The sequence below is a fragment of the Lissotriton vulgaris genome, unplaced genomic scaffold (assembly GCF_964263255.1).
Source record: "Lissotriton vulgaris unplaced genomic scaffold, aLisVul1.2 SCAFFOLD_370, whole genome shotgun sequence".
Taxonomy (NCBI): Eukaryota; Metazoa; Chordata; class Amphibia; order Caudata; family Salamandridae; genus Lissotriton; species Lissotriton vulgaris.
The window spans coordinates 55339-343696 of NW_028247800.1; the positions used below are offsets into that span (position 1 = coordinate 55339).

General features: G+C 45.3%; 1 protein-coding gene across 3 annotated transcripts; it reads right to left on the bottom strand.

Annotated features, from left to right (window-relative positions):
• Positions 1 to 7495: 7495 nt before the first annotated feature.
• On the bottom strand, positions 7496 to 224404 carry BEND2 (BEN domain containing 2). 3 transcript variants are annotated; one of them, XM_086949801.1, is made up of 13 exons: positions 224254 to 224404; positions 211514 to 211675; positions 185468 to 185613; positions 98850 to 98921; positions 90192 to 90266; positions 80524 to 80628; positions 77315 to 77743; positions 77090 to 77213; positions 70882 to 71082; positions 64588 to 64709; positions 59444 to 59660; positions 27945 to 28148; positions 7496 to 8004 (listed from the first exon to the last, which is right to left on the bottom strand). In XM_086949801.1, the coding sequence occupies exons 1-13, from the start codon at positions 224264 to 224266 to the stop codon at positions 7772 to 7774; spliced, it is 2103 nt and encodes a 700-aa protein (XP_086805927.1). In that variant the 5' UTR covers positions 224267 to 224404; the 3' UTR covers positions 7496 to 7771. The 3 variants fall into 3 exon arrangements, with proteins under 3 accessions (XP_086805927.1, XP_086805926.1, XP_086805928.1); XM_086949800.1 differs by having other exon boundaries at positions 77090 to 77216; positions 224254 to 224387; XM_086949802.1 differs by lacking the exons at positions 90192 to 90266; positions 98850 to 98921 and having other exon boundaries at positions 77090 to 77216; positions 224254 to 224387.
• Positions 224405 to 288358: the final 63954 nt, after the last annotated feature.

Genomic DNA, 288358 nt, shown 5'->3' on the forward strand with positions numbered 1-288358 from the left:
ATTTGCTACTTTTGAATTGCTACATTGCCATTGGTCAGTTTGTATGCACCAAATGTAAATTATAATGTTGCCAGAGGCATGATTTTCGCCATAAAAGACCGAGCTCCGTTTATCTAAGTGTGCAGTCTCTGACGAACTACCCGTGTGTACTTCGTAGATCTGTGTCCCTGGTTGCAACCAATAAACTTTGGTCTTTGACGTCATCAAGAAGTATCCCGTGTCTCTGTTTGCCAAGACTGGGGAATCCGGGGTCTTTGGGTGTTGCCCTGACACCGCTGGGTTACCGGATTAGTACCGGTTCTGAAAAACCCAGTACCTCAGTTCAAGTGTTCTGCACACCACCTCTATGCCATTTTAAGATCCTATTGACTGACTCCATTGCTGATCCAGCCCTTGTTGTATTGCCTAGGTTCTCTATGTAAGCGCCACAAACAACCAATGCAACAAGTCGATGTAAGCCTTCATGGTGATATGGGCTTCCTCTGGCAAGGGTGTTTTCACCAGCCAAGCAAATAGGTATGGAAAAACCTTATGGCCCTATCGCCAAAGGCTGCAATAGGCGCAAGACACTTCGTAAAAAACCTGTGGGCAGATTTCAGGCTGAAAGGAAGTGCTTTGAACTGACAGTGCTATCCTGCCACAGAGAACCTTGGGTATTGTCTGCGATAAGAGTCAGTGGGGAAGTGGAAATATGCAACCTGCAGATCAAGGGAATTGAGGAGCTCCCCTTACCGCAACAACAGAAGGGCTCTAGATGGGCGCCCATCCAAAAAGGACGGCTTTTTGAGAAACTTGTTGAGTTTCTGAAGGTGAAGAATCGATCTCTATTCATCCATTTTCTTTTTCATCAGAATTAAACTGGTGTAGTAATTCACGTCCCTCTGAGCTTTCGGAACCTTTTTGATGGCTCCTTTAAGGAAAGTGAGGACCTCTTGTTGCAACTCTTAGAGATGCAACTAATGTTCTTTCACTGTTGGATGATGAAGTGTTTGTTGGAATTCCAGCATCTGACATGATTCCATAACCTGTATCAGCCACTGGTTGGTTTTGATCTACTTCCATTAGGTGAAGTGCGAGATTGCACACCTCACCATAGCCTAACTGGAGTTTGGTGGCGAAGGTACCATAAGGAAGTCAGACTCACTTGATATTGTCCTGACAGCTTGCTGGGATCACCCTCTATTCTTGGTGGAAGGTCAATGGTGGGGTTGGTGGTGTCATATGCATAATTTGAAACACTGGTCACACTCTGACTTTCTGTAGGGATATTATCATGTTATTTGTCATTCATATTGACAGGAAGCACCTCTATGTCAGTTTGCTCTTCTGGAGCCACAAAAGGAAGTGTGTGTGTACTGGATAGCTCCTAGATAATGAGTGGTGTTCTTTTTTGATTGGAGGGCGTTGTCTTTATGCATTCTGAAGAGAGTCTCTCCTTCGAAAGGGCTTGTTAAAGATCTTGACTTGCACCTCATGCTGGAAAAAGGTAAATGTAAATCAATCCTACAATCCCCATTCAGACTGTATGATCACCGGAGACTTCAACACTAGCCTCTTTCAGGGAAACCCGGCTGACTTTGAAGGGCTTTTTCCATCCATATTAACAGAAGTAGAGGCACAGTCCAAACCACCAAATCAAGCATATTGTGGTCTAGGAGAGCTTTGTGTGTTGCAATTTTACAGTGCTGGTTTTTTGTAATGAACGGAAGATCTACGAAAGACATTCCACCAAAGTGGTCTTGGACAAATGGCCGCAAACATTCCTATCTTGATTATACCATCTGTAATTCAGCCCTGTTCCAACACTTGGGTAACTATAGCATTCATCCCCGATCGGAAAGCGACCATCGCCCACAAGTCGTCACCCTCAATGTAAAGGCAGTGCATCATAAATCTTCCTCAACAATATGCACAGGAACTTATACCAAAAACCTAAAACGACTAAGCTAGAACGAAGACATCTTCTCTAAGGTTATGAAGGCATGTTTGGCCTTTACAACAGGAGGCACTGACCTGGTGGCCTCCCCCACTGTTGCCTGGTCGATCTTCTGTTCCCATTTGATTAGCCTCTTTCCAGCCAAACAGCATTCCCATAAGGCTTCTTCTAGTCCCCAGTTTTTGATCTCAAGTCAAACTAGGGTACTGAAGAAATCTAGTAATAATGCCTTGCGCACCCTTAAGAAATCCCCAGGGAACAGCGAGCTCTTGAATGTGTACAAAACTGCCCAAAAAAGATTTAGGCAAGCTCAACAAAAAGATAAACGACTTTACCTAGGCCAATTCTGGTGCAAACTACTATGGGAGAGCAAAAATCGCAACCCAAGAAAATTTTGGGCCTTAATCCATCGTCAAAACTCTACATCATCCACCCTTGCAACCGCAAACATTGCAGAAGCCGACTGGTCTGCCTTTTTGACCGACCACTTTAGGGCCACAGAGGGAACAGCTTCTACAGACATATGTGCTCTCAACCCAACAAAAATAAGCCCGGGTAAGAGCTGTAGCAGGCCCACTGAATCTTTAGAATCTCCAAGTGAAGACCTGCAGATCACCCAAGAAATGGTCACCAAAGTATTATTAAAAGCAAGATCAGATGGACCGCCGGGCCCAAATGGCCTACCACAGAATTTGTTCAAAACAAATATAAACCTTTGGTTGGGATACTTAACTAATCTTTTCAACTTTGCATTAAGAAGTTCAACCATACCGGACTCTTGGCGATGCGCAATTATCCATCCGATTTACAAGTCAGGTTCTCATGCGTCTCCGAACAATTATAGATTAATTGCCCTTTTAGACATTGAGGCAAAGCATTATGCAGGTATTCTACTGGAGGAGCTGAGAACCTGGGCAGAGCAGAATAATCTGATCCCAAGGAACCAAACCGGCTTCACTGCAAACTCCGGCTCTTTGACTAACCTATTGACATTGTCTATAATTGTTGATAAAGCACTTATTACATCTAGGGCTGTTTTTTGCTGCTTTGTAGATTTTAAAGCCGCCTTCGACCGGGTCCCCAGGGCTGCTCTATGGGTAAAGCTAAAAAAAAAGGGGGATCCCAGCCAAACTTCTGGAGGCGATTATCCAACTGCACTCAGGCACATGGATACAAGTGAAGTTGGGGTCTGGCACACATCTCTCTCGGAAAATCATGACAACTAGAGGTGTCAAACAGGGATGTGTGCTGGCCAAATTACTTTTTAACTTGTTTATAGCGGACTTACCAGCCGCCCTAGAAGAAACAAACAGCCACCCACCCAAGATGGGAGGTGTGTCAATAAGTAACCTTTTATACGCCGATGACTTGGTCCTTTTTAGTTTCACCCGGGTAGGGCTGCAAAGGCTATTAAACAAACTACACAGTGATACCACCATGAATACTTTAGAGGTTAATCTAAAGAAAACCCAAGTGGTTATCTTCGGTAGAAAATGTAACCTCTGTGGTGGATGGCTATATAACAATATGAGCCTTACAATAGGTAAAACATATAAATATTTAGGGGTCAACTTTGACTCCAGGGGTACCTTTGCCAAACAACGCAGTGAAATCTCAGTAAAAGCCATGAACCTTCAGGTGAATCTTTCTAAGCTTTCAAAAAAACTGTCTGGTCCGAGTCTATCACCACTATTGGAATTCATGAGAGCAAAAATCGGGCCTACTCTGTCGTATGGCATCGACATTTTTAGGGGAAAATTAAACGCCAATTTAAACCAACATGTGACCAAAATTTATAAAAAAGTCCTCCACATGCCTAAAACCGCCTCTGCCGCACAGATCAGATTAGAATTGGGCTTACTAAACTATGAAATTTCTAACACTGGCACGTATTTAAATCTGTGCCACAAACTTAGGCACGCAGATCCAGGTTCATTGGAGTCATTAGTTTGGTTAGATATCTCTCAGAAAAACCCAGGTGGCTCTTACGGCCGATTTTTTAAGGACTCCGTCCAGCAAATGTCTGCGGGCGACCTATGGGACCTCAACCCCCGCAAGGCAGTATTTAAAACCAGCATTAATAAACGTATTCGAATGAGGTCCCTAATCACTGATAAAGCTCACTTCGCTAAACGTAGACACGCATGGGCAATAATGAATTCTTACGGGCCGACATCTCCCTCTTCCAATCTGTCCTGCACTTACCTCTTGTACTTAAAACTCAGCTTTATGGCTCTCAGACTGGGTGACTGGCAATTTCTAAAAGATTTACCCTCTTGGCCTCGAACGGCAGAGGATTTATTCTGCAGAGGGTGTGGTAAGACGGCAGAAACCTTGGAGCATTTAGTATGTCTTTGCCGCGCTCTTATGCCACAGCGCAGACGAAAACTGATAACTGAGAGGAATAGGCTGGGAATCCGGACCCGTAGACAGGCAATTATCGCAGCTCTGACTCCTGAAAATATAGCTCGAAATATAGGCCTTACAATTTTTATACGTTATGCATACCATAATTTCACTCAGTAACCGGAAGGGACTGCCAATGCCTTTTTTTAATAAACAGTCTATATTAAATTGCACTTTATTTTACACTGCTAAAACTGTTTACATCTGATTACACCTTACAATAATCTGCTGCTATCAGTTGAATATTTGATTATATCTACTAGCACAATATTGCTAATTGCCAGTGCCACACACTTTTTATGTTTTAACGTCATTGTTGACATTGTTGTTTCGCACATCATGCTTTTTTATCATACGTATGCTATTGAAGTCCCCTAATGTAATTTGGAAGTTCTCATCTAATCACTGTTTTTATGTTTTGCTTCTTTTATAATAATCTGTATTGTTGTTGGTATTTTCGATGTGATCTTTTGAGGATATTTTATATCCAAATAAAGATATTTTTACTCCAATCCTACCTTCTAAGAACTGCAGCTCCTGCTAACTGGCTAAATCCTGCATAAATCCTATTAAAGGCTGCATTTAAGATCGCTGCTCTGAAGTTTGCTCCTTCTTAAAGGAAGGCCTTTCTCATGTCCACATGGATGAGGTCAAACAGGGGAAATATCATGCCACATTTGGCATTGGAACCTCTGCCGCCATAGAGCAGACCCTTCGTGCCTGGTTTCAATGCATTTACCATCTCTATCTAGGGGTGCATAAGTCGGTGTCACTAGGATTTTGTACCTCCTCTGAGCTGCCTTATTTCAGACAGAGTTCAGTATAGGGCATGCAGAAGCAGATTCAGGTGCCCTACAATTTTTCACTATCCCAGTGTTGGGATCAACTTTACTGACTTCATCAGATGTTATTTGAAGTCGCAGAGGAAGAATTATTTCTTTGTTGCCATAGGTAGGTCATACTTGCTGGCTGCTCTCTCTAGTAGCGTATGCAGGCGAAACTCATCCGGGTGGGACTCTGGTTTAGGTGATGTCTTCTCTCCTTCAGCGATAAACTCTCTCCATTTCTCTTCTTTGTGGTACTCTTCTTTGTCATCTAGATCATCCGTAAGCACCTCTCTTTTTTCCTCTTGATCACTGTCCTGATCTTCGTCGTCGTCAACTTCTTGAGTCGTGAGTGGTATAGGATGTACTAGCAGTTATGGATGAGGTTGGTCCTGTGATGAAGTTGGTTGTGGAAGAAGTGCCTCTGCAGGCTGTGCTGGTGACTGTTGAGGCATACGTGCAGATACCTATTAGAAAACTGCAGTAATAAGGCTGAGGAATCAGTTTCTGAAAAGGTGTCCCTCATCTTGCAGAATGCTTAGAAAAGCTACTGGCACCTGCATAATTGGAGGATTCTGAAGGTGCTGCTTAGGTGTGAAGGGTCATATATTGCCCCTATGACATTCATCATATTCTTCATGATCATCTTAAGCACTTGTTGAGTCTTCATTTGGAGACAGACTGTACTGTTCTCCAGTGGACACATAGTCTGGGATATATTGTGCATCAAGTTTTGTCAGACTGTGGGCTGCTCCTAGTTAGGAAAGTCTGCTTCCAGTTCGGATTCCAATATATGTGCAGGTGGTTATACAAAAACCTTCAAAGGCAATGGGTAAACACGTGAAAGAGACAACAGAACCTCAAATGAAAGTGGAATTTTGCGTTTCTGTGTCATTTACGCATAAGAGGTCATCAGCAGGCCTGAAGAGTTGGTTAGACAGAATATCGGAACAAAAACATTATGAGACACAATATCATGGAAAGAATATCAAGGACAACAATATTGTGAAGGTAACTTTCTATAGGTAAGCAAAGTCTAACTATATTTAACTCCAAATATATGTACCTTGAAAATATATATATCTTCAAGGTACATAGATGTGAGGTTAAGAATAGTAAATCTATCCTTACCTATTTGTACTATCCGTCTCAATATTTTGGTCCTTGATATTTTTGACACGATATTCTGTCCACGCAATATTTTAGTTTCAGATATTCTGTCAGTGATCTCTTGTAGAAGATGATTTTAAAGCAGTTGCTAAGGTGATCGCTGTTGACTGAAGTGTCCTCCGTGGGGTGTTTGCTGTTAACTGAGCAGTCAATGTTTACGGGGTCTTCATCGCCCACATGGCAGTTGTCAAAGGGGAAGTAGTCAATAGTGTCCACTTCCATGTAGAGTGTCTCTTCACCTGAGAAGCCTTTTTCGTCAACAAGAGGCTTCTCGTTCACGACGGGTGAGGCAGGAATGATGCTTCTTTAATATCACATGCAGCCTCCCCCTAGTCATTATAGGAAGCGATTTTCAGAACTGTGATTGCTAGAAGCTGCAGCTGAACCATTTTGCCTCTGTAATCCATCATGCTGTAGGGTTTCCTCATAAAAAGTTTCTTGAAACAACCATGAATGCTTTAATAAAGCAGGACTGTCGCAAAAGGAGAGTGGACAGAGCCCTTTAGGCTGGGTCCACAATTTGTGGGGTCCCACTCTTCTACTACATGTATTTATTTACATTACGTAAAACAGGCCGTACGCGTTCCTTTGCGACACAGCTAACTTGGAACCACCACCAGGTTGTGCCAAATAGTGGGTTTCCGTTTTCCTAGTGTACATGTTTCCTTAATTAGGAGCTACTCATTGTGTCAGTGATAAAAGCGGGACCAGCAAAATGTTTGGCTACCTGACTCCACAAAAGCTTCTGACATGCCTGAAGTAAAGTTAAACATTGTTACTCTTGTATGATTACACCACAGAGCATTGCAGTGGGAAGAACATTTCAACACACTTGCTACTATGTTGGAAGGGAGTTGTAGTACTCTAAGGAACCCTTAAAGGCTCAGTGGTCCATCACAAATTACGCATAGGTGCCCCTCACAAAATCTGTAATCAGCCAACTCTGAAACATCTGATATATTTGAAAATAGCTGCAAGGTTTTAGATACTAGCATTAAAATTCAGATGGTCAGATTTATGCAAATACCTGGACTGATCACATTTGTGTTTCCTATACATGTAATGTTAGTGAATTTCCTGGTGCGTAGCTTCTGAAAACATTTTAACACCCAAAAAGGAAGCCTAAAATTCTACGAGTATTAAAAATAGACAAGGAGAGTCATCTACAAGAGGACTTTTACTTCAAAAATTGAATAATTAATTCAAAGTAAAAACATGACCCAAGGAATTACATTGCACCAAAATCAAGGTTGAAAAAGTGCAAGATTGTGGCACAAACAAACATTTCATTACATTTGGTGTTGTGTCTTGTTGAATGATTTCCATGATTCAAAATATCACAATAATATCATCTAGCAGTCTGCAATGTGCACAAAAAAGTACTGGCTGACACCACAGGCAACCCATTTTAAAATTCTTATTTTCCGAGTTGTGCTTAGTCCATTAGAGTTATGGTGTCACTGTTGTACGGTGCTACCAGAGGTGGTTTCTGTGAGGCACCTGTTTCACATGGGGCTTGGACCGGGACGGATTTCCGAGGGTTTACGGACGCCTTCTTGTGGTCGTGCCGGAGACTGCGGATGGTACTGTTTATAGCAGCAACACATGCTTTCCAATCAAACCCAGATTCATTTAGATGAAATGAAGGGTAGTTCTCTTGTAGAAAATCTATAAATGAGAAATAGGAAAATGGATGAAAAGCAATGTTAAGCGGTAGCATAAAATGTACATTACATAGTGATCTTGTGCTGCATATGGCCCAATCGATTGCCATCAGAAATTTATCCTGATGGTTGTAAACACAGACATACTCCATCTTTCTAGCAATAAGGAACACAAAGTCAACTAGAGGACCAGGAACTCTGATTAGCTAATACTACGGCCATCCTATCGAACCTGGACTCTTTCGCTGCTACATGTATTTTTCAACTATTTCTGTAATTGCTTAGAAAAAAGGAGAACTTCTTCTGCAGTGGGTTTTTGACAGTATGATGTTTTAAGATAGTTCTTGTGAATCATGTTCCATGCCTTTTATATGTGAATTCACAACAGCTTGGTATCTAGAAAGCAGCCCACTACTTTTGATTCCCAATGGGCTTGCCTCTGTCCACCAGTGCTAAATTTGCACACAAAAAAATAAAAAAAAGTACTGGGGCGCAGAAATGTTTTTTAGGTACCCACCACTGGTGCTGCCAAATGCCCGGTTTGCAGAATATCAAGGCTCCCTAGCCTTGATGCACCTCTAGGCTCTTTCTCACACCACCCTTAACCCTTCTCTTTATCTTATTCATACTGGTTCTTTTTCATCCTGCTTTTGCTGTTTGTCAAAATGTTCCTGTCTTACTTTTCCACTTTACTTCTTTCTTTTCTGCCTTTTTTGATCTTACTCTTGTTAAAGTCTGACATTGCTAAATAAGTGTTGGTCCCCAAAATAGAAGCCTGTGCCTCCACCTGCACAAAATAAGCACTACTTCCAGCTGAAAATTCCATGAGTATATTTGCATACGAAAGTTCAAATGGTGAAACAGCTGTTACTCTTCCATGTAATTATTTTGGTGCAATTAACACTGTGACATTACTTTGATATTAATCTCAGGAGATACATTTCAAAGTAATTCATCTACAGTTCTAAAAATGTTTTACATTTATTTTTTTCGGATGTTCGTGATCTAAATTTCAAGTTTTTCTTTCCTTGTTGATGGCAGTATGCCTCATTTATAGAGTTGCCTTCTTTTGATCAGTTTATCTTATTTTTGTTAAATATATAGATATAACCACCCCCCAAAGGCTTTCAAGTTAAAAATAAGTTCATCTACCTCAGCTCCTTCCTGGAAATTACCAGGGTTTTCAGTCAAGCAGGAGAGGGGCGATCAAATGGGGGAGATCCAAAACACATATTACCCGTTCATTTTTACATAGGAAAATTAGACACAGCTACAGCCAAAACAGCTGAATGGAATTACACAAAAGTTGACAGAATCAAGATTTTGGTCTAAAAAGCATGCTTTTTGAGATGTGGTGTAATTCCGTTCGATAGTTTGAGAAATTAAAGTAAACAAATATAGATATTTCACACCAAAGAGGGTTTGTGGAGCCAGCGGACTTTGAGATAAGATGTTATTGGCTGACACTACATAAAGAAAGATTTGATGCCAGCCATTTTAGAACTTGGAGACTCTGTCCCCTGTCCTGAACAAAAATTTGAAAAAACATACACAGGGGCAGGGTTGGGAAATCCCGCCCTGCTAGACCTGGTGGGGCCAAAAAAACCTTCATTTTACAAAATGTTACAGCAAAAAAGACACCCCCCGCCCACTACCCCAGGGTGGGCCAAGGACCGGACATGGGGTAGGGGGATAGCCTCTTTTATAGGGAAGGGGAATATGAAGCCCCCCTGCCCGAGCCTCCTTGAGACCTTGCGGACCTCATCAATTGGGGCAATACTTAAAGGAAGGGGGCATGTGGTTCCCGTCACCAAGCCTCCTTGAGGCCCTGGGGACATTATCCTTTGGGGTGATAATTAAAGGAAAGGGGGTGTGCGGTCCCGAACCTCCTTGAAGCCCCAGGGACTTCAGGAACGGGTCCCCGGTCCTAAAGTCATGCAACAGACCCCATCATTCAGAGCAGGCTAATTCATGGTGTTCTGTTGAAGTCATCCCCTAGAAACCCGGGAAGTCTAATGTGCTGCTCATGCCAGGTGGGAGCACAAACATTGGGAAAAAAAGAATTGCTGCCATGGAGTAGGAACAACGCTAGCTCCCACCATTCCCGGGATGAGTGCAGCAAAGGAGCTGGAAAGGCTGCAGGGCCCAGGGCTCCCAGCGCAGCTCACCCCCTTTAAAATGCTGGCAGCTCCTGGGTGGCCATGAGGTTGGCTGAAGGGAGCCATTGTGGCCACAGCGGCCTTGGGGTTAACCCCCCCACCCCCCACCTCCGACCCCCCAATGAATATAAAATCTGAGAGTGTCCCAGATGGGGCTGCAACACCCATAAAAACAAGGAGTAAATAATAAATGAGCGAGCTGCTCATTTATTATTGACTGCACCAAGCAAGGAGCACCCCATAATGCCCTTCATGGGCAACTTTACATATATCTTACTGCTGGTGAATCCCCCAATCTGGACAGGGGTACCAGCATGCCTGTTTATTTCTTGCAGGGGGCATCAGGGAATGCAAACGCTCACTTCATAAATTGACCTTCGATTTCTAGGGTCTATGGAATATGACTTCAGGAAATATATTCAGCTCTTTCAACAATTCCGAGAGGTGAAGCATTTGCTCTTCAGCTTTAGATTGCAGAGATCCCTTGTGTTTGGGTTTAAGGCTGCATTATGTGATATGACAAGTGTAAAAAATAAAAGACTGATTTTCTTTTTTTTTTTACAAAACCGACCTGTATGCCTTTAATATATTGATAGTAACTTACATTAACAAAAACTGTAGAAATTCACTGGAAAAAAACAAAGGTTAAAGAGACATTATAGCTAGGTGGAATTTAAACAACAAAACCACTTAAATTCAACACTTATGGTTATCTCAAGTAACCTTTGCCCTAAAGCAATTAGAACTCACACCTTCATCAAGCACTGCTAATTATCTCGCTAATTACCTTACATATTACATCACTCATGACATGTTCACTGACATCATTGATAACAACAATGTGCATGGCGTGAGTTATAGTTACCTGAGGTCATAAGTTACAGTTACTTGAGATAACTGTAACTGGTGAATTTAAGTGGCTTCGTTAGTTTGCATTTCACCTATAATTTCCCATTAACCTTTATTTTTTAGTGAATATATATATATATATATATATATTTATTACCTACTGGCGGTCGCCGGTAGGTACTTATAGTTAGGACCTTAGTTCTATTCAAAAAGCGTTTTTTTTTTCAATATCTTTGGCGCCACTTCACACATCTTCGCGAAATTTTCAAAACCATTGGGGCGCCCTGGTCAGCTCCGGTCTTCAAAGTTTTGGGGTGATTCGTCAAGTGGGGGCCGAGAAAAAAGGCGGTCCCAAAATATGTGTTCTCCATAATAATTTCCATAGGAAACTTTTGTCACAGCTACAGCCCGAACTGCTGAATGGAATTACACCAAATTTGGCAGAAATGTAGCTCTTGGTCCCGAGTGCACTCTTTGCTTTAAATGGTGTAAATCCATTCAGTAGTTTTTCAAATATTAAAGGAAAAATAAATGTATATATCTTGGCAGAGCCTCACCAAACAGCTCATCGTGAGATCTGATTGGCTGTCAGCACTTCATCCAAGAAGTGTTGGCAGCCATATTGGGACCAAAATACATGATAGCACCCCATTAAAATGCATTGTAGTGAACGGAAGGTTTTGAGGGTCACCAAAAGGAGAACGAATAAAGGGTGATAACAGACTTTAGTTACATTATAAATCATTTGTTGATGGTACCATACTAATTTTAGGAATTGTGGTGTGCTCTAAGGTGATTTTACCCTGTGAGAAAGCCTTCTGCTGGGATATCATGAATCATGTTTGAGAGAAAACTATTTTCTCATGCTTTTCCTATAGAGGTTTGGAAGGTGCTCCAGAAGCAAAATGAGAGCATATTTTCTGTAATCACGCTATCTTTCTCAGTCACGTGAGAATGAAGTCTGACATTCTCAGTAAAACATGTACATCCAACACGGTCAGAGACTATCAGTTGATTCCTTTGTGGTCTACTGCAGATTCCCAGAGTGTTCTAAAGAACAACTAGAGCACTAACAGTCTTACTTATGACAAAAGTATGGCACACCCGAAGCCATCTTGATTGGAATAAACTAGTAACACTTACAACATTTAATTTAAAAAGTATCAAAATGATGGGGTTCATTTTGCCTTAGAAATATGATTAGTGCTGCAGAAAGAAAAATTAGGGCACATTTTGAGTGACTTCTCAAATCCTCTTCTATTTCATTAATAATTCTGACATGCAGACTGGAACATGCACTTTCAATACCAGCGGCATACTTCCAGTTAACTCCCTGGTGAGCAGTAGCTTTATTACAGTGATCTAATGAGCAACTAGAGTGCTAACATTCTGAATTTATGGCAAATGTGTGACACATTTGAATGTCTTCTTGATGAAATCAAAGTAAAAAACTGAAAGCATTTCCTACTGAGGAGACTGCAGTAAATGAGGACATTAGGAAACCTTATAAAAAATAAGTCTCCCAAGTTGGCCACCAGAGAAAAAAAGAGCCCAAATATAGCACAAATATCACCCAGATGTAGCCCATGTATAGCCCAATGACCGAAGTGTGCAGAACACGTTTTATTTTTTGTTTTATTGCAGTTTTTTATAGAGTAGATTGGTCAGGTGTTGGAGCGTTGCATCTTACTTGGACCACTTATTGCATATTTTACACGAAATACTTGAGATGGATCTTGCGAAACAATGAACTTTACTATTCTGTTAAGCTGAAGTTGCTCTGAGCCAGGCTTTGTAACACTAGTTTTTACATACTGGTTTTAATTATTTCTCATTGCATTGTATTAAGAAAGAGGATTTACTGTTTAATGTACACTTTTATGATCTATGTTTATAAATCAGATTGAATAAAGTTTATTGAATTGAAGTCTATCAAGATGGCCGCCAAAGAAAAAGGAACCCAAATGTAGCACAAATATCACCCAGAGGTCGCCCACGTATAGCCCAATGACAGAAGTGTGGAAAACACTTTTTTAAATTTTTTTTTGCAGTTTTATATAGTGCAGACTGGTCAGGTATTGGAGTGCTTTACATGAGCATTGGTTACATCACACAAGGACAAATTCATTTTGGTTGTAGGGATGGGGAGATTAAGTGATTTGACCAGAATCACAGAATGTCGAGCTGAAGCAGAAACTCCAACCTGGTTCCCAAGTTGCAAAGTCTGCAGCTCTGGAAGTAACACCACATACTCTCCCCTAAGTGCAACATTAAATCAAGTGGTCAACTGGATAAAAATCATAAAGATAACAAATAATTTAAAAGTGCTTTGTCGCTATTTGAGAACTCAGAAAACATGTCCTCATGTTCATTTTTTAGAGCACTAACCATAATTTTGATTCAAATAAGACCTTCTCATTTCTATAATTTCTAAAGGAAATGCTTTAGGTATTAGAGTTTTGATTACATCAAGATGACGTCAGGCGTGCAACACTTTTGTAATAAATATAGAATGTTAGCAATCTAGTTGTTCTTTAGGATACTATTGAGAGGCAGAGGTCGGGGGCACAGACTCTGAAAATTGAAGGCAGGTAGGAGGGTGCAGAGGCAACAATTTGACCACACTGGACAGACAGGAAGGGCAGTGGCAGCACAACAGACTATGGAGGGCAGTGGAAAGGGGGACAGTAGTAACAAACCAACAATGCAGGACAGGTAAGAGAGGCTGTGGCAATATAATAGACCATTGAGGGCAGAAGGAAGAGACAGTGGTAGTACAACCATACATGCCAACAGACCCGATTCAGGAAACACCCAATGTTTTTAAGCCCAAATGGGCTTTATTTTATCGGTCTCCTGTCTACAATCTCCTCTTTTTTTAATGTAAGTCAATGGGGAAAATCAATTCCCCTGTTTTTTTCCAAATTCTCCCTCTTACCAAGTTCAAAATGTTAGCGTACACTGGATCATGAAAGGCAGGCAGAATTGAGGTAGGGACATGGGCTTGGAATGCAGAGGACAGGAGGTACATGGACAGGTGCACCAAACTGACCTTACAGGGCAGGCAACAGGGTTTGCAGCAGCACAATAGATCACACAGGGCATGTGGGATGGCAGTGCAGCACAACAATCCATGGAAAGCAATAGGGAGGGGACAGGACCATGCACATGGAAAACAGGCAATGGCAGCAAGATGACCATTATGGACAGACAGAAGAGAAAGCTGCAGCATATCGGACCATAAAGGGCAGGAGGGAGGGATAAGTGGCATTACAATGGATCAGACAAGCCGGGAGGGAGGGAACAGGGGTCTGCACATGGAAAACAAAGGGCAGGGGGCAAGGGGGCATGACAGGAACAGCAAGCTGACCATGGAAGTCAGGCAGGATGGGCACTAGAAGCACAACACATCATGGAGGGCAACAGTGAGACTATAATGGCATACACACAGACCATGGAGGGAAGATGGGAGGGGGTCAGGAGCTGCTAGCTGACCACACAGGGAAGGTGGTCGTTACAAATAACGGGGTAACCCAAAAGTCAACCGGACCTGGGTGCAATACGGGAATACAAGAGTGGTCCGTAACCAATATTTTGAAAAATAATTTAATTACGCTGGGGGTCGCGTAACTAGTTAGCATGGATCTTGGGATTGAGCTGGCTCAGTCCCTGCCTCTCGGCGCCCCCTTGATGCTCTTGATAAGTGTCCTGGGGGTCCGAAGCATTTACTTTGAAAAAATTAGAGTGTTCAAAGCAGGCCAGTTGCCTGAATACTTCAGCTAGGAATAATGGAATATGACTCTGGTTCTATTTTGTTGGTTTTCGGAACTGGGGCCATGATTAAGAGGGACGGCGGGGGCATTCGTATTGTGCCGCTAGAGGTGAAATTTTTGGACCAGCGCAAGTCGAACCAAAGCAAATGCATTTGCTAAGAATGTTTTCATTAATCAAGAACGAAAGTTGGAGGTTCGAAGACGATCAGATACTGTCGTAGTTCCGACCATAAACGATGCCGACTAGCGATCCGGCGGCGTTATTCCCATGACCCGCCGAGCAGCTTCGGGGAAACCAAAGTCTTTGGGTTCCGGAGGAGTATGGTTGCAAAGCTGAAACTTAAAGGAATTGACGGAAGGGCACCCCCAAGAGTGGAGCCTGCGGCTTAATTTGACACAACACGGGAAACCTCACCCGGCCCGGACACGGAAAGGATTGACAGATTGATAGCTCTTTCTCGATTCTGTGGGTGGTGGTGCATGGCCGTTCTTAGTTGGTAGAGCGGTTTGTCTGGTTAATTCCGATAGCGAACGAGACTCCTCTATGCTAACTGGTTACGCGACCCCCAGCGTAATTAATTTATTTTTCAAAATATTGGTTACGGACCACACAGGGAAGGCGGGCGGGGTAGTGGCAGCACAGAAGACCATGAATGACAATCGGGAGGGTTAGCGGCGGCCCAATGGCCATGATGGGCAAGAAAGGGTGGGCATGGGCATGCGCAAAGTACCATGGAGGATAGAAGGGGGGGATAGAAGTTGGGCACAGACAAGAAAGTTCAGGGGAAGGGGCCTCACAACAGGCTACGCGGGATAGGCAGGAGGAGCAGTTGAAGCCAACAGACCACGGAGGGCAGAAGAGTGTGGCAGTAAAATTGACCATGGAGGGCAGGAGGAAGGGGATAGCAGAATGGAACGTGGACAGGCAGGGTGGAGGTGGCAGGGACAGGTTACAGTCACCTGACAATGCTAGGCAGGTGGGAGGGGAGTGGCAGCTCAGCAGAACACTCAGAGTAGATAGGAGAGGCACGTCCATGGAACATGGTGGGAAAAAGGGATGGAACAGGGGCATGCACACAGACACTGGCGAGCAGGGGGAAGTAGAGATGGGGCAGCAAGCTAAGCACAGAAGCTAAGCAGGAGGTCAATGATGGGGCATAGAATTGGGCAATGGAGTGCAGGAGGAGTGGACTGGGACAACATGCTAAATGGACGGCAGTGGCAGCACATCAGACCATGCATGGCAGGAGGGAGGAGGCTAGTGCATGAATTCAGACAACAGAGGATAGGGAGGAAGTGGATGGGGCACCAAGCTAACTGCTCAGAGAAGGCAGAAAGGCCAGTGGCAGAACAATGGCCGCACAGGGCTGTAATGAGGGAGCAGGGGCATGGACCTGGACAATGGATGGCAAGTCTAGTCTAGTCTAGTCTGGATATTTGTATTGCGCAGACATATCACATCCCATGAGGGAGTCTCATGGCGCATGCGGACAGTCCCAGAAAAAAATGGTGAGTGATCCTGTAAAAGAAGGCCTAGCTAAAAAGCCATGTTTTCAACAACTTTCGAAAATTCATGTGTTCGATAGTTGCACGGATATTTAGGGGAAGTTTGTTCCATAGGAGTGGTGCCATATGGGAGAAAGCACGTCCACCATTTCTAGCTGTTTGAACTCTAGATGGCGTGAGTTGGAACTTAGAGCTAGATCTCAGTTCTCGGCCAGGCTGGTACCATGTCAATTTTCGGTTCCAGTATTTTGGTCCTGTGCCGTGCATATGTTTATGCACCAGACACATGGTTTTAAAAATTGCTCTTTTTTTTATAGGGAGCCAGTGTAGACTTTTTAGGCATGGCAGGGAAGGGGATCGTTTTGGAAGTCCCAAAATCAGACGAGCAGCAGTGTTTTGGACAACTTGTAATTTCTTGATATGGCACTCATTTATGGCAAGCAAAAGGGAGTTGCCATAATCTAACCTATTTATTATGAGGCCCTGAACTAGAACTTTGCGTGCTTCTTTTGGTATCCATTTGAAAGCTCTACGTAAGCTTCGCATGATTCCAAAACAGGTCCCAACAGTGTGGTTTACATGGTCCTTCATGGATAATTTATTATCCATGTGGATTCCAAGGTTGCGGACGGATTCTTTTGGGACAGGACATTCCCCCATTTCCGGGGGCCACCAGTCCTGGGTCCAGTGTACACTGGCTTGACCAAATGTCATTATTTCAGATTTTGCACCATTCAGTTGTAGGTGATTCAGACTCATCCAGTTTTTTACCTCTATCAAACATTTTTTGAAACGCTTTTTGGTATCGTTTATGTCATGGCCAAGGGTGACTAGTATTTGCGTGTCATCAGCATATGATAACACGTCAAATCCATATGCCCTAATAAGATTGGCCAAAGGGGCCATATAAACACTAAAAAGCGAAGGGCTGAGGATAGAGCCCTGAGGCACACCCCTTGTAACTGGCCGTGTGCTGGCTAAGGTTTCATCTGTTTGCAGTGTGGTTGATCGATTTGACAGATAGCTGATAAACCACCTTAAAACCTGCCCTTTGACACCATACTCCCACAGCCGTCTGACCAAGATGTGATGGGAGATGGTGTCAAAGGCAGCCGATAGGTCTAAAAGTACCAGAATGCATGACTGACGTTTGTCGAGGGCAAATCTGATATTGTCAGTAACCTCGATCAGGGCTGTCTCCGTGCTGTGAGCAGCACGGAAACCTGACTGAGAGGTGTCGAGTAGATTGTTCCTCTCGAGATAGCCTATCAGCTGCTCATTTACAAATGCCTCCAACACTTTCCCTAAGAAGGGTAACAAGGAAATGGGGCGGTAGTTTGAGAAAGTGTTTACATCCGCACCGGGCTTTTTTAATAGTGGTTTTACTCTAGCCGCTTTCCAAATTTTAGGGAATTCCGCTTCTATCAGGGATGTGTTTAGAAGGCAAGAGAGGGGATGAACCAACACTGGAGCAAGGGTGGAAAATAGTTTAGATGTTAGGTGATCGCAAGGAGAGCCTGATTTAATTTTCCTTCCTAGACGTATAATTTTTTCGTCAACCAACAACTCAAAAGTGGACCAGTTAAAAGGAGAGACATTTATATGTCTCTCCTTTTAACTTTATATGTCAAGGCAATATGGGATACATTTGAACTGTACGACCAGGGAAAGATCGCCAAAACGCTAGCGGAACTCAGACCAAACAACCACTATCAAGACCCGCTACCGGGAAAGTGTCTAAGAGAAATCAGCCATACGCTGGTCCCAATTTGGACTGAGATAATAAATGCCTCACTTGCACAAGGGACTCTCCCTGACTGCCTAAAAACAGGGCAGGTAGTGCCCATCATCAAAAAACCGACAGCTGATGCAACAGACCCGAACAACTATCGTCCAGTGACCAACATCCCTCTACTGGCCAAACTCATTGAGAAATGCGTGCAGGGCCAACTAAGCCAACATATAGCGAAATTCTCGCTACTTGACGATTGCCAATCAGGATTCAGAACAGGACACAGTACTGAAACTGCGATCCTGCACATTGTCGATGACGCCTTACAAGCCCTAGACCGTAACCAAACATGCCTACTGATCCTCCTAGACTTGTCATCAGCATTTGACACGGTAAAGCACGAAGTACTAATGACCAGGCTACAAGACAGGATGGGTCTGTCCGGAAACGTACTGAAATGGTTCAATTCCTTCCTACAGAATAGGACCCAGCGATTCCTGGTTAATCAAGCAATCTCTTCCCCGAGCCCCAATGCTATTGGGGTCCCACAAGGCTCAACGTTATCCCCAGATCTATTCAACTTATATGTAGAACCTCTCACGGAGATTCTTCAAAAATCACAGATATCCTATCATATGTATGCAGACGACACGCAATTATACATAAAGATCGCCTCCCTTGAGGACATTGACCTAATGAATAAGACGCTAAAGGAAGCCTTGCGATGGTAAACAATGAACCATCTGAAATTAAACGCCCAGAAAACAGAATTCCTGCTAATTTCACCGACAAGGAGCCAATCTGAAGTTAAGGAATGGACTAAAATGGTGACGGCGCTAAATTGCACCCCGACCCTAGTGAACTGAGCCAAATCACTTGGAATCACACTAGATGAAAACCTTGACATGAAAGACCATATTAATTCAATGGCCAAGAGCGCCCGCTTCCACCTGAATTACTTAAGGAAACTGAAACCCTTTATCTCAGAGACGGATCTAAAACTGGCGATCCAATCACTAGTTATCTCGAGGATCGAATACGGCTGCACCACACTAGCTGGCCTACCGAAAACATCCACAGCACCACTAAAAGCCTGCCTCAACGCAGCGGCAAGACTCATTACGGGAACGAAGAAATTCGATCATATTTCTCCTCACCTGAAAGCACTAAACTGGCTACCTTACGAGGCCAGAATCCAAATGAAGATGGCCTGTATTACACATAAAGCGGTTCACTACAACACCCCTAGATACCTAGCCAAGAAACTTAAGTTATCAGGAGGTAACAGAACAAATAGAAGCGCAAGAGAGCTGCTACTGCGACCAGCCTTTTTCCACAAGAAAAAGACCTACAACCGAGCATTCTCTGGAGCTGCCCCCAGAGTCTGGAACTCAATCCCGCCAAACATCAGGAAGATCCAAAATACATTAACATTCAAACGAGAACTTAAAAACCACTTGATGAGTAAATACCCGACCTAGAGAAACCTACGGATTACTGAGATGACCATTTACGCTAACAGAGGATTGTCCTCTTCATGAAAACTGGAAGATCAATTACCTGACAATTGACTGTGGCCATGCTCAAGCAGAGGCTTGACACGCTACTGCTACCTCATATACCTGTAAACTTATAACTATATCTCTCAGACAAAACTATATAACCTCTACCTCACTCTATGTATTCATCCTTATTATTCTTTATATGCACTGGAATGCTATATAACCCTACCTCACCGAGCTTGGTCTGATAGCAGGACACTAGCCAAGCCTTACTAGCCATCTAAGGCCAATTGCACATACATTAGGAAATTATATATCTAATCACGCCCACACATTGTATAGCCTTCTACCTCATATCGATTTTTTGCTGTTATTAATGCTATTATAATGGATATATGTTTTGACATTAGGAATTTATATAGCTAATTACGTCCATACACTATACTGCTTCTACCTCATATCTATTTTGTTTTGCTTGTTTTTACTGTTTTGATAATGTTATATGTCATTCTTTACCTGTTAAGCGCTCTGATACCCACGGGTCTTGTCCGCACTATATAAAACTCTATAAATAAATAAATAAATAAATAAATAAATATGTATATCTTGATTCGTGTGTAACTCTTTTATGAATTCCTGATTTTTCGCATCGTGACCAGGCCAATATGGCCACCAGTTTTTTGGATTAATGTAATATGTAGCCATTTGTTAATGTTGGCAACTGGAGGCATTTGGACATTTAAATAAGGAAGCTACAATGATGTCTTGTATCCTTATCACGGTCCACACGAGCCGATAAAATACTTCCAAACTACAACCTGAGTGCTGATTCCTTCCTTGTAAGACTGAGAGGAGATTGAATACATAAATATCAAATTCACAGAAAAAAACACAGCTTTGTGAGATGTCATAGTTAAAAATTAGCATTTAAAAAACCTTAGATATTCACTGAAAAAACCACAGGTTTCAGGGACGTTATAGTTAGTCTGACATTTCACTCGTACAAAACCAGAGAAAATAAGCCGTTATAGTTAGTTGAGCTAACTATAACTCACGCCCCCGTAATGCACTGCTGATGACGTCACATATTACATCACTCATGACATGGCCAGTGACATCACTGATGACATCTCAAGTAACATCACTGATGATATCATCCAGTGACTGTGAGTATTTCTAAAAAGTTAAGAATATGAAATATATATGATGATTCAGTCAGTGTGTGACTGACTGACTATAATTGAGTGATTATTCGTGTCTGGGTGAATGTATGGGTAAGTGACTAATCTGTTTATATATCTGTATCAGTCTGTCAGTTGGTGTGTAAGTGGCTGCATGGGTTGGTGAATAGGTACATGAGTGTTTATATGGGTTATTGATTGGTTGAGTTACTGTATGGGTGTCTGAGTGTCTGTGTGTTGTGTGACTACCTGCATGGATGTGTGAGTAGGTGATTCACTTGGTGTATAGGTTCATGAGTGCGTTTGCGAGGGGCTGTATGGGCGAGTGTGCATATGGCTGTGTTGGTGAGTTAATGGATGTCTCAGTGGTATATGTGTGAGTAACTGCATATGTGAATGGCAGTATGTGTGAGCCTTCAAGTATATAAGTGACTGTATGTGAGAGTGAGTGATTGTGAGAGTGGATATATGGATGAGTGTGTGCATGTGTCAGTGCTTGTATAACAGAGTAAGTATGTGTTAGTATCTGTATGAATAAGTGAGGTGGTGTGTGTATAACTGTATAGGTGAGTAAATGGTATTGTGATTGACTATTTGGGTGACTGACTAGGTGTGTGAGTAACTCTATAGGTGAGTGGTGGTGTGTGAGTGTCTGTATGGGTGTAGGAGTACATATACTAGTGGCTGTATTGATGAGTGACTGCATGGGTGAATGAGTGGATGAATGAGTGGATGTGTGTGTAGACCTAGGAATCAGTGAGTGGGTATGTACTAACTGGTATTGGTGTGTCTATGGTTTTGAGAATGGTAGTCTGTATTTTAGAGTGGGTGTATGAAAGGTTATATTAGGGTGTGAGTAGGTGCATCAGAGAATAAGTGGATGATGTCATCAGTGATGTCATTTGAGATGTCATCAGTGATGTCACTGACCAGGTCATGAGTGATGTAATATGTGACGTCCTCAGAAGTGCATTGCGGGACATGAGTTATAGTTAGCTCAGCTAACTAGAACGGCTGAATTGCTCTGCTTTTGTGCGAGTGAAAGGTCAGACTAACTATAATATATATATATATATATATATATATATATATATATATATATATATATATATATATACACACACACACACACACACACACACACACACACACACACAAACGTGTGTGCTTATACACATGCATTAAGTTAATCGTCTTTAATTCCCAGTCTTCTCAATATTTTTGCTTATGATCATTTTTTACATGACAAAGTTTTTGAAACACAATTCTGGTTGTGATTCCTCCAACCTCTTCAATGTTCATGCATAAATTTGAGCTATTCCATTGAATGACCTTCACAATAGCATGTTAAGGCTGTAGGAACAAAGAATCACAACTTGCTGCATGTGCGCATGGTGCCATATTATTTTCAGAACTTATTACCAGAGTTGTGACATTAGTTGCACTTATTACCAGAGTTGTAAGTGACATTAGTTACACTAAATGTATTAGCAGAGTTGTAAGTGACATTAGTTGCACTAACAAAAAAGAGAAGTGAAACTGTGCACTAGCTGAAAGCTACAGGGCTTTCTTCAATGATTAGAGCTGTAGGCTACCCAGCTTAGCATAAATCAGGCTTAAAAGGAAATAAAATGGTAACATTTGCCTGACTTCCATGAGCTTCTGCAACAGAGGCATGGCTAGGGTTCCGGAGTAATGATATAAGGAGCTGATGAGCAGTCCAGGAGTTTCCCCTCTCCTCTCCACTGAGAAGGATTGGAGGAGAAGTATGAAGAGAAACAAGGATTTGGGTGAGGTGGACAGAAGGTCCGATTGTTGAGAGGTATGCTGAAAGACTGCTATTCGGATAGCAGACTGGATGGCTTTCTGAAATACGTGGGGCACTTATATGGCTTGTCATATAACTAGTTATGGAATTCTAATAACAGTTTAATCAGCATAATAACCATGTGGTTGATAACATATATGTAGATGTTAGGTAGGGATGAGGCTAAACTAAGAGAGAAAATAGGGATTTGAGATGTACAATGTCAGAAATGGTAATATTATTCAACTTATTCTATGTTATGATTGCCAAGATTACCAAACTAGCACCATTCTGACGGGTACGATTTATTTACAAACAGTGTACAATAAATATGAAGATAAATAAATAGTACAAAAAGGCCCAACAGACCACAAAACAGGCCCAAATCAGCAAAAAAAACTGCCCACACAGTAACCTGATGGACAAGTCCATCGAGCACTGCGTAATAGCTCTAAGCTCAAAGTAAGAGATGCAACACCCCATGCAGCACAAACCTATCACACAAAAGTCTCTGACGCATAAATAGAATATATAAATGTGTTGGGAGTGCTTCAGGTTTGAACAGTGTTGAGTAGTAATAGTATACAATCCTAAAGTGGGTGTAAATAGATACCTAAACATATAATGCATTCAAGAAAAAATGATGTGACAAGACAGGAGGCTTTTTACCAGTATAGAGCAAGCACGGAATCGAAACAATTGTGCCTGTCACTTTGCAGAAAATGGTAATATATAGTCCCTGCCAAGCACAATTGTTAGGTTTTTCAGGTATGCCTGTAATCAATCAATTCCATAGGCCAGAGGTAAGGAGGTACTAGTTAAAATATTAAGTCAACACTGATATGGACACTGCAGCATCCAATAATCAACATATATGCCCTAACTGGAATTCTGTTGGTTAAAAATGCAGTATTTATCTCCCTATCCAACATTTGGTACTGGCCTCCTTGGAACTTCCTATATTATGTGTCATTCACTTTGTGGCACTGTGACAAAAGTTACACACAATTCCTCACCTGGCCTGGCTTCAGTCCTTTTAGGCAGCACCTGCCTCATGCTGACGATACAGAATCAGGCAGATAGGAGATCAGTATTTAGAACACTGCAGTATAAATTATGCTTGAGAAGAATTGAAGATAAAGGACGAGCCACTGCTGGGCGAAGTACTTATTGTAGCCGAAGGCATAGAACTCATGACAAGATGTGTGGGATGGATCAGAAGCGATAAAGAGTCATAGTAAATTAATGTGGTGCGATCAGGAAAACAAGGCAACTGGGAAAAGTGAAATGTAATGGTGCCTTCGAGGAATGTTCTTAATGAGGAGGTAGATTGGGTACTATACCGAAAAGTCAAATCTGCCCCACTGCAACGCTAATGTGCAATAAATGTGGCAGAAAAGGTGCTGTAGGAGTGTATGGGAGGAGCGGAAACGTGGAAATGTGTGAGGTTTGTTAGGAAGGTTTTTGGCAGTTGGAACAGAGCTGGAATGGTAATCCATCAGATCAGATGTTGATTGAAGGCAGAGAAGTAGAGATGATGTTTGGCTAATCATCTGAAAGCGTGTTTGATGCTTTGTTTGATCGTAAGTACAAGTTGAGTAAGATGGATATATGTCTAGGGAGTAGGTAGGCCAGGAGATTCAAATGAAAGGGTTCTTCAGGGCTTCCATGAAGTTTTAAGGAAGATTTATCCAAAGCAAATTATTTGTTGTGTAAAGGCGATTGAGCCATAGGGTGTCCACACCAGAATGAGTAGGAGGTATTTTTCAACCCCAACCCTGAACCGCAGGAACAAGTGTATGTGGTGAATGAGAGCAGTATGGACTTTGAAATAACATTTAAGAAAGAGAATGAATGTCTAAAGGGACACATATATAAAATAAGAATCAAAGATGGTGCTAGACCTGTTGTCTCGATAATGAGAACATTGCCCATAGAGGTTTGTGAAGAAGTCAAAATATAATTGGAATGATTGTGTGGTAATAATGTGATTGAGCCTGTAGATAATATGGAGGGTTTCACACCTATTGTTGTGGTCAAAAAGGCAAGTGGTGAGATACAATTGTGGGTTGACTTAAAGCTCTTAACAGAATGGTGGTGGTTGATAACCTTTCCCTCCCGGACGTACAGGGAATGATGTACATGATGTCAGGATCAAAGACTTTCAGCACACATGATCTTCTGTCAGCAATCCCACCAGATTTGCTTACATGAGAAAAGCTAACTACATTCATAACACCAATGGGGGCATTTAACGTTTGTCAGGATGCCATTAGGCCAAGTATTGGTGACATTGATGCTTCAGATGGCTGGGGTTTGATGTTGAGTGACCTACTGGGGGGCAGGTTCTTTCAGGGCAAAGCTCTGATATATGGTGAGATGTGGGCACAACACGACAAGTGGGTCTATGGCAGTATAGGAAGGTTTAAGAAACTTGGTTTCACTCTTAGGGCAGATTAATGTTGGTTTGGATTAACATATTTTGATTACTTGGGGCACCAGATCAAAGGAAACCAAAAAAGGATTAGTGCCTTCTGTAGAGAGTCATCCAGCACAAAAGAAGGAGTTATTGACTATTACAGCCGTGGTCGTATGGTAGATTTATTGAGAACTAGTGCCCAGTTTACTAGCCTTCGTTCTGGTAGGAGAACTTTAGTAGTGACTGATAAGAATTTGGGGGGTGTAGGTGCTGTTCTGTTACAGGTTGATGAGAAAGTTAAAGAAACTATAGCATTTAGAAGTGTGCATGTAAGTTTGGATTGCCGTCTTAGGCCGGCAAAACAGATATGCGCACTTCTATTTCTCCAACCTGGCTGTGAAGAGACGCAGGTTCTGAGGCAGTGTCTGAGTGGTAGACCAAGCCACTTAGACCAATCCTGGCGCTGCTTTCAAAGTATGAGAGCAGCATCTGGATTGGCTGGGCAGTCTGTGCCTTCCGAGAGGAGTGAAAAACCAAGGCGGCCGTTGGCGTCAGGGCAGTGAGAGGTACGTTTTTAAAAAAATATCTAATTTTTACCCTCAATTTCTCCTACCGCCCTTTCCCACTTTCATTGTGTGGCGGCCGCCACTGAGTTTCAGAAAGGATTAAGAAATTGCGGATTTACCTTCAGGAATACACTTTTGTGTCCCTCACAAGAAGAAATGTGCTACAGATTGTCTATTGCGGTTTATAACCAATGAAGAGCCTATAGCGGTTGAGAACCAAAGAGGAGTGCAATGGGGCTGTAAAGAGGGATGAATGTTCTCTGAAGAGTGTTTGCTTTGTAATATAGGGAATGGTTCCTGAGGATAAGTTGAAAGAGGAGCTAGCTAGAGATAGAATTCTCCTGAAGTACACAGTTTAAATAGTGAGGCTGGCTCAGGAAGAAATTTCAGAACAAAGGCATCAAAACATATTGGTTAGCCAAAGATTCACTTGAAGAAGAAGGGGATTTATTGTTCAGAGGAACCAGGTTGATACCTCCTGAGGCATCGAGTTTGAGTCTCGCCAATTTGGATCTTGAGAGACATCTGGGTGTGCAAAGTCCAAGGACTATGCTTGGATTGTGGTGGCTTAGATCTTGATATGGAAAGAATTATCAGCGAATGTGGCAGTTATACTAGGAGTGACAAGAACCTTAAGCCTTTGGTGCTTCCCTTGCTAAATGTCATTCTACACTAATCAACCTTGAAAAGACGTAGCATTGAACATTGTAGGGAACCTACGAAGTGGAAGAGCCATTCCATATTTAGCAGTATGGATCAAACTATTTTCTTGGTCGCTTGAGGTCATGTGGAAAAGTAAGATTTCGTCACGTAGGGTCATAATGTTTTTGGAGGAAGTTTTCAGGCATGAAGGATTGCAGAAAACTAATTTAATGGACAAAGGTTGTCTCTGTGCCCTAGAGAAGTAGAAACCTTTCTTGGAAGAAATGGCACTAAGCAGAATTATTGTGCTTTGTATCACCCACAGTGCAACAGGGTAGTGGAAACATTTAAAAAGACCCTCAAGGATGGATTTCAATCGGCTAGAGCGAATGGTGTAAATTTGAAGGAGGAGATGGCAGAAACAGTTCTAAACTATAAGAACCCCCCCTTGCCACTATGGGAAGATCATTTGAGCTATTTAAGGGAAGAAAGCTAAATAACAGATTCACTGCAGGAACGGATGCTATGGAACAACTGTTGGGTGTATGTGTCAGCAGAAGGTCATGTAAGCGAGAAAAAGAAAGAAAGGCAACAGAAGAGGAATAATTATTATGACAGAAGACATGCTATGATGTAGTGCGGTGTGAAGGAAGGTGTCAGCTTGAGTGTACATGAAAACACCAGTAATGTGTGCTGCTTGGTATAAGTACTTTTTGCATTTGTCTCCCCTAGTGGAACGGGTATGCCCAGACGTGGGTCTGTGCTCAACATGCCACTGGAGTCAACCTAGCCTGGCTGATGAGGGGTGATACCCCAAAATCGGTCCCAGGATGTGTGTTTGCGGTCCAGGGAGGACCTCGCTTAGCTGTTCGAGCTTGACTCTTCTCATGGGGTGCAGGGTCAAGACTGATTTGCATATGGCTGGGTCCAAACAGGAATGGCATGGTGAGCCACATAACTATGGATTTAGGCCCAGATCTCTGTACTGGGGTTGAATGTTTGACATTGTTCAGCAATCCATCCATCAATTGTTCTTTTTGCTGGGTCTAAGTTCAGCAAACCAACTAAAGTGGTCAAATTAACAATACAGTCAAAACTAGTCACAGAAAAACATGGACAATGAGCCACATTGGTGTGTGTGAGAGATGGATCAGAGTGAGTGCAACATGGCTGTGCATATCTGGATGTTGGGTATGCCAGCTAAATACCAGTCAGGGGAATCTGTGGTTTAGAAAGTGTGCATCTAGAAAAAGGTGTTGGAGGAGACAGGGTTATCTGGCAAATTATGTTTCTTATTGATTATGTTACTTATTGACTTTAAGCAGAAGAATTTAAAGACACAACTTTATTGCTTAGCAAATTTGCCCATTTGTATATCGTTTGTTTATTTTGAGTCACATTCCTTTGCATACATCTTTTACTAATTTATATTTATAAGGAGGAAGCTCCGTCACCTCTTGTTTGCAGTTTTTCTCTGTGAATACAACCATTCTAACTCAAACTGTTTTCATTTCAATGCGCTTGGAATGACCACATGGACAGCTATTGCTTTGATGGTGGAATAGGTGTTTCAATAAAGCTCACCTCTTTCCACATTCTTATACCTAGGGAGGCTTATTTACATCTTTCCAGACCCAAAACTTGTAATGGTCGATTACTGCTGCACCATATTTAACTGGCCCCTTGTAATGGGGCCCATGGTTGGCAATGTGTACAAGGACACCATGCTTGAGCAGGATACATTTCTATTATTAAAACCAGTCATATTATTAAAAATCTGTTGCTAAAACCTGTCATATGTCACATACCTCTGAGGGCATTGATCTTATTGCAGTCCAGTGGAGCCATTCCTCTTTCTTTATTTCCATATACATTGCTTTTCACAAGCACATCTTCGGTGAAGAGAGCCCGGATGAGGAAACGAGCCGACAGTTCTGGCCGAGGTTTTCCTTTGGCTACATAAATGACTGAAAAGGGGAGCTGAACATTCCTCCGGGAATTTCCCAGGAACTCTAAACAAAACAATAAACCGAAAAACACATCTGATTTATAAGCACAAGAAATTCTTTTGAGACTCACCTATTCAACAGTATCATTGCAGTACAATGGATATGCAGTGGACAAATCGATATGAAGTCAAATAGTGAGAAAGGTGCGAGTGGTCTGGTTCATGTTCCTTGACTCATTTAGATGCACAAATTACATTATCGCTTTTTGTTTGCTTTCAGCTACTGAAGTATTGATGAAAGTATAACCTACGAGAGCCCTAGGCTAAAAATATAATGATCATACTTCTGTTGCTGAAGACTTGGAAATATAAATATTTCCTTAGAGAGAGGTACTTATCCTAATGCAGTCCAACAAACCTGGATATTACCATTGCTAACACAAGCATTGGCAAAACCAAAAAGTCTGGCGTTAGCTGCAAACCTTGTGGCAATTCTTGTTTTGTTTTGTCATACTTTTTGCAAAACTTTATTGTTCGGGAAGCTGCTGGGCTTCATCAATCTAGAAAAAACTGCTAAAGGCAAACATGTTTTGGTCTCAAAAAAGCACAGCAGCATAGTACTCCCTGGCACTAAAGGGAACAACTTTGTCCGTGGGTGAGCTTCTTGTGAAAGGGCAGCGTGACATAACTCAAAATGAAGTCAGCCTTTGAGAAAGAAGGCAAGAAAGAAAGCAAGAAAGAACAGAAGAGGGCAGAAAAGAAGGAAATAAGAAAGAAGGAAATAAAGGAAGAAGGCAAGAAAGAAGGAATGCAGGAAAGAAAGCAGGAACGAAGTAACAAGGGCAAGAAAGAAGTCAAGAAACAAAAAGGAAAAAAGATGGATGACATGAAGAAAGAAAAAAAGGGAAGAAAGAAAGTAGAAAGAAAGAATAAGGCAAGAAAAAGAAAGACTACTAGAAAGAAGGCAAGAAAGAAAAAGAAACAAAGAAAGATGAGAGAGAGATAGAAACAAAGAAAAACAAGAGAAAGAAGGAAGGAGGAAAAAAGGAAAGAAAGGAAAAAAGAAAAACTAGGCAAGAAGGAAAGACAGAAAGCAAAAAAGACAGGGTTGCACAGTTAGAGCACACTAGTGAGCTTATAGTCAGAGTCTGTGTGAGCTTTTGTTTGCATTACTGTTGTCTTTCAAAAGGCTCTATCCTCCACAACTTGTTCAGATTAGTGAAGTAGCAGCAGTCAGATAAGCCACCCCAAAAGGAATTTACAACAGCATTAGTAGGAGTCAGGTACTGAAAAAGCGTCAATGTGCCCAGTGTTCACATCAAAGTGTCCTGCTATCACATTGGGTTCTAAACACAAAGGCAACACTAAAGTAATTTGAAAGTAAAAGCAAAATCGCTGGCAACTAAGGGAAATATCTTGTGCGTGGATGTGCTCTTCGTGAGAGCAAATTGCAGTCACTCTAAGTGAAGTTAACTATTGGCTTAAGTAGGCTGACCTACTGCCCCATTCTGTATGTTGAAGTGGGTGGAATCAAAATGGGAATGACAACAATAGATCAAAAGAAGAAGAGAGGTGGCCGAAAGCCCCTTTAAGCAAGTATATTATAAGGATAATGTTACTTACCCAGTAAGCATCTGTTCTTGGTATGTAGAGCTGTAGATTCACATGTTTTGCATACTCCTGCCATCTAGTGCTGGGTCTAGATGTTTGCAAGTTGTTTTTCTCCAAAGAAGTCTTTCCAGGTACGAGGTAGGTGACTCCTCCTTTCGGTGATAGTGCGCATGGGCATCAACTCCATTGTTAGATTGTTTTTCCCGCAGAGGGTGAGAATGGAGTTAGTAAGTAAAGAATATAGATGTCTATGCGTACGCATATAGAATAAGAGAGAGAACTGCAACAGGTACAGGTACCCGGGGAGGCGGGTGGGTGCAGGTACAGGTACCTAGGGAGGCGGGTGGGCGCGTGTGAATCTACAGCTCTACATGCCAAGAACAAATGCTTACTGGGTAAGTAACATTATCCGCTCGAGGCATGTGAGTTGTAGATCACATGCTATGCATAGATTATACAGCAGTATTTTCCCAAAGCGGTGGCTAACTTGTAACTGTTGGAGTTGTCTGAAATAGTGTTCTAACTAATGCCTGGCCCACATTAGCTTGTTGTCTCCCTAACACATCTACACAATAGTGTTTGGTGAATGTGTGCAGTGTAGACCATGTTGCAGCTTTACAAATGTCAACTATGGGGATGTTTCCTAAGAAAGCCATGGTAGCCCCTATTTTGCAAGTGAAACACGCTCTATTGGGTATTGTTAATATTCTCTTTGCTTTTGCATAACAAATTTGAATGCATTTAACAATCCATCTGGCAATACTTGACTTGGATATGGGATTGCCCTTGTGTGGAGGTGCAAAAGCAACGAAAAGCTGTTTAGTCTTAAGAAATGATTTTGTTCTTTCAAAGTAATATAAAAGGGCTCTTCTGACATCTAAGGTGCGTAGAGCTCGTTCCGCCACAAAATCAGGTTGAGGAAAGAATACTGGTAATTCAACTGACAGATTGATGTGAAAGGCAGATACTACCTTAGGTAGAAATTTGGGGTTAGTAAGAAGAACCACTTTATCTCTGTGAAGTTGGAAAAAGGGTTCTTCTATAGTTAGTGCCTGTAGTTCACCCACTCTCCTCAGTGAAGTGATTGCAATGAGGAAAGCAGTTTTCCAGGAGAGAAACTGTGGCTCACATTTAGGCATGGGTTCAAAAGGTGAGCCCATTAATCTTGTGAGGACTATGTTAAGATTCCACACTGGAGCAGGTGGAAGTCTTGGTGGTATAACTCTTTTGAGGACTTCCATGAAAGCTTTGATTACAGGCACTCTGAAATGCGATAAATGTTGCCTATTTTGTAGATACGCATCTATTGTAGCGAGATGTAGTCAGATAGAGGTGTAAGCTAATGCTGACTGCTGCAAGTGTAACAGGTAACAAATTATATTTTGTATTGCAGCATCAATAGGATGGATGTTGTTATTGCAATAGATAACAAAACGTTACCATTTGGCTGCATAACATGCTCTTGTAGTAGGCCTTCTGGCCTCTCTGAGGATGTTCACACAGTCTGGTGGGAGAATTAGATAACCAAACTCTACTAATTCAGGAGCCAGATTGCGATGGTTCAATTGTTTGGGATCTGGACGTCGGATTTCTCCATGGCTCTGGGTGAGGAGACTGGATGTGAGGTGCAGCTTCTGGTGTGGAACTAGTGACAGCTCCAACAGGGATGTGAACCACAGATGACGGGCCTATGTGGGAGCTACTAGGATCAGTGTGAGGGATGTTTGTCTGAGTTTCCGAACTACTAATGCAATGAGTGGGAGAGGCGGAAAAGCGTAGGCAAATAACCCTGACCAGTTCATCGCTCTCATCCCCACCTGGACAAGGATTGTAAATGCCTCCTTATCTCAAGGCTCGATCCCCAACTTCCTAAAAGCAGCCCAGGTCTCACCTATTCTAAAAAAAATCAATGCCGACAAATCGGATCTCAATAACTTCCGGCCTATCTGTAACATCCCCACCCTAGCAAAACTCCCTGAAAAATGTGCCCAATCCCAGCACTGTGCTCACATTGAGAATTACCTACTCCTAGACCATCATCAATCGTGTTTTCGGATGGGTCACAGCACCGAATCGGCCCTCATACACATTATTGAAGACATCCTGAAAATGCTTGCCAAAAACAAATCCTGCCTTTTGATCCTCCTTGACCTTTCCTCTACATTCGATACGGTTAATCATGACATTCTCCTATCCATCCTACAAAACAGAATGGGTTTCTCAGATCGGGTGCTCCACTGGTTCTCATCCTTCCTTCATCACAGATTTCAAAGAGCCAAAGCAAAACACTCTCTCTCTCAGCCGTCTCCAGTACTCATGGGGGTCCCCCAAGAATCCGCCCTTTCTCCTATCTTTTTCAACCTTTTCTTGGAACCTCTTGCTAACTCACTTAACTCCATGAGCATTCTCTTCCACATGTATGCTGACGACACACAACTCTATTTGAAAATTTCTATCTCACTAAACTATCCTCACATCTACTCAAAACTGGTTAACGGAGAACCATCTCCTGCTCAACGCCTCCAAAACGGAATTCCAGCTCATCTCCCTGCCGAACCACAACCCCAAGATCGATCTCTGGATGTCTCACCTCACTGCTCTCAACTGCACTCTGATCATCATTGACTTAGCCAAATCGCTCGGAGTCACCGTGGACAAGCAACTGAGTATGACGACTCATATCAGCAATGTTTGTAAGGGAGCGAACCACTTGTCGAGGACACTCAGAAATATCAAACCCTTCCTGCCACAAAATGATTTCAAGCAGGTGGTACAAGCGTTTGTCTTACCAAGCTTAGACTTTGGCAGTGTAACTCTCTGTGGCCTTCCCAAATACGCCTTGGCTCCACTTAGGGCCTCTTTGAACTCCGCAGCAAGGCTGACTACAGGCTCCAAATGAAATGAGCACATATCACCAGTCCTTAAATCTCTCGACTGGCTACCTTTTGCAGTGCGAATCCAGCTAAAGATTGCAATCCTGGCGCACAAAGCCCTTCACTACAATACTCCCACGTATCTGGCGCAAAAACTTGAACTATCTTGTGGGGAGAGGGCATCAAGAAGCGCCTCTACTCTTCTCCTGAAACCGATCATCCTTAGCAAAAAGAGAACTTGTCACCGAGCCTTCACCGGTGCTGCCCATAAAATATGGAACTCTGTTCCTCCGGATGTACGCAGACTCTCCTCGACGACGGCTTTCAAACCGGAAGCCAAAAGATTCCTAAAGAGCAAATTCTTACCATTAGGGGTGGAGGCACTCATAAGGTGGTTGTTTTTGGTTTCTATCTCCATGGCACAACTAACAGTCACGGATCGTCTCTTCTGCAAAATATCATACTATATACGTGTACCAATGTTTACTGTATTTTCACAACTGCTGTGTAAATTTCATTTTTGTCCTCTCTTCCAACCTATTGTAAAGCGCTCTGTTATCCTTCGGGATCTTGTTCGCGCTATATAAAACTTTATAAATAAATACATAAATAAATAAATAGTGCATTGCCTTTGGAGAGCGGTGTGGGTACCTGGAGGCGAACTTTGGGCATTCTGGTGTGTGGCAAAAAGATCTATTTGAGCAACTCCCCAACTTTGAAAGTATGGGAGGAGAACTTGAAGTAGAAGTTCTCATTCGTGTATTTGCTGCCTCTGTCTTCTGAGTAGATCGGCAATCTGATTGCTCACTCCTTGGAGGTGTTCCGCTAGGAGATAGATTTTGTGGTGAATGGCTCACTTTCAAATGTCTTGGGCCAAGTGTGAAAGTTGGAGAAAGTGTGTCCCCCCGTTTTTGTTTGTAATACATAGCTGTCATGATGAACTAGGACAGCTTTGCCGACCAGGTGAGTCTGAAATGATTTGAGCGCTAGAAAGTCTGCTAGCAGCTCCAGATGGTTCATGTGGAGAGATTTTTGCGGTTGACTCCACAGGCCTTGTACTTTGTGATGCTGAAGATGAGCCCCCCCCCGCCAGTGAGGGACGCGTCCGCTATTAGCTATGTCTGTGGAACTGGGTCTCTGAAGGGCCGCCCTTTGGATACATTTTATGTGTTCTACCACTGCAGAGAGCCATGAGTACGGCCGCTTACCGATACTATATCTGTTAACAGACCCTGCGATTGGCTCCATATACTTGCTATGCTTTCTTGTGGGGACGCATGTGAAGCTTGGCATGGGGAACGATTATGATGCAAGATGCCATCATTCCCAGTAGTTGCATATACACTCAAGCTGGAAGCGAGTGATTGGATTGAAACAGGAGAACTAGAGCCTGAATGTTGAGAATTCTGGCTGCGTTGGGAGGGGTGAGAGCCTTTTGAGTATCTAAAGTGGCTCCTAGGTAGATTTGAGAATTGGAAGGTTGGAGGTGTGATTTTAGCACACTGACTGTGAACCCCAGTTATTGTAGTAACTGTAGTGTTCTGTGAGTGTGTTGGAGGTATTTTGAATATGTACTGGCTTTGATGAGCCAGTCGTGCAAGTAGGGAAATACATGAATGTATTGTCTTTTGAGGTGAGCAGTGACTACTGCCAGACACTTTGTGAAGACTCTGGGAGCAGTGGTGACTCCGAACAGGAGTAACCTGAACTGGTAATGTTGTCCTGCTACTACAAATCTGAGAAATATGCGATGAGCGGGATGTATTGGCATATGAAAATATGCGTCCTTTAGGTCTAGAGTAGACAGAAAGGCGTCCTGTTGCAGAAGTGGTAGCACCTGTTCAAGTGCTACCATGTGAGAATGGTCTCACTGTATATAAAGATGAAGGGCCAGATGTAGGTAACTTCCATTTAGCGAGTCCTTAATAGCGATTATTACCGAATTGCAATTAAGGACTCGCTAAATGGAATGTAGGTAGGAATTGCTAAAATATTAATGATTCCTTAACATTCCTTAATAACGAATCTGTAATTCCGATTCGTTATTAAGGAATACCTAGCTATTCATTCCTATGGGCTAGGAGGCCCATAGGAATGAATGGGAAGAGATTCACTATTAGCGATTCGGTATTACCGAATTGTTAATAGCGGGAGGTATTTCAAGGGTGCCAGGGTGTCCAAAGGACACCCTGTTGCACCCCTGAAATGTGCATGTGTGCACATGTGGCGCACATACATGCTCTCAGGGTATGGATGTGTGCCACATGGCACATAAAAACAAAAAAAAGTGCTTTTTGTAAGGAAATCGCTACTTATCACCAACTTGAAGTTGGTGGTAAATAGCAATTCCTTAAGGCTGAGGTGCACTGTTTTTAGTGCTACCTACATTACATTTAAGGATTCCTTATTTTACATGTAGGTTTAAAGTCACCTACACCGCACATGGCTAAATACCGGTCGGTAAAGCTGAAATTCTCCCAATTTTGGTGTTACCGACCGGTATTTAGCCTCATACATCTGGCCCTTAGTTCTCTGAGGTCCAAGATTGGTCTGAGAGAACCATCCTTTTTGGATATGAGAAAGTATAAGGAGTATACGCCGGACGCACAAGTTACTTACTTGTGTAACGATATATCTGTAAGAGACATTAGTTAGTGATAGATTCCTTACCTTAGAATATCCCCAGGCGTCAGGCTGGATCCGGAATTTTTTTCTACTTAGCAGTACCTCTGCTCGCCAGTAGGTGGCTTCCTGTGGCTCCGCGTCCGTCACTGGTGTCGTAGGCGCCGAGATGACGTCACGGAGAGTACTCAGGTGCCACCCATGCGCACTGACGTCAGTTCTGTACACAACTATTCCGCACGAAACGCAGAGCCATGCAAGAGACTGACAATTGGTGCATAAAACTAGGGCCCTAAAAGGGAGATGACCTCAACCCTAGTAACCAGGTCGCAGAACGGTGAGGATGGGCAGGCGGTAAGGAATCTATCACTAACTAATGTCTCTTACAGATATATTGTTACACAAGTAAGTAACTTGTGCATCTGAAAGAGACAAGTTAGTGATAGATTCCTTACCTTAGAATAGATACCCCAGCAATACCAACCCCGGTGTCGGGTCTGCGAACAGGATTACACCAGAAAGTCACGGAGCACAGAAAGGCCAAAGAAGCAGTCTCTCCGGACCTGACTGTCAAGGCAGTAGCGCTTGGTAAATGTGTGCAGCGAGGCCCACGTAGCTGCCTGACAAATATTCTGTAGGGGAACACCGCGTCGCAAGACAGCAGTAGTGGCTGCTGTTGCCCTGGTGGTCGAATGGACAAGCAGCCCGACAGGAGGCTTCTTCTTGGCCAAGGAGTAACATGCTTTGATGCACAGAACGACCCACTGGGAGATGGTCCGTTTGTGCACCGCCCGACCTTTTTTGGCGCCCACGTAGCCAACAAAGAGTTGATCATCCACCCGGAACTGCTGTGTACGCTGCAGATAGAATACGAGCGCATATTTTGGGTACAGACGGTGGAGCCTCTCCTCTTCCCTTGAAGGATGCGGAGGAGGAAAGAAGGTGGGTAAAGTGATGGTCTGCCCGATGCGGAAGAGCATGACAACCTTTGGCAAGAAAAAAGGACGGGTCCTGAGAACCACCTTGTCCGGATGAACAGAAAGGAAAGGAGGTTTGGAAGAAAGAGCCTGGAGCTCACTCCTGGCAGAGGTGATAGCTACCAGGAAAGCCGTCTTGAGAGTAAGAAGACGTAAGGGACAGATATGAAGGGGCTCAAAGGGAGCGCACATCAGAAAAGTCAAGAAAAGATTCAAGTCCAACTGAGGCATTATGAAAGGCACAGGTGGAAATGTATGCGTAATGCCTTTAAGAAAACGGTTAACAACCGGGGACTTAAAAAGAGAAGGCTGATCTGGAAGCAGTAAAAAAGCAGAGATGGCCGAAAGATAACCTTTGATAGTGCGCAGAGCAGAGCCCTGCTGGGCCAAAGAGAGAAGGAACAGAAGAACCTCAGAAAGTGGGGAAGAAAGGGGATCCACAGTCTTAGCTGCGCACCATGCCACAAATCTGTTCCACCTACAGGCGTACACTGTTTTGGTGGAGGGACACCTGGCTGCCAGAATGACATCACAGACTTCGGGAGGAAGATCGAAAGGTGTCAACTGTCGCGCAATCTCCAAGCATAGAAGTGGAGGTTGGACGGGTTCGGGTGGAGGACAGTCCCCTGCTGCTGCGACAGAAGATCCTCCTGAAGAGGCAGGCGGACCGGGGGTCTATGCTCATACTGAGTAGCTCGGATACCAAACTCTTCTAACCCAGTCCGGAGCCAAAAGAATGACTTGGGCCCGGTCGCGCTTAATCTTCTTCAGCACTCCGGGTAGAAGTGGTATAGGCGGAAAGGTGTAAAACAGACCGCAACTCCACTTGCGGCGAAAAGCGTCTCCGAGCGAGTGCCGCCTTGGAAATTCCAAAACGCAAAACTGATGACATTGCGCGTTCTCTTCGGTGGTGAATAGAACTAACCAAGGCTCTCCCCACTGCAGAAAGAGACCTTGGGCCACGTCCAAGTTCAGACGCCATTCGTGGTCCACCATGCACCGGCGGCTGAGCTTGTCCGCCCTGGCGTTCAGAGAACCTGCCAGTTGTTGAACCACCAAGGTAATACCTTGCTGTTCCAGCCATGTCCAGAGGCGGAGAGCCTCCTGACATAGGGTCCACGACCCCACCCACCCCGTTTGTTGCAATACCACATGGGGGTGGTGTTGTCCGTGAACACCTGCACTACACTTCCCCGGACAGAGGGAAGGAATGCCTTCAGTGCAAGCCGGATCGCCCGCAGCTCCAGAAGGTTGATATGGGGCCGGGACTCCGCCGGAGTCCAGAGGCCTCTGATCTCCACCTCTACCATGTGGCCTCCCCATCCCAGGAGGGACGCATCCGTCACCACTGTGTGCTTCGGTTGGGGAAGGGAGAGGGATCTGCCACTGACCCAATCGCGGTTCGTGAGCCACCACTGCAACTGTCGTGCAGCGCCCTCCGAGATCTGGATGTGATCTGATAGGTCGCCCTGATGCTGTGCCCTCTTGAACTTCAGATTCCACTGCAGAGCCCACATATGCCATCTGACATGCGTCCCTAGCAGGATGCAGGAGACAATCAGTCCCAGAAGCCCGAGGGTCATCCTGACTGAAACCCGGGATAGAGGCTGAAAGAGTGGAACCATAGCCTGAATATCCCGGACTCGCTGCTCGGGAGGATAAACCCGAAACAGTGTCGAATCCAGTACCGCTCTGATGAAAGGGAGCTTCTGAGAGGGTCTCAGGTGCGACTTTGGCACATTGATGGAGAACCCCAGCAAGTGCAGGAGGTCGGCCGTAGTCTGGAGGTGGCTGACGACTGTCTGGGGCGAGCCCGCCTTCAACAACCAGTCGTCGAGGTAGGGGAAGACTGAAACACTAACCTGCGCAGATGAGCTGTGACCACCGCCATCACTTTCGTAAACACCCGTTGGGCGCTGGTAAGGCCGAAGAGGAGCACGGTAAACTGAAAATGCTCCTGACCTACCGTGAACCACAGGTAGCGCCGGTAGGCCGGCAGGACAGGGATGTGGAAATAGGCGTCCAGCAAGTCCAACGCCATTATCCAGTCTCCAGGGTCCAGGGCAGCCAGGACCTGAGCCAGAGTTAGCATCTTGAACTTCTCCTTCCAGAGGAAGTAATTTATGTCCCGGAGGTCCAAGATGGGGCGTAGGCCCCCCTTTTCTTTCTTGGGGACCAGGAAGTAGTGGGAATACCACCCACTCCCTACTTCCTGACCGGGAACGTGCTCGATGGCCCCCTTGGCCCAGAGGGCCATGACTTCCTGACGGAGAAGAGCCAAATGATCCCCCGACATGCGGTGGTACCAAGGTGGCATGGCCGGAGGGGAGAACAGAAAGGGGAGCGAGTAACCGTGACAGATTATCTGCAGCACCCACTTGTCCGAGGTAAGGTCGTGCCAGTGGCAGAGGTGGTGACGTACCCTGCCACCCACTGGCGTGGAGTGCTCCCTGAAGCTCAGATTAGGAAGGCTTAGAGGCAGAAGCAGCGGGTGGAGGTGGACTGACCCTCTCGCTGGTTACCAAACCCACCCCTGCGGAAGCCACGGCCGCGGCCACGCAGGGGGCTGGTTCTGCACAGGCTTAGCGAAGGAGCGTGCTTGGGTGCCCTTACCCTGGCCACGCAAGGAACGAAACCCAGACATAGCAGGGGCCTTTGTGGAAAGACCCAAAGACTTGGCCGTGGCGCCTCAGTCTTTAAAGCGCTCCAAGGCACTGTCCGCCTTGTCGCCAAAGAGACGGGAACCATCAACGGGCCTGTCAATGAGCAAGCTCTGGACATAGGGTGAGAACCCAGTGGAATGCAACCAGGCGTGGTGCTGCAACGCCACCGTTGTGGAAATCGCCCTGACCAATGTATCAGCGGTGTCCAAACCACACCTGATGGCAAACTTCACCGCATCCTTGCCCTCCACAATCGCTTGGGAAAGGACGGCCTGATTCTCCTCAAAGCACTGAGGCAGAACCTCTGCCACCGAATCCCACACTGCGTGGGAGTAACGGCCCAACACGCAGGCGGTATTAACCGATCTCAACCCAAAACTGGTTGAGGAGAACAGCCTCTTGCCATATTGGTCCAGCCGCTTAGAGTCCTTATCCGGCGGAGCCGAAGGAAAGGCACTCTACGATGTCGAGGCCTGAATGACCAGGCTCTCAGGCATGGGGTGAGTGGTCAAAAAGGCGGGATCCCCAGGCGCCGGACGATGACGCCTACCGACGTTTTTATCCACCAGTGCCCCTGAGGCTGGCCGTAACCAAGTACCCAAGAGGACCTCGGTAAGGGCCTCATTGAAAGGGAGCTGCGGCTCCAATGACGTAGCCGCCGTCTGGAGCACCTCCGAAAGGAGGTTGGTCTTAAGGGTCACCGTAGGGAGGTCAAGATGGAGGGCTTCCACAGCTCGACACAGCACCATGGTGTTGGAAGCGCCTTCTCCATAGTAGGCGGAGGGGATGCACACTGCCGCGCAAGGGGTCCTCGGAGCCGTCCCAGTCCTCATTTGACTCCAGGGTAGAAGGAGCTGGCCACAGCAGCAGGGCCGGAGCTGGAGAGGGGGCCAGGGGCGCCGGGAGCGGCACCGGCAGCGCCATCTGCCGGGGCCGAGCCGGAGCTGCATCCCAACGCGGATCCCAAGCCAGAACAAAATGGTCCAGGAACCAGGGCAGAGGCGGGATAAACGGCACCCAGTGCAGCGCCTGTGGCAGAGCCAGGGGCGGCGCTGGGGCCGGAGTCAAGGGCAGCGCCGGGACCAGAGCCAGCAGGTGTTGCACCTTGTGGCGCCGAATCCAGTGGCTCTAGGGCTGGCGCCAGAGGCGGTGCTGCCGGGCCAACAGGATCTGGACACGGGACTGCAGGGCCCGCAGGCGGGCCGGCGGGAGCCCGAGTCCTAAACAGGCAGTCCATGGCAGCAAGAAACTCTTGCAGCTGTTCAGGAGTCGCCGACGGACCCAGGATTCCCAGGCTCCAGAGGGTTGGAGCCCATGTCCCCCACGTCCGCCTCCAGGGAGCGACGGGGGTGACGTCGGAGAGCGAACACGCTTCTTCGACTTCTTCTTATGGCATCGCTTATTGGATTCTGAAGGTTAAGACCTGAATTCTGAGGAGCGAGGGTCCCAGTCCCACGAGCGCCCCTAGACCCGGAGCAGCGGCAAGAGGAGTGCCGGACCTCCAGCAACTTACGGCGCCGCTCCCGCAAAGCCTTCGGGGCCATAGCCCGCGGGTCCCGACAATCCCGGGAGTCATGGTCGTTCGCCAGGCAGTAGAGGCAGACGTCATGGGGGTCCGCCACCGACATATTACGGTGGCACGACCCACAAGACTTAAAGCCGGGCATTTCTACATGCACCAGAGACAATAGACGGAGACAAAAAGCCTCAAAAAAGTGGTCAAAAAGCGACCGAGGTACGTGCTCAATTCGGATCTGCGCTTTCGGCGCGGAAAAAGAAAGAACTGACATCAGCGTTCATGGGTGGCGCCCGAGTACTCTCCGTGACGTCATCTGGGCACCTACGACGCCAGTGACGGACGCAGAGCCGCAGGACGCCACCTATTGGAGTTCAGAGGTACTTCTAAGCAGAAAAACTTTCTGGATCCAGCCTGACGCCTGGGGATATTCTAAGGTAAGGAATCTTTCACTAACGTGTCTCTTTCAGATCCGTGGTATTGTAGTGGTACAGCCTCTATAGGAGAGACTAAACCTCTTGGTTGAGGAGGTGTAAGTGATCTGGTGAGAGTTTGTGTGATCTTGGTGGAATGTTTGGAGGATTGTTGGTGAACTTAAGGCAATAACCAGAACAGATAATCTCCAGTACCCATTTGTCTGTAGTTATGGACTGCCAGACGGGTAGGAAATGTGAAAGAAGGCCCGACAGGTGTTAAATAGTCTGGGGAAGTGTAGGGAAGTCACTGTTTGGTGTTGGAGGGGGAGGCGCGTGTATTATCCTTACCAGTAACTTCTTCCTTCATGACAAGACAGATAAGAAGAAAATAAACTTCTTAGACATACAGACAAGCGCAGTCAAACAAGGGTAAATCAAGGAATCAAGGAGTGAACAATGACGGAAATAAGTGCAGTAAATAGATTAGTGAGCGCAATGTAATAGTGCGCATATCAATTGAAGGGATATTGATGAAAAACAAACCACATATGTGTTGTATGTATGTCAAGAGTCCAATGACAGTCAGACAAGTATATATCCATGATAATAGGAAAGGCAGACAGTTCTCTGTAGAAGCAAGGTTTACAGGCTGCGTGCAGGTGTTCAAGTTCAGGATAGGAATAAGAGTCTAGATGGCAAAAAAAGGCATATAGAGAAGATTTCATAGCCACTCAATGAGTGGTGTAGTGTCAGTGTGAAGACAGTAGGGTTCACAGTGAGCTGATGTAGTGACTGGCAAGATGAAAACACAATGCTGTATATGTAAAGGCTAACAACGATAACCTATATAAGCGAAGTCGTTTCATATGCACGTATTATAATTACATGTCATTATAGCAGAATGAAAGTCATAATGCAGTAATGTGTCAGATGCCAGACTAGTTTACGCCAAGAAGTAATGCAACTCCCCGTCTGTGTTGTGACCCTTAAGTGTTGCCTTTAAGCGACGAATCCATTTGGCCTCTTTTTGCCTGACCCACAGTTCCCTGTCACCACGTCTAACTCCTAGGGGTACATGGTCAATACTGTGGAACCGGAATGAAGTGTTGTCAGGGTGTACGGCCTTGTAATGATCAGTCAAAGGGTATCTACTGTCTTTATTCGGTATTGCCCTGCGATGCTCTTGTATTCGATTCTTTAAGGAGTGACTTGTGCTCCCAGATATATCATACCGCATGTACATCCTAACACATATATAAAATGTGTGGTGTTGAAATTTATAATATGTGAAATGCTGTGGCATCTAGAAGTGTTGTAAGTGAAGTTCTTGATCTTATTTTTACCAAAAGGACAGAAATTTCAGGACCCACAAGTGAAAAAGCCTTCAGGCTTTGAAGTCTCCTTTCTACTGGTAACATAGCTCGGACATAGTGTGTTTCGTAAGGATTTCCCCTTTCTGTAGGTAATGAATGGCGTATTGGTAAGACAGTTTTTTAAACCCCGTGCCTCTGTAAGGAGGCCCCAGCTTTTCTTCAGGATATTAAATATCCTATTGCTGTTGGTGGTGTATTGAGTCACAAACCTGACTGTCCTCTTGGTTGTAGCCTGTTTGCTCCGTTTAGGTTTATCCTGAAGACTGTCCTCCCCGTCTATGTGTTGTATTTTGGCAATAGCTCTGTTGAGTACCTGCTTCTCGTATCCACTCTTCAGGAATCTTTTTGGGAATTCCATGATATTGGTGTGATAAATTCTTCCGCACTGCAGTTTCATCTAATTCACGTCATCTCCCCGTAGGGGAGGTTATTGATGACGGAATGTGAGTGTGAGCTAGAGGCATGCAGTACCCCATTGCAGGCTGTTTCCTTCTTGTATAAGGTACTTTGTATGGTTCCATTCTTGACATAGAACAGACTCCTTGATTTACACTTGTTTGACTGCGCTTTCTTATTTCCTTTGCAATTGCCTATTGATGATGCCCTTCGATTAGGTCTTCATAAACATCATATGTCTTTTTCAGTGCCCCGCATTCCCCATATTGTACGCTTCTGGACCTTCCAATATGGTGGATACTCTCAACATTGTATGAGAATCCTGAAATGACCAACTGTTTTGTTTTGCACCTATTTCATTTACTAGCTTGCCCGCTTATCGACTGTAATTATTTTTGCTTTTGTTTTTGGCTTCTGTCTTTTTGCGGTGCCTAACATTACATTGTGGTATGCCATCAGTCATTACAATATGGCCAACACTGTTCTAGTCACCTGACTTGAGATATGGTGTGGTTCTGACCTTTGCCCCGCGTCCTCCAAGCAAACACACGTCATACGTCATGATGCAGACAGCGTTAATCCCTGCTTTCATTTAAATAATGGGCAAAGCGATAAACCTGATCACTGCTGGTTATTTTTTATTTTATTTTTATTTCCAGTATTTATAAAGCGCAACACTCATCCCGTGGGATATCACGGCGCTATGAAACGAGGGAGACTGCTGATGGCTATGCTGCGAGATTTAGTTTTTTGGGAAGAGGTGGGTTTTTAATTTTTGCCGGAATTGAAGGTAGTTAATGGTATGTCTGAGGTCTACAGGTAGCTCATTCCACCTTTTAGCTGCCAGGTATGAGAAGGCACGTCCGCCCGTTCTTGTCTTATAGATGCGTTTAGGTTTAGCCGTTACCTTCATCCGCTACTGCACACAAGTAAGTTATACCCCGGGCCCGTCTTTGATGGTTTCAACACTCAAAGGAGAAATATTATTGGGAGGGATTTGATCTGTCACATATATGCTTTTCATCTTGCATGGTTGAGCCATGAGTCTCTATTGTGGTTTTTTCTAATACTTAGCCTGACACAGTTCGGTCCTTGTGCCAATATATATCAGTGACTTTGGTTCTGGTATAGTCTTCAACTTCATGTTTTGTCATTTCAATTTTGGGCTACTTTTCGTGTGACTTTGGTTCTGGTATATTTTAATAATTTACGATGTTTTTTTTGGCCTGCAGTGCCCTACTCGATTGGGAAATTTTTTTGTCTGTCTGATTTGGAGTAGTTTCTTCCTGTAACTCCAGTTCTGTAGTAGGGGTATCTCTGTTATAGTCATAATCTGAAAATAGTCCCGCTCATGTGCGGGGACCCTGGAGCAATCAAAATAGTCTCTTAAGTCGTCTTCTTCTGCAGTCCTGCATAGACACTTAAGAGAAAATGAAAGACAAATAATGCAGCCTAACAATAACAAGGCTACATTGGCCAGCACTTCATCCTGAAGTGAAAAGGATAGCCAAATACTACTATTAAATCTTTACACATTTTACGGAGTTTCACCATACAGAGAAACTCCCCTTCACAACAATTCTTTGCATGATAGAGAGGAAGGGTTGGACAGACAAGCCTCATAAGCTGCCATTATGTTTCTGGAAAAGGGATACCGTGCCTTTAAGGAACCCTCCAGAGACTCTCGGTATCCCATGATGCACAGCCAAAGGTGAGTTACTTCCAGTTCTTTTTGACGGTCTCTTAAAGCCAGGCCTGTAGCATCCAGGAAAAAAACGTTTACTTCCACCGGGGAGGAGGGTGGGTCGCTTATGACTATAACAGAGATACCCCTACTACAGAACTGGAGTTACAGGTAAGAAACTACTCCTTCTGTAGTAGGGGATCTCTGTGTATAGTCATAATCTGTTAAAAGAATGGCAAGCCCATCCCAACAACCAAATCCAGCGGTGGAAGAAAACTAAAAGAAAAATCCTTACTGAGCGAATAAATTCCTCAGCGAAACATGCCCAACTTGCGCATCTGTCCTGTTATCAGAATCCAGGCAGTAGTGTCTAGCAAATGTGTGGACGGGCGTCCACGTAGCCGCCCTACAGATGTCTGCAATGGGAACGTTACGTAGCAAAGCAGCTGAAGCCGCTTTGCCTCTTGTGGAATGAGCCCTAGGCTTACCCCCTAGAGTCTTGTTAGCCTTCTGGTAAAACAGTTGTATACAGGACACAATCTACCTAGAAATGGACTGTTTGGAGGTGGCAAGGCCAGTCTTGACTGAACCGTAAGTCACAAACAACTGATCTGACCTGCGAATGTCCTTGGTCTTATCAAAGTAAAACTTCAACACCCGCCTCACATCAAGTGAATGAAGGGACCTCTCCGCCGGAGTGGATGGATGTTGAAAAAATATAGGTAACGTGATCGTCTGGTTGACATGGAAATCAGATATCACCTTAGGGAGAAATTTAGGGTGAGTCCTCATAACAACTTTGGAAGCATGAAACACTGTATAGGGCTCTTAACAACACAGAGCCTTAATCTCACTCACCCTGCGAGCCGATGTTATAGCCACAAGGAAAGCCTCCTTCCAGGACAAATGCTGTAGAGAGCCTTATGAATAGGCTCAAAAGGCTCCTTCATCAACCTGGACAGCACCACATTCAGCTCCAACGAAGGCGAAGGACGCCTAACCCGGGAAACACCTTCTTCAAACCCTCCAAAAAATCTTTAATCACAGGTATCTGGAAAAAGGATGTTTGTGAAGGACATTTCCTATACGCAGTTAATGCTGTGAGGTGAAACTTAATAGAATGGAAATTAAGGCCAGATTGAGCTAAATGCAAGAGGTATGGAAGGATGACATCTTCTTTGCAGGAGGTAGGATCAGCGTTCTTGGATGACCACCAGATGCAGAACCTTTTCAACTTGTAGGCATTGGAAGTCCTGGTGGATGGCCTTTTAGCCTCCTTAAGTATTTCCATACAGTTGTCAGGTAAGTTCAAGTGTCCATAATGCACAATCTCAGGAGGCATGCCGCCAAACTCAATGATGAGAGGTTGGGGTGCACCATCTGCCCCCGAACTTCGTTAGAAGGTCCGCCGACATGGAAGCTGCAGATGGGGTTGGAGAGACCGGTGGAGCAGGTCTGTGAACCATCACTGTCGAGGCCACTCCGGAGCAATGAGGATCATTCGCGCTCTGGATTGAGACAGCTTGATGAGCACTGCCGGAATCAGGGTAATGGGTGGAAAAGAGTACAGAAAGCTGTTCGACCAGCTGATCCATAGCGCATTCCCCAGAGTCCCCGAGTGGTAAATCATGGAGGCGAAGTCTCTGCATTTGCTGTTTTTGGCGGTGGCGAACAGATCTATGTCTGGAGTGCCCCTTCTTTCGAAGATGTTTCCTAGCACCTCGTCGTTTAAGACCCACTCGTGGTTCTCTTGAACGAGTCTGCTGAGTGAGTCCGCCTGAGCATTTTGCACACCTGGTAGATGGGTAGCCGTTATCATCAGTCCTCTGGCTAGCAGCCAGATCTCCTGCGCTTCCTGAGACAAAGTGCGCGAACTCGAGCCCCCCTGCTTGTTGAGGTAATACATTGTGGCTGTATTGTCCGTCTGTACAAGCAGGGAGTTGGTCTGGAAGGATGGATGAAAGACCTTCAGTGCCAGGTGAACAGCTCGGAGTTCCAGAAAATGTATATGGTACTTGGATTCCGCCTGGGACCAAGTCCCCTGAATTTGCAGATGGTCCGAATGCGCTCCCCAGCCATGGAGAGACGCATCCGTCACAATGGTCTGTATTGGAATGTGCTTGTGGAATGGAATCCCCTTGAGAAGGTTCTCTGCTGAACACCACCATTTCAGGGACTGCTGAGCGTGTTGAGACAGTCGGATCCTGTCCTCCCAGCTCCCTTGTTTCTGGTCTCATTGATCCTCCAGACATTCCTGCAGCGGTCTCATGTGGAGGCGTGCATGTGGTGTGAGGAAGATGCAAGAAGCCATCGACCCCAGGAGGGAAGACACCGTCCTCACTGTCATTGATGGAACGGACATGAGAGTCTGAGCCTTCCGAAGGATTGATAAGCGTTGCTCCTACGAAGGATACACGCTTGCTCTGAGAGTATCGATGGAGGCTCCCAAGTACTGCAGACACTGAACAGGAGTCGGAACAGACTTGGACATGTTGATGTGCAGACTCAGTTGGCTCAACAGAACAGCCGTCCTGTTGAAATGCAATTGCGCTTCCTGGAAGGTGGACGCCTTGATAAACCAGTCTTCCAGGTACGGGTAGACAAACACCTTGTTCTTTCTCAGGTGCGCTGCCACCACTGCCATGCATTTCGAAAAAGTGCTGGGTGCAGACTTCAGACAAAACGGTATGGTGTACTGATAGTGGTTGGTGCTGACTAGAAAGCACAGGAACTTCTGATGTTTCTGTGCAATGGGTACATGGAAGTACGCATCCTGCAGATCTATTGCGCAAAGCCAGTCTCCTCGATGCGGGTGAGAATAAATCTGGTGCAAGGACAGCATGCAAAACTTATCCCGGCGAATGCATTTGTTTGCTTGTCGCAAATCCAGAACGGGCCTGAACTTGTTCTTGTCCTTCTTGTGCACCAGAAAGAACCTTGAGTATAGACCCTTTCCCCTTTGAGACAGAGGGACGTCTTCTATCGCCCTTTTTCTTAACAGGGTATCGGCCTCCACTTGGAGCTCGCGCAACTGGTATTGCGAGCGGACTGGTGGAATGGCCGGAGGCGGGCTGACAAAACGAAGACTGTATCAATTGAAAACAATATTCAGCACCCACATGTCCTGAGTAATTTTTTTCCACTCTGCCAAGTAATTCTGTATGCTTCCCCCCACCGGAGCGGGTAAGAGAAGAGGGGGAAGTAATCCTTCAGGGCTTCAACCCAGCCGGGCCCTTATTCCCCGAGGAGGGTTGTTGGCCGCCTCTGCCCCTCTGACGCCTCTGGAAGGGCTGTCTCTGATATTGTTGCTGCTGTTGCTGGCCAGCCTGGCGATCCGGCCCTTGCTGGAAAACGTTGAGAGGAGTAACGCCTCTGGAAGGGGCAGAAAGACTTCCGCTGGTCCTTTGGTTTCTCCAAAACTACAGCCTTCAGCATTTCTTCTTCCGCCTTCATGCAGGCCATTTCTTCATCCGCATGAGTCCCGAAGAGGGTAGTACCCGAAAAGGGCAAGTTGGTGATACGCTGTTGTGCCTCTGGTTTAAGCGAGGTAAGGCGTAACCAGGAGTGGCGTCTCAGGTTTATTCCATGGCAGTACCCTTGAGCGGCCAGGAGAGGGGCGTCCGCCGCCTCGCTGATGACCTGGTTGGAGACCATCATGCCCTCATTCAGGATTTCCTGGAAATCTTCCCTTCTGTCCCTCGGTAGAAGCTCAATGAATTGTTGCAGGGACTCCCACAATGAACGATCATACCGACCTAAAAGCGCTGTTGAACTCGCCGCTTTCATAGACGTGGCTGCCGTACTGCAGACCTTTCTCCCTGCCGAATCCATATGACGGCTCTCCTTGTCCGGAGGGACCGTAACCGAAGGAGCAGTAGAAAGCTGCTTGTTGGTCGCTGTGACAATAACCGAATCCGGGGTAGGATCCGTTCTTAAAAAACGCCGGGTCCGTATCCAGGGGCCTGTACTTCTTTTGAAGTTGTGATGGCACAGACTTCATCGAGGCGGGAGTCAAGAACAGCTGCATGGCCGGTTCCTCCAATCCTGGCACCAAAGGCAGCAAAGGGCGAGAGAGGTGCTTACGCTGTAGCATTTCAAAGATGACAGAGGTGGAAGGGGTAGGCACCGTCAGTGCTATCCCCAACTTTGCTGCTCCCCTCAGCAGCACATCCTGAAACATCACAATGTCATCCGCCGGCGACACCCTCGTTGGAGGAGAGTAAGATAGAGTGGGCGAATACCTCCTGTCACTGGACGAGTCCGTGTATGTATGCCTGGAACGCGACCTCTCTCTACGCCGACAATGTCGTGACCTGGTTGAAGACCTGCATCCACTGCGAGAGCGATGCCTCCCTCGTGATCTAGACCTTGGCTTCCTGGGTCTCGCTGGACCTACCGGCATAGGCTACTGCGGGAGAGGTTGAGCTGGAATCAAAGGCCCCTGCAGTGGAGGAGAAGGAGGCGGAGGAGGAGGAGGAGGTGGAGGAGGAGGAGGAGGAGGAGGAAGCTGCGGCAGAGGAGTAGGCGACCTAGGCCTTGAGGGCGAGGATGTCCATGAGTAGTCAGAGTCCGGAGACCTAAGTACTCTCCTCTTCTTACGAGCAGGCCTCTGAGAGGATCTGGAAGAAGAGTCTTCTGAAGAAGAGCGCCGGCGCTGCCACGACTAGGAACTCGCAGATGAGGAAACGCTCACCACAGAGGCACTAGACACCGTTCAGGGTGTTGACCTCCTCTTCGACGTCGACTTTTCCTTCCTCAGCGTCAATTTCCTTGACGTCCTATGCCTTGATGTCGATCTGCTCGACTTCGATCGCCTCGACTTCGATCTCCCGGATGTCAATCTGTCTCTCCTCGACGTCGACCTTTCTCGACTAGACGTCGATCTTCGTATCGACGTTGAAGGTGAACGGTGGTGTCACCTCGACGGCGAGCACCTGCTTCTACGGCTCAGCAGGACGACGATGGTGTGTCGACGCCGGTGATGTCCCTGACGTCGACCTCGTCCAAGGTCTCGACGTCCTACCCCTCGACATTGATCATCGACGAGGCTTCGACCCAGAGTCCTAGGTCGACGGGGAACAGATGGTAGTTATACCTCTTGACCCCGACGCCATTGACGTCGACTGGGATCGGTGCCGTTTCCGGGTCTGTTCTTGACTGGGGAGCCCCCCCAGGGGCCGATGCAAGGGCAGAGGATGAAGATAGAGTCCCTCCACGCCCAGAGGCCCCACCTGCTTCTTGATGTCTCCTCTGCTCCAGGCCTTGGAGACAAATTTTCTCCCTGTCCCTCAGGGTCCTCCTGAAGAAAGAATGGCAAATCTCACAGGAGTTAGGTACATGGGTAGAAGGGAGACAGAGTATGCACACTCTGTGGGGGTCTGACTTAGACTTCTTCCTACCACACTCAGGACACTTGTTGAATAAAGTTGGCATTTCGACAAGATAGAGGTGGCAAAACTGGTCAAAAAAGACAGCAACTGGAAGAGGAAGACCCCAGACGTCGAGTGAAACAAAAATCTCAATGAAAAAAATCCAAAAATTCGAGATATTCCCAAAAAGGGAGAGATCAATGCTCCAGGGTCCTGCTAGCAGGAGCCGGAAAAAAGAACTGAAAGTAACTTGCCTTTGGCTGTGCATCATGGGATACCGAGGGTCTCTGGAGGGTTCCTTAAAGGCACTGTATCCCTTTTCCAGACACATAATGGCAGCCTATGAGGCTCGTCTGTCCAACCCTTCCTCTCTATCATACAAAGGATTTTTGTGAAGGGGAGTTTCTCTATGTGTGGTGAAACTCTGTAAAATGTGTAAAAATGTAATAGTATTTGGCTATCCTCTTCACTTCAGGATGAAGTGATTGGCCGATGTAGCCTTGTTAATGTTAGGCTGCATTATTTGTCTTTCATTTTCTCTTAAGTGCCTAAACAGGACTGCAGAAGAAGACGACTTAAGAGACTATTTTGATTGCTCCGGGGTCCCCGCACATGGGCGGGACTATTCACAGATTATGACTATACACAGAGATCCCCTACTACAGAATTAGCCTTACACAATATGGTCCTTTTTGTCCATATATACCTTTGACTTTGGTTCCAATTTCAGTCTATTACTTCACGAAGGGTCATTCTAACCTTGAGGCCATCTGTCGTGTGACTTTGGTTTCGTTATAGGTTATAACCCCATGAGGGGTCATTTTAACGTTGGGCCATTTTTCTCTAGGTCCATTATGCATTTTTACATATATCCTATTATACCTTACTATCCAAGGCTTTCACAAAGCGGCGATTACCCTTTCTAAACGCCGTTAATATGTGGCACTTTAGTACTTCCACTAATGATACCTTTTGTGACTCCTTATTTTGGGACATGTCCTGTCTGGGGTCTCATCCACCCTTTCGGATTTTATGCACAGAATGGATAGCTTATATTGTAGCCTTTTTACGCACAGGACTTGTTTTCCTTTACTCTCTTATTTACGTATGGGCATCAATTTATTTCTGATTTTAGTTCTGGTTCTAGAGAAGTACATAGTATGGCTATTACAACCACCAGTATTTGACCTTTTCCAATCAAAATTCTAAAGCTGGGATCGGATTCATCTTCCCCCCAACTGAGAGTGTAATTCCGGGACTACACATATTTTTTCTCTACCCAGCGATGGATTGTATATGAACACTCTTCAGATCATTACGGTGAGATGACATGGACGGACTCTTATGGGACAAGTATGTATATGCCTTCGAATATGATCAGGCATTTATGCATATATTTATGCTTGCGCATTTGCTTAGCCCATCCTACTTCGATCTAGGTCTAATGAGTAGGGACCCTTTTAAGTAATTTACCGAATGTTGTCTTGGATTGAGTGGGAACACCATACTGATTATCCTACATACTATTGCGTACTCTTATGGGGCTAGTGTGTACATGCTTCTTCATATGATCAGGCATTTTTGAAAATAGGTTCACGCTTGCGTTTTTGCTAAGCCCATCCAACTTTGGTCTAGGTCTAATTACTTGGGACCATTTTAATTCATTTATAGAATGTTATTTTGGGTTGAGTTTAACCTCCATACAGATTACCCTATATACTATTGCGCTATGCAATTTGATCTGGTCACATGTTATGACCTTTACTCACTGACACATCATTTATTATAGAATCCAAGTCGGGATCCGTTACTACTTCCTCTCCATGTGACTTGAGCACCCGGATTACGTTGATATGCCTTATTGGTTTCTATAGTCCATACTCGACAGCTTATTTTAAGGTGAGATACCTCTGGATTATCATTCTCCAGGAGTATTTCTTTCATTTATATTTTACTTCTTACCTTTCCTCGCTATGCTTCTTGAATGTTCCAATTTCTACTCATATACTCTGCTCATTTTCCATTCCCACCCTAACACTCTCATTCTTCAGGACTACAGTTTTAGTTTACTTACAGGCCATTTATAAATCTTGTGTATGTTTATGTTTGCGATTTCATTGTACTCCTCATACTGTCTAAGTGTATACTATTGCTGATATATGTTATAAGGGTTCTCTAGCGACTTGATATAGGTATACCCAAGTTATGCGTCATCTCTTTCTTGTGTTCGGAGTGACTTGTGTGTAACCCTCAAGTTGGTTATACATCAATTTACCAAAATATCAGAAAAAATGAGTCTTTGTGAATGTTTTCTTGGTATTTTTGTCTTTTTGAATAATGTCTTGGTGCACCTTCCTTTCCAAAGAATCTTTTTGTGACAGTGGCACTCAACGAAGGCAAGTGCTGGAAGTTGATGCACAAAACACTCACTCTAAAAAGTAACTGGGATTGAAGTGCTTAACCTTGGTCAATCGTTGTGTGCTTCTGTTTTAACCAGTGTATGTGAGCCTCTACCTCTACCTTTGCCAATATTGCCTCTGTAACCCCCTCTGAAGTAACCCTTAGAGGCAGAGGCTTCATTGTTGCCTTTATACGTGCTGGCGGTAGTGTCTGAGGAGGTATTTTTAGGTCCTCCGCGGTAGAAGGAGTGCCAAAAGGAACCACGTTCTGGTGTTAATTGAAGGGCTCCCATGGATTTGGCCACTTCTGCCTCCTTCATTTTCTCTAGTAAGGAATCTACTGCAGGGCCAAAGAGGTGTTCTTTATCGAATGGTGTGTTCAGGATAGAAGTGTGAACCTCTTGTTTGAATCCTGTTTGAATCCTGAAATACGTAGCCAGGCATACCTTGTTAAAAGGACGCTGGTGTTTACAGCTCGGGCAGCAGTGTCTGCAGCATCTAGGGCGCACCATATTGAATTATTTGAAATGAGCTGTCCCTCCTGCACTGGGTCTTGCGCTTTGGACTTGTGCTTATCAGGTAGAAATTGGAGTAAGTGCTCTGTTCCTTCAACTGCACAGTATGGGCATAAGGCAGAGGTAAAACCTCTACTTGCGTGTAATTGGCTCTTTTGGAAGTTTGATGTAGAGGACAAGGCACCCTGTTAGATTGGTTGGTGCATTTAAATAGCATTTGGGGGAAGGCGTGAGACAGGGTAAGGTCTTTCCTTTCAGGAAAGTTCGAGCAGGTAAAACTTAGTAACTGTATTGTCATGTGCACACTTACACTGTAGTTTGATTAGTTACCCTATCTCTCTTGGTTTTCATCATTTATTTGCTTCCTCTGGCCTAACTACTATGCTTAACGTGTGCCCGTGGTGCTGAGCACGGGCACAGAGACTCAATTTTGTGGACTGGGACGTTCTTCATCATGAGACTTTGACCCAAAGAAAGAAAGAATAGGAAAGAACCAGGAAGAGAAAGATACAGAAACAATGACAAAGTGAGAAACTAGGAATTAAAAAGAAATGTTAACAGTGAGATAGAGAAACTAGAAGATTAGGATGGTGGAAGCAAGATGCGTTAGATGGAATCAAGACAAGGTAGCCTTGGTATTGGTAAACCAAGGTGTGCAAATAAGGATATTGTTGGTGTTCACAAATTAAGCACTCACCAGCTAAACCTAGACCATGGTATGCTGTGTCAGTTTTGTCAGTGACAACAATGCACCAGTGAAACATAACCAAAGATAATTAAAATGGGCGTATTCTTTTGACACATAATGTATGAACATGTTTTGCATATCTTCAGTCAACGCGTTTAGATCTGATTTCAAAATGCATATACTTTTATACATGTTTTAACATAAGCTCATGGCTAACAATCCTAAAACAAAGAATAAATCATATTCTTAATCCAACAATCCAGCTCATCATCTTGTAAACACGTTTTTATTTCTTCTCCCAAACAAATTTGAATTATTCATTTTATACGAATGTAACAAAAGGCTTTGATCTAGTCTACTGCATTGGAAAACCCTCTCCAACACTGATTAAAATTTAGTGGTACTAATTTCTTTCAGAACTTCCAATGGCGTGTGCATCATGCTTTGTCAGCCATTTCATCTTTGCTTTAATATATTAAAGGGTGGATAGAAATGGACCTGAGCGTAGAGGTTGGGTTGAAATGTACAAAGAAAAAAGCAAGTTGAGTGTGACAGGGGTGGGCGGGCAGAAAGGGCGGGGGTAAGCAACAGACGAGCTTTGGTGGAGGGATGAACACCAACACTGAAAGTTCATGGGTGGGCGTTGGTGTGACGAGGAAAGCAGCACATAGGGAGCAGAGAGCAAGAAAACAGAGTGTAGAATTTAAGCAGTAGAAGAATACACATCTTTCCATCAAATCCTGACCAAAGCCTACCCTGCGCATCCGTATTGTTCACAATAGGTCCTCTACAAAAAAAATCATCTGTAAGTCTTGGAAAGGGTTCCTTTTTTTTCTACTGTAGCACTCATTTTGAATTAGGTCAAGATTGACCTATTGTTGACATTTTTTTCAAACATACTGAGTGGACTTTGGCTCTGCACAGAGGAGTATTCCTCTCTCACGTAGTGTAATTGATTGTTTGGTGTTTGCACTGAAATGCTTGGGGGACTATTTTACATCTCAAAAGCACACTGAATCAAGGCACATTTCATGATTTGCCTTATCAATGCATCATAATGAGAAAAAATTTTGGGATTTTTTTGTTTTCAATTAATAAAAAAAAATTATGGAGATGTATATAGCGCGAACTTGACCCGAAGGTATCGGGTAACAGAGCCCTTTACATATCACCAGTTGCGTTACATGAGGATATATTCATATTTTGTTAGGCACGGTGAGATTAAGTGATTTGTCCAGAATCACAGGATGTTCAGCATCGTTGCTGAGACTCGAACCCAGTTCCCAAGATTCAAGGTGGACCGTCCCAGCCGTTAGGCCAACTTCTCTCCCCTTTGCATCACAGGTTTTATATAATACTTTAGGATTCAAAATACTTTAGGATTCAAAATTCTTTGTCAATGCTTGTCTGTCAAACTCACATGCTCGTCAGCACTTGCTCTCCAGTACAGGCTGGACTGCTCTGATTCTATAAAATAGTACCATGTGCGCCCCAGTGGAGGCAGAAGGACATATGAGCACAGCCAATAAAAAAACGGTGACAAAAATACTATTGTCGTCTGACCTGAGATGCGATTGACAATGTCACAAGCCAAAGTATGAAGGTTCCTAGGAAAAAGAAGCCCAGTACTGAAGAAGGCCAACACAAAAGTAAGTTGGCATACAATACCTTTACCATGAATGCTGCAAACTCATAATACTTCAAACCTACAAACATGAGTCATCGTCACAAACTGCATGCAAGGACAACACTGTGCCAATCTTTTGCCATTATACTGGTGTTGTTTTGCTGTCTTTCCATTTGTGCTGTTAAAGGGGCCATCCAGGGAATGTTGTCGCAATAGAGCTCAAAACCTCAGCAGACATCAAACAAGACATACTAGAATGCCTTCTAGACAAAGAAAACTTTTTCTCTGCACTTAATGGCCCCAAACTTTGTGCTGTCCAGCTGATTTTACTCTAGTTTTTGGCTTTTCTTTTTTGATCTTCAAAATTCAACTTTCCTCAACTACGCATTCCAGGATGCAGATAACAGAGTGACAGAACTCACCTTTAAGTGTGCATCAAAGAGTTTAGGATCATTGTCTTTATGAGACCACGGTATAGATTTTATGAAAACATACATAGGTGGACCTTTCTACAAATATAATGCTGGAATCTTACCCCATGGTCTTCTATTTTTAGGTTCTTTTCTTTGTTTTTGTTTAGTTGATTAACTGTCCCTAGAAATAGAAGGGATAACATAGTGTCGCTTCACTGCAGAAAAAATGTGTTTCTACAACGGTGCAACTACGAACCCACAGGAGCCTTTCTCAGGCAGCTTTCCTTGAAACAGTTTTGAGCACAAGCGCAACCGTCTTTTGAAAGAGATCCAAAAGTAGCACAGCTTAGTTGTGGGACACATACTTGTACGAAGTAGTCGGCAGCCGAAGCTACTCCTGTTCTTTTTTTGTCATGAATGCATGTAGTTCAGGAAACACAAGCCTAAGACAACAGGATCAGTGTTTGATTTGTCCAGAGCTGGGATTTCCATAAGGCAAAGTAGGCTGCAGCCTTACGGCACCAACAAGTGGAGGCGCCAAATTACTGCAAAAGGCCTGGAAATAATTGCCTTTTGTGTATTGGGAGCTTTCCGGCTTGCTTTCACTTAAACATTGTACATACTTCCACCATTTTTTCACCCATCCGAAAAAGCTTACCACGGGTCACAGTGTGTGTTCCGTACAGATAAAACACCTGGTCCACAACCAATCTGTGTTTCTGGAGACGTAGAATTATGAGTTGACATAATATCTTACAAAATACATTAAATACGTTGAAAAATCTGTTTGTACGTGGAAGTCAAGTTTAGTGCCTTGCAAAAGGGCTGCCCTATGTTGGTACAAAAAACACTGGAATATATGAAAGTAATAGCACCTACTTCCTTGATCTGAGTTTGAAAATGAAACACTGGAGGAACAGAGTACGTGGCCAGCGTTCAAAATACATAATACCAATTAGCATAACACAATAGTTACTCAAAGTTGATTATTGAAGAGCACGCTACACAATTCTGAGGTTACCTTAAAAATTGGGGGTGGCAGGAAAGTCGGGAAAGGGAAACCAGGAGCGATAAAAGGTGAGGACAACCAAGTTGGAAATCAGGAAGAAACCCTGTGTATGAAGTTGTTTTCAGCAGCAACATTCTAGTACAGGTTTCTCCAAGGAGTAGTTCATGAGCTACTGGTAGCTCTCCAACTACCTGGAAGTATCTCTCCTGTGTGCAACTCGTCTACTACATTAGACACTTTTACAGGGTCAAATTCACATATGAATCCCAAAATTGAAAAGCGTGCATTTGAGATGAAAATGTGTGTATTTTCAAGAACTCGTACGTTTTGAAGAAAAATGGTTGGATTTCAAAAACATATTTAAAGGTGATATTTGAGTGATAAATCATAAGGCAACGGGCTAAAGTATTACTAATGGTATTACTTTCATGCCAAGGGCATTGCAGCTTTGGCTATCATGTATTAAACAGTTACAGATGCCATTCCAAATTGATAACACCTTTTTCAAATTACTGCTGGCAACCATGGCTGATGCACTGAGGTGACCGGTACTGGTAATGTTGCATGGGGTGGCCACTAATGTAATCTTGTTTGATGTTAGCACACTCAGTATGATATTCATTGTAGATACATAGGTCATATTAGAGGCCCATGCTTCAGTATCTCCGGGGTCGGAGCAATAGTGCCACACTGGCAGTTGAGCATAGCCGTCTGACTAGACGGTAGGAAGGAAGCAGGTAAGGTGATGGATGAGGAGTAGGAAGGGAGAGAAGGAGTTAAAATGGAAGAGCTGGGAGTGGTGACAGTGAGAGGAATTTGAGCATGGCAGAGTGAAATTAGGAATCAAAGTACGCTACTGAAGAGATGTTAGGGCCGGCCAGAGAAAATACCTGTTTGGCAGAAGCCTGCCATCTCGACACTGTGTCGACTATCAGACCTCGCATGCAGCCAAAAGGGACACTGGGCACAGCTGAGAGGGGGCATAGCACCTGATCGAGGACTAAATACGGTCTAACAAAAATACTGTTCTAAATTTGTTTACAAAAATATTTTCCTTTGGAGTTAACAGTAAATCTACACCCAACAGAAAAATATTTCAGCAAATGACATTTAGGACACAAAATATGTGTCAGATGATATTTTTTTCAATGATATCCGGACATAAAACCAAAGAGGAACAAAAAGGAGGGGTTGCTGGTAGCCAACTCATTTCTCAAGTCACCCTGGCTACTGGTTAGACACAGACAACTAGATTAGAAGAAGAGCAATTGACAGGATGCTAAATGCTCTTTCCTGGCACCAGCCAAACCCAGTGGGGCTTTGACTGAAATTTCAGTGCTAGAGTAAATGAAATATGAAATACCAGCATTTGTAAAGTGCACAGCTACCACCAGAGAGGGGTCCCGGCGCTGGGGGCCACCAGGAAGATTAAGCGAGCTATTGCCCAGTCATAAGGTGCTGGGCTAACCTGCCGCTGGCTCCCGAACTGTGAGCTCCTGTGTTCCGGAGTCAGCCGCCCTGGCCGCTGCACCACACCTCAACCTTTGTTGCCCACCTACTAATTCTGGTGCAGGCCCTATGCACACTGCCAAAAGAGGTCTGTCCTATTATAATGTTCACAGAATCATTGCTATGCATGCTTTAATCATGGCACACCACTGGTGATCTTGGTTTTATGTTTTGAGTTGACTGGGGTATATCTGCAAATATCATTTAAGGTTGTGAAAATGATTACCGAATGTGTGTGGTCACCAATAAAATAACTGAAACATTTGAATATTCTGAACCTCTGAACTCTCATTACGTGCACCAAATGTGAACATAGTTCTTCACATTCATGGAACAGAGCATCAGCATAGGAATTTCAGTTTGCAAGCTTGATCAAGGTAATTCTTGCAAATCCTTCTGGTGAGAGAGTGAGTATCTGGATTTTTGGTGGTGGTGAAATCCTTTGTAATATTCAAAGAAGGCAATGGAGATGCTGTGTATGAGTGTTGTTTAAAAGGTGTTCAAAAGGCTGGAGTGCATTTGCTATTTGGTTTCAGGGAGTAGATTTCTACACTTCAGGTCTCAAGACCTTTAGGCTGGTTGCCAGCAAAATCCATTGTTTCATTTAAGTCCTATCTGATTATCTTCATGATATCTACAAGAAGCTCCGGTAAATCTGAGGCTATACACCGGTGTTGGGAAGTTGTGAACGGACAATAACAGAATGAGGCCCCCCACTGAATCAAGAAGTGGAGGCTGTGGACAAGGAGGTGTGTGCCTGTGTTGACACCTGTATGTAACTACAGAATATACCATGGAGGTTTCTTACAGGTGTGTTCTAGTTGAATCCCGTGATCTGTTCATAATAAGCTGGCATTTGTGGAAGACATCAAGAGATGGCAACGAGGCTGCTTGAGGGCTGGGAGCCTGGACTGGCTAACCTGATTCAACTTTGGGGGAAGAAGGGCACAAGCTTTCCTGAATGCACATTTCATCATTTATGTGTTGAATATCGGACATCTTAGAAGATTATATTAGGGCGTGTTTGTTAATTGGCAAGGAGACCAGTGAAGTAAGGAGATCCCTGCACTAGCATAGTGAAGCATAACCAGCCTGCTAGAGGAGCTTCTGGAGACAGAGTGATTTTAGAGTGTAGTGGACTCTGGACATCGGCCAAAAAATTGTCAAATGTCCCGTCTGCCCTATTTAGAGAGTATATCTGGCTATAAACTCTGAATAGGGCAAATGCACTCCTTTTTGACGGCTAGAGTCTAGTAGAAGGAATCAGACTGCCATGGGAGTCTTTGCACTAATCTTATAATGCCTAAAGTTGCCTCCTACACTTTGCATAGGTAGAAGCAATTGTGTACTTGTACTTCTGGTGCTTAGGATTTTAGAATCTATGATTTGAAATGATCTCTCAATCAACTTTTAACCCTTTTCTACATTTGGGCCCTCAAAACCTATTTAACACTTTATTGTTCCTGCAACACCACTTTTGTGTGTTAGTATAAGGGTAACTAAAAACATCTATTATACAAGAGACAATCCATGTAGCATGCAACTTACATCAAAGTCTTAAGCACAATTCACAAAGTGATATTAATGCTAACAAACTTTGTTTGCTTCGGAAAGTTATACGTTTGCCTTCAGGGTAATTACAAAATAATCATTAAAAATACTACATTTGCTACTACTATTTGATCAGCTGCTGACATACCCATTGGTTCTGCAGACTGAGGTTTACTTGGTGATGCATTTGGAACTCCTTCTTGTGCCACATTATTTAGTGGTGGGTTGGGAGGTCTTACTTCTGAGGAGCTTGCTGCAGTCTGTGAGACTGGGGAAACGTCATCGTCATCTTCATAGTTGTCTGAGTCCACACAAATTGAAGGTTGAGGCTCATCCGCACTGTTTTTCGTCCCTTCGCTAAAGCCCTACAAGTAGAAAACATTGTCAAGTACTTATCTTTAAGAGTATCACAGAAGCACCAGGGTATTCCCCGGTCCATTACGCTTGATAATGGAGTACCATATTCAGAATATCTAAACAACCTTAAAAACATATTTAATTACAAACCATATTTAATTATTTAAAGGTTTTATATTCAAAATTGAAACTGCAGCCCTGGGTGCTCCTCAACATCATCATCCGTACATAGATATATGCATGATGCATAAGCTTTCCTTTCTACAGCTGACATGATAGACCATCTAAGAACATACCTAGTAAAATCATCAGAGACAGATGGAAAGTTATTGGCGGGTGTCTGATAACCTTGCTTTGTGGTAAGTACCATTGCATTCCTTTGAGTGTTATTTTAATAAAGGTATTGGCAGCAAGGGCCACTGAGATAATTCTGGAGTTCTACAAGAATAATTATTTTGCAATAAATGCCGATGTACAGCTTAGACAAATTATTATCTGTTATTGACTCAAAACTTAAAAGAAAGGTCCTCTGAAATTGTGGGCTGAGCTCTGGAATGGTTTTCCCTCCAATAGATGGGCACCAAACTTTGAAGATATGTTCCAAAAGCTTTTCCCTTATCAAATCCAATCAATTTGAAAGTAAGGGCTGGACTTTAATCTAGTCCAGCAGATACAAGAACCCTTAGGGGCCCAAAACGCCTTCTCCGAGCGTCTGTGGCTGGTTAGAAAATTAAAAAACAAATGGGAAATTCATAAAGAATATATACATAAAATAAGCAACATATAAAAGTGCAAATCTTAAAACGCTATATAAATGTGAAGGAGTATGAAATGGAGACTACGATATCCTTAACTTGAAGTGTGGGAGCAGTTCAAGTACATGCAAAAAAATGTTGGATGGACTTCAAATATCGCATTGGTATGTGCCAACAAAAATAGAACAAGTATTAAAAGCAAAAAGGACAGCAATATGCTAGTCTAGCATAATGCTTCACCTTTCAGAAATTAAACAAAATACTGAAAAGCTCCAACTTTCCCATTAAAATGTTTTAAAGCCACAACTTGCTACTACACCCTCCACAGCCTTCATGAGAGTGTATTGATCAGGGAAAATGCCTTATTCGGCCAATAATCGCTGTCCCTAAGAGAAAGTTTCACACAGTCAGGAAACAATTCTCGACCTCATCCATCCTCCAATTTCCAAATACTGAATTCTCATGTTAGCCTTTGAAATGCATAAGTGGCAAAAACACTTACGATCTATTGAGTACAGTAAAATCTAGTGACCAATCTGAGGAAAAAATGTGATGTGTTATCTTAGGAAGGAAACTCTAAACAAACCCCCCTCAGTACAATATGAAGTTAGCTTGCTTAGGCCATTTAAAATAAAAACACACATTGGATTTAATAATTTCAAATCATGCAGGGACAAATAATCATGGAGAGAAGGAGAGGGAAGCATTTTTTTTCAGAACTAGCAAAAATGGCTACGATTTATTTTATTGTCTCGTACACAGTGCGTTCAGAGAGGGTACCTGTGGGTAAGCCACCCTTTAGCACCTGCTGGACATAGGGATCACCTTTAAAAACTGTATGTTTCTCCCTCTGCCATCAGGGAGACACCGCTCATTTTCACAATATGTTTCGGGACTGAGACATAACATAAGCAGCTGTTCAAATGTGCTGACCTATATTCCCTGGGGGGGGGTTGGCAATGGTTTCTAGGTTTCGTCCTTCACTTGAGTGCCTTTTGGGCAAGTTAGGCTACATAACATGACTACTCTGAAATGCATTAGGCTTGCCCAGCTCAATACAGTGTCTGGCGTAAAGGAGCTGGGTGTAACCTTCTACAAGGTTTTTAATACGACATGCAGACCAAACATTTGGAGGACTTTGCTTCTCTCAACCCTCTTTAGATTCAGACTGTTGGGTGTGGACATTTTAATCTGCCAGTCTTTCAGTGCATTAACTTGCAATACATTGTATGTTCTATGACATATTACTTAATTTCAATTGTACCACCACATACTGTTACAGTTATTGTATTCTCAACTTTATTCAACATTCTGTAGAATGTTGGCTCTGTATATGGTATTACTACTAGGTGGTTCTACCGTTCACAGAGTCCAGGGGTTCCCCAAAAGTGTACAGGGCTCAATGTAAAACCCAAAGTGCTCTCTTAGTGGTAGAGTGAGCGTACAGCCTTTGGCCTAAAACAGAGGAGTGTAAGACATTTATTGCACAACATTGACCAATAATGGATATTCGACTCAATAAGGAGATCCACACCAATTTTAGAAAAATAAGCTTTATTTGTATTTTATTTTAAGACCAATATCTTCGCATGAAGGTAAGTATGTTTTTAAATATAAATACTTCTCACTTTCAGAAATCGACACTTGGAACGATTTCTGCACAGTCTAATGTTATCTTATGGGGAAAACAATATTGCGGTTAAATAGGTAAATATCACACTTACAGTTCCAGTCTTCGGGACCAAAAGGCAGCACGGGGCAAGGGTCAGGTGAGTACCAAAACTGCACCACCAGCGGGAGAGGGACTGCTGGGTGCAGAGGTCAAATTCAGAATTCAGCCCTATGTGTTTCAATGGAGGCAGGGGGTGCCTGGAGCCACACAGCTTGCAGGTAAATAGATCATTTGCAGACGCCAAGCGTAGGGGGTTAGGACCAGCACAGAAGGCTCACAAAGCACCACCAAACATACACCACCTGCGGCAGCGGAGCGGCTGGGTGCAGGGTGCTAATTCAGCGTCGGGCGCCCCAAGCTTTTCAATGGAGTTTCTTCTTTGGATAACATGAGAGACTATCCTTCTTTGATGACATCTACAACCCAGTTATCTGGTATATAAAGATGCAAAGATGGAAGAGTCATCTCCCACCACACCATCCTAACAGTTTAGCATGGTAAATGATGGAAACACCTAGTTGAAAGTGGCTTGTGACATTCCTGGTTAAGTTTTAGGATGAAGAAGGTGTACATTTGGAACAAAATCTATACTTCTTGGAATACGTTCTTGATGCTTTCTCAAATATGTAAGTCCTTGATGCTTTAGTTTCATGAAGGCTAGATTGACAATGGATAGTAAAAGCAATGATTTATATGGTTTGACAATGAAACCCCCTATTTTGCATTGTTCATGGGCCTAATCACCTCCTACAGAAGGTAAAGAATTATATCTTCTTAATAAAGGGTAAATAAACTAAATGTACCATCATCTTCTGGTGCAAAGAAAACAACAATAGAATTACCAGCTCCTCTAAAAACCAGCAACCAACCTATTTCGAAACCAACACATGCTAGTAGATATTCTTCTAAACTTGGTGATGAAGGGTTGCAAATCTTCCCTGATACAATAATGTCCTGGTAAATTGAAAGTAGGACTTTAGAAGTTACAGACTCCTAGATGTTCTGCAAACAGGAACAGGTTGCTAATGAGAGCCCAGTGCCACATTTACTGTGCAAGAGTTAACAGTTTTAGTTAATGTGTGCTGCCCAGTTTGTGATTGTAATAGATCATTGTCATGTTGTCTGTGTGAACAAGCATGGCCCAACCTTGAAGGTGTGTCTGGAATGATATCACACTAAGAACACTTCCTTCACTTATATCACAGTCAATAATTTTTCTTGTATGGAGAGATGTAAGGTGTGTTTCTTATTCCTGTATGGAGAGGTCTTCCCTGACTGTGAACTGAAGCTTGGGATTCGCAAAATGGTGTTCCACTAAGAAAGTCTTCTTGTTCAATAACCTGTGGCAACATCAACACTAAATCCTCCTAAAGCTTGAGCACCCTGCGCCACTAAAGTCTCTTACAGTGAATGCATGGAGTTACTAGAGCTATGAATGACGCCATTGTAACTTACGGCTTCATCACCACTTCACCGTCGGGGATCGAGAAGTCTGATAAAGAGGAATCACTCACAGCAGTGCATGCACTCATACAGCCTGATTCATCATAGGGAGGTTTTGCGAGTCTGAAATAGCGAATCATAAGGAATCGCTATTCCAGACTCGCAAAACGGGATCCATGTAAGAATAGTAAAATATTTTGCGATTCCTACAGATTCCTTATTTGCGATTAGCAAATTGCTAATCGCAAATAAGGAATAACTCCCCATTCATTCTTATGGGCCAAAAGGCCCATAGGAATGAATGGGGAGTATTCCTTATTTGCGATTAGCAATTAGCTAATCGCAAATAAGATAGCGATTTAAAGGGTGCCAGGGGTGTCCAAAGGACACCCTGTAGCACCCCTTAAATGAAAATTTGAACAGGTGTTGCGCACACACATGTCCAAAGTGCAACACACATGTGTGTGTGCAACATGCAACTTAGAAAAATGCTTTTAAAAGCATTTTTCTAAGTTTTCGCTATTTACCGCGAGGTTTGACCTCGCGGTAAATAGCGGGCCGAAATTGCGAATTCGCAATTTTAAAATGGATGATGAATTGCATTTAAGGAATCTCAAATAGAGATTCCTTAAATGTAATTCCTCGCAAAATTGCGAAATCGCTATTAGCGATTTTTGCATTTGGGATGATGAATCCCAAATGCAAAAATCGCACTCGCAAAGGGCCAGATTCTCAGAATCTGGCCCTTTGCGAGCCGATTTTGGCTTGATGAATCAGGCTGATAGTTTTTAAATGCTCTCAAGTTAAGTAGGTTTTGAAGCCCACTACTGTAAACAATAGTCTCTAAGGTTCCTGTTACAAAAATAAAACGGTCTCGCAAGAGACAGCTCGTGCAACTTTCCCAGAAGTTAATTCTGCAGACGGATAAAATTAACTGAAGAAACAATGAAGAACTATATGAAAATTTCACAGCCACAACTGAATGCTAAAATACAAATTGAAAGTGAAGTCAGAATACAAATTACAAAGGAGCTAAAACATATTTTGCATCCCTCTTTTACTTACCAAGTCACGTTTGGTTTCACAGCGTATGCCACGTATCATGGCATTCACATTGGTAATGCACATTTTCCAGTCTCTTCCGAATTCACCAAGGTCGTAGTTTGTAAAAGTAGATGCAAGAAATTCTGCACACAAAACACAGTATTTGTAGTGAACAAATTGTAGGTACTTGTTTAAAAAGGCAAATGAATTCAAGGTTCCTGGTAAAAAACAGTGTCTAGAATAGGAACTTTGACTCTCTGGCATCATACCAACTATGGAAGTACCTTGACATATACATGCAGAAATCCAAACACCTTGAACACCTAACCCATATAAAGAAGGCAACTATCCTATGTACAAGAAGTAACTCGCTCATAACCCTTCCCTATGAGACATACCTCCTTGATGGATTATACTACAACTTGTCTTGGCTATGCTCTTTCCTTTACTATAGCACTCTCCACATACACATAAACTTCTCTTACTCCTACTACAAGCTCATTTGCTATCTCTCCATACAATCATTATCTTCTCTCCTTTCCGAAGCTGTACAATTATTCTCCTATTCAGATTTGTTTGTTCTATTCAACCAGTTGTCTGCATGACTGTCTTAGAGACACATGATTAATTGTACTGCAATGCCATAATCTATTTATTGAAATCTGTGAAAAAACAACCCTAGTAAAAAAAACGAAAACAAAATATTCCCCCATTAATGCAGACCCTAACTATAGAAATGACATTGAGGTTTCTAGAATATCCTAATAAAGTAATGTCATTATTATCTGGGTTCTGTCTCGCAGATTACACCCTCCACAGACGTTCTAGAGGCGTTCTAAGTCTTTGGGAGAAACAAACAGCTACCTGAAAAACAGTCAAACCAACTAACATCTTCAGTACTGCTGTTCAAACTAGAGAATTTAAGATCATCAAATACAATATGTCAATGTATGCACCTGCTGGTATTATATAGCGCGCCCGAGTGGCAGAGCTAGAGAGCACTGTAAACACTGAGACAGATACAGGATTGTGAACCTCAGGTGGGATTTTACACATTTTCAATTATACAATTATATTTCACATGTTATCAATTGTATTACATTTTATGTATTTGCGTGTTTTAGGCACAAGAGTGACTAACCATAATCATATAATTTTAATTCAAGTGTCGGAGCTGGGATTAAAACCAAGGTCCCATGTTTTAACCCCTTCACTGCGGCGGCTATTCCGCCGCAGTGCTAAGGGGGCGGGGCGGAAGAGCGGCGGGCGCATGCTGGTGACGGAACCGCTCCGTCACCAGCGTGGGTTGCGCTGTGCTTGTGACGGAGCGGTTCCGCCATGGCCCCGTCCGCTCAATAGAACGCTCAGCGCAGGAGTGGAATTGGCGCCGCGCATGAGCGGCGGGCGGGCCATGACGGAACCGCTCCGTCATCAGCACAGCGCCACCGCAGCTGATGACGGAGCGGTTCCGTCATCAGCATACAAGGGGTTAAATCAGTAATGGAGCCATTACAATATCTTCTTCCCAATACCTTTTCCTGTAACCTTTTCCTGAGCGTCCCACTTTAAGAAAAATACTTCAGCCACCCCGACCTTCTCAAGATTACTGCAGTTGACAAATCATTAGGGCAGGCAAAAAATTAAACAATCCAGGAAAAACACCAAAGTCATAAGTAAAGGATGGCAGAAATAAAACAACATTTCTGCCATCCTTTAGTTTTGGCCTGACTCTTTTTCCTGGAAAATTCAGGAAAATCTTCAAACCTTCTCACTGTATGAGCCAGACCCATGCAAGGTTATAGTGCAGCATTTGAAACAAATTGTAGCAAACACGGCTTCTCATATAAAGCTTGTGACTGTTTAAGGTTGCAGATAAAAGGCACACTTAAGAACTGAGGGCCCAATTCACAAATCTTTGCCACCACAAAAGAGCTTTTCTTAATGTGCAAACGCCATTTTAAGACTTAAATGCATTTTTTTGCAATCCCTTTCGATTCCTAAATAGGAGATGGTGTGAAAGGGGCACCCCTCCTATTTCAAATACAAAGAGGAATGCATCAATAGTTTGTAACTGCAACTGCAGTCGTAGCAAAAAGAGACAAGTCAATTTGCTTATATTTTCTTCAAATCCTAATACATGAGTTAAAGAGAAATCACATCAATCAAAAGGAAAGTGATCAATTGAAGAGTCGGTTGTGGTGCTTGAGAATTTGTTGGGCATGTTAGCCATTTGTTAGCACTTTGAAAAGCAGAGATGGTATTGGCACAGACCTTTACTTTGCAAATGGGGCATTCAGAGATGCCACAGAGCTACCAGCTTCTGTTTTAAATATGATATGCTGTATGTCTTGCCTAGGGTGGAGACCTTTTTTTTTGGCAGTGGAGAAAAGGTTGAAGAGATTTATTACATTCATGACGATGGTTAAATATAGAATGGCCGAATGCATTTGTTTGATGATCTTTTAACAGATTACATTTGTAGCGTGCAAAGTATTTTGAATTATTAACAAATCACCATCTTTCCTGACCAATCATGGTTTTGAATTCCGTATTTGTGTTAGAGTCGGCTGTTGTGGCAATTTTGAAACGAACTAATTGTGCAATAAAATAATCTAAATCACCAAGTCAGAGCTCAAACTCTTTGAAAATTGCCACTAGACCCACTTGTCGAGCAACTTTAAAGAGTTACTTGAACAAAGAGTGGAGAACTAGAGCAGCACTGGGTGTACAGAACCGAAGGCGATCAAAGCTGCCCACTATGATGTAGTGAAGTCAGAGAATCTAAAAATTGGAAGATCTGAAATGAAAGCAGAAAATCATCCTCATACTCAATAGTGTGGCATCCAACACCCGGATGCAGTCTCCTCGCAGATAGACGCACTTACGCGTGCGTTGCTTTTCCACGCTCAGCCGCTTCCCCTGGACGCCTTTGGCCCTGCTACCCTTGCCTGACCCAGCAACCTACCCTTGGCGTTTTATCGCCTCATCCCACATGCGGACAGGGTCGTTTCTCCGCCGCCCCTTATCTACACGATTCTTCCTACCTTGTAGCCCTACAGCCCTGATGAGTTACACCTCCTTCACGGTGTGACGAAACACGTGTCGGCTGGCTACTTCCTTACTTTACTGTCCACCTTTTGACTTATAAAAACTTTATTCACACGAAACTTGTCATTTTACGCTTCTTTCTTCAAGCATTTAATCTGTATCAGTAGAAAACTTAGTCCCTATACTTGGACTATCAACCATACGTGCGTGTGCACAGGATCGGTTCTCAGTGTGGCAAATGCTAACTGGTATCCATCCTTCAAAACATAAGGGCTGGGTCCAAAAATAAAACTATAAATGTTAACTAGAGCCAACATTAACAAAAACACAAACTGCAGTAACATGAATACGAGAGACAGTGCCATAGCAAACTGGAACCAGAAGCGAGTGGTGTACTTTTAAGATGGGTGGTACACTTTCCTTCAGCGGAGACCTATCTTTGCAATATGATTTTAAATATTTTGCATTCTGTTAATGGGATTCAAGTGTGGGTCTCTGTAGACCATAGCCCAAGTAGCACAGGTAATCGGTGGCTTGAGATCTGGTTAGCTCTGCACATTGCTTTGTTTGAAGAAGTGATAGAATCTTGCAGAGGACCAGAAGTAAGAAGAAGGTTTCTTTTGCAATGTTTATTTGGGGAATGAATTATAGATTTGAGTTAAAAATCAGGGGCGTAGCAGAGGCCCCCGCAGTGCGGGGGTCCGCAGGGTTACTTGTTTTGGGGGTGGGCTCCCTCACCCTATAAGCCATTGAGCAGAAAGACCAATAAATGTCTGTGCGATCAGGGAGATGCTTGGGTCCCTCATCACATCCTGCATGGGGGCCCCATTAGTTTGGATTACGACACTGTTAGAAATGACTGGTGTTTCTCATATTTCTAGCTGGGGTTGTGGCTATTCTTTGTGTTAGAGGCCTTGTGAATAGTATTGTGATACTGGACAAAAGCGAACGTTCAATTTTGGTGTTGCTTAGCTATGGTAAACTTTTTGTTATTCACTGACAGATGCTCGATTGGTTTATGGCATCATTTACCAAGTGCAGTCAGATCTGATGATCACCCATAAAGTCTGGAATTGTGTGCTATTTATTTCCAGTAGTTTAGCTAAAAGGCAAATTTATATGCAGAAAAGTAGTTAGAAGGGTAAAACTTGGGTCACTCTATAAATGATCAAGTGTTTTCCACGCCTCTCCCCCTTCAAGTTATTCTTAAACAGTAGTGCGAGAGGGTGATTATTTAGTTCAAGACTCTAAACGAACAATGAGATTTCTCTTCGCTCCAAGCTCCCGGGTCTCATTCCATGTCCCCATCGGTGCTTTCTACTTCTTGTTTTGATAGAGACATACTTCTGTAGATGTTGCACTTGATTTCAGCTCCAAACCTGGTGGCAGTAAAAAATGATCTTGGATGCAATCTTCAAACCGATGCATTGTGGGGTTTGAAAATATGATTAGGATTCCTCAAAACAGAAAGAAATTTAAACAAAAAAAACTATTTGTAATATCGTCAATCCATTGGAAGATGGCAGCTGAATGTACAGAAGGTCATCTATAACACCACATGCTGCAAATAGGACCTATCTATAAGTGACCTCAATTCGCTTCGAATGTCAAGGTAGCACCAGATCTAGTTGAAGCTGTATTTGTGATTTCAGTACAATCTTTTAATCTTCGTTATGGTTCTATAGTCTACTGTATCACATGCTGCAGATAAGGCATGAGAACCAGAGGAGCCTGATGGTCTTTGTCTAGGAGGATAAGAGGTTTCTCAGAGACATACACTAGGTTGGTTTCTTCCCCTTTAAGCAACTGTATTTTTGTTTCACATGTTTCCACAGTGGTCCTGTAATGTCCCTATTTTGGATTTTACTTTTACTGGGGAGACTAAAAGTCAATCTGTAATTGAATGGTTTCTTCAGCAATTAAATGACTAAAGCCTTCTTCAAATGCCCATGCACTATCGTCATTACTACAGACGATCCCAGTATCTATACAAATGGTTAAATATCATAAACCAATGATAATAGAATCTACATCTTAGAATCAAACAAAAGCTGTACAATTATTGTAAAGCGGTGTACAAATGTGGTGTATCAAAATACTACATATTTTATAATATAACTGGGAATAGTTATTCAACATTTGTTTTTTATGTAAAGTTCTAATTAGCAACACAACCTCATATACACGGAACATGGTCAATTAAGCATAATCACTTTTTATTTATTCTCATTCTACCATAAAGATCTTATAAGTCAAGTAAATCACCAATATTTATGTACATCACATAATAATTTCTTTTTAATTAACCAAACAAAATTGAGATAAATTCATACCTTTTAACAAAATTTAGTAAATACTGAAACATAAAAATATCAATGAGGGTGAGTATTTTATTTTTAATTTGTTTAAAAATAACATGTACCAACTTAATATATTTAAACTATTTTGTTTTTATTTAATACACATTTAATTTGATGTGTTAATGTACTGTAAAGATTTACTGTATTATGCCCAGGTTATTTATGCATATTTTAAATAGATTTTTCATTTATATTATACAATACCATTTTAATTATTTTTTCAAATAATAAACTTTATTAAAATGTTCTTATACTGCCCTATAAAGAGAGCTCCAAAGCAATGGTCGGGATCTCTAAAATACATGAAAAGTTGTTGATGACAAATTTACACTCCTAAATTCTGCTATAGGTGGCTGCATGCCATTATTTGCATAATAAGAGACATGTAAGCTTACACCTGGGTGTAAATCTCTGCCCAGAAATAATGAATGGCAAAAAAAGTGGAGGGTTACACCTAGTGGTGGAATAAAAATACATTTACTTTCACACGACGATTTTGATAACTGGAAGCAGCTGAAATTCCATTAAGAAAGTCCAAGGGAAAGGAGAAATTTCAGAGGGAACTCGACCCGTAAATACTGATTGCTCTTGTAATTCCGAAATACTTAATGGACCTTCAGCTCAAACTCATAATAGGATTGATTTTCCACATCTCTGGAGTTACTGATATCCTCAGTGTCAGTTAATCTTTGAGGGGGGAAATATCAGCCTATTTTCCAAGCTGCTCAAAACAAAAGCTTCGATGTCAAACAAAGTGACAGCTGCACCCCTGAAACTCAAATATCTTGCTCCTTCACCGTTCCTTCTCGTATCTTTTTTGTTATGTGCTCCTGCGTTTTCTCCGCAAACCTTCAGCTAATTGATAACGTCATTGTGCACAGCAGTGAAGATATACAAACAATCATACCTCTTATAGCAGACACCTTGTTGGGATCCAGGGATCTGCGTCCTCTTGCACCGGTCCCCATGGTGCTGCATAGTAATGTCTCCTTTGGAAACAGCATTCGGACCAAATATCGTGCAGCATACTTGGGTTTTGTCTTCTGTCGTGCCTTCATCAAATAGTTTCCAAATACTTGGACATTTCTTTTAGGATCACCAACAAATTCTTTCAAAGGGGTGAATAAGAGAAACAAATTCAAACCAGGGAGCAGATCACACATACTTCTATCAGAATGGTAAACATCTGGCTCTAAGATTGTCACATTGCATTGTTTAGACTTATACAAGCATAGGTATGCTTCTTCTACTTGTAACCAAGATTATACAGTGTTGTGTAGACTATTAGCTCTAATAGTATGGAAGCATTGGCAAAAGGTTTCAAGAAATACGATTTTCAACACTCTATAATATGCAGGCTTAAGGTATAGCTATCTGGACACAAAAACAAAAGAACCACAAGAAAGATGTGGGGGCCTGCCTACTGGTAAAACTACAATTCTCTAGCATCTAGCACACAGACATTGGTAAAACTAGAATAAGGGGCCTGATCTTTCTCACATTGTTTTTATTTACTTGCAGTTTTATACAGTGCAGACAAGATCAAAATGTGGGACAGTTCACTTTACATAGGACCAAAGTACAGGAAGCAAGCAAATCAATACAGGTCATTGTGTGAACAATTTGGTTGTGATGCTAGAAAAAGATGAACTATAAACATAATTGATAAGAGAGTTCCAGTAATATAGAGTCTGAGACCAATATGAATTTATAACACAAAAAATATCAGCTAAATATCAATCCATAATAATGTATTGTACAATTGTAGTATGCATATCAGATTCCCAAACTAGATAAGATCAGTCGTACACCAATGTTATGTTATTACAAATGTGAAGTGCACCACAACGAATAAGTTCCAATATAACTTAGTCCGTCAAATCAGTATGAATCCAAAAATGTTCTTTAATCTTCATATGAATATTGTGAAAACAGCCAACGCGTTTCGTCCAATTTCTGTCAACTTCATTACGGCTGTGAAACATACAAAACATTTAGGGCTACATGCATAAAAGAAAGGAATTGCGATTCCTAAATTGTGATTTTTAAGGAATCGCAAATCCTTATCCATGTAGGAATCGCTAAAAAATAGCAATTCCTACACATTCCTTAACTGCGACTCGCAAATTGGCAGCCGCAATTAAAGAATGACTTCCCATTAATTTCTATAGACCTAGAGGCCCATAGGAATGAATGGGAATTGCATGTGCAATTTGCGAGTACCCAATAGGTACTCGCAAATTGCGCATGCAATTTCAAGGGTGCCAAAAGGACACCCTGTTGCACCCCCGAAATTTTCATGTTACCACATGTTGCGCACACACATGCCCCAAGGGCATGTGTGTGTGGTGTGTGCGTGTGTGTGTGTAACATGGAGCTTTGAAAAATGCACTTTAGTGCATTTTTCAAAGTTTTTGCAAATTACCATCAACATGAAATTGACGGTAATTTGCAATTCCTATTTGCAAAATCGCAATCTTTTTGTTGTTAATGCATTACATTTAAGGAATCGCAATTTGTGATTTCCTAAATGCAATCACAATTTAAGTATTCGCAAATTTATTGATTACTTAAATTGCGATTTTTGCATTTGGGATGATGCATTCCAAATGCAAAAATACCTGTCACATTTAGGGCAACTACCCAATAGATGGGACATTTTCCTTGCTACATCCCAGGTAGCACTTAGCAGAAATGCACATAGCTTCTTAAATATAGAGACGTTATCGTTCAATTGTATTAAGGAGACGGTCACTTAATAGGGAGTCCCAACTTTAGGATTATTATTATTATCTCCAGGCACCATTGCGGGGTTACCAACTAAAAAGGTATCGGGCCTACCCTGGATCCAAGAGGGATCATGCACATGAAAAAAGTAACCGATGATTGTGAACAATAAAGAGCTGATATTCATGACACTAGTCACAGAAGGACACAACTTATATATAAGGTATGTCTCATGGGTTACATTTGCGTGATGTCTCTGAAATAAGATACACTTAAATCACACGCAGCTCAACCTCTAGTTGTCTCACTATCTCTTCACCTTCGTTCTCCCCTTTGATTTAGGTTGTTCAATAACTCAATATGTGTAAATATGTGCATGGGACCGATACCAATGGTTGGACTAAATAAACAAAAAATGAGTCATACGCTGCCCTTTACTAGTTTTAAATAGTATGTCTAGACACCAAGATCAACAAGGATCATTGATATTTTAAGCTTACTACTAATTAAGCCCTTTGTTTCATCTTCTGTTATCACGTTGGTCTTTGATAGTATATACTGTCCCTGTAGGTATATGTGTGAAAATCTAAAATCATCCTGTGATGATTTTTATCAATGTATTGTTTTGTACTCATAAATGTGGTACTGTCAGTCTTTTATATACGTTGTATTATACACTATATGTTTTGTATGTTTCACACCCCCGATGAAGTCCACAGAAGTTGGACGAAACATGTTGGCTGTTTTCACAATATTCATGTAAAGATTAAAGAACATTTTTGCACACATACTGATTGGATGAAGTAAATTATTTTGGAACTTATTCATTGTGGTGCACTTCACAGTTGAGATTGAATCAATTTTGGTCCTTGGGATCACTCTCTGGAAACAGTAGTGGATGTGCACACTATACAGTAACACAATTTGAATTATGGGGATTATTGGGGGAGGTGCGTTCGCTTTATAAGCTTGCTGTTTCGTTTTGGTTGCATGTACATCGATGTTATGTCAATATATGGTATCTTAACATAGCTTATATAGTGCAGTTATCACCCCCGAAGGGGTAACTCGGCAATGAACAAAAGGTACCAAAGAGTATCCTTTCCTTAGCGATCCTGAACATCATATGGTTCAGGTTTAAGCAGTGACATCATCATGATTTAAATGCTGTAATACCATCTAAACATTGCTCCAAGTGAAACTCAAGGGGAAAGCATGAAAAAGCATCTAGCTCCATCACCCATCACCCCAGCACTACAGGCCATGGACTAGCTCCTACTACTGGAAATGTTCAACTTTTGACATTTTTTGCATTGCACAAAAGTCTCCATTCGAAAGATCCTCAGAAGAACTCTGATCCTCTCCTGCTCTACCTACAAACAGAGGTCTAAAAGAACCAGCGTTTCATTAGCCACCCAAAAAGTCACATTCTGGAACTGCTTTGCCTTCCACATAAGATGGTAAGAAGAGTTTCTATGTCTCCCTAGAAAATGGGAAACTCCGCTGTTTATGGGTGCTTACAGACATAGGCTACTTCAATGTTCTCTTTAAATGGTCATCATTGGCATAGTAGCATAGCTGATGGGATCACCTGAACCTCTTCCCACACAACTTATCCAGTAACACCCTATGCCACTATATTCTGAAGCACCAAGGTGTACCTGTAAAGTAGCAGGAGTGCTATGCAAAAACACTACATACATAGGCAAATAAACATAGTCACATTAACCCAATAAATACAATGAGGCACATTAACCCACTTAGCTATCTAATTGGATTGTGACAGCACAAATGGATGGTTGGGTATCTGAGCAGTAACAAGAAAGGAGAAATGTAAAGTACAGAGGTCAGTGTAAATGCAAAACATATATAAATATTGTTAATTTACCCTTTCCCGCCTCGTCTTGCAGGTCTTTCTCGAGGCGTTTGAACACGAGACTCTCCCGGCGAGTATGAAACGGAGGAAATATGTATGATCCTGAAACCGGGGAGGGGGACTCGCATGACCCTTCGTTGTATCGTCCGATCACGATGATCAACACGGACGTGAAGATTTTGTCCAAGCTACTAGCCACACGCTTGGCGCCATATTTCTCACCTGGTCCATGAAGACCAGTGCGGGTTTATTCCAGGGCGCAACACTGCCATGAACCTGCGGCGGTTGAATCACATTATGCATGAGGTACGTGGCAGGGAGGAGCAGATGGTTCTGGTGTCGGTCGACCTCACTAAAGCGTTTGATACAGTCGATTGGGGATATCTACTAGAGGTCCTTCGGGCAGTGGGGTTGGGCCCCAACTTTTGTCGCTGGATTTGCAGCCTATATATGGCCCCTCGCGCCAGGGTGATACTCGGAGCTGCACGATCAGAGGAGTGGCACCTGGGACGGGGTACATGCCAGGGGTGTCCCCTCTCGCCGCTCCTGTTTGCCCTGGCCATAGAGCTCTTTGCTGTCTGAGTCCGAACAGAGATGGCACAGTGGGGTATTACGGTGGGAGGCACATGTAACGTCATCTCTCTATATGCGGATGACGCCTTGTTCTATTTGACAGCTCCACAGGAGGCACTGCTGATATTGCTGCACCACCTGGATCGGTTCGGCGAGGCGTCGGGGTTGAGACCTAACCGCCGCAAGTCTTTGATCTTCCCGCTTGCGGGGTTTGACTCGGTGCCACTGGGAGACTTGCAGGACCTCGGGCTGCGTTGGGAACAGGAGGGATTCCGTTATCTCGGAATACAGGTGGCCCTGACGGACTCACAGCTGCTGGTCCGGAATATGGATCGGATACTCAAGTCCTTACAGCAGTCGGTGTCCTTTTGGAATTCTTTGCCACTTTCTGTGATGAGACGGCTGGCCGTCGCCAAGATGGTAAGGCTTCCCAGGACGCTATATGTCCTCCAGAATTCACTGTGTCCTCTTCCCCCCAGAGTATTTCGCTCTTAACATGCTGCTCACGCGGGCCGGCGCAGCAGGGTAGCACTCCACACTGTCGTTCGCAGCTACGAGGAGGGAGGTCTGGAAGCGCCACGCTTCGACTTATATTATTATGCAGCGCAGCTACAGCCTGCGGCCCGGTGGTTTACAGACCGGGATAACTGGGAGACGCGCCTCTTGGTGGGCAGGGCGGCCATCCAGGGGCTACAGGTAGTGCTGATGCAGGGCAGGGGAGCGGACAAGACTCTTCCTTATGTTGTGCGTCACACGGTGGGCATCTGGCAGCGGTTTGTTAAGAGGGTCTTGCTGAGGGCGCCCTTCCATAGGGAGCTACAGGTCTGGATACTGGCCCCTTTCGTAGCCATGGAGAAACCCATGTCATTCCACTCTTGGCGAGAAGGCGGATGCGGGGTTCTAGATGATCTCTACTCCAACGAGTCCTTCCCGACTTATGAACAGGCGGAGGAGGCCTTTGGCCTTGGGAGAGGGCATTACCTGCACTATCGGGGACTTCAGGATGTGGTGATGGTTACCTGGCATCAGTGCCTGGAAGGACCACCAATGACCCACACCTTAGACATTCTTCTTTCCTCCAGCAGGGGGCGTAAACTAATCTCTCTGCTGTATAACGCTATGAAACAGGACTCCACCCCACCGGTGCCGCCGTCTTGGGTGGCATGGGAGGCGGATCTCTTTACTGTAACAGGGGCAGCGGAAGCGTATAGGTTCCCTTACGGTTCAAATTGATACACTTTAACTTCATACACCGCACCTACCTGACTCCGGGCTCGTTGAAGCGCATCTCTGGGGACAGGGGAGATGGCTGCCCCAGATGTAGTGCAGCGGGAGCGGGCTACTTACACTTAGCCTGGGACTTCCCTTTGATCAGGAGTTTCTGGGCGGGGGTGGTAGATCGTATAGTCGCCACTACAGGCCTTCAGATAGAAATGAACCCCTTGCATTGTTTACTGGCGTTAGTCCCCAAGCCCAAGAAGAGGAAGCTCTCCTATAAACTCTGGATGATACCTGCGTTCCTAAGTGCCATAATGAGGTTGTCGAACTGTGTACATGCGTTGTAGCGATGCCAATTGGGGGGTTTTGTATCTGTTACATACACTGAAAAAATAAAGTAAAAAAAATATATATATATTGTTAATTTGGATTATGACTCTACCTTGGGTTAAGAAGTAAAATCAACTTTTATTTAGGCTAAACAATTATGGATTAAGAAAATTCAGTAGAGTAAAAAACAAGTATTCCTCAAGATCATCTACATCCCTTAAACATCTCCCTATAGGCCATGGTCGACTTCCCCTACCACTTATGAAGAATTTTCACTTCATATTTAAGACACAATTAGAATATGTAAACATGTATATTTTTACAACAGACCTTGAGAAAAATAGCTGTCTTCCAGTGAAAAACTGCAAACCATGTGCCTGCTCCAACTCACCTAAGGAAGGATTGACAGATTCAGAAGAGGAAGGTAGCTCTTGACTGATGGTCACACTTTCCAGGGGAGGAATATAGTTAGTGAGCACTGGTCCTTTATCTCTAAAGTTGGCTTCAGGCGTTGTCTGCTTGATTCAAAAAGATCAAAATACTTTATTGTTAAAAGTACTCAACATGATCTAATATACATCATATTTAGAACAACCATCAAGATCAATTTTAGTACCTGTAAGTTATCACCCGTTGCTCTTGAAGGCATCACAGGTGTACTAACAACCATTGGTGAGAGCCTAGCGGAGCTTTGGGACACTGTTTCCACAAAAGTTGCTTGGATATTTGGGTCAGGAACCCTTTCATCCACTGAGAAGGGTGCATGTAACGAGTGTGTGGAGACGATGGTGGGCAGTGGTGGACTCTGTCTGTGGAGAGTTTGTTGAGGTTCCTGTTGGAGAGGCATTGGGAGAATAGGCTTTAATGTAGGGCTGGCAAGGAGAGGATTCTTTTCCAGTCTAACCCTCACCGTAGAACCGGGCATTCCTTGTGGAGCTGAATAATCCTGCAAGTTGGACTCTCTGTGAAAGGGCTTCTGCAGTTTTAGTTTCATTTTGCCAGGAGGCATATTGAAGGAACTTCTGTGGGAAAAACCAACTGGTCTCTGCAAAGGAGAAGACAATTGTGAAATATTAGTTAAAGTTGCAGTCATTTAATATGCTACCACTAAAGGAAGAAACATATTTGAAAGCTTGGTGTTAGGGTATGCTTTTTTAGCAAATGCATTTGACAGTTATCACGAAACATCAACTGAATGTGTTGAAAAAAAATTCATAATGGCTCAAGACCTGACCATGACATGGCCGAAAGTTTCAGATGGATAAAGTTATCTTTACCGTAACTGAGCTACTCTTACAATTGCCAGTCTGAGGTTATCTCTACAATGTATGAGCAGAACCAGAAACAACTTCTTCTTGGGTTACATACAGAGTTTTGCATACGAGTAGTGGCACCAGAAGGTGATCACCAGGTGCTTTTTGACTAACAGCAGAAGGGTTGTCAGAAGTAAATCATAGAGATTACTCACTCTTACTCCCTGACTGTTTCCTACTTTCAACCTGTACGTAGATTCAATAGCAACTGAAAGTGACAAAGGGAGGATAACACAAGAAGGCATTATCAGGCAGCTAGGTCTTGACAAAGAGTTTTCATATACATTGCTGGATAAATTTAGCATCAATCAGAAGCATTACTGTTGTTTCAGCACATAATGCCATAGAATATGTCTCAGAGAGCTCCTTAACTGGAGAATGTGACCAATTATGCTTTAGCCCAACTCAAGTGTGCCTGACACTGAATGGAGATTGGACTCCGGTGCGGAGTGCAGCAGTTTGTGATGCATGACTTTATCCATATAGTAGTTGACAACCACTTGGCTGTCATAGTTGGTCACAACTGGTGACGTAAGCTGATCTGAATAACAAAGGTCCCTGGTTCAAGGCTGATCTGTGTAGTGTACACTTCATGTAGAATTTACGCAGAATCATCTCATACAAGGGGACTTTTGCATGGAAAGAAAGTTGAAAGAATTATTTCCGGATTCAGGTATTAATACAAAAGCAGTAAAAAGGAAGGCTGTGTTTGATGACCCTCTCTGTGTGAAACATTATTAATGGCTCTGAGGCACAAAGGGCTTGAAGCTTGCTTATGCGTCCCAAGGACTGAAAAAGTAATATTCCATGCAGGACATTTAGATCAAAGAATGGCATTAGCCTGAAAGACTTGTGGATCAGCCAGTTGAGGTATCAGGAGCTGGCAGGGTACACTAGAGCCTCAGGATATCTTGATGGTCTCATTGATCATGGAGAAAGATTTCACGGGCCAGTAATGGTAGGACCCTACGTTTACAAGGTTTGTCCTGCATGTATCCACTTACACCAGTCTCAGCCAGGTGGTGTGGAAAAAACATTACATCATTGTCTGAAAATGTAAGCATTTTAATTGTCTTCAGCAATGTCAAGGGAAAAAGCTTCAGTCATTTGTTCCTACATAGGGTTATGATGGAGGATTATCTGGTAGCTACCAGGACCTCTAAGGTCTCTGATGAAAATTGCAGGTGTTAACATCTCAAATTTTAGGGAACAATGGGCTCAGGCAGAGCGATGGTAGGGAAGGGTGTATGTAGCACCCTCTACTTTTCCATGGACTGGAACTTGCTAATCTGGGTGAGGCAGGAAAGGTCACACTGTTGGTGGAGTAGTTGCAAGCACCACATCTTGCAAGGTCAGCCAACTACACGCCTAGGCTCAGGAGTTGGAGCCCTTTGCTGTCGGATGTACAAGAGGGTGTTGGCTTTGTCTGTGTGGGCCTATACCATCTCAGTACTGGTATGAAGGAATTCATACCCCGAATTCAAGGCCCAAAGGTCTGCTTTCAACTTAGCATTTGAATGAACGAAAAATGGGCACTGCTATTTCTAAACAATTTGAGGATGGGAAAAGTGCACCTAAAGACACACACTAAAGATGACAAGTTGATGCCAAACACTATGGGACACACATAATGACTCATGAAGCCTTGATGAGAAACTGGTATTCTGATCAGCAGGTCACAATGAACGCTTTAATAAGAGATTTTTGAATGCATAGCTTACTGAATATCAAATTCAGTTATGATGGGGAAACTTCTTTCAGACACTCTCAAGCTAGAGGCGATTCTTTTTACCAATTAAAATGCATTTCAAGCTTGAAGGCAAATACTACAAAATGAGCACAAAACTGTTAATGTAGCAGATATTTCAGGTGAAATTAAATATAACGGCTTTAGTTTTTTAAATAACTATTTATAATGTGGGTAAATATAACTCAACTAGGTTTATGGCATGGGTATTTCTCTAGCCCCATGTCTGCTTACAGACAGATTTGGAGTACTATATAGTGCTAAGCAATACATAGGAGTTGGTTGAAGAAGAGATATAAAAGGTGACTAGAGACAGTGTAGGTATAAAATAGATAAGAGACGTCTGAGGCTTTGAGATAGTCCCATTTCAGATCCTGATCATCATAAGGCAGGGTGTAGTCGACCCTGGGCCAAGATCAATGACCAATTCATGTAAACACATTTGTATCTGCGACATTTATATTTTAAGTGACGTAAACTTTAAGGGATACTGTTGGACAAAATATTAAGCACAGCAATACCACTGTCAACAATGGAAATTACTTTAAATAGCACAACAATGTGCCAATGTCATGGGGCAATTTATAGTCCACAGATTAAAATGCCATCAATCACTTTTAACGTTGACAAATTTAAATACTGCTAATAGAAATCTGTTTACAAAATAGGGAAACATAGCTGAGCTGAGAGATCTTGATGCCACTGACAAACATCTGTTTATGTGACAGATAAAGAAATAATAAAAATAGCGTGTCGGTTACTTACAGGTTTGAAAAGGAGTGGCTTCATCCGGACATGCTGCATTTCTGACACTTTTCGCTGAAGTGCATCAAACTTCTTATCAAGTTTCTGTATAGCGTCATACATTGCCTGAAATGTTGAATAACATGTTAATAAAAATGTGCATGTCCCAGACTATACTCAGAACTACTCAGAATTCTGAAAATGACAGAAAGAAAAGACTACTTTTTAAAATCACCTTACAGTCCAAGTACAGAAAATATGTTGGGTAGGACAACTCGCGGGAGCTTAAAACCACTGCCAATTACTTGCACTAGGATATAATTCCTACCAAAACGTTGTTGATAAAGACTGATCAAACTTCAAAATAGGCATCTCATTAATAGATTTTACCAAAAAAGGCCTAGTCATTCAAAGTATGGGTGCTCCATGAGGAGCTGATTATTAGTCCTTTTGTATAGTCAAAACGAAGTTAAGAGAGAGTAAACCATAATAACAGTAATACAACCCAACAAGATTTTGCCAGTTTATGTTTTAATTTACCATTAAAATATTAATTGGTAGTAAAAGGATACAGACAGGTCCGTACAGAAACTAAGAATATTTGTTCATAACTTTAAATCAGTGAGATCATCTTTTGATGTTTGGGTACGGTCTCCTCAAGAGCTTAGGAGAGTGATATTGAAACACTAACGTATTTTTGAGAATAAAGGAAAATAGGTGGCAGCACATAATTCAAGAACACAGCAAAAGGATGGTTAACAATAAAACGCCTACTGCACCCATCTTGTCAACTACACATCCCTTCTTTATTCTCTGGGCACAACTGTGACATTACCAGTATACAAGACTTGTCTAACAGGGCTGCCTTCTGATTTCAACAGAATGAAGTTTTGCAGAGCTAATGCATGTTTTACAGCCCAACCTCTTCCTGCCTTACCCCGCTCTCTACTGAAGGGGAGAAAACAGAAGATTTTTGGCTGGTGTGCGTGTCTGCTTGCTTTTTCATATTTTAAAGGTGGGGCTTAAGAGAAGTGGGAATAACTTGCAGAAATTTATTTTTATTTTTGAAGTGAGTATTGTTAGAACTGGAGGTCTCTAGTTGGCAGAGGTAGGTACCACTGTCCAAATAGAGACCCTTGCTTCTAGTCAGGGTAAGGAGGATACACTCTTTAGATAACCCCTGCTCACCCCCTTGGTAGCTTGGCACGAGTAGTCAGGCTTATCAAAGGCAATGTGCAAAGTATTTGTACCAACAATCACAGTAACACAGTGAAAATACCACAAACTGACTCCACAACAGTTTAGAAAAATAAAGGTATTTTAATCTAAACTACACAAGACCAAAACGACAAAAATCCAACATACACAGTTCAAGAATATGGTTTCAAAATTGTTCTTAAGGTTGCGTTACAATAATCCACAGTTGCTTCACGTTTTAGCCAACAGTACCTTTAGATGCGACAAAAGTTGCAAGTGAAAGCTGCAGCGTTGAAAAGCAAGCGATGTGTCACTCCTAAGACCCTGTGGAGGCGATGCGACAACCCAGCTGGAAGTAGCGGGCGTGTCGCGATGACTCCGGTCTGTATGGGGAGGGATGCTATACCTAGCGTGGATTCCGGTGCGCAGCTTTCAGTGGAAGCGGCTCGCAAAAGGTATGATGCGGCGATCTTCGGGATGGCGATGATCTCAGGTGCGGTAACGATGCGCTGCGTAGGGTCGATCTTCTCCTCTCGCGGCCCCTCGATGCGATGGCTCTGTGACGACTCTCGCAGCGACGTGATGCGGTCTGCAAGCAGGCAGTGCGACGATCTCACCCAGTGACGACAGGCTCTGCGACGATGTTCGCAGGAATGGTTCTTTTCCCGCACCGAAGCGATGCGTTCCGCAAGCGAAGGATGCGTCGGTTCTTGCAGCGTCAACAGGCGCTGCGACGATCTCGATCTTCGCGGCAGCGGGAATTTCCTCGCACTGATGGGGATGCACTCCGCAAGCGAGCGATGCGTGAAGCTTTGCAGAAAGTCTTTAGTATCTTGATTTCCAGCTTCCCAAGCACAGGTACAACGTTCAGAGGCACCACAACTGGCCCAAGCACTCTGGGAAGGACAGAACTCTCTCAGCAGAGTTCAAGGAAGCTGGGGGTGAAGTCCTTTTGTTCCTGGGACTTCTTAACAGGGAGCCAGCTCTTCTCAGGCCCTTGGAGATTCCTTCAAGCAAAGGGACACAGCATAAAGCAAAGTTCTTCCCCTCTTCTTGGCAGCAAAGCAACTGTAGGTCAGTCAACAAACACACAGCAGGACAGTCTTCCTTCTTTAGTCTTCCATCTTTCTCCTTGGCAGAGGTTCCTTCTTGATTCCAGGATGATCTAATGTTCTGCAGTCTGGGGTCCTGTACTTATACCCCTAAAAGTCTTTGTTCCCTTTGTGCAGGAGGGCTCCGAGCCAGGTCTGTACCAGTTCTGGGAGTCCCTTGAAAACTTTGTTTTCCTGGCCTCTCCTTTCCTTTCAGAAAGAGGGGCAGGGTCTTCAGCCGCCCAGCAGGAGGTGGAGACAGCATTGTGGAAGGCAGGCACAGCCCTATTCAGGCCCAGGTGCTACCCCCTCCCACCACTCTAGATGCAGATGGAGCTATTCAGCCCAGGGATGGCCCACTCAGCCTCTGGTAGCCACCCAGCCCCTGTCACTCACAAACCAGACAGTCAATTCACAAACAGGCCAAGGCACAGAGAAAGTTCAGACAAGAGAACAGCCACTGTCTAAAAGTGCTGTTCTCAACCACAGGATTTAAAAAGCACCTTTCCTAAAAGATGTGTTATTAAATTCTGAGTTCAGGGATACCAGATTTGTATGTCCTATCTTGCTCCTATGGAAAGATATGCAGGTAACCATTGTAGCCAGCATTCTCCATGATAGCCTATGGACAAGATAGCCTTACAATAGTGAAGAACGAAAATGGTTGTAATTCACTACCAGAGCATGTCACCTGCACTATTACATGCTCTACCTTTCACATACACTGCACCCTGCCCAAGGGGGTACCTTGGGCCTTCCATAGGGGTGACCAATGAGTACAGAAAAGGAAGGGTTAGACCTGGTCAGTGGGAACACTGACCAGGAGGACATGGCAGTTCACAGACTGCACATAGGCACTGCGGTGGCAGGCCTGAGACACCATTTTAGGACTACTCATGTGGGCGGCACAATCCGTGCTGCAGGCCTACTAGTAGCATTTGTATCACCAGCCCTGGCACACTCAGTGCACTTTACTAGGGACTTCTTGGTGATACAAATACGCCAATCATGGATAACCAATTACAATAATAATTTACACAGGGAGCACTTGCACTTTGACACTGATCGGCAGTGGCAAAGTGCCCAAAGCATCTATACCAGCAAAAACGAAATCCAGCACAGTGTCAAAAATGCAGGAGGCAGAGGCAAAAATACAGGGGAAACCACGCCAAAGATGCCAGGTCTAACAAGTATAGTGTAATGACTAGCTGAAAACAATGGAAATTTCCAGATAGTACTTTAAGGCAAAGCCTCTAGGGAAGTGCAGGAGTGAGAAAGCAGCCAGATGTCTCTCTTGTACCTATGTTAATTGAACTGAAAGAATGTGGAAGAGGGTGTGACAGCAGTAGTAACATTTTATATATCACAAAGTTCTCCCCAAAGTCTCCTTCTAGCCCCTTGCACTGCAGCTGTCCTTGGTCTGTTTAGAAAATTGAAGGAATGCACAAGTGGCATACAACACAATAATGCTTTATCTGTCAACAAATAAGTATTTTCTTCTAGGGAATTCTGTGTTGTCAGAGGTAACTTATTAGTCACTTGATGTGTATAATATATTTGAGAGCATAAACCCATTTGGGAATTCGTAGAAAGAAGAGTAAGAAGTAAAAATTAGGGGAACTTAATTATCCCATTAACTCCACTGAATTGGTGAAAGATTTAAGTGGGTAAAAGATAAAATAATATAATTTGTGGGTTTAAAAATCTGTAAGTTTTCCGCCTAGATCAAGGCTATTTCTTCAATTTTAGAATGCTTTTCTGTCCCTCACCAGTTATGGTGGTTGAAGGTGCTTGCTTCTGTTTCCCGTGTTACTTTGCTGGATTCATTGGTGAGTTATTCCTCCTTGTTTTATCTTCTCATAGAATTGGTTTGCCTATAGAGTCATGAGGTTTAAAAATAATGGGCTACTTAGTTATTTTTTCCGACTGGTTGTCAGGCATGCGAAATTCAATGAGATGAACAACTGTTCCGTGGGACTTTTTTAAAGTTAGAGACCTCTAAATAATTTTGAGGAATCCACAATCTAATTCCAAATTTAAATACTCATCCCTTAATGTAAATTAAGAACAGGAAACACCGGACTATTTGTAGCTTCTGTCAAATACATATATTCAACCAATACATAAGAAATAATGTGTGAAAATGTGTTTATAATGCAGACAAAACGATGCTCCAAAAGTGAATATGTATTTAGAACACATGACATAAGACACTGCATAAATCTCAGTTTTCCAACATCCTTTAAAAGTTAGTAGTAGTTTTTAGGAGGGTGGTACGTGCCTCAGCCCCGTCAAGTTCATCTGAAGCCTGCTAACATTTTGGTAACCAATTTCTGCTAATCTTCCTTGAGTAAGTTTATCAAGCCTTGATTTACCAAAGTTTGGAATACCAGGTTTCCAGTGAATGAGTTGGGGACATTCTCCCCCATTCCAACCCTCTTCCTAGCTCTATCTGCAGCAAATAGCACTGACTATTCAGATTTACCTTGATTGACTATCCTTTCTCCTCTGCAGTGCAAGACCCACACTGTCATGAGTCAGTCCAAGATCCATGAGATAGGGTTGTTTCTGATTAACTACAACACCAGACTTTAGGGCTTAGTTCTGCACAGCATCCCTATCTTATAAATACTTCTGTGTCTTTCAGTCTCATAGGCTAGTCTTTTCCTCTTGCATTATGTAGTTTCACAGACCAGTTTGTGACTTCAGCCTCGGACATGTTCACGGTAACCCGTGTGCACCATGCTCTTAAATCCAGATCCAATGGAAAGAGATTGCCAAGGATCCCTAACTCTCATATCCTAGCAGCAGCTACATGGTCTGAGTACAAGCGATGGCACTGCATCATCCCCCGTGTCCAAAGCAGAATCTCTTGATCTCCTGTTTTTTAGAAGTGCCAAAGGTTCCAGAGCTCCCACAGTCCCTATTGGACTACAACTAAACTAACTACAGAGACTGCCAAAAGTATATATAACTGTGATGAATGTGCATAAATGGTTAAGCATCACTGCACACGCATTAGAGGAAGGCTTCTTGGATATCTGGCAAAGCGCAGCTGCAGTTCCATCTGAAAGAAGAGTACCTCCCAATCACACAGTTTCTTCTCTAAATAACTTCATAGGATTCTGGAACCAGACGATGGACCTTCATTCTTTACTCATCAACAGAGATGTCATCTCGCCATATGTTCAGCTTTCCCGTAATCTGTATGTGTGTGCGTGTGCCTTCTCAGGAGTATGTCTTCCTGCTTATCTCTTGTTATTATTTCCTCTTCCATTACTTCGTCCCTAGCTGGATCATATCAAGATTGTGGAGTGATTCATGCAGGCAGCACTGGCTTACTCTCCTGAATGATATACTATGCTCATCCAGATACATCTTCCATGCTGGCAGACAGCTATAACTTGGCCTCAGACTTTGGCCAAAGAAACTGTGTTTACTTTCCTGCTACTGCCAGGCAACAACAGATTTTATTTCTTTGGGTGCCTTTTGCTCAACCTACTATCTCAGCACCAAATGCAATACCGTCTGCCCAATAGCACAAAAGAGTTTCTGATGTTTCTAAAGGCATTTTCTCCTTCATTCCGCAGAACCATGCACAGAAAGACCAAAAGTCTCAAACTCTACAAAGCTAATATCACCTTGTATCCCCTTAAGGAATTTGCATTGGTCTCAGCCCGCAGGTGCAGGGATCAGGCCCAGTCTTTTATGTAAGAGATAATGGCTTTGCAGAGTTCACTATAGAAATGGTAATACTCACTAACTCACTTCCACACACCTTGTCAACAGAAAGAGCAAGTTCTAGATGCAGCTAGTCAGAGGATATGGTTTTGGAGAATAGTATCTCACTATTACATCATTCTCTAAGAATTCCAGGAGCACTCAAATTGCATATGTGAGAATGGGTGAGGGCTGATAAAAAAACTAAACACCAAGAACATTTTATACAAAAAGACTCAGAATATTCAGATTGTAGTATTTAATGCTTAACATGTTTATTAAAGCCTACAGGATAGCCATAAATATTGCAAGAGTATGAAGAGGAAGGTCTTGCGATTAACATTCTTTGAACAGAGATGATACTTTATTGACCTTGGTAACAGACTGGGGAGAATAAGTATCAACATGTCCATATACAAACAGTACCCATTATCCACATTTTGCATTAGTAGTTATTTGTTTATTAGCAATTTAAGGTAAAACTGATACCTTGTTTGTGTTCCTACATAGTAGAACATTTTAAAGTACATGGAAGACAGAGAGAGAGGTACCAGGTCTTCGGTAAATACATTATAGACGCAGTAAGAAATTTTCAATGTGGGGTCCTAGAGTAGGAGCTAGTACAGGAAACCATTTGAAAGATCTGCGTGAGTAGACTAAGCCTCGGCGTAGTTCGCGTAGTAGCGCTATGTATAGCTATGCAAAGTGGACTTCGCACTACGCGAGCTATGCGTAGCTACGCGAACTGCGTAGTGCACTGTGCAAAATGCTGTTCGCACTGATTGCACAGTGCCGGATGCTTGTCCGCACTGTGCAAACCGCATCTTGCACAGTGCAAGCGGTTGTTTTCTGCCTCTTAAATAGATTTCTACCCGAGCTGCAGCTTTCTCAACATTGACTGGTAGTTTCTCATCGCGAGCGGTCGTGAGCATACTCGACCACTCGCAATGAGAAAATTGACCTCCCGCGATCGGCAACTTGATGTTGCTGATCGCGAACGAGGAAACAGTCTCGCTGGAAACTCAGTTTGCTCGCTCGAGGTCGCCAACTTGATGTTGAGGATCGCAGCAAGCAAAAGATGACCGCTACCCGTGTTTGCACTGTGCTACGTGCAATTCATGTAGTGCGAAGTAGCGCAAAGTTCGCAAACTACGCAAGCGTAGTTTGCTACTTTGCCCAGGGTTAGGGTAGACATGGGTGAGTTTTTGGTTAGTATGTTTCAGTCAATGCGCAGTGTAACAAAAAGAGTTTTCTACTGTTCCATGAATGGAATAAGATTTAGAATACCAGAAATTTGATGGTGAAACAATGCATATAGATTCTTGTTGGCTATTTTCATGTATTTGAAGATGGGAAGTGGGGCTTATGTTTGCTCAGTATTAGATTGTGTTAAGATGGACAGGCCTTTTGTTATATGCAAGTAGAAAAGAAACCTCAGGATTTTGGCTATGGGCTAATTTGTGCCATATTTACAAAACAAGTGGAATATTAAATGAAAACTTGATCCTAAGCAGGTTAGGCTTTAGTGTCTACTCTCATTACCTCTGGCTTGGATGTGTAATTTGAGAGGCACTTTGTCATTTTATGACAATACTGAAGCAATCAGTTAGTGGTTGCTTGTCCTCTGGCCATCTGGTGAGTGCTAGATGGATGTTGACTGCGTACTGAATCAAGAGAGGTTGGCTGCACTACACAGTGCACTCAGTAAGGACACACACATTTTGAAAAAAAAGAACACTGTTTAAATCAGTAATGACAGATCAATAGAGCCTGGGTTGAGTCTTGCAGAAAGAGCGGACTCAAGTTTGCACTTTTCCTGCCAACCCCATAAGGTGCATGAGGATCTGGAGCAGAACCATTTAGTTAATTGGGTCAAAGAGAATTGACAGGTCAAGCTAATCACCCCCACACTCTTAATTGGAAGCTGTTGAGGAGATTGCTCAATATTAAACAGTGTTGGAGCTGCTAGACAACAGCTTCCATAGAATCTTGCATACAATTGACAGGGTGGATATTGGACAGAAACCTATTTTTGAAGGGTCTAATATGGGGTGTTGAGTGCAAGAATGATTACGTTTAAAGAGTTCCACAAAAGTGACATTATTTTGGATATCTGTATAGCTAGGGCATGGAGTGAGGATTTCGCAGACAGGTGGCACAAGAGTCCCAGGCACAGGAAGCAGATTACATGCAAATGAAGGGAATGGGCACCTTTTTGGAAGACTTATAAAGTCATGGGTCTGGCATGTGTTTCATAAGTGGAACTGGATAACGGTAAGTTATCAAGGGTGACTTGTTAGTAGGATTTGGTTATGGGTATTGGTGATCCAGGAGAAGAAGATAAAGAGGATGGTGCTGTATCAGTCAGAAGAGGAAGTGACTATGTCTGTGATACTGCAAAGATTAAAGCATCCCCCTCTTTTTTTATCTTGGCTAAAATTAGGCTGCATTTTTTTTATAGGATATGAAGGATACCGCTATAGCACTGTGCGACAACTGTGGGAAGAAGCATTCCAATTTCTCTCTAAAATGCAGACTATGTGTTTTCCGTTCATTAAGATCAGTGAGGTGTGAGGAAACTAATTTCTGTGCTTATTTGTGGACTTTTTTTATACCATCAGGTTAAGTGCTGTGGATTTGTTTTTGTTGTAAGCCACAAACCTACTCTCTGGCGAGCTGCGATGCTGGGATTGCCTAGATCTCAACTGCGTACGAAAGGGTTTTTAGCAATGAGTGTTTTACTGAAAGTCCATTTGGTGTATGTGGTCTTAGCAAAAGAAGTGTTTAAATCTGGATGCTGAAGAAGTAGGGAATATCGTATTGTTAGACCAGTTGAGGTTCAGGGATACTGCAAAGATTAAAGCATCCCCCTCTTTTTTTATCTTGGCTAAAATTAGGCTGCATTTTTTTTATAGGATATGAAGGATACCGCTATAGCACTGTGCGACAACTGTGGGAAGAAGCATTCCAATTTCTCTCTAAAATGCAGACTATGTGTTTTCCGTTCATTAAGATCAGTGAGGTGTGAGGAAACTAATTTCTGTGCTTATTTGTGGACTTTTTTTATACCATCAGGTTAAGTGCTGTGGATTTGTTTTTGTTGTAAGCCACAAACCTACTCTCTGGCGAGCTGCGATGCTGGGATTGCCTAGATCTCAACTGCGTACGAAAGGGTTTTTAGCAATGAGTGTTTTACTGAAAGTCCATTTGGTGTATGTGGTCTTAGCAAAAGAAGTGTTTAAATCTGGATGCTGAAGAAGTAGGGAATATCGTATTGTTAGACCAGTTGAGGTTCAGGGATGTTGCTTACTAAGACAGCAGCAAGGGAAATTAATTAGAGAATTGGTTTCTAAACTCACTGAAATTTTTAGGTCAAAGGAACAATACAAAGACACTAAAAATTACAAAATTATCTAGTAATAAAGGTAATAGCAGTAAGGTCACTGAAGACAACAGAAGCTATTATTATTCAATTAAATTGTATTTTGTTTTTTTAATCAAATTGCTGTGCTGGACCAGTCAGTATTGGAATCTGCAACCTGTAGGTTACACACACATCTCAAGAGCAAGAGTTTATCTCATTCAGCTATCTCACTGGCACGTGTATTAAGCTGACTGGGTACAGAATTATGTATATTTAGGTGATCATGTAGAGAGCTTAAACTTAAAACATCTCCATACCTGACAATAGTTGAGGACCTCTGCTAGAGTTCTCTGTTGGTCACCACTGTAGGAAGCTTCAGACACAACACTTGCCTATCACAAAGAGAAAGTCAAGCACAAATTAAATACGGATTTATACAAAAGAAATAGAAGTTAAAATTCTTACACAATGCTGGCACAAAAATGCACTTCCATATTCAAAGTGCTTATTTGTTATGAAGAGCACCATGTTCTCCATGAACTCTAGTACATACAATTGTATTTGCATCACTTACCACATTACCCAACAGTGCAGCATAATTTGTAAATTTAAGATTAAAATGTTTCTTGCTCAAACTGATCAAAGGTTATTAAAGTTGCTGCACACGCAGCTTGGATATCCCAAGGTTAGCTTGTATTTTTCTTACTTTGAATAAACTTAGTTTGTTTGACAATCCATTATCTATATGTAAGGCTGGAAAGATCAGTATGAAACAATTGTTTCTGCATAAATGTTGTGCGGAAAGGGGAGGTCTTGAACTGAGAAAACCACTCGTTCAGAACTATTCTGTTTTGAAAACCAATGTTGGTCCAGAGCCTTATTTAACATATGAGACCAACAATTGAGTTCTACTGACAAAATTCCGGACGGGCATTATATGTCATATGTTGTGTTTTCCGCAAAATTATTATGGCAGTTTAACAGACAAGGAATGTGCCTGTGACAATGTTTCCACCCATTATTTATTGCACTTTATATTTTGCACACTGTATAAATCTTTTAGGTCTTGCTGTTTACACGTCTTTTTTAAATCCCACAATTGTAAACAATGTAGGGTCGCCCTCAGGTTTTTACAATTGCTGCCAAGTAGTGATGTTTGTTTTAAAGACAGCAGTAGGTGTTTTTTACCGGAAAAGTCTTGGTTTTTAATCTATGTATTTTTATACTGTTATTTCTGATTGTCATATATGTTCTCAGACTTTTTATGTGTACCTTTTATGATTGTCTTTAAAATTCGATTCAAGAGAGTTTTGAGTCTGTTTAGTCACCTGTCAAATGTTGATTGTTGAGATAAGGCATCAAAAGGGCGGTCAATTTACCATGAAGAGGATAAAACATTGTCTTAAATTGTCAAAATAGTGACATGAGAACGCTTCAACACATACTGCAAAATGCTGCATGCTCTACCTCATCTTGCACCATTTGGTCAGACATGAGTCATTCATTTCATGAAGCTTTATTCGGTTCATATTGTACAATGACCATTAAAGCACATAAGGAACATGCATAATACAATACAATACAGTTAAAAGGTGCATGATAAAATACAATACAGGTTAAAAAAGAATTAGGGCCCGATGTAGGTGAAAAAGATTTACCGATTTTCAATTACCGAATTTTACCGATTCGGTAATTAAAAATCGGTAAATCTATGGGGTGGACATGTAGGTATTCCAGATGTGCTGGAATACCGAATCGGATGATTTCTGTATTTACCGAATCGGTAAATACCGAATTTCACATGGGTGCAGGGGGTGTCACTTTGACACCCTCTGGCACCCCCAAAACAGGCTTGGGTGCAATGTGGCAGGCATACATGCCCTAAGGTCTGCCTGTCAATTGGCATAGGTGTGCATGCACACATGTGCATGCACACCGGAATCGGTATTTTACCATCAAATTGGATTTGATGGTAAAATACCGATTCGGTAAGGCCTTTGGGACTCTGAAGAGTCCCACCTACATCTGGGTGGGTCACATTCGGTAAATTTACCGATTTTTTATTTTTCCTGAATCGGTATAATTACCAAATCGGTAATTTTACCGATTCGGTAAAATAATGCCCCCTACATAGCGATCACCTATTTACCGATCGGTAACGGCCGAAAATACCGATTTCCGGCCGTTACTGACCGACCTACATCTGGTCCTAAATATTTAAAATAACATACTATTTCTCATCTGAACTGATTTGGAAATAAAAGTGGCAATATAAAAACATTTGTCCGGAGAATTCATATTTTAAATTAGCTTCATCGCATCCTCCACATTTCCGACACCATATTTTACAAAAATCGGTTTCAAGTAGGCCACCCTAACATTCAAAAAGAGAGTGCAAATTAGCATAAACTGCAGGGTACTTTGTTTGGAATGCCCATCACATAGGCACGGCCCAACGGGTTGCTTCTTAGGTTGGGGAAAGGCCACCAGAACGTGAGCCGTACCGAATCTTAGTCTGGTTAAAACAAACCTATGTGCAGGTCTAGTTACCATACTCAGGTATAGCTGTGGTACATCACCTTCTATGTATTTATTATAAAGACAGGCTGTAGTAAGGCGACAGTTAGCTTCCAGATGTTTCTGTGATCTGTACTGCATAAAGATGTTTTTCATGTCTGCTTTAGGGATATTCCCTGCAGAACACGGTTCAGCCAGTACATTGAGCCCAAAAATATCCCAGAAGCTGTCTAAAACATACTTAAGCCAGGGTATCTTGGTATAGTTGTGTAGGTCAAAGCAATCCTTAATGACGCTTTGATTAAAGGCTGTTTCATCCTTCCCCCAAATCGCACGCCATATCATCAGTGGTCTCAACGAAATGAGGTCACCTAAATAGGCGACACCCAGTTCTCTGTGGGTCAATTCGTTTGGGGTTGAGGTAGGTAGGCAAAGAAGTTTTTTGAGGAAGTTATTTTCTTCTCGTTGCACAACATCTGCATTAGTATAACCCCATATCCCAGCACCATATAATGCAATTGAGACGCTCCTGGCCTTGTAAATTGACATCATGTCCCTAATCCGTCTATCGCCGATCTTAGAGGCGAATTTAAAGATACCATGGGCACTCTTTACCGTTTTTGTCCTAACATTTGAAAGTTCATGAGACCAACTATTATTATGCGTAAAGGTAACACCCAAGTAGCAAAATGTTTCCACCTGCTGCACTTTCAACCCTTCAATAAAAAAGGCGTGCCTTTTATTACTTTTAGCCCCACAAGTCATAACAAGAGTTTTACTCTTGTTAATCAACAACTTTCTTTCACTAATAAAATCAGAAAACTTAACCATCAGGCGCTGTAGACCTATAGGGGTCCTCGAGAGAAGCACAGCGTCATCTGCGTAAAGCAGTACTGGCACGCCTGATCCATTAACCCGTGGGACGTCTGCTTGGATTTTTTTCAGGACAGCATCCATGGCGTTAACAAAAAGGGTAAACAACAAGGGGGCAAGGACACAACCCTGCAGAATACCATGTTTTACGTTAAAATTTGGGGTGCACTCTCCGTTTACCCCGTAGCGCACACACGTTTGCATCTTTTCGTAAAATCTAGCTAAGAAAAAGATAATGGGTTCCGGTGCACCCATTTCTAATAAGACTGGCCATAGGATTGAATGGTCTACTAGGTCAAATGCACTACTCAAGTCGGCAAAGCAGAGGTACAAGGTACCCTGCTTTGCCGCAGTGTACTTGCCAATTAGGAGTTCTAAATTCAGGCACTGATCCAGTGTCCCTCGGCCCTTTCTGAAGCCATACTGTGAACTTGCGAGGATCCCTTCATCCTCAGCCTAAGCTTCCAGCCTGGAAAGCAGCACTCGGCTCATAACTTTCACCGACGAGTCTAATAGACTCATCGGGCGGTAGTTACTTGCTGCAGACCTGTCCCTCTTTTTATAAATAGGGACAGTGATAGAGTCTCCCCAGGTGGGCGGGATCATAGTTACCACAGCCGCATTAAGAACCAGAGTAAGGATAGGTCCCCACATTTGCGGAACGGCCCTGTATACATCAATGGGGACTCCGTCAGGCCCTTGTGCCTTGCCCCCCTTACTGGCCCCGATACTACTTTCAACTTCTCCCAATGAAATATCCAATGGGAGTATAGGCCAATGGCTTTGTTCTCCCACAATAGAACCGTTAGCATAAAATATAGCCGAAAAATGAGACACCCAAGCCTCACTACTGACATTAGATGCAAGGTGTGGGGCTTTATCGTCCTTTAGAAAGGGTGAATTAACCGTTGACCAAAACCGGCAGCTATCAGAGGTTTCTGCAGCACGGGATAAATTATCCCATGCTTCCTGTTGCAGCTCCCTCTTCCTTTTAGAAAGTGCCATTTTATAATCCTTTCTCAGGAATGAAACTTCATTTTGATCCCTCGGTCTTAATGTTAAGGCACGTTTAAGTTGTACATGGAGTGCTGTACATACATGGTCAAACCAGACCTTATTGTGTGTGGTGTTATTTGTTCTGCGTCCTGTAAATATGGTATTAATAATTTTACTGATATTAACTAAATTATTTATAATGGTAACAGGCGCACTACCTGCTGCCAAAATACCCTCAATGTCTATCAAAGATTTAGAAATAATTACAGGTAATACTGCACTGGATTTTTCGCCTCTCCATCTGAACCTTATCCCATTTGATCTGTGCGGCTCAATGCTAACTAGGGTTCTTTGCACATCCTGACTTCTGCACTGAAAAGATTCAACTCTCAATACAATGCAATTATGGTCACTTGAACTAGAATCCTCAATTACCAGGGTACTACAATGAGGTATGATACTTGAAGAGATCATGACATGGTCTATATTAGAATTAGAATTCCTTCCGGTAAAGGTAGGTATGATGTGGCCACTATTGTTCAACACTGGCTCTAGTAGCTCTAAATCAAAGATCGCCATAATATTGTTAATGGCCTCCCCATAGATATTGTGTGGGAAGTGATATGTATTTTCGCCACTATTATTTAGCATCCCACATGCCCTGGTGAACGATAGTGGACAGGCCGGTGAATTAAAATCACCTAACCAGATGTAGGTAAAAATGCATTTGGCTTCATTTACAAGCTTCATGAGGGTATTACCCAGTTCCTCGATGACCTTGCGCCGCGAGTTATCAAAAATGTTGTTGTAGAAATAATCAAGAGCAGGTCTAAGCCTTCTTTTTGGTGTACCCATAAAATTAGAGAATGGCTTCCTACTGTTATGTGTTTAACAACAGTCAACAATAAGTCAACAGATAATAGTAGGAGCAAACCACCCTTTGCCCGACCATACCGTGAGTCCAAAGCCTTTAAGCTATAACACACATAGCCATCTAAGCTAGGTTTAGTGGTGCACCAGGTTTCTTGGGAGCATAATATATCGTATGACCTGATCAAGTCCAGCCAACCCAACCTTTCACCTTTAGAGGCCCAACCGGCTATGTTCCAGCTAATGATAGATGTACCCTCAATAGAACAACTTATGGGTTGATCCAGAACATTACCATGATTGTCAGCATCTGGATGGGGTACAGCCACAGCTGGTCCAACATTAGTAACCTCAATACATTCTAATGATTGAACATTCGCCATACTCTTTACAACAAATACAGGTTCAACCCCGTTGCAAAAATGCAGGTCACAATTCGCTATTCGGGCTGCTCAGGCTCTAACCTTGTTCCGGTTAAGTTACCAGTCTGGATATTCCCCGTTAAACACAGACAAGGCCTACCACCCTTTGGCAGTTAGTCATTTAGATCCAGTATACTAGGTGTACCCAAAACCTGATATCTATTCTGGGTTGGGATTTCAAAAGTTGGAAAACTTGATGTACCCAGGGCCTGGTATCTATTCTGACTTGGGATTTCAAGGGGTGTACAGTTATTGGTATTGGAGACCCCACTTCGGTTAAAAGAATGAGGCCCCTTACTAAGATGGTTATAAAAATACCCCAAAGGGTGCACACGTACACCATTCTCCCCTGGTGTTAAAGAGGCTGCTCTGAGTAACACGGTTGCGACATGTTGGGGGTGCTTAAAATTAACAATGACGCAATCACCCCTACAGGTTTTCCTGGCATTTTCTATCCAGGGTACCCTTTTGGTTGTAAGTATTTGGTCGGAGTAGGTTGTAGGGAACCCACAATACCTGTTCAACCAAGAGACAGTTTTATTTTTAAGAGAATCGTGTGATTCCTGGGGGGAATAAATAGAGTTAGGGTCCAGAAGCGGGACGTTAGAGAGGACAACAACATAAGGTACACGGTCTGGTGGGAGGTTAGTAGAACAAGTTCTTCTGGGTGGTAGAACTGAACCAGGGGCTGGGACTGGGGGTGGGGGTGGAGCAGGTCCCCCCCACCACCGTAGCTGCTGGGACCACTTTGGCTTTACTTGCTATCCGCCCAGTGAGTCCTATCCACCAGATTTGCGAATACTAGACCCACCCTCGGACTGCTTCTGTACAACGCTGCCAGATGGTACACCCCTCTCTTTCGGCCTAAGGCTCTCATTATTGCCGGTAAGGGTACCCAATAGGCCACCTAATCTGGACACTTCAACTGACAGTAGTTCTATCTTATCTACTAGAGGCTTAACAACCATTTCGAACTTAGCCTCAATCATGTTAGCTAATAAATCCAATTGTTCAGAGTTTATATCATCTCAAGTATTACTAGCCATAGTCATAGTCTCCTTATGTCGAACCAAACTCTTAAGTACAATTTCAGATCTTTTCTTATGGGAAGTTCTCCCACGCTTGGTCTGTAACTTTCTGCAGGTCCTTACAGCTCTCTTGACTGGAGAACTCCGTATTGAGGTATCAGAAGGGACATCAGGCAGATCCTCGGTCGGTACATCCTGGGCTGGGGCCAGTACTACCGGTAAATCCTCTGCTTGAACATCAGTTAAGCAAGGGATGTCCAGAAACGGTACAGTACTAGCAGCAGGGGAAGTAAGGGGTAGTGCCGGCGGGCTTTCCAGGCCCAACGACTTCCTTCGATCATTGTTAATTTTACTTACAACTTTGACTAGATAATTGTCCATAGTGGATATCTTTTTGGACATTATTGAACTTCTCAGATTGATAACAGAGAAAAGGTACAGGCGATATACTCAAAGGCTCGTTAATTAATCTCAGCACAAGGCGTACGTCACCCTAGTGTCTAAAACGTTAAACGTTAAAAATATATAGTCAAAAATAGCTTACTCGGGGAGTAGTGTGGCACCAGTCAAGGGGGGGGTTGCCCGTCCCGTCCCTTGTCGTCCCCGGACGGCCACAGACGGCCAGCCCTTTGCCCGGGCTTCTCCTGGTCGCTCCCGTGCACGACTCGCGGGGCGAGAGGCGTTCCCTGCTAATAAGTCGCCTCCGGGCGTGTGTCAGGTGTCACAACCGCCGCGTCCACCCCCGGGGCAGCTGGGTGATGTCGTTTCCCAGCAGCAGCTGCACCGGGTGGATGGCGGTGAAGGAGCTAGCCGTTTCCATGACGGCGCGATTCAGGTGATGCCAAGGTAGGGTTTCACTCTCCCTGAGCCCTTCCCGTCACGGCAGGCGTCAAAGTAGTTCTCCATTGTCGCATAATTCTATTGATTACTCACGTATACCCCAAGTGATGCCTTTACTAGCTTCATGAACCAAATGGACCTCAGAGTTAATGAGGCAAAAACACAAATATTAGTGGTAGGCCAAAGGCTAAAGAAACATCAATCTTTTCACGTAGAATCTCGAAGGCTGGTGGTGGTCCAAACCTTTCCGTATTTGGAGATCTGTTTTGACAAAACGCTAACATGGAATAGCATGGTAGCAAATAGAGGCCTCTCCTTTGAAAATAGAATATGGGCCATTTTCAGCTTTATTAAAAAAACTGTTGTCTAAACCAAGCCCAGAAATTCTGAAGGTGTACAAGGCCAAAGCAGTTTCAGTGGCCACTTATGGGGCAGAAATTTGGGGACTGGCCCATGTTGATACTCTGCAGCGTATTGAGGACAGATTTTACAAACGATTACTCTCAGTCCCGCGGACGTGTTCCAACCACAATTGCCACACTAAACTGGGGTCCCCATTTATCTGTGACGTGATTAGTTTAGCTGCAATGATATTGTGGCATTTAATCTGGAGGAGAGACTGTAAAATAAAACCAAAACATCCTGAGTGATTGTCTAAAGCTGGATCACGTTGAACAAATTAAATGACTGCGTTTTGTTAAAACCACCTTAGGGGGACTGGTCTGTTAAGAACGAAAATCTAATCAGTTGTAGGTTGATAGCTAAAGCGAAGCTGAAGGAAGCCTTCTGCCTGAAAGCTATGCAGGAAAGAAGGGAGGTCCATCATCTGAAACCTTCAGTGAATCTTTATCAATTGTCCCCCTCCATCCCCTTGGATATGCATTCCTATTTGGCACAGGTTCCCAACTTACAACACCGCTTCATATTAATATGTTCCAGACTAAATTACATTCCTTTGATGCTGGGGTACCTGGGTAACAGGTACTCCTTACAGGCCCATGTGATGGTTCATCCTCACAATCAGATTTACATCTGATTATTTTCTGTAAATTCCATGACGAGCCAAGGAGAAAATTCATTTTGCTTCTTGTATGGAGACATAATTTTAGACGATGTTGGGTTACACTTTATTTTATCCCAATGCTTGGGGATCAGTTTGAGTGCTATTGTATCGGGTCATTTTTGTAGTCAGCCTTAAGGCCGAGTAGAACCGAGCTCACAATTGTCTTCTTAGAGAACAGCGAAAGTAGATGGCATGTTTTAAAAACTTTATATGAAATTTTCTTTGATATTATATCAGTTTTTATCGTTTTTAGATGGAAAGTATCTTTATGAAAGATTTGTGTACGATTAAATTGTTTATACTTCTGCACTTTATATGCATTTGAAAGATTGCGAAATAAAGTAATTTGATGGATTGGTTACTCACAGTATCATAGTCTGGTTCGTATTCGTAAACAACAGTTCCAGCTTCTTCATATTCTGGCTCCCTGGTCCCCAGCTGGAAGTCAGAACATAGCAGATTATGTATTTTGTTGACGCAACGTGGGAACACAAAAGTCTAATGTTGTAAGCACACAGGACTGATGCCAAATTGTGTGCTCACCTATTCAACAAAAGATAAAAACACAAGTATTTTACATATTTATAATTGCACATGCAATAAGTTGATGTACTACAGGGTGTATTCCTGGGGACTTAAGCACAATACAAACATACAACATTCCTCTGATTCCCTTAACGAAAAGGCACTGCTGCTGCCTCCCACTCCTGACAAACTCCGGTTTGTGCCCCGGTCGCTCCTCTCACACAAAATGTTCTATATTTTGTAGTGTATTTCTTGTTGGGCCCTCTTTCTGATTTTGCTTGTATTGTTCTGGTTCTCCCCTAGTGTCCTGCCTAGACTCTTGCTGCCCCATCAAACAGGCTTGCACCGGTTCTTCGTGCCACTCTCCTGCCGCTCCCTCCTCCCGGGACTACAAATTGACGGTTACTGCGCAGTTGTGCCGCTGGAATGCAAAGGGCAAGCCTGTCCAGGCCAGGCCCACGAACAGAGCCAGACCCCCTTGTTCCCCAGACCGCCATGGTTACTCCAGTAAGGGACACCAGAACCTCGCACCCAAACAACGACACAACTGCTCTGCTGCCTCTCACTGCAACTTAGAAGGACCCTTCACCTGCCACCACTGCCACTTTTTCTGCAACATCAGAATCAATGCAACCTCCAATCAAACTCCAACAACTCCCCAAAGATCTTAACTCCACTGCACCCTACTCAACGTCAGGTTCCTCGGCAAGCATGCCATGGAGTTCTGACACACCATAATCCCACTCACTCCCGACGTGATGTTCATCACCGAAACCTGGTTCACCACCTCCTCCACGCCCGACATCACCAAAGCTACACCCTCCCCCCCCCCCCCCCCCCCCCCCCAGATACAAGATGATCCACTGCGACCGCCCCAACAGACCCAGCGCAGGCATCGCATCATCCACAAAGACTCCCTCGACTGCACAGCCCTGGACGACGACACCACACCGTTCATGGAATACCCAAACTTTTAGATTAAACCCAATGCCAAAACCACCATTAGAGGAACCCTCGCCTATAGACCACTAGGTCCCTGCGCCAGCATCTGTAACGCCATCCCGGACTTCATTGCTCCCTTGCGTTAGACTCCAACCACTACATATGCCTGGGAGACCTCAACTTCCACCTCGAACTCTACATCGACTGCTACACCACCACACTTTTTGAAAACATGTGCATCACAGCAACCACGCACAGTGCAGGACACACCTTGGATCCCATCTTCTACACCTATGACTGCATACATTACTCCCACACCACTGAGCTGTCCAGGAAAAACTTCACCATCTAAGGCCCTTGGGAAGCCCAGGCAAGACACCTCTCCCTCCCCCATCGCAACTGGGCCAAGGTCATCAAACCCATTTGGACCTTTCCCTAAACGAAACTAGACCACCTACTGGGGACTCCCTCGAGCTTAACATCCAGAATTTCTCCAACTAGATTACCTCAACCGTCGACACCCTCGTCCCCCTGAAGAACAACCCCAGGGGAAGAACCACCGAGCAAGCCAACTGGTTTACCCCAAAACGTCTGACACTTAAACGTCACTGAATGAAACTGGAAAGACTTTGGTGTTGTGACAAGACCCCCGCAAACAGCAACTCCTTCAGGGCCACCCTCAACAGCTACCACCGGCGCCTCAAGGAATACAAGAAAGAATTCCCCACCTTCCACCTTGAGGCAAGCACCAACCACACCAAAGAGCTCTTCAACATCGTCCGAGAATTTGCCTGTCCTGCTGCCAGGGAGAACACTGTCCGCCCTTCCCAAGCCCTCTATGACACTCTGGCAAACTTCTTTCATGCAAGATCGCCGACATCTACAGCAACTTGGACCCTCAAACTACCAACCTCACCCACCCCGCAACCCTAGTGATGCCTCCTTCCACCATATCACCGAATGGATGCAACTCTAACCGGAAGACACCATGTCTATCATGAACTCCATCCACTCCGGATCTCCCAAAGACCCATGCCCCATCAATTCTTCAACCTAGGAAGTGGGGCCATTGGAGCCCTTCTCACAGGACTCCTCAACACCTCCAACACAACAGCCACCATACCTGATGCATGGAAGCATGCAAAAGTCAAGCCCCTACTGAAGAAACCCACAGCCAACCCCAACAAACTCAAAAATTACCAACCCATCTCGCTCTTCCCCTTCCCTGCCAAAGTCTTGGAAACGCCATCAACCTCCAGCTTACCGACTTCCTTGAAGAGAACAACTTGCTCGACCCCTCCCAGTCAGGATTCCAACCTAACCACAGTACCGAGCCAGCCCTGATCACAGTGACGGACAACAACAGACGACTCCTCGACCAAGGCCGCTCTGATCCTCCTCAACCTATTGGCAGACTTTGACACGGTCTCCCCCCACACTCTCATCAAGAGACTCCTCCACTTAGACATCCAGGGCAAGGCTCCCGACTATCTCCTCCTTCATCTACGGATGAATCCAGAGCATCCACCTCCCACCTTTCGCCTCCGCACATAAAGATATCGTATGCAGCCTCCCCCAGGGCTCCTCCCACAACCCCACCCTCTTTAACATATACAGGACACCTCTAGCCAAAATCAAGTTCAAGTTCAAGTTCAGGAATTTGTATAGCGCACTACTCACCCAGAGGGTCTCAAGGCGCTTGAGGGAAGGTGGGTGCATTATATATCGAATAGCCAGGTTTTTAGCTGCTTTCTGAAGGAGAGGTGGTTCTGTGTAAGGCGGAGGTGAGAGGGTGAGAGAATTCCAGGTTTTGGCCGCTAAGTAGGAGAAGGATCTTCCTCCCATGGTGGATCTTTGGATGCGCGGAATTGCGGCGAGGGCTTGGTTGGATGATCGTAGTTGGCGGGTGGGTGTGTAGAAGGACAGTCGTGTGTTGAGGCATTCGGGTCCTAGGTCATAGAGGGCCTTGTGTGCGTGGGTGAGGAGACAGAACGTTATTCTCTTGTTGACGGGGAGCCAGTGGAGTTCCTTCAGGTGACCGGAAATCTGAGCTTGACGGGGGATGTCCAGTATGAGTCTGGCTGAGGCGTTTTGGATGCGTTGGAGTTTTTTCTGTAGTTTGGCTGTGGTTCCGGCGTAAAGGGTATTTCCATAATCCAGTCGGCTGGTGACCAGTGCGTGGGTGACTGTCTTTCTTGTTTCGGTGGGGATCCAGCGGAAGATTTTTTTGAGCATGCGTAGGATGTTGAAGCATGAAGATGAGACGGCATTGACTTGTCTGGTCATCGAGAGGGAGGAGTCTAGGATGAAGCCCAGGTTACGTGCGTGATCTGTAGGTATGGGTGCTGTACCAAGGGCCGGTGGCCACCATGAGTCGTCCCAGGCAGAGGGGGATGATCCTAAGATGAGGACTTCCGTTTCGTCAGAGTTAAGTTTTAAGCGGCTGTTCTTCATCCATTCGGCTACTTCTTTCATTCCTTCGTGTAGATTGGTTTTGGCGGTGTTTGGGTCTTTGGTAAGGGAGAGAATCAGCTGGGTGTCGTCTGCGTAGGAGATGATGTTGAGGTTGTGTTGTCGCGCGATGGATGCGAGGGGACTCATGTAAACGTTGAAGAGGGTGGGGCTGAAAGATGATCCTTGTGGTACGCCGCAGATGACTTCGGTAGCCTTTGATTTGAATGGTGGGAGGCGGACTCTCTGGGTTCTTCCGGCGAGGAACGAGATGATCCAGTCCAAAGCTTTTCCTTGTATTCCGACGTTGCTGAGGCGTTGTATGAGGGTGCTATGACAGACTGTGTCGAAGGCGGCAGAGAGGTCTAGTAGGATGAGGGCAACCGTTTCTCCGTTGTCCAGTAGCGTTCGGATGTCGTCTGTAGCTGCGATGAGGGCGGTTTCGGTGCTGTGTTTGGCTCGGAAGCCCGACTGTGAGGAGTCGAGGGAATAGTTGGATTCGAGGAAGGCGGTGAGCTGATTATTGACGGCTTTCTCAATGACTTTGGCAGGGAATGGGAGGAGTGAGATGTGGTGGTAGTTCTTAAGTTCAGAGGGGTCTGCTGTGGGTTTCTTCAGAAGGGCGCTGAGTTCGGCATGTTTCCAGCTTTCCGGGAAGGTAGCGGAGTTGAAGGAACAGTTGATGACATCGCGGAGATGGGGTGCGATGATGGAGTCTGCTTTGTTGAAGATGTGGTGGGGACATGGGTCGGTTGGAAAACCTGAGTGGATGGAGTTCATCAGGCGGATGGTGTCTTCAGTAGTGATTGGGTTCCAGGCGCAAAGGTTGTGAGAGTGCTGTTTTGGTTCGGATGTAGGTGGAGTGGACTGTTCTTCGGACTGGTTTTCAAAGCTGTTATGTATGTCGGCGATTTTGTTGTGGAAGAAAGAGGATAAAGAGTCGCAGAGGTCTTGGGAGGGAGTGATGTCGTTGGTGAAAGCGGTGGGGTTGGTAAATTCTTTGACGATGTTGAATAGTTCCTTACTGTTGTGGGCGTTGTTGTCGACTCGATCCTTAAATGCTGATTTCTTGGTGGATCGGATCAATTGGTGGTGTCCTTGAAGGTGGTCATGTTGTCAGTGGTTGGGTTTTTTCTCCAGGTTTTCTCGAGGGTGCGACATAACTTCTTGGATTTCATAAGGTCATCGCTGACCAGGGGGCCTTTTTGCTGCCTAGTTTGATCTGGTGGTTTTTCAAGGGTGCTAATTCGTCAGCGCTGTGGGTGATCCAGAGTATGGTGGCGGCTTGGTTTGGGTCCGATGAAATGGCAGGAGGGTTTTTGGTTAAGCAATGTGGTGAGTTGGTCGGAGGTGATTTTGTTCCAGTTTCTTCGAGGAATAGGTTGTGGGGGGTTGTGATTATTGGTCTTTTTGTAGCTGAAGTGGACGCAGCTGTGGTCCGTCCAATGAAGAGTTGAGGTGTGATCGAAGGAGATGTGTTTGCTGGAGGTGAAGATAGGGTCGAGCGTGTGTCCGGCTAAGTGGGTGGGGGTGTCAACAAGTTGTTTGAGTCCGAGATTGGCCAGGTTGTCCAGAAGGGTGGTGGTGTTGCTGTCGTTTTTCTTTTCCAGGTGGAAGTTGAGGTCTCCCAGTAGAATGTAGTTCTCGGATGTGAGGGCATGTGGGCTGATGAAGTCAGTGATGTCTTCGTTGAATTGTGTGCGGGTTCCTGGTGGTCTGTAGATGAGGGTGCCTCTAAGTGTGGTCCTGGGGTCGGTGTGGATCTGGAAGTGAAGGTGTTCGCGGCCGCAAGGTTGTCGCCGGAGCTGGTCGTGATTCGGATGGTGTTCTTATGGACAATGGCGATGCCTCCTCCTGTTTGGCTGGTGCGGTCTTTTCGGATGATCTTGTAATTGTCCGGGATGGCTATGGCGATGTCGGGTGCTGATGAGGCGTTCATCCATGTTTCAGTAAGGAAGGCGACGTCCGGCGATGCAGTGTCGAGTAGATCCCAGAGTACAGTGACGTGTCTGTGGACCGAGCGGGTGTTCAGCAGGATGCACTTCAGGTGGTTAGAGTCGGAGCTGTGTTTGGGGGAAGTGGATTTGGTGTGGGTCCTAATACAGGTGAACTTGCAGGAGTGGCAGGCGAATGGTCCATGGGTGTGTCCTGGGGTAGCTGTGCAGCATTGTGGTGACCGTACGGGGTTGAGGGCAAAGAGGGAACCGGCGTCGTACGTTATGAGGGTGGGGTGGGGTGGGTTTTGCGAGGACCAGGGGGTCTGGTGCTGGGCGCGGTCCAGGTGCGGACGGGCGTAGAAGGGCTTACCTTTGGCGCGACTGGGGCGCGACCGCTGCGCGTGAACGCTGCGAGCAGACGCATCTGTCATAAGAGGATGGTGGAGGGGGCGGAGCGAGGGGGGGATCAGCTGGGAGGTGGGAGCGGGGTGTAGACGCCGGGCTGGGAGGCGCAATAACAACAATAAAATGGATGCAAGGAAAAAAGCGAAGCAGGACGACTTTGGGGCACAGCCTCAATAAACAACAACAAATGGCCAAGCAGTACTGGCACAATCAGGCAGCAACAGTGCAATTAGGCAAGTGAGCAGCAGACAATGAAAATTAAATGAAAATTCAATCAACAAGGTCAGCTAGTCTAGCGCTACGATACCAGCAGCAGGGAGCAGCGTGGGGAGCGACCAATCAGGCAGCAACAGCGCAATTAGGCAAGCGAGCAGCACACAATGAAAATTAAATGAAAATTCAATCAGCAAGGTCAGCTAGTCTAGCGCTACGATACCAGCAGCAGAGAGCAGCGTGGGGAGCGACCGCTTCTGAAGCACTCAGGACTCCAGGGCAAGGCCCTCCACTATCTCCTCCTTCATCTACGGATGAATCCAGAGCATCCACCTCCCACCTTTCGCCTCCGCACATAAAGATATCGTATGCAGCCTCCCCGAGGGCTCCTCCCACAACCCCACCCTCTTTAACATATACAGGACACCTCTAGCCAAAATTACCCGCACCCACGGACTCACCATAGTCTCCTATGCCGACAAGACATAGCTCGTGCTATCCTAAGATGACCCAGACACCGCAAGACAACTTCCAAACCACCATGACCAACATCTCCACCTAGATGAAAACTAATTGCCTAAAACTCAACTCAGACAACACAGAGATCATCATTTTCGGAAACAAGCCCTCCCCTTGTGACGACACCTGGCGGCCCTCTGCACTCGACCCACCACCCTCCCCATTGGATAACGCATGGAACCTCAACATCATCCTGGACACCCAGCTCACCATGAAACAATAGATCACAGCTGTTTCCTCTGTCCACTTCCACATCCTCCGCATGCTCTGCAAAATCTTCCGGTGGTTCCCACCTCGACCAAGAAAACAGTTACCCAGGTGATCATCTACAGCAAACTCGACTACACTGAAACCACCAAACAGCTTCTCAACCACCTCCAAACCTACCAGAAAAAGGAGGCCAGACTCGCCCTTAACCTTACCAGAAGAGCCAGAATCACCCCTCACCTCAGAGCCCTCCACTGGCTCCCAGTGTGGAGGTGATGCCTCTTCAAGCTACTCACTCATGCCTACAAAGCCCTCCAAAAAACCGGTCCCACCTACATCAACAACTGCCAGACCTTCTACCAACCAAACATCTTTTACAGCTGATGCACTGCCTGTGCCTTCTCCTACTTCACCACCAAGTCCTAGAACGACCTCCCCCACCGCCTGCGCACACCCCCCTCTCTAAGGAAGCTCAGGACGCAGCTGAAGACCTGGCTTTTAAACCGCCACCTCTCTCTGACCAAGGATCGCTCAACCCACACAGCGCCTGGAGACCCCCCGGGGTGACAAGCCCGTTATATAAGCCCCGATGATTGATTGATTTATCACTCAGTTTTCCCTTTGCTGCTGTTTTCCTACATTTCTCTTCTTCCTTCTTGCTCTCTTTTTTGCTTTTCTCGCTTTTGCTCAGAGGGTCAAGTCTGATTATGAAAAATATGCCCCTCTCCACAAAAACGATGGCTGATGTCCACCCCCATCAATACCGGCACAAATTAAGCACTGGATACAGGGTTTTACAGTATTTGCATAGAACTTATGAAGCCTGCCATTAACAAGGGGCAATGTCCTTTTAACTTTGAAGATGCGCACACTGTTGGTGGAATAAAAATCTATCTTGAAATGGCATTGAGACTTAAAATGAGAGAGAAACCAAGGTAACATCTGAATGTATTGTGGCCCTATACACTCTGGCCGTGATGTTGAAACTGTAATTTGTAGCAGATCTCCCAAAATGCCTTGTGTTAGACCTGACATCATTGGCCTGAGTCTCTCCTCCATTTTTTTCTGTTTGCCTCCTCTGTTAACGATGTTTTTGCTGGTATATTGCTTTGGGCACTGTGCCACTGCTGATCAGTGCCACAGTGCAAGTGCTCCCTCTGTGAAATTACTGTATTGATTGAATTCCATGTTTGGCTTATTTGGTTTACTGTCAGTCCCTAGTCTAGTGCACCAGGAGTGCCAGGGCGTGTAAATACAAATGCTGCTCATGGGCTTGCAGCACATGTTGTGCCACCCACAAGAGCGGCCTAATAAAAGTATGTCTAAAGGTCTGCCATTGCTAGACCTACGTGCAGTCTGGTACTGTCACGCTGACTGCGCAAGTACACCTACTTGCCAGTCCCAAAACCTTCCCTTAACTTCATGTTAGTCACCCCTATGGTAGGCCCGAGGGCAGGGTGCATTGTAAGCATAAGGTAGGACAAGCCTGACCAAGTTGGCATGTCCTAATAGTGAATTACCGCCATATTCGTTTTTCACTATTGTAAGGGTACCTGCTCTCCATCAGTTAGCATGGGCGGCCAGGATTATTAATGCTATAATCCTAGCTGGCTCGGGGAGCATGGTACAATGTCGAGTTTGGTATCCCTGAACTCGGGGTTTAATCATGCATCCGTTTGTGTGGATGGTTTTTGGACTCTGGGTTTGAAAATAGCACTTTTAGAAAGTGGCTATTTTCTTGTTTAACTATTTCTGGTTTCTGCTGGTTTGGTGTGTGTGTGACAGGGGCTGGGTGGCTCCAGAGTTCTGAATGAGTCAGTGTGGGGTGAGTGGTACATTTGCATTGAGAGTAGGGGGAGAGTAGTTCCTGATAGCCTGCCCTGCCTGATACAATGCCTGCTCCACCTCCTGCCGGGCGACTGATAGCTCTGCTCCTGCCAGTGACAATACTGGCTCCAACTCCTGCTGGGCGTCTGAGGACCCAGCCCTGCACAATGAATAGGCCAAGTGCCTCTGCTTGGCTACACCCACAACAAACCCAGGATGAGGGGAATTCCCCTGCATGGACAAAGGGATCAAAGCCAAAAAGGGGTATAAGAGAAGGACCCCTGAACCAAGACTTTAGATCACTTCTGACAAGGAACCCTGAACCAAGGACAAGAAGCCTGCTGATCCAAGGACTTGCCTACCCCTTCTGCCAGTGTGCTGTTTGCTGGGGGGAATCCTGCAGTTGCTTCTTTACTTTTGCCAAGGAACCAGGAGAGAGGAACTGTGTGTGTACTCTCAAGCTTTGCTAAAGAAAATCTCCAAGGGCTGGAAGAGTGCCAGCCTCCTGTTGAAGTCACAGGGCTAAAGGACTTCATCATTTGCTAAAAGTGCTTGTTGCTGGAACCTGAAAGTCCAGCACCTCTGAAAGAAACCAGCAATCTCGACGCCGACGGACGCCGCCGAATCCAGGTCGACATCGTGAGTAACGGCTCCAGTGTCCCGCTTCCTCGACGCCGCCCGCCGGGCCCGATCGACGCCAGTAGCAACGCCAGTGAGTAGCGAGTTCGGCTCCAGCTCCAAGTGACCCTGTGTCTGCACCGCTGCTGACTTTCGAGCCCTCTCGACGCCGTGAGCGCTGCTCACTCTTGCAACATCATCATCGACATCGACGACGTATCCTGCTTCGCCTCGGGAGCGCTGCTCCTGCCTGACATCTGTCGACGCCGCTGCAGATCGCCCTAAATCCGAGGCCCGATCGACGCCGAAGACGCGACGCCGGACATCGCGACGCCGGACATCTCGACGCCGCTGATCATCGTGTGCTTCGCTTTTCCAAGGTACTGTGTTGTGGGGGTCTGTGCGACTCCGGGCTCGACATAGCGCTCCTCGCGGTCGACGCCGAACCTTTGGATTAACTTTGCCTCGACGTCGCGTGACTCCAGTGTGGGTTACATTGTTGCTAAGAACTGTGATTTAAAGAAGAAGAGTTGCTTTTGTTACTAAAGACTTTGTGCTAAGAAGAAACTACACTTGAACTATTATTTTTCCTTCCAAGAGTATTTATAAGATTGTGTTATATTTTTGTCGTTATTTGGTCTTGTGCTAAGCCTTATATAAACATCCTTATTTTTATAATACTACTGTGTTGTGTCCATTTGTAGTGTATTCACTTTATTACTGTATGTGGTCATAAATGCTTAACGCACTGCCTCTGAGATAAGCCTGTCTGCTTTGCCAAGCTACCAAGGGGGTGAGCAGGGGTTATCTAAGTGTGTGATCCCCTTGCCCTGACTAGAGGAGGTGAGTCCCTATTTGTCAGAAGTGTATACCTCTGCCAACTAGAGACAGCCAAGTCTAACATTGGTGGGTCAGCGGTGAGGATTTGAACTTTGCATTTATGACCCATGTGCAGTGATTAGTGTGCGCTACATAGTGAAAGCAGACCATAGCGCAGCCACAATCTATTTTGGTAGGATTCTATTTTTGTTCTCCGCTTTTCTGAAGCTTGATTTTTTTTAACACTGCCAGTTTTGACCATGAGTGATGCCGGAGTCACTACCCCTGTTGTTGTTGTGGAGGGATTTGATAGAGCAAAGATAAAGGACTACAAGTTACAGGACCTGAAATCCTTTTGCAAGCAGTTTAAAGTCCCTACCACAGGCCTCAAGATTAAGGAAGACTATCTCAAATCATTGCAGGCCTGGTTAGAGGCCAGAGATCCATCTGATGCGGTGGTGGTACCGCCAGGAGAAGGGGATGAGGAGGTGCCAGTGAATGGAGCTGTGTCCTCTCCCGGTAGCAGTGTTTCCTCCAAAGGTCTTTCCCCAGAAGAAAGAGAAGAAAGGGCGAAAGAGCGAGAATACAACATGGAAATGGCAAAACTTAAGATAAATGGGCAGTTGGAAATTGAAAATGCAAGAGGTAGGAGAGAAGCTGATTTGGAGATCAAAAGGTTGGAGTTTGAAAGAGAAAAGTTAGCTTTGGAGCATGACACAAAGTTGAGGGAGTTGGAGCTCAAAGCTAAACGTTTGGAATTGAACCCCTCTGGTGGCAGCATCCCATCTGTGCCTGCAGAAAGTAGGTTTTATTTTCCCAAAGATGTGATCAAAGATTTTCAGAAGACTGAGGATATTGGCCAATGGTTTAAAGCATATGAGTTAGCATTGTTAGCTCACCAGGTCCCTGAGAAGAATTGGGGAGCTGGGTTGTGGGGTCGCTTTGTGAATGAGGGGAGAGATACCCTGTTGAGCATGCCTGTAGAAGATAGGATGTCTTATACTCATATGAAAGATGCTTTAATGTTAAGGTATGGCCTAACCCCAGAAAAGTACAGACAAACCTTTAGAGAATGTAAGAAGTTGCCTGGTACTACGTGGGTTGAATATGTGTCATTTTTTTGCAGAGCAATGGATGGCTGGGTAAAGGGCAGCAAAGTGGAAAGTTATGAAGCTCTTTATGATTTGTTTGCTTGGGAGCACTTGTCTAATAACTGTTTTCCAGAGCTGCGCCAGCACCTTATTGATAGCAAGATATCTAACCCTAGAAAACTTGCTGAGGAGGCGGACCGCTGGGTCAGTAACAGGGTCCACAAGGGTCCAGTGGGAGACTCAGCCAAAGGTGGGCAGGGTCCCCAGCAGAAGAGTGGGGGGGACAAGGGTAAACAGAGGGAGTTCCAGAAAGGGCCCCAAAGTAATCCCCAAGGGAGCCAAGGGAAGGGTTCCCAGCCTCCCCCTGTGAAGAAGCCACGGGCCCGACAGGTAAACCTGTTCATAGGGGCCCAATGACCTGCTATGTTTGTAAGCAGGTGGGACATCGTTTTTATGATCCCCAGTGTCCCATGAGGGACTCTAATGCACCACCACTTGCACCCCCCGTCAGTTGGCGAGTGGAGCCCTGGAAGGGGAGGAGATGGTTGCCCCTGGTGGGAGGGGTCCCGCAGAGATGTCCCTGGTCTCGCTAGGAGACATGGAAATGGTCCCTCCACCCCCTCTGCCTAGTAACACTAATAAATATAGGCAGTGGGTGACCATTAATGGCCATAGAGTGGAAGCTCTCAGAGACACCGGAGCGAGTGTGACAGCTGTCAAGTGTCACTTGGTGTCCAGAGAGCAGGTGGTTCCCCACACATTCTACCCTGTGATAGCTGCTGACAACTCCCAGAAAGAGTGGGAGGTAGCTCAGGTTCTCTTTGAATGGCGGGGAGTTTCAGGTACTCTTCAGGTTGCTGTAAGGCCCGCCATGCCTGTTGATTGTCTCCTGGGCAATGATTTGGAAGACTCCCCTTGGGCTAAGGTGGAGAGGGAGATACATTTGAAAATGTTGGGTGTGCCAGAGTGGGTGTGTGCAACCACTCAATCGATGACAGCAAGTAAGGGTGTTGATGGGGTCCCGGAGCCTGAAAGTATGGCCCAGGACTGGTCCCTCCAGGGAAGAATTTTGTGCAGAACAGAAAGTGTGCCCTTCTCTTGTGGGTATGAGGCAGCAGGCCTCAGCCCAAACCGCAGGTGATCAGTCAGGGACACATTTTGTCTACTGGGAGAACGACCTCCTGTATAGCGAGCCTAAGGCTGCTGAGCCTGGGTCAGCCCATGTGCTGGTGGTACCCCAGCACTTCAGAGCCTTCCTACTGGGTTTGGCTCATGACGTTCCGTTAGCTGGACATCTGGGGCAGGACAAGACCTATGACAGGCTTGTCACCCATTTTTATTGGCCTCAGATGAGAAGGGATGTGGACATCCATTGTAAAACCTGTCACACTTGCCAGGCAAGTGGGAAAAGTGGAAGGAAGCAGAAGGCTCCCCTCCAACCTTTTCCAGTCGTCAGTACCCCCTTTGACCGGGTGGGGATTGGCATTGGTGGGCCCCTGGACCCCAAGACAGCCCTGGGCAACAGGTTCATCCTGGTCTTGGTGGACCATGCCACACGGTACCCGGAAGCCATCCCTCTCAGAACAGTGACGGCACCCGTGGTAGGACGGGCACTGATGGGTGTTTTCTCCCGCACGGGGTTCCCCAGAGAGGTGGTGTCAGACCGGGGCACCAACTTCATTTCCAATTATATGAAGTCTCTGTGGAAGGAGTGTGGGGTAACCTACATGTTCACCACTCCTTACCACCCTCAAGGTAATGGGCTGGTTGAGAGATTCAACCGGACCCTTAAAGGCATGATCATGGGTCTTGAAGAACCAATGAGGCGTAAATGGGACGTCCTCTTGCCATGCCTGCTGTTTGCTTACCGTGAGGTGCCACAGAAGTCTCTCGGGTTCAGCCCCTTTGAGCTTTTGTATGGTCACCCGGTAAGAGGTCCTTTAAGTCTGGTCAAAGAAGGCTGGGAGCAATCTCCCAGGAAACCTCCCCAGGATGTATACAGTTACATGCTGGCCTTTAGGAACCAGACTAGGCGCTTCAGAGATCTTGCTCAGGCAAATCTGGAGGCCAGCCAGGAAGAGATGAAGCGGTGGTACGACCGGAATGCCACTCTGGTCGAACTTCAGCCTGGTCAAGAAGTTTGGGTCATGTCCCCTGTGGAACCTTGTGCGCTTAAGGACAGGTGGACTGGACCGTTTAAGGTTGTGGGGAAGAAGAGCGATGTCACCTACTTGGTGGACTTGAAATCTCCCAGGAACCCCTTGAGGGTCCTGCATGTCAACCGTTTAAAGCCCCACTTAGAAAGGTCCGAAGTGGGCATGCTCCTAGCTACAGATGCTGGAATGGAGGAGGAGAGTGAGCCTCTTCCTGACCTCCTGTATGCAAAAGAGCAAGATGGGTCAGTGGATGGTGTTGTCCTCTCTGACACACTGACCCTTGAGCAGCAGCAAGATTGTCGCCAACTGTTGGGACAATTCCCTGATCTGTTCTCCTTGATTCCTGGTGTCACTCAGTGGTGTGTCCATGATGTGGACACCGGGGACAGCACTCCTGTGAAGCACAAGGCTTACAGGGTGACTGACAAGGTCAGAGCATACATCAAGAAGGAAGTCTCCCAAATGTTTGCCTTAGGGGTGGTTGAGTCCTCTAGCAGTCCTTGGGCCAGCCCAGTGGTCTTGGTCCCGAAGGCTGCAGCGCCTGGTGCTTCACCAGAACTTTGGTTCTGTGTGGATTACCGAGGACTCAATTCAGTCACCAAGACTGACGCGCACTTCATCCCCCAGAGCTGATGAGCTCATAGATCGGTTAGGGGCTGCTCGGTACCTTAGTACGTTTGATCTAACGTTTGGGTACTGGCAGATCGCCTTAACTGATGAGGCAAAAGAGAGGTCAGCATTCTCCACACCAGATGGGCTCTACCAGTTCCGGATTATGCCCTTTGGGATGAAGAATGCCCCTGCCACCTTCCAGAGGTTGGTCAACCAGGTCTTGGCTGGACTGGAGGACTTCAGTGCCGCCTACCTGGACGACATCGCAGTGTTCAGCGCCAGCTGGGAGGAACACTTGCGCCACCTCCAGGAAGTGTTGTTGGAACGGCGCAGAGCAGGCCTCACAATCAAAGCCAGTAAGTGCCAGATTGGACAGGGTTCAGTGGTGTACTTGGGGCACCAATTAGGGAGCGGCTAGGTGGCTACCCTGCAACCCAAGATAGATACCACCCTGGCTTGGGCACGGCCCAAAACCCAAACTCAGGTGAGAGCATTCGTAGGTCTCACGGGTTACTACAGGAGGTTTGTCAAGGATTATGGTAACATTGTGCACCCCTTGACTTAGCTGACTTCCAGGAAGCAGCCACAAAATGTGATCTGGACTGACGCCTGTCAGACGGCCTTTGACACCCTGAAAACTGCAATGTGCACAGCACCCATACTCCAGGCACCCGACTTTTCTAAAGAATTTGTTGTCCAGACAGACGCTTCAGAACATGGCGTGGGGGCTGTTCTAGCTCAGGTGAATGAAGAGGGCCGAGACTTACCTGTAGCCTTCATCAGTAGGAGGTTACTTCCCAGGGAACAAAGGTGGAGTGCGATAGAATGAGAAGCATTTGCTGTGGTCTGGGCGCTCAAGAAGCTAAGACCCTACCTGTTTGGGACTCACTTCCGGGTTCAGACAGGCCACAGGCCCCTCAGATGGTTGATGCAGATGAGGGGTGAGAATCCAAAACTGTTGAGGTGATCCATTTCCCTACAGGGGATGGACTTGCTCAAATTCATTTGATACTAGAGGCAAGAGAAGGTAAATATTTTGGCAGTGAAGACGGGCCAAGTGGAGGGAGTGGTAACTGAAGCGGGAGGGGAAGATCTGACGCAGGTGGCCAATGGTCCAGGGTAGCCACGTGTTATGGGCCTATGTATAATGCAGTAGGGTGACAGGGAAATAAAGGTGGTGGGGACCTTGAAGGAGGATTGCAACCAAGCAGTTTACCCACTGAACCTTGTAGCAGCCAGAACGGTTTCCCACTGTTGCAAAGGGTCACTGAACTGAGTCATCTATTTTGTTTTTTGCCAGTTGCTCAAATTGCCAATATTGCCCACTACTTTTTATTAAGATGCACTTGCTCAATAACAGATACCAAAAAGTCCAGTCACATTTCCAGATACCTGCACTGGTTGCCATTAAAAGAAGGAATCAAATTTAAAATCTGCTGTATCATCTACAAAGCAGTTTCCCTACATCAACCATTCTATCTTTACAAGTTACTAATTGAAGAAGGCCCTCACTATATGAGAAGTAAAACCAAATTCATGCTGAACATACAAAATGTAGACAACACTCTTAAACAATCGTACATGTCAAGCCCCACCATGCTGGAACTTTGGGTCTGAAGTTCAAAAGGATTTTGCAGCTGCAAATTCTGCGATTCACAAAAGGCAAAGTTGCAATGTACAAAAATGCACTTTGCAAATTCATAGTGCCACATATAAATGATCTGCCACCCCACTGCAAACACAAACCATGGCTCAGATACTAACTGTAGGAAAGTGTGCCATTTCTGACATGGTCACCCCCATTTTTTCCTCGTATCTGATGCAATTGTGACTGAAGTGCACTGGGGTCTTGCTAACCACGTCCCCACTGCCAGATCTTTTTCCCTAAAACTGTACAATTGTTCACCAATTGGCAATACCATTAGCACTCCCTATAGGTCCCTCGTTAATGGTACCCCTGGTACCTAGGATCTGGGATACTAAAGAGGGTCCCTTGGGCTGCAGCATGTATTGTGTCACCCTAAGAAATCCCTCAGCACCAACATGCAAGCTGCCAGTGCTGTCTGCGTGCCATGGTGCAGAGAAAAAGGAAGCTACGACATGGCACACCTCCTCTGAGCCATGCCTACAGCATCTGCATGCAGTATAGGTAAGCCACACCTACAGAAGACCTTACAACCCTAAGACAGGGTGTGGTATATTACATGTGTGGACATACCTGCATAAGCAGATACGCCCCTGTGATATCTAAGTTGATTCTTGGATATTACAAATGACCAGGGAAGCCATTTTAAGTACATGTGCTTGACACTTGTGTTTATGAATTCCCCAGCTACATGACGGCTTTACTGAAACAAGATATGTTTGGTATCATACATCTCTTATTAATAAACCCACACTGATTTCAGTGATGGATGTATTAATACATGCACCCAGAGGGCACCTTAGAGGTGCCCCCTGAACCCCTGAAAACCAACCGATTACTAATGTGCTGGCTGACTGGTGTAGAACAGCCAGCCACCATAGACCGGTTTCTGACTCGCCTGCAGGTGAAAGCCTGCGCTCTCTGAGGGCAAAAACAATGCCTGCTTCCGCCGGAGGTGCTGTCACCTCCTCCAAGCAGGATGGCTAAATGATCAGCATATCAAAGCAGGAGGCTTCCAAGGCCTATGACGCCTTTGATATGCAACCCAAGACTTTCCCAGCCAGGGTAAATGCCACCCCCTGCCCTAGACCCATTTGGCATCAGGACAGGTGGGAAAATTAGCTAGTCAGGAGGTGTGTCCCCCTCAAGGGCTACTACCTACCTGAAGTGGATAGGACCTTTAGAATTTCACTATCTTATTTTTGGCAGAATTAGGCTTTCTGGGTCAGGGTTATGCCCACTTCCCACAGGAAGTGGTCATATAAAGGGTGTAGACACCCTAAAGGCAAGTAGCCCATTGGCTACTACCTGTCACTTCCTGTAATGTCCCTAAATTGAGTATTTATCTGGCACACCTGAGACCAGGAACTCAGATTCAACGGATCAAGAAGAGGACTTTGAGAGCCGTAAGAAAAAGCGAGAACTTACGACTGCTGTGGACTTTTGGCACCAAACCTTGCCTGACTCCATAAGTCTCAACAATCGAGACCCTGCGACTCGTCCTGCAACTGTACTCCTTCTAAATACCCTAGTAGGCTGCCAGCACTTTGCAAATCTCCCTTGGAGTAAAGGAGCTGCTCCCCTACAGTCCACAGGCACCACAACGCAAAGTTTGGTACACTGAGTTGCTGCTTCCTGGCCAGCCTAACGATGCAGCTTCCTAAGGAAAAGGACTCTGTGCACCTGAAGGCCAGATCTGTCCCCCCACCAAGTGAGAGGACACCAGGACTAACCGGAGACACACAAGACCACTACCCAGGGTACCAGACCCTTGCAACAAACAAAGTCATGAGTCCAAGCCGGACTCCAACAACACCGAGAACGACAGCCACCGAGTGACGTCAGCACCATAGAGACGCACTTGGAGAGTGGCCCAACTGTCCTGATTTTGTACCCTCAACCAGCCAGACGGAAAACCGCAAAGCTCCAGGACACACAGAGCCCAGCCAACCTTCTTTGCTCTGCACCTGAACCCCCCAGCCCGGGTACCGACGAACCTACTGTGCTCCCTTGTCCCCCGGACCCTAGTGACCAGAGCCCCCACCCCCTGTTGGGAGCTCCCGGACTTGTCCCAAAGCCACCCTCTGCAGCCTGTTTCTAGGTGGCCCCTCTTTGCTCTTTATCAGCGTAGCTCTCACATCTACCAACACGACCAGCACCTTTGCACGGGACCTCCCAAGGCAGGTAATGAGAATCTGCTGGTAGTACTTTGAACCTTGGAGCCCCTACGACTCTAAGAACCGTAGGAGACCCCCAGAAGCCAACCGTACATACCTCTATGCTATCAATGCATTTTCTCCTATAGGAAACCATTGTGCGTAAAGGCACATTAAAGTAACTGTTTTACTCACCAGCAAAATTCAATATTTAAAAGAGTACTTACTTGTTATTGAAATTCTTGGTATCAAAATTTAGATAAAAATACAACGTATTTTCCTAAATTGGTCTCGGATTTATTCTTGAGCGTGTGTCTCATTTATTGCCTCTGGTGTGTCAAGAAATGCTTAGCACTAAACTTAGATACTCCAACCTGCTCGCCCACACGACCACAAAAGAGAGCATTTGGCATATCATTTGTGCCTCTGTAAACCAATCGAGGTTTGCCTGGACTCTTTACACAGGTATCTCTTTTGGGTCCACAATATAAAGTGCCTGCTTCCTAAACAAATCTGAGAAAGCAGGCGGAATCGATTCACAAAGTGGAACCTGCATGCCATTTCTTTTTTAGAGTAGCCCTTATCCATTTACTCACAGGCATGAAGTAGGATTCAAAGAAGACAATCCTGCCTCATTAGCGTTAATGAGAAAGGATTCTGCAAATCCTAAAGAATGGGCACTTTGCAGGCATGTTGTTTTATATCTGTTGTGAGGCAAAATAAAGGTGGGGAAACCCTGAAAAACATGGATTGCTTCACGATCCCACCTTTATATATCACGCACTGGCTTCCAGAAGATCAGTCTCTCTCCTGCTCTCTTGGGCAGTGCAGAACATCCTACACATTCTTCAGTAACAGGGTTTACTATTATCAGGGCCACTGGAATTATGCGATTCTGCGGCGATTTTCACATAATTATTTCATGCCGCATTTGCCAAATAATCCACCTGTCGCATTACTCTACAGATAAAACAAAACAAAAAATTGTTTCTAGCTCAAAAAAGTTACAAAAAATATGGCGACTTGGGTTCCTGTGCACCAGAAGTATTTTTGCAAAGGTTGGCTAGACATCTTTCAGTTGCTTATTGCTGTATTTGGGTGTCAAATTGGTACTAATTATAGTGAACTGTTTTCTAAGACACTATTACCGGGTGTAAAAATGAAAAAAATAATGAAGTAAATCTATCACAAAATGTGCCGCATAAAGCTGCATTACTTGCCTTTTCTTGCCACATAATTTAGTCAAGGCTGCCGCTTAATTTGGTCCTCTTCTCTTGCATAATTCCAGTGGTACCGACTATTACTGATGCTAATGACGCTCTTTACTGAATTCAACCGCATGGCAGGCTAAGCACGCCTTGCTGCGATTTGTACTCCTGTCCTGAATGCCTATTATTATGTTGGCAAGTATATGAAAGGAGACTAGGTTTTATTCACAGCCGAAGTAACAGCGCAACAGCGCCACCACGTGGGTACCAGGTGAACCGCTGCATTTAACAGAATAAAAGTATGCTGCAATGCAACGTTGCATGGATAATGGACAAGCCATATAATAATTAGGCGATGAAAACTCTATTGATGAACTTTAGAACATCCTTCTGATACACTGTGAAAGTAGGCATCACTAGGTATTCGGATAAGTAATGTTATATATTTATTTTCATTACATTTTAGATTATAAAAGTACATCTGTACAATATCAAATGCCATTAAATTTAGATCTACTTACTCCCTATGTTACAAACCAAATACATAGAAAAAAATGGACATTTAGCAAGAAAATACTAATTTACCCCGCTTGATGCCCACGTTTGTGAAAGCAACAGGAAGCCAAATACTATTTTCTATAGACACACCTCATTCTTAATAAAGCAGATTGAAAGAGTACACTAATGTGCTTACTTTCAGGGAAATGCTTTTTCTTTTTTCCTGGTCTGCACGTGAGTTCAATTGTTTTCTTGGTCTCACCCTCTTGCGCTTCTTCCTTTCTCAAATTGTTCACCATTGAACTGCGGTCTTCATTGTAATGGCGGTAGACTATGTACGTTCGGTTTCCTCCATGTTCTTGGGCGGATCCACTAAGGCTAGGGAAAACTTTATCAATCTGCTCAACAAAAGTTATTCGCTTATCCACCGTGCAAAAAATCCATTGATCAGGACCCAAAGCATAAAATAAATTATTATGATGAAATCTACTTGCCTAAAGTAGAGGAGGAAGTAACAGACACTGAAATACTCCCAGAAGTGCCACAAACTCAAAACAAAATGAGGGACGATTATGAGAATAAACAAATAGACAAACCCAGGACTCCCATGGGCAGAGCCGAACATATGATGCAGCTCACTCAAGAAATAGAGAGAGGCAGCAGCCACCTCATGGATGTTTGCCTCCTGAGCCCTAAACCAAATAGTCAAGACGAATTAGAGCACTCGGTTAAGGAGAAATATGTGGCGTACCCCAAAAAACAAGACCTGAACAAACTAAAACCCCACCCTCGAGAGTTATCTTCTCAGTTTCAAGAACATAAAAAATACTATTGTATCCACAATATGCATCTCAAGGAAAATGGAACATCTTAAATAGAGGAAACATTCTAAAATTATGCTCACAGCTCCTGGGATTAGAAAATGTAAAAACAACGGATATTGAAAGCGTGGCTTTTCTTGAACCAGAACAGGGCCAGAAAAACGAATCGACGGTGGTAACCTTCTACAATAAAGATCAGGCCTTAATCCTAATAAATAACAAAAATCAACTGAGCAACTGGGCGTTCAGGTTAGTCTCCCGAGCAACATTAAATACCCAGATGTCCTAAAAAGTAACATCTGCAATTCCCCAACGGCTAACAATAATAAACTAGCGTTGAAACAGGACAAGAACATTCAACAACCTGCCTCAACATTACGTGGTCCAAGACCAGGAACAAAACCGTGCCATGGATAGAGAATCCACTCCAAATAACAGCGTCAAAAGCGGGTGGCCCACGTAAATGTGTAATCATGCCACATAAATCACAAGATTGGTCTGCTCTCTCATGCCTTAGGGTAAAACACAGAAAACAAGGAACGAAGAAAAAACCGACTGCGATGAAGTACAAAATCTCAATATTTGCTCTTGGAACATTCGAGGACTAACAAAAGAGAAAAATGAACAGTTTATTACGGGCCTCCACAAGACCCAGGACATTTTTGCTCTTCAAGAAACTTGGGCCCTGGAAAACACAGTCTGTGAGGATTTCACCGTTATCGAATCCCATGCCATTCCTTCTGTTGCAGGTGGCCATGCCTCCGGAGGTGTGTTGATCGCCGTGAAGAATACACGGTCGCAAAGTTATCATTGCTCTTTAAAGTCCAGGGAGATTACATTTTTATCAGCATCGAGATTCAGTGCCATGAAAAGGAAAAAGTGAGACAGCAAAAAATTATTCTCGGCTGCGTCTACTTCCATCCATCTGAAAAAAGACGAGATGCCACATTGAGCAAATTGCTTCCTGACACAGATAACCTTGATGCTCCTCATCCAAACGACATATGGCTGATAATGGGCGACTTTAACACTAATCTAATGGAGGTAGGCTCCACTCTGACTTTTCAACCTACCACAGTCAATGAAATGTGGTCTATCCCAGAGATAAAATCCCAGTTTCAACGAAAGGAAGACAAAGGGATAAAATTGTCAACGTATCAAAACCAATTAGGCCTTCGTATTTTAAATAGAAGAATCGATTCAGATCAACCAGCGGCATATACTCCCGCATCTTCCTCTCGAATGGCCACTTTGGATTATATATGGATCTCAGTTCCACACTCCCAGTTGGTACAGCAGTTCCTGGTGACTCCTACACTTGAAAGCGATCACGCTATTCTAACGTGCAGAATTGATATCTGCCATTCCCATCGTAAAATTCATGCTTGAATTTAACCTTTTATTACCCCAGATAACCAAGAACGAACTCTAACCGTCAAAATCAATTGCCCCCATCTCTATGTGCTCACTGTTTTTATTCAAATTTGATTTATGTCTTTTTAATTCAACAAGTGCTTGTACGAATTGCATGGTACGCGACACTGCACGTGGCTTCGCAGAATGTGACATCACAACCCATGACCTTACAGGAAGTGGCATCACAAGAAGTGACATCAGATCTTAAGACTCACACTATGTTTATCAGGGCTAGCATGAGTGCATTTGAGCGCATTACGAGATGTAACAAATTACATTTTGAATTGGGGTTGTGCCAAAAAAGTAATGCAGCCCCAAAGCGATATCTGGACCTTAACATACACATTTATTTTTTCTAAACTCTGCTAGGATGAAATCGGTAACAAGAAGAAACATGGCATTCAATCTATTCTGCTCGATTGAACGCAAAGTCTGCATTAAAAAAAATATCTTATAGGGTTAAGGCACTTGTAGAGATCTTTGAATGCCCAAAAAACTCAGGGAATAATAATAATGGAAAGATAACTCTGGCGGCTAACTTATTTGCTGGAGAGATTTCGGTTTTATTTAGCCCCAGTTCTGAATCAAAGTAGCTTAGAGGGGTAAAGCATATCATGTAATATGCAGATAATAGATTTTTATTTTATGTAGGTAGATAAGTGGGTTACTGGTTTAACACCGGGATCCTTTTATTACTTGCAATTCATAAATGGTATTCCTTTGAATATCGCGCAGTGAGCAATGAAAGACACGCAACTACTACACCTTGCAGCCCTCACTGTCTTATGCAACACACTCTGTACATTAGTTTACACACACGATTTATTGTCAATATATAATGTGTACATGTGATGTAAAATGCTTTGACACCCTGCATCCGGATGAGAAACACTATTAAAGAAATAAAACAAAATAGTGGTATTTAAATTGTTATTTCCGGAAATACTGTGACAAACCAGCACATCTGACATTTTTATAGTGCATGCATATCTCTTATATACAGGGACTGAATAAAGGCAAAAGCATGCCTCTCAAGTACTTTTTGAAGTAATAACTAGCCGTGTGCCTTTGCTTTTCCCCCATTGTGTTTGCATTTAGGTCTGCGGCTCCAGATCTCTCAGACAGGATACTCCAAGAAAAAAAGGCCTGATGGCCCTTTAACTTCAGACTTTTTTCCCTGGCCCATATGGAATTCATTATAACAAAGCCCCAACCCTTACCTGCAAGTTGCTGCTTGGAACAAAAGCAGAAAACGTGCAGGAGCTTCTGAATGTGTCCTGGTGTCTGAAAATGACGCCTGGACGAGTTCAGCATATTTGTGTCAGGGCCGACTTCTTGGCAGGGTAAACGGCGTTCACCCTGTGAAACGAGTGGGTAGACACCATATACCGCGTATACCCTCAACTTGTGCACTGGATGCTTCCTTTTCCTTGTAGGATTAGTTGTGCTTGGTTTGTGAAGTTTGTGCTTTCCAAATCTCATGCTTTGACTCTAGAATTATAATTAGGGATAGATTGATTGAAGTGGATTCGTAAATTTAAGATGTGCAACGTTATTGGGAGAGGTGGACATGTGTGCTTGTAGGTTGGATGAACTGGACAGAAATATAAAAGTGTTTTGAAAGCACGTCTGGGAGCCCTTTGTAGTCAGAGAGGTTTTGGATCAGTCAGAATGGAGTGAAACAGTAGATAAGAAGGGTCTTACAAAATTAAAATATATACATGTGTACACACGTACATACACCTAACTTTATAGCTACACACATATACATATTTTAAATAGTTTTATCTTAATAAAAGGCATAGACCCATATATTGATACGTACACCACTTGTACATAAATGAAATAATATTGACACAACATATTTTGGACATAAACATACATAGATTTGTAATTTTATTTAAAACAGAAGCATAAACCCATATACATAAACACGTGTACATAGATAACCTCATCCGACAGATCCAGACATACATATTTTGGTCATTTTTTAATATATATGCATTGATTTTTTTAAAGGTAGAAATAAATGGTGCCAGGAAGCAGAGGGCTGAGCCCTTATTACAAATGGATTTTAATTTAAAGCCCCCGCCCCACTTTAATTAACATGAATACTTTTTCGGGCTTTGGTCATCTGCCACTCGCATCTCAACCAAATAACGTTTCCCTACTTTCGTTAGTATAGTGTTACAGTATGCGACGATAGGGTTTACAAATATGGAATTTTACATGGAATACTATTATGTAATAATAGGTTGACCCCATTTTTCAACTTGGGATTATTATTAAAACATACATATCTTATGTGGCACGATCATCTAGAATTCTTTCACTACCTGTATAGTGTCTTTGCTACTGCTGTATGCAGGTCTTACGCCACAAACTGAAATGACTTAACTGACGAGTTTATTTTTAAAGTAATACTTCTTGCTTGGACAATTTTATTTACCTAATATTTTGCAGCATTTAAAATGCAAGGATCACAGATCAGAAAGACCCTGCGTGACTATTAACCCCTTCGCTGTTGATGACGAGTCATCAGCCACGGGTGGCGTGTGCTGATGACGAGCTGAGCTCGTCATGTAACGCGGTAAATCGGAAAAAAGCCGCACAGCGCAAAAATCGCCGCAGCAGCGATGCGGTTAAAAGTAATAATTTTGAACTGTTTTCTAACTGGAGGCTCCTTTTAAGCTTTCTAACCTTGTTCGAACTGAACAGCAGCTATCTTAATGAGCAAAAGTACATTCCCTAGCATCCCTGGGAAGAGAACAATAACCAACAGCATCAATGCAAATTGGACCATTCCTGAAGAGTATGCACCTAACTGTATGTCAGTGAAGAACTGGTCCTTTTTTCTTGCAGCTGCATGGAAGGGTGCTTTTCTCACCTTCTTATTTTTGCACTGCTTACATTATTACATATTGTCTACTTCCAATTAGATTTAAACAAGTGGTTGTTTTTGTTCCATGAGTTTTTGTGAATATTTGTTTTGCAAAAAATCATTTCTCAATGTGCTGCCTTTGGCATTATGCATTACTTCCCACCTCTCTTTCACATTCTTTCATTTTTGTTACTTTTCCGAAGGTACCAGCCGCTGTAATATTCTTCCTCGACAGTCCTCTTTGATGCTCTTTACATATTTCTTTCCTTTACTGTTCCAAGAATGGTGTCTGCGATTTTGGAAAGATTAATTAAAAGTTGAAAAACAAAACAAAATGGCCACTCAGCATGGTACTTGCATGTTCGTGAGTGGTGACACACAGGCACAGATGTGAGGTTGTCTTTCGTTTCTGTATTTGCTAATGTTGTTCTGCATCTCCAGGCAAAGCATTTTTTTCATTCTGTTGATGTGGAAAGGCATTGGCAAAAGCACTGGCAAATCTAAATGGCTGGCTATTGCCACTGAAAGGCAAGACCTATTGGCTTTGCTGATGCTTGTTTAGGTCTGGGTTTTGACTGTGCAGCCGTCAAACAGATTTACTGCTAACAACATACACAGTGTTTGTTGTTAGCGCTCGCTTTCTTCGACCAGCCTCTTTCAGCCATTCGCTTGAGTCTTTGTAAACCACATCTTGAAGCAACACAATGTAGCATTCATCTCTCAATCAATAAATCAACCAATCAGGGATTTGTGAAGCATACTACCCACCCGTGAGGGTCTCAAGGCGCTGGGGGAGGGGTTCGAGCAGCTCCTTCACATCTGAAGAGACAGATCTTGAGGCTCTTCCTGAATGCTTGCAGTGTGGGGGTTTGTCTGATGCTAAAGGGGAGTTTGTTCCAGGTCTTGGCTGCGATGTAGGAGAAGGCTCTCCCTCCGGCTCTGGGTCTGCGGATGCATGGGATTTCAGCAAGGGAAAGATCGGCGGAGCGGAGGCTTCTCTTGGGTGCGTAGAAGGAGATTCTTTTATTGAGGTATTGGGGTCGGGTGCTGTGGAAGTATTTGTAGGTGTGAGTGTGGAGCTTGAAGGGCACTCTCTTTTCAACTGGGAGCCAGTGGAGTTCTCTTAGGTGCTGGGTGATATGGTCCTGTCATGGGATGCCGAGGACAAGTCTGCTGGGGTGTTCTGGATGGTCTTGAGTTTGCAGAGTAGAGATTTGTTGATTCCGGTGTAGAGGGCGTTCCCGTACTCCATTCTGCTGGTTATGAGTGCGTGGGAGATGGCCTTTCTGGATTCGTGGGGAGGGGAGGGGGGGGGGTCCATTTGAAGGACTGGCAGAGGATGCAGTGGGTATTGAAGCATGTGGACGATACAGCATTGATCTGTCAGTTCATGGTGAGGGAGGAGTTGAGTATGATGTAAAGGCTGCGGGCGCGGCCCATGAGTGTGGGAGGGTTGCTGAGGGCGGTTGGCCCTCAGGGGGGAACACCAATGACATCGATGTAAACACATCGCGGTGCCGTCGCACCGCTACTTTTACATCGCAGGATCGTTTGCATCGCATGCATTCACTACGCATGCAAGCACGGCGCGATGACATTAAAATCGCATGCCACTACAACGATCCTGCGATGTAAAAGTCAAGCTGCGAACGGGCACTGGAGCTACTAGTCCTAGCTTTGAGCACAGAAGCACATTTTCATAGCTTTGAGCACATAAGCACATTTACCAATTATGGAACAAGTGAAGTAATGAGCAACACCAGCTGCGAAACGGGCACTGGAGCTACTAGTCCTTACTAAAAATTGAAAAAATGCTACATGTTCTTGTCTAATACGACTTGTGCCCGAAAACCCTTTTTAGATACTTCTAAAGATATTTCTTAAACACTATTATGTGGGTCAACTTCTTCACTGACGGAGCAATTGTACGAAGCAGCATTTACTTTATACATTTGTGGTGAAATAACCCTTTTAAGGATGTTTTAATTCGGCAGTGCAATTTTGGGTAGTTCAACTAGCGACTTGCAGATTTTTCGTAACAAAAGAGCATTTATTTAATTCCAGAACTTATAAAATTACATATTCACGCTTCCAAACTTTAAAGAAGTCCCTATGTGACCTTTCCGTTCTTTTTAATTGTAAAACAAAATGACATGGTGAGAAGTTGGCTGAAGGGAAGCCAGCTGTGCACAAAGGACACTGACGGTGTGCGAAGGAAGCCTTTGTAATCATATTGGCGTCCTACGGTTCTGCTTGCAAGGACTTTTCATGGGACCAAGTTGAGTTCTCCCACTTACTGGTGCAAGCAGGTAATTTGTTTAGGCAGCGCTAACCTAGCCCCCTCTTTTAACAGTAATTGGAAACAGAGAAAAAAAGGTTTTTTACAGTTGCCAATACTTTCATCACAAGCATGCCAGCAGATAAAACTGAATTGTTTTACTTGGAGGGTGGGAAACAGAAAAAACAAGAGAGTCCAGGTGGTAATCTTTTGGAAAGCTCTTGCTGTAGGGCACAAACATCGCGTTGTCATGTCGCGCGATGTAATGTCGGCGATGTGACGCGCGATCCAATTAAAAGGCCGGATTAGCGCGCAACAACGTGCGATGTTAAAAATGACGGTGTGATGTCCGTTGCGATGTAACAGCCGCGAGGTACATGCGCGCGAAAACTATGTCCGCGAGATTTCGTCATACAACCGCCCCCAGGTGTTGTCCCATGCGGAGGGGCTGGATCAGAGGACGAGGACTTCCGTTTTCTCTGGAGTTGAGCTTCAGGCAGTTGCTGCTAATCCAGGAGACAACGTCTTTCATTCCTTCCTGGAAGCTGTGTCTGGCGATGTCAGGTTCATTGGTGAGGGAGAGGATGAGCTTGGTATCGTCTGCATAGAATACAATGCTGAGTTTATGTTTTCTGACGAAGGTGGCAAAAGGGGCCATGTAGATGTTGAAGAGAGTGGGGCTGAGTGAGAATCCTTGGGGTACTGCGCAGCTGATCTCTGTGGGTTCGGAGAGGTAGTGCAGGAGTCTGATTCTTTGAGTTCAGTCGGTGAGGAAAGAGCGGATGCAGTCAAGGGCAGTTCCCCGAATGCTGGCATTGTGGAATCTGGCGGCTAGTGAGTGGTGGGAGACTGTGTTGAAGGCTGCTGAGAGGTCCAGTAGGATGAGGGCAGCCATGTGGCCTTGGTCGAGGAGGGTGCAGATGTTGTCTGTGGAGGCTAGAAGGGTGGTCTCGGTGCTGTGGTTGATGCAGAATCCGGATTGGGATGTGTCAAGGATCAAATTGAATTCTATGAAGTTTGTGAGCTGGCTGTTGACGATCTTCTCAGTGACTTTGGCTGTGAAGGGGATGAGAGAGATGGGTCTGTAGTTCTTAAGGTCCGTCAGGTCTGCAGAGGGCTTCTTGAGGAGGGGCTTCACTTCTGCATGTTTACAGTCGTCGGGGAACGCTCCTGTTTCGAGGGTGCAGTTGATGGTAGGACGTAGTTCGGGTGCTATAGCGGAGCTGGCTCTGTGGAAGATGTACAGTGGGCAGGGGTCTGTGGGGGCTCCTGAATGTATGCTTCTTATGGTCTTAGCGGTGTCTTCTGTGGTGACAGGGGTCCAGTCGGTGATGGTAGGCTGGGTGGCATTGCCAGTTGTAGGTGTAGTTTCGGTGCCTAGGTTCCGCTCGTCGAATTGTCGTAGAGAGTCCTGATCTTGTGATGGAAGTAGGAGCCGAGTTTATTGCAGAGGTCCTGGGAGGGAGAGACATCTGAAGATTTTCTGGGGGTTTTAGTGAGTTCTTGTATGATGCTGAAGAGTTCCTTAGAGTTGCGGGAGTTGGAAAGGATACTGTCCTGGATGAAATTCATGGTTCTGATGAGTTGGTGGTGTCCGGTCATGGCGGTCTTGTGGCCGGTGCTTGCTTCAGGGGTTTTGCTGTTCCTCCAGGCTTTCTCGAGTCATTGACAGATGCGCTTGGATTCCCACGGGTCGGTGGTGAACCAGGTGGCTTTGTGGTGCATTGTCTGTCTGAGTTCTGGAGGGAGGCAAGTGTGTTTGCCCAGTCGGTGATCCATCCGTGGATTTTGTTGGCCGCACAGTTGGCGTCGGTTGTGGTAGGAGGAGGAGCGCGGTTGAGGGCGGAGTTCCAGTTCCTAAGTGGGGATGTGGTGTAGCTTGTGTGCGGTGGGCTTCGAGAAGGAGAGGTGGACGCAGTGGTGGTCTGTCCAGAAGGGTTGCGTGGTGTGGCTGTAGCGAATGTTGTTTCCTCCTGCGAAGATGGGGTCGAGGGTGTGTCCTGCCTTTTGGGTGGGGTAGGTGACGAGCTATCTCAGTCCGATGTTAGCGAGGCTTTCCAGGAGGGCGGTGGAGTTGGGGTCGCTGAGGTTCTCTCACCAAATGCAATTTGGTGCCTGGGTGTATCCTGAAGTCTCCACTCAGGTGTTTGCAGTGAAATATCTATAGCCACTCTCTGTCCGCTTCTGCCGGCGTCTTCCTATGTGTCTCGTTTGAATGTACTAACACGAAAAGAATTAGCACATTAAACCTAGAACGGGGTAAAATATTATATATGCGTCGTAAATTTGGTATTTTCATGTAACTAAATTTCACAAAAATACCAAGATGAAACTATTATGTCTCCTTGCTTCATTTCGAGGAGATGTACAGGTCAGTTGGTTTTTGAACACAAGGAGCATGTCAGGTAGGTTTTTTTCCCAAGCAAACCATTCGGGTAATTTTTGAGCACTAAACTACAAATTTGAAAGTGAGTGGAGGTGTTTTGAATGCGAGTGATCAGAAACCAACCTGAAATTACATTACAGTTTTTTCAGGTTTTTTTTTTGAGTGCAAGATCCAATTTGTGTAATCATGTGGTATTTTCTCGTAAATATGCTACAGAAAATGACACGCATTTCGCACACTCCAAATTAAATCTAGAAACATTGGCTATGCCAATGCTTGTCCTTTTTTGTGGGGGGGTAATAATTTTGTTTCTGTTACAAAGTAGTACAGATCGCAGATTATGTCTAGCCTCAGTTGTTGCAAACACAAGCAGACTGAGTGCACTGCCTAAGGCACGTGGTCATTTGATCTGTGTCGTAAGTAAACTGTAAGTGATCTACGTGCTGAGGATTTCCACAGATGGATTCACTAGAGGTGCATGTCTGGACTGGTGACGCCACCAAGGGAGTGGACATGTCTGCAGGGCTTTGGCATAATGGTAGGTACTTGTGTGGAAGTTGCCATGCTACCAGAAAAAAAAAAGGTTTGGCAGCCTTCAGCTGCTTGGTCTTTGGCAATGATGGAGGTTTCTTGTGCTAGGTTGGCAGACACCAAGTGATCCTGCTGTTGCTTTTGGTTTGGTGCAGCAAATAATGCAGTCATTTCTCGCAAATACGCTACAGCAAATTACACCAGTTTTGCACACACCCAATTAAATCTAGGTACATTGGCTATGCCAATGCTTTTCTTTTTTTGAGGGGTAATAATTGTGTTAGTGTTACCAAGTAGTGCAGAGCGCTAACTATGCCTAGCCTCAGTTCTTGTATTTTCAGGAAGACTGGGTGCATGACCTAAGGCATGGTGGTCATTGCTGTGAATAGTAGCCTGTGTCTGGTGATCAACATGCTGAGGATTTACACAGAAGGACTCACTGGAATTGCATGCCTGGACTGTTGAAGCCACAAAGGGAGGGAACATGACCGCAGGGCTTTGGCATAATGGTAGGTACTTGTGTGGAAGTTGTCATGCTACTATTATGCTTGTTCTAGCCATCTTCTGGATAGAGAGCATGTGGAGGCCTTGAGCTGCTTGGTCTTTGGCAGTCATGGAGGTTTCTTGCACTTGGTCAGCGGGCACAGAGTGATTGTGCTGTTGCTTTTGATTTGGTTCAGCAGTTTCTGGGGGTTTGTGCAGCTAGCAGGGTAGCCATTTTGGTCACATAACAAACATAACGAAAGGAATAAATAAATAGGTGATACAAAAGGAACAACAAACAACATTAAACAGGTGATGCATTTCGTGTTAGTAGTGCCAGTTTAGGATCAAGCTTGGGAAGTACCATGTGAGCATCTTCTGGGGCATGCTACAGGACAGGCAAGGAGCTCTTCTTAGTTCTATGCATCTGGTGTCCTTCCCTTTTCTGAAAGTAGTGTTCCTGTAGTTTGTCACCCGGTGGAAGGGGAGGTAGGTCATGAGGATGGTGCCAGTAGGTGCCCTGTGGGCCAGACACGGTGGAGCTAGATTCCAAACTCATCCTTTTGTTCCTGCAACCTGTCTATGGGTTGAAATATATGCTGCTTGCACCACTCAGTATTGAGAGGAGGGCATTGCTGTTTCGCATGGAACTTTAGAGGAGGTTTAGGAAGGTTCCCAGCTGTTGGAACACGCACAGTGGAGGACAAAGTTGGTCCAGTGCTGTTGTTGAGCGTCTTTGTACTTTGGCTTGTCAGCTATATCTGTGTGGCAGAGACGTGAATGTGTGTTTCAACGATGGATGGGTCTGGTGGGAAGTTTCTTTTTTAGTTAGTAAAGTTGTCGAAGGCTTGTTTTAGGACCAATTGGAGACTGATGTTCATGGTCCAGGAACATGCCTCAACATTCTAGGAAACACTATCTTCTTGCACTTTCATTTTTTATTGTGTACTGTGGGGGTTTATTTTGGTGTGTACTTTTTACTGCTGAAAACAATTTCCGCCTCAAAATTCAAGGTGGCAGTCTGATCCTCCGTGTTCTAGCCTGCTGAGGAGTGGTGGATGTTCCGGGAATTGAGGGAAATTGTGTCTGTGACTGTTCTTGTGGAACATCACTTGTAGCCTAGTAGTTAAGGGTTAACTCTAGCCTAAAGATTAAGAGTTCAAGTACCCCATCACTGTGGTCCTGTATTTCCTTGAATGTCTATTTAATCAAAAGATGACTCAAAAAAACTCACAATAAAGTAAAAAGGTAATAGTTTTAAAAGGGCAGACAGCTTTTTGGCGTGGAAGGTTTGGGACGTTATCAGGCCTGAGTTTCTTGTAAATCCAGCTTCATGCCGCCAATCTTGGAGTTTTTCCATTCTGCCATCACCTTGAAGTGGTACAAAGTAATCGCCTTGTGGGCTATATTGTGATATTTGTTCAGAAATGGACATTAGATCCTGGTCCCCTTGCAGGTAAGTACATTTTGGGTTTCTTCTGTCTTTGTCCTCAATGTCACACTTTCCAAAGTGTTCCAGTCTACTTTGGATCTCAAGGGTGGACTCATGGGCTAGGCTGTCGGTTGTGGAAAATTCACCAGAACTGTCAAAGAAAGGAGTTTTGACAATCCTAGCCTATAACCTGCTTGCCTATGCCAATGCAGGACTGTCACCAGAGGTTCTCAAGACTTGCGCTGTTTGACTGACTGTCTAATTCCAGCTGAGACCTTTTGCCCTCAAACCTGCTCCTTGTTTTATTGCCTGGATGCTGGCCTGTTGGTAAGTCAATTCACATAATTGACATCCCCCTGCTTCTTTCCTAGTCAACTGGCTAGCCCATAGGTTATTTCCACATTTCCCAACTTGTCTGTTTGAATTCTATGGCAGGACCAGTTGCGAGGATTGTGCTCTGCTTTCTTTATTTTCCAACACCAGCAGCTTCAACATTACAACAAAAAACTCTCTTTCCCAGGAACCCCCCGGGAAAGGGCAGTCTGATAGGTCAACCAATCAGCATCCACGCATGTCCACAAGGTCCAGGGAATGCTGGGATATCTCCTCTTTCTTTTCCTGCTCACCAGCAGATAAGTAACTCCCATTGCTCCTCTATGGTTGTGGCAGTGTATGGGTTTATTTATTGTTATCTGGTATTTTTTCTTTGTCATAGCGCGACCGCAGTGTTTCCCTTCAATGTGCCTGCTTGTTTGCGCGATGCCACTATGGTATTGCACCGTTACATCGCAACTTTTACAACGGGAGTCTATTACAACGCAACTTTTACAACGCTGGTTCCATTACATTGCATGCCTTTACAACGCATGACATTACATAGCAGGTGCTATTACAACGCATGCCATTACAACGTAAGTATAGGTAAGTATATAATTTTTTTAAATTTTATTTAATATTATTTTATTAATTTAATTATTATTAATTATAAATAAATATATTTATTTATGTTTTTTTATATTATAAATTAAATTTATTAATTTAAGTAATTTTATAAATAAGTATGAGTATAGGAGTATATGTTTTTGGGTACTGAGGTATATGTTTTGGGGTGTTTGGGTATTTTTAGGTTTCAGGGCTGGGTTTGGGTTTTGGGGTACAGGGGTATTTTTAGGTTTTAGGGCTGGGTTTGCGTTTTGGGGTACAGGGGTATTTTTAGGTTTCAGGGCTGGGTTTGGGTTTTGGGGTACAGGGGTATTTTTAGGTTTTAGGGCTGGGTTTGGGTTTTGGGGTACAGGGGTATTTTTAGGTTTTAGGGTTGGGTTTGGGTTTTGGGGTACAGGGGTATTTTTTGGTTTTAGGGCTGAGTTTGGGTTTTGGGGTACAGGGGTATTTTTAGGGCTGGGTTTGGGTTTTGGGGTACAGGGGTATTTTTAGGTTTTAGGGCTGGGTTTGGGTTTTGTGGTACAGGGGTATTTTTAGGTTTTAGGGCTGGGTTTGCGTTTTGGGGTACAGGGGTATTTTTAGGTTTCAGGGCTGGGTTTGGGTTTTGGGGTACAGGGGTATTTTTAGGTTTTAGGGCTGGGTTTGGGTTTTGGGGTACAGGGGTATTTTTAGGTTTTAGGGTTGGGTTTGGGTTTTGGGGTACAGGGGTATTTTTTGGTTTTAGGGCTGAGTTTGGGTTTTGGGGTACAGGGGTATTTTTAGGGCTGGGTTTGGGTTTTGGGGTATAGGGGTATTTTTAGGTTTTAGGGCTGGGTTTGGGTTTTGGGGTACAGGGGTATTTTTAGGTTTTAGGGCTGGGTTTGGGTTTTGGGGTACAGGGGTATTTTTAGGGCTGGGTTTGGGTTTTGGGGTATAGGGGTATTTTTAGGTTTTAGGGCTGGGTTTGGGTTTTGGGGTACAGGGGTATTTTTAGGTTTTAGGGCTGGGTTTGGGTTTTGGGGTACAGGGGTATTTTTAGGTTTTAGGGCTGGGTTTGGGTTTTGGGGTACAGGGGTATTTTTAGGTTTTAGGGTTGGGTTTGGGTTTTGGGGTACAGGGGTATTTTTAGGTTTTAGGGCTGGGTTTGTGTTTTGGGGTACAGGGGTATTTTTAGGTTTCAGGGCTGGGTTTGGGGGTACAGGGGTATTTTTAGGTTTTAGGGCTGGGTTTGGGTTTTGGGGTACAGGGGTATTTTTAGGGTTCAGTTTAAAAAAAATGATTTTAAATAAATTAAATTAATTAAATTAATTACATTAAAGTAATTTAATTATATTATTTACAATTTATAAATTAATTAAATTACATTAATTAAATTAATTACATTAAATTAATTTCAATTTTAACATTAATTAAATTAAATTAATAAAATAAAATTAAATTAATTAATTTATATTATTTACAATTCATTAATTAATTAAATTACATTAATTAATTTAAATTAATTAATTTAAATTACATACGATTTTAAAATTAATTACATTAAATTAATTATAATAAATTAAATTAATGTAATTATATTAATTCCATTTTTTTATTTAATTTAAATCAAATTAATTAAATTATTTAAAAGAATTTAATTTAATTACAATTTATAAATTAATTAAATTACATTAATTGAATTAACTTAATTACATTTTTAAATAAAGATATACTTACCTATACTTACGTTGTAATGGCATGCGTTGTAATAGTATCTGCTATGTAATGACATGCGTTGTAAAGGCATGCATTGTAATGGATCCTGCGTTGTAAAAATTGCGATGTAACGGTCTGCGTTGTAAAATAACGCGTTGTAACGTCATACATCCGCCACTATAGATATTGCCTTGTGGTGTCATTCAAGGCGCGAGTGCTGTGCAAGGCGCGAGTGCTGTGCTTTAGCCTCAGGCTTCATTTGGTGTTTGTTGTGCCAAAGTAGCGCAATCGCTTTTTTCTCTTGTCAGGTTACCACGGAAGCGTCCTCATCACTCCCTTCGGGGTTTGTTGTCTGTGGCCTTTCGGTGAGGCAGAGGCAGCGGCCGCTAGAGGGTGCTCGCGCAGCACGTCTCTTTCCTCTCGTTCGCTCGGCGGGAACGCTCTCTGTCACGAAGTTCCTGTTACTGCGTCCCCGCCGAGCGTGAATCCCTCAAAACCTGGAGCAGTGACACCAGAGCTCGGGTCAGTGTTTGAAGTCCAGCCTGACGCCCGCCCGGACTTTAGCCCAGTGAGCCAGCAATAATTTAAAGGCTGTTGATTTCTTCAGGGGCCAGCCCAGGTTATTTTCTATGTCACAGCTTTGAGGAGAAGAGCTCCATCAGCAGTGAGAACCCTTTTATTTAGTGGATGGATGCCCCGGGGTTGATTACCCAGGATTCCTTGTTACAAGGCCAAAATTCTTGAAGTTTTCCTTCTGCCAAAGTTTAAGAGCCTCAGGTTCGCCAAATATCCCTAACTTGTTTGTTTGGCTATATCACCATTATCATGGAAGGGAAATTTTATGAGGAGGAAACCTTTCAGGTTCTTCCGGTGGATGATGCGTTTTGCGGCGCTGTGGATGCTTCCATTCACCAAGCTGTCGCTGCAGCCATGGGACCTTTTGAAAAGCGCATAATGAAGGTGGCTTGCGCCTACGCCTCTGGGGAACGCCAACCCCCACCATGTAAACGTAAAGCAGAAGAGACCGTGGATAGGGGGGCTTCTGAGCGTCTTAAAGCAGCCTTTTTGGCGCATCCTCAAGTGCCCCAAGTAGATCCCTTAGATGAGGGAAGTCCTGTGTCCCCGGAGGGTGGCGATGAGGATGGCGATGAGTCGTCGGAGGAATCCCTTGAGGAACCCGGCCCTTCCAGGCCCTGGCGCTCGACGCAGAATGTCCCTGAAGGTCCTGCTGACATGCTTGTCCCGGAGGATTTGGTCCATCCCCGTTCATCTATGTGGACCGAGAGAGAAGGTGACGCAATTCGTTGCTAGCAGAATGAGGAAGCCCTTAGAGAAAGAAGTTAGAGCTTGCTTGCGGGCGGAATGCCCTCGCCCTGCCCTACCGGGCAAGGTAGCTGTCACCCCCGAGATAGATGCTAAGATGGCCACTTTTCTTCAGAAATATATACGTGATCCCAAAAAGGGGATCGATAGGTCCTTGAAAGCTTGTCAGGACAAGCTCCTGGACGCCTGTGACCCTCTTACAAAGATTTTAGATTTTGCGGAGGAGGCAAAGGCCTCTGGTACCACCCTTTCCCCCGAGTCAGTCTCTGGCTGGGCTCAGCGTGCTATTGTCTTCCTGGGGACGCAAACTGCGCCCTGGCCGCAGAGAGGCAACGCTCCTTGTTGCTTAAGGTGGATCCGAAGTTAGGAGACTTAGCCTCCTCGGAGGCGGGAGCAGTAGCGGATGGGGGCTATCCGGCGAGCCCTTTGTGAAGGAGCTCACAAAGTTTTTGGTCACCTTCACTTCCCTTGAAAAGGTGCAGGCCTCTATTAAAAGAGTGTTCAATCCAAAGGTTTTTGTCGGGGTCGGTCGTGGCTGGGGGCGCTCGACCGGCTGCTTCTACACTCAAGCTCCCAACAAAGGCTTCAAGAAGGCGGGTGATCAACCCAAGCAAGAATTCTTCCAGTCGCGCAGAATCGGAAGAGACAGAGGCGCCAGGGGAGGAGGCAGAGGCCAGTTCTGAAATCAATCAGGTGAGTCTCTCTCCTTACCCCCGTTTGTGGGTGGGGGCAAGTTGGCTTTGTTCGCTCACAATTGGGAAACCATCACTTCGGATTCGTGGGCGCTTCAGACCATAAAAGGGTTTCACATAGAGTTCTACGGGACCCCAAGACAGGATTGCCGTCCACGGCCCCTGGTTTTTTCATCCGCTCAGTCGACTCTGGTGGATGCAGAAGTTCAAGACTTCCTCCGCAAAGGAGCGATAGTGTGCTCCTCCCTCTACCCAAGCGGTTTTTTGAGCAATGTCTTTTTGGTGGACAAAGCGGACGGCGGCCAAAGCCTGGTTATCAATCTAAAGGAGTTCAACAGCTGGTTGGTTTACTGCCATTTAAAAATGGAGAGAATGGGGCGTGGCTAAGATGGCGGCTCGGTAGGACGAGTTCCGCGGTGGCTCCCTACACCCGAGTCCCCGACAGGGATTTTAGCGGACCATCGCCCCCACCGAGCCAGCCACCATCGGCGGACAGGGTCCACAATTGCCGCAGTAAAGCAGGGGCTGGTTGCGAAGCCCGGTGAAGGTGGGAGGAGCCGCGGAGCGGAGGCAGCCTGCTGCCGCCGCAGGGCGTGAGGATAGTGCCCGGGCCTGAGTACACGGCGACCCGGAGAGGATTCCCACAGCGCTCCCGATCCCGGAGCAGAGGGGTCGGGGACACCTGCAGCGATCGCGGAGGCCGGGGGGCGAGTCTCGGCTGCGGCAGACGAGGAGCCTGGCGGACCCGAGGCGGACTGCAGAGTGCCGGGCCCGCCGGCTACATGAACTACCCGAGGCCCCGGCTCGGGCCTAGTCGCGGAGGGCACGGCCTGGCCTCTTTGTCGGCCTGAGCGACAAGCGCGCAACAAGGTGAGGAGCCCCGGGGACAATAGCGACGGCCTGCAAGTGTGCTGGCGCAGAGCCGTGAGGGCAGACCCCACCCCACGCATGAACTAACATAGCCCGGGAGGAGGGCTGAAAGCATCGGAAGACGGTGGGGCCCTGGCGCTCTAGACATAGGGTATCACAGTGCATAGTAGGCGGCCAGGGGACCCCCAGGGCACGGCCAAGAGCCCCCCCCCCCACAGGCGTCCAGCGAAGAACGCCCCACAAGAGGTGCCCACCCGTGGCCACGCGGAAGGTCATCGCCCGCAACAGCGCCCGACAACCCACAAGAGATCTACAGAAAGGGGCAACAGGGGGACAGGGGCCCTTCGGAGAAGGAGAAAGTGTGCGGGCCACAGGCTGGGCCGTTCGAGACCGGAGACTCGGCTGACAGTGGTACCACTGGTTCGGCCTGAGGCGCGGGGGCCCCTGCTGACAGGGAAGTGAGGCACGGAGACCCCGACCGGGGACGCACGAGAAGACAGGCCGGGCCACGGCGGGGCCTAAAGGAAGACCCCGAGGAGGCTGTGCATCGCAGGGGCGGAGGCCCTGGGAGGTGGAGGCCCGAGAGGCCCAGCGGACACCTGGGAGTTGCCACGTGCGCCATAGCCAGCGCTACACATAGGAGGGGGCTGCATCGCGTGGGCCTTCGGCCGAGGCACGGGGGATACAGAGGCAACCAGGGCGCGGACCGGAGGCTCTGAGTGTGCACGGGCTGCCCCTCCGTTCACCGGCCCAGGCACGCCGAGGAGGTCTGCGGTCCTGCGGGGGACTACGGCTCAACTGCGGCCCCCAACCGGGACCGGGAACAATATGGCGTCCAACAACGGCAAAGGGAACCGCAACATCTCTGACATGCTGGTCAAGGGTTCCTCCAAGGGCGACAAAACACCGGACAAGCCGGCCCCGGTGCCTCCCCCCAAGGGGAAGGACCACACAGAAGGCGAGGCCCCGGCGACCAAGGCTTTCATGGAGGCCCTCTTCACCTCCCGTAAGGAGGACATCCAGACCTTCCGGCAGGAAATGACCGGGGAATACAAAGAACTCAGGCGCGATGTCGACGATCTGGGGGAGAGAGTGGCCGCCAACGAGCTATCGGGCCAAGCCAGGAGTGAAGAAATAGAATTCCTCCGGCAGGAGATCGTCCGACTCCACGACCAGCAGACAGACCTCCAGTCCCACACGGAGGACCTGGAGAACCGCTCCAGACGAAATAACATCCGAGTCCGGAACGTGCCACCCAAGGCGGAGGGTGACGACGTGGCAGGGTACCTACAAGTGCTCTTCCGGATGGTGTTGGGCAAAGATGATAACTTTGTGATCCGCATCGACAGGGCCCACCGGATGGGCTTGGCCCGGCGGACCCAGGGCCCTCCCCCGGATATCTCGGCCTTCCTGCCGGATTATCCCATGAAGGAGCGCATACTAAAGGCAGCACGTCTCAAACAGCCCCTTCGTTTCCAGGACCACAATGTGGAACTCTTCCAGGACCTGTCGGCGATCTCCCTGCAGAAGCGGAGGTCATTTAGGGCTGCCACAACTTTCCTACGCAGGGAGGGGGTGCCCTACACCTGGGGGCACCCGTTCCGTCTCATTGTTAAGTGGAACGGCGCCCTGCACCAACTGCGCTCCTTACGAGACACCTGCGCAGTACTAGACATCCCATATGAGGTACCGCAACGGGACGATGTGGACGAGGGGCGGTCTCCAGGGACTACATCTGGCTCCCCTCGGACGACGGGGGACGGCTGGCAGAAAGTGCAACGAGGCAGGCAGCAGAAGAAGTCACTTAAGCCTAATCCCGACACAGTAGCCCAGGAACAGGCAGCAGCGATCCAAGTGATATCCAAAGACACTGGCGCCGACTCGTGAGATGACTGCAGCGACGGTCGACATCAGCTAAGTTTGACTCCTGGTCGGGGGGAGGTCAGGGGGCCAAGAGCCGCCACTGCCACACACCCTTACTTTGACTCAGTTACCACAGGCCTAGACTTTCAAATGATTGGCCTGGGACTATGTTCACCAGTTGGGGGGAGGAGGGGGGCGAATGTTGGGGGGGAGTTGGGGTCAGGGCGGGCGTGGGGGAGGGAACTCGGTGTTTTCAATGCGGACTATGGCCAGGCGTCCTGGGGAGAGGTGGCTCGGGGCCCACACTAGGGCATGCGGTACGTTCACACACTCATGACAGTTGACAGCATTCATATCCTCTCCCTTAATGTGAAGGGACTTAACAATCCTATCAAAAGGAGGGCAGTTCTCTCGTTCCTCAAGCGATCCGGGGCGGAACTTTGTCTATTACAGGAGACACACCTCTTAGCGAAAGACTGGCACCGCATGAAAGAGCCTTCCCCCATCAATTTTACTCCACAACTACAGAGAAAAAAGCAGGAGTGGCTATACTGGTAGCCAAGAATTTTAGGGGACGGGTGGGGGGCAAGATAGCCGAGATTAAAGGCAGACTCCTAGCGCACAGGGTCCATATAGGCACATCTTCCTTCACATTGGGCTCTATCTACGCACCCAACATTAAACAGGAGGCCTTTTTGAAGGGGGCGCTGTCCGAGGCGCTGTCGGGTGACATGAGGCTTGTTCTGGTGGGAGGGGACATAAACTTGGTCACGGACAATGAAGTGGATAGGTCCGGGAAGAGGTTTGGGGACACAGGGGCACTATCAGAGTCGGGGAGGCAGTGGCTGAGAGACAGAGGGCTGGTTGACGTCTGGCGGGAAAGGGACCATACCATCCCGGGATACACTTTTTATTTGCATGTGCACCACACCTATGCTAGGATAGACCACTTTCTGGGCTCCACAGACATGATCCCCATGATTCAAGACATAGACATTACACCTGCGGCGCTTTCAGACCACGAAGCGGTGGTCCTCCAACTGACAGTCCCGCGCACACCTCCACGCAGGGGCAAGTGGCGACTCCGGGAAAGCCTGCTCTCCCGCGAGGGGGTGGTACAACGACTGTCCCAAAGCATCGCCAGCTACCTGGACCTGAACGACACCGGAGATGTACCCCAGGCGACACTGTGGGGTGCGCTCAAGGCGGTCGTTAGGGGCGACATCATTGCGATTGCGGCGGCGGATAACAAGGAGCGTATGGACCGGAGGCGGGAACTAGAGACACAGGTGTTAGAGCTGGTTCACTGCCGGACAGGCGCCCCCCGGATCTGGCGCAAACTGAAAGCTGCCAGGGTACAACTGGCGAGTCTGGACCTGGACAGGGCTGAATATGCGGCGCTCCGCCTCCGCCACACGTACTATGTAGGGGGAGATAAGACTGGTCGCCTGCTGGCTAGTAAGCTTAAGGCTAAGACTGTTCGCTCCCAAATCCCCGTCATACGCGGAGACGAAGGCGAGGAAGTTCGAGAGGACGACCGCATAGCAGAGGCGTTTCGAGCCTTCTACGCACAGCTTTATGCTGCTGACCCGGACCTGGGGGAGGAGGAGGGGAGGGCCTACTTGGAGACTGTGGATGTCACTGCTCTCAATGACACCAACGCCAAGGCGTTAGATGCCCCTATCCGCCTGGAGGAAGTTATATCGGCCATTGCCCGCCTGAAACCCCTGAAGGCCCCGGGCCCGGATGGCTTCTCCACTGGCTTTTACAAGACCTTTTGCCTTCTCTTGGCGCCGGTCCTCACGAAACTTTTTAACTCGTTTGGGGGCCCGGGCTCGATCCCAAAGGAGATGCTGGAGGCAGAAGTCATAGTCCTGCCGAAGCCGGGTAAGGACCACTCGCGATGTGCGGCATACCGGCCGATATCGCTCCTCAATCTCGACCTCAAGCTCTTCACAGGCATCTTGGCCTCCCGTCTGGGCCCCTGCCTGCCAGGTATCATCGAACCGGACCAGGCAGGCTTCGTCCCCTCCCGGCAGTGCGCAGACAACACTAAACGCATCATGCATGTCATAGACAAGGCTAACTTCCACGCCTCTGATGCAGCACTGCTATCGGTCGACGCCGAGAAGGCGTTCGACAGGGTGGACTGGAGTTTCTTGGATCACACGCTGACAAAATTCGGGGAGGGCCCCCGTTTCCGCTCCTGGGTGGCAGGTTGTTATTCGTCACCGAGGGCGACGCTCAAAGTCAATGGGGTAAGCTCTAAGCCATTCGACATCCAACGGGGCACGCGGCAGGGCTGCACGCTCTCGCCGCTCCTGTTTGCTCTCTACATTGAGCCCTTTGCCCAGCGAGTTCGGGACAATCGCTCCATCACGGGGATCAAGTTTGGGGGGGGGGGGGTGGAGCAAACGCTGAGCCTGTACGCGGACGACATCCTTGTGGCGGTGGGTAGTCCGAGGGCCTCTTTACCGGCCTTCCTGGCGGAAATGAAGGTGTTTGGAGCGGTGTCGGGCTTCAAAATGAATGTACAAAAGTCCGTGGTCCTCCCGCTGGGTAGCAACACCCGGCCGGCTAACAGAGTCGCTGCACATAGGGGGTCTTGAGGTAAGCACCACAATACAGTACCTGGGGATAGACTTGACGCCAGCGACTGCCCAGACGGTCGACCTTAACTACACTAAGCTCCTGTCACGTGCCCAGGGCGACATTGCGCGGTGGAAACAACAGCCGCTCTCGTGGCTGGGACGAGTGGCCGCCATCAAAATGTCCCTTCTGCCCAAGATCCTGTACCTATTTCAGACCATCCTGGTCACTCCCCCACTGGGGATGCTGAAGAAAATGCAGGACGTCCTGAACCAATATGTGTGGGCTAACAAGAGGTCCAGGATGAGGCGCGACTTGGTCACGAGGGTAACGGCAGAGGGGGGCCTGGGCGTCCCAGACTTGCAGCGCTATTTTCAGGCAGCGCAGCTCAGATACCTTCTGGAGTGGTCTAGGTCGACTTCAGAAAAGCACTGGTTATTTCAGGACAGGGCCATGGCGGGCCTGCCCCTATGGAAGGTCCCCTTTTTGGCACGGCCGGATAGACCAACGTACCTCAAGAAATCCCCTATCACCAAAACTCTCCTACAAGTGTGGGACGCAACGGCGGTCCCGAGGGGCCTGACAACTTTCCCCTCCCCTATGACACCCCTGTTAGATAATCCGGCGTTTCCCCCAGGCAGACTTCCAGGCTCGTTCCCCCAATGGCGACAGTCTGAGTGCCGCTCTGCGGGCCACCTGTTTGATACAGAGGGCTTTCTGACATGGGACATAGTGACAGCGGACTACACACTTGACAAAGCACTCCGCTACCAGTACTTCCAACTTAGGCATTGGCTGACACACGCAGACGTGGCGCCCCTGGCCAGTCGCCCGCTCACCCCATATGAGAGGTGGATTATGACCAAAACATCGGACTCACGGTCCATCACGGAACTTTACCTAATGCTGTCCCCGCCTCCCCCCACGGGGAGATCTGCCGGACAGAAAAGGTGGGAGAAGCAGCTGGGGCGTGCCCTCTCTGACAAGGAATGGCAGGACATATATTACCGGGCTCACCACACGGCCAGAAACACGGCTAGCAAGGACGCGGCGGTGAAGATCGCCTATTATTGGCACTTGACCCCGGAACGTCTACACCGCGGGAACCCGAGCAAAGACCCCAACTGCTGGAGAGGGTGTGGACAAACGGGAACCATGATACACATTTTATGGGAGTGCACCGCGGTGCAGGAATTTTGGGAGGCAGTGCTTAAGGACATAGACACCCACTTTGACACCGACATTCCTCGCTTCCCTGCTTATGCGATACTGGGGCTCCCCAACAGATTGATGTTCCCGCTCAAATCCATAAGGGGTAAACAGATGGGATTGGCGATGGGGGCGGCGACCCAACACATCCTGTCACTTTGGGGGACTACAAGGAAACCCACTCACACGGGGTGGCTACATAGATTATGGTAAATCATGGGGATGGAGAGGATACAGGCCTCACTCACACAGACATCAGAAACGTTTAGAGAGGTATGGCAGCCACTCATCTCCCTGCTCTCCCAAGGATTCACGGAACTCACATGCCCGAAGTATCTCAGGGTTCTGAAACTGGCGGAGGGATTCCGCGACGAGAAGACCAAAGGAGGCCACAAGGGTTAGCCTGCACCCCGTATGGACACCTCTAGGCGGTACAAGGAACACACCGAGTGGGGAGGGTGGGGGGAGGGTTAGTAGGGGAAGGGAGTCGGGCACGGTTGGGGTAGGTTGGGATGGGTGGGGTTCCGGGGGGGGTTGGTGGAAAAGAGTTCCAGAGGACAGAGCGAGGTTTGTCTACCACCATACGAGCATGCATGGACACCTGGCAACCCCTCGTTTAACAGGTGGATGGTTCAAATGTGCGTTGCCTCTGGGGTGGGTGCTGCAGCTTTGTTCTTTTCGTTTACTGTATGTATGGTATTGCTTTGTGGAACTCAATAAAATACATTTGATCCAAAAAAAAATGGAGAGAATCCACCTGCTGCGTGACCTCCTGCGCCCAAATGACTGGATGGTGAGCCTCGATCTGAAGGACGCTTACCTTTCCGTCCAGATTTTTCCCCCGCATCGCAGGTTCCTGCAATTTCTGTGGAAGGGACAGGTTTACGAGTTTGTGACGCTACCTTTCTACTTTCCTCAGCCCCTTGGTGCTTCACCAAGGTGCTCAAGCCTGTGGTGGAATACATCAGGGCTCGGGGCTTCCCTCTCCTGATCTATCTCGACGACATCCTTCTCTTGGCTCAGTCACCCGCCTTGCTCGCGAAGCAACTCCGGACGACAGTGCATCTCTTGCAGAGTTTAGGTTTTGTCATCAACGTGAAAAAAATCCCTCTTGAATCCTGCCCAGCAAACGACGTTTCTGGGATTCGTGATAGACTCAGTCAAAACTATATTAAGTCTCCCCTCCAGGAAAGTTTCCAAGATTCGCAGGGAGCTCAGGCGCATGCTGGCTCGGCCCACTACCTCTCTCCGGCAAGTAGCCAGGGTGGTGGGCCTTCTTTCCTCCTCCTTACAGGCCATCTTTTCAGGGCCCCTTGCATTACAGGGCCTTTCAGAAGTTGAAGGCCACTCACCTCAGGAGGGGTTTTCAGTACTCGGAACTCGTTCCCCTCACGGACGAGGTGTGGCTATAAATGCAGTGGTGGCTGAACCATATGGAGGCCTGGAACGGGAGGGCAATTTTTGGCTCCGGACATCGTTATAGAATCGGACACCAGCAGGTCGGGCTGGGGAGCGCACTGCGGGGACTCCTTTACCGGAGGAAAATGATCCGCGGACGAATAGTGCCTTCACATCAATTGCTTAGAACTTCTCGCAGGCTCTTTCGCCTGCAAATGCTGGACGAAAGACAGGATCACCTGCCATGACCTTCTCAAAATGGACAATGTGTCCGCTGTCCGCTATATAAATCACACCCATGCCTGTAGAGTCCTAACTTATGACACTGCCCCTCTCATTGTCTTTGCTGTCTCCCGGTTTCTATTTGGCATGTGGAGAAGAAGAACTGCAATAATCCATAAGGAATAAGGGACTACTGCTTTTATCTCCTATTACTCCTTTGATAACCATTGTTTAATAACTTTTTAATTCTGATGTATTTATGTTTTAATATTGTGCTTGTATATATTTTATTGCACTTTTATGGTCATTGACCGAAATAAAGTTATCAAAGTGAAATATCACTTGGGGGGCACGAAGTCCAAGTTCCTGGCGGACATGGCCAAGGAGTTTTGGACCTTTAGATTGGACAACAGTGTTGCGGTAACAGCAGAGTATCTTCCGGGAGCAGCCAATGTGGTGGCGGACTGGTGCTTCCGAAAATGGTCGGACGTCAGCCTCTGGCAGCTGGATACCAGGGTCTTCCAGAGGCTCAATGCACTTTGGGGCCCCTTCTCGGTGGACCTCTTTGCTTCTCGCCTGAACCACCAACTACCCCGTTTCTTCAGTTGGAAACCGGATCCTCTAGCGGCGGCGATGGACGCTTTCCTTCAGGACTGGTCCCTGGAGACGGGGTACGCCTTTCCACCGTTTGCAATGATCATGCGCCTCAAAGCGCAGGTTCGGCGCCAGCAGGCGACGGTGGTGCTGATCACAGCTTATTGAAAGTCGCAAGTTTGGTTTCCAGTTCTTCTGGAACTTTCTTGGGATTCTCCAATCCTTCTATCCCTCAATCATATGATTCTTCGGGATCCCCAAGGAGGGCCTCATCAGCTAGCCCTACAGAATCGGATGCCCCTCATGGCCAGGAGAAGCTCAGACTATCTTGGCAGCCGCATGGGCTGACGGCACCAACAAGAGATACCGTTCGGCTTGGTCCAGAAGGGTGGGCTGGTGCCTTAGCCGGGGTCAGGATCACGTGGGGTGCGAAGTGGTCCAAGTCCTGAACTTCCTGGCTTCCCTAGCCACAGAGGGTTTGGCTTATCGCACCATAAATTCCTACAGATCAGCCATCTCTGCGGGTCATGACCCGGTGCAGGGTGCTGGCGTGGGGGAACACCCTTTTGTGTGTAAATTGTTAAGGGGTATTCGCCTATCCCTACCTCCCCTTCCTAGGTACTCACAACTGTGGGATGTTAAAGTTTTGCATCTCTTCAAGTACTGGCCTTCCAATAAATACCTGTCTCGCAAGCAACCCTCAGCAAAGTTGGTCATGCTACTTTGTTTGGTCTCTTGCAGGAGGGTTTCTGATTTGCGGGTCCTTGATCTCTCCGATCGGGTTTTTTCCCCCAAGGGGTTACTTTTCATTTTTCTTGACGTAACAAGTCAAACTCCAGGGTAATTTCATACCCAGCATTTGATTAACACCCAAAGTTATGTGTGGTGCGTTGTCTCAAGGCTTATGAGAGCATGACGGATGAACATCGCCCTCACGGGGTAAACCAGTTGCTGATTTCTCTCAGGAAACCATTCAAGGCTGTGTCATCTCCCACCATTGCAAGATAGGTTAGATGGGTCATGCAGGAAGCGGGCATTGACGTTTCGCATTTCGGTGCTCACTCAGTGAGAGGAGCGATGGCCTCAAAAGCATTTACCCTCGGAGCTCGTCTCGAGGATATTCTCAATGCCGCTGACTGGTCTTCAGACTCAATGTTTAAAAGATTTTATTTTAAACCGGTCATTGACATGGCTTCCCTGGTGGTGGACAAGCTTTGAACGAGCATAGTCCTCGACTCCGGTCCTGCCATAGAACGAAAAATGTCCTAGTAGACACGACGGAAAGTTTCAATTCTATTAAGGACTCGGAGGCGAGGATTATTCCCTCCCAGAGTTTCCGGAGGAGTCAGTCACTCTCTCCCACCCGGCATATGTATCAACTACGCCGTAAGGTATATGTATTGGTCTCAATATTACTGATAAGGTTATTGGCTATTCAAAGTATAACTGCATTATTCTTGTGTTTTCTGATCATATTGCTCCTTATTGGTATTTTACCTTTGTGAGCCTTACGTTGCTTACGTTCTGGTTCATTCGTTGCTCTCTTACCTCTTTCTGGACCAGAGACATCTAAAACAGACTAATGGAATTCGTTGACAGCTGAATGGTTCGCAGTCAAGAAAGAGGAGATATCCCAGCATTCCCCGGACCTTGTGGACATGCGTGGATGCTGATTGGTTGACCTATCGGACTGCCCTTTTCCGGGGGGGGTTCCTGGGAAAGAGTTTTTTGTTGTAATGTTGAAGCTGCTGGTGTTGGAAAATAAAGAAAGCAAAGCATAATCCTCGCCTCCGAGTCCTTAATAGAATTTAAACTTTCCGTTGTGTCTACTAGGACATTTTTCATTTGTGTTCAAGATGTTGGCCTTGCTAGAGGTTAGCGCGTTCCTGGTCAGCTCGGAGATGTTCTGGTTGCCTCCGGCACAGGATGTGGGCTTACGGTGCTCTTTCTGTTGGGGGCTGCTGTCCTTACTGGATCACAGAGTTGAGCAATTCAATTACAAGAGACTGTCATTCTGGGGCAAGTAGCCCCAGGGGGTCAGTTTTCACCTTTCCTCCAAAGTATCTGCCTATAAGCAGGACAGCACATATAATTTTCACTTAAGTATCACATAATTCAAGTGTTTTAGTACTCATGCTATCTTGTAAAGAAAGTGTTATTTGGTCGACATAGAAGGTGTGCATTTATGCTGTCTTTTAGTGCCAGTGAGTACCTAATTTTATTTGTGTGTGTGTTGCTTTGAAAAATGTGTAATGGTCACACAATAATGTTACATTTACTCATAACCAACTTGTGCCACAGAAGCGGCAAAAATACTTTCTGCTTTACTTCCTTGTAACAAGTGTATAAAATCCTCAGGTGTTGGTGATCACGAGAGAATGAAAGAGGATCCAAGCAGGTTTGGAGTGTTCCTATAATAGACCCGGACAATCTATCCTGCTAAAAAGGCTCCCTAATGGCACAGGCCCTCACTAAGACATACAAAATGTTAGGTATTCACTCCATATTCTGATTTCCAATCATTTCCCCTATGCTAATGAATTAGAATTATTGCCACAGGTTGTCATTTTTCATGCTCTTGGTTATCGTAGAGTAGAGATTTTTAACTCCATAATTATGGCATTAATTCGGACTATATAAGGATAGTTTTTATGCATTAGCTCTTCACTATACAATTGCAATAATTATTTGCTACTCAGTATCTAAGTAGGGTAGCCTACGGACATAAATAAACCTACAAGACTACTGGCACGCTTTGTACCCATCTAAAAGCGGGTCCCTAAACCGCTTTTCTTCCAACAGTGGTTAGGGATATTCCCTGAGCATTTTCTCAGCTGTGCCGACATACAGACATACCTACACGGTTATATGGGCCACAGGAAATCTTGCAAGGGTTGTCCAAGAATATGATCCTCAGCGATTGACACCACAACGAGGCCAAAAGGACTCTGCAGCAATTCCATGAGGATAAAAGTGTCTCCATTGTAAGAAAAACTCCACACAAGCTCATGCTTCAGGGGTAATATTGGAAGAAGGCCTTCAGCGAACCAAATCCCTCTCACTCTATATGTGTCTGCAGTGTTTTTGTTTGTATCTTATTATGACAAAATTGGGAGTGGCTATATGCTGAAGACTGTTATGTGTTTGAGCAGCTAGAAGGCTTAAGATACCGCATTTGTAGTGACTCCATGGTCAATTAGAAATACATTTTAAAATATAGTGTCCTTATCTGTACCTTAAAAGCTAAATTTACTGTTTGTGTGGCGGTCACTCTTTTTAGAATACCCTTTGCAGAGAGATTTCTACTATATTTTCAAAATACTTGTACACCACGGTCCTGTTTGCAGATATTTTTAGCTGTCCACTGTACTTTACAACAGCCAATATTAGTACATGGTAATATTTTTCGAGTGTTTGAGTTACCAAATTCTTTTGAGGTTGCTCTTATTTAGCAAACATGCGTCTTCAGAATGACTCATGCCAGTATCTTCTTTCTACAGTATAAACCTTCTATACACTATAAAGATCTGACTTGAAACGTCACCGTCCTACTGTCCTCAGTGTATTACCAGCATAGTTTTACCCCCCTTCATTAAGTACATTAGTCCAAAATCATTGTCTCTGTATCTGTAGAATGACTTCCCTGTAGAAAACCCCTCCTTCAAAGGCTGTTTCACTTATAACAAGTTGGAAGGAAATTGTATGGTCTGCATCTTAGTCAGCATGTCCAATTGGGATGTGGAGTTTCGCGGAGGGCACTCATCTCAAAGATGCGGTGTCTCCTTCTTACCTTTACTGTTATGTTATGTTATGTTATGTTATGTTAAGTGCAACTTATATAGCGCGCTGACACCAAAGGTTTCCTTTGTGGGGAGCTGTCTTGCTTTCGTGGGTCTCGGGGCATTGCTTCATCACAGTCTGCATCTTGATGATGACAGGCAGCCCTATTTGTCTGTGGTCTGCCTGATGTGGCCAGTCAACACTTGCTTTTCTTCTCAAAACAATGGGCACGTTCAAGCCCTGCTCCAACAGAAACTAAATCTCTGTGACAGAGGGCAGGACAGAAGACATCATTTTTAGATCTAAAGTTCTTAATTTTTCAAGTTTCTTCTTCCCGTGCCAAACAAATTTAAACGGGAGAGTTCAACTGAACACTGCATCATACTTCAGTGATCGTATTTTTAAGTGGGATTGTTAACCCTGTGCTTCTATTTTCCCCCTTTTAAGGGCTCGCCTAGCCCATCCCGTAGGGATGATAGGCGAGATTATAGTAAGCGATTCGAAAAGTCTACCTAGCTGCGGATCGCGTACAGTTCATATGAGCCAGGCGCGTGCACATCGCACACCCACACCATTTCCAGCCACATCCCACACCATTTATCTGAGCCTCGGCATCAGACTTCAAAGGAAGCCGTTTCCCCCCACATCAGACTTCAAAGGAGGCAGCTCCCCCGCCACGCAATGCCGAGAGCTTAACGGAACTTCAAGCTTTCTAGTGCAAAACATTGTAAACTTCACATAAATATCTCCCACACTTTTGTTCAAAAACAATAAAATTGTTTATTAAAAAAATCTCACACGCATGGAGATACATGAAACAAGAGAAACAACACACTGCTGATGCAAGCTCTGCTCCTCAAAGGTGCAGCTGCTACTCCATGCCTGCTGCGCACGACCTGAATTCTCCATATTTCAACATGGTGTGCGTACTTGAGCACATACGTTTCAGCTTGCTTGCCGTTCTTGTCAGTTTTTTTTGTTTGTTTACGGAAGCCTCTCTCGTTTGATCGGAGAACCTCCTTCGCTTCGGGGGCCAGATATTCCTCACGGGTGCAATCAGAGTTGAAGTTTTGGTCTGGTGAAAGGTGTAAGGTTGCGTTTCCGCTCGCCATTTTCTTTCGCAGCACTCCAGCGGTGGAGCGTGATTTCTACGGCCCCGGGGAGGAATTTCTTTGTGTTTTCCAGTTGCGGGAAAATTAACCCAGCATGGTGAGTCGACCGGTGCATTCCCAAGGGGTTGTTTTCTGTGCTTAAGGGGATGGGGTATGTGCCGCCGCTGTATTCGTATTTATTGTCTGCATGCTAACTTCGCGACATTGTCAGCTCGTTTTCACATGATTTTTAACGAGAAGCGTACAGTTGAGTGCACGGAATCTATTCAGTCTGCCTCACCACAGCTTTGTTCTATAACCTCTATGCGTTCTTTTGTAACCCTGTATACCAATTTTGGCCTGCAGCCGATATTTCGTATTGTAAAACTGTCTGCACATTGATAAGTGGTGGTGCAAATTACGGCCTGTGCTCGGTTGATTTGGACCACAGGGCCTGAAATGCCAGGAAAAGCCAATATTGTTGAAGATGGCTTCAAGCCCATCTGAATACCACCAGTGAATTGTATTTGTGCGAGGATCCCCGTATTCTTTCTTGCATGGGGGCATGTAGTAACTGTAAGGATATACATTAGGGCAGCATATTATTTGCCAGTTGACCACTTTTTAGGTCACCCCCCCAAACACACACCCCCACACACAACCCCCATACAACCCCACACACACACAACCCCCACACACACAACCCCCCCCACACACACACACAACCCCCCACACACACAACCCCCCCCACACAACCCCCCAAACACACAACCCCTACACACACAACCCCCCACACACAACCCCCACACACACAAACAACCCCCCCACACACAAACAACCCCCCACACACAACCCCCCACACACACACAACCTCACACACACACACACAACCCCACACACACACAACCCCACACAAACACAAGCCCACACACACAACTCCCACACACAACACCCCACACACACAACCCCACACACACACAACCCCCCCAGACACACACACAACTCCAACACACAACCCCCACCACACAAACCCCACAACCCCAAGCACAACACACACATCCCCACACACACACAACCCCCCACGCACACAACCCCACACACAACCACACACAACTCTACACACACACACAAACACAAACACAACTCCACACACACACAACCACACACACAACTCCACACACACACACAACTCCACACACACACACCCCACACACATCCACCCACACCTCCACACACACACACACCCCAAACCCCCAACACACACACACACAACCCCACAACCCCTCTATCTACCTATCGACTTCACTCTATCACTCTCACTCTATCTATCGCACTCACTATCTATCGCCTTCACTCTATCCAACTATCTCTATCTATCTATCGCCCTCACTCGATCTATCGCCCTCACTCTATCTATCTATCGTCCTCCCTCTATCTATCGCACTCACTCTATCTATCTATTGCATAACCACAGCATCACTCAGCACCACCACAGCATCACTCAGGAGCACCACAACATCACTATGCGCTACCACAGCATCACTGAACGCCACTGCATCACTCGTCGCCACCACAACATCACTCAGCGCCACCACAGCATCAATCTGTGCAACCATTCAACAACAAATGGTTCAAAAATAGTCTCTCAATGTTTCAAGCTTTATTACAAATGTCACAAAAAGATGTTAATATTTCACTATTGTTCTTGGATTTTCGTCACAATAAAATACACTGAACATAAACTTCACAAAAGTTATTTACAAAAGTTTAAGCTATTGCCATTATAAATAACAATAACTTTTATTTAATTATTAATTATAAAAAAATTAAAAGCCATTGTTATGTGTAATAGCAATACATCTAAGTCACGTAAATACAACACATATTGCATTACAAATGCTATAGGTGTCACATTTGCGAAAGTTATAACTTTTGGCATTGTAAATGACAAAGCTATTAATTTCGCTATTTTCAAAACCAACACATAAATAAAAAATGTGTCATTAACAATACCAATAGCTCTCAAACGTTCCTATTGTGAGACCTATTGCATTGCAAATGCTTGTTACTTTGTGCATTAGAGGCAGCTGAGCTTCTGCCTTCATCTGGATCTCATGCTACTCAACCCTGTGAGGCTGTGTCCTTGTATTTACTTGGTTCTACTCAGCTTAAGCTGTTGAGTACCTGGTTTTCTCGGGTTCTGCCTTCAGTTCTTCTCCATCTTGCCTGGAGGGTTTTAGAATTATGACCTTTTCCTCCCTGTGACCCCTTCCCACAAGCATGTGTCTCTTCAGGCCGATCATATTGGTTATATCAGCAGATTGTCTACAGAAGGGAGTTTCCATTAACCCTGGCAAAGTAAATCAAGAATGGTAGAGAGTCTGTTACTTTCAGCAGTGGACATTAGGGCATGCTCTGACACTGTGGTTTGATCTGAAGCAATCTGGTTAAGGTCAGTTTTGTTTTCTTTCGAATTGAGTCGATTTCGCGGAGTCGAGTCGTGGATCAAGTTCTACAGTTGTAACGGAGTATCCCTTTGGCAGACCAAATTCATGGGGCTGTATGGCAAGCAGTGGCTAAAGGGTGTCAAACGTGGGTGTGAAGGTTACTGCCTTTAATGTCCAGAGGTCTGTCCTAATATGGCTCTGCAACTGGATTAGATACAGCCCCTTCAGCACTTAACTCTCAACCACAAGGGCGTGGCCAGCAAGATGGCTGAGCAGCAGCACTAACAGAGTGCTACCTGCCCAAAATGTATATCATATAAAATCCTGCTGCCCAGGAGCCCTGCGGAGACCAGGTCCCAAAGCTGGGCGCAGCCCCGAATGAAGACTGAGGTCTCCGACTGGGGTGATCCACAGCCTTGGCTGGAGCTGGCGATTTCCATGGTTGTGTACTGCGTGAGGGGTGCCTACTGCCCTGAAAGACACTAGCCCCCACCTCCCCAGACCTGAGTAAAGTGGGAGCAATAGTCGGGCTGGACAATGTCATATGGCCACCTCTGGGGAGGCCAGGAGCAGGGGCCTTAGTCTCTGAGGCCTGGTTGTCTGGGGTGCCCTTAAACGTGCTGCAGAGGCCAAGTCTTTCTTTATGTGGCATGAAAAATTATTGTTTATGTATAATATTGAATCCGCCATATATAAGTTGAAGGGGGTTAAAAAAAGAACTCTGGGGGAGAAAATTTGGGCACCAATTGCCGAATGGATTTAAGCTATTATGCTTTTTGAGTTATATTCATATCTTTGTCATAAGATGTTATGTACTTTATGAAGAATCTGTCTTTCTTTTTTTTACTTGTTTATTGCATTAGTCATGTATCGCTGTATTTCCTTGCAATAAAATAATAAAATAAAAAAAAAAAATAAAAAAAGGAGAGGCCAAGTGGCACTGGACTGCCAGACGTGGGCCCCCCACCCCTCTGCCTGAGCTAAGGGACTTGGCTGATTGTCTGTGGGGGTAGAAAGCTTTGCGCTGCAATGCCCAAGGATCAGGGCCCCCACCTGGATACTGTAACAGGGGCTGTCAGCGGAACATTTGCTGAAGTGAGACCCCTGACTCCAAGATGCCCTCTCTACCGCTGATGCGCTTATCGGTAAGATGGTGGGGCTGCTATACCTGGAACTGGCCTCCCCCATCCTGAGCTGAGGAGATCGCATCTCAGCTGTTGGCCTGCAGCCTGTGCCCCAGAGTACCTCCGCGATCCAGATGACATTGCCCACACACTGTCCTGAAGCAGCAAGGTGAGACAGCTGGTGGGGAAGACCCCACATGGGTGTGTCTGCACTCACGGAGGGCATCTCCATGAGCAACTTGCACCTGCATGCTGACAAGCTTCTGGGGAGCTTAACCTCGACAACTGCAGTAAGGAGGGTAGCTCCGTCCTACCCCTGACCCAAAGAGTTACTCTTGGGAGTCCGGAGCTGTGAGCCAACCACGTACCGAGTCCCACTGGAGGAGTGCATCAGAGACAGCGACCCCCCAATGTGGAAGTCTGAGAGTAGCTACCATGTTTACTGCACAAGTTGCGCATCAGTGCCCATGGGAGCTGTGGTTTTTGGGCGGTCCGCCACAGCACTAATTGAGAGGCACCCCCGCTGTCCCACAAGGGCTCACTTGAGTGAGGGGTGATGGACATCAGCATTGGAAGGGGGGACCCAGTGCCCCATTGCGAGATCCAACAATGATTGCAGTGACCAGTGCCTTGGTCTCTCTCGGTGTACACACCAAAGCTCTTACTCATAGCACAAGAAGTTAAGGACCGAACGCCCAGGAGGGCACAACAAACAAAATTTACCAGTATACAGCCCAGGGGGCAGTGGCGGGCTCGCACATAAAGGAGAGAGAACAGCCGTGGACCCCACAGGAACCAGCGGAGTCCCAGATACTGGCAGAAATTTAAAACATCAAGCACAGTGGTGCAGGCAAAGATTGAAGACATTGGCTGTAGACGTCAACCTGCTGCACATGGCCCTGCACAGGGTAGCTTAGAGGTCAGTTGAAACGGAACAGCAGGTGTCTATGGTGTAAGAGGAAGTCACTGAACTGAAGATCAAAATGTCTGCACGCGGGTCTCAGGCACAGGTCTCGCAGATGCAATTTGCATTTTTTTGGGGTTGCCTGAGAAGAGCGCTCCAGAGACATACCTGGAGGACTGGATCAAAACAGCTATATCTTCTGTGAAACTGTCACAACACTACAGTATTGAGGGCATGCTGGTCGCTGGTCGCCCGCTGCGTCTGGGAGCCCCCCCATGCACGGTAATTGCAAAGATCATAAACTACAGGGACCGGGACTCAATCCTGCAGCAGGTGCATCGCAAAGAGGATCTATCCTTCGAGAATCACACTATATGTATTTTTCTGGACAACACCAGAGTGGTCCAAACACAGTCAATCCTTTATAGGGGTTAAGCAAAAACTTAAAGATATGGGCCCCACGTACCTGCCACTTTATCGGGTGGAACTAAAAGTGCTGCACAAAGACCATTATCATTTCATCTCATCCCCGGAAGACGCCTGGGACTCAGTGGAGTAGCTAGGGGGGAGGGACAGGGGGGGGGGGGGAAGGGGGAGGGGGCGGGGGTCAGTCCGCCCCAGGCGGCACTATTTTGCGGGTGGCCACGCGGCACTGGTGGTCCGTTGAAGCTGCCTTTATAATTTATTTGGGGACGCAGTGTCCCCAAATAAATTGTAAAGGCCAGTGCGGCCGCAACGGGCCACCAGTGCCCCACGCGCGGTCCAGTTATGTACAGTGCTGCCAAAATTGCCGCCGCCGCCACGACGACGTGCCGCGTAACCGCTTTCGTGTTTGTTTTGCTTGCCTGCTGCCTTGACTGTTGGTGGTTGTGGTACCAGCCTCCAGGGCCATCAATCTTGTGGCGCGCGAACGCTACCAATGACGGCCCTAGGCGACATGATTTTGGCCAGCCCTTGCGACGCGAGAACATAGCAGTGATGCGTCACGCGCTTCACCACTGCGCGCTCGAGTCGTGAGGAGTCAATTGTGGCCTGGGGCTGGGGCAGTCAGTGGCAGTGCTGCTCTGGGCGGTTTGCTGGCTCTTGAGACTGGCTGCTGCAGTCAGAGCAGCAGAACTTGAAGTGATTAAGTGAACGAAGTTCAAACTTCAAGTTCCAACCAACCACCCCTGCCTGCTATAGAGTAGAGAACCTGGAGCGAGTGAGGTAAGAGGAGAGCAGCAGGAGCTCAGCTACCTAAACGTTTTCAGAGGGGTGGGTGGCTGAGTGGCTCATCATGATGCATAGCTGCCAAGGTTTCAGATTCTAATGAGTGACATTTTCATAATTTTTTTCTTGTAATTATGAGTGACATTTCTATGGCAATGAGTGACACTTTTTGGTGAGCAAAATCAAGGAACAAAGCTAAGGGAAACATATAAATATCAGACATTGCACCCATTTGTGCAACAAAACTGTCTGAATCATACTGTGTGTGCTACCCAAGACCGTTCATTAAAGGGCCATCTAGTGAATGAAGTCACAATAGGTATCAATATTCCAGCAGACGTCGCAGTCATCAAATAAACCGCATTCTGAAATGCTTACTGGTGGTGCCAATTAGTGGTGCAGGAGAGGCCTGTTGCTTTTTCTACAGATGATGCCCCTTTAAGAGAGAAGAATCTCAGCCAGGCAGCAGCTCGAAGAAAGTGATTTATGATATGATAAAATGGTTAAAAGATAATTTCACAGTGGGGAGAAGGCTGTTCCATCCTCAGCTCATTTATCACTGGTAGTTTGGACAAAGCTTGCATCATAGGTTGAAAACTTGAATGAAACACTAGTTTCCATCAAGCCTCTCTCCAGTCTCTCTCTATCTCATCTTTTATGTCTTTTTCTCCTATTGTCCCTAATCATTTTTTCATTTGGTCTTTTTAGGGTCACACATCTGCTTTCCCTCTACTTTCTTTTTCTTGCCTCAACCTGTTTCCTTTCACCACTTCCTTCTCTTTCCTTTCTCCCTCTTCTCTTCCCCCTCCTTCCTCTTGCCTTTCTCTCCTCTTTCCATACCTTTCTTTCTGCCCACTCTCTTTACTATGCCAGTGTCTTCCTTCCTCCATCTCTCTGCAACTTATATAGCAGAATTATAAATTCAGCTGACATAATGCATTAATGTGCCCGTGAAAAGAAAATGCTTTGTCTTGGACCTAGTCACGTATCTCGGACCTCTTCCAACTCGCCGTCCTTTTTCACCAGCACCCCCCCCCCCCCCTTTCAGGGGCGGCAATCTGAGGGATAGCCCCGGGCGCCACAAGCTCTAGCTACGCCTCTGCTAGGACTGGTTGAAGAACTGAGGTGCTAACCGAATTCTGATGATGACGTCTGGGACTGCTATCCTAGGAGCCCGGAGAGGCTGGAAGTCAGTTACTGCATTAGCCATAAAAACCAAGCCTAGGCGAAGTTCCACTTCAAATTCTGAGGTGGTGATCTGACAAGATGGTACTTTAGACCTGGAATAGCAGCAACAGGATAGAGAGACAGCCAGGGTACTGGTGGAGTCAGTTACTTCTCCTGAGGCCTCAGGAGCTGGCCTGGATTTCGTGGAGTACACGCAGCTCACAGAGCCAGAGACTGCCATGGATTGATGGAGGCTGTGGTCGGAAGCTGCTGCCACTCCAGGTGACATATGGGAGTTCTGGGTAAATCGGGTGGCAGGCCTGGGCTTCCTGTTTCTGGGTGGAGGCACACATACTGAAAGACCCATCTGGGGTTGCCTTGCTAGCCTGCTTCTGCACATTTCCAAGGGTCACTGGCAGCAGTCGAGCGGGCAGGAAAGGCAATCCCCACTAAGGGGGTCATTATGATTGCGGATTTTCCGCATCCTCGGGCCGGCGGAAGCCACCGCCGGCCCCGAGGATGCGGAAAATCCGCAGCGGACTGACCAAAGACCCACCGCCAGATTAGGATGGCTGGTGGGTCCTGGTTTCCGTCCGCAGCTTTTCCGCCGCGGTCGGATTACAACCGTGGCGGAAAAGCTCTAATATGGTGACGGTGTCTTCCAGACACCGTCCACCATATTAGGATGGCCAGTAAAGTATGCTTTTCCGCGGCAGGTTTTCCGCCGCGGAAAAGCATACGGAACTTCACTGCGGGGGCCCGTTGCGGGCCCCCTAGGTGAAGGGGGGGTGGGGGGTGCACATGGGGGGTACCTATGGTACCCCCCTGCATTTGCATGCAGAAAGCGGTAGGCACCGCGCGGTGCCTGCCTCTTTCTGCATGCAAATGCAATGCGTGCATTTTTAACATTGCCGCGGGTGCAGCTTGAAGCTGCACCCGCGGCAATGTTAAAAATAGAGGATGTGACCGCCAGGGTGGCGGTCACATCCTAATTGCACAGGAGGGAACTCCGCATGCCATGCGGAGGTTCCCTCCTGCTCTGGGGTCGCGGACGGACGCAAGTCCGTCCGCGATCCTAATCGACCCCCAAATGTTTCATATTGGCCCAGAATAGGTGATAACAGATCGGAGAAGACGTGAGTCTGAGTCTAAACCTCCGCCAGCCACCATCTTTTTAAAATATCGGTTTGACCTTTATTGTAACTTTTTAACCTTTGTGTTGTAAAATTGATTGCTAATTTGCACACCAATCATGAGATCGTCTCTCTCACCTGCACTTCCTGCCGTGTCCTGCCGCCTGCACCCCGGTCCACCACGGGCTATCCCGATTGTTGTGGAGGGTGCAGGCTGACACAGGCAGCAGTAACTCTTCGGTTGCAGTTGGGGGCGGAGTCCCGCGACTAGGACGGGCCCGCTGCCTATATCTGTTGAACCACTTCTCCACGCATTCAGACGCGTAATAACAGATCGGAGAAGACGTGAGTCTGAGTCTAAACCTCCGCCAGCCACCATCTTTTTAAAATATCGTTTTGACCTTTATCGTAACTTTTTAACCTTTGTGTTGTAAAATTGATTGCTAATTTGCACACCAATCGTGAGATCGTCTCTCTCACCAGCACTTCCTGCCGTGTCCTGCCGCCTGTACCCCGGTCCACCACGGGCTATCCCGATTGTTGTGCAGGGTGCAGGCTGACCCAGGTAGCAGTAACTCTTCGGTTGCAGTTGGGGGCGGAGTCCCGTGACTAGGGCGGGCCCACTGCCTATATCTTCTTATGTGCTACCGGTCGCGCAGCGGACGCGCGCAGCGGGCGCGCCTAAAGCAAACCCGTCTGCGCCCGTCCGTGACCGACCGGGGCCAGGGGCCATGCACTCTGCCCAAACTCCCCTGTACTACCCCCGATCTAAATTGCTGTCATTATGGGTACGCCAGGCTATATCCCACACACCAGCAATACTCTGAAGGCAAATGGACTATTTGTATCTAAAGCCACGGTTACACACGCCATCACCCCCCCACCTGACCTTCCCCCGCGGTCTAAAATCCATAGAGACTTTCTCCCCCCAGCCCCACTGTTGTACAGTGCTTAGCTCTCTTCTCTGGCTAGCACTCTAGATTGCTGTGGGGTTCCTGGTTCTGGAGCTCTCCTGCGCCCGGTTGGCAGTTGGAGCTCTGGCCAGATGAGGGATGGTCCTACCTTCTCTGTGCTGCAATAAAGCTACTATTATTAAGTACTTACTTGTTGGATCCCGTTTGTACTTACAACATTTGGCGACTTGGACTGGCGATAACTTCTGACCACAGCTTTTCCTGTCGAATTTGCAGCCGAGGAAGATTGCAGAGCGGTAGTGACTCCATTCCCTCGAGAACCCAGTGTGGTGAGCAGCTTAGAGCAGTTTCCCTACTTTGGGAATAATTGCGGTTTCAAAAGACTGTATTTGACGTTTCATTTGTGTTTCATTTACCGACATCGTCGTCTTCAGCAAAGTGAGTGACGTCGGTCACTCTGTGGCAGCCTCGTCAACGTCTTCCTGCTGTTGCCAAGGTAACCAAGCCAAAGTGAAACGTAACCAAACTAAGGTGAAACGCATCGTTGGAGCGCATTTCCTGCGCGTCTGCCTACGCTGCAACTCTGACGTCAGACGCATGACCGAGCTTGCGCAAGACGCAATCGGCCATTTTGTGGTATTTTTGCATCGGCTGTCGGTGGTTGCCAAGGAAACGCTCTTCACCGGAAACTTCACCGTTTGTGATAGAAACGGCGTGAAGTGTAGGCAGAATCACCGTTTGAGATAGAAACGGAAGATTTGCAGTAAGCGTTTTAATTCTTTACTGTCCCATAAATCAGAGGGCATATTATCGTTCTTTCTGACCCATCCTTTGACTGTCTCCACACTTTATCGTGTGACAAGTGCTTTTCTCATTACTGTGCTCACCTGATTTTCGTGACGATCATAAAGTGATCTCATTAGCTTTCGTGACTGTGAATTTTTGTGACTGTGTTAAAACAACATTATGGCGCAAGCAATCAATGTTGCTCTCCCACCACAGTTTCTGAGTGAACCAGGGAATCCATCTACAGCGTGGGAGGATTGGATAATTATGTTCAATAATTACATTGAAGCCCTGGATGGAGAAGATTTTTCTCCTAAGCGGAAAAAAGCTCTGTTGATGACTACTTTAGGCAAGGAAGGACAACGCCTATTCAAATTTTTACCGCAAGCTTTACCTTCTGGGTCGGAGGCTCAAGTAGATGAATTTAAGGAAGCGGTAACAAGATTAGAAACCAGATTTGGAAAGGAAGAAAACCTTGTCTTACAGAGATATAAGTTTTACAAAAATAAACAGTTAGAAGACGAAAGCATTGACGAATTTGTTGCACGACTACGTGAATTGTCCTTGAAGTGAAACTTTGGCCAAATGGCTGATGAACTAATTAGAGATCAACTAATTGTTCAAGCAAACAACAGAAAAGTCCAAGAACGATTGTGGGCAGCAAAAAGTCTGACTTTGAAAGTAGCTATAGAATTGGCTAAAGTTGTGGAAGAAAGCGAGAAGTGTATGAAAGAGTTACAGAAGAGTGGTGTGGAACCAAGAGTTGCAGAGGTTTCTAATAAGTATGTGAATGGTGACAATAGCGATGAGGAAGCGATGGCTGTTGCTATTGTTAGGAAAAGTGGATATGTTCTTCAAAAGAAGAATGTACAACAACCATCTAATAACAAGAGTAGTTCTAAAATGTGTTCGAAGTGTGGGAGTTTTTCACACACTTCAGACGCTAAGTTCTGTTTTGCAAATAATAAGGAGTGCCTAAAATGTGGGAAGATGGGACATTTTGCCAAGATGTGCATAAATAGAAATAATTCAAGAGTAACAGTGGTCAGTGAGTATGGTGAACTGAAACGGGATATGAATAAGATTTTGGTTCTGAGTGACACAGTATGTTCTTGCAAAGATCGAAGAGGGAGTGTTCCTAAAGCTGACTTTAAAATTGATGGGAAGCCTGTCAGTCTAATGGTTGACACAGGCTCAAAGTGGACCATTATCCCAGAATCCTTGATGAAAAATGTGTGGGGCGAAAAGTTGTTGAAAGAGTGTGACATTTTTCCATCTGGATATCAAGGCGAGAAAATTGATCTATTGGGCTACTTTGAGGCAAGGATTGAGTTTAGAAATAGATCAGCTTCTGGTAAGGTGTACATCTCAATTGATGGACCGGCCATCCTGGGGCGTCATCATCAGTATGATTTACATATTGTAGTTAATCCTAGATCTGATGATCCTATCTCAATCGTTGATAGTTCTTCCTTGGACGAGATTCTAGAAAGATTTAAAAATGTCTTTAGGGATCAGTTAGGGGAACTTGTAGGTTACTCCCACCATATAATACTCAAGGATGGTAGTTGTCCTGTTCAACATAAAGTGAGGAGAGTCCCTTTTGCTTTGCGGAAAGAGGTTAAGGCTACTTTGGAGGAGATGCTTCAAGGTGGCATCATCGAGCCTATAGAAGCGTCCCCGTGGGTTCCACCCGTAGTGATTTCGCAGAAACCAGACAATAAAATTAGATTCTGTGTGGACCTGCGTTCTCTGAATAAATGTGTAGTTGCTGATGTGTTTCCACTGCCCAATATCGGTGAATTAGTGTCAACGCTTAAAGGGGCCAAGTTTTTCAGTAAATTGGATCTAAAGCATGCTTACCACCAAATTAGTTTGGATGATGATTCTAAGCACTTGACCGCGTTTATCACTAGTAAAGGGACCTTCCAATTCACTAGATTACCCTTCGGGCTCATCTCTGCGGCCAGTGTATTTCAGAGATTGGTTTCTGAGGTTTTTAAAGGTCTAGACAAGGTATTATACTTTCAGGATGACATCTTGATCTATGGAGATTCTTTGGAGGAGCACAATGGGATTCTGCAAAGTGTGCTGCGAAGAGTAGATGAGGCTGGTCTTACTCTAAGAAGGGAGAAGTGTGCGTTCCTCCTGAAGGAAATGGAGTATTTGGGTTTTTGTCTGTCTGAAGAGGGTATTAGGCCCAAGAAGAACTTATTAGAGGCCATTGAATTAGCTCCTTCACCTGTTGACAAAGATCAACTTCGGTCTTTCATGGGTTTGATCGAATTTTACTCAAAATTTGTGAGGGATTTCTCATCCAAGACTGCTCCCTTGAGATGCTTATTGAAAAAGGGTGTCAAGTTTAATTGGACTGTTGAGCATGAGTCTTGCTTTGGTATGATCAAGGGAGAACTTAAGTCCGCTAATGTTCTTACCCCTTTTGATACTGGTCGTTCCTCTATCTTGATGGTTGATGCGAGTGGGGTGGGACTTGGTGTAGTCCTTTTGCAAAAGCATGGAGGGGAGGAGAAGACCATCGCTTTTGCGTCCAGGCCCTTGTCTATCTCGGAGTCAAATTACTCAGTCATAGAGCGTGAGGCTCTTGCAGCTGCTTGGGGCACGAGCTATTTTAGGACCTACTTGTGGGGGTACAAGTTTGTTCTTCGTACGGACCATAAGCCTCTTCTGAAGGTTTTGGCTCCAGGTGGTACTGAGAAAGGATCTCCCAGGTTGACGAGATTGGCCTCTCGCCTGCAAGACTACCAATGTGAGATTGAATTCGTTCATGGCTGGAAGAACATTCAGGCGGATTGCCTGTCGCGTCTTCCTGTGCGTTCTACTGAGTGTGGCAATCTTTCTAGTATCGCCTTAGATGACTTAGCGGTTGCGGTAGTCAACGATGTTTTGCTCTTGGGTAGAGGCTCTTTTTCTCATGATGAGTGGTCAAGGTGTATGGAGGAAGATCAGGTCTTAAGGGTAGTTATAAATCTTGTTTCGAAGGGAGCAAGAAGAGAAAGCACAGTTGAGCCTCAGGTCAGACCCTTTTTGAGGGTTTTGGATGAACTGTCCTTAGAAGGGAAAGATGTATTGATGCGAGGTGATCGCTTCATTCCTCCTAGTTCTTTGAGGGGTAGAATTCTTGGATTAGCTCATGAGGGCCATTTGGGTCAAAGCCTTACCCAACGTCGTGTTAAAGAGAACTTTTGGTGGTCTTCTATTGATAGTGATGCCGTGGATTGCGTGGTGAGGTGTAGTTTTTGCAAAGAAGGGGAGAAGCGTTTGAAGGTTCTGGGGTCCCAGTCGCCTCAGAAAATTAATTTCGAAAATGCACCTTGGCACAGTGCGTGTTTGGATTTTATAGGCCCTATGAGCGAGTTACCTTTGAGTCAACGTTTTGCAATTGTCATAATTGATTGTTACTCAAAGTGGCTTTGTGTGCAGTTTGTGAAGGAGATCAATACCGATACCACCATTAGTTTTCTGAAGGGTGTTTTTTTGAACGAGGGATATCCATCTGTCCTTATCTCCGATAACGGCACTCAATTAACGTCATTGAAAATGGCCTCATTTGTGCGTGACTGTGGCGTCAAACACCAGAAAACAAGTCTTTACAATCCGCAAGGAAATGGTCTCTGTGAGAGAGTGAATCGTCTTGTGAAGGGTGTGATTCAAATGTTTGTGGAAAGTGGCTGTTTTTCGCATGAGCGTGTGCAAGAACTTGTGTGGGCTTACCGGTCAACGCCTCATAAGTATGGTGAAAAATCTCCCTTTGAGTTAATGCGTGGGCGTCCACCTGTGACAAGATTAACTCCTGCTTGGTTAAGATGTTTGGATGAGGAGCCCTCACCCTATTGCGATGTTCCTCTACCTATCTCTGTGGGTGATCTTGTTAAGGTGAAGCCGGGTAGGTGCACTAAGGGACTTAGCAAATTTAGAGGTCCCTTTAGGGTTAAGAAAGCCTTTCCCAATTTTGTTGTTCTGAACAATGGGGAGAGTTGGAACTATAGGAGGGTGGCCCTTTATCAGAAGAAGAGGGATCTTTCTTCTGAAGGATTGGTGGTTGGTGGCTCTGGGGGCTGCAATGGATATTTGTTGTCTTCTTGCAGTGGTTCTCCCTCCTCCCCTCAGCATGCTGTACGGGGGGAGGTGGGTAGTGGTGATGCTTCCACTTTTTCATGTGCGCATGGTGGTTATGTGCTTGATTCTGTCCCTGTTGATTCTACTCCCACCACCTCCTCTTCTTCCTCCTCATTTGAGGATAGGTTACGGAGTCCTCGCTCTCGTCGTCCACCTATCTATCTGGATGACTATGTACATTGATCTTATTATTCTTTATTATGTTTTTGTTTTCTTTCTTGTTAAGGGGGGAAGATATGTTGTACAGTGCTTAGCTCTCTTCTCTGGCTAGCACTCTAGATTGCTGTGGGGTTCCTGGTTCTGGAGCTCTCCTGCGCCCTGTTGGCAGTTGGAGCTCTGGCCAGATGAGGGATGGTCCTACCTTCTCTGTGCTGCAATAAAGCTACTATTATTAAGTACTTACTTGTTGGATCCAGTTTGTACTTACAACACCCACCCTCTCGGACAACACAGACATGCGATAACGGCTATCTGGTACCTCAACACTCGATCTATGGTCAAGCACCAATTAGAGATCTTCTTCTTGTTAGATTCCCACAAACCTGACATCTTGTTTCTCACCGAGACTTGGTTACATGACGAATCCTCCCCAGATATGTTGGCGGCCATTCCCAAAAACCACTATGCCCTTTATGCCAACAGATCTGAGACAAAGGCCGGGGGTGGAGTTGCTGCCATAATCCTGAAAACCCATAGATTTATGTCCCTTAACTCCTCCGGAATTCCTCAGGTAGACTGTCTTTTGTTTAAGCTTCATTCACCAACTTCCCCAATTGTGTGTGTGGTAACTTACAGACCCCCCCCCCCGTTTACATGCCTACATTTCCTCAAGCTTTTGTAAACATTATAGCTGAACTCGCCATTAATCACGCCAGACTTCTTGTTATCGGCGATTTTAACTTTTGGCCAGGCGAAACTCGCGAGTGCCCAACGTCGGTAGCCTTCACAGAGCTACTCAGTGAGATGAATCTCTCACATCATATTAAGCTAGCCACTCACACTAAAGGGCATACTCTTGACCAGGTCTGGTCTGCCAACATGGAGATCCTAGATCTACAGATCACACCATGCACCTGGTCAGATCATTTCCTCATCTCCTTTTCCCTCCCCATTCCCCCCTGTGCCAAAATCCCTCACTCAGGGATTAGTAAGGTAAGAAATTGGAGCCGAGTCGACATCGCCGAACTCTGTTCCTTCCTTGCCACCTCTAAACGCCCCTGCCCCTTACCCCACGACCCCCATCCCTCTCTTCATGCTCAGGCCGAAAATCTCAATGCCTGGCTGGCCACAGGCAGAGATAGCCTGGCTCCACTCAGGAACGTAAATCATAAAAGACCCCATGACGCACAACACTGGTTCACCAGCACCTGAAAGAGATTAAACTGTCCCTGCGGCAATCAGAGCGAAAATGGAGACAGAACTATTGCCCCATGTTGAAATCCTCCTTCATAACGGCTTTGCAGGAATATAAAGCTGCTATTCTGAAAGCAAAAGACGATTATTTTTCGCAAAAAATTCTCAGCGCCAACAACAAAAAAAAGGAAATATTTTCCATTGTGGACAAACTTGTCAAACCTGATCGGATCACCACCAAACCAGCCCCCTCCCAACAGCTCTGTGACTCCCTCAATACCTACTTCTTCGATAAAATAGCCATGATTAAAGCCAGTATTCCCAAGACCACCTCCTCCCCGGAGCCCGTTCAGATATATCATAATTCATTCTCATTTGATTTCTTCCCGCCCATCACACAAGAGATCTTTTTCTCTCTCCTTTAAAAAGTCAGTTCCGGTTCCCCCACAGATAGCTGCCTCCCCCCCAACCCCCCCCACATTGCTCGGAAGATCTTTCTCCAGCTACCAGAAACCCCTTTGCCTCTTCTCAATAACTCCCTGTCCTCAGGGATTGTCTCCAATTGCTTCAAAATGGCAGAAGTAAGACCCATCTTGAAGAAACCAGGGGCAGATCCTTCCGTACCTAGCAACTTCCGACCCATCTCACTCTTACCTTTTCTGGGTAAAATCCTGGAGGCATATGTCACAAGTTGCCTTAGCACATTCGTGGAACACTCACACTACCTGGACCCTCACCAGGCAGGTTTTAGACCTGAGCATTCCACAGAATCCATCTTACTAGCCGTCCACAATGAGCTGAGACACGGCGCGGACCATAACATCTCGCAGGCACTTGTCCTCCTGGATCTGTCGGCTGCCTTCGACACTGTTGACCACAAACTTCTGGTCGAACGTGTCGAAGGCGCCGGCATCCATGGTATCCCTTTAAAATGGATTTCCTCCTTTCTCAGTAATCGTCATCAAGCCGTCCGCTTTTCCGACTTCATGTCGGAAAAAAATAAACTTACCTGTTGTTTTTCCCAGGGTTCTTCTCTTTCCCCACTCCTATTTAACCTTTACATCCGGCCATTAATATCAGATCTACGGAAGAGGGACGTAGCCATCTTCAACTACGCTGATGACATTCAGCTCGTCTTCACCATCAATCCCTCTCCTCCTGCAATCAAATCCTTTCAGTCCACCTTGAGGTTCATTCGAACCTGGATGAACACAAGTCAACTCAAATTAAATCCAGACAAGACTGAACTAGTACTAACCAGGCCCTCATCAAACCCCTGGAATCCTAGCTTCTGGCCACCCACCCTGGGCTTTCCACCTACCCCTGCTGAAACAGTCAAAAGCCTTGGGGTCTCCATTAGCAGCGACCTTACCCTAAAGACCCAAGTTAACTCCGTAGTCTCATCCTGCTTCTTTCACTTGCGCAGGATTAGAAAAATCAGCAAATTCCTCTCCATTGAGGCCCTGGTTCAGGTTACCTTGGCCTTAGTAATATCACGAATCGCCTATTCTAACTCCTTGTATGCCGGGATTCCTGCCTATCAGCTGCAGAGGCTTCAGCTGGTTCAGAACCAGGCGGCCAGACTTGTACACGGCCTACCCAAGTCGCACCAAGCCAAACTTCTTCTCAAAGGCCTTCACTGGCTCCCCGTGGCGCAACGCTCCCTCTTCAAGATTGGTTGCCTGACCCACAGAGCTCTTTCATCCCATGGGCCAGCCTTGATCTCTAACAGAGTCCGGCGCTACATCCCCCGCCGTACCCTTCACTCTGCAAACGCAAATCTCCTGACACCCTCCACCTTCAAGCGCAAGAAACACAGGGGGGTGAGATTCACGTTCCTCGCACCCCAGTTCTGGAACTCACTGCCACCCTCACTACGTCTAATGGAGTCCTACCCCATGTTCAGGAAATCCCTCAAAACCTGGCTGTTCTCCCAGGCCTATGATCAATAACTCACACCCTCCCTTCTGTTCACGCCTCCCTACCCCAGCGCCAAGAAACCGTTGGTGAACGAGCGCTATATAAATCTTTTTTATCATATCATATCATATCATAGGTAGGAACTGTGCAGCAGGTTCTCCATGATCGATGTGGCCATGCAGAGGTTGTTCTTCCAGCATTGCGGATCATCTTCTTGTGGTGCAGTCATGCATCACCAGACAACAAAGTCATACACAGGCCGATCTTCTGGGCAATACAGTCACACATTCATCTTCCTCTAGGCAAGACAGCCATGCACTGGCAGATTTTCTTCTGGGTGCTACAGCCATGCACAGACTGAACTTCTTCTGGGCAATATGGCCAAGCACAAGCCGATTCAGACCCAGATAATTAGGCTTTGGTGATTCAGAATAAATCATCACAGTTCTCACCAGTAACTGCTTCCTGAGAAACTGTTGGCTCATAGGCACCAGGGTATACAGCTCACTCTCTGCTGTCCTCTTCTGGAAATCACATCAGCAGCATTAACTCGGTAACCTCAAACCTTCTGGACAGTCACACTTCCTGAAGGATTGGCAGGTATCTTCCCTCTCTCAGCAGGCAAGATGGTGCTTCAAGACAGGTAAAAAGTTCTTCCAGCATGGAGTCAAACTCACTCCTGGGAAGCTGGCTGTCTGGCAGACACCAGTGCTGGCTGTAAAGCAGCCCTCTGTGGAACATTCACACTTCCTTGGCTATAGAGTACTCAGAGGTAGAACAGCAAGGATTGTACTTGATGCCCCACTTTTATACAGCAAAAGAAAACAGTGTGTGTATCTATTGTTAGAACCAGGTTGCGTGAAGAAAACCAAACTTGTCATAGAGGCAAGATGGCATCTGAGTGAGAGGTCGCAGCAGCCTTACCCTGTGAGCACTGTGCCCTGGCTCGAACTCTAGACATTTTTTCTATGCGAGAGGATGCAGTGCAGATGCAGTGCAGTGAGGAGCAAGGAATGAAATGAGACGAGGAAGCAGCTCATCAAGTGGGCTCGTCTGCTAGAGTTTCGAACTGGAGTGAGAAATCCCGAGAGGGGATTATGAGCGTTTGACTAACTGCGAGTGCTAATTTATCTGGCACCTCGCATCGTCGCAAGGTTTCATGAGCCAAGATCAAGGGATTCTGTGCCTTCTGTGCCTTCTGCGACCCGAAAACTCTTGGGAAAACATGATGATACAGGATGATATGAGGACCCTGAAAAAAACGGCAGCTGTAAGTCTTCCTTTCTTTGCAATATTGCTGCAATATCGCTAAGCTAAGCTGTTAAGCATAGACATGGCGGGGGTCTGGCTTCGCATTATCATCCTTTCTTTATCATCTACCATCTACCATCCGCACCATTTGGCAACTATCCAATTTTTACCGTTTCATCCGCCCGCGCTGCCCTCACTGTCCGCACTGCCCGTATAGCCTGGGAGAGAGTGCCTTGACTCGAGCTTGACTCAAGCGACCGAGCTGAAGAACGGGGATCGGATCCATCTGCAGTCATTGGTGCGCTAAATAAATAAATAAATAATAGGGCACGGCTCTCCCCCCCCAAGTCAATTCATACCTGCCCAGCTCTGCCGGATTGCTTATCAGCGTTTACCTTCACTGTGCCGGCTTCCTGCTCCTGGGACTATACCACTTCACTATCGCCCTTCACAAAGTGTTAGACACTCGTCATCACGTCATCAGCTGACACGGAGCCGTTGTCTTAAGTCTCATTGCGTGCATTGTGTACCTCGTTGTCAGGGAGACACGGGGGTGGGCGCTCAGAGTTTCAGCTAAGTCAGCTGGGTCTGCGAGACAAATGGTAAAACTAGTGGGGCTAGTATAAAGCGGCAAATGCAAGGCGAAGGCGAAGGTGCAATAAAGTAAAGGAAGCAGCAAAGCATTACTCAGAAAAGTAAGGGGAAGACGGAGAGAGCCAAGAAAACAGAAGAGTGGAAGTGGGCAGGTGCTGCTACATTTCCAATTACAATTCATGCAATTAACATAGACTGGCACACTGTTGGTTTGCAGAACACAAGCCTCTTAGAAAAGCAAAAGCAAAAGCAAAAGCAAAAACAAAGGCACTCAAGTAGTGAGAGCAAAAAAAGTACCTGGACAGCTATTAAAGTAACTTTAAAAGTGGTAAAAGCAGTGAAAGCAGTGAAAGCGGCAAAAGGATCAACTAATCAAAAAAAAGCAGGAAGGGCAGCAGAATCTGCTAGGATAGCTAAAGGTCAAAATAAAAAACAGCAAAATCAGATGCGAATACAGGCATCGATACAGACTTCGACACGGACACAGGACATGGTGGGCGCTGATGAAAATGTTGGAAATGCTGGAAGAGGGGTGCAAGCAGTGGAGCAGATTCCCACAGCGCTCACCCAAGAAGGGGGGATCGAGGAAGCAGCAGATCTACAAGGCACGCATGAGATGGATGCACAGACCTCTGCACAGGCCTTTGTCAGCCCAAAAGGCATAGAGAGTCTGATGAAATTGTGCCTGTCTTACAGAGAAGCAAGGGCAGACAAAAAGGACCTGAAACTAGAGGATCCAAAGAAAAGGAAAATAATGTGGAGAGAAATGAAGGTTATGAAAGAGTCAAGACTAACGACAAAAATAAAACTGTGGAAAAAAACTTGCAAAAGGAAAAGGAAAAAGAAAAAGAAAAGGAAAAGGTAAAAGTGAAACGGCAAGAGAATGTGGATGAGAAGGGGGGAGATTCGGAGGATAATGCCAATACGGAATTAATGGCTAAGAAAGCACAAAGGTTACAAACCATCAAAAACCTGAAAGCCGCTGGTAAAAGCACAGGTCTATTGACAATTTCTCAGCCTAGAATCTCCAATATTTTTAGTCCGTTGCCCAAGGATGGTCTGAATAATCCTGAAAGAAATGCAAAACCACTCTGCAACCAGCTTAAAGATACGAGTAGAACTGGCGAGGATTGCCCTATGGTGCCTGTTGTGTGTATTGAGCAAAGCTATATGGAGGAGACAAATGATCAAAATATGGACCTAGGAAGCCGGACAGAAGACCCCATCTTGAGAAAAGAAGGGTCAAGGGCTATCTCAACTCTAAATACAATATTAATCCAGCAAAATGAACACATCGAAGAAAGAGAGAATCGCCCTAAATACCCACGGGGAGTTTCAAACCATGAGCATACCTCTTCCTCTTCTTGCAGGGAAACATCTTTACTGGAGATAAAACGGCAGTCAGTAAACAATGCAGTCTCCGAGGAGGAATCTGACTCGGACATATATGAAACTGGGATGTCCATCTCAAGTGAGTCAAGTGAAATATCGGAAACAAGTGAAACAAGTGCAGGCTTACTTGATGAAGCAACCCCAGAGGGCTTAAGCTCCAATGAATTTCGAAAAGCCAGCGAAAATGGACAAGGTACTAACTCTAGGGGGAAAAAAATGGGAAGAAAGAGGTCAAGACGTAAAAGATAAAGTAATTTTACAAATGAGGAGACTACAGATCCAGGTACTAACACCGATCAACTCAAAGCTAGAACGAATGTCTCACCGAAAAGTCCATTCTCAAGAACAGGGGGAGAAACAGCACATCATCACCGCCGCTTAGATGAGCAGAAGGGGGTAGTTTAAAACTAAAGGGAAATAAATGTGGCTCAGAGTCGACAGCAGAATCCTCGCTGAGCGAAGTTTTGAGCTCCATCAAGAACTTGCATAAGGATGTTAAAAAAGATAGCCAAAGAAACCATGCTGCTATTGAAAAGCTACAAGGCGCAATCAAGAAAGTTGGCAATATATGTACCGAGATCTCAGATAGAATGGCCTCTGCAGAAGTTCGCAAGGAAAAATTGGAAACAGATTTCACTGAGTTGCAAAAAATAGAAAAGGAGCATGATGGGATCATAAAAGACCTCATGCTAAAAGTGGAAGTTCACGAAAATAGATCAAGAAGACATAATTTGAGGTTTCTCGGAATTCAAGAAGGTTTTGAGGGATCCATGATCAATCTTCTTAAATCAGCCTTTCCGGAGCTTGAGACCTGGGACATGGATAGGGAAATACAGCGGGCCCATCGATTCCCTCTGATGTTACCTAAATTCTCTCAAAAACCACGCCAATATCCCAGGGCTATGTTGATTAACTTTGGGAACCATTTACGATCTTGCAAGGCCTACAAGTCAGAGGGAATATAAAGGTTTTAAATTCTTTGTTAGACCAGATTTTGCACCTTCTACCATTGAAAGAAGATGGAAGATGCGACAATTGTTCACGGCGTTCGAAAAAATTGGAGCGACAGTCTTCCTCCAAAACCCGGCAAGACTGAAAATTGTTTATAACGGCACAACAAGAAGCTTCACTTCTGAAGTCCAGGCCGAGGATTATCTAAGAGAAATATCAGAGTCTGGGGCAAGAAACTCTGGAAAATTTGCCAAAAATATAGTAAGAAAATGAGGGGGGGGGAATAGATTGCATTAAATAATGCTAATTAGTAGCAAACCTAGCAGTCTAAAAGCTTGAACATATGGGGAATAATAAGTAGGGATAAAAGGGGGAGGGGGGAATATCCAAAGTAGCAATCCGCATCTTGATATAATATTAGAGTATGTATAAAAGTATGTCAAAATATTTAATCATATAACTATAACTACTAGCACAACTCATGCATTCAGGGTTTGCTGAGGTGCTCAGTTCACCCAGACGCCCCCACTAAGGTACTAAGGTACCCAGGAATCCTCATTGGATGGTAAGGGGGGTGGGGTATTGGTTGGGGGTGGGGATGGGCTCTGGGGTGGGGGGTTGGGAATGGGGGTGACAGACAGGTTGTAAAAATCTATGCCAAAAAAGAATAGGGAAGCACACGCAGGGTTCATAGGAAACTTGAAGGAATGGGTCAACAGCCTTGATACTCTCTCATTATCAGTATGGCCGGGATAAAAATATTATCTTTAAACATATGTGGCCTGAACGATCTTAAAAAGATATAAACAGTTGCAATTGGCTTACAAAATTAGGGAGCAAATATTGTATGCATTCAAGAGACGCATATCGAAGGTTCAGAGAGCCAGATATTAAATACACTGCGGTACAAATTGGTGTATGCTACCTCCCAAGGGGTTAAGAAACGGGGGTTGCTATCTTGGCTAAAGGGAGTGGGTAGGTTTTTAGTAAATCCAAAACTGACAAGTTTGGCCGCTGGGCTATCACCGAATGCAACTATAAATCAGGCCAAAAATTGACAATTTGTGCTATATACGGGAGTAATTCAGACGATCCTGGGGACATTAATTAGGTTTCTAATGAACTTTCACACTGGCCTCTTCCGCTCCTAGTCTGTGGAGATTTTAACATAAATCTCCCGACCGATTGGTCTTTGAAGGATGATTGGGTTTACAAAGGATGAAAACCAAAGGTATTTCGCGCTCTCAAGAATCTGTGTTTTGCACATGGGCTTGTGGACAGCTGGCAGACTTCCAACACTAATAGCAGTGATTTAGGCTACTCAAATCCACACCGTACACACGCCAGAATAGATTATATCTTTCTGTCAAACACACTTATTAAGGACTGTCAAATCGTGAAAATGCCCCGTGTACTATCTGATTATAATCCCCTTTTCTGTACGCTAACTATTAGTTTGGTTAAAAAAGAACCAACACTTTGGACATTTGAAAAAGCACTACTGAATGGCTCCCAATATTGTCTTCATATGAAAGATTGGATTCCCAAATTTTTAGCAGAGAACATTAACAGCACCTCAATAGAAATTGTGTGGGACGCTTTAAAAGCCGTGATTCGGGGTGAGACCATGCTATTTTCACTTCGATCGAATAAGCAAGAGAAGAAGAAGATACGGAGGGTAAAGGATGCGCTCATGATAGCAGAAGTAGGTCGTGTTAGCGTCACCAATAAGGGGGACCTAAATGGGGATATCTCGGACATCTTAGCCCAAGTTGCAGTTGCTAAAGCAGAAATTACTAATATTTTCACAGATAAAGCAATACGGAAAGCCACTGCACAAAAGGAATTAGTTTATGAAGTTAGTGAATTAGTGGGTCACCAACTGGGGGTGCGAATGCGGCAACAGACTAATGTTAACCTAATTAGGGAGATTATAGATCCATTGGCAGGACAATTAAAAGATCCAGAATCAATCAAGGAAGCCTTTTGAAGGTTTTATACAGAACTATACTCAAAAGATGGCAGTGGGGATATAGCAGAAATGTAAAGGTATCTAAAGAACTGTGAAGGCGGAAGCTTTGAGGATAACAGCCAGCAGGCGTTGGAGGAAACTCCGAGTATGGAGGAGATGCTAACGGCGGTTAAGAGCCTCCCAAAAGGGAAGGCAACAGGACTTGATAGTATCCCCTCAGAGTTTTATAGCACATTTTTAGATCAAATCAAGCATATATTAAATGACTTGATTACCCATATTTTCTCTGGGGGTGAACCACCTAGCTCCTGATCCAGGGCCAAAATCGTGATCTTCGCCAAAAAAGGGCATCCTCCTGAACTCTTGGGGTCATACCGTCCCATAACTCTTATAAACGCTGACTCCAAAATATACTCAAAAATGTTTGCAAACCGAGTAGCACCAATAATACATAAAGTAGTTGCCAGTAGTCAACATGGTTTTGTCCCCAGGAGGTCAACTGTAGATCATATCCAGAGGGTTATCGCGCTTTTTGATGGAACAGGAACTGCAGGAGACCCTATGGCCCTAATTCTTCTGGATGCAGAGAAGGCTTTTGATAGGGTCTCCTGGCAGTTTCTCTGGAAAGCGATGGCAAAGATTGGATTCCGAACAGGGTTTATACAGGCTACACAAATGATGTATGTTAATCCTAGGGCAGTAGTGTCCGTTGATGGAAGTTTAACTAAGGAAATCCCTATATCCAGAGGAACTCGCCAGGGCTGCCCTTGCTCACCATTGCGCTTTGCAATATATATATAGATTTGTTTATTCGTTACCTGGGAAAAAACAACAACATATCACCTAGTACACTACAGGGGCACGCTACAAAAACATTAGCATATGCTGACGATATTGCTATAGTAACCCCAGATCCGGCAGGTGCAATATTGACCATTGAGGCCGAGGACAAGAACATTTGGACTAGTCTCTGGTTATGCACTTAATCAGGGGAAGACACAAATTGTTTTAAATCAAAAAATTGTGATGAATGATCCTAGAGTGGTGAAGGGAGCAACGTACCTGGGGGTCACCATTTCCCCAAACTTGGAGGAAGTTGTGGATATTAATGTTAAGCCAATGTTGAACGCAATGCATAAGGATTTACGACGCCTAGATAATCTTCATCTATCCATCATTGGGATGGCAAACGCAATTAAAATGGTGTTTTTTCCCAAAAATAATATATCTATTTAGGGCAATTTGCTAATCAGTGGCTTACCGCAATGGAACGTACATTTTCAAGCTTTATATGGGCGTATGCACAACCTCGACGGGCATATAAATATCTCACCTTTCCTAAAAATAGAGGCGGGCTAGCTCTTCCTAATCTAAGAAGATACTACTGGTCATGTGTATTACTGTATAGTAAGGAATTACTACAAGAGGGGGATAACACAGGAACATACAGTATCGATTTTCCAGTTGCTTGTGGGAAATTCTAGCTATGGCTATCTATGGAGGCATATGCATGACAGCTATCATACGAAGGTCAAATTTAAGACTCTCTATAGTGGTTTTAAAGTATGGAAGTCCATAAGGAAAACATTTGGAATAGGACAAATTACACAGTACACTCCAATAATGAATAATCCAATTCCTCCACCAATGGTCTTCAAAGATAGTTGTGTAAATAAATGGCACAGATTAGGAATAACACAATTAGGGGATATGTTTACAATACAGGGGATTAAATCTTTTGAAGCACTGGGGGATGAATACAGTTTAGACTAGCGGGATTTCTTTAAATATCTCCAAATCAGGGATTTTTTAACTCATAAGCCGGGGGCTAGGACATTGGGGGAAGAATCTACCCCAGTAGAGATGATCATACACTCTGAAAATCACACTATAGGAGGAGTTTAGGCGCTATTGCTGGCCATATTCCCGGATGACCTAGATAAAACATCATTAAAATGGCAAAGCAAACTTGGGATTTCAAACGAAGGCTTTTTATATACATGCCAGTTAGCTCAGACTATCCTTATTTCCACTAAACTTCAAGCTCAATTTTATAAAACCGGTTTCTTTCTCTACTACACACCTGACAAGATTGCAAAATGAGGGACCTGCTGCCCCAGATGTAACCTATTTGAAGCCGATTCCATACATATCTTTGCCTCATGCCCTGGGTTAATTCCCTTAATACAAGACATAGAGAGGTTCTTATCAGCTGTTCTCCATAGAGAGGTTACTCTGTCAAATGAGGCAATGGTACTTGGGGCAGACGATCCTGACAACCTTGGAATTGGCCACGAGTTCATATTTGTAGCGATGGCTGTCTTTCAGGTATGCTTAGCCTCTGCTTGGCTCGATCCGTTAGCACCCTCTTTCCAACAGTGGCTAGCTAGGCTATTAGCGGTGCATAATATCGAGATAGCCATTTACAAACAGAAAGGCAGACGGTGTTGCAACAGGGGTATGAAAATCTGGAACCCTTTTACACAATGGCGGGACTCACAAAGTTAATTTAAAATAAACTAGCAAGGCTGCAATGTATATAGGATTTTGTTATTAGTTTGGCTTACGTATTGTTGTGTTAAACAAAAAGGAAAAACAATGCTCATGATGTTAATGTGCGTATGTTTATATGTTTACCTGTCCGCCATGTATGTTTGGGGGGTGGGGGAATGGATATAAAACTGTAAATAAAAATATTTAAAAAAAAAAAAAAAAAGAGAACCAGGTTGCGTGATTCTCCGTTCATGTCTCCTTTCCAGGCTGCTCTCCAGACACAACCTATGTATAGCGTTTCTCTACACTTAGGTGATCTTTGTAAGGGAGTTCTGATGTTTTTACATTTTGACCATGGAAATGCGGCATGTTACTTTTTTTGAATAAGTGTTTGGAGTTTACTATTTGCATTCATCAGGATTGGTTTTCCATTAGATACCTGGGCGTGCTTGAGCATGCTTTATTTATAGGAGTGTATTGTTGTCTTTCAAGAGTATAGTCAGGGTTAAAGTTGCAAAAGCCTCTGTCACTGAATACAAAAATTCAGGGCCACTGATAACAGAAAGATAGCAGATACCACTGAAGTTGAATTCTCAAACATTTCAACAAGTAGTGGGTTAGCCATACCTATAAAATAGTAAGAGTTCTTGGATTTCTTGCTGTAATTGCCATGAGGTGGAAGTGTTCTGCCATTGAGTTTGTGAGGAAAGGACAACTCCTTCCGGAAGCCACACCGTTTGTCCCCAGTGTAACACAGATTACAGAGAGGATGCCCTCTAGAAAGCACTGCAAGACAGTGCGGATTGATAAGCTCAAAAGCACAAAAATGCAGGTGTCCGGTCTCAATTGTAGGACATTTCTTGCAAAGCCGAATTTTGAGTTCTAGGTAAGATGAGGACTGGAGAACAGCTCAAACTGGTTAGGTCGGGAGAAAAGCAGGAGCTGGCAGGATTGGAGCAGAGCTGTGAGGGCTCGAGCGGTACAGGAGGTGGAGGTGGAGGGGCTGGAGCAGAGCTGATGTGAGCAGGGCTTGGAAAAAGCTGGAGTTGGCAGGACTGGAGCAGAGCAAGAGCAAAATATCCAACAGCAAGAGAAGGCCAGTGAAGCTGTGACACCCTGGCACACTGATTAGTGTCCTTTTATATAATTGTAGAACAGTACCAATATGACAGGGAGGTCTGCTCCCTGTAGAGGAACCACATAGCAGAAGGGGTTGGACTCCGAAAAGGGCACACTGGAATTTCTACATCCTCTGATAAATGGCTCTAATAATAGTAACTCTGACCAGTTACTGTTGAAGTTCTGTGATGATCAAAGTCTATAGGGATCTGTAATTGTGCAGACTGTGAGCAGTTTATCCATCAGGATAAAGAAAGGGTTGTATCCATCTAATCGTAAGGTGATCACAGTATCATGTGTGCAATATGCCCATTGTGAATGTTCACACTAAAGCTAATTTATGCAATTCCGTCAATTATTCGTTCTTGAATCTTCCGAGATCTCATTGCATTGTATTAAAACTAATTTCCAAAACCCATGAATATCTGGGGCCTCTAAGATGAAGTCTAGGATCACCTTAATTTAGTGCACTGATAATGTCACACCATGTTACACACTCTTGAACACAGGTTGTTAGAAGACTGTAGTGCTCCAAACATCACATACACTGGTTTAGTAAACAGGAATATTTATTTCAGCAACCTCCAGCTGCAATTTTTTCACCATTGTGCTTCAACTGCATTGTAGAAATCTCATTAGGTGTTCCAACAGTGATCCAGAATTCTGAGCTAAAGACTAGTCTATAGATATCCAGTGACAACGCCATACATGTACCTACTTTTATTCAACCTCTCCCACCCCCATCTCCCTGGTACTTTGCATATACTTCCAAAACTCCATCACCTTCATTTTTATAAGAAAACCACTTTGGGCCCAATTTACAAAGGTAAACTTAGACCTGAAGTCTAAGTTTAGACCTGAAGTCTAAAGTTAGACTTTGGGTCTAAAGTTAGACTTCAGGTCTAAAGTTAGACTTCAGGTCTAAACTTAGACTTCGGGTCTAAACTTAGACTTCGGGTCTAAACTTAGACTTCGGGTCTAAACTTAGATTTCGGGTCTAAACTTAGACTTCGGGTCTAAACTTAGACTTAGGGTCTAAACTTATACTTTCTGCTTTTAGTATGTGATCTGTGTTAGTGATTTTTGGTCTCTGCGCACTTTTTCCCTGTGTCCCAGAGTAAAGTGCGTGCGTGTAGTGAGGCTGGCCTGCCCTCCCATAGGAATGCATGGGGAATGTGTGTGTCCATGTTAATTCCTGATGTGTGGGGAGCAGGCTCGAGTTTGGTATGTGCAAACTCGTGAGATTGAATGCTGGGCAATTATGTGTGCGACGTGAATGTGTCTAGTGTGGAAATGCCACTTCTAGACATTGGTGTGTGTGTGCAGTAAGGGTGCTGGTGTGTGATTGTCTGGACCTGGCTGGTGAGCCTGGCTCCAGGAGTCTGGATGGGCCTGCCCCAGTGGTTAGTTGAGAGATTAGCATGAGTGATGTGAGGGAGGGGTGCACCTGGGTCCTGAATAGGGCTGGGCTTTCCCCACACAATGCTGGCTCCGCCCCCTGTGGTGCGTCTAATGACCCTAGCCTGCCTAGTGAATGGAAAGGGTGGCTGAGGAAAACAAAGTACTCCAAACCAACTGCGACTGGTTTCTCCCCCACCCTGCACCTACAGACAAAGGATTTACTTGTATAAAAAGGGGCTGTGTCCCCATGATGTTGTTCTCTTCCAGGATCCTATCTGCGGGGGGCTGCTGCTGCTGCTGGGCTCCAGGAGGACCGCCACTTGGACTGCCTCCCTGCCTGGAGGCCCCGTGAGCTGGCTCTGGGCCCAGCCTTGCCCCCCGCCTACCTAAAGAACTTTGCTGGATCTGGACCGTGCCCCTAGCGCTTGGGAGCACTTAACCTTGCCTCGAGTGCTTGAGAGCGCTTTTTCTTGCCCTTCAGAGCTTGGGAGCGCTGTGATCCTCTGCCCAGCGCTGGGAGCGCGTTTAATGCTTTCTGGCGTCTGGAAGCGCCTTATTTGCTTTGGCCGGTGCCCACCCAGCATTTTTCACCCCGCATCTTGCACATAAAATCACCACCACAGCACTGGGGCCGATAGAGTGCAGCCGCTGACGTCACCCGAGGACTTGCTGCCATTGGTTAAAGCCGCGGGAGGCTCGCTGGGCAACCCGCGCTGCTATTGGCAGACAGCAGGCGAGAGGAGAACCGGCGTAGAGGCAGGCGGGGCTCCAGTGCGGAAGGAGAGCCCCGCATGCTGCTGGACTCGGCGGGTGCCTTCCCCCAGCAGTGACCGGAGCGCCGCAAACAGCCGGTGAGTAAGGATCGGTGTTCCTTATTGAGAGGAGGGCGTTTGCACATTGACGGTGCCCGCCCCTACCCTCTGGCGCGAGGACATTTGTCAAGAGCCCGAAGGCTCCGGGGGTCTATTTGTTTTACGAGCCTGAGAGGCTCAGGGGCACTAATCGTTCGAGCCGCAGAGGCTCGTGGCAGCGTGGTTATTTGAGTTAAGAGCCCCGAGAGGCTCAGGGCCCAGTTTTGTGTGATTAGAGCCACGAGGCTCTGGGGGCATTTTGTGTATTTCGAGTCCCCCGCGAGGGACTCCACCGAAGGGGCCAGATTTGTTGACAAGCCCCGAGAGGCTCTACATGGCGGCAATTGGTTGCTAAGAGCCCACGCAGCTCTGAGGGGCTGTTGTTTTCCTGAGTCCCCCGAGAGGGACTCCAACGAGTGGGGCATTCTTTATTTAGAACCAGCGAGGCTCAAGGGGGCATTTGTGTATCTTGAGTCCCTCGAGTGGGACTCCAACGAAGGCACAGCATTGTTGCTAGAGCCACGAGGATCCCACGTTGTGTTTGGCCCCATTGTTGTTCTTGAGCCCACGAGGCTCCAACACGTGTTTTCCCATTGCCTCCACAGCTGCCCAGCACTTAGCGGGCAGTTGCCACGTTTAGGCTTGTTCCTTGGCTGCCTGCGCAGCCTGCCCTGACTTTTGGACACAGGGCGTTTCAGCCCCAGAGAGGCCAGTTGGCCTGGGGGGCAGTTCTGTTGTTTTGCCTATGTGCACCTTGCCCAACTAGTGATTTACTTACCTTATGTGATTTCTGCGCAATTGTTCTACCTGCACCACTGAATGTTTTTATGCATCATGTGTTTTGCTTCTTTCCCTTTGCTATGTGTTATATGCTTAGGTGATTGTGTTTCCTTCTATAGGCCCTGCAAGTCAGGTCCTGGTTCCCTGTGTGATTTTCCTAAGGTGGTTAGGGTTACGTAGGAGGTACTTACCCTTTACCAGTAATTACTGGTTGTGTGCTACATGTACTATTTTGGTGCTACAGTCATGATATGTTCTATGTGCTAGTGTTATACCTACAAGTATTATTATTCCTACAAAGTGCTAATTACAAGTGCTAGTTCTAAAAGTGCATACCCCTGACAGTGGTCCATGTGGCCCTGTCCTGTACATAATCCCCTGTAAATTCTGCCCGTACCTGTTGGCACATTGTAAAGTGTGTGTTTTTATCTAATGTGTTTTGCTATGATACAAAGGCTATTTTGTATATAACTTTGTGTGGAGTTTCATTTGTGGTGGGCCTTGGGTGTTGTTTCTGGGTGCGCGCGCAAGCGCTTTACACATGGGCTCCGAGATTAGCCTTGCTGCTCGCGTCACGTTACCTAGAGGGTGAGCAGGGGTTATCTTGGTGTGTAACTCCCTTGCCCTGACTTGGGAATGGTGGTCTCTGACTGACTTTGGCGTGAGCCCTAGCCAGCCAGGGGTCCCTTTTCTAAAATTGGTGGCAAGCGGTGAGGATTTGGACTTGCGTTTGCGCTGGACCGCAGTAGCAACTGGCCGCACTACAAAACTCTGCATTTTTAGATAACCACATTTTGGGGATTATTGTTTTTTTGGTGAAGTTCCATTATTTCTTCTACTGAATAGTGTCATTTTGTAATTGTGTCCAGTCCATTTGTTCCCCGCCCTGCTCCCAGAGTTTGGTACCTGTGTCGCTTATGATCAGGTTGAGAAGTCAGGGGTGGTAGAAACTGCCTTACCAGTCCGAGAGGTAGGGTGTGTGTGTGGATGAGTGGTGTGTTGCACTGGACAAAGGAGTGTGAGCTCTCTGAGTTAGGGAGCTTGCTGAATTTTTTTTATTGTATACTCCTGTTAAGCTCAGACCCCTAGGTTCCTTGTGTTTATCTCTTCGTGAGGACGTCGGCCAAAATGGAGCCTGCTTTTGATCTCTGTGGTCTTTTTAGAAACAGTAGGTTAGAGCTGGTCAGATTCTGTGAAGAGGGAGGCATGGAGGTGAGTGAGTCGGATACTCAGTCCCAGCTTAGGGACAGCCTGATCCAATGGCAAAAGGGTCAATGGGATCTTGAGCGCAGTGAGGAAGATAGGGCCCGGGCCGCACGCCATGAGGGGGGTGAGTCTGAGGGGAGCCCTGAAGAATATGAAGTTGATGAAGATGACAGTGAATGGGCACCAGCAGATAGTGAGGACCCCATAGATAGGGAGTCCCTTGCTGGGTCCATTATCAGGTGCAGCACCCCATCCCTTGTCCTGTCCCCAGAGGATTGGTTAGATAGGAGAGAAGAGCGGGACCACCAGCTAGCGTTGGAACAGCCCAGGTTAGAGCATGCCAAGCTAGAGGCTGAAAGGGCCTTGCTCAGGGAGAAGATAACCCTAGAGGATAGGTTATCCCCTGAGCGCAGTTATAATTTTCTGGATTACCCAGGGAGGGTTGAGTCCAGTGGTGGCAGCTATATAGATTTCAGTGTAGGAAGTCCAACTCCCAGTTCCCCAAGTATGGTACCTGTTTCCCCAGAAGAGGAGTTCAGATTGAAGTTCAGGAAGCTTAAGAAACTGTCTCACCAGTCTTGGGAAGATTTTGAGGATGACACAATTAGGGGATATGTTTACAATACAGGGGATTAAATCTTTTGAAGCTCTGAGGGATGAATACAGTTTAGACTGGCGGGATTTCGTTAAATATCTCCAAATCAGGGATTTTTTAACTCATAAGCCAGGGGCTCGGACATTGGGGGAAGAATCTACCCTAGTAGAGATGATCATACACTCTAGAAATCACACTATAGGAGGAGTTTACGCGCTATTGCTGGCCATATTCCCGGATGACCTAGATAAAACATCATTAAAATGGCAAAGCAAACATGGGATTTCAAACGAAGGCTTTTTATATACCTGCCAGTTAGCTCAGACTATCCTTATTTCCACTAAACTTCAAGCACAATTTTATAAAACCTGTTTCTTTCTCTACTACACACCTGACAAGATTCAAAATGAGGAACCGGCAAAGGGACCTGCTGCCCGAGATGTAACCTATTTGAAGCCGATTCCATACATATCTTTGCCTCATGCCCTGGGTTAATTCCCTTAATACAAGACATAGAGAGGTTCTTATCAGCTGTTCTCCATAGAGAGGTTACTCCGTCAAATGAGGCAATGGTACTTGGGGCAGACGATCCTGACAACCTTGGAATTGGCCATGAGTTCATATTTGTAGCGATGGCTGTCTTTCAGCTATGCCTAGCCTTTGCTTGGCTCGATCCGTTAGCACCCTCTTTCCAACAGTGGCTAGCTAGGCTATTAGCGGTGCAGAATAACGAGATAGCCATTTACAAACAGAAAGACAGACAGTGTCGCAACAGGGGTATGGAAATCTGGAACCCTTTTACACAATGGCGGGACTCACAAAGTTAATTTAAAATATACTAGCATGGCTGCAATGTATATAGGATTTTGTTATTAGTTTGGCTTATGTATTGTTGTGTTAAACAAAAAGGAAAAACAATGCTCATGATGTTAATGTGCGTATGTTTATAAGTTTACCTATCCGCCATGTATGTTTGGGGGGTTGGGGGGGAATGGATGTAAAACTGTAAATAAAAATATAAAAAAAATAAAAAAAGAAGAAAACCAAAAAAAAAAAAAAAGAACCAGGTTGTGCGATTCTCCGTTCATGTCTCCTTTCCAGGCTGCTCTCCAGACACAACCTATGTATAGCGTTTCTCTACCCTTAGGTGATCTTTGTAAGGGAGTTCTGATGTTTTTACATTTTGAGCATGGAAATGCGGCATGTTACTTTTTTTGAATAAATGTTTGGATTTTACTACTTGCATTCATCAGGATTGGTTTTCCATTAGATACCTGGGCGTGCTTGAGCATGTTTAATTTATAGGAGTGTATTGTTGTCTTTCAAGAGTATAGTCAGGTTTAAAGTTACAAAAGCCTCTGTCACTGAATACAAAAATTCAGGGCCACTGATAACAGAAAGATAGCAGCTACCACTGAAGTTGAATTCTCAAACATTTCAACAAGTAGTGGGTTAGCCATACCTATAAAATAGTAAGAGTTCTTGGATTTCTTGCTGTAATTGCCATGAGGTGGAAGTGTTCTGCCATTGAGTTTGTGAGGAAAGGACAACTCCTTCCGGAAGCCACACCGTTTGTCCCCAGTGTAACACAGATTACAGAGAGGATGCCCTCTAGAAAGCACTGCAAGACAGTGCGGATTGATAAGCTCAAAAGCACAAAAATGCAGAGGTTTCAGGTCTCAATTGTAGGACATTTCTTGCAAAGCCGAAGTTTGAGTTCTAGGTAAGATGAGGACTGGAGAACAGCTCAAACTGGTTAGGTCGGGAGAAAAGCAGGAGCTGGCAGGATTGGAGCAGAGCTGTGAGGGCTCGAGCGGTGCAGGAGGTGGAGGTGGAGGGGCTGGATCAGAGCTGATGCGAGCAGGGCTTGGAAAAAGCTGGAGTTGGCAGGACTGGAGCAGAACAAGAGCAAAATATCCAACAGCAAGAGAAGGCCAGTGAAGCTGTGACACCCTGGCACACTGATTAGTGTCCTTTTATATAAATGTAGAACAGTACCAATATGACAGGGAGGTCTGCACCCTGTAGAGGAACCACATAGCAGAAGGGGTTGGACTCCGAAAAGGGCACACTGGAATTTCTACATCCTCTGATAAATGGCTCTAATATTAGTAACTCTGACCAGTTACTGTTGAAGATCTGTGATGATCAAAGTCTACAGGGATCTGTAATTGTGCAGACTGTGAGCAGTTTATCCATCAGGATAAAGAAAGGGTTTTATACATCTAATAGTAAGGTGATCACAGTATCATGTGTGCAATATGCCTATTGTGAATGTTCACACTAAAGCTACTTTATGCAATTCCGTCAATGATTCGTTCTTGAATCTTCCGAGATCTCATTGCATTGTATTAAAACTACTTTCCAAAACCCATGAATATCTGGGGCCTCTAAGATGAAGTCTAGGACCACCTCAATTTAGTGCACTGATAATATCACACCATGTTACACACTCTTGAACACAGGTTGTTAGAAGACTGTAGTGCTCCAACCACCACATACACTGGTTTAGTAAACAGGAATATTTATTTCAGCGACCTCCAGCTGCAATTTTTTCACCATTGTGCTTCAACTGCATTGTAGAAATCTCATTAGGTGTTCCAACAGTGATTAAGAATGAGCTAAAGACTAGTCTTTAGATATCCAGTGACAACGCCATACATGTACCTACTTTTATTCAACCCCTCCCACCCCCATCTCCTTGGTACTTTGCATATACTGCTAAAACTCCATCACCTTCATTTTGTAAAATAACCACTTTGGGCCCAATATACAAAGGTAAACTTAGACCTGAAGTCTAAGTTTAGACCTGAAGTCTAAAGTTAGACTTCGGGTCTATACTTAGACTTCGGGTCTAAACTTAGACTTCGGGTCTAAAGTTAGATTTCAGGCCTAAACTTAGATTTTAGGTCTTCAGGTAAACATTAATATTCAGGTCCAAGTTTAACTCTGTGAACTGGGCCCTTTATTGTGAACAATGACACCCCCGAAGGGTCCTAAATACGTATTGTCTTCCTTTCTTTCCAGTCTTCTTTTTTAGTGATTGCTCAATCAGCACCTTTAAACTAGATTGCTTTACCTCCCTTTGTAGCATACCATACCCATGGGGGATTATTTGGTTTCTCCTTCACGGATTCCTTGATATTATCTTTATCATCCCAAATGTGTTTATGTTTATTCAGATACATAAGGGATGATTCCTTAGTGGTTGGCTTTCTTCTTTTCAATGATAGGAATGATGAGATCCCAGTCAAAGAGTGAGGAGTCACTAGGTAGGCCCACATCATTATTTATACTTCTCTTTTCAGAAAAAGCCTACTAGTTTTAGACAACTAAATATTCTTTGCTATTCATCTCTCATATTTTAGCCTAGTCTGGTTGAGAATTCCTCATTTTTTCTTGAAAAACAATGTACTCTGTTTTCAGACAAAATTGTCTTAGATATACATCCCTCTAAAAACATATTCTCTAAAAGTGATCTTATAGTGTGTGTATCTTAATTGTCAACAGCCCTTATCATAAATCACTTGGCATGTTAGTCTATCATGATTAAAATAAATCTATTTCCTCTGCCTATAATGTCTAACAGTCGCATGAAATCAGTCACTGCTTTCTCCCATTGCCACCATAGACTCTCTACACAATTCAAAGGTGGTTGCCTTTTCACTTTTGTCTTATTCCTATTAGCAAAAGCTTAACAATTTTTCATCAACTCCTCTACATTGGTTATCTATGTTAGGCCACCAGAAGGACTACTTTAATCTTCTCTTTGTCATATTCCATAGTGGATGGTCTTCCTGGGCGGATCGGAATATTCATATGTGTAATCCTAGAGGAGGAATTATTTGATTATGCCTTAGTTGTGTCCTCATCAACACACTCAGTTCCTCTTTTATATTATGAAATTCATGTACTTAATATTCTAACGTATTTAGCTCCGTCCACCCATCACAACCTTTTATTTTACCTTGTCCTGAGCTTAGTCCTAATTTACTTCCTTGCATCCATTCTCCTTCACTTTGTGCCTACTCCACATCCCTTAATACTATTAGCTCTCCACCCTCTCCATTATTTTCATCTTCACCCTCAATTGGTAAACCCGGTCATTTCAAAGTTATACTCAGTCACTGATAATAACCAGCCAGGGATCCTCAGTGTTACATTTCTTTCTGATTACCTTCCAAAATAATGACATGCCCAAGTGATTTCTGGACAGTGCTCGTGATTTAAGGTATCCCTTCAGAAGTGGTATGCTCCTAAAGGAGTAACAAATAATGTCAAATGCTTGAATTCATTATGCAAGCTTATTTGGAGGTTGGTGGTCTACCCAGATGTTCTCATTGAGCCCTCAAAAATCAACATATGATCAAATGAAATCCCATCCTCGTCGCCAAATTGTATAGAGTTCAAACCATAGCATACATTGGTTTATTAAACAGGAGTTTTTATTTCAGCGCCAACAGCCCAAGCATCTGCATCCTCGCCCATCAGCAGCCTTGCAGAATTCTTAATATTCCAAGAGTCATCCAGAATTCTGGTGGAAACACTTTATGGGCATCTAGGGACAACTCTGCATATCTCTCCTCTTTTATAAGTAATTACAATGACCTCTAGAACGAGAAAGTAAAGTAGAAAAATTGATGTGACTAAGTGAGTGTAAGTGGTTCTAGTAACCCTTCTTATGTCGGTAGATTCATGGAATCACTCTTTCCTTGACTGTGTTAGTAACAGCAAGCTGGCGCTAGAAAACAATACTTCAACATCTAATTCTTTAGTGTGGATACGTTGGTTACCATACTTTGTATTGGCTTCAGTTTCAGTTCCTCCTTCAAAAATTGTGAGCTCCACCTGTTTGACTTGTCTGCATGACTCTTCAATCATATAAGTTCTATGTGCATGAACAAAGACACACACTATGGGTTCACTCTTAATATTAAAATAAGTAGCACATTAGCATGTTTTGAAGCTATAATGCACATACCTGGTTTCCTCCATGCATAGAAGTTCTTCTCCTTTTATGCAAAAAGCCAAACTCCACTTCTGGTCCACGACTCTCACTGTGCATGCTCGCAGAATGGCTCATCTGAGATATCTGTGGCTCACTGAGCCGTGATACACCATCCCCTCCTAAAACCCAAAATGGATGAAAGTTATATCAACACACATTGTCTGCTGTTAGATTACATGCAAGACTTTCCAAGGCAAAGCAGCTTCTGCAAGTATCTCCATGATGTAAGGTTTTCAAGTAAAACAACTGCCCTACAATGCCAGCTGAGAATCACAAACAAAAAACAGGAAACTTTTTTATTTAACACAAATCTGGATTTTTGAGCTTTGGATCTGAAAATATGCTCATAAGCATATCCTGACTCATGTGGGGTTGCTGGAAGAAATTACATCAGTAAGTCACAATGCACCAATGTACTGATTGCACTGATGTATGTGAATATCTAGGGTATATGGGATTATCAAGTCCACAATCCAGTGAAGAATACCTTCTGCTTATTGGGTTATCAGGGACTTGCTCTGAATTATTGGAAACCATGCCATAGCCTGTCCCTGCACAGAGCCTTCGCCCACTGCTTCACAACTGGCTGTACCGTGGTAGATATAATACAAGGTGTTTCCCAGCACATGCTAGGACCTATAGATACCGATTCGGTATCTATACCGAATCGGTAAAAATACCGATTCGGACGGATTTCAGGCTCCTACATCCCGATGGCTGGATACCGCTCGGTAAGGGCCGAAAATCTGTATTTTCGGCCGTTACCGATCGTTATTGGGCCACCTACATCGGGCCCCTGATCTTTTGTTTTACATTGTGAACCATGTTTCAAAATCCAGCTCGGGGTACATTTAAACCCACTGTAATAAATAAGTAAATAATGGGGAAAAAGACATGGGCACAAAAAAGTCATACTAAGTTATGACATACAACTCCAGAAAGAAATGACAGTGGGAAACTAGATTGTTAAATTAGTGGATGGAGGGAAGTTTAGTATTGATGGGCGGTGTGGCAGAGCTCCAACTAAGCCACGTCAGAAAGAATTGCCTGTGGCACATGAACAGCCACACAAAAACAAAATTACAGTTAATAAATTAAAACAATTTAATGATCGAAATGACTCAACAGTAAAGTAAATAAGGTTTTAGGGTCATTATTTAATAGGATCTTGGCAAATACTCTTTAGAGACAACTTCCAGAAATATGAAAGACACCAATGGGCTGGGAGTTATTTCTTAAAGACCATCATTTTGGGTGTGAGGAAGCAGTATATTGTTTTTAGCAGAGAAAAACAGACATACCCCCACAATTAAAAGTAAAATATTCTGGAGAAACCCCTACCGTCTTCTAAACCATAGCTCCTCAAACTGTGGGGCCCGCCCCCCTGGGGGGGGGGCGCCACATTCCTTCAGGGGGGCGCGCACTTCACCCCACACTGTTGCTTCCAGGCGCAAGACGTGCCTCTCAGCCCAGGCTGCTGCAGCTGCTGGGGGCTCGCTCGGCTGAGAGTGTCAAGAGTCACAGGTCTTTAAAGGCCAGAGGCAAGACGATTTCAGAGGGGGTAGGGGGCTAATTCTCATGGAGATGCAGGGGCTCTAAGAAAGGGTAGAAAACAACAAAGCCTCATTAACGCTTAAATGGTCTTTTAAAGACCTGTGAAGTACTGGGCCGCAGCTCCAGAACGGTCTGTGTCTGTGCTCAAGCTGTCTCAGCCCGGGCTGACACACACAACAGGTGGGGGTGGGGGGAGGCATGCTGAAGCCTTTTGAGCCCATGGGCGTTGTGCGCCTGTTAAAAACCATGGGGCTTATTTACAAGCCCCTTGCGCCACTTTTGCGTCACTTTTAACATAGAAAAAGTGACGCAAAAGTGGTGCAAGGGGCTTGTAAATCTGCCCCCATGTGCATATTTACATACCTTTGTAAAATGATTAAAGAGGCTGTTTGTTTTCTGGTTCCAGTACCCCCTGTGTCCCCACTCTGCCTACTCCTTACATTTTACTTTTTACTGCCTTAATGTGAGAATGCATTTTATGAAAAGGAATCTAAAGTAGGGTTACCAAAATAAAAATGCCAGCCATGTGCTGTTTAAAGAGTCTGCAAAGGCCCTGTCTTGACACTAAATAGGGTTATAAATACAATCCTCTCTACCTTACCCTGCCTAATGAAGCACCCATTTTAGACTAGTCACATGGTCTAATCCTTCATGCACACTTTTCAGCCTTAACACCCACACCTTCTCTCACTTACCATAGCTCTTTATCTACTCCTACCCACACAACCTCCTTCACCCACCTACACCTCTACTCCCAACATGGAACCCACGGGCAGACACACATATAAAATTAATTACCCCCCAGAGCTCTCCTAAAATACCGCCAAACGTTTTAAACACAACTTCCTGAAGTCCCACCCTGAAACCCCCTTTGTAGACACCTACTTCTCACTAAACAAGGGAGCCAAGAGCACCAACATCATCTTATACACTATACGTAGAGCACAATGGAGAAAAGCGTTCCTCAGCTTACTCACTATCTCTGCCACCAGGAAATCCGCCCATGGCTTAACACTGTCCACCACACCTTCCCAACTCTTCCCAGCTAGAGCAACCATCACTATCTACAACAACGGCATTATCCTAATTCAATCCACAGACAGGAACCTTGACCTATTCGACAACTTGTTCCCCACTTTCAAAGAATATATCTCCAAACCTCAGACCCCTATCCATCTGGCCTCCAATCCTAAAAATCCTTGACTCCACAGCGCCTCCCACCACTGACACACATCTCCCCCCTCCCCCCAGCACTTTATTCCTTCACCCACCCGTTACAGTCACCTCACATCCCCCAATCACAGTCTTAGCTCATTCCTCTTCTTACATCCTCCCCACCCCACCCCCTCTACCCCCCAACAGAACCATGCCCTTCCACTCCCTACTAGACTCTCAGAACACCTTACCTCCTTCAACTGCACGCCCCACAACAGGTCCTCCTCCCATACCATCTCCTCCCCATTCCCAGTCCCCACTACCTTACCTACGCCCCAGCGACCCCTAGCCCTCTCCCATCCAGCAACTTCTCCCCCCCATTCTCAGTCCCCACTACCTCACCTGCACCCTAGACACCCTTAGCCCTCACTCATAATCAACTACTCCCCCCGACTCTCAGTCCCCACTACCACACCTGCACCCCCGCAACGCCCAGACCACACTCACCTCTCAACATCCCTCCCCCTCCCAAATCAATCACACCCTTCACACCCAACCTACCTACCCTCCCGAACACTAACCCACTTACTAATACCACCAACCCCTGCAGTAACACTACACCCCCCTGCTCCAGTAACATAGATACCTACACACCTTCAGTACCCATTACCACCTCCATTCCCAATCCCACACTGGACATGATTATGTTCACCCTCCTCCAAGTCAAAGAAGATCTCCACACCCTCAAAGAGTTACTCCTCACACAACACAGACACGCCCTACTGACCACCACTTCCCCCCATAACATATCCCCCACCCATCCTACTCTTCCTCTCACACAAAACTTCCCACACTGGACCTCAATCCCCGCTCGGAATCCCACCAACCGCTCCAGACGCACCGTCACTCCACTTTCGGACCACGACATACGCACCCTTCTCAGCTCATATGACCCACTTCCCCAAAACCACTTAACCACCACACACCTTTCCATCCCCACGATTCACCCAAACCCCCTTAGGCACCCCACTTAAAACAACAGAGGCTCCGTCCCAAATAACCTTAAAAAAGTCCCCCTCCCTCTAGAACACTCGTCTACCCCTTACACCCCAAAGCTCAAATGCATGCTTCTCAACTGCAGGTCAGCCCCTAGACACTCCTCAGACATCGCTGATCTCATTAATACACTGGACCTTGATCTAACCATTCTGACTGAAACTTGGTTAACTGAATCTTCCACACCCATCATGGATATTCTAGTTCCCACTAACTACCACATCATTAGACTTGACAGGACCAGCAAGACAGGCGGTGGAATCGCATGTATTTATAGGAGCAACCTCTCCGTTACTAGAGTCACCTCCCCCTCGCTCACCTCCTGTGAATACTTCTGCCTAGATGTCATCAGCGAGAGCAAACCTGTATGCTCTCTACACATCATCTATCACCCACATGGGGACAACCTCATCTTCACCCAACAACTCATGGACACAATATCAACCAATTCCGGTCGGCAAAACACTCAAATTTTCCTTGGTGACTTCAATCTCCACTGGAACGATCACAATGACGCAGTGGTAAACAGCCTCAAAAACTACCTCAACGCTCTTGACCTCATCCAAATCTGCAACAGCCCGACCCACAATAAAGTCTCTATCCTCAACCTTATCATCTCCAAAGAGAACTCTACCCAACTTGGAGCAATCCAACCCTGTGACTGGTCAGACCACCACATTATCACATTCTTCATCAATGAAAAAGTTAAATTTAACCCGGTTCAACCCACCAAATCCAAGGTCTGGAAAAGAGACCTGAAGAAACTCAACCCAAACTCTCTACCTTCCCACAGCTGCAATCTCCTCCTTCCCCCTACCGGTGCTCTGGACGTTCAATCCTTGACCGACCACTACCTCAACTCTATGACTTCCATAATCAATGAGACCGCCCCATTGCAACTGAAAAGAGTCTCCTCCAAAAACTCCAACCCATGGTACGATGGCAGACTCAACGAAGATAGACGGGCCATGCGTATGGCAGAGCGCACCTGGAGATCAGCCCCTTCGGCACTGCACCTTAAAACTCAGAAGAAAAAGAGAAACGCCTACTTCAGGAAAATCAAGAGCAAAAAATCAGATTTCTTCAGCCTCCAGCTCGACCAAGCAAAAAACCAACCAAGAAAACTGTTTGAACTAATCAATACACAATCCAAGGATCAACCCCAACCATCGCATAGCACTATAGGTGATACACCATCCTGTGAAGACTTCTCTGCTTTCTTTACTCTAAAGACTCATAACATAAGGAACGATCTCCTCAATGACGTAAGCCTTTACTCCAACCCCCATAACATAACACCCAATGAACCAAAGAACCATGCTACATGGTCATCCTTTGACACCTATTCGGAAGAAACAATTAACAAACTGCTCACCACACTGAAACCCTCTAACCACCTCACAGACCCCCTTCCTGCTAACGCTGTAAAGGACTTCATCCCACTACTTCTACCACTCTGGACCAAAATTATCAACAGTTCACTTCAACAAGGATGCAACCCCGACTCCCTCAAAGTTGGACAAGTCACACCTATACTCAAGAAACCAACAGCTGACCCTACTGACCTAAACAATTACCGTCCTATTACCAACATTCCCACCCTTGCCAAACTGTTGGAAAAATGCGTCCAACTCCAATTAACGAAACACATTGATCGGTTTGACCTCCTCAACCCTCATCAATCAGGCTTCCGAGCAGGGCACAGTACTGAAACTGCTATGACACACATAATTGATGACGCTCTCCAAATCCTAGATCAAAACGATTCCTGCCTCCTCATCCTTCTTGATCTCTCCTCAGCATTTGACACTGTCAAACACGAGAACTTACTAGAGTTGTTAAAACACCAGAATGGGTCTAGCTGGGACTGTTCTCAAGTGGTTCACTTCCTTTTTACATAACCGGTCTCAGAAATTCAAGAGCAACAACCTGATGCCCTCACCAGTGCCTGTAACATTAGGCGTCCCACAAGGATCTTCCCTATCGCCAACATTGTTCAACCTGGTCATGGAACCTCTCACCACCTTGTTACAAGCATCTAATGTACCCTTTCACATGTACGCGGACAACACCCAACTATATTTTAAATTGCAATCCCCCAAAGACATCAAACTGTTGAATTCAACGCTCAGAAACACCCAATCATGGCTTGCCGATAATCACCTCAAACTCAATGCTCTGAAAACTGAGTTCCTTCTGATCTCACCTCCCGCGAAAATCTCCACCACTCAAACCTGGCTTAAGCACCTAACTGCACTCATTGTCCAACCTACCATTGTGGACTCAGCGAAATCTTTAGGCATAACACTTGACGCCAATCTCAACATGCAACAGCATATCAGCAAGGCAACTAAGGGAGCTAATTTCCAAATCAATACTTTGAGGAAACTTAAACCCTTCCTCCCAGCCAAGGACTTCCAAACTGCAGTACAAGCCCTAGTCATGCCGCGCTTAGACTACGGTAGCGTCGCCCTCTGCGGACTCCCCCTTTCGACAACTGCGCCCCTGAGAGCCTCTTTGAACGCTGCAGCAAGGCTTATCACTGGATCAAAAAAACACTCGCATATTTCCCCTGACCTAAAATCCTTAAACTGGCTGCCTTTTGAGGCCAGAATACATCTGAAAATTGTGTGCATGACTCAAAGGGCTATACACCACAGCTCCCCTGGATACCTCACTCAGAAGCTGACAATTTCTGGTGGCTCAAGAAACACAAGAAGTGCAAAGAATCTTCTTCTGAAACCTCGTAGATTCCGGAAGGAAAAAACACATAAGCGCTCCTTTTCAGGAATGGCACCCAGGATCTGGAACTCTCTCCCTCCAGAAACCAGACTTATCACCTCCACTACATTTTTTAAGAAAGAAGTGAAAGCTATCCTCATGGCTAAATTCACCTGAACTTGTACTTCACTTTGGAACTATTTGAGACTCCTCACCTTTGTAATATTCGTTTATCTGACTGTCTACTTGTATTATTGTTTTAGCTGATTGACTATGCTCCCTCATGTATCTACCCTATTGTGCTACTCATCTACTACCATAAGTATTCTTTGCTCAAAAGCTTGTTAATCGCTCTCTTGTTTTTCCTACCCCCTGTTTTTGTGTTTTTTGTAAAGCGCTCTGATATCTGGAAAGATCTTGTTCGCGCTATATAAAACCTTCAAAATAAATAAATAAATAGATCATTCAGGCAGCCTTAGAACACATTTAAAAATACTTTCTATGTATTTTTGCTGTTCCAAGTGTGCACCAATCAGTGCTGAAAATAGGCTTTAGGGGACTGCTTACTTTTGTACCTTCTGGGATATCAATATAATGAGCTGGCAACCCTAATCGCAAGACTGGAAGTTTATTGCAGGATGAGCACAATATTTATTTCACCCACCCTCGATCCCTGGACCTTTTTAAACCCTATGCCAAGCCTCAATAACATGCTGAGTAACTTCAACTGTGTTTGGGAATGCACCCTGCATTCAGACAACTCACTCCTCATTCTCATCCTTCACTTTCACACTCACCCTGCACTCACAGGGATCACAATGTACTCACACTGATCAGTATGCACTGAACCCACCCTCTCACCCTGTACTCACAGTGACCACACTGCACTTATGCCACTCACCATGAACTTACGCTGTTCTCCCTCTACTTACCCTGCGGTCAAATAAGCACTCTGCACTCACAATACTCTTGCGCTGTTTACCCTGTACCTCACCCTGCAGTCACACGAGCACACAACTCACACTGCTCATGCGACACTTCACTCACCTGTCCCTCTCATGTGTGCGATCAGTGTTAGGGCCAGCCCTGGCTGTAATCATAGCCCCCCCCCCCCGCCCGAAGTTCTGTCTAGTTGCGCCCCATGTTGCTTCCCACGTCGGAAACACGTTTCACTGCAAGGAATTTACAACGCTTACATCCTTCCTGAAGATTCCATTCTCTGGCAGGTAAAAGTGAAGAGCTTTTTGTATTATTTTTTAAAGCCTTGCTCCTTTACCCTTTGTCCCAATACTAGTGGGAACATTGGATATTTCAAGGAGGAGTGGATTTGGCATTAATGCCATAGGTTCTGCCTTTGGTTCTGGGCACCCAGGTTCGAGTCCTGGGTTCGGCTCAACATCTTCTGATCCTGGGAAAATCACTTAATTTACCAGTGACTTACCAAAAATGAATTTGACCTTGATTAAAGTCACTGGTGCTTGTTTAACATGTTCCAATCCCTAGAGCGGAGTCCACAAGTCAAATATAACAAATAATGTGAAGTGTGCCTACCATCTGTCCTCGCTTCTTTCGTAGACCAAATGTAAAAGTTTTCTTGTGCAGCTATTTCTGAAACTTTGGAAGGCGTTCTTCTTTATAAGCCAACTATGCTAACAAATTGACTCTTGATAATGCTAGAGAATAAAGATGTATATTTCCTCTTGAACCACATATCACATGTGTATGATGTAAATGTCCCCTAGGCCTTCTTGGAAAACTGCGGCTAGCCTCCTACTGACTTGGCAACACCTGGCCATACTCCACATAATCATGGATTTTTTGATTGTGTCAGAAAGCATGTTTTGTGGAACTTCTTTTTCTGATATCTTGTTTAGGGGCAAAGATGTGGCACAACAGCCGGAGCTGATGACTGTAGAGCTGGGAAACCAGGTTCAATTCTTGATGTCTGCTCAACATCCTGTGATTCTGGGCAAATCACTTAATCTTCCTGTGCTTACAAAAAATGAATGTGTGCTTGTGTAATGTAAAAGATGCTCCTGTAAAGCTCTCCAATACATTTAGGTCATGTTCGCCCTTTATGAAACTACAAAAAATATATTGCAAAATGTTGTGAGCACTCCCGTTTCCAGGCACTGCTCAAAAGGATGGCAGAAGCAAGAATCCATCCACATATTGTCTCTTTGGAGAAAAACAAGCACTCCCACCCCTGTGTTTTGGGAGTGTTTTTGATAATCTATCCTAAATTGTGTGTTTAATGTGAAAAATAAAGCAACTATGTAATTTTTTGTGCTAATTATTTTCTTGGACACTTTGTATTGTAACTTTGGAATAAGCACATGCACTACAAAAACTTCAGTTTACTAATCACTCTTACTTTATTTAATATTATTTGCCCTAAACAACCTGGGCTCTGCAGGAGGGAATGGCCATCAATGATGCAGAGTACCTGCTTCCAGAACTTTTTTGTCAGGTGGTAGTGGCGGTGGGGGGGCTCGACCTGTAAAAAGGTTTAGATGGGGGGGCTTGGCTGACTAAAGTTTGAAGACCTCTGGTCTAAACCATGATTCACTCCCATAGATCAAATGCCCTTGTTTAAAAAGAAGGTGATGGATGAAAATGTCCAGATCTTCACATCTGGTTATAGACTCCTAAACCTGCGCTTCAAAAGTCCCCAAACGTCTGAGAGGGTGAGAAATTGGGTGGTTGGTTAAATGGGAAGGTTATCCTCATGTAAGTAACAAACACAATCCTAGTCCGGGTGAAACACAAAGTTCACTAAATTAACCTGTGCTTAAACCGCTGGTAACTTGGCACAAAAACAGAGGCAGTGTGTAAATTATTTATGCAGTACACAAACAGCAATAAAGTGAAAACTTTACACACATGAAGAATCCCACACCAATTTAGAAAACTAGAGTACATTTTATTAAAGTATTTGACATCAAAACAACAAAAATCCAATCGTTGGGCGCTAGAAAGCTGGTGAGAAAGATGGCTGCACTGTAGTGAGTCTCCTGCTGCCCGAGAACATTATCCTTCATCATTCTACCGCTGCGGAGACTGTAGCACCAATACAGTGGCCGGGGAGATTGCTGGTAACCTGCTGAGCACACGAGGAGAGTTTGGGTGTGCACACGGGTGACCAGGCAAGTAGAAAGTCGCTAAAAACTCTGGCGTTGCCCAGAGCCTGAGAAATGTGGCGACAAGCGACATGGCGCACCGCCCACCGCATGCTGCAGAGAGTTAAGGAGCACACTGGAGCATTCTGCTTCCTGGCACAGCTCTTCTGAGTGCTATTGCAGGAGCAACAGTTAAGGCAAGGCGGGTTTGAGGAGAGACGAGCGCTGCCCAGACAGAACGGCTGAGTTACCCACCAAGGTGAGACTGCGCCCTGCATTGTGCGGAAGTTCCTATGCATGTACCGGGAGCCGTGGGAGCGCAAAGCCAAGGTAGAACAATCGCTGCACCACAGAGGCCGGGATACAACGTGCCCCGTGACGGGCCTCGCTGGATCACCCATAGCTTAATTCGGCCCTCGCGCGTGCCGCTGCGAGCAAGGCGGCCATGGATGGGTGAATCAAAGGGAGTGGGAGGCGGCGCCCAGGTGGAGCCGCTGCGCAGCCTGCTACGGTAAGACCGCGCTCCATGGGATACCTGCGGCCTGCATGCGAACCGTGAGATGAGCAGAGCCAGAGGGGAATATCTGTTGAAGCGAGAGAGCGCTCTACTGGGTAGTCCCGCTGCTGAACATTGGGGAGGGGGGGTGCCCACAGACTGCAGTGCCGTGAGTGAGGAAAAGATTTCTGGAAAGCGGAGGAGGGGGTCTAAACCACCTGAGGAGGCCCACCGAGAGGTCGGATAGCTGTGCAAGTGGGAAGCCGGGGGTTTGAACCCATGCGTCACGCAGACGGGCCTGGTGAAATCCCTGCAGATCTACATAGCTAGTGCCAGCATTGGCGCACTGGGGAAGTGGCGAACGATGCGCTAGTGGTGCTGGACACTAGACAATTGCACTCACTTTGCAGGTAAGAGATACTTTGGGAAAGGGGTAACGAGCTAGTTGGAAAGAATCCCAGACGGCCCCCATTGTATCTTTCGGTCCTTGTAGACCTGCTCAGAACAGGGTGCACCCTGACTGACAATTGTGGCAGCAGCGCCCTCGAACTGCTGGCCCACTTCCCACAGAACATTCCAGGTACTCCTGCTGCACCCCGGGTAACATGGGAAGAACCGACCCATAACAAGCCAAACTCCCCTTTGAAGCCCGTAAATCAGTGCGGAACCCTCCAGGAGATACAGACGATAACATGTCGGACAGCCAGCAATCATTCACACCACCTGAGGATGCAGACGTGAAGTCCCTATTGCTAACAATGAAGCCTCACATCAATCGAATCAAAGATGGATACCATGAGCATGCATATGGACTACATTACGCAGCGACTTGAGAAGCATGAGGGATGCATCAGTGAGAAAGAACAGAGAATTTACGGCATAGAGGATGAGGCCACGACTAAAGGAGAGAAGCTGAATGGCATTGAGCGTCTGTTAAAGGTTATCTCTGCCAAAAATGAAGATTTAGAGGCGTACTTGCGCAGAAACAACGTTCGCGTTCTAGGAGTTCCAGAATCTTGGAACATTGAACGTATGGAGGACTATGTAAAAGCCATGTTGGTAGATCTTTTCGGGCAAATCATTCTCAAAGCAGCTGGTTGTGGAGAGGGCACACTGGGCGCTCGCCGCCAAACCTCCTCCTGGGGCTCCTCCCTGGCCCATAATTGCTAAGCTGCTCAATTAACGGTACTGGGACGCAGTACTAGGATTGGCACGGGAAAAGGGGGTGCTGACCTATGGGGGCAATTCCATCTTCATTTACCAAGACTTCACAATATAGGTTCAAGAGGCTCGCAAGAAATTCCTCCTAGTGAATAGCAAATTGCGACTGGCCAACATCCGATGCGCCATGTTATATCTAAACTACACATCACCTTCCGTGAAAAGCACCAATTGTTCACTACACCGCAGCCGCCCCAAGAATTCCTGAAGCGGATGGGCCAACAAGATGCTCAGAAGGGATACATCAGCCGCAGCCCTAGTCCAACCTACCCTCTGTCAGAGACAAGATAGTGGGATGGCCTGCCACCTTCCGGATCTCTACAGTTCGGACAACCCATGGCTGTGTGATACATTGGCATGCAACAGAAGGATTCAGACATGACCATTATCAAACCAGTTGTATCCCTGCTCTCATACTCCATTACCTTAAAGCACTTCATCAGTAAGATACCCAAGAGAAGGACGTAGAGCAGAATTGGTTGATATCCACTACTGCGAAGACACAATATTAAAGTACTTCCTCAATGAAAAACACAAAGAGTACAGAAGAATATTGGAAGACTATCACCTTGATGAAGAATTGCGTCACACACTAGAAACATAACACTTAGCTGCAGCTAAGACTGTGGACAGTCTCCGCCAATCCCTAGAATCCCGGTAACCCTCATTCATACGGGGAGGGTCCCCAGGAGCTCTGGAGAGCACCCCCCAGAGGGAATTCCCCCATTGAAATGGCATACTTGATGTTTTTTCTCACTGTTGTATTCTTACCCTACTCCTCTTCACTGTCTCCTCTTTTCGTCCCCTCCCCATTTCTCTAATTCCTACTCTTCCTCTTCTCTTCCCTCTAATCTTCCCCTATTTCTACACCAACTGGCGCCCCCTGCACATGGCAGTATCCCGCTTTCAGGGCTTTGAACCCTCAGTGGGAAATTTCCAGACTATGATATGGTCTCCTCTACTCTTTTCTCAACCCTATCTTTTCAGTTTGGAACATATCTTCCAACAGCTTTACCTTTACCTCTTTCTGCTAATGATCCAATCTTTGACAGCAACCTTTTTTCTTCTTCCCCATGTTTGAGTCCCTGTTGGATATATGGGGGGGTTATACATTAGCCTAGGGGATTGGTCTGTGGGTGTGGGTGGGGGGAGGTGGGTGGGTTGTTTTTCTCTAGAGTACAGCAGTGCTGCATGTCAAGGTCATGATTGTGACAATGCTAAGATGGGTATGTTCGCCATGGTGGGATGTTGCTCACTAAATTGTATAGGTCTCATACAATTATTAATATATCTGCTGTCACATATGTACACTTAAGCCTCCTAGAGAACACACTTATACCTTATTGATGTGGAATGTGTGAGGTCTACGAGATCCCCAGAAGTGAAGGCATGTCTTAAACTATCTAGATAGACACCACGGGCAAGTGGCAATGTTACAGGAAACGGATCAGGGTCCCAGGACATCGACTAACTTAGCTGGGAAATGGGCCGCTCTGTGATGCTTTTCATCTTATCCAACCTATTCCAGGGGAACTGCCATCTTAATCAGAGCTGGGGTGAGATACTGCCCATGGGGCACACACCAGGACCAGCAGGGGAGATTTTATATGATGAGGGGTAGGCTAGCAGAGCAATCTGTTACACTGGTTAACTGTTACGCTCCCAATGTGGATGTTGCTACGTTTTTTGAAAAACTTTGAGGCCTTATATTACACATCGGATCTACAAACCTTATATGGGGGGGCACTTTAATGTTGTACTGAACCCTATCTTGGACCGCTCTCATAACACAACTGGCCCCCACACCAAAGCAGGGAAACACTTGAATAGTGTTGTTGCTGATCACCATTTGTTAGATGCTTGGAGATCCCTACATCCCACGCTAAGGGAGGGCACTTTTTACTCCAGCGTTCACTCTAGTTGGTCTCGTATTGACTACTGGATACTTTCAGGAGGTCTTAGTATGTGACTAAAAGAGGCCACATATCTTTCTTGAATGTATTCTGATCACTCCCCTGTGCTATTACCACTATGCCCCCCTACTAACGAATCTCCGCATCGGTCATGGAGATTGCAGTTCACTGATTTGCTGGATGATAATTTTCGTGAAGGGCTGCGGCAAGAGATCCATGAATTCTTCTCTCGAAGTATAGGCAGCATCCCATCGTTAGCCCGTGTATGGGAGAGTTTTAAAGTCACCATTCGAGGTCTATGTATTGCAAAGTGAGGGGGCATCCTGTGGGATATTAGTCATTGTGAAAACTAGAACACAACATTAAGGCTGTAGAGACTTGTATTGCTGAAGCTCCAATGTCTCAGCTGTGGGCACAGCTTAAAGAATTACTGATAGACTACTCAGATACTGCAGAACGGGAGTCTTTGTTCCGATCCATATATCATCGAGCTCAAGCATATGGGGAGAGTGAGAGACCCGGTAAGGCACTGGCAGAGATAAATATTTTTTGCATAGAAGATACAGCAGGGGCACTGCAAACAGACCCCAAGGCCATACTCCGCACCTTTGCCGAATACGATTCATAACTCTATAGCACGCAACGAGCTGGACAGATTGACGTGGCGCCGTATTTCGAGGACACCGCCCTAGGCTGGATAAGTGATTCCCATAGAGAATTCTTGGCTGCTGACATCAAAGGAGATGGGAGGCTATAATGTACCTATGGTCGGTCAAAGCCCCTGGCCCTGATGGCATACCGGACGATTTCCCTAAAGGATACATCAGCCTCTTAGTTCCCATTCTTAAGCAGGTGTATGACGAAGCCCTAACCACCGGCACCCTCCCGCCTTCCATGAGACAAGCTCTGAAAATCTCACTCCTCAAGCTGGGTAAAGATGCTACTAAATACGAGGCCTACATTCACCGGTGGTGCAGGCAGCGAGACGCGAGTTCCTACCAGCGAAGCGGATCCTCGTGCAGACGCAGATTCCCTACTCGCTGTTATATCCAGCTAAACTCAAGGTGTCCTATGATGGCTCATCCCACTTTTTCTCTTATGCCAAATCTGCCCTCAAATTTGCAGAGCATGTGGGTGGTAAACAAGCCAAGAAAAGTCCCAGACTGGAGGAATCAACTGAACACCAGCTAGTGAGACGGACTAATGATACTGGGATATAGGCCTCTGTATAGCGTAAAACAAGGATTTTTTAATGCCCTCCTAGTACATGAGAAGAAATGTATGACTATTTCCTTTTGACTTCCGCTCACTGCCATTATGTACTAATAAGCGCTGTTTATTGTTCATCCCTACTGGCTTAACACGCTCATCTCACGCAGACTTGTACTGAGGTGGACACTGGCCGTGGGTTGTCCTGGGTACAAACTGTGTTGTTTCGCGCAACCAGCGCTTTACTTTCTGGAGCTGTGTGATATTAGATCGTGATTGTAGTGGTTTGGGGGGGTGTGAAGCCTTTCCCTACAGCTATATAGTCGCACAATTCTTTTTGTGTTACACTGCAGGCTTGACTCCCTGTAGTGTCTTGGCCACCCTGCCGAGGTAGGGAAGTATGCTGGCGCTAATACAACCCCATTGGAGCCTTCCCGGGTTTAGATGGTTTACAATGTGGAGGGCGTAGCCACTGTGATTAAAAGAATGCCCTTAGAGAAGGCCCCTCGCTAGGACGGGCTGACGACTGCCTTTTATAAAGCGTACGAGGAGGAGCTTGCACCCGAACTCCTGGCGATTTATGAGGAAGCCAGGGAGATGGGTATACTACCCCCCAAGATGTGCGAAGCGATTATTAACACCTTGTTAAAATCAGGGAAACCGGACTTTGACCTTGATTCATACTGTCCCCTGTCGCTCCTTAATGTGGAAGTTAAAATTCTGGCAAAATTAATAGAGAACAGGTTGCAAACTATGCTCCCCATCATTGCCCTCTCAGACCAATCAGGTTTCATACCAGGGAGATCTACTTCCCATAATCTTAGCATGTCTTCTCGGTCCTACACTATTTACACCCGGATGTGCAGGCTCCGGTGGTGTTTCTATACGCGACCAAAGCCTTTCATTTACTTAAATAGCCATATCTCTTTAGAATACTGGAGAGGATGGGGCCAAGCCCCCTTTTATCAAATTGATTAGGCTATTATATACTGAGCCCACAGCTAGATTACATGCGAAAGGTCTTGTATCTGCTCCATTTCCGATTACACAGGGTACGCGCCAGGGGTGTCCTCTGTCCCCCATATTATTTGCAGTTGCGATGGAGCCACTGGCTGCATGTATCAGACAACAACACACAGACTAGGGGATAGGATTCAGCTCTAGAAGTCTCCTGATATTGCTCTACGCGGATGTTGTCACCTTTTATATTTTGAACCCTGCACAGAACCTAAATGCTGTACTGAGAGAGTTCATCAAATTTGCTGGGCTTGCCGGTATATCCATAAACTGGGCTAAATCAATGGTTTTCCCCTTAACAGCCAACACCAAGGCTGTAATTTCCGAGTTCCAGCTGCAGTGGGAAGATGAGAAAGTGAAATATTTGGGAATATGGATAAGCCGAGACTTACAAGAAATTTTGAACTTAAATTATGGTAGGGCCATCATGTGGTTGGAAGAGAAGGTTATGCTGTGGGCTAAGCTTCCTTTATCATTAGCAGGGAAGATTGCGTTGGTAAAAATGAGTGTACAGCCTAAATTTCTGTACCTCTTTGAAAATCTACCGATCATACTTACATAACCATTCTTTAGAACGCTGCGATCACTGTTAATTTCTCTAGTGTGGGCAGGCGGCCAGGCGCGGGTATCGTGGGAACTATTGTCTCTCCCACTGAGGCAGGGAGGCCTGGGAGCCCCAGATATGAAATTATATGCACTTAGCGCACAAGCACAATTCTTACATTATTGGGTCCACCCAACTCCATTTCAGCCTCATGTTGCTGTGGAGAGGGATGCAGTAGCACCAGTTCCCTTACAAGTAGCGGTATATCAGACATATCGACGACCCACAGACGATGTAGACACTCCCGAAACTTTGAGATGGGCTTGGGATGGGTTGCGGAGTCGGGCGGGAGCTCAGATATTGAATGCCCCTTCAATTCCCTTAGCCCAAATTCCAATGCTACCAAATGTCAAAGATGAGATTAGTAGAAAGATTGCGCAGAAGATGAAACTCCACACGTTTGTGGACCTTTATCTAGGAGACACCTTTGGAGATACCCCGGTGGTGGAGGAGAGACAGAGGGTACCATCCGGGGAAACGTTTCTTTATTACAAACTAAGGGCCGCCTGCCGCGCATTGATTTCCCAGCCCCCGCCCCCATTATCAGCCCTAGAGAACATACTTCAATCACCATCACCAGGCAGGCTTATAACAAGACTATATACGCGTGTACAAACGGACGCCCCTGGGACGAGACCCAATGCATTGATGAGATGAAACACAGAGGTATCGCCCCCGCTATCTGAAGACCAATGAGCATACTGTTGCACTCAGCTAACTGAGCTATCCCCGAACTACAGGTTTTGGTTAGTCCACTTCAAATTCCTGCATAGGTATTACAGAACACCCATTAGCTTACGTAGAATAGGTCTAAGAGATGATGACTGCTGCTGGCGTTGTGGGGTGGTATTGGCCTCTTTTCTCCACATGGCATGGGAGTGTTCAGTACTTGCTTAATACTGGTGCCAGATTTTCACGTCCATTAATAAAATCCTGGCCCCTTCCCACTCTTGGGATTGCTAGGGTATGTTAAGGAAATACACATAAAAAAACGTAAATTACATGCATTATTGCTGCTGTTTGCTAAACGCCAAATCGCAATGCCCTGGGGGAGTAAGTGGAAGCCTACGATCACGGAATGGATTAGAGAGGTTACATATGGGCAAGTTCAGTTAACCACCTTCTGGGAATTGATGCCACCCACTTCTCGGCCCAGGGAGATATGGGAACCATTTATTACATGGTTTCGGTAGAAGACGTGTGTAAATGAGGATGCTGGACTCACCGATGTCCAAACTGGGGATGTATAATTAATACGGCATGGGGATATACTATGTTTACAGGATAGGACTTACAAGGTGCACTTTGGACACTGCTACTATGTTCAGATACCATCAACTCTGTATGTTTATTTGTTTCATGTATACTATTTCTGAGGCTATGGAACCGCATTGCTGTGATGGGCAAATAATGACGGACGATCAATGTGTGATTTTGAAGTATAATATCACTCGAACTGGTACACCAGGTTTGTTAGTTGTTGTATAAAATACCAATAAACAAATTTTAAAATAAATGCAAGGCCTACAGACCACTAGCTTTAATAAACTGCAGTACCAAGATTCTGGCTAAAGTGCTAGCCAACAGGCTAAACCTGTTGATGGAGTGGTTGATGTTACCTGGCCAGGCAGGCTTCATACTTATGGATTTATGGGTTGCTCTCGTAGCCACATTCACAAATTTCAGAAAGGTGTATTTTTAAATTGTAACTTACAATCTGACTTGACCATTAAAGAGGATTTTTCATTCAATTTCTCAGACTCCAAACATGAAATGTTAATCTTTTCCCAATCAAAAATTAGCACTTATTAAATGTATATGGTAACCCAATGTATTCCAATGGGAGAGGGAGGCTGCACAGTAGTGAAAAATGAATTTAGAAGCTAGTCCACTACCAGGACATGTAAAACGTAAAAGTGCATGCCCAACCTTTTAATTACAAAGCACCTTCCCTATGGGCTACCTAGGGCCTACCTTAGGGATGACATATGCAATAGAAGGGGAGTTTAAATCTTGGCAAAAGGGTTATAGTGCCAAATCGAATGAGTAGATTAAAACTGTGTTCAGGCAGCAATGGGAGGCCTGGGAAATGTTTTAAGGGAATACTTCAGGGGAGGGCACCATAAGTCCTGCAGGCCCACTAGTTATGTTAAAATATTTACCACTAGTAGCATATAAATGAGACCCTGGGTATATGGTAGACTACTCTACAGAGGACTTTTAAGTGAAATAAATATGCAAAGGATGTGTAAACCATTTTTACGTTGTTTAAGGGAGAGAGCAGAAGCCCTTTAGCGCTGGTTAGCAGCTGTAAAGCACAGAGTTCTAGAGCCAACAAAAACTAATTTCAGCAAAAAGTGGAGGGTAAAGGCAAAAGGTTTTGGGGAATATCAGGTCTAACAGGGAGTTAATTGAGTAACACTCCCTACCAAAATCCCAGCCACCATTGGTCTTGCTGGTTGTCCTTCGGGCAGATGCAAAAGTCTTAGTTCCTTGGAATTTCCACACTTTTCTCCTCCGAAAAGCAGATTCCACAGCAGGCAGGCTGGTTAGTTAAACTCCATACTCTCTTACTGCTGTGGGACAGTAAGAGTCCAGCACTCTGGGCCTTCAGAAAAGTGTTTGGGCCCAGAAGTTTATTTATTTAAAGAGTTTTATATAGCGCTGGCTAGACCTGAAGGTATCAGAGCGCTTTACATGAGAATCAACAATGTAACAGAAAAAAGTTCAACAATTACACAATACATAAAAAAAAAATAGGCAATACAATTAGGAGAGGAAAGAAAGGACAGAGAAAAGTAGTGGGGGGCAGGGGAGGTTAGAAAGGGAGGATAAGGGAAGAGACAATAATGAGAGATGAAAAAGAAGTCTGCCTAAAGACCGACTGGGTAGGTGACGACCAAGGAGGGAATCCACGGCCCATCTCCCCTATAGCTAAAACAGGTAGCTCCATCAGGCATCAGACAAAATAGTTCAGTCTCAATACATTGAGAGGGGAGAGAAGGAGAGACATAGATAGAGGAAGGATGCGGGAGGAGAGGACAGGAGAGACGAAAGGAAGTGCAACAATGTGGTTCAACAATATAACAGAAAAAGAACAACAGTTACACATTACATCAAACAATCAGCAATACATTAGGAGTGGAGAGAAAGGAGGGAGAAAAGTAGTGGGGGGTAGGGGAGGTGAGAAAGTGAGGATATGGGAAGAGACAACCGTAGAGACGAAAGGAAGTCTGTCTAAAGACCGACTGGGTAGGTGACGACCGAGGAGGGAATCCACGGCCCATCTCCCCTATAGCTTAAATAGTAGGAGCGGAGAGGGGAGAGGGTTGGGGGAAGGGAGAGATGGAAGGTAAGGTCAGGAGCGTTTGCCCGAAGTCCGGCTGGGTAGGTGATAGTCAACTGAGGGAGTCCAAAGTCAATCTCCCCTATAGCTCGTGAGATAGCACCACCGTGCATCATACAAAAGTAGCTAGGTCTCAGCTGTCTAGGGATGTAAGCAGGGAAAAGGACAAGGTGGCGACCTTTCTGCCATGGTTGCGTTGTTTGGGTGCCTCCCGGTGTAAACCAGAATTGTGCTGGGTCACTGAGACTCTTTATATTGTTGTGTTGTTGTATTGTTGCACCCCTCCTTCTTGTTGCTGTTAACCTGGCGGCATCCTGTAGTCCGATTTTAAGATGGTTCAAGATGAAGCAGGAGTCAGCCCTTGTTGTAATTTCAGGCAGTCTGACTCCTTCCTCCTTAAGCAGCTCTTGCATTAGAAAGTCGCTAAGCAGCAATTTCTATAGTGGTGCCAAAGCTGCTAGTGGTGAGCTGTTCTAAACAAGCATTTACAATGCAATAGGTCTCGCAACTCCGAATTTTGGAGCTATTGGCATTGTAAATGGCAATGCCTTTAAAAAAAATTAAAGCCATTGTTATTTACAGTACCAAAAGCAACACCTATTGCATAGCACATGATGAAAGGCCACTAGAGCCCCGTCCTTACAGGAATGGCACACAGAAATGCTAAGATGGGGTAAAGCGGAGGGGGCTGAACTGAAAATGGAGGAATATAGAGGTTTAAGGAAAACACCGATCTCGATGAGCTGGTATGCAACGCTAGAAGAATACGCTGCGATAGATATTTTGTCCTACTAGAATAGGTTGGGTTTGACACATGAGTGTCTGATCCGAGGATACAGGACACTTGGGCACCTCACATTATCTGTGTGCCATACTGGGTAAGTTAGCAGCATTGTACAGTTCACCTACGACAGACTTTGGAACCGAGAAATATGGTTGATATACAAATGCTACTGTTAGATATTGAGGGCCGAGCATGCGGGGAAGGGAGGGAGGTTAGGTAACTGTTTTCTGTTAAGATGTTTTAACTGCATTGTATCCTGATAGCTTAAAAAAATTATCAACCGTTTCGCTAAACTTATGTTATACACAAAGAATGCTGAGAACGAGCTGAATTGGCATACCGTTGGAGACTTACTTTATTTATATTACCCCACTATGTGTTGCCATTCGAGGACACTTATGGATGAACGATACTGTTGATGTATATTAGCTTATGATGGTTGCAAACTTGTAATACTACACCGGGTGATTACATGCCATTTGATTGCCTGACAATGTTTGGATCACTGCTCTGTAAAATCATTAAAAACAATATTTTTAAAAAAAGGGTCCATCTAGGTTTTACCACATGGAACACATTACCTACATTAGCCAACACTTTACAGCAAAAGGTATCCCAGAGTTCAATGTGATATAAATATCCAAATGGTAATTCGAAGCTTCCCTTAAATTTCCCTCCCTTTATGTTCTCTTCAAGAACAGGGAAACTTTTACTCAGTATAGCTTCTCCCAGTTAAATTCTGGACTTAGATCTACAATCACCCTCATTGAAGTCCCCTTCCTTCAAATAAGGCATGCTTTTTGAGTACACAAAAGCCAGACAGATGTGACAGAAAAGGCTACATTTACTAACTGGTGAGAAACGTGGCATACGTTCTCTTCCCTCCCTGTACATCTGAGCCACAGAGGGCTCTGCCAACCAGCACTAACGGGTCAGCTTAAAAAAAGAAATGGAACTACAGCCTAAAAGTTATGCTTGCAACATCTAAAATAAAATTACGGCATAATTATTTTTGTGCATTTTGAATAACGTTTATGAAGTTTGTGGAATGTCACTTTTAAAAAGCTGCAGCTACAAATATGGCTTCAAACTCTTGTTGGCTTTTTGGTTGCAAGTAAAACAAACATTCAATTTACAGAATTTACCATCGAGTAGCTGTGCATGAGTCTTAAATGTGGACTTGCAGTTGACTTCAAAACTAGTAACTATGTTTATGTTTGAAATAGCCTTTTTACACTGCTAACAAACAAGTGCAGCCTGTAGTGAGAAATGGGTGGCTCTCAGCTTGGGCTGTCAATTTTTCTACATGTGAGTATCTAAAGGATTTGCTGCAGGCTCACATCTGCCTCACCACTCATCAACATTCTAGTACCCCCCAACTACCGCATCATCAGATTGGATAGGAGTGGCAAGACAGGGGGTGGAATCGCATGTATTTACCGGAGCGACCTCTCAGTAATTAGAACCACATCCCCTATTTTCTCCTCCTGTGAACACCTTTGCCTCGACATCAACAGCGATGGCAATCCTGTATGCTCCCTACATATTATCTATCACCCACCAGGTGACAACCTCACCTTCACTGAACACCTCATGGACATGATCACAACGAATTCTGGACGGCAACATACACAAATATTCCTGGGCGATTTCAACCTACACTGGAATGATCACAACGACTCCGTGGTCATTAGTCTCAAAAACCTCCTCAACGCTCTAGACCTCACCCAAATCTGCAACAGCCCTACTCACGATAAAGGCTCTATCCTGGATCTCATCATTTCCAAAGGCGACTCCACTCAACTCGAATCAATCCAACCCTGTGACTGATCGGACCACCACATTATCTCATTCTTCATCAATGAAAACATAAAATCTAACCCGGCTCAACCCACCAAACCAAAGATTTGGAAAAGAGACCTGAAGAAACTTAATCCCAACTCATTACCCTCCCCCAGCTACAATTTTCTCCTACCCCCTTCCGGTGCCTCTGACGTACAGGTTCTCACCGACCACTACCTCAAATCGATGACCTCCATTATTAACGTGGTTGCCCCCCTTCAATTAAAGAGAGTTTCCTCTAAAAACTCTAAACCATGGTTTGACGGGCTGCTTAACGAAGACAGACGAGCTATGAGATTGGAGGAACGCAATTGGAGAGCAGTCCCTTCAACTATGCACCTCAAATCTCTAAAGGAAAAAAAAACGCTTACTTCAGAACAATCAAACGCACAAAAACTGATTTCTTTAGCCACCAGCTTCACCAAGCAAGAAACCGACCAAAAAAAACTGTTCGAGCTTATCAAAACTCAATCCAAGGATGAACCCCAACGACTTCAAAACAATGCCAGCACACTACCGACCTGTGAACATTTCTCCACTTTCTTTAATCTAAAGACAGACAATATCAAGAAAGACCTCCTCACGGATCTCAGCCTATACTCTAGCCCCCATAGCAAAACACCCCTCGATCTAAAAAACAATGCTACATGGTCCTCCTTCGAAATTTACTCAGAAGAATCCATAGGCAAGATTCTTAGAACACTGAAGCCCTCCAATCACCACACTGATCCTCTACCCGCAAACACGGTAAATGACTTCATCCCACTGCTCCTCCCGCTCTGGACCAAAATCATTAATAGCTCACTTCAACAAGGCTGTATCCCGGACTCCCTCAAAGTGGGTCAAGTATCGCCCATACTGAAGAAACCCACAGCAGACCCCACCGATCTGAACAGCTATCGCCCTATCTCCAATATCCCTACCCTGGCCAAACTGTTGGAAAAATGTGTACACATCCAATTGACAAAACACATCGAGCACTGTGACCTCAACCCACACCTATCAGGCTTCCGATCAGGCCACAGTACGGAGTCAGCCATGACACACATAATTGATGACACACTTCAAATTCTTGATCAGAACGGTACCTGCCTCCTTATTCTGCTCGACCTCTCATCAGCATTTGATACGGTCAAACACGAGAACTTACTCGATCTGCTGAGTCTCAGAATGGGTCTATCGGGGACAGTACTTAAGTGGTTCACCTCCTTTCTACATAATCGGACCCAGAAATTTAAGATTAACAATACCATGTCCACGCCCGTTCCGGTATCACTAGGTGTCCCTCAAGGATCCTCCCTATCCCCAACATTGTTCAACCTAGCCATGGAACCACTCACCGCACTACTGCAAGCATCCAATGTGCAATTTCACATGTACGCAGATGATACCCAGGTCTACCTTAAAATACACACCATTGAGGACATCAAACTACTCAACACAACGCTTATGAACACACAGAACTAGTTGGCAGAGAATCATCTCAAACTTAATGCTCTAAAACAGAATTTCTCCTAATAGCTCCCCCACCAAAGTCCACATCACTCAAGCTTGGCTGACTCATCACACTGCATTCAACGTGCAGCCTACCATCGTGGACTCAGCGAAATCTTTAGGCATAACCCTCAATTGCAATCTCAATATGCAGCATCATATCAGTATTGCAACGAAGGGAGCTAACTTCCAAATCAACACATTGAGGAAACTGAAACCTTTCCTCCCAGCCAATGACTTTAGGACTGCAGTCCAAGCCCTAGTTCTCCCTAGAATAAATGATGGCAGTATCGCCCTCTGTGGCCTCCCTACAGAGAAAACAGCACCCCTAAGAGCCTCCATTAATGCTACAGCGAGATTTATCACCGGATCTAAAAAAACGCTCTTGCATCACCCTGACCTAAAATCCCTGAACTGGCTGCCATACGAAGCGGGATTACACCTGAAAATCGCATGCATGACACACAAGGCCATACACCACAACTCACCTATTTACCTCACCCGAAAACTGACAATCTCGGGTGGCTAAAGAAGCACAAGAAGCGCAGAAAACCTCCTTCTGAAACCGCAAAGATTCCACAAGAAAAAAACATATAAACGCTCCTTCTCAGGGATGGCGCCCAGGATTTGGAATGCCCTCCCTCCAGAAATCAGACTTATCTCATCCACGGCATCCTTAAAAAAAGAAGTAAAATCACTCCTCATAGCTAAACTCACCTGAATTTAGCCTAAAGGAGAAGTAAGTTCACTCCCTTAGCTAAACTCATCCGAATATAGACTAAAGAAATCTTGTGACTCATTACTTTTCCTTACATGACTATGTCCAGCCTGATGACCTATGCACCGTTTCTACCTCACCTCGACTCTTTTGTTTAAACCTGTGCTCATCTTTGAACTAATTGACTTGTTTAATGCCTATTCCTCTGTTTCTTGTATCCCATCTGTGTGTAAAGCGCTCTGATATCCGTAAGGATCTTGTTCGCGCTCTATAAAAGTCTGCAAATAAATAAAATAAAATAAACCTCTTTCGTTCAGAAGACCAAATGTTCACATCCTTTGCGCTACCCTTTACAGAGCAGAGGATGTTAATGTCTCATTCTCCCACTTAAGAGAGGAAATCCCTCTGGTTCTGAAGTCCTTCCTCTTCAGGCTGAAGCTTGTTTTTTTTGTTTGAGTGATAGCAGTCTTTTGGTTTGCTCAATGCATGCCTTGTTTTTAAATACCTTTTGTAAAACGTTATTGCTGTGGGAGCTGCTGCGCCCTCACTACTGTAACAAATATTGACAAAAAGCAAAAATATGTTTGGGTCTCAAAAAGCATATATTGCCAAAGTAGTTCCTGGCACTGAACAAAACTACTTTGAGTGCTGATATGCTCCTTGTGAAAGAGCAGATTGCGGTAATTCACAGTGAAGCCAGCCTATAGAAAAATAGAAAGAGATACATTTTAATAAACACAAAAGATCTTGGTTAACACCAGATCTAATTAGAGGCCCAATTCTTAAATAAAGTCACAAAAGTGCACCAATGGTATAAGTCTTTGCATAAAAATTACATATTTCATGAATTAACGTGAATTTACAGGCCAGGAAATCGTACTTATAGAAAATATTTGTGAACTGTATTCCAGCATGAGCAAATATGCACATGTAGATTTGCTGGTGTGGAAATCTGTTGCGTGCTTCCAAGTCCACTTTCCCTCCAACAACTTCTTCCCTGAAAGAAGTTCTTCTTCTGACTCTTGTCAGCAGTACGTTTCCGACCTTTCTCAGTATGGGGAAAGATTAGAGAAGAGTAGGTGAAAACTCTAAAACATGCAAGTTGGTAGGTTTGCATAGACTCAAATGGGCATTCCAATCCTAGAACTAGTGCTTACTGCTACTTCCAGCCCTAGTATGTAGATCTGCAGAAGATGGCAAAAAAAAGGAAATTGCTAGGATTGAAACTCTACTATAGTATTAGCCCTGGCATAATGAGAGAGGCTATTACCAGAGTTCCTATATAATGAGATTGCTGCCATAATTTGTTGCTGCACTACATGGCACCAAAGGGACAAGCAGGTTTTTTACAGGACAAGTAGATTTATGAAGCAACCTGTCCCTATCGACTAATAAATATTTTATTAAATTCCACACCCCTGTACAACAAAGTTGCCTTTTCTCCAATCGGAAAAGTGGGCCACAATAAGATTTTTGGTTTCCTTGCTTCACAAGGAGCACACAATTCGATTATTTATTTTACTTATTTAATATCGTAGGGCATAGAGAGACCTTTCGATGGTTCCTTGTTTACTTACCAATTAAGAAATGCTTACTGCACCAACACCAAAGGCTATGACAATCAAACTAAATAAACCTAGTAAGGGGCTTTGTGGAAACATGAATGAAAATTGAAATAAATCCCTCAAGATAACATTCCTTGATCAAATGGAGTTAAAGAATGGTGCCAAACGAAGCCTTGTTTAAACGACAGTAAATAATTATTATTACCATAAGCCGGTTGAGTTATGTAGTGGTGCTCACGGTTCGCTTGAGCATTTTGTCCCACTGGATTCATATTTTGCGCAGGATGTGCAGCCTGTAAATCTACAGGAGTACTCTCAATTAGAACAGCATCATCATCGTCATCCTCACTTTTTACAGCAACATAACCTGGAAAATAAAAATACATATAAACATTTCAGGTTATGTAATCTGGGAGGCAGTATTTTGGACTTTGTCAAACACGTTATAAGTGATGACATGAGGCTTCATATTATTCAGTCAATCATTTGTTGAACTAAAGGCTGCACAGGTTTTTTAGATCGCCCAGGACAGGCATTTTTTAGGTCCAGCTACATTTAGGTATGGCTACAGGCCATTTTAGCGGTCTTCAGCTTAGCTGTCTTTGTTGCCAATTCTTTAAAAAAAACACACACACACACAGAGTGGGTGGCTTGGCCCCACAAGAGTATTTCTCCCCCATCTCAGGCTATTGGCTTCTTGTTGCATCATTCCATCTTCTAAGGAGAGTCAGCACTGCAAAGCATTAGGTGCTATTTAACATAAAACATACACTTAGGCATCAGACATTCCATTATTAATGCTATTGTGTTCTGGCTTACAATCAAACAAAAACCACACAAAAGTGTGGGAGGGGAGAAAGAAAAGATTCCATTATGGGGATTATGGGGACTGTAGGATACGGTCTCCCTACCTCGAATCAATCTTACAAAAGACATCCTACCACCCTGTGCTCAATTATAAAATGATGACTTGATCCTGGTACTATAGAAATACTAAATATTTTTATTGCGTACCGTCCTATTGGTGTCAGGCTCCATCATATAAACCACTTTTGATAATGTTCTAATCATGACAGGGAGAGTAAATATTAAAATTACCTCGTGGTTACCCTGTTTTCACTTCATTTGGGGCACTACTGGTATGGTTAACAAGTGGATAACATTTGGGTCAATTAAAGAAAGGGTTACTAGCCCTATACCCTTGTGTGAGGTCAACATGTTTCAGTCCTTCCTCATGGCCCTTGTAGGGTCCAAGTCTTTTATCAGGACCAATGGTGAATCCCCGTTTTACATTTACTGTTACTATTTTTGGTTTGCGATGTTGCATCTGTCACTCGTCAATTGCCACAAACACAGGACATAAGACAAAGATAAAAAAGTTAAGCTGGCCTTCTTGCCTGAGCCCCTAGTGGAGAGGCATTTAATTGTGCCTTACTGTTGAATCAAGATAGAGCAAAAGGAAAAGGAAACATTAATACAAGGACAGATAAAAACAAAGCAAAACAGAAAATCATTAACTCAGATTGTTCAGAGTGAGTGTGTGAGGAATGTGTGAAACTCCACATTCTCATAGCGCATGCAATGGCATGCTTGTTCCGTGTATGCCCAACCGTTTTCTTCAGTGCTCCTTTATATATGGTCGGGGACATGGTTTTCCAGGCGTGTATATTCATGCTTCTTGCATTCATCTTAATGTAATAGGGTGAATATATCGCCCCTTTGCATACAGATATTCATCCAATCATTAGCAACACAGACCTAAATAATGTGAAAATGAAGGTTATATTCCCCAGTAACACTGCTAACGTGATGTGCTTATCATTTTCTTAGCACATGGTGATAGTCTATGATCCTGTTTAGGGTTCTTAACCCCCTAGGTGTATCTTGTCACTGTATACAGGCTGGTAGGACATGTCAGTGTATTCACAATCTGGCAGAATTCAAATTAAGCAAGTTATAGTTTACTTATTCTACCTACTATCGAGGGGGTGAGGGGAGTGAGAGAGGGAGGTCCATCTTACCACTCCAAGGGTTACGTGTCATGAGAAACCTGTGATGCCACCGAAACACATGTGCGGGTGTTATCTTGTCGCTGTGTCTGCGTCTATATGGTTTTTTTCTGGGTTCCGGGAAGGTGGTGGGTTGGGCTACATGATCAGTGGAGCGTTACGGCGTCAAAGCGCGGTAGTGCCTCGAAAATGTAGTTCTCCTGGAATATTTATGACCATCATGCGTTCTGTACAGAAAGCAAGTACTTTTTGGGCATTATTTTTCATTGCCGCTGCCTGGAAATGCTCAGAGGCTGTTTATGCCCAATGCTTAAGGTCATTTCTGAGCAAGCATTGGTTAATTGTGTTTCTACTCTGAGCATGTATTTGTTCTTCACCTGCTTCCAGGTATTTTTGTTGGTAGACTGGTTTTGCGAGTCTGCCTAGGGTGAGCTTTCATTGGCACCGATGCATGTGATGTGTGAAGATCTTGAGCAAGAGGTAGACTTTGATCACAGTAAACCAACATGGAGAAATTTATGTTTTGAGTTTGCATTATGAGTGCTTTTGTTGGCGCCGATTCAACAGGGGTGTGGAATTTAATAAAATAGCTACATGTCCATGGGGCAGATTGCTACACAAATCTACACGTCCTGTAACAAAATCCACTTACCCCTTTGGTGCCATGTAGTGCAGCAACAAATTTGGCAGCAATCATATTATGTAAGAGCTCTGATATGGCCTCTCTGATTATGCCAGGGCGCATACCATAGTTGTGTTTGAATACTTGCAATCTCCTTACGTTGCCATGTTTCAGCAGATCTACATACTGGGGCTGAAGACAGTGGTAGGCAATAAGTATCAGCATTAGAATGCTCTTTTGAGTCTGTGCAAACCTACTAACTTGCATGTTTTAAGGGTTTTCAAAAACTCTTTTCTTATCTTTTCCTATATTTAGAAATGTTGAAACTTTACTCCTGACAATGGCAAATGTAAACCTTTTTCCAGATTTGGGAAAAAAGTGGTTGGAAGGAAAGTGGACTTGCAAACACTCAGATTTGCGCATGAGCAAATCTACACATGCATATCTGGTCATACTAAAATGCAGTTCACAAATATTTTCTAGGAGTACTATTTCTTGTCCTACTTCTGTGAATTATTGGGAATTCACAAAAGCCGTATAGCTGCAATTCATGCAAGGACATACCATGGGTGCACTTTTGAGACTTTCTTTAATAATTGGGCCCCTAATTTGGGTGGCATTGACAGTGACCTTTTGTGTTTAATATAATTCTGTCTCTCTCTCTGTATCGGTTGCTTCAATGTGAGTAACAGCATTCTGCTCTTTTACAAGCAGCATACCTGCACAGAAAGTAGTATTGTTCAGCACCAGTAACTACTGTGGCAGTGTGTTCTCTTTGAGACCAAAAAACATTTTTGCTTTTGCCAATGTTCGTTAAAATGGTGAGGGCCCGGCAGCTCCCACACCAATCAGGTTTTACAAACAACATGCCAAAACAAGTCACACATTGACAAAGCTAAAAAGTTGACCACCAGTTTCAGACCAACTGGCTTTGCGAATGCTTGTTTATTGTGGTTTCTCATAATCTTATTGAAAATGCTTACAATGATTGTCCATTATGAATATTTTGTGAAATACTAGCATGCATCAACACATGTTACTAAATTATGATGCAAAGTAACATGCGTAGCTTGGAGCGTCAAGATGGTGGTCACACTCTAAGAGTGCTCCGGACTCCTCAGTCATCCGCTCATGAATCTGCCAACATCGGCAACCATCCATCCCCCCACTCATCACCAGCAATCTACTACAACCGGTGCTTCCCACCAGTGGTGAAAAACACAGCAAAATTGGGCACAGCGACCGACTTTGTGCCCAGGTCTCCAGGCCGCGCTGAACACAAAATAGCGGCGCCCGTTCACCGTGCATCGAGGCGCTACCCTGTGCCTGGATTCCGGGGTACTGGCGACAAAAATATCCCTACTGCAGATGGTGTCCCACCTGTTCTGTGGCCTGCTGACGGGCCGGAGTGCCAAGTGGCCGGACGCGGGCGGGGTGCGGATCCGCTGGACAATAGGGTTTCCACGTAGCCAGGAGAGGGGAGTCCTGGCGTGCGGGCTTAGGTGAGGCCTCCCTGCCCCCAACCGGGCCTCTGGAGCTGTTGCACAAACTTGGGCCTGCGGCGTCTGCGCCTGACTGGCGGACGGACGAAGGCTAGTCGGATCGGCTGCTGTTTCGGGCAGCGGGGGTCCACTGACTGGATTCCCCCCTTCCGGTGCTGAAATCCTCTGGGGCCTGAATGAAGTGTTGAGCCCCGTGGGCGGCATCCAGCCCGGAGAGCGCGAAATGTGTGGGCCCGCCGGCAAACGAGAACACCCGCTGCCAGGACCTCCTGTGGCCTGGTGAGTGTGGGAGGCTGTGCGGTGGGTGAGGAGGCCTACCCCAGAATAAATTCTCCCGACCTAGTGCAACTGCGGCCGCGGCCTCTAGGATCTACATCTGAACTGGCCCGTAGTGAGGGAAGACGGAGACAGGGTGGCTCGGCCACCATAATCAGGCTACAGGGGTCTCATGAGAGGTTCCCCCGCCCCCCTGTTCCAACTGAAAGACTCCCGGGGGTGCTCTGAACCACTACTGCGCCCCACAGCTTGAAGGCTTGCCTACCCTGAGGTGCACCCTGCCCTGCACTACTGCAGCCCTGGGCCTTGGCCCTTCACGTGCTTAGCCGAGCCTTACTAGGAGGACCTCCCCCTCCCCTGCTACCACTAGAGAGACACTGGCCCAGCGTGTGACTTGGACCTTGGCCCTCAAGATCCATTGAGGGGTGAGCAGCCAAGCAGAATCCCTGAGAGGTCTGGTATGGCAAGACCTGGACAGTCACGGGCAGAGGGATCGACTGCAAGATTGCGCAGTGGTAGACTTATGGGACCCCCCCCCCCTCCTGCCCTGTTGGACTCTATAATTCTATACTTGGTCCGCCCACTGGGCCGCAAAGGATACTTGCCTTTCCTCTGCCCCGGCCCTGAACCCTTGGGAGGGGTCCTACATGCAGCGATCAAGGTGCGCACTGAGCCCTGAGCGAACTCATGAGCACCAGAACTGACCCGCCACAGTCCCAGCTGAGATACAGCTATACTGCAGAGGAAGAGTCTGCAGGGACGCAATGAGATTTGCCTGGCTGCCACTGCGATCCCGGTGGGGGTGCGACACCCAGACCCCCACAGATGGAGGGATCGGCTGCGAAGTCGCGCAGCGGCGGGCTCCTGCCCGGTTAGGCCCAACAACTCTATGTGGAAACTACTTCACTGGGAGGAAGCGAACACTCTCCTCACATATGGCCACTACACAGCTGCATCTGGACCAGGACCTAGGTGACTGAAAGCCACCAGAAACACCTGCTATTAGGGCGGGCAAAAAACAATCGCTTACCCGGACTTCATCCCTGATCATATAGCGCACTCTCCCATGTAATAACACTAAGCAGCGCTCAACCCTTGAGCAAAACTGACCATCGATTGGAACTGACCAGCTCTCACCCCTACAGAAACATAGCTACGCAGTAGAAGAAGAAAACCCCTCAACTCACAGGGAACGTACCGGATTGCTGTTGTGATCCATTTCTGGGAAACATGCAGTGACCCCTTCACCTTGAGATGTAACAAGTGATCCATGAAGGTACATGCGCCACCTGTGCGAACCAGCCGATACACTTCCAGTGAATCCGTCTAACGACCAGCAATATTGCAGCCTTCCAATGGCCCTTCCTGGACCTACAGACCATGGGAAAGACCGGGACTAGAAATCACCTACGACACAGACTAAAATGGACCAATACACTGTTAATGAAAACGGGACCCGGTCCGAGGCTGCAGAAGGGCACACTCCGAGTGGAGACCTTAACACGATATTAAAAGTCATCTTCACCTCACAGGCCACAGTCGAAAATAAGATTGGAGAAGTTTGAGTCAACATGGCCCTGCTCCGGCAGGACCTTTGCAACGAGACAGCCAGGATTACAGAAACTGAATCTCGCATCTCTTCTGTCGAAGATGATGTTATAAGTCTGAAGGAACAGATGACCCGCCTGCAAACAGAAGCCAAAGAACTTCACAGGAGGGCAGAAGATGCCGAAAACAGATCCAGACGCAACAATCTGCGCCCGGTGGGCTTCCTGGAGGGCAGTGAACACAGACCAATGGAATCATTCATCGAAACTTGGATTAATTAATGGATGCCCAAAGACATGCTGTTTACTTGGTTCGCAGTGGAACGTGTGCACCACTCCCTGGCTCCAAACCCCACGCCGACCCATTATAGCAAGAATCCTCAAATTTAGAGACAGGGACCTGATCCGTGTCCGGAAAACCATAACTTACCAAAATCACACCATCACGATATTTCCGGATTACACCAGAGAAGTATAAACACAGAGGCGCTCCAACACGGATGTGAAACAAAAACTCCACACCCTCAACCTACAGTACAGGCTATTATTTCCAGTAAGATTTCTTTAATAGTCCGGAAGCTGCTTGGACCTGGCTGACAGAAGAGCGTCCCTTTCGACTCAGATCCAGGACCTCGGCCCCGGGAGCCCACAATGCAGCTGCACACAACCCTGCTCCACGAGGGAGACACAAGCAGTCCCGCAGTGCAGGAAGACAGGCAGGGCTGGATCCAGCTCACCAGTGGCTGGATTCCCAGGTTACAAGATCAAAAAAAGGTTGTCTATGCCGTTCCTCTTATGGTTGGGTCACAAGAATAGCAGAGGCTGCTTCCCGCTACGTTCTGTTGAGTTTATAGTGGGAAATCCATTTGTTGGATTGTAATGCCCTCACACACCCTTTCAGGTGTCAAGCTTCATCATATGGGCTGCTCCTCGTTGGGTCGGCGGTGCAATACCCAACGGGCTCACCTCAAAGAGGGGCACTTTATCGGAGATCTTTTTCCAACAGCCGTAAGGTGTGGGGACAGAACTGTGTAGATGTGTAGTGGTGAGTTTAAAATAGGATTGGGAGTACCTGGCATGAATTTTATATTCTGGGGGTCAACTATCCTAGTTAAAAACAGTGAACAAGGCACTCATCCGAGTGTTATGTCTCTATGTGGAGTGTCCTTTGTTTAAAGATTGTTGGTCAACATGTTTCTCGCTTCCAGTAGACTATACTAGCGATTCTTCAGGACCGGGAAAAAGAACTATCTACACTAGATATTACTTCTATGAGAATTACTCATTAGTGAATTGATTTAATTCAAAAAGTACCTGATGCGACCTTGAACTACCTGTTGTAAGGGAGACAAAAGATTTTTTGGTATAGGTATCCAACAGGTGCATACAGTGTACAGTAAATAGCAGCGCATTTTTTGTGGTGACTCTTAAATGTATTCCTTATTGAGTGAGCGACAATGCTTCTAAGCAAATCTCGTGTTAAAAACAAGTGTAAAATCCCCAGTGAGCTAATGTGGCTAATTGCCCCATGTGGACATTCATTGTTGTGGCAGCAATACATACAGCAGGTCTCACCCTATTCAGTACATTCCCGAGGCATCATCAGTACACGGCGGATCACGCATAAGGCTTAGCTCCTATGTGTGCATGACTAAACAGTGAGGGAAATAAAAACAATATGACAGTAAACTGACCATTTACAGTATACATTTCTTTATAACAATCTCTGGTAAATTTTCTGGTCGCCTTCTGGTCAAAAGTATTTTTGTGGTGTCTGACTGAACTTAATTCTCCATAGCATATTTACAGGGTGGGATTGTCACTGTTCTCTCTCCTATATATCCCATAGTCTCCTCTGGTGCGTTTACCTTAAGCTGTCTGAGGGAGGCTTGTTCGTAAACCCAGGTGTCCTAGTTGTAAATCTCCTGCCCGAGTCTGGAGGGATATTGCTCATAAACTGATTACTTTCACTAATGCTCCTTGCACTCATGAATCGATCCCAGCTCTCACGCAGGTGATGCAGTCATTTTCTGCATTCTCAGGATACTATAAAAACTAATCGAAGTGTGAGGCCCTCCCTATGACTCCAGCGACTACGGTTGCATCGCAGGGGTGGGAAGGGGCGCCGTTCACTTGGTGGACTCAAAGTCTGAAATATCTGGGCGTGTACCTGAGTGGCGATCTATCTCGGGGGTGCGTGATAACATTGCCCCCATCATAGACCGGGTATGGGTAGAATTCACCTCCTGGCTGGCATTGCATCTATCTCTATGGGGCCAGGTTGAAATTATTAAAATTAACTTGACGCTGAGATGTAATTACATATTTAGAATGCTTCTCCGGAAAATACCCAGCAGCATGGGGGTGCAGGCCTCATCAAAATGCTGCTAAACTACAAGCTAAAACTATCGCAGGGGGGCTGCAACTTCCCCACACAGAGTCTTACTGGTTGGCCTTGCAGTTGTCACATGTGGTGCAGACACTGAAGCTGGCTAACAAGATAGCTACGGGTGGTTTTCTGGAGCGCCATCTGCATCATTATAAATGGAAACTTATAGCTCTTTCACCAGGCCATGGTTTATCCAGCTGCCTGGGCAACCTGATTATACATGCCACACACTATGCATGCGTTGTACCCACCATCTGCTTTGTTTGCCATGCACACTCCCTTTTAAGGCACCGCCATGGTGGAACATGAATATTAAGATTGGGGTTGGGGAGATTGACTGGTCGCAGTGGAGGAACAAGGGGGATTCGTCACGGGAATTACCTGGTTCAGGATGGGGTATTCGTCCCCTTTGCGCATCTCAATCACGATCATGGGATACCTTAATCACAACACTGGCAGTATCAACAGCTCACACACAGCCTTCAGCACGTTGGGAGCCCCTGCCCCCCGCAATACAGTGCCTGATCCCCTTTTTGCAGTATATTCTGACCTGGAAAAGTTTTAGGGAAACTGTGGAGGATCTGTACCCAACCCTGACAGATGACCTCTTCTCAAGCCCTACTGCTCTTATTTTGCGCTGTTGGTGGCCAACACAAGGTGAAGGTGAAGAGTGTGAAAGAACCAAGACTCGAAAAATCTAAAAATTGTTACTAGACCTGCAGGTCCAATAACTTAAAAAATCTACTCGGCCCAACTGTAATGCACTTGACCAAACGGCATTTTTATTGCTCATTCACTTTGTGAGCAATAAAGATGCCTTTAAATCTTGCTATCTTGTCACATTTCCTCTGCTTTCAGAGACAGAGGTCAAAAGTCAGTTTGTCATCCTACTCGCCAGAAAGGGCGAGTAGGACCTAAAAATAGCTTGCCCTAATTAAATCTGACTCGCAAATGTGAGAGGGCGAGTGGATTTTTTTAGCCCTGGACACACACACACATATCCAAGACATAACCGACAACAAGCGTCAAGGGGCCGAGTTGAGCAATGAAAAGGGCAACTGCTGCCAAAGCACAGTGCTAGTAGACTGTGGAGAAAAGAAACAGCCCTGCTAAACAACAAATAACAAGACCTAAACTCGACCAGCAAGAAAGCCAAGGTCATGCAACCAAGGTCAAAAAAGGCCTACTCTCTGTGTGAAGGCTATTACATAAACAAAACTCAGAAACAGAGACAGGCTTGCAAAATACCAAAACCCCAACAGGGGAACTGCAATAACTATATCCCCGAAAGGGTGAGGTGCACAATAAAGCAATATATAAACATGCGCTGGGAATGAAATGTCATACAGAGGGAGCATTGATAAGCCGAGACAACAGCTCAGCTACGTGAGTAATGATAGCTGCACGGGAAAAAACTCCCCACCGTTGCAGGTCTCACCGGAGTAAAATTTGGGTGAATGCGGTAGATAGGAGTGCAGTAGATAAGGGCAGAGTAAACGAGGGAGACTGGAATGGGGTAAATTGGGGAAGAGTGGAGTGGATTGGGGTAGATTAGAGTGGGATGGGACAGATTGGAGTGGAGTACTTTGAGTGTGATAGACTGGGTGGATTAGAGAGTGGGGTAGATTGGGGTACAGTGGAGTGCGGTAAACAGGGGTACATTGGAGTGGGGTAGCTTAAAGTGGGTAGATTTGAGTGAAATAGGGTAGGTTGTAGTAGAGTGGAGAGGGGTATAGTGGGGTGAAGCTAAATGCAGTGGAGTAGATTGGGCTAAACTAGACTTGAATGGGTTAGATTAGGGTGGAGTGGTTAGACTGGAGGGGAGTGGGTTAGATTGGAGTAGAGCGTGGTAGAATTTTTGTGGATGTGATTGTAGTGAAGTGGAGTAGGGTAGTGTGGGGTAGAGTGCAGCATGGCAGATGGGGCAGAGTGGAGTGGGCTACAGTGGAGTAGAGTGAGGTAGATTGGACTGGAGTAGATTAAGGTGGAGTGGGGTACTTTGGAGTGGATTACAGTATGGTAGATTGGAATGGAAGATTGGAGTGGAGTAGAGTAAATTGCAGTGAAGTGGAGTGGAGTAGACTAGGTCGGGATGTATTGGAGTGGAGTGGGGAGCCTGGTCGTAGAACGTCTTACACTGGAGTGTCAGGAGTGGGATGGCATAGAGTGGAATGACATAGAGTGGAGCAGAATGCTGTACAGTGAAGTGGTGTTGAGTGTTGTAGAGAGGAGTAGGGTAAAGTGGAGTGGCACAGTGTTGCCCTAAGTGGGAAGGGTATGAGCCTACGTGGGTCCCGTACACACTGTGCCACTGAATTCAAGTTAGCCTGGCTGATGAAGGGTGATATCCCGATACCGGTCCCAGAATGCTGGCTTCCGGTCCAGGGAGGACCTGGCCTGGCAGTTCGAGCTGAACTGGCTTGCATATGGCTGGACAAAAACTGGGATTGCATGGTGGGAAAATACGAGGAATTGGGATGTGGCCACAAACGATTGCCAGTAGATGATATTAATTCAACATTCTATCCATCACATAGTTGTTTTTGCATTTGTCGCCCTAAGTGCAGTAGGTATTTCCAGACGTGGGTCCTAGGCTCACTCTGCCTGTGTATTCAAGCTCGCCAGGGAGGGCCTGGTCTGGCAGTTCAGGCTAGACTGTTCCCATGAGGAACAGGTTCAAGACTGCTTTCAACATGGCTGGGTCCAAACTGGGGTGCCATTGTAGCAGGGTGGGCAAAAAAACGATGGACTGGGATGCAGCCCGAATGATTTCCAGTGGCAGAGATTAATTCAAGCATTCCATCCATCAACTTGTTTTTGCATCCAGTCCAACAGTAAGCGATGGACAAGCTATATACAACCCCTGTATGGTAAACAATATATATTGCAGGGACAGCAAAAGTGCTGTTGGCACTAGATAACTAAAAGTGGGGAGGGGTGGCACATTAAGACATCAGAACGCACGTACTTTCCTAAGCCATACATTCTTTTGGGACCACTGGGGCATACAGCATCCACATGGCAACAGGGGTAAATATCACATTTTTCACATATTTGTGTGGGGGGATATTATGGAATTTGTAGATCAACAATATTCCTACTGCTCAGTGGTAGGCTGTGTGAATGTTTAGCAGAATGCTGATTTATACTTATGACTTCTCTTTTTTTGTAGTTTTAGATTGTACTAAATTGACACTAGGACACTAGAATGCTTCACATGAGTATTAGATTACATTTAAAAAAAATCAGTTTCATTTTTATTCGTTTTTGGGGTCATGGAGATTGAATAATTTCAAACGATCTATCCAAAATACAAAGTAAGGGAGTCTGGCCCTTAAAATACAACTGTTCGGTTCTTTGCTTCATAATACACTTATAAAGTGCTTTTGAAAAGATGGTTCTAATGCCCAAATTAATGGTACTCAGTTTATCAACCTCTGAAAATGTGAATGCTGGTTGTGCCAATTACGTTTTTAATCAAATAAAAAAAAGGCTTGGGTCCAAATTTAAATAATATTTGAAACCCAAAGAATTACTGAAAAAAAACATTTTCCTTTCACATCTGCATATGTTACATTAAAAAATACATGTAAACATATTGTTTGAAACAGTATTTCCGTGCCGTTTCACGCATTCCATATCAGATTTCGTTGAGGAGCAGGCATAAACATGTGGGCGGCAGCGGAACGGCGCAGAACGTGGAGTACGATTCACTGAAACCCATCTGTCCAAAAAAGGCGGCAGCATAATAATATCCACAATGGAATTTTTACGTTTTAATGTTTGTCTCAGGAAATCGCGGCTATCAGTGAACACTAGAGGGATGTCAGATAGCCCTTTTGGTGCGAGAATGTCATGAATAAAACACAAAATTCTCCCAGAAAAAAACCGCACAAAAGCAAGTTAAACAGAGCGCGTCGTAGCCATATATCACGGCACTACAGTTATGCTCCCATAATTCATACATTGTAAACTCCGACATATTATTAGAATCAGTGCGATGACTGAATACAAACATCATGGTCACGTTGGGACAAGAAATAGTATCTAATTAGCCCAGTGAATACTGAAAAATAAAACCTCGGCGATAAAAATTCATAATATATTGTTTTAGGATGAGAAGCACAAATTCCCATCGTTCACAAAAAAGTCAACCACGCTTATGATAAACGTTTAATTCACTTGCTATTTAAATACGCATCTCTCGAGTTTCTAACCTAAATGCGTTGTTCAGTTGAACTAAAATGCAATAACGCTTAGTACAAAACGCCTCAGCACCAAAGCCACTTCATCTTCAATGGAAGTAGTAGACCTTTTTTTATTTCTATGTTTCTATCAACCATGCGAAGAAAGAGACCGAACGTACTAGAAATGACGCCCATAATGATGGACAGCAACGCCATACGCTAAAGAGCACGTACGTAAAGGGTGTTCACCAATCAGGATACGAGACCAAGGCGGTCGTAGGCATGCGCGATGCGTTTGATTCTGCATACTCACCGTTTTCAGGACTCCGCCATAGTTAAACGATGGCAGAACGTTTCACTACCGCACAGAGCAAGCGCTGCGCGAGTATTAACACATAAAAGGTGACCCTTACCCCCGGCGGACATCCTGACCTGCTGCAAGTTCAACCTCGCGTTGCTTCTGTAGGCGGCCCCTGGAGGGTGGGGTTATGTATCCCATATGCTAAGCCAGTTTGGTGCGACGCTGGAAACGGAAGCAGACGCTGAGTCTGCTGCACCAAAACTGTTTTAAATCCCCACGAGTGCGGCTGCGCGCGCAAGGGCCTGCCAGTGCCCCCGCCGTGGACAAACGGGTCCGCCTTAACGCCATGCAACCACCTCCTCCAACGGGTCGAGTTTGTGGCCGCGTCCCTGACGCTATTAAGTTATCAACCGCAGGACCTTCCAAGATGCATTTCGTAGGTAACCAGCCTTTAAGGCTTTTATTTTTAGTTAAAGGCGATGTCATACAGCCTTTACTACACCTTTCACATGTTGTTAAAACATTCGTGTTGTGGTACAAAACCTAGATCCGGTTACTGCAGCCTCACCAGGAGCAGCCTGCCTGCTGCTCACCCCCTACCCCCAACTGTCACATCTTACCACACAGGCAACCAAGCATTCCGTCCAATCACCACCCCAACATTCCACACTGGCTGAGCAGCTAGGAGCTAAGGTTACAGGGCAGATACATGAATATTTAAGCAAGATATAGCACCCCCCCCCCCTTTACAAATAAACTAAAATGTAAGATACTAGGTGGAAACAACTTCTTTATATATATATATATATATAGAGAGAGAGAGATATATACACACGCACTAGTAACAGGAAATGTGTGATAATAGGTGGAACAAAACATGTCATGAAGAACTAAGCAACAAAGAAAGCAGAGAGGATGCATAAATAAATCCATAAGAAATATAACTCATCCTCCGCTTATAAACACAGATAAAAATGTAGAGAACGGAACTGGTTAGATAATATTGTCTTAACATCACACATAACAAGACAGCAGACTGAGAAAATACATAAATAACTACAAGGAAGAAACAATCACACCAAAACATGTGAATACATATAAGAAATGGGTGTGAAACACCCAACCAAACATCTCATCACTGGGTAACCAAAGTAACGTGTAGCCACGGGTGACATGCACCCCCCAAAAAACCATCCCTAATATAGGGAAACAAATGAAACGTAGACATGGGTGAACTGCACTTATCCAGAGTTCCCTCATGTAAGGGCGTGAAACGAAGACTATAGCAATGGAACTAGCACCCATTAGGCCATCTGTTGTAATTTGGAGTTAATACACCATCCCTCATGTAAGGGTCAGTAATGTAAAGTGTAATGATGGGTGACTAGTAACCCATCCAGACATACCTCAGAAAGGTAATGTAGCAAATTATGTAGATATGGGTGACTACCACCCATATACATCCCTTATGTTAGGGCCATAGCGTAAACTGTGGAAATGGGACTATCACGCATAAAACTACCCTTGTGTAAGGGACATGTAAAGTTCACTGTATAAATGTAGCAAAAGTTGTAATGTAAAGTGAAGTGTCAGCAAACAACATAGCGTACAATGTGAAATTGCAGCCATACAAATATAGCTAAACCACAAATATAGTGTAACCTGACAAAACCATAATTACATTTCCCAGACCAGAAAAAACTATGTCACTACAGCACCACTGTAGCGACACCAATGTACAGAAAATGTGCACAGTAGGAAAGAACACTCACACTGTAAATAAAACGACAAAGCAGAATAATGGTGAAAATTGACGTACATAAAAAGCGTGTGCACCAGTAAAGATGGAAATGTACACAGGAACATAGTAGTAATGACGTAAACGGAAACTGAGTCTACTAGTAAGAAATACAATAACATGTCACAATAGCAAGTCATTAGGCAATAAGTAAACATGACTCAAAGTGAACACTAAATCAGCAAACCTTTTTTTTTTCCTGAAAATTGACTGCATCCGATTAGGACACAGCAAGTTCTGTGAGCGATACCTCGCACAAATTTGGAACATCACTAGTTCACTAGACCCCAAGAAAAAGACTTCAGAACCTGATCAGGTGGAGTTCAGTTAATGTCTTAAACATATCGGAATCAGGACCGATTCCTTTAACCCCTTCCCTGCTGATGACGAGCTGAGCTCGTCATGGCACACAGTGCTCGTGTGCTCATTACGAGCTCAGCTCGTGTGCTCATGGCGAGCTCAGCTCGTCATGACACCCACCCCCGGAAATCTCTCTGGTGCGGGCACCAGATGGCTTCCCCTTTCTCCCCCAAAGCCTCGGGAGCTGGAGAAGAGCTTCCCTAGCTCCCGTGCCCCTCCCCCACTGGTTTCCCTGTAATGACGATCAGCGCGCACATCACGCTGACGCATTTCACTGGAACCGAAACTGAAATGAGCCAAGAGGCTCATTTCAGTGTCTATGTGCTCAGGGGGCTATCTCATCCCTCCGGGCAGGTAGAAAGGCGAGGGGGGTATCATTGGACAGTGGATAATCTCCTCTTTCCCTCCCCAGTGGATCCCTGCTTGGGGATCGACCCAGGAGGCCGATCCCCAAGCAGGGATCCACCCACTAGGCACCAGGGAGGGGGGAGCGGCCCCTTGGGCAAGGGCTTTTGCTCCCCCAAAATTGTTTTGGTGCAATGTAGACTTTTTGCCCCTCCAGGGGGGGCAAAAAGCCCACTAGACCCCAGGGATATAATTTAATATCCACAAATTATTAGGGTGGGGGCTGCCCATAAAGGGCATGTCCATGCCCCCACCCCGCAAAATTTACAGCCTTTCGGCCCCCTAGGGGGCAGTTGGGGGCAGTAGCCCCCAATATGCCCCCGGGGGGGGCAAATAGCCCAATATACGCCAGGGAATTTTTAAAATGATAATTTGTGGTGGGGGCTGCCCAATATGGGCATGCCCCCACCCACCCTCGCAAAAATTACAGCCTTTCTGCCCCCGCCAGGATGCAGATAGGGCATTAGCCCCAAATCTGCCCCCGGGGGGGGCAAAAAGCCCAGTAGACGCCAGGGATTTTATGGGCAAATTTTAATTAGGGTAGGAGCATTGGCAGGCCCGTTTTTGGCAGCCCCACCCTAATTAAAATTTGCCTAAAAACTCCCCAGCGTCTACTGGACTTTCTGCCCCCCCGGGAGGCAGATGGAGGCATTAGTCCCCAATCTGCCCCGCCGGAGGGGCAAAAAGCCCACTTGACGCCATGGATTTTTTTTGGGCAAATTTGATTTAGGGTGGGGGCTCCCAAAACGGGCATGACCATGCCCCCATCCCCTGCAAAAATAAAAGACTTGGACAGTAGCCTCCAGTCTGCCCCCCCGGGGGCAAAAAGCCCACTTGATACCAGGGATTTTTTGGGGGCAAATTTTAATTAGGGTGGGGGCATTGGCATGCCCGTTTTGGACAGCCCCCACCCTAACTAAAATTTGCCCAAAAAACTCCCTGGCGTGTAGTCTTCTTTCTGCCCTCCCTGGGGGGCAGATGTGGGCATTAGCCCCTAATGTGCCCCGCCGGGGGGAGGGGGCAAAAAGCCCACTAGGCGCCTGGGATTTTTTTTGGGCAAATTAAAATTAGGGTGGGGGCTCCCAAAATCGGCATGCCCATACCCCCGGCCCCATCCCGGCAAAAATAAAAGCCTTCCTGGCCCCCCTGGGTGGGCAGATGGGGCAGTACCCCCAATCTGCCCCCCTGGGGGGGGGGGCAAAAAGTCCACTAGACTCCAGGGATTTTTTTAGGGCAAATTTTAATTAGGGCGTGAGCATTGGCATGCCCATTTTGGCCAGCCGCCACCCTATTTAAAATTTGCCCAAAAAACTCCCTGGCCTCTAGTGGACTTTCTGCCAGATGGGGGCATTAGCCCACAATCTGCCCCGCGGGGGGAGGCAAAAGCCCACTAGATGCCAGGGATTTTTGGGGGGCAAATTTGAATTATGGTGAGGCTCCAAAAACATGCATGCCCATGCCCCCATCCCCTCTCCCGCAAAAATAAAGGCCTCCCTGCCCCCCCTGGGGGGAAGATGCAGCAGTACCCTCCATCTGCCCCCCAGGGGGGGCTAAAATCCCACTTGACGCCATGAATTTATTTGGGCACATTTTTATTAGGGTGGAGGCTGCCCAAAAACCCCCACCCGCAACAATTACAACCTTTCTGCCCCCCCTGGGGGGAGTAGCCCCCTAATCTGCCCCCACCGGGGGCAAAAAGCCCACTAGGCGCCAACAATTACGCTGGCTTTTTTATGTGTAGGGGTTGGACCTGCCCAGAATGGGCATACCAATACCCCCACCCCCCCCAAAAAACTAGCAACAGTGTTTCTGCCTCCCTTGGGGGCATATCGGGTAACCCCACCCCCGATATCCCCCCCCGGGCAGCAGAAAGCCGACTAGGCACGGATTTGTTTTTAGCAATATGCTTACCTGTCGATTTTGGGCCCTAGCGCAGCAGGCACATAGGAAAACCTAGCAAACATGTACATTTTTACAAACTAGACACCCAGGGGAATCCAGGATGGGGTAACTTGACTGGCTCTCACCAGATTCTGTTACCCAGAATCCCTTCCACACCTAAAGATTTGTCCAAAAAAATAAATTTTCCTCACATTTCTGTGGTAGAAAGTTCTGGAATCTGCGTGGATCCACAAATTTCCACCCACCCCACGTTCCCCAAAGCCTTCCAAGAAAAATGGTACCTTACTTGTGTGGGTAGACCTAGTGCCTGCGACAGGCAAGGGCCCAAAACCTATTGAGGCGACATCAAAATTACCTGTCACAAAAAAACCTTGTTTTGCAAGGGGGGTCTCATGAGTTTTTGGCCCCATGCTTGGCGGCCATCTAGGGAAACCTACCAAACCCATACATTTCTGAAAACATGATACCCGGGAGAGTCCAGCGAGGTATGGATGGCTTGGGTCCCCCAACGTTTTCCTACCCAGAATCCCCTGCAAACCTCAAATTTAGCTGAAAAAATAACTTTCTTCTCAAATTTCTGTGTGGGAAAGTTCTGGAAACTACGTGGATCCACAAATTTCCTCCCACCCAGCATTTCCCCAGGTCTCCCGATAAAAATGGCACCTCACTTGTGTGGGTAGGCATGGTGGCTGCAACAGGAAATGGCCCATATCGTACTGTGGAGATTTCAAAATTACCTATAGCAAAACTACCTGGTTATGTGTGGGGGGCACCTGAGATTTTGGCCCCAGGCCCGGCGGCCATCTTGGGAAAGTACCAAACCCAAACATTTCTGAAAACTAGACACCCAGGGGAGTCCAATGAGGTATGGCTTGCGTGTATCCCCCAACGTTTCCCTACCCAGAATGCCATGCAAACCTAAAATCTAGCTGAAAAATCCACATTTTCTACATATTTTGTGTGGAATCACCGTGCAGGCATGAATGTTTGGGTGTGGTACTTTCCCAAGATGGCCGCCGAACCCGGGGCCAAAATCACAAGTGCACCCCTCCCAAAACCAGGTAGTTTTGCTATAGGTAATTTTGAAGTCTCCATAGTACCATATGGGCCATTTCCTATTGCAGCCACTATGCCTACCCATACAAGTGAGGTACCATTTTTATCGAGAGACCTGGGGGAACGCTGGGTGGGAGGAAATTTTAGATCCACGCAGATTCCAGAACTTTCCCACACAGAAGTTTGAGAAAAACATGAATTTTTCAGCGAAATTTAAGGTTTTTGGGTAGGAGAATGATGGGGGACCCACGCGAGCCATACCTCGCTGTACTCCCCCAGGTGTCTAGTTTCCAGAAATGTGTGGGTTAGGTAGGGTTCACTAGATGGCTGCCGAGCCCCGGGCCAAAAACTCATGGGACCCCCAATGCAAAACCGGGTGGTTTGTGATAGGTAATTTTTATTTCGCCTCAATAGGTTTTGGGCCCTTGCCTTTCGTGGGCCCTTGACCCACCCACGCAAGTGAGGTACCATTTTTATCGGGAGACATGGGGAAACTCTGAGTGGAAGAACATTTGTGGATCCACGCAGATTCCAGAACTTTTCACCACAGAAATGTGAGAAAAAATAGATTTTTTGGCAAAATTTGAGGTTCGCAGGGGATTCTGGGTAGGAGAATGATGGGAGACCCACGCAAGCCATACCTCGCTGTACTTCCCCGTGTGTCTAGTTTCGAAAAATGTGTGGGTTAGGTTGGGTTCACTAGATGGCTGCAGAGCCCCGGGCCAAAAACTCATGGGACCCCCCTTGCAAAAACTGGTGGTTTGTGATAGGTAATTTTGATTTCGCCTCAATAGGTTTTGGGCCCTTGCCTTTCGTGGGCCCTTGACCCACCCACGCAAGTGAGATATAATTTTTATCGGGAGACCTGGGGAAACGCTGGGTGGGAGGAAATTTGTAGATCCACGCCGATTCCAGAACTTTCCACCACAGAAATGTGAGAAAAAATGGATTTCGCCTCAATAGGTTTTGGGCCCTTGCCTGTCACGGGTCCTTGACCAACTCACGCAAGTGAGGTACCATTTATATCGGGAGACCTTGGGGAACGTTGGGTGGGAGGAAATTTGTGGATCCATGCAGATTCCAGAACTTTCCATCACAGAAATGTTGGGAAAATGCGTTTTTTTAAACAATTATTTAGGTTTGCAAGGGATTCTGGGTAATAGAACCTGGTGGGAGCCAGTCAATCACCCCATCCTGGATTCCTCTGAGTGTCTAGTTTTCAAAAATGTATAGGTTTGTTAGGTTTTCCTAGGTGCCGGCAGAGTTATGGTTCAAAAACTACAGCTGGGCACTTTGCCAAAAAAGGGTAATTTTTCACTACGAAATTGAGGTGTGTCCACGTTGCGTTTTGTGCCGTTTCCTGTTGCGGGCACTAGGCCAACCCACCCAAGTGAGGTACCACTTTTCTCGGAAGACTTTGGGGAACGCGGGGTGGGTGGAAATTTGTGGATCCACGCAGATTCCATAATTTTCCACCACCGAAATGTGGGCAAAATGTGCTTTTTGGACAATTTTTTAGGTTTTTAGGTTTGCATGGGATTCTGGGTAACAGAACCTGGTGGGAGGCAGTCAAGTCACCCCATCCTGGATTCCCCTGGGTGTCTACTTTAATAAAATCTATAGGTTTGCTAGGTTTTCCTAGGAGCTGAAAGAGCTAGGGTTAAAAAACTACAGCTAGGCACTTTGCCAAAAAAGGGTCATTTTTCACTGCGAAATTGAGGTGTGACCATGTTGCGTTTTGCGCCGTTTCCTGTCGCAGGCACTAAGCTGACCCACACAAGTGGGGTACCATTTTCTCTGAAGACTTTGGGGAGCGCTGGGTGGAAGGAAACTTCTGGATCCATGCAGATTCCTGAACTTTCCACCACAGAAATGTGGGGAAAATGTGTTTTATTTGTCAATTTTTTAGGTTTGCAAGGGATTCTGGGTAACAGAACCTGGTGGGAGGCAGTCAAGTCACCCCATCCTGTATTCCCCTGGGTGTCTAGTTTAAAAAAATGTATAGGTTTGCTAAGTTTTTTCTAGGTGCCGTCAGAGCTAGGGTTCATAAACTAAAGCTAGGCACTTTGCCAAAAAAGGGTCATTTTTCTCTGCGAAATTGAGGTGGGACCACGTTGGGTTTTGCAAGTGAGGTACCATTTTTCTCGGAAGACTTTGGGAAACGTGGGGTGGGTAGAAATGTGTGGATCCACGCAGATTTCAGTACTTTCCAGCACAGGAATGCAGGGAAAATGTATTTATTTTTAACAATTGTTTAGGTTTGCAAGAGATTCTGGGTAACTGAACCTGGTGGGAGGCAGTCAAGTCACCCTATCCTGATTTCCCCAGGGTGTCTAGTTTTCAAAAATGTATAGGTTTGCCAGGTTTCCCTAAGTGCCGGCAGAGCTAGGGTACAAAAACTACAGTTAGGCACTTTGCCAAAAAAGGGTCATTTTTCACTGCGAGATTGAGGTATGACCACGTTGCGTTTCGCTCCGTTTCCTGTTGCGGGCACTAGGATTACCCACACAAGTGAGGTACTGTTTTTCTCGTAAGACTTTGGGGAACGCATGGTGTGTAGAAATGTGTGGATCCACGCAGATTACAAAACTTTCCACCACAGAAATGTGGGGAAAATGTGGCTTTTTTGACAATTCTGTAGGATTGCAAGGGATTCTGGGTAACAGAACCTGGTGGCAGGCAATAAAATCCCCCATCCTGGATTCCCCTGGGTGTCTAGTTTTCAAAAATGTATGGGTTTGCTAGGTTTTCCTAGGTGCCAGCAGAGCTAGGGTTAAAAAACGACAGCTACACACTGCGCAAAAAAAGGGTAAATTTTCATTGATAAAATGTGGTGTGTTCACATTGGGTTTTGAGCCCTTTCCGGTCGTGGACACTATGCCTACTCACCCAAGTGAGGTACCATTTTTATCGGGAGACTTAGGGTAATTCAGATTTGTAAGGCAACTGTTATTACCTATTGAGTTTTGATGCATTTCTGCCTTCCAAATGAAAGACATTGTGTAAAAAATAAGGCATCTTGAAAAATGACCAATAATTCTCATGCTAGAATGAGTATTCCCAAAGAGCTTTCACAATTACAACAAGTTACAAGTGAAAACGTTGACCCAAAAGGCTGTTTTTTTCAACTAATTTTCAATTTTTCCAATATTTAACTGTTAGTTTCTATAAAGAAACCTTGATGGATCTACACAAATGACCCCTTTCTGAATTCAAAATTGTGTCTACATTTCTAAAATGTATAGCTTTCCAGTATCCATTATTGTTTTCATACCCATTTTTACCATTAACTGGAAGGAGGTTGAAAGCACTAAAAATAGCAAAAATAGGCTATGTCCCAGAAAAATGCCAAAACTGTGTAAAAAATGTTGGTTCTCTGACAAAAGACTGTCATTCCATAAAAGCTGAAATAATTGTGATTTCAGCTCCACAAACCCTTTTTTGATAACATTTGCAGGGGAAAACCCAGGCGCTTTCATTTGTAGCCCGTTTTTCCCATTTTTCTGAATAGTTTTTTTACTGTATTTTGGCTAATTTCTGGGACCCCTCCGTAAGTAGATAGAATTTCATAAGAATTAAAAACTCAACCTCTACCTTCATAGATGTTTAAACACAGCAAGGCTGGCACTAGGTACCCCCAGCTTTTATAGCAGACTGTTGTAACAACAGCCCATGTCCCCCACCAAAGACTTGCTAAGTGTACTGCTCAAAAGCTCCCTAAGGTTTGGAGCTGGTGGAGGTGCACTACATGGTGTGTCTCCCCGGCTAACCCAGACTTAGCTGCCAAGGTTTCAGATTGCTATATGTGACATTGTCATAATTTCAGTGTAATTATGAGTGACACTCTCTTGTGAGCAAAATCAAGCAATGAAGACGAGGGAAACATATAAATAGCAGAAAGTACACTCATGTGAACAAAGAAAAACTCTAAGAAGATCATCTTAAAACTGCTGCAAAGCACCTGAAATTGAAAAGCAACTAACCTAGTACACTTCTAACCTGACAGTGGCTCCAAGTCTACCTCACCCCCAGCCAAAATGAGTTTGAGTAGTGCGGTAATGCACTGGCTGAAACTACAGTGAGGAGACAGACTGCGTGATTGTAGTTTAAGGGCATGTGAGTTGTAAAGGGGTGGGCCCTCAAAACTCATGGACCTGGGTCAATAAGTAAGTAAAAAAGAAGGGTGGTCCGAGTTGGTTGAGTATATTTTGAAATTATTTCATGTTAATACATATCAACAAACACCACAATTGTGTTTCACTGTGGGTAAGCTTGGCTTATCAAGAGTGACGTATGCAGTATTCAAAAGTAAATTGTATTTATTCAGTGTAGAACAGTTTTCATTATACTTATTACTGCATATAATTATTTATAAACCATCAACATATTAGTAATGTAATTGTAAAGTCATTACAAAAATGGTGCTCTCAGAGAGATGGGGAAAAGGGAGTGAGGAATATGTGTGGGACGAGGTAAAGGTGGTGTGACAATGGTACATCACAATCAAATCAAAACGCCTTTACAATCAAGGTAATAAATGTGTTCCCAAAATACATCACACATAGGTGAGATTAATTCGTTCTTTTGTTCCTATGGTGTGTAGGGTATGGCGTAGTCTACGTTTCGACCCCGAGTACGTTAAAGGGTTAGTCTCGCCTCATGTTGGGGTCTTCATCAGGACAAAGAAGAGAGCCTGGAAAATATAGCATTGCCTAGTGTTAGTTAGCTATGTGGTGAGATAGCATTTTGTTATAAGTTAAATGTAGGGTTTACCTACATGGAGAATGGCGGACGGCGAATCTTGCGTCACGTCTAGGGCTAAAGCGTGCTCTTTTCTGTTTCTGAAAATTAGTACAATGGGGGGAGGGGTTTTAGCGGGAATACTAACGGTTAATAAGTCCACCAGCAAAGAGGATGACATTGTACGTAAACTTACTGCGATTGGATTTCTTTAAGATGAAGTAGAGGTATTGTTAATTCTTCATATTGTAAATTCTTGTACACCGCGCACCTTTCTGGAGGGGTAAAGAGGAGGATCTATTTAAAGGCTGATCATTTAAGAGAGTGGTATAACACGTTAAATGTTTACAATGTCAGAGACCTAAAAACTGCAGTAATGCACGGAAAATGCCGAAGTAGTATTGTTTTGCGGCATGTAACATGGTGAACATTTTAACATGACCGCTGTTGTGTTTTCCGTGCTTGTTAAACTCGTTAAATGGTACAATGTTCGAAATTTTTAAAACAACAGTGAGGCACGGCAAATACTGAACTGAAGCAGTATTGCTGGGCGTCATGTAATGGGACGCCATGTAATGGGACGTACATAATATTGTGCCCGCTTACATTATTCGTGCTAAGTGGGGGTTATTAAAAACAAGTTGCCATGGTGAGCTTAGTTGAGGGCAGCTTAATACGGGGCTCTCTCATACCTTGTACAGCGCGGGGGCTGCAGTCATCAGCGCACGTCGCTCCCTCCGTAATTGTGAGGAGGCTCGCGGTGCTGCCGCTAGATGCTTAGAGCTGAGGGGCTCGGCTAGAATAGCCAATCAATGGCTTTCAGGCTCCCGGGCGAATGTGCCGTGGCGTCTAGGCGAGGGACTGTATAGAAAGAGTTGTAGTTTTCATGGATCGGATGAGAGAGTGGTTTGTTTTGAAGGGCAAAGTTAGTGTTTGTACAATCTCCGGATATTAGCATCTTGTCATAAAATCCCAACCAATGTAAAACAATACACAATTTCAAGAAAAATACTGAGATCTATGTCATTGTGGCATTCAGAAACATTGGATTGATTGAATATGCAGGTACACACTTATAAGAAAAATGTCAAAAAATACATAATTACCATAGCAGTACTGAGACCTCTGTCATTGTGGCATTTACAAACATTTGTATGATTGAATATGCAAGTAGACATTTGTAAGGCTCAAAAGTTTAAAAAAAGGGGTTCTATAATTTAAAAAGAATAGCCACCTTTGTAATTCATCAATGCACTCTCGACAGTATTACATTTTGAAGTACCTTCTGAACAACATAATAGTGTGTTTTATAGATGAAGAGGTGTCTGTTGAGAAATTATGTATCTGAAGTCAGTAATGGGAGTCGGTACCTATGCGCTCAGTTAACATTTCTTGCTCCGAAAGGGACATATTGACAGTGAGATCGTGTGCCCAGAATTCTTTAGAATGGTTCTGGGTCCAGTCCTGCCATTTGAGCAAAGTTCGCATCAAGCTCGTTCAAACCTTTGTGTATGGTGTTGAATTTGTGCATCCATTTGCACTCCCTAATATTAAGGATGGAATTCAGATTTCCTCCTCTCGGTCCTAAGGTGATTTTTTCAAGTATGACCCATTTCATGGATTCACAAGTGTGATTGTTTTCCGTGTAGTGTTCTACCAGGGGTGCCCCTGCTGTTTGGCAGCGGATCCTGCTGCAATGCTGGAAGATTCGGTTTTTTATCTTTTGTTTAGTTTGCCCTATGTACATAAGGTCACATGGACAGATGATAGCGTAAATTACTCCGCTCGAGTTACAGTTCGTGAAAGATCTGAGTTCTACCGTTAGATTGTTGTTGGTAACTTGTTTTGTCTCCCAACATGTAGGGCAGGCTTTGCATGACGTGCACCGAAAATGGCCTGCCACTTCTGGTAGATTCCAGAGTCCTTGGATGGTTGGTGCCTGCGGTGTGTCCAGAAGGGAACGGACAACGTGGTCTTTTATGCTTCTTGCCTTTTTGAAGGCATGCATTGGTGGTTCTGGGCTTTCTATGATGTCTGCAACCAAACCCCAGTGTTTATTAATTATTCTCTTTATTTCATTGCTTTTGGTGCAGTATGTAGTGACACATATCATTAGTTCCTGAGATGCCTGGCGTTCTTTTGGCATCAATAGAGTAGTTATGTCCTGGAACCAGGCAATTTTTCTGGATCTTTTCACCAATCTCTTGGGGTAACCCCTTTCGATCAGGCGAAGGATTAGGTCATCCGATTCTCTAAAAAAGACCTCCCTCAAAGTGCAGTTTCTCCTGATGCGGAGAAATTGCCCGAAGGGCAGGTTGTCCCGTAGACCTCTGGTATGGTGGCTTTTATATCTCAGCAAGGTGTTTCTTTCTGCTGGTTTTCTGTACAGGGTGGTATATAGTTTGCCTTCCATTTCTTTTATACTAATGTCAAGGAATTCAATTGAATCTTTGCTCATGTGCATTGTGAATTTGATGTCGTCCGAATGATTATTGAGCCATTCAAAGAAGTTGTGCAGGTCTAGCTCATCCCCAGTCCAGATCATGAAGACGTCGTCTATATATCTGTACCATACCAATATCCTACTTTAAGGGCAGGCAGCTTAGTTAATAAACCTGCTCTAAATAACACCATATTTATTTTCACTACACATATGTCTTGTACTCTCAAATGAAACTACAGACTGGTTGAAAGCTTACAGGCAAGGGTGGACTTCCTTTTCCTCTTTACATTGAATCAAAAATTACTCAATTTATGATCTGTCTATGTTTAACAGTTTCATGAAAGGAGTACCTTTGTGTTAAGAGTACAACTCTTAGATTTAAAGATGCAAATTTGGTGGCCAGTGGTCAAATGAAGTGGACGTGTGTTTTAGCACTCCACTCCTGGCTCCCAGAATCAGCATCCCCACAGTGCTGTGCGCCCCAAACATCAAAACTGAGGGGTAAAGCTTGAATGAATACCACACATTGCCCACTGTTTTTTTCTGTAGATGTGAAAATAAGCCCTGGAGTATTCCAGAACTGGGTACGGAAGCTGACATTTTGGCCAGGCAACGGGTGGACAGAGAGGAGATCGGCCCATATTCTGTGGTCACCTAACAGGAGCTTCACTAGAGGGCAGCCGCATGAGTCACATGGACGGCAGAACAATGCAGTGTCCAAGTGAGAGGGCCCTGGACGACAAAAGATCTGACAATCTCATGACCGCGCGCCAGCAGAAAAAGTAAATTTTAAGCAGCAAGTCAGTGCAACTAAGAGATGATTACTGTCAGTTGGTTCAGGTACTTACTTCTCTGCAGGTGGGCCCTGTGGTGGCTGGCCCGCTAGGACTTGTGGAGACTACCGTGGCAACCAACACAGAATGATTCTGGCACACAATCTGCTTCACAGGACTCTGATGACAGGACTCTGCTGCTAAAACCACTCTGACGGGCCGGGCTGGCGTGGTTCACTTTCAGCAGCCTAGCCGCTGGAGCCAGTGGGGTCCGTCGGGTCTATGAGATCAATACCGCCATGGTGGTGGTGCGAGTGACCACTTGCTCAGCCATTGTGCCCACAGGGGTTCCTGTGGCTGCGGCGGACCGTGACTGAGCCGCACGGCTGTGCAGCACTGGGTGCAGTCTCCCCCACAGTGCCCGATCATCATGCTGTGGTTGTGCTGACTGACCCTGAGTGACTGCCAGCAGGCGGTCATGCTGTGCCGCGTGGCGTCCCGCTGATCCAATAACAAGGCCGGGCCGGTTTTTAATATAAATTATTGCCCCTCTTGCGCAGGCCTAGCAGCAGCACGCACTAGACTCAAACAGTCTCAAAAGAAGTAAAACTGTTTAAGGGACGCCGCGCGGACCGGACGACACAGCTGCAACTCCTCCAGTCGAGTCCCCGGTTGATCGGGCCCTGCCGCTTCTGGTCACCGACCTCACTCATACTGCCTCACTTCCTGTTCCAGGAGGACGTGAGGACGGATTTCAGCAGCAGGCAGGCAGATTGTTAATAACATTGTAGCAAGCACCTAGTCGGAGAGAGGCAGAGCTGATCTTTAGTTGTTCAGCTGCTGCTGCCGGCATTGAGTGAAGTCTGCTGCGGCCCGGGGAGCACACACGGCTGTCAGCGCCGGCGCGCGCTAGCACCAGGCGTCAAGTGGACAGCCATGTGGTCAGTGACAATGAGACTTTTTTATTTTGTAAAGAAACAGTTGCTTAACTTGTCAGCAGAATCACTTCAATTATGTGGCAGCGGAAAAAACAAATTAAACTACACGTTTGACTAATTTATATCAAAAGAAAAGACCAATTAGGCAACGTTAAGCGCCGAAAGGCCGATCAAAAACCATTCTTTTTGTCTATTTTTCCGGGTTTAGCGCACTATTACAACAAGCGCTCGTCATGACCGGCACTTTTCTGTTTTTCTGCCGTCCCACTTGGACAGACTTGGCCTGACTTCCTGCTGGGGTAAAAGGTTTATTATCTTCTTTATGGGGCCATCTGTTTGGACCCATAAAGAAGATAACAAACCTTTTATGGCAGCAGTAAGCCAGGGCAGTCCGTCCAAGTGGAACGGACAAAAAAGACTATTGAATAATTATTGAATAATACTGCACTATGATGATTGCTCACCATCACTTTGATTTCATGATGAATTAAATCAGAAGTATAATTATCAATGGATAAACACAAAATCCTGCGCACTCCTAAAGAGTCTCAACAACAATGTGACAATAAATTCGAATTAGCACAAAGAGAAATTTTTGTCCAGCGTCGTTTTCATGGAGGTTCATGTATCTCTCCTTTTTATTAGGTCATCAAATATGTAAAATTATATACAGCCAGCCTGTATAGAATTCTAGAAGCTTCCGGCATTGCCTGGTAGGTGGGGTGAGGGGGATATAAATAAGGGGGATCTGCCACCATGTGCTGAGACAGAGCAGGGACAGGAACGTGAGGGGACCTGCTGCCAGGGGATACCGCCACTTGGGCCTGTGTGCTGGACCCTGCACCTAACTGGAACCCCTCTGCTGTCACCAGGGCTAATGGAAGCCCCACTGCAGAAGTTCAGGCTGCTGTGTAGGGCCACGCTACAGTGGAGGATGGTGGAAGGCTTCCCCCCTGTTTTGATGAGTCCCCACTAACTGTTGACCTGGCCCAGTAGTGCCTGTTGCTCTGCCCCACTGCCCCCGGAAGAAGGAGGGCCCCCTAGGTCCCTGAGGCTGGTGGGACCTGGTGCCACGCAAGCGCCGCACCTGAAAGCGCCTGAAGAGGAAAGCACTCTATTGGGGCTGGCCTGGACCCCCCAGGAGGTGAGGAGAGTTACCCTGGGGCTTGCGGCTGGGACTGTCTGCCACCTAAGCGCCACAATCCTAAAGCGATGTGCCTAGAAGAAGCGCTGTGGGCCTGGAAGCGCTATCCAGCCTAGAACTGGGCCCTTGAAAGCGCTGGCCTGCAGGAGACTGCCTCGTGTCCCCAGAGTGCCGTGACCAAGACTGCCCTGCTGTGTGTGTTGAAGCGCTGTTGCCCCTTTCATAGCGCTGTGTCTGCTAAGCGCGGGGGGCAGGAAAAACGGTGGGCTTGAAAGCGCCATGGATGCCTACCCCGCGTTTTGGCGTCTTTATGCAAAATTAGATCAAAGCGGGTGCCCACCCCGCGTTTGCCTGCACCACGAGCGAGTGCCTACCTCGCGTAGTGTGACGTTGGAGGGAGCCTACCCCTCAGTAAGGTATCACCATCACTGCTGCGACCCGACATCCCATCAGCTAGGTGACCGCTGTTTGCCTGTATTTCCGCAGCGGCCCCCGGAGCCAGGAGAGGGCCACTGCGGCATTGAGGAGGTCCGCTTTGGGCCTAGAGAGGCCGGGAAGGGCAGCATCACGAGGCCGGGGCGCCAGCCACGTCACCAGCCGCGCCCCGCCTGCTGCACAGCCATTGGTTGCGGCTGTCACGCCCCGCAAGCCATGCTGTGATTGGCGGTTGCGGGCGCGCCCCGAGAAGACCGTCCCTGATTGGCCCGGACAGCTGAAGGTGGAACAAGGAAGCCGAGGACGGTCCCGGCCTCATCGTGAGGGCTCCGAAGCGAGAGGGAGCCCCCTGCCTCACCCAGACCGGCCGAGAAGGAGGTAGAAGCCTGAAGGGAAACCAGAAGCAAGATGCGACGTTGCGGGGCCTCCAGGTGGAAGGGGGAGCCCTGTAGCTTTCACGGAGTCCCTCAGCACCCGCCAGAGACATCGCCAGGAGCCTGTTGAGTGGGGCTGTTTGCAGTGGAGTTGGGGGGTGTGTAGGGGCACAGGATCGGTGCCCGCCCCCGGGACCAGTGTTTTGTTGTGGGGGCTCACCCCCAAGGACAGGGGTGTCCTTACCGGGGAATGTGGTGCCTAATGATGCACATGGCACCAGAATATGCCCACAGGTCAGGCCAAAGGCTTCCAGGGTAGATGTGTGCCTGACTGCCCGACGATACTCGCCTTGACCAGCGGAGGCACACCCTGAATTAATCCCTGCCTGGGAACTGTAGTTGGCCCCAGTTATATTGGCAAGGATTCCTGGACTGGGCAAGAGCCCGCATTAAGTGCTGGGTGACTATCTGTTGTGGGTAATAAAGTTAACCCCTGGCTGGGGGAGTGGTTGCTGTAGCCCGCCTTCAAGCAGGCAGCTGAGTTACTGTTATTAACGAGCCATGCAATAGGGGTTTAGGGGCTTGTGGACCCATGCAATGCCGTTGTAGTGATCCTGCTGAGGCCTCTTGTGGATATTTAGGCCTACCCCATGAAATGTTGCCTAACTTTTTGTTGCTATGTTTACGCTTCCCAAAAGTGTTGCCTCTTTTGTAGGGGTGTAGAGGGGACCGTCACTTGGACCCCTGGTTACATGAGAAATGTTGCCTGAATTTTGAAGGACTGTTGTGACCTGAGCCTACTGTTATGCATTTGATGCCAATGGCCCCTTGATGACGCATCCTAACGTTCTAGGCCCTGTGTTATACCCTGCACCAGGTGTCTGATGCCCCTTGCTAAGGTGATTATGCTAAGGTTATGCCCAGAATTAATGCCTACGTTTTCCCTGCAATATTGACCCTGATGTGCCTTGTCAAATGATAGTGCTTTGTTTTATTTCAGCTCTGGAATCTCATGGACTTGCCTTTTTCCTTCTTTTTCCCTTTTTCCTGTAAATAATCCCCCCGGTATACATTGCCCAGGTGCCCCTTGGCGCCCCACTGTGATTACTGTGCCTTACTTTTGCAGGTTGGAGATAATACATGAGTTATTCTTTTTCATCCAAACCGGTGTTGTGTCTCTTTTTGTGCTGTGCCTGGTGTGTTTTCTGTGGGTACTGCGTGGATGCTTCACACATATCCTCAGGAGTTTGGCCTGCCCGCTCTGCACCATGCTACCCCCGTAGAATTGGTCACCCCATTTCTAACATTGTTGGCGAGCGGTGGGATAGGACTTGTGTTTGCGCAGTACCACTGCGGCCACGGGCTACCCTGCAAATAGAGCATTGAAGAGTAATCACAGTTTTTCTTGGGGATTATTGTGCTTTTTCTTACTATTGTCTTTTCTTTATTATTGCTTCCTCCTGAAAAGTGTTTTTGGGGAATTGTGTCCCCCTGTTGCACTGTGTGTGGTGTGTCCCGTGTGTACCTTGCCAAGATGGGGTTGGTTTATGATGAGGATTACCTCATGGAGTACACCGAGCAGGAAGTGATGTACTTCTGCCGAGAGAGAGGGATACCCCTAGTAGGCAACATTCACAGGAAGTTATTTCTGTATGAGGCCCTCAAGAGGGGGGAACCCTTAGAGCCCTGGGGTGACCTGTCCGATTACCCCTCTGCGTATTTAAATGGTGGATTTGGTAGAGACCAGAGTGAGGGCTCCCAGTCCATAACCCTGGAGCGTGGTGATTCTGAGGAGGAGGAAGAAGTTTATAGGGCAGAGACGCCAGTAGCTAATGTGGACACCATAGATAGGGAGTCCCGCGCTGGGTCCAGTCCCGGGGGCACTGCCCCATCCCTTTCCCTGTCCCCAGAAGAGTGGGTAGATAGGAGGGAAGAAAGGGAACATCAGCTGGCGCTGTACAAGCTCAGGCATGCCAAGGAGTTAGTGCAGCTGAGGGTGGAAGAGAAGAGGCTAGAGACGGAGAAGGTCCTAGCACAGGAGAGGGTGGCGGAGGAGGAGAGGGCCTTTGCCAGGGAGAGACTAGCTCAGGTGGGTAGGCTGTCCCATGAGAGTGGTTTTAGAGAGTCTGGAGTCACCAGTGAGGGCGGGATCCAGTGGTGGCAGCGAGAGTGGTTCCAGTGCAGGGAATCCCACTCCCAGAGCCCAGGAGACGGTGCCTGATTCCCAAGAAGAGGGGGACGGGTTGGTGTTCAGGGGCAGGGGAAAACTGTCCCACCAGTCCTGGGGAGAGTTTGCGGAGGAGTGTTGGACTGCATTGGAGGATTGGGTGGTGAGTAGTGCAGTCGAGGATTGGAAAGGGCTGTGCCATGCAGTTATCAGGGAGCACATGCTAAGGAGTTGCTTCCCAAAGCTGCGTCACCACTTGTTGCAGTGTGGGTACTCAGACCCCAGGGAACTTGCACGGGAGGCAGACCTTTGGGTAAGTGCCAGAGAGTCTGAGAGGGCACTGGGGAGTGATCCTGAAGGGGGTGGCGCAGCGATCTTCTGACCCAGCGAGGCGGGATAGGTGAGGAATAGCCGAGCTAGGTCCCAGTATAGTGAGAGGGATGTAGGGCCTCACATCCTATCTACAGGAAGGAATGAGACGGAGAGGTGTCCCGAGGTGCCCCAACCGCAGTCACAGGGGCTGGAGAGTTTCAGAAGGGAACCCCAGGTTGGGAGCCTATGCTGTCCTGATGTTCCTTCCAGTTAAAGGGATCCCCTCGTGTCAGGAGAACCTGGAACATCTGTAATCAGAGCTCCAGAGGTTTGGGGGTCTGGCCAGTCGCAGGGTTTGGATCCTGGGCTGGGGTTCCAGGTTCAGGGGTTGCCTGACCTGGAGGGTGGGGCACCTGTAATCAAGGTCCCTACCGGTTTGACTTCCAGGGGTACTACTCCAGGTGGGAGGGTGCTGAACTCTGCAAGGGGGTGCAGAGGGAGGAAGGTCTCTCCTCTGGCCCCGGTTCAGCCACAGGGCGTAGATCCTGGGTTGGGAGGCCAGGGACAGGGGTTGCCTGACCTGGCGGGTGGGACGTCTGTAAACAATGTCCCCCCGGGTTTGACTATCAGGGGTACTTCTCCAGGTAGGAGGGTGCGGAACTCTGGGAGGGGGTGCAGGGAGAGGGAGGACTCACCCATGTCACCAGTTCAACCTAAGGGTTTAGAATCTAGGTTGGGGTGAGAGTGGTGTCCTGAGGGTTTCCCACGCAGGAGGAGAGGGCATAACCCCAGAAGGAAAGCTAGGGGGAGGAGAGCCTCGCCCCTGGTGGCTGGTCAGCCTGAGGGTGTGGACCCCAGGTGGGAGGACCAGTGGCAGTTTGGTAGGAGGAGAGTTGGTAAAAGGGTACTACGGGCCTGAGGCTCCCTCCAACGTCACACTACGCGAGGTAGGCACCATGCTATCCCCCATAGAATTGGTCACCCCATTTCTAACACTTTGGGGCCCTTCCTCTAGGAGGAAGCATTGCAATTGCTAAAAACTGTACCATTATAAAATGGCCAACAGTGAAACACACCTCTGTGATTTGTAAGAGACTACCTTGAGATCTATTACCAATGAACTACTTCCTTCTTTTATTTTCATTTTCTTTAAATAATGAATGAAAACCAGCCACACCGACATTTAGGAAGGCGATTGTGCCGAAAAGCGCCTGTTTGGTGTTTTTATCGTGTCGGCAAGCATTCCTGGTGCGCGCCTCAAATCTATGATCACAACAAGATCTTTTCTCTGGGATATATATATATATCCAGAGGAGAGCATGGGCGCCAGGGGACATTTAAAAAAATTGGAGAAACTAATGAGGGCAGAGCAAGCCAAATGGTGGGAGAACAAATCCCTAACACGCTATTTGGAGGTGGGCAGGATTCCGAGGGGCCTCAGGATCACGCTGGCCCCGAGCTATGTAAACCCTGACCCTGCGATGTTAACAGATTGGGCTAATTGGAACTTGGATTCCTCCCGCAGATTAGTACAAATTCTGATTAAGTATGCTATCAGTGACCAGGAAAAATTGCAAAAACAGATTGATGAAGTTGAAATCATAATTGAAAAACTGGGAGAGGGGACGGAAGAGAAAAAATACAGGGTTGACACGATGGTAAGACTGCATAGGGAGGAAGACATTATTAAGATGAGAAAAATGTTTAAATTCCAAAGAGACAAAATTGACCATGAGCAAGGACGTGTTTTCACGTTTGCAAAAAGGTTTGATGCGGTCAAAGCTGCCAGTATCACACAGAGTGCAGCAGTAACAAACAACAAAAAATCTGGCGAGAATGCAGTTGCATCCACATCAGGTTCAGCCACAGATGCCAGCTCGGTCATTGACAGTGAGTCAGAGGGTGAGCAACAAAGATCTACAAGTGGATTGAGGTTTCCAAAGCCAACCCTAGGGCAAGAACTACATTTCATTAGGCAGGGCAGAAAACAAACATTAAGACCTCGTGCACAAGTGGCAAAGCCCCCAGCAGAAGGACCGAAAAACGGTGGGCCAGGCGCCGATGCAGGCAGAAGCAACAGGGCATACAACAAAAAAAGAGTTCAGGGATGGAGACGCAGATAAGTACAGTCACTGAGCCGGCGGACGCCAAATCAGTAGTGAACCTAACAGATATGAGTCTCAATGAGGAAGAAAACAGAATTTTAAGTCTAGGCCTCTCCTACAGCCCCAAAGTCAGATTCAATTATGCTGAAACTAGAATAGATATGTTCAAAATTGTACGTAAATTGAAGTTACGCAAACAGTTTACCGTGCAGGGGAGCCAAAGTCGCAAGACTACAGAGTTACAGGGATCTGATATCGCTGAGAGTCCATCGATTCTGACGGCCAGAGATGCAGGCCTACTGATTGACCTGATAGAATTACAAACGGAACATGAGGGAGTCAATCAAGATGCAGTTTTGGAGTACCTTGCGGGGAGGACAGTTGACACGCCATTTAAAGTAAAATCCACGTTCTGTCCCCTAATGCTCAAGGATAATCTTGACTTATTTAATGATAAAGTGACTATGGAACTTAAAAAACTACATATTTCAATTTCGTACAAAAAGAAGAAATATAGTGAACAGGACAACAAATATTTTCAACTGGTTAAGAAATTGAGAGAAAATAAAAACATTATTGTAAGACAATCTGACAAGGGGGGCAACGTGGTTCTGTGGCCACGGGCCTTATACATGGAGTAAGCCTTGTTGCATTTAAATAACAGAGACTGTTACAAAAGGAGTACACTGTCCATTGTTAAAGATTCATGGAATAACTGCCAAGGAAAATTACTGGCTTGGAAATCAGTAGGACTGATTACAAAGGATGAATTGAAATACTTAAAGGTGGACTACCCTATCCTGCCAGTAATATACTTCATTCCAAAAGCCCACAAAAATATTCTCAAACCACCAGGACGGCCCATTATATCGGCTAGGGGCAGTACTTTAGAGAATGTATCCAAATATGTAGACTTCTTTTTACAGGACCATGTCAAATCTTTAAGATCCTATGTACAGGATACAGGTGCCTTTTGCGCAAATTCTCCGGTATTGTATGGGAAGATGATTTCTTGTTGGTTGTATTGGATGTCAGTTCCTTGTATACCAGCATACACCACCGGGATGGCATCAGGGCCACAAAATACTTTCTGAATAACAGACCGATAGGAATGGCTGCGCATAACAAAATGTTGTTAACTATGATAATGATGTGTTTGGAGAATAATTTCTTCTTGTTCCAGAATTATATATATCATCAAACAAGGGGAGTTGCCATGGGGGCCTGTTTTTCTCCCAGTTATGCCTGTTTACATATGGGGTACTGGGAGGAACAGGTCCTCATGGCGGAACACTTTGACACTTTGAACAAGCATCTAGTATGCTGGTATCGTTTTATTGATGATTTGTTTATTATCTGGAGAGGGGATGAGAGTACTGCCAATCGTTTCCTTGAAGAAATTAATGTTAATAACTTGAATCTTGAATTTACATCTCAAATGCGTAGAAAATCTGTTGTGTTTTTGGATGTGGAGATATTTATTGAGGACAAGCAAATACAAACACGACTACACAGAAAGGAAACAGCAGCGAACACCATCCTCCACGCGTTCGGCGTTTTACAGGGACGCTCGTTCTTTTTGGGAGATTTAACTCCAAATTGAAATATTTAAGGAATTCTATTGTGATATATATTTATTCTGATGCATAACAGAGAATCCTACAGAATTACAATAAGAAATTGAACTTAGCCTTGAGAAAGCCCTGGCGCAATACGCCATAGAGGGCGAAACACGTGTCGGCTGTCAATGTCAAAACTTGCATCAATAAACAGGGGTGTGGAATTTATTAAAATATCTACTTGTCCATGGGGCAAGTTGCTTCATAAATCTACTTGTTCTGTAACAAATTCTACTTGTCCCTTTGGTGCCATGTTGTGCGGCGACAAATTATGGCAGAAATCTCATTATAAAAGAGCTCTTATATAGCCTCTCTGATTATGCCAGGGCTCAGAGCATAGTAGTGTTTGAATACTAGTAATCCCTTTATGTTGCTACGTTTCCGCAGATCTACATACTGGCACTAAAGGAAGTGGTAAACAATAGTTGCAGGGTTGAAATGTCCATTTGAGTCTGTGCAAACCTACTAACTTGCATGATTTAAGGGTTTTCAACAACTCTTCTCTAATCTTTTCCAATACTGAGAAATGTTGGAAATTTACTCCTGACAATGGCAGGCGTAAACCTTCTTCCAGAGTTGGGAAAAAAGTGATTGGAGGGAAAATAAACTTGCAAACACTCAGGTTTTCGCATGAGCAAATCTACACATGCATATTTGCTCATTCTAAAATGCAGTTCTCAAATTGCCCTACTGCTGTAAATTCTTGTGAATTCACGAAAGCCATATATCTGCCCTTAATGCAAGGACATAAACCAAGGGTGCACTTTTGAAACTTTCTTTAATAATTGGGCCCCTAATTTGGTCTAGTGTTAACCATGACCTTTAGTGTTTATTAAAATTCTCTCTCTGTATCGGCTGGCTTTACGTGAGTGACAGCATTCTGCTCTTTCATAAGGAGCTTATAGGCACACCAAGTAGTTTTGTTCAGTGCCAATAACTAATGTGTCAGTGTGTGCTTTTTTGAGACCAAAAACAATTTTTGCTTTTGCTAATGTTTGTCATAATGGTGAGGGTCCGGCAGCTCTCACATCAATAAGGTTTTACAAAAACCCATGCCACAACAAGTCACGCATTGCCAAAACGAAAAAGCTGACCACCATTTCAGACATACTGGCTTTACCAATGCTTGTTTATTTTTATGTTTCCCAAAATCTTATTGAAACTGGTTACACTGATTTTCTAATATGAATATTTTGGGGAAATACTAGCATGCATCAACACATTTTACTAAATGATGCGGCAAATAAATAGACTACAAAAACACTGGGGGTTGAGGGTCCTAGGGGAAGGTTTAACGACCTGAACTGCTATGACCCCTAATTACGTAACTACACCAACAAAAAATAGCAGTAAGTCAAACAACTAACTAAAGCATGTATCTGTGTGTACCAAAAAGAAAATCTTAACTGTGGAAACTTATCCAAATATGCAAGTTCCCATCAGTCGACTAACAAGACCGCCCTTCATCATCTGGGGACCCTCATATTTAGAAGGTCGAATATCCACAATAGATTGGCAGATGTTATAAGCCTAATCTATACCACACGTGTCGTGAGGGAAGGGTAAATATGTCCGTAGGTGACTGAATAGCAGTGCAAGAAAAAGAAAGTGTGAAAGTGAATCAGTGAACAATAAAGCAAGATTATGTTAAGATTGGGTAGTGACAGGGGAAAACATATTTATTCTGTACCCCATTCAATCCCAAAGTAAATAAAAACAGTGCAGGTAGTAGTGTAACAAATAACTACTAGGGAGTATCTTAGGTCGACATGTTTCTGCAGACAAACGGAGCCAGGTGGTCTCCTGCTGCTTCTTCAGGACCATTAATGCTACTGCTAATGATAAAAAAGAAGTAATATCACCTTATACGTGATCTGTTACCATCTTCCTGGCTTGTTAGCAGGAAGGAAAGGCCCCACCTCACCTGGCTTCAGCTCAGGTACATGGAGCACCCCGGAGTACCCCGGACGTCCCTCTGGGCTGTCTCTTGGGCAAATAAATGGAACCTGAAATTTTACAGTAGTTTAGCAAGAATTTTTTTTTCCTACTTTCATTTTTAGGGACATTTTATATCTAAAGCAAAGAATCATTAATCTTGCTTTCAAGCTTCTGCAAATATTTGCATCTAATCAGAGAGCATTCTGGGAGCATTATGCATAGCCTCATATTGCTAAACTTTTAAACCGTGTGTCCACATTTTTATACTGGAACCACTGTCAGTAGTGCAGTCAGAACTTACATTTACTGAGAGCGCTCAGCCTAATAATAAAGGCTCTCAATTAATGAACCATGAATACAAGTTTGAACAGCATTAACATATGCACACACATGTTAACTTAACTGCAGGCAGTGCCCTTCCCTGATCCTTAATGTGGTACTGCAAACTGGCAGCCAAAGGGTCTGTGCTGCAGGGGGTTGGGCCTGCTTGTCCCAAGGACAAAATGCACATTAAAACTTGTTACCCTTGACCCCAAACAATATGTCCTGGGCGTCGGGCTATAGGAATTCCACATCCCTGAATAAAATTCTATCTTTCTTCAAAATTGGATCGAGCTTTCTTGAGTGAAGACTTGCACTAATGAACATTGGATTCAACCTCAAATAGTACCTGATTTTGGCTAAACATACTCTCTCTATCCAAAAACTTTTAACTTCCAAAACTCTAAAAGGTCCAGAGTTTTTTGAGTATGTAGCCACCGCTTACATTAATTTTTGTGAAAACAGATATAGTCCTGGAATCCCTGGACCTTTCATGCTCAGCTGTTACCATCCTCCACGCATGTAGCCATTACCCACAACATCTAATAAACAGCATTCCTTACGGCGAAATGCTACGAATTCGCAGAATTAGCAGCGCAGATTCAGAATTTATCCTGGCTCGTAATGAATGTAGGGAAAGATTTCGTGTCAGAGGGTATTCAGAGAGTATTTTGAATAAGGCGATAACCAGAATTACTGGTATAAGTCAAAAGGTAGCGTTAACAGTGAAAACTACAGACAAATTACTGTCAGAGAAAGAATTGAACCAAGAAACTCGCCTTATCTTAACTTTTAATCAACAACACAAGGAACTTAGGCAGATTGTCAACAAGAATTGGGCACTGGTAACATCTGACACAATAATCGGTGACCAACTTCCCAAAAAACCTACCATTACATTTAGAAAATCCCAATCCATGAGTAACATGCTTGTGAGCAGTAGTCCAGAGGTGACATTATCTGACAACTGGCTCACGCCTAGGAATGGGTTTTATCGCTGCACTTCTTGCAAAGCCTGTAAATTTGGAGTAAATCACTTGTCTTACACTAGCCCCTTTTGCCCTAAGCCTATTACCATATCGCAACATCTTAATTGTAAAACAGAGTTCGCTGTCTATGTGCTGGAGTGCTCCTGTGGCCTGCGGTACGTGGGAAGTACCAAGTTGCAGGTCCACAAACGAGTACTCCAGCACACGAGGGCGATAACTAATGGGGATATGACATACCCGGTGGCACACCACTTGTCTGAATGCCATAGCAGTAAGCTGGAGGATTTCAGCTATTGGGTGGTAGACGCAATGCCCATTGACAGGAGGGGGGGAAATAGGGAGGCTAAACTCAGGCGTATGGAAACCTGTTATATCCTAAACATGGACTGTAAGACCCCGAAGGGGGTGAACTCGAGTGAGGATTTCTATACCCATCTATGACAACTTGCAATAATATGCCCTACAACCTATCATGATCCTTTAAGGTTTAAGATCATGCACTAATGAACATTCCAATATATATTTTTTGGCATCATTCAATATAAATTTTATGTCTTTTTTGTAAAATACATTTTTTAACACATATGCACAGATTTGCACCTTTCATTCCTAATGGTTTTTCATGATGATTTTTTCATATGGGTTTTAGAGATAGTTGAACCTGGGGCTCATAGCACTATATTGCACATTTGCACTAAGCACTTTTACGTGACACTTAAGAGGAGATGGACATTCAGCCCACTCGGCGATCTCAATTGCACTAAATGAGCGAACTAGGATTAACCTGTGATTTACAGTTGATAGCGCAGTTGCGGTTTAATTACACTTCAGGAAATAAATGTTTCATATCAATGTATATGTCTTTGACATGCTATTGTATAATTGCGGTTGCTCTAACTGGTACTTGATAGGGAAAACCAATACTTGGGTTTTTGTGCAATACAAATGGTTTTAAATAATTTTAGCATTTATATTTATATACTTATTATTATGTATTTATATATTTATTTAAATCTTTGAAATAAGCACATGTTAGTAGAAGCAACTTTGCCAGTGAAGTGTTGCAACAATGTAAAAGGAAGAAAGCAGACTGAGCGCTCTAAAAATGTGTATTTTTTCTATGTCCATGCCACATTGCAATAAGGAGTAGACGTAACTACAAGGGTGTATATATTTGGTTAAAAAATGTCCTGAAACTGTCATGTGATCAAGCCCTGGGAGCAGGGTGAAACGCGTTGTGGCGGTGGTGCGGGCGAAATAAACAGCTTCAAGCACATGTCATTGGGTCTGCATTCGTTCTTGGCAGCGGCGAGCATTGGAATGGAGTCCTTGATATATATATATATATTTATATATATAGCTGCTGCAGATTTGCGGTTCAACACTGTGTGGAGAGGCTGTTGTGTCTCCAGCTGATGTGCTGCTTCGTGAAGAGGTGGGAAGTTGGGGACCCAAGGACGCTTATTCCCGCAGTATTTCCATCAAAGACTTCCTCTGCATCTCGTGTTATTCCAGCCTGGTGCATGATGGGACTGGTAGTTCATGGCATGGGACTACTGGATGTCAGCACAACGAAGTTGCAGCTGGGCCCTTCACTATTTTGGTGGGAGGAGCTCTTTGAATAATTAGAGGGGATTATTTTCAATGGACTGAGGCATTTGAGAAAGGCTGAGCGCCGAAACCGGTCATGCCGAAATTCTTGTGAATAAAGCGTCCAGATGAGCCCCGCTGCGTCCCTTTTCTTCTTTCTTGAATGGGGGAAGCTGCTGTGATATATATATATATATGTATTTACTGGGAAAAACCAAAGGTTTCAGGGACATTATAGTTAGGCTGACATTTCAATGACGGACCCCTTTTGGCTCCCGATGCACTCTGTAGAGTTATGACGTAAGTCTTGGAGCAGAATGCTACGAAGGCTGATTTAGAATGTTGAGTTCACAGTTACATGCAGTAGAATAAAGACGTGTAATACTAAGTTCTGCGTGTGCCGTATTGGCGGAAAGACAGGCTGGGGAGGACGCTACTGTTTTTTGTCTCTAGTGTTTAAACTGTGACTGTGTCTAAAGAAATTTGATGCAATTTGGACAATGTAGGCTGCATGTTGCTGTAAAAATCTTTAATATTTTTTTTGTAATTGGGTGTCAATTATTACATTGTATCAGTCTCCACTGTGAAGTTATGGGTCAGACTCACTTTATATTGAAAGAGCTTTGTATGATTTGCGTATACATTTTGAACCCATGGACATGAACCCATGAATGAAATTTTAGGAATCGTTATGACAATGAACTACGGTCTGGCATTACAACTTTCGTGCAGATGAATACAAGGAAAAAATGGTTAAGGGGAGTGAAAAATTATTTTGTCCCATTTAAGTATCCAGGTAAACATGTACTTTCTCCTGCAGTCCCAAAATTTTAATGGATTTACACTAAACTTGGTATAAAAGTTGAACTTTACTCTGAAAGAGTACTTGTTATTGGTTTGGTGTAATTTCATTCAGTAATTTTTAAGACATAAGCGTCTAGAAAAGGGTCCAAGGGGTCTTTACAGGGTTAACCCTGTTGTATACATGTGCCATTTGGGACTAATAAATAATTTGTTAGTCCAAGATTTCAAAAAATAAAATAATATGATCAGATTTAGGAGCCTTTTCTTCCATCGTTGCTAATGGTACCAGGGTTAGTACTGTGGATCCGAGAGATCTGATTGGCTGCCTCAAAAGAAATGTTTCTTTTGCGGTAGCCATTTCAATACTCTTTGCACAGTCCTGGTGTGATGTAGTTTCTGACATTTGTTTAATATAAAGGGCAGAGTATGCATATTGTGACGCCCCCCCCTCCCCCCCAGACCACAATTGGGTGTCCTCAAATGGCCCACCCTTAGCTGTAATTAGGTTTTCCTATTTACAATGTTTATTTTTGTGTGAATTCTGTAGGGATGTTTTGAAAAATTATAAAATGCAGTTATTATCAGAAATTACCCTTTTCTGCTCAAAGAAATCATTGGGGTGGTGTTTTTCGTTTTTCAGGTGACTTAAAAAAACTGCCTTCTATTTGCTTTCTTCTCTAGTTCATTCCTATTGTTAATTCTTCCTTTCCTTCAGGAGCGCCTCCTCCACTATGGGGGAGGAACGTTGCTTCATTGCTTTCTCGCAGTGCGAGAAGCAGAAAAAAAATGGTAAAACTACAGGGCTGCTCTAGGACAGTGGAAGAGTGGCTTGCCCACTGCTGAGGGCGCTGACTGTTTGGTCGGCCCTCTTGGGCCAACCAAACCAGTAATGGGCACTCTGCCTTTTGCATGGAGAAAATGGCCTCCCCATAGGCGCCTAACTGGTCGGCGTCCTGACCAATCACAATGCTGCCATTGCAGGGTTGTGATTGGCTTAGGGGAGAGAGGCTGCCTGCTTCCTGTTCCTGCCAGAGGCCGGAGGACAGGAGTGGCGCAGACAACGCAGGACTCGGCCGGCGAAGGTAAGTAAACTTTTTTTGTTTTAAGTTAAATTAACCCCCGCACGGAAACCCTGGCCCGCGCGACCCGCCCACCCCACCCACGAATCATGCGGGCCGGGACTGCTTTCTTTTTTCTCCTGCTACTAAGTCTCCTCTCTGTACCTTTTTGTATAACCTTTCATTATTTTCCTCACCTCCTTGCCTGTCTTGTTTCCCAGCACTTAAACCACTATTTACAGCAGTCCAGTCCCACACTATCCTGGCTGCATATAGATTAGGATATGTTTTCAACAGTTAAGATCTGATTTCAGTAGATAACATATTAATTGTGAGTACCCATGAATGAAATTTTAGGAATCGTTATGACAATGAACTACGGTCTGGCATTACAACTTTCGTGCAGATGAGTACAAGGAAAAAATGGTTAAGGGGAGTGAAAAATTATTTTTTCCCATTTAAGTATCCAGGTATACATGTACTTTCTCCTGCAGTCCCAAAATTTTAATGGATTTACACTAAACTTGGTATAAAAGTTGAACTTTACTCTGAAAGAGTACTTGTTATTGGTTTGGTGTAATTTCATTCAGTAATTTTTAAGACATAAGCGTCTAGAAAAGGGTCCAAGGGGTCTTTACAGGGTTAACCCTGTTGTATACATGTGCCATTTGGGACTAATAAATAATTTGTTAGTCCAAGATTTCAAAAAATAAAATAATATGATCAGATTTAGGAGCCTTTTCTTCCATCGTTGCTAATGGTACCAGGGTTAGTACTGTGGATCCGAGAGATCTGATTGGCTGCCTCAAAAGAAATGTTTCTTTTGCGGTAGCCATTTCAATACTCTTTGCACAGTCCTGGTGTGATGTAGTTTCTGACATTTTTTTATATAAAGGGCAGAGTATGCATATTGTGACGCCCCCCCCCCCCCCTCCCCCCCCAGACCACAATTGGGTGTCCTCAAATGGCCCACCCTTAGCTGTAATTAGGTTTTCCTATTTACAATGTTTATTTTTGTGTGAATTCTGTAGGGATGTTTTGAAAAATTATAAAATGCAGTTATTATCAGAAATTACCCTTTTCTGCTCAAAGAAATCATTGGGGTGGTGTTTTTCGTTTTTCAGGTGACTTTAAAAAAACTGCCTTCTATTTGCTTTCTTCTCTAGTTCATTCCTATTGTTAATTCTTCCTTTCCTTCAGGAGCGGCTCCTCCACTATGGGGGAGGAACGTTGCTTCATTGCTTTCTCGCAGTGCGAGAAGCAGAAAAAAAATGGTAAAACTACAGGGCTGCTCTAGGACAGTGGAAGAGTGGCTTGCCCACTGCTGAGGGCGCTGACTGTTTGGTCGGCCCTCTTGGGCCAACCAAACCAGTAATGGGCACTCTGCCTTTTGCATGGAGAAAATGGCCTCCCCATAGGCGCCTAACTGGTCGGCGTCCTGACCAATCACAATGCTGCCATTGCAGGGTTGTGATTGGCTTAGGGGAGAGAGGCTGCCTGCTTCCTGTTCCTGCCAGAGGCCGGAGGACAGGAGTGGCGCAGACAACGCATGACTCGGCCGGCGAAGGTAAGTAAACTTTTTTTGTTTTAAGTTAAATTAACCCCCGCACGGAAACCCTGCCCCGCGCGACCCGCCCACCCCACCCACGAATCATGCGGGCCGGGACTGCTTTCTTTTTTCTCCTGCTACTAAGTCTCCTCTCTATACCTTTTTGTATAACCTTTCATTATTTTCCTCACCTCCTTGCCTGTCTTGTTTCCCAGCACTTAAACCACTATTTACAGCAGTCCAGTCCCACACTATCCTGGCTGCATATAGATTAGGATATGTTTTCAACAGTTAAGATCTGATTTCAGTAGATAACATATTAATTGTGAGTAATACTTCTTCATGCTGCTTTATTCTACAAAAATATGCCATAGATAGACTGAATGAAGATTTTCTACTTCGGTACATGACATATATACTGTGGGATATACGGTGCTCTATTATTGCTTCCAATGTCACACTGTCCTGCTCTTTGTCTGGCGAGACCGAGAAAAGACTGGGGTAATAAATGTGGTACTTTTGTCTGATCTGAGCATATTTCTACTTTACCTGGTTATAGAGGAGACCTTTTTTATAACAATATTTTATTGATTTAATCCAAGATTGACACACCAGACATGCAGAAAAGACAGTGCATATTAACAAATGTGCACTTTATTAAACTCATGATGTAGCATTTAAATGTGAAAACAAGTATGCAAACCCTCCCCCCTCCTAGTCCAGCCAGTATTCGGCTAATAAGACCCCAAAGCTTGCCCCTCTCTCCCTCGTTGTGTAAAAAAACACAGGGGACACCCTGCTCACATGGAACCAGGGTACTTACAATTTAGACAAAAAAAGTGGTTCCTATGGGCAATTAATGATTAATATAACAATATGTATCTCAGCACAATCGCAGTCAAATGGGGGTACAGAAATGTCAGAGAAAGAAGGACATTTAACACAGAGTGTGAAGAGAAACAAGCAGTTTTATATATGAAAATTCACATTTGTTATACATTTTTAATGCTGAGTATCCCAAGTGAAAAAAGGTGGAACCTATGAGTTTTGATTGTGGCTTTTGTGATATAAAAACAAGGTTTCTATGTTGTTACAGAAACGGCCATTCGATAGATGAATGTATGACGTTACAACGCGTACATTTACAATGCATGCCTTTACAACGCAACATCCTTTACAACGCATACATTTACATCGCATACCACTACAACAATTTTTTTTAAACTACACTTACAACGCATTCCATTACATCGCATTATACCTATACAACGCATACCTTTACATTGCATTTAAGATAAGTGTTGGATAGTGTAGGGGTCAAAATTACTATTCTTACTCCAGGGGGTGCAACTGTAGGGTAAGTGTTGGATAGTGTAGGGGTAAAAATTACTATTCTAACTCCAGGGGGTGCAACACAGTAGGGTAAGTGTTCGATGGTGTTGGGGTACTATGCGTTGTAATGGTATGTGTTGCAATGACATGCAATGTTATGCCTACGTTGCAGTGACATGCGATGTAGTGACATGCGTTGTAATGACATGCGTTGTAAAGGATGTTGCGATGTAATGCCTGCGTTGTAAATGTAGTGCGATGTAATGGGTGTGTTGTAAAGTTTGTTTCCCTCAATTGATTCACAATAAATGTTAGGAGCCTCTTAGTATAATAGTAGGGACTGGGAATTGGTTCGCTTCAAGTTGTCGACGACGTTGCGAACAATGTGGGGTCTCATCAGGATACTAGGAGGCTGCTAACATTTATTGTGTATCCATCGAATGATCGTTTCTGTAACAACATTGAAACCTTGTTTTTATATCACAAAAGTCATAATCGATACTCGTAGGGTTCACCTTTTTTCACTTGGGAAACTCAGCACTGACAATTTATAACAAATGTGAATTTTCATATATAAAACAGCTTGTTTCTCTATACACTCTGTATTACATGTCCTTCTTCCTCTCTCCCTCGTGGCTCCACTTTAGGTTGTGCCATCGTAAGACCATATTTTCTTTTCTGAGTTAGAACAGGGATTTTCAACTCCACAGTGCAATACCCCGGTTTTGACACCATGTAGCCCATATTTTATAATGTTTCAGGGGGCAACCCCAGGCCTTATAGACAGAAACCCCCATACTCATACAATGATCCAGCCTAAATTTCCACCCCCTCCAAAGACAGAGAATCTCTATCTTTCCAAGCCCTGGTGATCTCCCTTTTCGCTACGACCAGACCCAGCCACAGCAGGGCCATGCAGTGTCTATCAGCATATAGCCCCCTCTGTGGTGTAGGAGAACCAACTTAAGGTACCTGGGCAGTATCCAACAGGCAGGACAACACCCCTCCCAGAAGGGGGCTGTTTTTTTGTACAACCAAACCATTTGAAGCAAAATATCCTGTTCCCATAGACAGAGCAAAAATGTGGGTGCAGCCATCGCCTCTATCTTCTATAATCTATCCCGGGTATAGTAGACTATGTGTAGGTATTTCCAATGACTTAGGTGGAACTGTAAGGGGACCACTGTTTCACGGTGGGAGGTGCAGGACTCCCTCCAATCGTCATCCATCAGTCACCCTAAGTTACCCTCCCAAGCTTCCCTCAGCCGGTCAAAGGTGTTCGGTGTGTTAGCCACTAGGGACCAGTACATCTGTGATATTTTGTGATTGGGTAGGTCCTCCATGAGAATTTTGGCCTTAAGCAGGCTCTGAGAGCCCCTTAATGTAGTGAGTGAGAGTGTGCCGTAGTTGCATATAGTGGAAGTATTGTGAACAATGTTGATCATTTTCTGACTGCAACTCCTGGAAAGTTTTTATTGTGGATCAGCCAGAACATCCCCCAACTTGGAGATGCTTATGGCATCCCACAGTTTGAAGCACTCTAGGGTTGTAACCTTTAGCAGCCAGGTCCAGTGCCATGAAGTGGTTTTCCTTCATTAAGCATCCCGCCCATCCCAGGGCTATATGGGTCTCCTTCTAAAGTTGGAGGGTCACTTTTGTGGTTGCAGGGAGGTGCTCCGGAGTAGCCCTCACGTACAGCAGGTGCAAGAGAGGGGTTCTCCTGCATTGCCTACCGCTCTGTTGCAAAGGCAGAGTCTGCCATATTATTGCACCACCTTTCATTTATGTAAATTAGATGAGATGCCTTGTAGTAGGAAAGTATATCCGGAGACGCAATGCCTCATCATAGGGAGATTTATAACGCCTGTAGAGGGCCACTCTCGGAATATGGTGCCACCACAGGAAGTCCTGCAGTGACAATCCAGTCTCTTGAAGACTGAGGTAGAGATCTGGAAGGACCAATTCTGTAGCTGGTATAACAGACGAGGGGTACCACCATTTTATAGCTAGCGGAATGCCTGAGGATGTGTTATGAGCCCCCAATATACCCCAATATAGGCCTAGGTAGCTGCGCAACCTTTTACCTTCATTTGTCCTACCTTGCTCTACATAATAGCTCTGGTGCTGAACTTTTACCTAGTTAGGTGCCTAATAAATGTTGTGTGGTTTTCTTAGAAAACTAGCCTCATTTATTATGCATGAGGGTTCTTAGTATCACAGCAGGATTACTTTCTTCTGCATAATACGACAGGCCCACAGTATAATCACACAGGTACTTCTTGTGTAGAACCCCTGAGGGTACATTTTGGGTATGTAGGCACCACATCTTCGCTGGGCAAACCAGAGGAGAAGCTTTCATGCTGACACAAGACCCTGAAGTCCCTGCATGCATACACTCCAGCACGCAGTGGTAATTGGGGCGACTCTTTCCTTGGAGGATTCTTGGCTATACACCTACATACATGCTAAGTACACTTAGGCACATTTAGTTAGGTTTTGCATCTTAGGAGTACTCATGATTACTGCCATGTATCAATATGCCTGCATATTTTCACTATTTTAGAACCATGGTAGAATTCTACCTTTTATTTACTCTGTTGGTAGTTGTAATCATTTATATCTGTTTTTGTCTGATGGTTGTTGCAGCACACGTATTTTATTCTAGAATGACACTGGTTCAATCAATGCCTATTGAACACATCCCCTAAGTTTATTCTGTATATCTTTCTGAGAACAAGTGAGCACGAGTGACTGAGCGAAAAGAAGTACACTATTTCTGTGATCCCTGAGGGGTCAGGGTTGTCATGTTCGATAGTTTGCAGAAACTATTCGCTCCTTGGTAAGGTTGCTGGGCTTGTAGCGGCACTGTGAGCTAGCTGGTCTACAGACTGACATATCCTTTGGGGGTGTCTGGAATCAGTCTGGACACCAAACCCTTAGTTTGAGTTGTCTATACGTGCATATCCTATATAGATGTATAAGAACTACACAACATGGTGCCACCAATGTTTCTTTGGTTCTTATTTAATGGTCAAATCTGAGTAGTTCAGTCGTGCTTTCCCAGAGACCCCTACTCACATTTACCGAGAGACGTCTGGAGTGGGGAGGAAAAATCTTCCACAGCTGAGTAGGAATACCCTATGTATTGGCATAAACTAAGAGATTGGCAGTAGGTTTATTCAAGCTTGAAGGAGTATAGTTCCCTACATTATGCTTAAACCTTATCTCTAATTCCTTAAAATTCCTTTCACAATGTCTGTCCAGGGCGGCGCTGAAAATATAGGGGAAGAATAGTAGGAAGGTGCTATAAACATTTTGGAAAATTGCAGAAATGCACTTGCTATAAAATGAGAGCATTTTGGTCTCTCAGCATTAGGGGGGCTCGTTACCTTTGTGACTGAGGCACACGAGTCATTCAGAACAGCAGTGTTCTATTCTTGGGTTAAAATCCCACCTGTAGGTGTACGCTCACATACATTTCATTCTTATACTACGGATGAAATACCAGATGAATAATCTCCATATGAGAACATAGAAGTCCCATTAACTTACCAAGAGCATATAAACTGGTTCAAAGGTGCCCTCCCACACACCACGGAAAAAGTGAGACTCAGTCCGCTCAGCAGAGACGGAGCAACTTGGCCAGTCCTAGTTGCTTACCCACCACATCCAGATATTGACACGTTGCCAGTACCAGACTTACGTCCACTTGATAAAGAAATAATAAAGCTATACAGAAATCTTACACAATTCGTTATGCAAGCACTCACACTTCAACCTACAAGGGTCACTCAAGCAGGTTAATTACAAGGGTCCACAACTAAAATCACCCCACAAATGCTCAATGCAATTATGGGAAGAATGCCCACTAAACGTGAGCAAATGCATTTTGGATAGCACAGAATTGTAACACTTGGGGTACAGTTTTCGCTGCCGTTTATACCATGACACATGGTACCCCCTCAATAGCAGTCATACCAGAAGTATTGAAACAAAGAGAGAATGAGTATGGAGCAGAACCTGCCCTGGATGTAGTGATGAAATTTATAGTTAAAATGCCCAAGGTATCAACAATTATGTTAACCAACATAAAAGGGGAGGCAGCTTGGGTGGCTGTACGCCAACGCCTGAGGGAGTGCACATCTGCACAACAGGAGCTAGAATTACCTAAAATTATCGAAGAGACCTATGCTTCGCTGGGTAGAGATAATTTGGGAGCTAGACCTGTGAAACCCAAATTAATGGGTAATCCTGAAAAGGATACCTCCAAGCAAGCATCTGATTCTTCTAAAAATAAATTGGATAATAAACAATCAAAAAACAAGCGGATTGCTTCACAATCACAGGGTGGGTCTCCTCAACAGGAGCCTTCTGACAGGAAATATAACCTTAGAAACCGTGACAATATTACAAAAACCCTGACAGGTATCAGGATACTTATACACGTTCCTCCTGTTTCTTTCAGGGTCCATCCAAAAACTCAGAGACGGATGAAGGGTCAGAACGCAGATCAGAAGAGCGAGTCTAGCCAAGAGACATACATCACACTTCAGACTACATTATCAAACAAGACGATAAACCCAAAAGTAAACCTCAATTGAAAAAGAAGAAGGCAGCTGGCCTTAAAATAAGAAATGCCCAGCCTACTGAGGACTCAACTACTGAATGGGGAATGGGCTCTGACTATGCTAGACAGCGCACCAGAAGTAGCAATAGCTCGCCAGAACCTGATGGAATTTCTGGTGACAGCAGAGTTGAATGAACATATCACTGTGGAAACACTAGATATGAGGGTAGGTGTCCCACATTACTTATACAAAATAACACTCCAAATGGAGGAGGACATACCAAGGAAAATGAAAGGTCTCTTTTGGGAGAACCTGACATATGGATACAATATCCTATTGGCTGAAAAAGATTGGCCACCTGAGTTCCTTATGGACTGTCCTAAAGGAGAAGCCATGTTATTGCCAACCTCCTCCAACCGCGTTCCAGAATCACTTAAACATTCATACGCGCAGGAGTGGGCGGTAGCACTAGCTCTTGCATTATACCGCAATCATGTAGGGTGGGATGCTGTCACCTCATCATGAAATTCCAGTTAAAACTACTCCTACACCATAGAGGCAGTACCCAATAAAACATGATATGAAAAAGCAAGTTAGGGACATCTTAGATCAACTTGAATATCAAGCTGTTATTAAAAATTGCACCTCTTCCATGAATAATCCTTTGTTTCTACTAATGAAACCTGACAATTCATACCATCGAGTTTTAGACTACAGGCATTTAAACATATGCACGAAGACATTCGCTGTGTAAAAGGCACAACGTGCCCCATTAATTAATAACACTGTGCGGAATAAATACAAAACAACACTAGATATCTCAAATGGATTCCTTTGCCAAAATATAGCACCCGAAAGCAGATATTTGACAGTATTTTCGTCCCTAGGCTCTCAACACCAATTTTGTAGACTACCCCAAAGGTATAAGCATAGCCTGGGTTGTTTTCAGCAAGAGTATCAGAGTTACTTTGAAATTTTGATGAGGGGGATTGTCCTATGTAGATGATATTTATCTGATGGACCATGAACTATTGTATCATTTGAACTGGGTGAACAACGTAATTCTGGGGTTTGCCTCTGAGAACTTCAAATTTGACGTTAAAAAACAAAACAATTGCCCACCTCAATGTCCTATTTGTGGATATGAGCTCTCGAGTGAAGGGAAAAGCCTGTGTAGAAATTAAAATGTTTCCGTTATCTTTGCCTCTTTCTATGTAAGTTAGCATTTTGGCTGTCATTGTGAACCATGATCACAACTAATCCTTGCTTTCCCGAGAAACGGTTTGTGGCAAGTTTCGCTTCTCCAAGGTTGGGCCTTGTTTTGCTAATGAATACACTGTTCTTATTACTGCATACCTTTCCCACTAGATAGAGACCGTCTCCCACAAGTCCAGTGGCGGGCACAGATAAAGCGATCTTGAGAAGGAGATAGTGTGTGCCCGGCCTCAGAATCAAAACCTATCTTTCTGTACTTCTTTGTTTAGCTGCATCTGCCTGGAAAATTCTATTATGGGCGTCTCTCCATTGGTTCTGAATTGTACATAATGTATGTCCATGTTTGCTGATGCCAGTCCCTCTGCAGCACTACTAAGAGACTGGGCAGACCGGGCTCTGCTCGAGTGTATCTGAATAAACATATATTTGGGTGTGTATTCTCTACTGTCTGACCGAGTCTTCATTTGGTATGGAAGGCTGAGAGGTGGTTGCGAGTGACCCTAAATGGGCCACTTCCTTCAGTTGGCACCCGAACCGGGACTCCTTTGGGTGAGTGACCCATCCCTTTCCGCGGAAGGGTGGAGAGATCATGGCTATTGTCAGGTCGGACGTACCAATCAGGGATCCCTGCATGAACGGCGAACCTCTTGGATCTGACCATTTGGTCCGAAGAGTCGGCAGTGGACAATACATTTGTTTGACCTGCATGTAGCAGATGGGTTTGTTTTGGTTCTTTGTGGATATGATACCATTTTGGTTTGTATTTGATACGGTATGATGACCATCTTTGGGTTCCAACCACTTGCAATTGCTTTGCCAGGCAAAAAAATGCATTTGGGTCCTTTTTGAAAATGCCTGGGGTTAGTCGATTCTTGGCTTCTTGTTGTGATTGTTGTTCTGCAGATGCTCGATTGGAAGAAGGTCAGCCGGCGCCTCCAGATGGCACTCCTAATTTTGATATGTATGTAAAACACGGTATTGGCCCTATTATGTTTAGTACATTATAGCACAAATATACAAGGAAAACCTAAGGGGATGATGGACGGAGTGTTGAACATTGCAAGCACTCCTCCCCAGTCAACTGATCTAGGTTTAATTCATCATCATTCTTTAGCTCACTCCGTCACCCCAGTTCAGACATGGCCATATGCAAATCAGTCTGACCCTGTGGCTCATGGGAACAGTCCAGCCCGAACTGCCAAGCCATGTCTTCCCTGGACCAAAAACAAGCATCCTGGGACTGGTTTCTAGCTAATCAGCCGTCACCAGCCAGGCTTGCTTAAATCCAGCGGCAAAGTGAGCAAGGGACCCACGTCTGGGTATACCCTGCCAACTTAGGGCGAACAAAGCAAAACCAAAGGGGATGATGGACGGAGTGTTGAACATTGCAAGCACTCACCCCCAGTCAACTGATCTGGGTTTAATCCATCATCTTTCTTTAGCTCACTCCGCCACTCCAGTTCGGACATGGCCGTATGCAAATCAGTCTGAACCTGTGCCTCATGGGAACAGTCCAGCTCAAGCTGCCAAGCCATGTCTTCCCTGGACCGGAAACAAGCCTCCTGGGACCGGTTTCTGGCTAATCAGCCATCATCAGCCAGGCTAGCTTGAATCCAGTGGCAAAGTGAGCAAGAGACCCACGTCTGGGCATACCCTGCCAACTTAGGGCGAACAAAGCAAAACCAAAGGGGATGATGGACGGAGTGTTGAATATTGCAAGCACTCACCCCCACTCAACTGATCTGGGTTTAAACCATCATCATTCTTTAGCTCACTCTGCCACCCCAGTTCAGACATGGCCACATGCAAATCAGTCTGACCCTGTGCCTCATGGGAATCAGTCAATCAATCAATCAATCAAAGCATTTGTATAGCGCGCTACTCACCCGGAGGGTCTCAAGGCGCTTGGGGGAGGGGGGTCCGCTACTGCTCGAACAGCCAGGTATTGAGTTGCTTCTTGAAGGAGAGGTGGTCTTGGGTCAGGCGGAGGTGGATGGGGAGGGAGTTCCACGTCTTGGCAGCCAGGTAGGAGAAGGATCTTCCTCCCATGGTGGCTCTTCGGATGCGGGGAACGGCGGCGAGGGCGTGGCTGGTAGAGCGTAGCTGGGGGGTGGGAGTGTAGAAGGTCAGGCGATTGTTGAGGTATCTGGGGCCTTGGTTGTGGAGAGCTTTGTGTGCTTGGGTGAGGAGTCGGAACGTGATTCTCTTGTTGACGGGGAGCCAGGGCAGGTCTCTCAGGTGTCCGGAGATGCGGCTGTGTCGGGGGAGGTCCAGGATGAGTCGTGCTGAGGCGTTCTGAATGCGCTGGAGCCTTTTCTGAAGTTTGGTTGTGGTTCCGGCGGAGAGGGTGTTTCCGTAGTCCAGACGGCTGGTGACTAGTGCCTGGGTGACCGTCTTCCTGGTTTCTGTGCGTAGCATGCGTAGGATGTTGAAGCATGATGAGGAGACGGCGTTGACTTGTCTGGTCATCGAGAGGGAGGAGTCTAGGATGAAGCCCAGGTTGCGTGCGTGGTCCGTCGGTTTGGGTGCGCTACCCAGGGCAGGGGGCCACCAGGAGTCGTCCCAGGCGGAGGGTGATGATCCCAGGATGAGGACTTCCGTCTTATCTTATCTGAGTTCAGTTTCAGGCGGCTGTTCGTCATCCACTCGAACAGTCCAGCCCGAACTGCCAAGCCATGTATTTCCTGGACCGTAAACAAGCATCCTGGGACCGGTTTCTGGCTAATCAGCCGTTATCAGGCTAGCTTGAATTCAGTGGCAAAGTGAGCAAGGAACCCACGTCTTGGCATACCATGCCAACTTAGGGCGAACAAAGCAAAACCAAAGAGTATGATGGACGTAGTGTTGAACATTGCAAGCACTCATCCCCAGTCAACTGATCTGGGTTTAATCCATCATCATTCTTTAGCTCATTCCGCCACCCCAGTTCAGACATGGCCATATGCAAATCAGTCTGACCCTGTGCCTCATGGGAACAGTCCACCCCGAACTTGCATGGGTATATCCCTGCTTTTTGCTGAATTGCTGATGTGCTTTGACTGAGTGTGCCCTGGGCTCCTGCCAACAAGGTGATCAGGGCCTGTGTTCCTTCCCTAAAACTGTGTCGAAACTAAAACCCAATTGGCATCTCTGGCCACCTGTCCGCCCCTAGTAAATGGTACCCTAGGTACCCAGGGCACGGTGACCAGAGAAGACCCCTAAGGGCTGCACTTATTGTGCCACCCTTAGGGGCCCTGTACCCTGACACCCACACACTGCCTTTGCAGGCTGAGTGGCTAAGTACCGAACTAAACAGAGAGTTGACATGGCACACATCCCTGTGTAAACAGTACTTAATATGTTTCAAACAGCCTGACTGTTCCAAGATAAGAAACTTTGTTGCATGCTCCTGAGGTATCACTTTCCAATTCAATGAAGTGTTAAGAGTATAAAGCCAGGATGCATCTCCAAATTAGGGGACGTCCCTCAGTGCACAGCCATTAAGCCCATGGGGGCATATGTAGTTGAAAACAAAATTGCATCAATCCAATAAGATTTTTTTAACCCCTTTACTGCTAAGGCTATTTTTCTGCTTTAATGTAATTTCCATTGAAATCAATGGAAAGTCCATGACGAGTTACCCTTGTCATTAGCGGCGAAGAGGTTAAAGTAAAACGTTTATTGAACATATTAATTTTCTCTGTTATTTCTTCTATATCTGATAAATCATCTCAGAAATCTGAATTTCAATAATCCAAAAAGTATTCAACAAAAACATTCCGAATGCATTTGGGCAACTATGTGCCCTTCTTGGGGACCCAACTGTAAGTGAAACCAATAATGTACGCTTACATTCAGGACATATCAGACATGTTTACACAATGTTCATCCTAGTGCATTAAGTAATCACATAACATAGCGTTAAGGTCATTGTTATTCAAAAGTACAAGAATCATAACCATGATATTCCTCAGGTGCACATAGTTATATCTACCTGTTACAAGTCATACCACCCCTAAACCCAAAGATTCTCTGCGTACTGTTGTGTACTACCAGAAAGCCACATTATCATGCCAATATTTTGTATCCGTGTGACAAACAAACCAATCATCGTTATAATGTGTAGAAGCATATCTAAAAGCATAATATAAAAACATGTTCACCGACTGAATATAGCACAAACCAAAGTCTGTGAAGATTGTGTGTATGTATAGATAACGGAAGGAACAGTGTATGCATGCCTTATATAAGACTGTTTTACTTACGACCATGAGGACACAGGATAATTCCTAAAAATGAATTCGACAGTGTGAATATCTAGCGAAGATAGTAAAAGGTGAAGGTAACACCCGTAGTGTTTCATTGCACACCTACTTAGTTGGGTGCAAACTTGCATCTCTGAGAAAATAGATGGATAAAGCCACAACAGTAATCTCGTTGTGGACTGATACCGCTCTTGGTGTGCCTGTAATAAAAAATGAACCATCACTAGTAAATCGTGCCGGTTCTTTTATGTACCGTACTAAAAAATAAGTACAGTAGGCAAACTTACTTGAAAATCGGTAGACCCAAGGCTCGTAACCCCATCAGTTTCGTGCTGAACGCGGCTCCGGAAAGGTGAGCAATTTAGCTGATCGTGTTGGGGAATTTGAAACGCAAGAGAAGTGTGTCACGTCATCACGTGACCTCACAAACGTGGCGGCCATCTTATAGAGGTCAACGAATAAAGCTAAACGAACATGCTCAATAAAGCATTTGAATGTTAATCTAAAGCGAATGCGGAAACCAATAAAGCACAGTGTACAAATGAAAATATTAACGTGGCTGCATTGGTGGTGATCATGTCATGGTAACACCTGATAAGGGTGTAAATATATGATTCTGTGATGGGTGAAATAGTCATTGCAAATCCCTTTAAGGGCCCCTAACACCAAGAACATTAGTGAGAAACTGGTTGAGTTGTTCACTCAAGTAGGATTCCCACGAGAGATCTTGACAGACCAAGGGACACTCTTCGTTTCTCGCCTCTTGACCCAAACCTGTAAATCTCTATACATTTCACATATAAAAACCTCTGTTACCACCCACAAACAGATGGCTTGTGTGAACAGTAAAATGCCACTCTCACACGGACCTTAAAAAAGATGTTAGAAGCCAAGTCCAGAGTAGGCTGGGTCGTTCTCCTTTTGAGCTCCTGTATGGAAGGCAACCACGGACGCTCCTAGATATGACTAAAGAGGCCTGGGAGCCGGAGAAACTAGAGGAAACCAAATCCCTCCTCGACTACACTTTGAACTTATGTACTTGTATCCATAAGTTGCGAGAATTCACAGAAGTCAACGAAGAGAAAGCACAAATCCGACAACAGACCTTTTATGATAAGGGAAAGAAGTGGCGTCACCTGAACATACATTATAGGGTCTAGGCGTCAATACCATCCTCTTTGACCAAAACCTGACCCGAATGGAAAGGCCCCTATGAAATCAAAAGAAAGATCGGCCTAACCACATACGAACTACAGATCACGCCTAGAAAAACCCAGATATACCAAATTCACCTGCTTAAAAAGTGGTTAGGGACGCTTCCTAAGAACAACCACTTTACGGTTCCCATACAAACCACTGATACCTCCACCCTGCCCCAGGTGGTCATCAATGAAGACCTATCAAATAGCCAGAAAGTAGCCTTACAAGACCTATTGGTCCCTTTTTCTTTGTTGTTCTCTGATCTCCCGGGAAAAACTCATGTAGCAGAACACACCATCATCACCTGGCCTGGAAATATCATAAAGCAACAACCTTATCGCATACCTGCAGCTAGACGCAAATCATAAAAACAGAAATAGAGAAAATGCTGGAGATGGGGGGCATACAGCCTTTCCACAGCAATTGGTCTTCTCCAATTGTCCTGGTTCCAAAACCGGACGGTTCAGTCCGGTTTTGTATTGATTTTAGGGCTGTCAACGCCATCTCCAAATTCGACTCGTACCCACTCCCTCGAGTGAACAAGCTTATTGAGAAGATAGGGGAGGCCTAATATATCACAACCCTTGACCTCACGAAGGGCTATTGGAAGGTAGCCCTACGAGCAATTGATCAAGAGAAAATCACCTTCTCTACACTGACAGGCTTATATGAATTTACAGTGCTACCATTTTGCCTCCATGGCGCCACGTTCCAAAGGCTCATGAATAAGTACTTAATGAACATCCATCCTATTCATCAGCCTACCTGGTTGACAAAGTGATTTAAAGCCGTACATGTGAACAGCAGCTGTTCCATTGCCAAAAGATCATGCAGACCCTTAAACCAGTCGATTTACACATAAATGCAAAGAAGTCCAAAGTGGGTTTACTTTTCGGAAGGTTAAGTATTTAGGGTATCTCCTTGGGGACGAAGTCATAGAACCCCCAATCAGAAAAAGTGAAGGCCATCTGCACTATCCCTTTTCCCACTACCTACCAAAAGAGAGGTCACGGCGTTCTTGGGGCTCCTAGGATATTATAGACGATTCATCCCCAGATACTCAGAAGTAGCAACTCCATTGACTGACCTCCTAAAGAAACTGGCAAAGCTAAGGGACCTCCTATATCACACACCCCAGACCAAGCCTTTCTGGAGTTGAAAACCGCCATCACCTCCGGCCCTATTTTAGTATCACCCAGTTTTTCAGCCCCCTTTATCTTACAAACAAACGCATCAGATCATGGTCTGGGTGCCGTTCTATCACAGGCTTTGGCCGACAGTACCGAATGCCCTGTCATGTTCATCAGTGGCAAGCTGTTTCCCCGTGAGCAGAAATACCCCACAATTGAAAAAGAATGCTAGTCCATCAAGTGGGCAATTGACAAACTTTGCTACTATCTGGAGGGTTCCCACTTTGTCCTGTACATGGGCCATGTCTCTTTACAGTGGATGAACCACAATAAGGGAAACAACCTTTGCATTTTGTGTTGGATATTCTTTCCCGAGTTCCTCTGCTCCCCGATTGAGATGAGTCTGGGGATGGGATGTGTCACAACTTACCTGAGGACGCCATGAGCGAGGGAGACGGTGAGGACATATTACCCCTTACGTCTCTCCTCTCCTCTATCTTTCAACTTCACAGGATCCAGCCCGGAGAGATCGGGAGGACGCCATTCACTACAGGGGTTTCCTGGGTTACAAGAACCCTCACATGGCATTGTCATGAGAACCAATTGCAGACAAGGAAACCACAGAGACAGCCTTGATAGGGAGCGCCCCTATGACGAAGGGTGAATTGCCTCGAGAGCAAGGAAGGACTTCACGTCCAGGGTGGAGAGAAACGCCGAAGCAGATGCAGGAAGAGAGAATCTGGTCGCGTCCCGAGCATAGACCCGCTCAGGAGAGGCCAATTCCCAGACAGTCGAACAAGAGGGAGAGCCGGACCCCATTCAGCACCACAGATTGACCCGCTGCACTCCATGAGGAGCGTGGCTGTCAGAGATACATGCCCATTTCCAGGGTATCTTCCATAGGGGTTCCGGAGAGATGGATGGTCCTCTGGTGCAGCAGGGAGGGGGTTAGAGTTTCTCTAAAAGCTAGGATGAAAGGCCAAATATTGCAGCAGATAAAGGATTTGGCGCCCGCGTAAAGCCCTGCAGAGCAGCGACCCTTGCGGTGGCAATAGTTGACCCTAACGCATCCCCTCACTCATCTTCCCTAGCCTAAAAGAGCAGGGGGCAAAATCCTCATACATTCCTGTTTTCTTTTCCAGAGGAATGACTTGAGGCCAGAAAGAAGAGAATCAAGTCATACGGTTCCGACTGTGACAACCACCAGAAAAAGATACATACCACCCCTGTCTAAAACAAAACAAAGTAAAAACTTGCCAAAAGCCTATTGTTGTTTCTCCAAGTGCCACACAGAGATACTTGCTTTGCCAGGCCGCATTATCACGTATATGTATTCTCTTATTCCACCAAGGAAGGCTGATTGGAACAAGTTAACAGCTTTTTACCAGAAGAAAGATGAGAGTGTGTCTGACATTTTTCACTCGGTTTGAAGATGTGTTTCTGGATTATATTGGGCAGGATTTGTTGATTGAGGGAGGTGTCCTATTGTTTGTTGGTAGATTTGTCTCCAATTTGCTTCCGGAGGTTGCGACTCGATTGCAGGCTTCCGAAAGCAATTGGTCTACCTCTTCCCCTTCTGTTATTTTGAATATGGCGCAGTATTATGAGCATAGGGAAAATGAGGACAAGGAGAGGACAGAGAAGAAACACAAGGATTTGAAGACAAAGGTGTTGTTGGAGTAGGCTTCTAGAGGGAATGGTAGAGAACGTGGTGTTATGGCCAGTCAGCTTGCACGCTCTAGCAGGCAGCCGAATACTACGCCTTTAGGGCAGAATCAGTGTGCGTATTTTAAAGAGGGGGGACACTGCCATAGCGAGTGTCCAGTGTTGCTGCAAAAGCTGGCTGTCCCTAGAGGACGAGGTTCCTGTGGACAGGGTCATGGAACTGGTGGAGCAGACTGGGCTTAACATGCTGTGGCCTAGCAGGGTTATTCTGATAATAATTACTTTGATGACCCTCAGGGCGGACAGTATTATCATGATGATTATGACACAGATGAGGTGACAGGAATGTGTTACAGCTAAGACAGCCGGGGACAGAGAAAGGGACCAGTTCCGATACCTGTAGATTAACATGGTTCTAATATTACTGCAGATTTGCATGGCTCAGCTAAGGGATTTTTGGTGGATACAGGTGCAACAAACAGTTCTATATCTCGGTCTTTGGTCCCTGGGGTGGCTCTGTCTGGCCATAATAATGTTTTGCATTGACTAATGGTCTTTTCACTGTGGATTGGCCGTTCTTATTGACATCTAATTGTGGAGAAAATTTGATTGGTTTGGATTGGTGAAGAAATTGCATGCTACGATTTATTGCTCCCTGGCAGGTGTTTACATGACAATAGGTCCGTATATGGCACACCCTAAACAGTGCCTGTCCAAAGATGTGCCCCTTCCTGCTAAATTTAAAGAAGTGCCACCGCTCTGTGGGTAACAGGCGACACAAATGTTGGACTGTTAACAAATATCGACGGTTTCGATCCAAGTTAAAGACAATGCTATTTTGCCTCGTATCCCTCAGTTTAAAATATTGCAGGCAGGTGAGCGAGCCTTATTGCAAATTGTACAGGATTTAATTAAGAAAGGAGTGGTTGAGGAGACGACTGCTAATATTTGTAATAGTCCTATTCTTCCCATTCTTAAAAGTACACCTTCAGGTTCCTCTGATGATCATGCAGATGTTTATCATTTTGTGATTGATTTGCGCAAAGTTAATAAAAGTAGTTCCCCAGTTTCCAGTGGTCCCCGAAATTACCACTCTTTTGACAATGATTCCTTCCACTGCCAAATTAATTTTTGTCATTGGCTTAAAAACGCATTCTTCAGTGTTCTTATCCATCCAGATAGCAGGTATTTGTTGGGTTTTACACTAGCTGGCAGAAGTTTTAGATTCTGTCGAGCTCCTCAGGGCTATACTGAGAGTCCAAGTATCTATAGTCAATCTTTAAAGAACCAATTGGATTCCCTTATGCTTCCTACAGATAATGTATTGCTTCAGTATGTTGATGATCTCCTTATCGCTTCTGACACAGAACAAGGTTGCAGGGATAGTACACTTAAATTATTGTTCATTTGGCACGACATAGACATAGAGTGTCCCTTTCCACATTTCAGTAATGTCGACAGGAGGTCACCTATTTAGGTCACCTACTGCCGAAGGAAGGTAGGAGATTGACTCTTGAGCGCATCAGCACCATTGTTAACCCCTTCAGCGCGGCGCGAATTTTCGCGCTGTGTTGAAGGTTCTAAGAGACGGGCGTGGCCGTGACGGAACGGTTCCGTCATAAGCACAGCCCAACCGGCGCTCATGACGGAACCGCTCCGTCATGAGCACCGATGTGGTTAATATGCCCATCTCACAGACTCAGAAGGATGTGCGCGCTTTCATAGGTATCACTTCCTACTGTAGGCAGTGGATACCTAACTACTCCTTACTCTAAACCCTTGCTTGCACTTACCACTAAAGATGTGCCTGAGTCCCTGCCTTGGACCCCTGAATGCCAGCAGTCTTTTGAGCAATTGAAAGATGCTCTGTGTTTGGCTCCTCTGCTTGGTACACCCAACTATGGCAAGCCATTTGTGTTGTACGTCAATGAGACGGCTGGTGTGCGCTTTCTGTTTTAACACAAAATTTGGAGATAAGCAACAGCCGTGTGCTTATTTCTCCACTGTTCTTGACCCGAGCTCTCTAAGAGCGGTCGTGGCTGTGGCTGTCTTGATTCGACAATCGTCTGGACTCGTGCTTGATACTGATCTCACAGTTATGGTACCTCATGCTGTGGATACACTTTTGAATAAGACTAAGACACAGCACTCACCAGTGCACGTCTAACGAATTATGAATTAACATTGTTAGCCAAACACATCACGATCAACAGATGTGCCACTCTGAATCCAGCCACGTTTCAGCCCCTCCCTTCTGAAAATGATAAAATTGAGAAGCATCATTATATATTCTGGCAGGAAGAAGAGACGAAAGGACTGTTAGACTTGACTGGTGTTCCCTTACCTGACCCACAAGGGGAACAATATGTTGATGGCTCTTGTTTCACATTACCAGATGGCACTACAACTGTTGCTTATACTATTACCACATTGCGTGCAGTCGTAGAGACTAGGGGTGGGCGGACATTTCCGTTCCGCCCTCGGAATGGGCGAAGATTTGTCCCTTCCGCCTTCCGCAAAGAAGGCGGAGAAACGGGGCAAATCTCTGCACACTCAGGGGGCGGAACGGAAGTTGACTGCCCTCCTCCGGCCCACAATATTAAACAAAAATTAAAGCCTAAAGTAATATTTAAATAACACTTACCTTATCTCGTGTCATCTTCCTGGTCTATCGCGCCTTCTTCTTGAAACTGCGCATGCGCGGGAGCCTGAGCATGCGCATTCCCCGCCTGGAATGCACATGCGCATGCGCATTTTCAAGAAGGAGGCGCGATAGACCAGGAAGATGACCCGCGATAAGGTAAGTGTTATTTAAATATTACTTTAGGCTTTAATGTTTAATATTGCGGGCGGGCGGCGGGAGGCGGGCGGGTGTCACGTAACAGAAATTTGCAAAGAGGCACGGAGATTGGTTCGATCTCCGTGCCTCTCCGCGAAAGTCCCTTACGCGACTTCCGCCCACCCCTAGTAGAGACATCAAAAGTCCCTTAGACGTCAGTCCAAGTGGCTGAGCTGGCCGCCTTATTCGAGCCTGTGAATTGAAAGAGGGACTGGTTGTCAAGATTTATACTGACAGCCAATATGCCTTCGGGGTCTCGCACAAATTTGGGCGACTCTGAGCTGGGAGAGAGTTCCTTACTTCCCATGGTACAATAATCCAAAATTGTCACCTTATATTGAGGCTTTTGTCTGCTTTGACACTCCCTAAAAAGTTACAATAATGAAGTGTAGCACCCATAGGAAAATTACTGATGATGTGGGTAGAGGGAATGCTTTTGCTGAACAGACAGCTAAGGAGACGGCACGCACTAAAATGAGGAGAATGTTTGTAGCTGGCCCCGCTAGGTGGGTGCTTGAAGCTACCATGTTTGTGGATACATTTGAGAATGTGAAAGAGATACAAAGTGAGTCTACAATAGAAGAATTAGCAATATGGCAAGAGAGTACAGTTGAACAATGAGAGATGTTGGGTTGATAAGTCAGGGAAACAGAGATGGATATTGCCAGATGCATATGTTCTACCTGTGGTCACAATGGCCCATGGCCCAGCTCATATCAGTGCTAAAAGTATTTGCAACTTGTTAGACCCTGTATAGCGGAATGATAACATTTCAAAGACAGCCGCACATTTAGTGAAACACTGAATGGTGTTCATGATGCCCAATCCTGGAAAAGGTACCCCTACACCACCCGGTAATTTTGCACCACCTACTTTCCCCTTTGAGGTCCTTCAGATGGACTATATAGAGCTAGACAGGTGTAATAATTTGAAGTATGTGTTGGTGGTTGTCTGTGCATTTAGTAAATGGGTTGAGGCTTATGCCGCTAAAGACAATACAGCTGTTACGACTGCAAGTACTCATGAAGTAGTTCTTTACTCGTTTCGGTTTGCCTCATTTGATTTGGAGTGACAACGGAAATCATTTTAATGCCAAATTAATTCAGTTGATATTCGATGGTTCGAGAATAAAGCAGAAATTTCATGCTGCCAATCACCCACAGTGAGAAGGATTGGTTGAGAAGTACAATGGCACTCTCAAGTAAAAATTGGCTAAGATTCAGGAGACCACAGGGTTACAGTGGCCTGATGCTTTACCATTAGCTCTTTTGTCAACAAGAACAGCACATTCTAGGACAGGATTGTCACTGTACGAGGTTGTGTTTGGACGCTCCGTAAATGTCTGGCGCATCCCGCACCCTCTGCGGTTTTCAGATATTAAGTACCCACTGTTAATAGATTATCTTTGCCAGTTAACTGAAAGTTTGCGTTTTATTCACCAACAGGTCCGGAAAAACCTGCCAGCTACACCAGAGGGGCCCGGACACAGTATCCAGCCTGGTGATTAAGTGCTCGTTCGACTAGCGGAAGAAGAGTATGGAGAGCCAGGTGGAAGGAACTGGAGCAGATCCTCCTATCTGCACGCTTAGCTGTGAAGGTCGCCAGCCGAAAGAACTGGGTGCACGCCACCCACTGCCGCAGGATACCTCTGCCCTTGCCCTATTATCAGTGAGTGAGGGATGGCATAGGGGACTAATGAGTGTGAGAAGGTGCCTCAGTTCGTCCCCTTCAGGGACACCAGGCTGACTTGGACCCCAGCGGATTAGCAAAATGAAGAAGTGCTAAATGCAGTGGTCCCTCCAGAAAAACGAGCTATTAAGGAGCCACTGTTTGTTGATCCAATGGTGCGTGGAGCTGCCAGGTACAATTTGCACCCTCAGTTGAGGACCGGTGCACAAAAGGAGAAGTCAGATTAGATAGGGATGGACTGTGTAAGTCAGGTGTACTTTGCCATATTACCGACGGAATTAGCCTAGGGTGTTGTGAGACTTGTGCACTGTTTTGAACATTGAACAGGATGAATCCAAAGGTATCCCTTTGAGGTACATTATCCTGATCGACGTGGGACAACACAGGCTTAAAACAGGGCAAGCTCAAGAGTGCCATTGTATTGATGAACAATAGGAGCCTGTACCAGTGAGGCTCTGACGTACACTGGGAACATTTACCTTTACTATCATTTTTTTCGCATTTCTCTCCCTGCTTAATTATGCATCCCTTTGGTCGGCCTATTGAGGAGGAGTAACAGCCATTTACATCACCGCGTTCAATAAGGGGTTGGTCGGCAAAAAGTTAAATAGTTTGCATACTACTTGTTGTGATTGCACTAGCAACAATACGCGCTCCCTGGTGAAGCACCAATTAGACATATTTATGTTATTAACATCAGAAAAACCGGATGTACTACTAATCACTGAGACCTGGCTTACCCAGGACTCCACACCTGATATTTTAGCGGCACTCCCCTCGGATTACTACATCCTGAATGTCAACCGCCTCCCGGGGAAGTTAGGCAGGGTGTAGCTGCCATTATACACAAAAACCACAAGTTCATCACCACGACCTCTCTAGCACTACTAGAAGTTGAGAATATTGTCATCAATCTCGAAACTAACACAGGATCCTTGGCACTGGTGCTTATCTACCGCCTCTAGCTGGAAACACGCCGAACTCAGCGCCCTTCTGAAAAAACCCACAGCTGACCCCACCGAACTCAAAAACTACCGCCCCATCTCGCTCCTTCCATTCCCGGCCAAAGTCATCGAGAAAGCTGTCAACAACAAGCTCGCCGCCTTCCTCGAAATCCAACAAATCCCTCGACTCCTCACAGTCCGGCTTCCGAGCAAAACACAGCACAGAGACCGCACTCATCGCAGCAACTGACGACATTCGAACTCTACTGGACAATGGAGACACAGTCGCCCTCATCCTCCTTGACCTCTCCGCAGCCTTCGACACAGTCTGTCATAGCACCCTGCTACAACGCCTCAGAAACATCGGAATCCAAGGAAAAGCACTGGAATGGATCACCTCGTTCCTTGCCGGAAGAACTCAGAGAGTCCGCCTCCCACCATTCAAGTCAGAAGCCACTGAAGTCATTTGCGGCGTGCCACAAGGATCTTCAATCAGCCCCACCCTCTTCAACGTATACATGAGCCCCCTCGCAGCCATCGCACGCCAACACAACCTCAACATCATCTCCTACGCTGATGACACTCAACTGATCCTCTCACTCACTAAAGACCCTAACACCGCCAAAACCAACCTACATGAAGGAATGAAAGAAGTAGCCGAGTGGATGAAGCACAGCCGTCTGAAACTGAATTCAGACAAAACAGAAGTCCTTATCTTAGGTACCTCCCCCTCTGCCTGGGATGACTCTTGGTGGCCAGCGGCCCTTGGAAAAGCACCCATCCCGACGGACCACGCACGGAACCTGGGCGTCATCCTGGACTCCTCACTCTCGATGACCAGACAAGTCAGCGCCGTTTCATCATCTTGCTTCAACATTCTGCGCCTGCTCAAAAAAACATTTCGCTATATCCCCACCGAAACTAGAAAAACGGTCACCCACGCTCTGGTTACAAGCCGCCTGGACTACGGAAACACCCTATACGCCGGTACCACCGCAAAACTTCAGAAGAAACTCCAACGCATCCAGAACGCATCAGCCAGACTCATACTAGACATCCAGCGTAAAGACCACATTTCTAGTCACCTGAAAAACCTCCACTGGCTCCGCGTCAATAAGAGGATAACATTCCGCCTCCTAACCCACGCACACAAAGCACTTTACGAACTTGGACCCGAATGCCTCAACACACTCGCATACGCTCCTCCAACCAAGCCCTTGCTGTTGTACCGCGCATCAACAAAACCACCATGGGAGGAAGATCCTTCTCCTACCTGGCAGCTAAAACCTGGAACTCACTTCCCAGTCACCTTCGCCTCACTCAGAACCACCTAGCATTCAGAAAGCAACTTAAAACCTGGATATTCGACAAGTAAATTCCCCACCCTTCTTCAAGTGCCTTGAGACCCTCTGGGTATGTAGCGCGCTATATAAATTATTTGACTTTGACTTTGACCTTCCAAAAAGCAGCCCTAAAGGAGAACTATGAAACTCGCTCCAAGATGCTGCTCTCTAAAAGTATGGGGGAATAAAACCAAGGAGTGTCCATCACTCTCCCCATAGGATGAGGATTGGGGTCGTGTAGAATGGCAGCCAGAGAACGTAGATGCTAAAAGGAAAGAACAATAAGCACCCTTAATTCCTATGCAAGGTTATAGAACGTTCTAAACATTGAGCTGTGATTATTGTCTTCTCACACTCACCAGTGCTCGTTTGGATTATTCCTTGAAGAGGAGGACCTTTAAACATCCAAGAACCTCCTTGTCAATGGCTGGATAATGGTAGAATATCCAGAGGTCGTAATGGAAAGACTTTAACACTCACTCAGTCACCATTCATTCAATAGACACTGTGGGGGAAGGGTAAAGTAATCTTAATGAACAAAGTATAGTGGCTGAGGTGTTCCGACCGGCCAGCTTAGGACATACGTGGCGGAGCAGATACACGCTCACAAAGGAGTGCCGTCCGGCCCCACGGTGGGAGGATAGAGCGGAACAGCGACTCCCTTACATACAGGAACGGGATCCGAGGTGTTCCGCCCGGCCCTGACAGTCACAGCAGGGCGGAGCAGAGACACACTCGCCGAGGTGTGCCGTCCGGCTCCACTGGGACAATGTGAAGCGGAACAGCTACTCCCTCGCAGGAAAACAACAGAAGGGTAAAACACAACGTATAAAAAAGCTGTGAGACCAGGACTGAAGTCGCAGTCCTACAGAATGGTACAGCAAGGTGGGACATAACAACAAGGGAGGGGGATTGCAGCCAAGGGGGGGAGCTGCCAAGAAATAAATGCCGCTACACCACAGGAATGATCCGACACCAAGGGGAGCGGAGTCGAGAACCAGGGCAGCGGAAAAGACTCTCGAAGACGCCACAGGAACTTGCGTCGGCGGGACTGGAACAACACGGAAGTAGAAGGGGGCGTGGTCACGGAACGAGTCAGTAAGTCAAGCGTCAGGCTACGTGCGAGGCGTTCCTTTAGAGGGATAAGGGATTGTGTATAAAGTGTGCCTCCCTAGTCCGTGATTCGACCCTAACCACAGCTCAAGGTCTCCTTCTTCTCCCTCGAACCCTAACAGTATCTCCCCGCAAAGGCCTCCTCCCAGGGCGTGGTTTATTAGGATGGAGGGCATGAAACCTCCTGATTAATCGAGGAGCATGCACGTTTTCTACAGGTTCCCAGGTTCTGTCCTCCGGGGAATAACCAACCCAATCTATGAGATATTGGATTCTCCCTCTGTGTCTCTTCGAATCCAATACTTTATGAACCTCATATTCTTCTTCCCCATTTATCATGAGTGGGGGAGGTGGATCTTCTGGGTGCAGTGGGGGGGACGTATTTCTTTAGCAAGGAACAGTGAAACACAGGGTGGATTTTCATCTGGGGAGGGAGTACTAGTTTCAAGGTAACAGGGGAAACAAGTTTTTGGATTTGGAAGGGACCAATAAACCGAGGCTGCAGCTTTTTGGGGCCCTCTAATCTTAGGTTTCGGGTGGATAACCACACTTTATCGCCCACTACATATGTGGGTTCTGTTTTCCTATGTTGGTCTGCTTGTTCTTTCATGGCTTCCTTAGCTTTGGTTAGTTCTGTTTTGGCTTCTTCCCATACTCTCTTGATATACGTATGGTGCTCTTCTAGGGCAGGAATATTCTGGATCGAAGAATGAAGAGGAATAGGCAACATACGTGGATGATATGCGTAATTAAAAAAGAAGGGAGATACATTGATGGAGGAATGTGTGCTGTTGTTGTATGCAAATTCTGCGAAGGGGATGACCTTAACCCAGTCTGCTGGAATCCCTGTCAGAAAACACCTTAGGTATTGTTCCAGGGTTTGATTAGTTCTTTCGGTTTGGCCATCGGTCTGGGGATGATAGCCTGTAGACAAACGATGGTCAATACCTAACACTGTACACATTCCTTGCCAATATTTTGAAACAAACTGGGGGCCTCTGTCGAAAATGATAATGGAGGGCAAGCCATGTAAACGCACAATCTGATCTACGAATACTTGTACTAACTCCTTCGCAGATGGGATTTTCTTGAGGGTAATAAAATGAGCCATCTTAGATAACATGTCTACCACAACACAAATTGTGGTAAACCCTTGGCTAGGAGGCAACTCAGTGATAAAATCCATGGTAAGGGAATGCCATGGTTCAGGAGGGATGGCTATGGTCTTAAGTAGCCCAGTAGGCGCACAATGAAGCACCTTCTGTCTGGCGTAGGTAGTACATGCTTGAATATATTTTCTTATATCATGAGTTAGTGTTTCCCACCAAAACCATCGTTGGCATGTGTCTATTGTCTTATTCATCCCTGGATGACCTGCTAAGGAACTGTTGTGACACCATTCCATCACTTTCTCCTGTAACGGCCCCTGGGGTATATACAACATGTTGTTATGATACAAAAGCCCATCTTTGACACTGTTTTCGGGGGTCTACTGTCCATTGAGTGTCAGGGATCTCTTTGTATTGAGACTGTAACTCTACAAGGAAGTCAGGAGGGGAGTGATCTTCTGTTCCTACGATATTATGGGCAGGGATTACCCTTTGCGGTTCTTCTTTTTCTAATGTAGTGGAATGTCCCAGTCTTGACAGCGCATCTGCTTTCCCATGTTGAGGGCCAGGGCGGTACGTGATGATGAAATCGTATTCACTGAAAAAGGACACCCGTCGAATTTGTCGGGGAGTGAGGGCTCGTGCGGATCTGAAAAATTGAAGGTTTTTGTGATCAGAATATATGGTAATCACATGAAGAGAACCCAGCAAATAATGCCTCCATTCTTGGAATGCTAACTTTATAGCCAATAATTCTCGTTCCCCTACTGTGTAGTTTCGCTCTGCGGGTAGCAGGGTCTTTGAGAAGTATGCTATAGGGTGTAGTTGTCCAGAGTCACTGTCTCGTTGAGATAGCACCCTACCCACTGCGTATTGGGAAGCATCTGCTTCCACGAAATATGGCAAGGCGTTATCTGCGTGTTTGACAATGGAGGCTGATGTGAATTTATCTTTTAGTGCACGGAAGGCTTGTTCAGCCTCTGCTGTCCACCCAAAGACGACTCCCTTCTTCAACAATTTCGTTATGGGTGTGATGGTTTCTGAGGAATTGCTGATATCGACGATAAAAGTTCGCAAAGCCAAGGAAGGACTGTACTTCCTTAATGGAGCTGGGACTAGGCCAATGAATGAGAGCGTCAATTCTCTTAGGATCCATTTGGATGCCTTCAGGGGTGATGATGAACCCTAGGAAATCAATATGGGTGGTGTGAAACGTACTCTTATCAAGTTTGGCAAACAGCTGATGTTCTTGCAGTTTACTGAGAATTTTCTTGACATGGCCAATGTGTTCTTGTTCTGTTTGTTAATCGATCAAAATGTCATCAATATACACAATGACGAATATATCCAAATATTCCCTGAAGATGTCATTAATAAAATACTGGAAGGCGGGGGGCGCATTGCATAAGCCGATTGGCATTACGCAATACTCATATAACCCGAATTTAGTTCTAAAGGCCGTCTTCCATTCGTCCCCCTGTTTTACACGGATCAGATGATAAGCCCCTCTCAAATCTATCTTCGTGAAGATCTTTGCCCCTCTCACTTGGTCCAAAAGAACAGAAATGAGAGGGAGGGGGTATTTGTTCTTAACAGTAGCTTTGTTCAAGGTTCGGTAATCCAGGAAAGCTCTTAAGCCACCTTCCCGTTTGTCTATAAAAAACAAAGGCGAGGAAACTGGAGAGGTGGAATGCCTAATGAATCCTTTGGCCAACATGTCATCCAGGTATGTTTTTAGGTATTCCATTTCCTGAGGGGTAAGAGCATAGATTCTACTGCAAGGTAGTTCGGCCCCCGGAACTAAGTCTATTCTGCAGTCGTAACTGCAGTGAGGTGGCAGTTTAATGGCCTCAACTTCATTGAACACAGACTGAAACTCAGCATAACTGGCAGGGAGAGTCTCTGTGGCAACACAAGACAATGGGTGAATATCTTCTCGGGCTTCCTGGTAACACTGTCTCATACAATATGAGGATTTCAGGGTTACGGTTCTGGCACTCCAATCGATTTATGGATTATGCAGCTGAAGCCATGGCACCCCAAGAATGGCTCCAAAAGTCAGGGCGTCAATTAGATCAAAGACAATCTGCTCTGAGTGTCCGTTATCAAACACTAAAGTCAACGGATTAGTATGGTACGAGATGAGCCCCGAGGTTAGTTCAGATCCATCGACCGCTCTAATCACTTCAGGATGTTATTTGGCAATAACAGGCAATCCCAGCCTCTTTGCCAGACAAATATCAAAGAAATTCCCAGTGGCCCCGGAATCCAGAAGAAGAGACATGGTGTGTCGCCCCGTAGCAGAACAGATTAATGTAAAGGTTAATGTGAAGTGTTTTATCACTTTCGGTACAGTGGGTCTGGTTTTAGAGATCTTGGAGGACTGTTCCCTTGAAGATTCGATCTCCCCTATCTTCAAGGTTTCTAGTTTTCCGGATGCACAGACCCACTTGCGACTGTTCTCTTGGATTCTCTAGGACGAACAGGACATTCTTTGGCATAATGCCCTCCTTTCCCGCAGTATAAACACAAATTGTTTTTTCTGTGTTTCTCTTTTTCTTCCACAGAGAGAGGTCCTCTTAATCCTCCTATTTGCATGGGTTCGGAGGTATCCTTATTGTCTTTCTTCTCCAAACGTATCACAAGGTATTTGGGAGTGATTGAACAGGGTTTTTCTCCTTTTCTTTCATGTAATCTATGATCAAGTTTGACAGTTAACTCAATAAAGGAGGAACAATCTTCCGGAGGATTCACGATTTGGGATAACAGGTCCTTAAGTTCATCACATAATCCGCCGTAAAATACTGACGTCCTTTTGTCTTCGGGCCAATGGGTCTCTGCCACTAATCTGTTGAAACTAGTAATATAGGAGAGGAGATCTTTAGATCCTTGTTTTAGGTTTAGAAGGGCATTGTAACTTGCCTGCATGTATGTATGTCTTGCGAATAGGCTCCGCATTTTCTCCTGGAAAAGTGTGAAATTATACAATAAGGGGTCATTATTCTCTACTAAGGGGACAGCCCATTCAGCGGCATTGCCCACTAAGTAAGATATTATGAATGCTACTTTAGCAGCATCATCCGGAAAAGCAGAAGCTTTACACAAAAACTGAAGTTGGCATTGATTCATAAAAATGCCGTACTTCGTACATGATACTAATGCCGCAATTATGATACAAAAGGATATTGATGATTTGATGCAGATCGATGAAGGTATTTATGAGACTACATCTTACCTTGCAGCCTCTATTCCTGACACTGAATATATGGATTGCTCCTAACACTGATGTTCCTCTGTCCACGAACATGTTATGTTCTCTTTGATCATTACATTGATTGGTAGCTTTTGCTAAAAGCAGGATCTGTAGAAATGAAAATGTTTCTGCTATCTTTTCTTGGGCCATTTTGCACCATGATAAAAAATGATCCTTGCTTTCCAGAGAAACCCCTTGTGGCAGGTTTCGTTTATCCAAGGTTGGGCCTTGTTTTGCTTATGAATACACTGTTCTTATTTCTGCATACCTTTCCCACTAGATAGAGGCCGTCTCCCACTAGTCCAGTTGCAGGCACGGATAGAGCGACCTTGAGTAGGAGATAGTGTGTACCCGGCCTCTGAATTGAAACCTATCCTTCTGTACTTCTTTGTTTAGCTGCATCTGCCTAGAAAATTCCATGATGGGTGTGTCTCCATTGGTTCTGAATTGTACATAATGTATGTCCACGTTTGCTGATACTAGTTCCTCTACAGCACTCCTAAGAGGCTGGGCAGACCGGGCTCCGGTCAAGTGTATTTGAATGAACATATATTTGGTTTGTATTCTCTACTGTCTGACCGACTCTTCATTTGCTATGGAAGGCTGAGAGGTGGTCGCGAGTGACCTGGGAGACTCTAAACGGGCCAATTCCTTCACCTGGCAGCTAGTCCAAAGACTGAAAAACCTACAATCCATTTTAGGATTCCTAAATTTTGGCGGAATATACATTTTGGATAACGCAGAAAAGGTAAAACCTTTGTACAAATTAATTAGACCAGATTTTTCAGTCCGGCATTGGACACAGGAACACACAGAAATTCTCTGTTCCTTGCAAGCTGACATAATAGATTCCAAACACTTACACAGACGTGTAGACACTACGAATTTGGTGATCCATGTAATTATGGGTCAATCCGGGTACACTTACCTCACCTTCAATGAAGGCAAAACTGTACCCATTGCATACAAATGTGTAAAAATGAGATTTGTTTTGCATCAACTGAAAAAATACTGACAACAGTACACATTGCTGTAGTGAGAGAAAGACCACTAGCTCAAATAATTGTTGTGACTCCAGTACCAACCTTAGAGGCTGTTAGCAAAGCAAGCATTCCAATTGCAAAAGCACTACATCCAAGATGGATAAAATGGGCTAATCCCCTCACTGCACCAGATGTAGACTATACATTTGATTGTACATTAAAAACACAAGTATTCTTGCAGTACGAACAAGAATATCCTCTCCTGAATTAAATAATGCCTCTAGATCAGTAAGAATACATCATTTATACTGACGGATCTGCCCAGCCAGTCCTATGAAGTAAACAGCAATAGAGCGCTGCATGTGTGATTGTAAAGGGATATATGTGAGACTGTAATTCGATGGTGAAGAGGAAAAACCAGGACTTAAAGCAATCCTTAACAGCGAGGGTATTAGGCTCGGGTGGCACTTGGGTCAATCACCTATAAGGGGTCCAGAGGGCACTTAATAACTTGCCAAGAAGTTCCTTAGGAGGCCACATTTCATACGAATTCCTGTTTTGGACTAGAATGTCTGTACCTGACCTCGATTGTGGCAGTATAGTTGCTGATGAAAAAGAATTTGACATCAATGACCGTTTGGCTGTTTTACAGGAGCTCAATGAATTCAGGGCATTACAAAGCAAAATCCAAGTAAAACGCACCGCCAATTGGGAAGTGAAAGCTATTTCGGCAAGATCAGCTTGGGTCCTGAAGATCAGGGACCTGGTCAGAGAAAAGATTGTGAAAAATTAATAACATTTGAAAGGTTCGACTCTACGAAGTGAAGGAGTTACCAACAAAGGAATGGCACTTGTGCCAGTTGAAATTGAACAGCAACAAAACACAAATGAAACACAGATCTCAATCTGGCCTAATTTCGACATTTATGTGAATATGTCTAGAAACAAGTCATCTTCTGAGCTACCAAAGATAGATCGAACAGCGTCTGGCTACTTCATAGATTTTGACACATTTTCTCTGGATCCGAGTGAGCCTGAGTCACTGCCAGCTTCTGTTTCCCACAACGAAAAAATACACAGTCTCTACCTTTTGCTGAAAAATACGTATTTTTTTCTCCCTGGTTACAGCTCTGGATTGCACTTGGTCTACGTTTCCTAGTCCTCATTTTCCTGCTCCTGAATGGACATTACTCCCAGAACACTCCGCAGTACAACATGTGAACTTGGCCCTGAAACCACATGCATCATCACACCGTGAACAAGCAGACCTGTCCCTATTGAACATTAGAGCAGTTCCCATTCCAGAATTAATAGTTTGGGATAGGGTTTCATATGAGGTATATGGTCCAACTTAACTATTGAAAATACCACACTTGTTTAAAATGTCTTTGAATGATATCATCACCTCCAATTCTTTCTCTGATGATTGGGACTTTAAAACGATCAATAATATGTTGTCTGAATTAGAACAATCTGCTGCATTTTCCAGTAATGAGTTATATGATAATACATCTAATTTTGACACCATGTATTGTTATCAACAGTATGGTCAACACTTCTTGCACAAAGCAAATATCCCACATAATGTTTTCACTTATCATCAATGGGAACAATGCCCAACACCACAAAACGGTAATTCACAAATGTTTGCACAGAACTTTGCATATTGTTCTGGGTTTAACACTTCAGCCCGGCATCTTATTATTATAAGCTTACACCTATACCTGCAAGGAAAACAATGCTCACCAATACAAAACAGATATACTGTGCTTCCTTTATTTCCCAGCTGTCTTTACTGGGTTTTGACTTTTGGAGAGACACCATAGACACACAATCTGTCTGGGGAACTGAAGATTGGCAAGTTCAGGGAACGTAGGCCTTATTTAAAGCATGCCTCATACCACAGTAAATTATCTTCCTGAACAACTCTGTGCAACAGGCTTCCTGTCTTGGGTTAGCTAAGATAAAGGACTTGAACACACCTTGGATTCCCTCCTTGACACACTTTGAGGGGTGGCAGAATTATACACACCATAGTGTGGATACACTAAATGACATTCTACATGATGGTTCTTACAATTAATCAGATCCCAATTGAAAGCGAGGGTTGGCTTGGCCTATCAACACAAATAGGTGTCAGTCAAGATTCAGGGGTACCACTGAAGGGTTTAGTATACATAGGCCTAAACCTACGCTACGTACAAATGCAACACTAGGGCTGGTGACATCTTACAGTATTGGGAAGTTATGCCTAAAGTGACTAAATATCTCAACACTGTCCCAGGTAAAACAATACTTATCCTTACTCTCAGAAGACCTGGATCTTAGGGATTTTTTGTTAGGTCCCCAGAAACCATGTCAGAAACGCTTCTTTTATGCTAGTTACAATGAAGTCTGGAAAATCTCCCAACAGGAGGCTGCTGAGAGATTGCATAAGATTGACAGGATTAACCTAGAAAAGGCTTTGGCTGTGTTTGACAACGGCATGACCGAAGTGACTTCCATGATTTATTAACTTGGCAACATTGTGTATTTTGCTATAGATATAATAGAACAGGATTTGTCTATTCTTCAACATGGGCAATCACATTTGAGATCCATTCTATTATTAAGCTGGACACTACACTCATTGCGCTCTGGTCACATGTTCTGGCAGTATATAATTCAGTATATAATTCAACAGTACGTCTCTGTTTTATACATACAATCTAACAGAAAGACAATGGCATGAAGAGATGTAAAATATACAATGCTGCACATTGAAAAATTGGACCAATTACCTTTTATCGTGGCAGAGTCACCTTCCACAGGATGGTTAATTCATGGGCATATTACACTGCCAGTCATGACATTCCAATTTCAATTCTATCTACAGTACCACCAGGTAGGCAGGTATGAAGCGTTGGGTAAGGAATACATACATGAATCTTGGGAATTGCCGTACTGATTTAGATACAGGAATGGAGACACTGAAGTTTTTCTCAGTGGTTCTGACTGTGGGAATTCTTTAAATGGATCTATAATTTGTCAGGATATTATGTTTCAAGGACCATGTGATGCTTCAGTTGCATACTTATCGTATCACGTAAATGGGTCTCCAACTGCTGTGATTGATCCAGTGTTCAAACTGCGCTCGTATGGGAGTTATTTGATTTTGCATGATCAAGGTTGTTCTGGGTTGCTGCCAGGCATCGCATTTCTAGTCACAGTAAGTTCCAGGGTTACATGTTAAATTCAAGTATTGTTTCCACCAACCCACACAGTCAGGGAGGTGCCATCATGGCCTTCATTAAATGTTTCCCTTATATGGTTTGATTCTCTGAGTAGACTGAAAGCCATGCTTTTACAGAAGGATGTGGCCTTAACCTCAGCCCGATAGTCTTTAGATCTCCAGGTTGCAAGTTCTTCAGTTGAGATACAGGCACTAGTCCGAACTAACTTCCTACTCCATTTTGGGGAAAGGGTACATTGTATCTTTACCATGTTTGATAGGAGTGGAATAGTACACCTATTTAAGAGCATAGGTTCCGGACTATTGAGCACCTTTCAGATGATCTTCGATGTTATCCCATCATTCATACACTCCATATTAGGAAACGTTTTTGGAGGGCTTCCGCTGGTCCTACTACTTGTAGTGGGTATCCTAGTTTTTTTCTTTTTTAACAATTCTTTTTATTGAATAACGAAGCCTCAGTAAAAGACACAATACAGAGGAATGTTGTCATATTAAATAATTAACCATCAGGGGAAGAGGATACACAAAGTACACACATGTTAGAGACCTTACGAGGATGGGGGTACATCAAGCACAGCATCTCTGGGTGGCACACAGATCTCTCCTCTATATTTATTCCACGGTCCCCATATCGAAGCCCACTTACGAGGGCAACCCCTTGCCATAAAAACAGTTTTCTCCCGAAACATAGTTGTTCTTCCAGATCTCAAGGGTGGGAGGCTGTTCAGATCCCCACTGCTGGGCAATATCCCTTTTTGCTATCATGAAACTCAATGTAGCCCACTGGGTCTGTGAAGAGTTGAGGTCCGTAGGTTCCCGTATGTTAAGGAGGCATCTCGGGTATCCTAGTTTTAATTTTCCTGCTACACAGTGGAGATCCCAGCCTCCAAAGAGATGGAAAAAGCACTCCTGGTGCGACTTTGCCGTGATCGCATGGTACACCATTTGGGCACACCTCGGCTTTGAGAGCTAAGCGAGCATTGGTTCCTATCGTTCATGTCAGTCTGGGTTGACTGTGTCTTGCCTGTGCTCCGCTGCCTATTCTGCGGATACGAATGCATGTTGGACATATATCTAACATTTCCATCGGTTGCGCTTCCGGATATAGACGTACTACTGGACCCATTAAAGGCCCACGTATTTCAATGTCCTCAGCGTATTCCAATGTTGATGTCAGCATTCTTAGAGCCACCACAGGATGCTTCGGCTCCTGTCGGAATGGATACCGGCTCTACAACAGGCTCACAGGTGTCGAGTGCTTCCTCAGCGCCTGCTGTGGGAACCGGAGAAGATCACCTTTGCTCCATTGACCTGATCCAAGAGGTTTTACAGGGACCGTCGTCTGCAAAGGTCAAGCAACAGTGATGTTGCATCTCCCACACAGGACACATAAACATTTGGCTTTCCGTGTGATGGGAACAATTCAGCATTTTTCCAAAACAAGCCAAATTGGAATTCTTTATAATTTTTGTTTTATTTTCTCCTGCTCGCACTGGGCACCGTGGCTTTTGATTTGCTCAGTTGATCTAAACAGT

What these genes read in the sequence shown, in the direction of transcription:
- BEND2 (XM_086949800.1), bottom strand. An exon ending in CTATGCATGGAGGAAACCAG is followed by an intron (nt 98,922 to 185,467) that starts GTATGTGCATTA and finishes TCTGACTTCCAG; the next exon opens with CTGGGGACCAGGGAGCCAGA. An exon ending in CAAGGTGTCTGCTATAAGAG is followed by an intron (nt 64,710 to 70,881) that starts GTATGATTGTTT and finishes TTTTGTGTGCAG; the next exon opens with AATTTCTTGCATCTACTTTT.